Below are 248,679 nucleotides of genomic sequence, written 5' to 3'. Positions count from 1 at the left end.
TCGGGGGAGCTCCCAGGGGCGCCAGTGCTGCTCCTCAGCCGCACCCCAGCACTGCCCAGGCCAGGGCCCGGGGTGGCTGCGGATGGGCTGCGCCAAGGAAACCGCAGCATCTCTCCCCACCTCCCGCCCCCTCATGGCCCCCTCTGTGATGTCACGGCTGACCTCACAGCATGCGCGCCCAGGCCTCTGTGAGGCCAGGGCCTTGCTCAGCCACAGGGCACTGCAGGCCACGACCGCCTGGCTGGAAGGAGGTCGTGCTGTCCTGGTGGCTGTGTGCCCGTGGCAGGGGCGCTTCTGCCAGGGATCGCTTTGGAGCTTTTGCCTGAGTGGCCGTGCCTTGGGCAGGCAAAAACGCCTGGGGCTGAAGGAGGGGCTGTAAGATTGCTGTAGAGCTTGCTTTCTCCCCAACATGAGGCAGAGAAAGGCTCCCCCAAAGTCACAAGGGGCACGGAAAGCCCCGTCAGGGAGGAGAGCGGCCAGCAATACGGAGAACGGGTGTGTACATGCGGGGTTTCTTCCTCCTGGGGAACGCAGGCAGAGCCTAATGCGGGGCTGGCGGGGGACATGGCGGGGGAGCTGACAAGGGCTATATGCAGAGCAGCAGCTGTGGGGCTTGGGAAACTCACTGAAAGCCCCTCGGAGTCCCCTGGGCCAACCCCTGCAGTGCTGCTGCTGGCGCCGGCTCGGGGTCCTGGCCAGGGAACACGGGATATCCCTGCTGCTCTCCTGCAGACGCCGTCTCCGCGTACCTGCCGCAGACACGGTGCGGGTGTGTCTGGGCAGCTGCTGGCACAGGCATGGGACATGGGAGAGCTCAGCCCTCTCCTCGCCAGGCCTCTGCTGAGGAGAACAGCCCCGGGTGAGATTTGGGGAGGGCTCTGGCCCTCGTACTGCAGGGGCCTCAGGAAGAGGCGGGGGGCTTTGGAGGAGGGCAGCCTGTGCCCTCTCCCCGAACAACACAGGGCCGCTGGGATGCCCGCCCAAGGGCTGGCTGGTGCAGCAGTGCCTGGTGGGCAGGGGAGGACAGGGTGGGAGTGGCTGTGCCACCCTGCTGCTGCTTCTCTTGCCCGCCACAGCAGGGCCGACTCCTGGGAGCCTTCCCAAGGCCTGTCTTCTGGCCAGGGCCTCTGCACTCGCAACTCCTGCCTGCCTTGCATCGCATGGCATGGAGACAGCGCGCAACAGGACTCTTGTCTTTTTCCTCCCCCAGGTTCACTCATTCTCAGACGGCCCAGGGCACAACCCAGCAAGGGCCTGGGTGCTGCAGGGACAGCTCTCCAGAAAATGAGAGTAAGTTCAAAGCTGCTTTGCTCTGCAAAGTCCTCTGGGATGCACGCACAGAGCTCCTCTGCACCAGAGCTGGAGGAGATGATGCTGGCACGACTGCACCGGGGAGGAGGCTGCAGGCTGCCCTGCTCTGGGCGTGGCTCTGCGCAACAAGGTTTTGCCAGCAGCTTGAATCATAAGGGGAGGGTGAGCGCTCACAGGCTGCTAGCACCTGAGCTTTCTCAGGAAACATGCCTGAGATCCTCCCGTGTCTCCTCCTGCCTGCTCCGGGTACGCTGGGGTCTGGCGTTAAATGAGCCAGCGAGGGGTGAGGAGAAGAGGCTGCCTGTCACGCCATGTCCGGGGCCAGGCCTGACAGCCTTGCAGAGCCAGCATCATCCTGCTCTGAGGAAGGCCCGGGGCCATCTCAGCTACGCGACTGCAACAGAGCTGGCCACCAGTTCCACGTCCTTGTGGGATCCTCCAGCAACTGTGGGGTACACCCGTATGGTGGGAGCCCAGAGACCAAAGCCTCATGCTGCCCTCCCTCCCTGGACGAGCCGTCAGTGCCGTGCCTGCGAGGGGATCCTGCCCGGCCCTCACGCCTTTGCTGCCAGGGTGCACCCAGCTGCCCCCTCCACAGGGCAAAACCCTGGCCCTGCCCTTGCCACAGCCCTGGGGAGGGACTTTGTGGGACCAGTGCCCACCTCCCCGCAGGGTCTGACATGGGTCCCAACGGGTGTCCTCAGGAAGGGTCCTCAGGCTTTTCTCTGGTTTCTTTGGCAGGCTTGGTCTTGATCGTTTCGGCGGTCTGGCGCTGGCCCTGGTGTCCCTTCAGGGATACCTCAGCACCTTCATCTCCACCGTGTGAGTACAGCACGTGTTTGGTATGGACACAGAGGAAGGTGCCGGTGGGTCAGTGTGAGGCTGGTGGTGCTCCAGACCAGGAGAGCGTGGCTCTGGCTGGCAGGAGGTCAGGTGCTGCCGGGGCTGGGGCAGCTGCTCAGAAAGCAACGAGAGCAAAATCCCTCCGCAGCCCAACCCGGCCCGCATGTCAGTGGCCAAAACCTCGTCCGCCAGGGCGGTATCTGGGGCACAGTGGAGTGCTCAGGGTCAGGGCCGAGCCTCTGCAGGTGGTGGCTTTGCCGTGGCCTTGACCAGCCTCTGGCTGGGAGGGGAGGGTGCGCATCTGTGGGGGTGGCAGGAGAGGAGCAGTAAATGCCTGCTGCTGCCCCCAGCGCTGTGGCAACACCCCACAACAAGAGGTGTTCCATCTCAAGTGCAACCAGATCTGCTGCCTTAGGGAAAGGGAAGGCAAGCACACAGCAGAGACTGCCAAAGAGCAGCTTTCCCTTCCTAGGCCTGCTTACTTCCCCGCATCATTTTCACTCGGTGACTGAAGGTGATCTTGGAGCACTTTTTTGGGCAAGTTCTGCCTGCAGTGTTGAAGGGTGCAGACAGAAACCGTCCTCCTTTTGAAAGGGGCAGCTCTGTCAGCTTCCTGTCAGCAGCTGACCTCCAGAATGGGTGCTTCTCAGCTTGCAAGTGAAAATGCCCCCTGTACAGGGGTCTGCCGCAGACCCTGAGCACTGGTAACGCCAGGACTCCCACTTTTTCAGGAAGGAGATCACCGGGAAGAGGAGCGGGCTCTTTATGATCCTGTGCCTCATCTTCATAGCCGCTATTGGTGAGTATTGACCCACCGCTCGCGGTAGCACGGACATGCGGGGTGCAAGCTTCAGCAGGAGGGAGAGGCGCTGGAATGCCCAGTGGGGACCTTCCAACCTCCTGCTTCTGCAGCTCAGGGAGCTCCCTAGACACAGATCCCAGCCGGCCCAAGGGCCGCTGCAGACGCACACAGCATTAGGAAGCGCAGCCAGTAGGACCCTTTTGGACAGAGGTCCCTCCTCTTGTGCAACTTTCCTTTGTGGACAGGCTGCGCAGAAGCTGCCCCGGCCCAAGGGAATCACTTGCTTAGCCTGCAAGCCTGTGACGGGAGGCTTTATGTACTTCCAGCCTGGCTGGCATGATCAGGGAGTGTGTGTGAGAGAGGCAGACGGGCAGGGGCAGTGGGAGAGAGGAAGCCTGTGCAGCTGTGAAGCGGGGGTTGGAGGAGGTCTTTCTCTCTCACGGAAACGCGTGCCAGGTTGCGAGCCCATTCTGGGGCCAGGCCCAGCTCCTGTGCTGCTGTGCTGTGGCTGCTCCGGTAGGTGTGGTGGGCTGGAGGAAGCGGAGACGGTGACAGCCAGGACCAGAGCTGGGCATCGCTTGGGAAGCAGAGCCCAGCTGAAGTGGGGCTCCTCGGCAGCGCCGTGCAGGGGGAGGGACAGAGAGGTGGCTCTCTCGCAGCCCGTGGAGCCAGGTGTTGGTGCTCACTGCAGCCGGGAGCGAACCTCTCAGTGAGCCTCTTGCCACCCTGGCGTGGGAGGAGCCAGCGTGACTATGGGGAACATTAGAAACACTGGTAAAATAACTCTCTCCCGGTGACGTGAATTACAGCTGGTGCCTATTGCGGAACCTTGCTGCCCGTGTGGATGCTGTGGGCAAAGGAGGTGCCACAGGTCAGTGACTGTTGTTGTGGGACAGGAAAGTCCCGCAGAGAAGCACTGCTGACGGGGGCTGGCTAAATCGCCAAATCCTCCGTCTCAGGCCGTGACCCAAAGAAGCAGCAGAAGCTTCTGCTGTGCCTTCCTAGAGCTGCCGTCTCTGGAAAGCCCTGGCAGCTCTGGGACTCAAGCAGAGAGCCTTTCCCTTTCAGGTGCTGCTGGAGCAGCCTGTGGGCGAGCTGAAGTGAGTGCGGCAAGAACCATCTCCTGGCCCATAGCTCATCTGGTGGGGTAGCGGGAGCTGGCCTCCTGCTGTTTGCACTCCCATGCATAGCACCCAGGGCTTGTACCTTTCCCTCTCTCTTCGCCTTTTGCTAAAGCTGGAGGTGAAGGGAAGCCCTCGCAAAGCAGGGAAAGAAAAGGGGGCAGAACCTCCTGTGTCTCTGCTCGTCTCTGAGCTTGGAGGCTCTGGGAGGGGCTGAGCAGCTCCCTGACAAGATCTGCTTTCCTGGCACCTGCAGGAACTCGCTCAGTCTGCTACAGGAACAAGCCCAGGAGGTGCAACAGCTGAGGAAGGAGGTGGTGCATCTGGCTGCAGAGATGAGACGTGTGAAGGAGGTGATCTTGCGCTTTGGGAAAGCGGGCTGGGATAAGCAGGGCCCTGCACAGGGTGCTTTCCTGGGGCTGCTGGTGGGGTTTTCCTGCTCACTCCACCCACCCGTCCCTTACCAGGGGTTGCTGGTTGAGCTTCTCTGCTACAAAGCCCCTTCCTCTGGACAAGTTTAAGTGGGCCACGTCTGGCAGTGGAGGACTGCCGAAATCCTTCTGCCGGTGCGCTGGGGCCTCTGGTAGTTCTGGCCTGGCCCCAGAGAGCAGGGAGCCGCATGTGCCCTCCCAGGAGCATCTGGCCCTGGCAGGGCTGAGCCTGTCTCCAGGCTGAGCTGGACAGCGTGGAGGTGGAGATGAGGCTGTGGCGCCCAGACCCACGCCCACACTCTTGCTGCGGACACGAATGCTCTTGCCGAGCCCGAGCCCTTCTCATCAGAAGGCTTTGAGCCTGGCGGCTGCTTGGACAAGGCTTGTCTTGTGCTTTCTGACATGGGCTCCTTCCTTTGCTCTGTGCCAGGACTCCGTGGTCACACTGAACGGCCTGCTGACGTGGTCGTCTGCCATCTTCGTTTCTGTCTTTCCCAGGAACTTCAGGACATGAGAATGGCAATAGCTGCGATACCGTTGGAAGAGAACGTCCAGATGTCTGCCTGGGCTCTGAAAAGCACAGGTACGGATGCGGGCAGGCAGGTCTCGTTGCACTGGGCTCCTGCTTAGCACTCCCAAAAGGAGGCCGCACTGCAGACTCTGCTCCCCGAGGCAGGGGGAGATGAGACAAAATCACAGGGCCCATCAGTGTGCCTGTGGCAGAGCGGCTCCCTTGGGCTCACGCCAGTCCTGCCCTCGGGCCCCTCACAGGTGCCCCTGGCATGCCCTTGCCAGCCTGCTCTCCCTCTCCGCTGAGCTTTTCCGGGGACTGAAAGCGAGTGGTCGGGTCGTCCTTTGCTCTCCAATGCAGCGGGGCCTCAGCTTGGGCCCCCTGCCCTTCCCACGGGGGCTTGCAGTCTCCCAGTGCCTGCAGACCTTCTCTTTGTGCGGCTGTGAGAGAGACGCTGTCACTGGGCACGGGGATGCCCTCATTTGCCTGTGTCACCTCCGAGGGCATGGGGCTGGGCGCGGGACTGGCAGGCAGCCTCAGAAATACACTACAGCTGCCGGGCCCTCTGAGCCTGGGGCCTCTGACAGTCGGCTGTTCCCTTCTCCTTTCAGGGGCCACCATCGACCTGCAGATACTACCCGGGAGCTATGTGTGGCCCTGCAACATGTTCTGGTTCCTCTGTGACCTGAACCGTCTGGATACTTTTGTGCAGGTATGGTAGCAGAAATCGTCAGTGCTGGTTTTGTTCCCCCTGGCAAGGTTGAAGGCAATCCCCGGGGCGTCTCCCCTCAAGCTAGTGGTATTGCTGAAGCCCACGGCACGGGTCAGGTGCCAGACACCTGAGGTCTCACACAAGGCTTGGCGCGCTAGAAACCAGCAGCTTCCCCCAGGAGCTGAGCTGTGCTGCTGCATCCTGCCCACCATCCCTGGTCACCGCTGGGTGAAGGAGCTTCTCTGCTCTGAGTGATCTGAATGAGGGGACTGATTGCACCCTCAGTAAGTTTGCAGATGACACCAAGCTGGGCGGGATTGTTGACCTGCTTGAGGGTACAAAGGCTCTGCAAGGGATCTGGACAGGCTGGATCGATGGGCCAAGGCCAATTGTACGAGATTCACCAAGGCTAAGCGCCGCGTCCTGGACCCCATGCAATGCTGCAGGCTTGGGGAAGAGTGGCTGGAAAGCGGCCCGGCAGCAAAGGACCTGGGGGTGCCGGTCAACAGCATGCCGGTCGAATATGAGCTGGCAGCATGCCCAGGTGGCCAAGAAGGCCAGCAGCATCCTGGCCTTTATCAGAAATAACATGGCCAGCAGGACTAGGGAAGTGATTGTCCCGTTGTACCCAGCACCGGTGAGGCTGCACCTTGAATACTGTGTTCAGTTTTGGGCACCTCACTACAAGAAACACATTGAGGTGCTGGAGCGCGTCCAAGGAAGAGCAACAAAGTTGGTGAAGGGTCTAGAGGACAAGTCCTATGAGGAGCAGCTGAGGGAACCGGGGTTCTTTAATCTGGAGAAGAGGAGGCTGAGGGGAGACCTTCCTGCTCTGTACAACTGCCTGAAAGGAGGTTGTAACGAGGTGGCTGTTAGTCTCTTCTCGCAAGTAACAAGTGATAGGGTGAGAGGAAACGGCTTCAAGTTGCGCCAGGGGAGGTTTAGATTGGATATTAGGAAAAATTTCTTCACCGAAAGGGTTGTCGAGCATTGGAACAGGCTGCCCAGGGAAGTGGTTGAGTCACCATCCCTGGAGGTATTTAAAAGGCGTGTAGATGTGGCCCGTAGGGACATGGTTTAGTGGTGGACTTGGCAGTGTTAGGTTTACTGTTGGACTTGATGATCTTAAGGGTCTTTTCCAACCTAAACCATTCTGTGATTCTATCATTCTCCTTAGCGACCCCAGTTGCCTCCCCCAGCTCTGAGCGTCCCTTTTTAGATGGGGCAAGGCAGGGATAGGGGAAGATGCAGGGCTGCTGGGCAAAGAGAGAGCTTTCTTCAAAGGCCTGACTCAGGTGCGGGCTATCGGATGTTTCACGACGGATATTTTCCTCTCCTGGAGAATTCAGCGAGTCCTCTTTCCCCGGCCAAGGAAGACATCCGGGCACGTCTGTGCATTTCCCAACAAGCCACTCATTTTGCACACAAATACAGCCCGGAGGCCCTATGTCGCCACTGCTTCTGGCTGCACTGGTAGCAGCACGGGCCCTGTCGCAACCCCACCAACCATTGCCGTTGCCCTTTGCTTTCAGCTGGACATTTCCCCGGGATACTGCTGGCTTTTCCAAGCGTCTCGGAGCCAGGTGGTCATTAGGTTGCCCACACAAGTCCGACCAATCGCAATCACTCTGCAGCACCCCTTGAAGAAGTCCTCTGCGCTCGGGGACATCAGCAGCGCTCCCCGAGATTTCACCGTCTCCGTAAGTCTCTGCCAGGCACTTGGCACCGGGACCTGGTGCTGGGGAAAAGCTGTAAGGGGGACTTGCTAGTTTCCGCGCATCTGCCGAGACTCATGTGCAGGTCTCTCCCAAGCACTGCTGTGCCCTAAGGGGACGTTTCAGGGGAGGTGCAGGGTGGTGTCATCCCGTCTTAAGACTTGCTGAGTGCGTTTTGGCCCAACAGCTCAGCTCCACTGCATCCTGCGCCAGACTGCGCTGGAGAGGGGGTGGGTCAGGGGCCTGGGTCCGGCACGTGTGTTTTCTCATGGCTGAGTTGAGCCTGACCTGCTCCCCTGTGCTTCATCTCCAAGGGAGTGGATGAGGAAGGAGAAGAGGAAACTCTGCTTGGGACGTTCAGCTACGACATAGAGAAAGAGCGGAGCCAGACCTTCCCTCTGCAGGTATGGGAGGTGTATGTGGGCAAGAGGACAGGGCAGAAATGCAGGTTTGCCAGCAAGTCAGTGGCAGAAGGAGTGTGGACGGTCCCTCCCCAGGCAGGGGCCCAACCCCGGCTGAGAGAGACATGGCAGGGTTTGGAGGGCTGAGCAGCACCCAGCAAGGGCAGCAAAAGTCGAGCGAGAGCCAGGTCGGCCCCGCGGCCGTGCGAGTCCCCAGAGCTCCCCGCCTATGCCTGCTGCTTCTGGCAGAGCCAGCCACGGCCTTGCCACCCCACGCGTGCTGCGCACCGCCCTGAAACGCAAGTGTCGGGTGGCGACAGCCAACAGGCAGCACCGTGGGGATACCCCACACCCAGTTGCAGGGTGGTCGGCACCCCCGGGCCTGGGCTCTGCTGGGGAGGCAGGTGGAGGAGCGGCTGGGTGCTGCCACGCCCCACGCGCAGGAGCGCTCCCCGGCCACTCTGCCAGCAGAGAGGCCGCAGCAAAGGGAAGGGGTGGCGGGACAGGGACAGGGAGGACACCCAGCACCTTGTCCCAGCAGCAGGAGTTCTCCCCAGGCTCCATTTCCCCCCAGACCCAGCAAGCCTCAGGTTTCCCCAGCGGCCTGGCCCGCTCTCTGAGGCGGGGCATTTGCTCTGCAGAGGCACAGGGGTCCTGGGTGGGAGAAGGGAAGGAGAGAGAAGCTGTCCCTTCAGCCAGGGCAGAAGTTGTGCCTCGCAGAGCAAGGGCCAGGCTGACAGAGGAGGCTGTGTGGGGCCTCCTGTGCTCCTTACGCTCCAGGAGTGACGTGTCTTTTTGCCATGTTTTCTTTGCAGAATGAGCTTCCCAAAGCCTTTCAATTTATCAGACTCGTCATACAGAGCAACTGGGGAAAGTCCGGCTACACCTGCATTTATCGAGTGCAGGTTCATGGGAAGATAACGGGAATGAATGCCATTGGCCAGGCACAAGGAGACCTTCTACCATAAAAATAAAAAAAAAAAGAAAACGAAAAAAGCCCTGAGCAGAGGAATGTGGCTGTTAGTCTGGAGCAGAGCGATGTCGTTTCACAGGCCCTCTCAAAGGCCACGTGGGGTCTAGGCATAGCGGGGAACCTGGGCAGGCCTGAGAAGTGTGTGGAGACCTGGGCGGGGGGGAGGAGGTGTCCAACATATGGCCCACGAGGAACTCCTTGCACCACCTGGAAGAAACTCCTCCGACTGGTTCAGAGGCGCAACAAACTGCTCGAATATTGTTTGTGTCTGGCGTGGTGGGCCAGTTTTGTCCGTGCCCGCGGCAGCTGGATCTGGCTGTGACCGGCTCAGGGCAGCATCCGCCAGGCGTGTGGTCCATGTCCACTGGTGTGGCAGCCCCACGTAGGACCCTCCCACGAGGAGCAGCCAGAGCCCTGGGGAGGATCCTGGCTGAGCTCTCTCCCCACCCCCAACGGCCATGGTGCCTTCCCCGGCACAGCCCGCTGGCCTGCCAGGGACATGGCACCCCTGAGGCTCCGGCCCAGCCGTGGGGGCCTTGTGGAGGGGTCCAGGCATGTGAAGGCCTGTGCCATGTGCAGTGGGCTGGGAGCAGCCATCAGGGCAGTGCAAGCGCCTGGGAACGGGGCACCGGTGTCTCATGGCAGCTGGAAACCAGGACAGGAGGGCTCCGGAGGTCCCCAGGGGCAGGGGAGTCTGGGTCGGTGTATAGGAGAGCTGGGCAACCTCTGGGAGCCTCTGGGAACCTGTGGGATCGTGAGAGGGAAGTAGGGGCCAGGACAGCCGTGGAGGGCTGGTGGCAACACGAGGGCACCTGGCAGGCACCAGGGATATTGTTTGGTGCTGGTGGAATCACCCAAGAGCTGAAGTGCCTTGGCACAGGTGGCACAGCCACCCCAGATGGCCTGTGGACCCAGGTATGTAGGCATGGGGGGCAGCCAGCGCCAGCCCTGTCCACCACTTGGGAAGTTGAGCCCAGCTGAAGTGGGGCTTCTCAGGGGCACCGTGCAGGGGGGCGGGTGGAGGGGTCTTCCCCCAGCCTGTGGGGCCTGGTGTTGGTGCTCACCACAGCAGGGAGGGGAAATGGGGAGTAGCTGTGGGGCCCTGAGTACTACCGCAGGATCTCTTGGTGATGTGAGTTACAGCTGGTGCCTACCAGCTGACTACTCAGACTTCTCCTGCCTGGGCAGTACTGCCAGCAGCTCTCTATGGGGCCGCTTCAGCGCTACCAGCTGCTCGTCTCTAGCGAGGGGCCTCCCTTTTGCGCTGAGCACTGGCTAATGTCCCTCTTGGCAGGCCACGGCTCCACCAAAGAATGTCACTTGGACATCCCAGGCCGTCCTGGTCTCCAGGGGCTCTGCTCGGAGCCCATGGCAAGAAGATAAGAGGAGAAAACACGTGCGTCAGGCAGGATATAAACACTTTAATAAGTGAAGGCAAGAGGGAGAAAAACCAAGGCATGCAACAGCACTCGCTCACCACCTTCCGCAGGCAGGCCGATGCCCAGCCAGACTCAGGCAACGGCTACTTTGCGAAGACCAGAGCCCCAGTCTTCATCGCTGAGCATGACGTTACACGGAATGCAATAGCCCTTTGCTCAGTTTGGGTCAGCTATCCTGGCCCCATCCCCTCCCAAGCTCTTGCCCACCCCCAGCCTCTTCGCTCGAGGGGCCAGAGTGAGAAACAGAGACAGCTTGATGCTCTGAGATCACTGTTCAGCAGTAGCTGAAACAACGGTGTGTCATCAACGCTCTTGTAGCCACAGATGCAAAACACGGCAAGGTACGGGCTGCTAGGAGGAAGGTCAACTCCATCGCAGCCAGACCCAGTACAGGGGGATGGACGTTAAGGCAGGGTCAGCATGGCTGGCAAAAAACGCTCTGCCTTACACAGAGGCACCACTCCATCTCGGACAGCACAAGGGAATGCTTAGTTTCCCTTCTTCTCTGCAGAGGAGAAGATTCAAAGAGCAGAAACACGGCCTGAAGCAGCTGTTGGATCAGGCGAGAAGCCAAGACCTCCATCCACCCTCCATTCCCGTTTCCTGGGGGCTCTGTAGGCGTGCTGAGCCCTGCCCAGGGGACACAACGTGTGGCACCCAGCCCAGGGCCCAACAAGGCTCGGGGGCTCAGAGGCCCTGGCTCCCGGGGGAGCTCCCAGGGGCGCCAGTGCTGCTCCTCAGCCGCACCCCAGCACTGCCCAGGCCAGGGCCCGGGGTGGCTGCGGATGGGCTGCGCCAAGGAAACCGCAGCATCTCTCCCCACCTCCCGCCCCCTCATGGCCCCCTCTGTGATGTCACGGCTGACCTCACAGCATGCGCGCCCAGGCCTCTGTGAGGCCAGGGCCTTGCTCAGCCACAGGGCACTGCAGGCCACGACCGCCTGGCTGGAAGGAGGTCGTGCTGTCCTGGTGGCTGTGTGCCCGTGGCAGGGGCGCTTCTGCCAGGGATCGCTTTGGAGCTTTTGCCTGAGTGGCCGTGCCTTGGGCAGGCAAAACGCCTGGGGCTGAAGGAGGGGCTGTAAGATTGCTGTAGAGCTTGCTTTCTCCCCAACATGAGGCAGAGAAAGGCTCCCCCAAAGTCACAAGGGGCACGGAAAGCCCCGTCAGGGAGGAGAGCGGCCCGCAATACGGAGAACGGGTGTGTACATGCGGGGTTTCTTCCTCCTGGGGAACGCAGGCAGAGCCTAATGCGGGGCTGGCGGGGGACATGGCGGGGGAGCTGACAAGGGCTATATGCAGAGCAGCAGCTGTGGGGCTTGGGAAACTCACTGAAAGCCCCTCGGAGTCCCCTGGGCCAACCCCTGCAGTGCTGCTGCTGGCGCCGGCTCGGGGTCCTGGCCAGGGAACACGGGATATCCCTGCTGCTCTCCTGCAGACGCCGTCTCCGCGTACCTGCCGCAGACACGGTGCGGGTGTGTCTGGGCAGCTGCTGGCACAGGCATGGGACATGGGAGAGCTCAGCCCTCTCCTCGCCAGGCCTCTGCTGAGGAGAACAGCCCCGGGTGAGATTTGGGGAGGGCTCTGGCCCTCGTACTGCAGGGGCCTCAGGAAGAGGCGGGGGGCTTTGGAGGAGGGCAGCCTGTGCCCTCTCCCCGAACAACACAGGGCCGCTGGGATGCCCGCCCAAGGGCTGGCTGGTGCAGCAGTGCCTGGTGGGCAGGGGAGGACAGGGTGGGAGTGGCTGTGCCACCCTGCTGCTGCTTCTCTTGCCCGCCACAGCAGGGCCGACTCCTGGGAGCCTTCCCAAGGCCTGTCTTCTGGCCAGGGCCTCTGCACTCGCAACTCCTGCCTGCCTTGCATCGCATGGCATGGAGACAGCGCGCAACAGGACTCTTGTCTTTTTCCTCCCCCAGGTTCACTCATTCTCAGACGGCCCAGGGCACAACCCAGCAAGGGCCTGGGTGCTGCAGGGACAGCTCTCCAGAAAATGAGAGTAAGTTCAAAGCTGCTTTGCTCTGCAAAGTCCTCTGGGATGCACGCACAGAGCTCCTCTGCACCAGAGCTGGAGGAGATGATGCTGGCACGACTGCACCGGGGAGGAGGCTGCAGGCTGCCCTGCTCTGGGCGTGGCTCTGCGCAACAAGGTTTTGCCAGCAGCTTGAATCATAAGGGGAGGGTGAGCGCTCACAGGCTGCTAGCACCTGAGCTTTCTCAGGAAACATGCCTGAGATCCTCCCGTGTCCTCCTGCCTGCTCCGGGTACGCTGGGGTCTGGCGTTAAATGAGCCAGCGAGGGGTGAGGAGAAGAGGCTGCCTGTCACGCCATGTCCGGGGCCAGGCCTGACAGCCTTGCAGAGCCAGCATCATCCTGCTCTGAGGAAGGCCCGGGGCCATCTCAGCTACGCGACTGCAACAGAGCTGGCCACCAGTTCCACGTCCTTGTGGGATCCTCCAGCAACTGTGGGGTACACCCGTATGGTGGGAGCCCAGAGACCAAAGCCTCATGCTGCCCTCCCTCCCTGGACGAGCCGTCAGTGCCGTGCCTGCGAGGGGATCCTGCCCGGCCCTCACGCCTTTGCTGCCAGGGTGCACCCAGCTGCCCCTCCACAGGGCAAAACCCTGGCCCTGCCCTTGCCACAGCCCTGGGGAGGGACTTTGTGGGACCAGTGCCCACCTCCCCGCAGGGTCTGACATGGGTCCCAACGGGTGTCCTCAGGAAGGGTCCTCAGGCTTTTCTCTGGTTTCTTTGGCAGGCTTGGTCTTGATCGTTTCCGGCGGTCTGGCGCTGGCCCTGGTGTCCCTTCAGGGATACCTCAGCACCTTCATCTCCACCGTGTGAGTACAGCACGTGTTTGGTATGGACACAGAGGAAGGTGCCGGTGGGTCAGTGTGAGGCTGGTGGTGCTCCAGACCAGGAGAGCGTGGCTCTGGCTGGCAGGAGGTCAGGTGCTGCCGGGGCTGGGGCAGCTGCTCAGAAAGCAACGAGAGCAAAATCCCTCCGCAGCCCAACCCGGCCCGCATGTCAGTGGCCAAAACCTCGTCCGCCAGGGCGGTATCTGGGGCACAGTGGAGTGCTCAGGGTCAGGGCCGAGCCTCTGCAGGTGGTGGCTTTGCCGTGGCCTTGACCAGCCTCTGGCTGGGAGGGGAGGGTGCGCATCTGTGGGGGTGGCAGGAGAGGAGCAGTAAATGCCTGCTGCTGCCCCCAGCGCTGTGGCAACACCCCACAACAAGAGGTGTTCCATCTCAAGTGCAACCAGATCTGCTGCCTTAGGGAAAGGGAAGGCAAGCACACAGCAGAGACTGCCAAAGAGCAGCTTTCCCTTCCTAGGCCTGCTTACTTCCCCGCATCATTTTCACTCGGTGACTGAAGGTGATCTTGGAGCACTTTTTTGGGCAAGTTCTGCCTGCAGTGTTGAAGGGTGCAGACAGAAACCGTCCTCCTTTTGAAAGGGGCAGCTCTGTCAGCTTCCTGTCAGCAGCTGACCTCCAGAATGGGTGCTTCTCAGCTTGCAAGTGAAAATGCCCCCTGTACAGGGGTCTGCCGCAGACCCTGAGCACTGGTAACGCCAGGACTCCCACTTTTTCAGGAAGGAGATCACCGGGAAGAGGAGCGGGCTCTTTATGATCCTGTGCCTCATCTTCATAGCCGCTATTGGTGAGTATTGACCCACCGCTCGCGGTAGCACGGACATGCGGGGTGCAAGCTTCAGCAGGAGGGAGAGGCGCTGGAATGCCCAGTGGGGACCTTCCAACCTCCTGCTTCTGCAGCTCAGGGAGCTCCCTAGACACAGATCCCAGCCGGCCCAAGGGCCGCTGCAGACGCACACAGCATTAGGAAGCGCAGCCAGTAGGACCCTTTTGGACAGAGGTCCCTCCTCTTGTGCAACTTTCCTTTGTGGACAGGCTGCGCAGAAGCTGCCCCGGCCCAAGGGAATCACTTGCTTAGCCTGCAAGCCTGTGACGGGAGGCTTTATGTACTTCCAGCCTGGCTGGCATGATCAGGGAGTGTGTGTGAGAGAGGCAGACGGGCAGGGGCAGTGGGAGAGAGGAAGCCTGTGCAGCTGTGAAGCGGGGGTTGGAGGAGGTCTTTCTCTCTCACGGAAACGCGTGCCAGGTTGCGAGCCCATTCTGGGGCCAGGCCCAGCTCCTGTGCTGCTGTGCTGTGGCTGCTCCGGTAGGTGTGGTGGGCTGGAGGAAGCGGAGACGGTGACAGCCAGGACCAGAGCTGGGCATCGCTTGGGAAGCAGAGCCCAGCTGAAGTGGGGCTCCTCGGCAGCGCCGTGCAGGGGGAGGGACAGAGAGGTGGCTCTCTCGCAGCCCGTGGAGCCAGGTGTTGGTGCTCACTGCAGCCGGGAGCGAACCTCTCAGTGAGCCTCTTGCCACCCTGGCGTGGGAGGAGCCAGCGTGACTATGGGGAACATTAGAAACACTGGTAAAATAACTCTCTCCCGGTGACGTGAATTACAGCTGGTGCCTATTGCGGAACCTTGCTGCCCGTGTGGATGCTGTGGGCAAAGGAGGTGCCACAGGTCAGTGACTGTTGTTGTGGGACAGGAAAGTCCCGCAGAGAAGCACTGCTGACGGGGGCTGGCTAAATCGCCAAATCCTCCGTCTCAGGCCGTGACCCAAAGAAGCAGCAGAAGCTTCTGCTGTGCCTTCCTAGAGCTGCCGTCTCTGGAAAGCCCTGGCAGCTCTGGGACTCAAGCAGAGAGCCTTTCCCTTTCAGGTGCTGCTGGAGCAGCCTGTGGGCGAGCTGAAGTGAGTGCGGCAAGAACCATCTCCTGGCCCATAGCTCATCTGGTGGGGTAGCGGGAGCTGGCCTCCTGCTGTTTGCACTCCCATGCATAGCACCCAGGGCTTGTACCTTTCCCTCTCTCTTCGCCTTTTGCTAAAGCTGGAGGTGAAGGGAAGCCCTCGCAAAGCAGGGAAAGAAAAGGGGGCAGAACCTCCTGTGTCTCTGCTCGTCTCTGAGCTTGGAGGCTCTGGGAGGGGCTGAGCAGCTCCCTGACAAGATCTGCTTTCCTGGCACCTGCAGGAACTCGCTCAGTCTGCTACAGGAACAAGCCCAGGAGGTGCAACAGCTGAGGAAGGAGGTGGTGCATCTGGCTGCAGAGATGAGACGTGTGAAGGAGGTGATCTTGCGCTTTGGGAAAGCGGGCTGGGATAAGCAGGGCCCTGCACAGGGTGCTTTCCTGGGGCTGCTGGTGGGGTTTTCCTGCTCACTCCACCCACCCGTCCCTTACCAGGGGTTGCTGGTTGAGCTTCTCTGCTACAAAGCCCCTTCCTCTGGACAAGTTTAAGTGGGCCACGTCTGGCAGTGGAGGACTGCCGAAATCCTTCTGCCGGTGCGCTGGGGCCTCTGGTAGTTCTGGCCTGGCCCCAGAGAGCAGGGAGCCGCATGTGCCCTCCCAGGAGCATCTGGCCCTGGCAGGGCTGAGCCTGTCTCCAGGCTGAGCTGGACAGCGTGGAGGTGGAGATGAGGCTGTGGCGCCCAGACCCACGCCCACACTCTTGCTGCGGACACGAATGCTCTTGCCGAGCCCGAGCCCTTCTCATCAGAAGGCTTTGAGCCTGGCGGCTGCTTGGACAAGGCTTGTCTTGTGCTTTCTGACATGGGCTCCTTCCTTTGCTCTGTGCCAGGACTCCGTGGTCACACTGAACGGCCTGCTGACGTGGTCGTCTGCCATCTTCGTTTCTGTCTTTCCCAGGAACTTCAGGACATGAGAATGGCAATAGCTGCGATACCGTTGGAAGAGAACGTCCAGATGTCTGCCTGGGCTCTGAAAAGCACAGGTACGGATGCGGGCAGGCAGGTCTCGTTGCACTGGGCTCCTGCTTAGCACTCCCAAAAGGAGGCCGCACTGCAGACTCTGCTCCCCGAGGCAGGGGGAGATGAGACAAAATCACAGGGCCCATCAGTGTGCCTGTGGCAGAGCGGCTCCCTTGGGCTCACGCCAGTCCTGCCCTCGGGCCCCTCACAGGTGCCCCTGGCATGCCCTTGCCAGCCTGCTCTCCCTCTCCGCTGAGCTTTTCCGGGGACTGAAAGCGAGTGGTCGGGTCGTCCTTTGCTCTCCAATGCAGCGGGGCCTCAGCTTGGGCCCCCTGCCCTTCCCACGGGGGCTTGCAGTCTCCCAGTGCCTGCAGACCTTCTCTTTGTGCGGCTGTGAGAGAGACGCTGTCACTGGGCACGGGGATGCCCTCATTTGCCTGTGTCACCTCCGAGGGCATGGGGCTGGGCGCGGGACTGGCAGGCAGCCTCAGAAATACACTACAGCTGCCGGGCCCTCTGAGCCTGGGGCCTCTGACAGTCGGCTGTTCCCTTCTCCTTTCAGGGGCCACCATCGACCTGCAGATACTACCCGGGAGCTATGTGTGGCCCTGCAACATGTTCTGGTTCCTCTGTGACCTGAACCGTCTGGATACTTTTGTGCAGGTATGGTAGCAGAAATCGTCAGTGCTGGTTTTGTTCCCCCTGGCAAGGTTGAAGGCAATCCCCGGGGCGTCTCCCCTCAAGCTAGTGGTATTGCTGAAGCCCACGGCACGGGTCAGGTGCCAGACACCTGAGGTCTCACACAAGGCTTGGCGCGCTAGAAACCAGCAGCTTCCCCCAGGAGCTGAGCTGTGCTGCTGCATCCTGCCCACCATCCCTGGTCACCGCTGGGTGAAGGAGCTTCTCTGCTCTGAGTGATCTGAATGAGGGGACTGATTGCACCCTCAGTAAGTTTGCAGATGACACCAAGCTGGGCGGGATTGTTGACCTGCTTGAGGGTACAAAGGCTCTGCAAGGGATCTGGACAGGCTGGATCGATGGGCCAAGGCCAATTGTACGAGATTCACCAAGGCTAAGCGCCGCGTCCTGGACCCCATGCAATGCTGCAGGCTTGGGGAAGAGTGGCTGGAAAGCGGCCCGGCAGCAAAGGACCTGGGGGTGCCGGTCAACAGCATGCCGGTCGAATATGAGCTGGCAGCATGCCCAGGTGGCCAAGAAGGCCAGCAGCATCCTGGCCTTTATCAGAAATAACATGGCCAGCAGGACTAGGGAAGTGATTGTCCCGTTGTACCCAGCACCGGTGAGGCTGCACCTTGAATACTGTGTTCAGTTTTGGGCACCTCACTACAAGAAACACATTGAGGTGCTGGAGCGCGTCCAAGGAAGAGCAACAAAGTTGGTGAAGGGTCTAGAGGACAAGTCCTATGAGGAGCAGCTGAGGGAACCGGGGTTCTTTAATCTGGAGAAGAGGAGGCTGAGGGGAGACCTTCCTGCTCTGTACAACTGCCTGAAAGGAGGTTGTAACGAGGTGGCTGTTAGTCTCTTCTCGCAAGTAACAAGTGATAGGGTGAGAGGAAACGGCTTCAAGTTGCGCCAGGGGAGGTTTAGATTGGATATTAGGAAAAATTTCTTCACCGAAAGGGTTGTCGAGCATTGGAACAGGCTGCCCAGGGAAGTGGTTGAGTCACCATCCCTGGAGGTATTTAAAAGGCGTGTAGATGTGGCCCGTAGGGACATGGTTTAGTGGTGGACTTGGCAGTGTTAGGTTTACTGTTGGACTTGATGATCTTAAGGGTCTTTTCCAACCTAAACCATTCTGTGATTCTATCATTCTCCTTAGCGACCCCAGTTGCCTCCCCCAGCTCTGAGCGTCCCTTTTTAGATGGGGCAAGGCAGGGGTAGGGGAAGATGCAGGGCTGCTGGGCAAAGAGAGAGCTTTCTTCAAAGGCCTGACTCAGGTGCGGGCTATCGGATGTTTCACGACGGATATTTTCCTCTCCTGGAGAATTCAGCGAGTCCTCTTTCCCCGGCCAAGGAAGACATCCGGGCACGTCTGTGCATTTCCCAACAAGCCACTCATTTTGCACACAAATACAGCCCGGAGGCCCTATGTCGCCACTGCTTCTGGCTGCACTGGTAGCAGCACGGGCCCTGTCGCAACCCCACCAACCATTGCCGTTGCCCTTTGCTTTCAGCTGGACATTTCCCCGGGATACTGCTGGCTTTTCCAAGCGTCTCGGAGCCAGGTGGTCATTAGGTTGCCCACACAAGTCCGACCAATCGCAATCACTCTGCAGCACCCCTTGAAGAAGTCCTCTGCGCTCGGGGACATCAGCAGCGCTCCCCGAGATTTCACCGTCTCCGTAAGTCTCTGCCAGGCACTTGGCACCGGGACCTGGTGCTGGGGAAAAGCTGTAAGGGGGACTTGCTAGTTTCCGCGCATCTGCCGAGACTCATGTGCAGGTCTCTCCCAAGCACTGCTGTGCCCTAAGGGGACGTTTCAGGGGAGGTGCAGGGTGGTGTCATCCCGTCTTAAGACTTGCTGAGTGCGTTTTGGCCCAACAGCTCAGCTCCACTGCATCCTGCGCCAGACTGCGCTGGAGAGGGGGTGGGTCAGGGGCCTGGGTCCGGCACGTGTGTTTTCTCATGGCTGAGTTGAGCCTGACCTGCTCCCCTGTGCTTCATCTCCAAGGGAGTGGATGAGGAAGGAGAAGAGGAAACTCTGCTTGGGACGTTCAGCTACGACATAGAGAAAGAGCGGAGCCAGACCTTCCCTCTGCAGGTATGGGAGGTGTATGTGGGCAAGAGGACAGGGCAGAAATGCAGGTTTGCCAGCAAGTCAGTGGCAGAAGGAGTGTGGACGGTCCCTCCCCAGGCAGGGGCCCAACCCCGGCTGAGAGAGACATGGCAGGGTTTGGAGGGCTGAGCAGCACCCAGCAAGGGCAGCAAAAGTCGAGCGAGAGCCAGGTCGGCCCCGCGGCCGTGCGAGTCCCCAGAGCTCCCCGCCTATGCCTGCTGCTTCTGGCAGAGCCAGCCACGGCCTTGCCACCCCACGCGTGCTGCGCACCGCCCTGAAACGCAAGTGTCGGGTGGCGACAGCCAACAGGCAGCACCGTGGGGATACCCCACACCCAGTTGCAGGGTGGTCGGCACCCCCGGGCCTGGGCTCTGCTGGGGAGGCAGGTGGAGGAGCGGCTGGGTGCTGCCACGCCCCACGCGCAGGAGCGCTCCCCGGCCACTCTGCCAGCAGAGAGGCCGCAGCAAAGGGAAGGGGTGGCGGGACAGGGACAGGGAGGACACCCAGCACCTTGTCCCAGCAGCAGGAGTTCTCCCCAGGCTCCATTTCCCCCCAGACCCAGCAAGCCTCAGGTTTCCCCAGCGGCCTGGCCCGCTCTCTGAGGCGGGGCATTTGCTCTGCAGAGGCACAGGGGTCCTGGGTGGGAGAAGGGAAGGAGAGAGAAGCTGTCCCTTCAGCCAGGGCAGAAGTTGTGCCTCGCAGAGCAAGGGCCAGGCTGACAGAGGAGGCTGTGTGGGGCCTCCTGTGCTCCTTACGCTCCAGGAGTGACGTGTCTTTTTGCCATGTTTTCTTTGCAGAATGAGCTTCCCAAAGCCTTTCAATTTATCAGACTCGTCATACAGAGCAACTGGGGAAAGTCCGGCTACACCTGCATTTATCGAGTGCAGGTTCATGGGAAGATAACGGGAATGAATGCCATTGGCCAGGCACAAGGAGACCTTCTACCATAAAAATAAAAAAAAAAAGAAAACGAAAAAAGCCCTGAGCAGAGGAATGTGGCTGTTAGTCTGGAGCAGAGCGATGTCGTTTCACAGGCCCTCTCAAAGGCCACGTGGGGTCTAGGCATAGCGGGGAACCTGGGCAGGCCTGAGAAGTGTGTGGAGACCTGGGCGGGGGGGAGGAGGTGTCCAACATATGGCCCACGAGGAACTCCTTGCACCACCTGGAAGAAACTCCTCCGACTGGTTCAGAGGCGCAACAAACTGCTCGAATATTGTTTGTGTCTGGCGTGGTGGGCCAGTTTTGTCCGTGCCCGCGGCAGCTGGATCTGGCTGTGACCGGCTCAGGGCAGCATCCGCCAGGCGTGTGGTCCATGTCCACTGGTGTGGCAGCCCCACGTAGGACCCTCCCACGAGGAGCAGCCAGAGCCCTGGGGAGGATCCTGGCTGAGCTCTCTCCCCACCCCCAACGGCCATGGTGCCTTCCCCGGCACAGCCCGCTGGCCTGCCAGGGACATGGCACCCCTGAGGCTCCGGCCCAGCCGTGGGGGCCTTGTGGAGGGGTCCAGGCATGTGAAGGCCTGTGCCATGTGCAGTGGGCTGGGAGCAGCCATCAGGGCAGTGCAAGCGCCTGGGAACGGGGCACCGGTGTCTCATGGCAGCTGGAAACCAGGACAGGAGGGCTCCGGAGGTCCCCAGGGGCAGGGGAGTCTGGGTCGGTGTATAGGAGAGCTGGGCAACCTCTGGGAGCCTCTGGGAACCTGTGGGATCGTGAGAGGGAAGTAGGGGCCAGGACAGCCGTGGAGGGCTGGTGGCAACACGAGGGCACCTGGCAGGCACCAGGGATATTGTTTGGTGCTGGTGGAATCACCCAAGAGCTGAAGTGCCTTGGCACAGGTGGCACAGCCACCCCAGATGGCCTGTGGACCCAGGTATGTAGGCATGGGGGGCAGCCAGCGCCAGCCCTGTCCACCACTTGGGAAGTTGAGCCCAGCTGAAGTGGGGCTTCTCAGGGGCACCGTGCAGGGGGGCGGGTGGAGGGGTCTTCCCCCAGCCTGTGGGGCCTGGTGTTGGTGCTCACCACAGCAGGGAGGGGAAATGGGGAGTAGCTGTGGGGCCCTGAGTACTACCGCAGGATCTCTTGGTGATGTGAGTTACAGCTGGTGCCTACCAGCTGACTACTCAGACTTCTCCTGCCTGGGCAGTACTGCCAGCAGCTCTCTATGGGGCCGCTTCAGCGCTACCAGCTGCTCGTCTCTAGCGAGGGGCCTCCCTTTTGCGCTGAGCACTGGCTAATGTCCCTCTTGGCAGGCCACGGCTCCACCAAAGAATGTCACTTGGACATCCCAGGCCGTCCTGGTCTCCAGGGGCTCTGCTCGGAGCCCATGGCAAGAAGATAAGAGGAGAAAACACGTGCGTCAGGCAGGATATAAACACTTTAATAAGTGAAGGCAAGAGGGAGAAAAACCAAGGCATGCAACAGCACTCGCTCACCACCTTCCGCAGGCAGGCCGATGCCCAGCCAGACTCAGGCAACGGCTACTTTGCGAAGACCAGAGCCCCAGTCTTCATCGCTGAGCATGACGTTACACGGAATGCAATAGCCCTTTGCTCAGTTTGGGTCAGCTATCCTGGCCCCATCCCCTCCCAAGCTCTTGCCCACCCCCAGCCTCTTCGCTCGAGGGGCCAGAGTGAGAAACAGAGACAGCTTGATGCTCTGAGATCACTGTTCAGCAGTAGCTGAAACAACGGTGTGTCATCAACGCTCTTGTAGCCACAGATGCAAAACACGGCAAGGTACGGGCTGCTAGGAGGAAGGTCAACTCCATCGCAGCCAGACCCAGTACAGGGGGACGGACGTTAAGGCAGGGTCAGCATGGCTGGCAAAAAACGCTCTGCCTTACACAGAGGCACCACTCCATCTCGGACAGCACAAGGGAATGCTTAGTTTCCCTTCTTCTCTGCAGAGGAGAAGATTCAAAGAGCAGAAACACGGCCTGAAGCAGCTGTTGGATCAGGCGAGAAGCCAAGACCTCCATCCACCCTCCATTCCCGTTTCCTGGGGGCTCTGTAGGCGTGCTGAGCCCTGCCCAGGGGACACAACGTGTGGCACCCAGCCCAGGGCCCAACAAGGCTCGGGGGCTCAGAGGCCCTGGCTCCCGGGGGAGCTCCCAGGGGCGCCAGTGCTGCTCCTCAGCCGCACCCCAGCACTGCCCAGGCCAGGGCCCGGGGTGGCTGCGGATGGGCTGCGCCAAGGAAACCGCAGCATCTCTCCCCACCTCCCGCCCCCTCATGGCCCCCTCTGTGATGTCACGGCTGACCTCACAGCATGCGCGCCCAGGCCTCTGTGAGGCCAGGGCCTTGCTCAGCCACAGGGCACTGCAGGCCACGACCGCCTGGCTGGAAGGAGGTCGTGCTGTCCTGGTGGCTGTGTGCCCGTGGCAGGGGCGCTTCTGCCAGGGATCGCTTTGGAGCTTTTGCCTGAGTGGCCGTGCCTTGGGCAGGCAAAACGCCTGGGGCTGAAGGAGGGGCTGTAAGATTGCTGTAGAGCTTGCTTTCTCCCCAACATGAGGCAGAGAAAGGCTCCCCCAAAGTCACAAGGGGCACGGAAAGCCCCGTCAGGGAGGAGAGCGGCCAGCAATACGGAGAACGGGTGTGTACATGCGGGGTTTCTTCCTCCTGGGGAACGCAGGCAGAGCCTAATGCGGGGCTGGCGGGGGACATGGCGGGGGAGCTGACAAGGGCTATATGCAGAGCAGCAGCTGTGGGGCTTGGGAAACTCACTGAAAGCCCCTCGGAGTCCCCTGGGCCAACCCCTGCAGTGCTGCTGCTGGCGCCGGCTCGGGGTCCTGGCCAGGGAACACGGGATATCCCTGCTGCTCTCCTGCAGACGCCGTCTCCGCGTACCTGCCGCAGACACGGTGCGGGTGTGTCTGGGCAGCTGCTGGCACAGGCATGGGACATGGGAGAGCTCAGCCCTCTCCTCGCCAGGCCTCTGCTGAGGAGAACAGCCCCGGGTGAGATTTGGGGAGGGCTCTGGCCCTCGTACTGCAGGGGCCTCAGGAAGAGGCGGGGGGCTTTGGAGGAGGGCAGCCTGTGCCCTCTCCCCGAACAACACAGGGCCGCTGGGATGCCCGCCCAAGGGCTGGCTGGTGCAGCAGTGCCTGGTGGGCAGGGGAGGACAGGGTGGGAGTGGCTGTGCCACCCTGCTGCTGCTTCTCTTGCCCGCCACAGCAGGGCCGACTCCTGGGAGCCTTCCCAAGGCCTGTCTTCTGGCCAGGGCCTCTGCACTCGCAACTCCTGCCTGCCTTGCATCGCATGGCATGGAGACAGCGCGCAACAGGACTCTTGTCTTTTTCCTCCCCCAGGTTCACTCATTCTCAGACGGCCCAGGGCACAACCCAGCAAGGGCCTGGGTGCTGCAGGGACAGCTCTCCAGAAAATGAGAGTAAGTTCAAAGCTGCTTTGCTCTGCAAAGTCCTCTGGGATGCACGCACAGAGCTCCTCTGCACCAGAGCTGGAGGAGATGATGCTGGCACGACTGCACCGGGGAGGAGGCTGCAGGCTGCCCTGCTCTGGGCATGGCTCTGCGCAACAAGGTTTTGCCAGCAGCTTGAATCATAAGGGGAGGGTGAGCGCTCACAGGCTGCTAGCACCTGAGCTTTCTCAGGAAACATGCCTGAGATCCTCCCGTGTCCTCCTGCCTGCTCCGGGTACGCTGGGGTCTGGCGTTAAATGAGCCAGCGAGGGGTGAGGAGAAGAGGCTGCCTGTCACGCCATGTCCGGGGCCAGGCCTGACAGCCTTGCAGAGCCAGCATCATCCTGCTCTGAGGAAGGCCCGGGGCCATCTCAGCTACGCGACTGCAACAGAGCTGGCCACCAGTTCCACGTCCTTGTGGGATCCTCCAGCAACTGTGGGGTACACCCGTATGGTGGGAGCCCAGAGACCAAAGCCTCATGCTGCCCTCCCTCCCTGGACGAGCCGTCAGTGCCGTGCCTGCGAGGGGATCCTGCCCGGCCCTCACGCCTTTGCTGCCAGGGTGCACCCAGCTGCCCCTCCACAGGGCAAAACCCTGGCCCTGCCCTTGCCACAGCCCTGGGGAGGGACTTTGTGGGACCAGTGCCCACCTCCCCGCAGGGTCTGACATGGGTCCCAACGGGTGTCCTCAGGAAGGGTCCTCAGGCTTTTCTCTGGTTTCTTTGGCAGGCTTGGTCTTGATCGTTTCCGGCGGTCTGGCGCTGGCCCTGGTGTCCCTTCAGGGATACCTCAGCACCTTCATCTCCACCGTGTGAGTACAGCACGTGTTTGGTATGGACACAGAGGAAGGTGCCGGTGGGTCAGTGTGAGGCTGGTGGTGCTCCAGACCAGGAGAGCGTGGCTCTGGCTGGCAGGAGGTCAGGTGCTGCCGGGGCTGGGGCAGCTGCTCAGAAAGCAACGAGAGCAAAATCCCTCCGCAGCCCAACCCGGCCCGCATGTCAGTGGCCAAAACCTCGTCCGCCAGGGCGGTATCTGGGGCACAGTGGAGTGCTCAGGGTCAGGGCCGAGCCTCTGCAGGTGGTGGCTTTGCCGTGGCCTTGACCAGCCTCTGGCTGGGAGGGGAGGGTGCGCATCTGTGGGGGTGGCAGGAGAGGAGCAGTAAATGCCTGCTGCTGCCCCCAGCGCTGTGGCAACACCCCACAACAAGAGGTGTTCCATCTCAAGTGCAACCAGATCTGCTGCCTTAGGGAAAGGGAAGGCAAGCACACAGCAGAGACTGCCAAAGAGCAGCTTTCCCTTCCTAGGCCTGCTTACTTCCCCGCATCATTTTCACTCGGTGACTGAAGGTGATCTTGGAGCACTTTTTTGGGCAAGTTCTGCCTGCAGTGTTGAAGGGTGCAGACAGAAACCGTCCTCCTTTTGAAAGGGGCAGCTCTGTCAGCTTCCTGTCAGCAGCTGACCTCCAGAATGGGTGCTTCTCAGCTTGCAAGTGAAAATGCCCCCTGTACAGGGGTCTGCCGCAGACCCTGAGCACTGGTAACGCCAGGACTCCCACTTTTTCAGGAAGGAGATCACCGGGAAGAGGAGCGGGCTCTTTATGATCCTGTGCCTCATCTTCATAGCCGCTATTGGTGAGTATTGACCCACCGCTCGCGGTAGCACGGACATGCGGGGTGCAAGCTTCAGCAGGAGGGAGAGGCGCTGGAATGCCCAGTGGGGACCTTCCAACCTCCTGCTTCTGCAGCTCAGGGAGCTCCCTAGACACAGATCCCAGCCGGCCCAAGGGCCGCTGCAGACGCACACAGCATTAGGAAGCGCAGCCAGTAGGACCCTTTTGGACAGAGGTCCCTCCTCTTGTGCAACTTTCCTTTGTGGACAGGCTGCGCAGAAGCTGCCCCGGCCCAAGGGAATCACTTGCTTAGCCTGCAAGCCTGTGACGGGAGGCTTTATGTACTTCCAGCCTGGCTGGCATGATCAGGGAGTGTGTGTGAGAGAGGCAGACGGGCAGGGGCAGTGGGAGAGAGGAAGCCTGTGCAGCTGTGAAGCGGGGGTTGGAGGAGGTCTTTCTCTCTCACGGAAACGCGTGCCAGGTTGCGAGCCCATTCTGGGGCCAGGCCCAGCTCCTGTGCTGCTGTGCTGTGGCTGCTCCGGTAGGTGTGGTGGGCTGGAGGAAGCGGAGACGGTGACAGCCAGGACCAGAGCTGGGCATCGCTTGGGAAGCAGAGCCCAGCTGAAGTGGGGCTCCTCGGCAGCGCCGTGCAGGGGGAGGGACAGAGAGGTGGCTCTCTCGCAGCCCGTGGAGCCAGGTGTTGGTGCTCACTGCAGCCGGGAGCGAACCTCTCAGTGAGCCTCTTGCCACCCTGGCGTGGGAGGAGCCAGCGTGACTATGGGGAGCATTAGAAACACTGGTAAAATAACTCTCTCCCGGTGACGTGAATTACAGCTGGTGCCTATTGCGGAACCTTGCTGCCCGTGTGGATGCTGTGGGCAAAGGAGGTGCCACAGGTCAGTGACTGTTGTTGTGGGACAGGAAAGTCCCGCAGAGAAGCACTGCTGACGGGGGCTGGCTAAATCGCCAAATCCTCCGTCTCAGGCCGTGACCCAAAGAAGCAGCAGAAGCTTCTGCTGTGCCTTCCTAGAGCTGCCGTCTCTGGAAAGCCCTGGCAGCTCTGGGACTCAAGCAGAGAGCCTTTCCCTTTCAGGTGCTGCTGGAGCAGCCTGTGGGCGAGCTGAAGTGAGTGCGGCAAGAACCATCTCCTGGCCCATAGCTCATCTGGTGGGGTAGCGGGAGCTGGCCTCCTGCTGTTTGCACTCCCATGCATAGCACCCAGGGCTTGTACCTTTCCCTCTCTCTTCGCCTTTTGCTAAAGCTGGAGGTGAAGGGAAGCCCTCGCAAAGCAGGGAAAGAAAAGGGGGCAGAACCTCCTGTGTCTCTGCTCGTCTCTGAGCTTGGAGGCTCTGGGAGGGGCTGAGCAGCTCCCTGACAAGATCTGCTTTCCTGGCACCTGCAGGAACTCGCTCAGTCTGCTACAGGAACAAGCCCAGGAGGTGCAACAGCTGAGGAAGGAGGTGGTGCATCTGGCTGCAGAGATGAGACGTGTGAAGGAGGTGATCTTGCGCTTTGGGAAAGCGGGCTGGGATAAGCAGGGCCCTGCACAGGGTGCTTTCCTGGGGCTGCTGGTGGGGTTTTCCTGCTCACTCCACCCACCCGTCCCTTACCAGGGGTTGCTGGTTGAGCTTCTCTGCTACAAAGCCCCTTCCTCTGGACAAGTTTAAGTGGGCCACGTCTGGCAGTGGAGGACTGCCGAAATCCTTCTGCCGGTGCGCTGGGGCCTCTGGTAGTTCTGGCCTGGCCCCAGAGAGCAGGGAGCCGCATGTGCCCTCCCAGGAGCATCTGGCCCTGGCAGGGCTGAGCCTGTCTCCAGGCTGAGCTGGACAGCGTGGAGGTGGAGATGAGGCTGTGGCGCCCAGACCCACGCCCACACTCTTGCTGCGGACACGAATGCTCTTGCCGAGCCCGAGCCCTTCTCATCAGAAGGCTTTGAGCCTGGCGGCTGCTTGGACAAGGCTTGTCTTGTGCTTTCTGACATGGGCTCCTTCCTTTGCTCTGTGCCAGGACTCCGTGGTCACACTGAACGGCCTGCTGACGTGGTCGTCTGCCATCTTCGTTTCTGTCTTTCCCAGGAACTTCAGGACATGAGAATGGCAATAGCTGCGATACCGTTGGAAGAGAACGTCCAGATGTCTGCCTGGGCTCTGAAAAGCACAGGTACGGATGCGGGCAGGCAGGTCTCGTTGCACTGGGCTCCTGCTTAGCACTCCCAAAAGGAGGCCGCACTGCAGACTCTGCTCCCCGAGGCAGGGGGAGATGAGACAAAATCACAGGGCCCATCAGTGTGCCTGTGGCAGAGCGGCTCCCTTGGGCTCACGCCAGTCCTGCCCTCGGGCCCCTCACAGGTGCCCCTGGCATGCCCTTGCCAGCCTGCTCTCCCTCTCCGCTGAGCTTTTCCGGGGACTGAAAGCGAGTGGTCGGGTCGTCCTTTGCTCTCCAATGCAGCGGGGCCTCAGCTTGGGCCCCCTGCCCTTCCCACGGGGGCTTGCAGTCTCCCAGTGCCTGCAGACCTTCTCTTTGTGCGGCTGTGAGAGAGACGCTGTCACTGGGCACGGGGATTCCCTCATTTGCCTGTGTCACCTCCGAGGGCATGGGGCTGGGCGCGGGACTGGCAGGCAGCCTCAGAAATACACTACAGCTGCCGGGCCCTCTGAGCCTGGGGCCTCTGACAGTCGGCTGTTCCCTTCTCCTTTCAGGGGCCACCATCGACCTGCAGATACTACCCGGGAGCTATGTGTGGCCCTGCAACATGTTCTGGTTCCTCTGTGACCTGAACCGTCTGGATACTTTTGTGCAGGTATGGTAGCAGAAATCGTCAGTGCTGGTTTTGTTCCCCCTGGCAAGGTTGAAGGCAATCCCCGGGGCGTCTCCCCTCAAGCTAGTGGTATTGCTGAAGCCCACGGCACGGGTCAGGTGCCAGACACCTGAGGTCTCACACAAGGCTTGGCGCGCTAGAAACCAGCAGCTTCCCCCAGGAGCTGAGCTGTGCTGCTGCATCCTGCCCACCATCCCTGGTCACCGCTGGGTGAAGGAGCTTCTCTGCTCTGAGTGATCTGAATGAGGGGACTGATTGCACCCTCAGTAAGTTTGCAGATGACACCAAGCTGGGCGGGATTGTTGACCTGCTTGAGGGTACAAAGGCTCTGCAAGGGATCTGGACAGGCTGGATCGATGGGCCAAGGCCAATTGTACGAGATTCACCAAGGCTAAGCGCCGCGTCCTGGACCCCATGCAATGCTGCAGGCTTGGGGAAGAGTGGCTGGAAAGCGGCCCGGCAGCAAAGGACCTGGGGGTGCCGGTCAACAGCATGCCGGTCGAATATGAGCTGGCAGCATGCCCAGGTGGCCAAGAAGGCCAGCAGCATCCTGGCCTTTATCAGAAATAACATGGCCAGCAGGACTAGGGAAGTGATTGTCCCGTTGTACCCAGCACCGGTGAGGCTGCACCTTGAATACTGTGTTCAGTTTTGGGCACCTCACTACAAGAAACACATTGAGGTGCTGGAGCGCGTCCAAGGAAGAGCAACAAAGTTGGTGAAGGGTCTAGAGGACAAGTCCTATGAGGAGCAGCTGAGGGAACCGGGGTTCTTTAATCTGGAGAAGAGGAGGCTGAGGGGAGACCTTCCTGCTCTGTACAACTGCCTGAAAGGAGGTTGTAACGAGGTGGCTGTTAGTCTCTTCTCGCAAGTAACAAGTGATAGGGTGAGAGGAAACGGCTTCAAGTTGCGCCAGGGGAGGTTTAGATTGGATATTAGGAAAAATTTCTTCACCGAAAGGGTTGTCGAGCATTGGAACAGGCTGCCCAGGGAAGTGGTTGAGTCACCATCCCTGGAGGTATTTAAAAGGCGTGTAGATGTGGCCCGTAGGGACATGGTTTAGTGGTGGACTTGGCAGTGTTAGGTTTACTGTTGGACTTGATGATCTTAAGGGTCTTTTCCAACCTAAACCATTCTGTGATTCTATCATTCTCCTTAGCGACCCCAGTTGCCTCCCCCAGCTCTGAGCGTCCCTTTTTAGATGGGGCAAGGCAGGGGTAGGGGAAGATGCAGGGCTGCTGGGCAAAGAGAGAGCTTTCTTCAAAGGCCTGACTCAGGTGCGGGCTATCGGATGTTTCACGACGGATATTTTCCTCTCCTGGAGAATTCAGCGAGTCCTCTTTCCCCGGCCAAGGAAGACATCCGGGCACGTCTGTGCATTTCCCAACAAGCCACTCATTTTGCACACAAATACAGCCCGGAGGCCCTATGTCGCCACTGCTTCTGGCTGCACTGGTAGCAGCACGGGCCCTGTCGCAACCCCACCAACCATTGCCGTTGCCCTTTGCTTTCAGCTGGACATTTCCCCAGGATACTGCTGGCTTTTCCAAGCGTCTCGGAGCCAGGTGGTCATTAGGTTGCCCACACAAGTCCGACCAATCGCAATCACTCTGCAGCACCCCTTGAAGAAGTCCTCTGCGCTCGGGGACATCAGCAGCGCTCCCCGAGATTTCACCGTCTCCGTAAGTCTCTGCCAGGCACTTGGCACCGGGACCTGGTGCTGGGGAAAAGCTGTAAGGGGGACTTGCTAGTTTCCGCGCATCTGCCGAGACTCATGTGCAGGTCTCTCCCAAGCACTGCTGTGCCCTAAGGGGACGTTTCAGGGGAGGTGCAGGGTGGTGTCATCCCGTCTTAAGACTTGCTGAGTGCGTTTTGGCCCAACAGCTCAGCTCCACTGCATCCTGCGCCAGACTGCGCTGGAGAGGGGGTGGGTCAGGGGCCTGGGTCCGGCACGTGTGTTTTCTCATGGCTGAGTTGAGCCTGACCTGCTCCCCTGTGCTTCATCTCCAAGGGAGTGGATGAGGAAGGAGAAGAGGAAACTCTGCTTGGGACGTTCAGCTACGACATAGAGAAAGAGCGGAGCCAGACCTTCCCTCTGCAGGTATGGGAGGTGTATGTGGGCAAGAGGACAGGGCAGAAATGCAGGTTTGCCAGCAAGTCAGTGGCAGAAGGAGTGTGGACGGTCCCTCCCCAGGCAGGGGCCCAACCCCGGCTGAGAGAGACATGGCAGGGTTTGGAGGGCTGAGCAGCACCCAGCAAGGGCAGCAAAAGTCGAGCGAGAGCCAGGTCGGCCCCGCGGCCGTGCGAGTCCCCAGAGCTCCCCGCCTATGCCTGCTGCTTCTGGCAGAGCCAGCCACGGCCTTGCCACCCCACGCGTGCTGCGCACCGCCCTGAAACGCAAGTGTCGGGTGGCGACAGCCAACAGGCAGCACCGTGGGGATACCCCACACCCAGTTGCAGGGTGGTCGGCACCCCCGGGCCTGGGCTCTGCTGGGGAGGCAGGTGGAGGAGCGGCTGGGTGCTGCCACGCCCCACGCGCAGGAGCGCTCCCCGGCCACTCTGCCAGCAGAGAGGCCGCAGCAAAGGGAAGGGGTGGCGGGACAGGGACAGGGAGGACACCCAGCACCTTGTCCCAGCAGCAGGAGTTCTCCCCAGGCTCCATTTCCCCCCAGACCCAGCAAGCCTCAGGTTTCCCCAGCGGCCTGGCCCGCTCTCTGAGGCGGGGCATTTGCTCTGCAGAGGCACAGGGGTCCTGGGTGGGAGAAGGGAAGGAGAGAGAAGCTGTCCCTTCAGCCAGGGCAGAAGTTGTGCCTCGCAGAGCAAGGGCCAGGCTGACAGAGGAGGCTGTGTGGGGCCTCCTGTGCTCCTTACGCTCCAGGAGTGACGTGTCTTTTTGCCATGTTTTCTTTGCAGAATGAGCTTCCCAAAGCCTTTCAATTTATCAGACTCGTCATACAGAGCAACTGGGGAAAGTCCGGCTACACCTGCATTTATCGAGTGCAGGTTCATGGGAAGATAACGGGAATGAATGCCATTGGCCAGGCACAAGGAGACCTTCTACCATAAAAATAAAAAAAAAAAGAAAACGAAAAAAGCCCTGAGCAGAGGAATGTGGCTGTTAGTCTGGAGCAGAGCGATGTCGTTTCACAGGCCCTCTCAAAGGCCACGTGGGGTCTAGGCATAGCGGGGAACCTGGGCAGGCCTGAGAAGTGTGTGGAGACCTGGGCGGGGGGGAGGAGGTGTCCAACATATGGCCCACGAGGAACTCCTTGCACCACCTGGAAGAAACTCCTCCGACTGGTTCAGAGGCGCAACAAACTGCTCGAATATTGTTTGTGTCTGGCGTGGTGGGCCAGTTTTGTCCGTGCCCGCGGCAGCTGGATCTGGCTGTGACCGGCTCAGGGCAGCATCCGCCAGGCGTGTGGTCCATGTCCACTGGTGTGGCAGCCCCACGTAGGACCCTCCCACGAGGAGCAGCCAGAGCCCTGGGGAGGATCCTGGCTGAGCTCTCTCCCCACCCCCAACGGCCATGGTGCCTTCCCCGGCACAGCCCGCTGGCCTGCCAGGGACATGGCACCCCTGAGGCTCCGGCCCAGCCGTGGGGGCCTTGTGGAGGGGTCCAGGCATGTGAAGGCCTGTGCCATGTGCAGTGGGCTGGGAGCAGCCATCAGGGCAGTGCAAGCGCCTGGGAACGGGGCACCGGTGTCTCATGGCAGCTGGAAACCAGGACAGGAGGGCTCCGGAGGTCCCCAGGGGCAGGGGAGTCTGGGTCGGTGTATAGGAGAGCTGGGCAACCTCTGGGAGCCTCTGGGAACCTGTGGGATCGTGAGAGGGAAGTAGGGGCCAGGACAGCCGTGGAGGGCTGGTGGCAACACGAGGGCACCTGGCAGGCACCAGGGATATTGTTTGGTGCTGGTGGAATCACCCAAGAGCTGAAGTGCCTTGGCACAGGTGGCACAGCCACCCCAGATGGCCTGTGGACCCAGGTATGTAGGCATGGGGGGCAGCCAGCGCCAGCCCTGTCCACCACTTGGGAAGTTGAGCCCAGCTGAAGTGGGGCTTCTCAGGGGCACCGTGCAGGGGGGCGGGTGGAGGGGTCTTCCCCCAGCCTGTGGGGCCTGGTGTTGGTGCTCACCACAGCAGGGAGGGGAAATGGGGAGTAGCTGTGGGGCCCTGAGTACTACCGCAGGATCTCTTGGTGATGTGAGTTACAGCTGGTGCCTACCAGCTGACTACTCAGACTTCTCCTGCCTGGGCAGTACTGCCAGCAGCTCTCTATGGGGCCGCTTCAGCGCTACCAGCTGCTCGTCTCTAGCGAGGGGCCTCCCTTTTGCGCTGAGCACTGGCTAATGTCCCTCTTGGCAGGCCACGGCTCCACCAAAGAATGTCACTTGGACATCCCAGGCCGTCCTGGTCTCCAGGGGCTCTGCTCGGAGCCCATGGCAAGAAGATAAGAGGAGAAAACACGTGCGTCAGGCAGGATATAAACACTTTAATAAGTGAAGGCAAGAGGGAGAAAAACCAAGGCATGCAACAGCACTCGCTCACCACCTTCCGCAGGCAGGCCGATGCCCAGCCAGACTCAGGCAACGGCTACTTTGCGAAGACCAGAGCCCCAGTCTTCATCGCTGAGCATGACGTTACACGGAATGCAATAGCCCTTTGCTCAGTTTGGGTCAGCTATCCTGGCCCCATCCCCTCCCAAGCTCTTGCCCACCCCCAGCCTCTTCGCTCGAGGGGCCAGAGTGAGAAACAGAGACAGCTTGATGCTCTGAGATCACTGTTCAGCAGTAGCTGAAACAACGGTGTGTCATCAACGCTCTTGTAGCCACAGATGCAAAACACGGCAAGGTACGGGCTGCTAGGAGGAAGGTCAACTCCATCGCAGCCAGACCCAGTACAGGGGGACGGACGTTAAGGCAGGGTCAGCATGGCTGGCAAAAAACGCTCTGCCTTACACAGAGGCACCACTCCATCTCGGACAGCACAAGGGAATGCTTAGTTTCCCTTCTTCTCTGCAGAGGAGAAGATTCAAAGAGCAGAAACACGGCCTGAAGCAGCTGTTGGATCAGGCGAGAAGCCAAGACCTCCATCCACCCTCCATTCCCGTTTCCTGGGGGCTCTGTAGGCGTGCTGAGCCCTGCCCAGGGGACACAACGTGTGGCACCCAGCCCAGGGCCCAACAAGGCTCGGGGGCTCAGAGGCCCTGGCTCCCGGGGGAGCTCCCAGGGGCGCCAGTGCTGCTCCTCAGCCGCACCCCAGCACTGCCCAGGCCAGGGCCCGGGGTGGCTGCGGATGGGCTGCGCCAAGGAAACCGCAGCATCTCTCCCCACCTCCCGCCCCCTCATGGCCCCCTCTGTGATGTCACGGCTGACCTCACAGCATGCGCGCCCAGGCCTCTGTGAGGCCAGGGCCTTGCTCAGCCACAGGGCACTGCAGGCCACGACCGCCTGGCTGGAAGGAGGTCGTGCTGTCCTGGTGGCTGTGTGCCCGTGGCAGGGGCGCTTCTGCCAGGGATCGCTTTGGAGCTTTTGCCTGAGTGGCCGTGCCTTGGGCAGGCAAAACGCCTGGGGCTGAAGGAGGGGCTGTAAGATTGCTGTAGAGCTTGCTTTCTCCCCAACATGAGGCAGAGAAAGGCTCCCCCAAAGTCACAAGGGGCACGGAAAGCCCCGTCAGGGAGGAGAGCGGCCAGCAATACGGAGAACGGGTGTGTACATGCGGGGTTTCTTCCTCCTGGGGAACGCAGGCAGAGCCTAATGCGGGGCTGGCGGGGGACATGGCGGGGGAGCTGACAAGGGCTATATGCAGAGCAGCAGCTGTGGGGCTTGGGAAACTCACTGAAAGCCCCTCGGAGTCCCCTGGGCCAACCCCTGCAGTGCTGCTGCTGGCGCCGGCTCGGGGTCCTGGCCAGGGAACACGGGATATCCCTGCTGCTCTCCTGCAGACGCCGTCTCCGCGTACCTGCCGCAGACACGGTGCGGGTGTGTCTGGGCAGCTGCTGGCACAGGCATGGGACATGGGAGAGCTCAGCCCTCTCCTCGCCAGGCCTCTGCTGAGGAGAACAGCCCCGGGTGAGATTTGGGGAGGGCTCTGGCCCTCGTACTGCAGGGGCCTCAGGAAGAGGCGGGGGGCTTTGGAGGAGGGCAGCCTGTGCCCTCTCCCCGAACAACACAGGGCCGCTGGGATGCCCGCCCAAGGGCTGGCTGGTGCAGCAGTGCCTGGTGGGCAGGGGAGGACAGGGTGGGAGTGGCTGTGCCACCCTGCTGCTGCTTCTCTTGCCCGCCACAGCAGGGCCGACTCCTGGGAGCCTTCCCAAGGCCTGTCTTCTGGCCAGGGCCTCTGCACTCGCAACTCCTGCCTGCCTTGCATCGCATGGCATGGAGACAGCGCGCAACAGGACTCTTGTCTTTTTCCTCCCCCAGGTTCACTCATTCTCAGACGGCCCAGGGCACAACCCAGCAAGGGCCTGGGTGCTGCAGGGACAGCTCTCCAGAAAATGAGAGTAAGTTCAAAGCTGCTTTGCTCTGCAAAGTCCTCTGGGATGCACGCACAGAGCTCCTCTGCACCAGAGCTGGAGGAGATGATGCTGGCACGACTGCACCGGGGAGGAGGCTGCAGGCTGCCCTGCTCTGGGCGTGGCTCTGCGCAACAAGGTTTTGCCAGCAGCTTGAATCATAAGGGGAGGGTGAGCGCTCACAGGCTGCTAGCACCTGAGCTTTCTCAGGAAACATGCCTGAGATCCTCCCGTGTCCTCCTGCCTGCTCCGGGTACGCTGGGGTCTGGCGTTAAATGAGCCAGCGAGGGGTGAGGAGAAGAGGCTGCCTGTCACGCCATGTCCGGGGCCAGGCCTGACAGCCTTGCAGAGCCAGCATCATCCTGCTCTGAGGAAGGCCCGGGGCCATCTCAGCTACGCGACTGCAACAGAGCTGGCCACCAGTTCCACGTCCTTGTGGGATCCTCCAGCAACTGTGGGGTACACCCGTATGGTGGGAGCCCAGAGACCAAAGCCTCATGCTGCCCTCCCTCCCTGGACGAGCCGTCAGTGCCGTGCCTGCGAGGGGATCCTGCCCGGCCCTCACGCCTTTGCTGCCAGGGTGCACCCAGCTGCCCCTCCACAGGGCAAAACCCTGGCCCTGCCCTTGCCACAGCCCTGGGGAGGGACTTTGTGGGACCAGTGCCCACCTCCCCGCAGGGTCTGACATGGGTCCCAACGGGTGTCCTCAGGAAGGGTCCTCAGGCTTTTCTCTGGTTTCTTTGGCAGGCTTGGTCTTGATCGTTTCCGGCGGTCTGGCGCTGGCCCTGGTGTCCCTTCAGGGATACCTCAGCACCTTCATCTCCACCGTGTGAGTACAGCACGTGTTTGGTATGGACACAGAGGAAGGTGCCGGTGGGTCAGTGTGAGGCTGGTGGTGCTCCAGACCAGGAGAGCGTGGCTCTGGCTGGCAGGAGGTCAGGTGCTGCCGGGGCTGGGGCAGCTGCTCAGAAAGCAACGAGAGCAAAATCCCTCCGCAGCCCAACCCGGCCCGCATGTCAGTGGCCAAAACCTCGTCCGCCAGGGCGGTATCTGGGGCACAGTGGAGTGCTCAGGGTCAGGGCCGAGCCTCTGCAGGTGGTGGCTTTGCCGTGGCCTTGACCAGCCTCTGGCTGGGAGGGGAGGGTGCGCATCTGTGGGGGTGGCAGGAGAGGAGCAGTAAATGCCTGCTGCTGCCCCCAGCGCTGTGGCAACACCCCACAACAAGAGGTGTTCCATCTCAAGTGCAACCAGATCTGCTGCCTTAGGGAAAGGGAAGGCAAGCACACAGCAGAGACTGCCAAAGAGCAGCTTTCCCTTCCTAGGCCTGCTTACTTCCCCGCATCATTTTCACTCGGTGACTGAAGGTGATCTTGGAGCACTTTTTTGGGCAAGTTCTGCCTGCAGTGTTGAAGGGTGCAGACAGAAACCGTCCTCCTTTTGAAAGGGGCAGCTCTGTCAGCTTCCTGTCAGCAGCTGACCTCCAGAATGGGTGCTTCTCAGCTTGCAAGTGAAAATGCCCCCTGTACAGGGGTCTGCCGCAGACCCTGAGCACTGGTAACGCCAGGACTCCCACTTTTTCAGGAAAGAGATCACCGGGAAGAGGAGCGGGCTCTTTATGATCCTGTGCCTCATCTTCATAGCCGCTATTGGTGAGTATTGACCCACCGCTCGCGGTAGCACGGACATGCGGGGTGCAAGCTTCAGCAGGAGGGAGAGGCGCTGGAATGCCCAGTGGGGACCTTCCAACCTCCTGCTTCTGCAGCTCAGGGAGCTCCCTAGACACAGATCCCAGCCGGCCCAAGGGCCGCTGCAGACGCACACAGCATTAGGAAGCGCAGCCAGTAGGACCCTTTTGGACAGAGGTCCCTCCTCTTGTGCAACTTTCCTTTGTGGACAGGCTGCGCAGAAGCTGCCCCGGCCCAAGGGAATCACTTGCTTAGCCTGCAAGCCTGTGACGGGAGGCTTTATGTACTTCCAGCCTGGCTGGCATGATCAGGGAGTGTGTGTGAGAGAGGCAGACGGGCAGGGGCAGTGGGAGAGAGGAAGCCTGTGCAGCTGTGAAGCGGGGGTTGGAGGAGGTCTTTCTCTCTCACGGAAACGCGTGCCAGGTTGCGAGCCCATTCTGGGGCCAGGCCCAGCTCCTGTGCTGCTGTGCTGTGGCTGCTCCGGTAGGTGTGGTGGGCTGGAGGAAGCGGAGACGGTGACAGCCAGGACCAGAGCTGGGCATCGCTTGGGAAGCAGAGCCCAGCTGAAGTGGGGCTCCTCGGCAGTGCCGTGCAGGGGGAGGGACAGAGAGGTGGCTCTCTCGCAGCCCGTGGAGCCAGGTGTTGGTGCTCACTGCAGCCGGGAGCGAACCTCTCAGTGAGCCTCTTGCCACCCTGGCGTGGGAGGAGCCAGCGTGACTATGGGGAACATTAGAAACTCTGGTAAAATAACTCTCTCCCGGTGACGTGAATTACAGCTGGTGCCTATTGCGGAACCTTGCTGCCCGTGTGGATGCTGTGGGCAAAGGAGGTGCCACAGGTCAGTGACTGTTGTTGTGGGACAGGAAAGTCCCGCAGAGAAGCACTGCTGACGGGGGCTGGCTAAATCGCCAAATCCTCCGTCTCAGGCCGTGACCCAAAGAAGCAGCAGAAGCTTCTGCTGTGCCTTCCTAGAGCTGCCGTCTCTGGAAAGCCCTGGCAGCTCTGGGACTCAAGCAGAGAGCCTTTCCCTTTCAGGTGCTGCTGGAGCAGCCTGTGGGTGAGCTGAAGTGAGTGCGGCAAGAACCATCTCCTGGCCCATAGCTCATCTGGTGGGGTAGCGGGAGCTGGCCTCCTGCTGTTTGCACTCCCATGCATAGCACCCAGGGCTTGTACCTTTCCCTCTCTCTTCGCCTTTTGCTAAAGCTGGAGGTGAAGGGAAGCCCTCGCAAAGCAGGGAAAGAAAAGGGGGCAGAACCTCCTGTGTCTCTGCTCGTCTCTGAGCTTGGAGGCTCTGGGAGGGGCTGAGCAGCTCCCTGACAAGATCTGCTTTCCTGGCACCTGCAGGAACTCGCTCAGTCTGCTACAGGAACAAGCCCAGGAGGTGCAACAGCTGAGGAAGGAGGTGGTGCATCTGGCTGCAGAGATGAGACGTGTGAAGGAGGTGATCTTGCGCTTTGGGAAAGCGGGCTGGGATAAGCAGGGCCCTGCACAGGGTGCTTTCCTGGGGCTGCTGGTGGGGTTTTCCTGCTCACTCCACCCACCCGTCCCTTACCAGGGGTTGCTGGTTGAGCTTCTCTGCTACAAAGCCCCTTCCTCTGGACAAGTTTAAGTGGGCCACGTCTGGCAGTGGAGGACTGCCGAAATCCTTCTGCCGGTGCGCTGGGGCCTCTGGTAGTTCTGGCCTGGCCCCAGAGAGCAGGGAGCCGCATGTGCCCTCCCAGGAGCATCTGGCCCTGGCAGGGCTGAGCCTGTCTCCAGGCTGAGCTGGACAGCGTGGAGGTGGAGATGAGGCTGTGGCGCCCAGACCCACGCCCACACTCTTGCTGCGGACACGAATGCTCTTGCCGAGCCCGAGCCCTTCTCATCAGAAGGCGTTGAGCCTGGCGGCTGCTTGGACAAGGCTTGTCTTGTGCTTTCTGACATGGGCTCCTTCCTTTGCTCTGTGCCAGGACTCCGTGGTCACACTGAACGGCCTGCTGACGTGGTCGTCTGCCATCTTCGTTTCTGTCTTTCCCAGGAACTTCAGGACATGAGAATGGCAATAGCTGCGATACCGTTGGAAGAGAACGTCCAGATGTCTGCCTGGGCTCTGAAAAGCACAGGTACGGATGCGGGCAGGCAGGTCTCGTTGCACTGGGCTCCTGCTTAGCACTCCCAAAAGGAGGCCGCACTGCAGACTCTGCTCCCCGAGGCAGGGGGAGATGAGACAAAATCACAGGGCCCATCAGTGTGCCTGTGGCAGAGCGGCTCCCTTGGGCTCACGCCAGTCCTGCCCTCGGGCCCCTCACAGGTGCCCCTGGCATGCCCTTGCCAGCCTGCTCTCCCTCTCCGCTGAGCTTTTCCGGGGACTGAAAGCGAGTGGTCGGGTCGTCCTTTGCTCTCCAATGCAGCGGGGCCTCAGCTTGGGCCCCCTGCCCTTCCCACGGGGGCTTGCAGTCTCCCAGTGCCTGCAGACCTTCTCTTTGTGCGGCTGTGAGAGAGACGCTGTCACTGGGCACGGGGATGCCCTCATTTGCCTGTGTCACCTCCGAGGGCATGGGGCTGGGCGCGGGACTGGCAGGCAGCCTCAGAAATACACTACAGCTGCCGGGCCCTCTGAGCCTGGGGCCTCTGACAGTCGGCTGTTCCCTTCTCCTTTCAGGGGCCACCATCGACCTGCAGATACTACCCGGGAGCTATGTGTGGCCCTGCAACATGTTCTGGTTCCTCTGTGACCTGAACCGTCTGGATACTTTTGTGCAGGTATGGTAGCAGAAATCGTCAGTGCTGGTTTTGTTCCCCCTGGCAAGGTTGAAGGCAATCCCCGGGGCGTCTCCCCTCAAGCTAGTGGTATTGCTGAAGCCCACGGCACGGGTCAGGTGCCAGACACCTGAGGTCTCACACAAGGCTTGGCGCGCTAGAAACCAGCAGCTTCCCCCAGGAGCTGAGCTGCGCTGCTGCATCCTGCCCACCATCCCTGGTCACCGCTGGGTGAAGGAGCTTCTCTGCTCTGAGTGATCTGAATGAGGGGACTGATTGCACCCTCAGTAAGTTTGCAGATGACACCAAGCTGGGCGGGATTGTTGACCTGCTTGAGGGTACAAAGGCTCTGCAAGGGATCTGGACAGGCTGGATCGATGGGCCAAGGCCAATTGTACGAGATTCACCAAGGCTAAGCGCCGCGTCCTGGACCCCATGCAATGCTGCAGGCTTGGGGAAGAGTGGCTGGAAAGCGGCCCGGCAGCAAAGGACCTGGGGGTGCCGGTCAACAGCATGCCGGTCGAATATGAGCTGGCAGCATGCCCAGGTGGCCAAGAAGGCCAGCAGCATCCTGGCCTTTATCAGAAATAACATGGCCAGCAGGACTAGGGAAGTGATTGTCCCGTTGTACCCAGCACCGGTGAGGCTGCACCTTGAATACTGTGTTCAGTTTTGGGCACCTCACTACAAGAAACACATTGAGGTGCTGGAGCGCGTCCAAGGAAGAGCAACAAAGTTGGTGAAGGGTCTAGAGGACAAGTCCTACGAGGAGCAGCTGAGGGAACCGGGGTTCTTTAATCTGGAGAAGAGGAGGCTGAGGGGAGACCTTCCTGCTCTGTACAACTGCCTGAAAGGAGGTTGTAACGAGGTGGCTGTTAGTCTCTTCTCGCAAGTAACAAGTGATAGGGTGAGAGGAAACGGCTTCAAGTTGCGCCAGGGGAGGTTTAGATTGGATATTAGGAAAAATTTCTTCACCGAAAGGGTTGTCGAGCATTGGAACAGGCTGCCCAGGGAAGTGGTTGAGTCACCATCCCTGGAGGTATTTAAAAGGCGTGTAGATGTGGCCCGTAGGGACATGGTTTAGTGGTGGACTTGGCAGTGTTAGGTTTACTGTTGGACTTGATGATCTTAAGGGTCTTTTCCAACCTAAACCATTCTGTGATTCTATCATTCTCCTTAGCGACCCCAGTTGCCTCCCCCAGCTCTGAGCGTCCCTTTTTAGATGGGGCAAGGCAGGGGTAGGGGAAGATGCAGGGCTGCTGGGCAAAGAGAGAGCTTTCTTCAAAGGCCTGACTCAGGTGCGGCCTATCGGATGTTTCACGACGGATATTTTCCTCTCCTGGAGAATTCAGCGAGTCCTCTTTCCCCGGCCAAGGAAGACATCCGGGCACGTCTGTGCATTTCCCAACAAGCCACTCATTTTGCACACAAATACAGCCCGGAGGCCCTATGTCGCCACTGCTTCTGGCTGCACTGGTAGCAGCACGGGCCCTGTCGCAACCCCACCAACCATTGCCGTTGCCCTTTGCTTTCAGCTGGACATTTCCCCGGGATACTGCTGGCTTTTCCAAGCGTCTCGGAGCCAGGTGGTCATTAGGTTGCCCACACAAGTCCGACCAATCGCAATCACTCTGCAGCACCCCTTGAAGAAGTCCTCTGCGCTCGGGGACATCAGCAGCGCTCCCCGAGATTTCACCGTCTCCGTAAGTCTCTGCCAGGCACTTGGCACCGGGACCTGGTGCTGGGGAAAAGCTGTAAGGGGGACTTGCTAGTTTCCGCGCATCTGCCGAGACTCATGTGCAGGTCTCTCCCAAGCACTGCTGTGCCCTAAGGGGACGTTTCAGGGGAGGTGCAGGGTGGTGTCATCCCGTCTTAAGACTTGCTGAGTGCGTTTTGGCCCAACAGCTCAGCTCCACTGCATCCTGCGCCAGACTGCGCTGGAGAGGGGGTGGGTCAGGGGCCTGGGTCCGGCACGTGTGTTTTCTCATGGCTGAGTTGAGCCTGACCTGCTCCCCTGTGCTTCATCTCCAAGGGAGTGGATGAGGAGGGAGAAGAGGAAACTCTGCTTGGGACGTTCAGCTACGACATAGAGAAAGAGCGGAGCCAGACCTTCCCTCTGCAGGTATGGGAGGTGTATGTGGGCAAGAGGACAGGGCAGAAATGCAGGTTTGCCAGCAAGTCAGTGGCAGAAGGAGTGTGGACGGTCCCTCCCCAGGCAGGGGCCCAACCCCGGCTGAGAGAGACATGGCAGGGTTTGGAGGGCTGAGCAGCACCCAGCAAGGGCAGCAAAAGTCGAGCGAGAGCCAGGTCGGCCCCGCGGCCGTGCGAGTCCCCAGAGCTCCCCGCCTATGCCTGCTGCTTCTGGCAGAGCCAGCCACGGCCTTGCCACCCCACGCGTGCTGCGCACCGCCCTGAAACGCAAGTGTCGGGTGGCGACAGCCAACAGGCAGCACCGTGGGGATACCCCACACCCAGTTGCAGGGTGGTCGGCACCCCCGGGCCTGGGCTCTGCTGGGGAGGCAGGTGGAGGAGCGGCTGGGTGCTGCCACACCCCACGCGCAGGAGCGCTCCCCGGCCACTCTGCCAGCAGAGAGGCCGCAGCAAAGGGAATGGGTGGCGGGACAGGGACAGGGAGGACACCCAGCACCTTGTCCCAGCAGCAGGAGTTCTCCCCAGGCTCCATTTCCCCCCAGACCCAGCAAGCCTCAGGTTTCCCCAGCGGCCTGGCCCGCTCTCTGAGGCGGGGCATTTGCTCTGCAGAGGCACAGGGGTCCTGGGTGGGAGAAGGGAAGGAGAGAGAAGCTGTCCCTTCAGCCAGGGCAGAAGTTGTGCCTCGCAGAGCAAGGGCCAGGCTGACAGAGGAGGCTGTGTGGGGCCTCCTGTGCTCCTTACGCTCCAGGAGTGACGTGTCTTTTTGCCATGTTTTCTTTGCAGAATGAGCTTCCCAAAGCCTTTCAATTTATCAGACTCGTCATACAGAGCAACTGGGGAAAGTCCGGCTACACCTGCATTTATCGAGTGCAGGTTCATGGGAAGATAACGGGAATGAATGCCATTGGCCAGGCACAAGGAGACCTTCTACCATAAAAATAAAAAAAAAAGGAAAACGAAAAAAGCCCTGAGCAGAGGAATGTGGCTGTTAGTCTGGAGCAGAGCGATGTCGTTTCACAGGCCCTCTCAAAGGCCACGTGGGGTCTAGGCATAGCGGGGAACCTGGGCAGGCCTGAGAAGTGTGTGGAGACCTGGGCGGGGGGGAGGAGGTGTCCAACATATGGCCCACGAGGAACTCCTTGCACCACCTGGAAGAAACTCCTCCGACTGGTTCAGAGGCGCAACAAACTGCTCGAATATTGTTTGTGTCTGGCGTGGTGGGCCAGTTTTGTCCGTGCCCACGGCAGCTGGATCTGGCTGTGACCGGCTCAGGGCAGCATCCGCCAGGCGTGTGGTCCATGTCCGCTGGTGTGGCAGCCCCACGTAGGACCCTCCCACGAGGAGCAGCCAGAGCCCTGGGGAGGATCCTGGCTGAGCTCTCTCCCCACCCCCAACGGCCATGGTGCCTTCCCCGGCACAGCCCGCTGGCCTGCCAGGGACATGGCACCCCTGAGGCTCCTGGTGCTGGGGAAAAGCTGTAAGGGGGACTTGCTAGTTTCCGCGCATCTGCCGAGACTCATGTGCAGGTCTCTCCCAAGCACTGCTGTGCCCTAAGGGGACGTTTCAGGGGAGGTGCAGGGTGGTGTCATCCCGTCTTAAGACTTGCTGAGTGCGTTTTGGCCCAACAGCTCAGCTCCACTGCATCCTGCGCCAGACTGCGCTGGAGAGGGGGTGGGTCAGGGGCCTGGGTCCGGCACGTGTGTTTTCTCATGGCTGAGTTGAGCCTGACCTGCTCCCCTGTGCTTCATCTCCAAGGGAGTGGATGAGGAAGGAGAAGAGGAAACTCTGCTTGGGACGTTCAGCTACGACATAGAGAAAGAGCGGAGCCAGACCTTCCCTCTGCAGGTATGGGAGGTGTATGTGGGCAAGAGGCCAGGGCAGAAATGCAGGTTTGCCAGCAAGTCAGTGGCAGAAGGAGTGTGGACGGTCCCTCCCCAGGCAGGGGCCCAACCCCGGCTGAGAGAGACATGGCAGGGTTTGGAGGGCTGAGCAGCACCCAGCAAGGGCAGCAAAAGTCGAGCGAGAGCCAGGTCGGCCCCGCGGCCGTGTGAGTCCCCAGAGCTCCCCGCACGGGGGTCCCCTCCTTGCCTGCATCACTTCTGAGGGTACTGGGCTGGTCATGGGACTGGCAGGCAGCCTTAGGCACCCCGTATTAAGGCAGGATCAACATGACCTGAAAAAATCTCTATGCATTACACATAGACACCATTCTTCCTCTGACAGCACAAAGGATTGCTTAGTTTCCATTGAGCTCATTTACAAAGATGTTGAACAATATTGGTCTCAGTATTAAGCCTTGGCATAAACCATCATTGACTGGCCTCCAGCTGGAATTTACTTCATTGGTCACAAGTTTCTGGGCCTTGTTGTTCAGCCATTTTTCAATAAACTTTTCTACACACTTATTTAACTGATAGTTTTACATTTTTTATATGATGTTATGGGAGACAGTGTCAAAGCCTTACTAAAGTTGAGATTAAAAATATCCACTCTTGGATCTACTCTCCCCTCATGCACCAAGCAAGTCACCTCATTGTGGAAGGCTATCACATTGGTTAAGCATTATTATCCCCTTCATAAATAGAGCGGCTACTCGTGATCACCTTCTTGTCCTTCATGTTTTTAGAAATAGTTTCCGGGGTTAGTTACTCCATCACCTTCCCAGGGACTGAAGTGAGGCTGAGCAGCCTGTGGTTCCTCAGATCTTTCTTCTTGCTTTCTTGATGATAGGAGTGACATCTGCTTTATTTCAGTCTTCAGGAACCTATCCCAGTCACCATGACTACTCAAAGATAATTGAGAGTAGTCTTGCAATGAGATCACCCCGTTCCCTCAGCACTTGTCGCCATGGACTTAATGTATGCCCAGTTTGTTTAAGTGCTCCCTAAGCTTGGTCCTTATCCACTGAGGGTAAGCCTTTCTTGCTCCAAACTTTCTCTAGGGTCTCAGGGAGCTGGGATTCCTGAAAGCTCATCTTACCAGTAAACACTGAGGAGGGAAGACACCGAGTACCCTGGCCTTTTCCATGTCATTTGTCACCATGTGCCATGCACCATTCAGCAGCAGGCTCATGTTTTCCCTAGTCTTTCTTTTGCTGTTTGCTGTTCTTCTAGAAACCTTGCTGCTCTTCACATTTCTTGCCAGATTGAATTGAAGGTGTAGTCTTGACCTGTAACTTTTGCTTGTAGGGAAGCAGGACTGACTCAGGGAAACAAGTGGGGTTCACCCGTCCAACTCAAGTGTGGTTTGGGCAAAATCTGGCTCCTCCCAATGGAACCTTCTTGGAGCAGCAACTGGATCCCACCCAATGAAAGCAGAGTGTCTCACCATCCAAACCTACTTCAGTCTCTGAGGCAAAGTCCACCTGCCAGAGAGTCTATCTATCTCCACCGAAGCCTCTCATTTCTGCCCGTTTCCTGCAGAATATCCTTATGATATAGTACATGAAAAGACCACCAACAAAGGGGATGTTCAGACTAGCTGCCAGCAAGGGGACATGCAGGCAGCTGAAGGAAGCCCTATACAAAGGAGGTGATGTTGTCCTGAAAGGCCAGTCTGTGTACCTGCTGGCAGTGATCTTGAAGGCGAATTCTGACTTTGAGCAGTGAGAGCTTGTTGTGAACATGCAGAAGCCTGCTTCAGTGACTGGTTTTGAGCTGGCTGGGACTCCTGGCTAAATCCACAGTGAAGTGAAATGCCATGATTCAGGCTTAGAAAAATTTGGCATTCTTCTCTTGTGCTCTGTTCTGTCCCTCTTCTTCTGCCCCTGATTTCTGTCAAACCCATAGGAAACTCAGTTCATGCTCTTCCCCAGCAGTCTCCTTAGGGAGGCACGATGAGATTCAGGGGTGAAGAGAAGGCAGAGAACAGCTGCATTCTGTTAACAGACTAATGCAAGTTTGCGTGGCATGTAGCCTGGAAGCTGCCTGCTCTGGCAGGGTCGATGGAACCTGGATTGCTACAGCTATTGTGAGGCCCAGTCACAGATAAGCACTGCTGGAAACAGAATCACAGAAGCACAGAATCCCTAAGGTTGGAAAAGACCTGTAAGATCATCGAGTCCAACCATCAACCAACACCACCATGCCCATTAAACCATGTCCCACAATGCCACGTCCACACGTTCCTTGAACACCTCCAGTGATGGTGACTCCACCACTTCTCGGGGCAGCTTATTCCAGTGTCTCACCACTCTCTCAGTAAAGAAATTTTTCCTGATACCCAGCCTGAACCTCCCCTGGCGCAACTTGAGGCCATTTCCTCTTGTCCTGTCACTCATCACTTGGGAGAAGAGACCAACACTCACCTCTCTGCAACCTCCTTTCAGGTAATTGTAAAGACTGATGAGGTCTCCCCTCAGCCTCCTCTTCTCCAGACTGAACAACCCCAGTTCCCTCAGCCGCTCCTCATAAGACTTGTGCTCCAGACCCCTCACCAGCTTCGTCGCCCTTCTCTGGACACGGTCCAGCACCTCAATGTCCTTCTTGTAGTGAGGGGCCCAAAACTGAACACAGTATTTGAGGTGCGGCCTCACTAGCGCCGAGTAGCGCACGCCATTTCGGCGAAGCCACCGAGGCGAAGGGCTCCAGAGCAGAGGATCGCGACGGGGGACCCTTCCTAGGGCAGCTAACGGCGAAGGCGAAAGCTCAGGGAGAGAGAGGGTGCCCCAGCCCGCTCCCCATACTGCCCCCCCGAGCCGGCAGCGCGAGCTCCTGACAGCTGGCCACACTGTTTCTGATACAGACCAGGATGCTGTTGGCCGCCTTGGCCACCTGGGCACACTGCTGGCTCATCTTCAGCCGGCTGTCAACCAGCACCCCCAGGTCCTTTTCTGCGGGGCAGCTTTCCAGCCACTCATCCCCAAGCCTGTAGCGTTGCATGGGTTTGTTGTGACCAAAGTGCAGGACCCGGCACTTGGCCTTGTTGAACTTCATACAATTGGCCTCGGCCCATCGATCCAGCGTGTCCAGATCCCTCTGCAGAGCCTTCCGACCCTCCAGCAGATCAACACTCCCACCCAACTTGGTGTCATCTGCAAACTTGCCGAGGAAGCACTCAATCCCCTCATCCAGATCATCAATAAATACATTAAACAAGACCGGTCCAAAAACTGAGTCCTGGGAGACTCCGCTTGTGACCGTCCGCCAACTGGATTTCGCTCCATTCACCACGACTCTCTGGGCTCGGCCATCCAGCCAGTTTTTTACCCAGCAAAGAGTGCACCTGTCTAAGCCACGAGTCGCCAGCTTCTCCAGAACGCTGTGGGAAACAGTGTTGAAGGCTTTACTAAAGTCCAGGTAGACAACATCGACAGCCTTCCCCTCACCCAGTAGGTGGGTCCCCTGGTCATAGAAGGAGATCAGGTTGGTCAAGCAGGACCTGCCTTTCATGAACCCGTGCTGGCTGGGCCTGATCCCTTGGTTGTCCTGCACGTGCCCTGTGAGCGCCCTCAAGATGAACCTCTCCATAATCTTCCCCGGCACCGAGGTCAGGCTGACAGGCCTGTAGTTCCCCAGATCCTCCTTCCGGCCCTTCTTGTAGATGGGCGTCACGTTGGCAAGCCTCCAGTCATCCGGGACCTCCCCTGTTAACCAGGACTGTTGATAAATGATGGAGAGCGGCTTGGCAAGCTCCTCCGCCAGCTCCCTCAGCACCCTTGGGTGGATGCCATCAGGCCCCATAGACTTGTGGGTGTCCAGGTGGCATAGGAGTTCGTTAACTGCTTCCTCCTGGATCATGGGGAGTTTATTTTGCTCTCCATCCTTGTCTTCCAGCTCAGGGAGCGGAATACCCTGAGAATACCTGGTGTGGCTATTAATGACTGAGACAAAGAAGGCAGTAAGTACCTCAGCATTTTCCTCATCCTTCGTGACAATGTTCCCCCCCCACATCCAGTAAAGGATGGAGATCCTCCTTGGCTCTCTTTTTGTTGTTAATGTATTTATAGAAGCGTTTTTTGTTATCCCTTATGACCATGGCCAGACTGAGCTCTAGGTGGGCTTTTGCCTTCCTAATTCCCTCTCTGCATGACCTAACGAGGTCCTTGTACTCTTCTTCAGTTGCCTGCCCCTTCTTCCAAAGGTGATAAACTCTCCTTTTTTTCCCTGAGTCCCAGCAAAAGCTCCTTGTTCAGCCAGGCCAGTTGTCTTCCCCGCCGGCTCTTCTTATGGCACATGGGCACTGCCTGCTCCTGCGCCTTCAAGATTTCCTTCCTGAAGAAGGTCCAGCCTTCCTGGGCCCCTTTGCCCTTCAGGACCATCTCCCAAGGGACCCTCTCAACCAGCGTCCTGAACAGGACAAAGTCTGCCCTTCAGAAGTCCATTGTAGTGGTTTTGCTGACTACCCTCCTAACTTGGCCAAGAATTGAGAATTCAATCATTTCATGGTCACTAAGCCCAAGACGGCCTCCAACCTTCACTTCTCCCACCAGTCCCTCTCTGTTTGTAAACAGCAGGTCAAGCAGGGCACCTCCCTGGTGGGCTCCCTTACCAGCTGCATCACGAAGTTATCTTCCACACACTCCAGGAACCTCCAGGACTGTTTCCTCTCTGCTGTGTTATATTTCCAGCAGACATCTGGTAAGTTAAAGTCTCCCACGAGAACAAGGGCTTGCGACTATGAGACTTCTGCCAGTTTTTTGTAGAATGCTTCATGGGCTTCTTCGTCCTGGTTAGGTGGTCTATAACAGACCCCCAGCAGGATATCTGCCTTGGTAACCTTCCCCCTCATCCTTACCCATAAGCTCTCAAACTTGTGATCACAATCATCGAGCTCTATACAATCAAAACACTCCTTGATGTACAAAGCCACCCCACCGCCTCTCCTTCCTTGCCTATCCCTCCTGAAGAGTTTATAGCCCTCCATCGCAGCACTCCAGTCATGCGAGTTGTCCCACCATGTTTCTGTGATGGCGACTACATCATAGCTGTCCTGCTGCACAATGGCTTCCAGCTCCTCCTGTTTGCTGCCCATGCTGCGTGCACTGGAGTAGACGCACCTGAGCTGGGCTATCGATTTCGCCCCCAACATAGGCACGACACCCCTCGGCTTATCTCTAGGCAGTCTGGCTTCATCCCCTTCCCCCTTCAAATCTAGTTTAAAGCCCTCTCGATGACGCTCGCCAACTCATGAGCGAGGATCCTTTTCCCCCTCGACAATAGTTGAACACTGTCTGCAGCCAGCAGGCCCGGTGCTGTGTAGACCGCTCCATGGTCAAAAAAACCAAAATTCCTCTGACAGCACCATCCTCTGAGCCACACGTTGACGAGGTTTGCTTTCCTGTTCCTTTCAGCGTTCCTCCCCACCACTGAGGAAAACACCACCTGAGCTCCCGATCCCTCAACCAGTCTCCCCAGTGCTCTGAAGTCCCTCTTGATCCCTTTTAGGCTTCTTTGCTCAACCTCGTTGCTGCCAACCTGCAAAACCAACAGCAGACAGTAATCAGTGGGCCGTACCAGACTGGGGAGTTTCCTCGTGACCTCTCTCACCCGGGCCCCAGGGAGGCAGCAGACTTCCCTGTGGGTTGGGTCTGGTCGGCATATTGGGCCCTCTGTTCCCCTCAGGAGAGAATCGCCTACAATTACCGTCCTTTTTGTCTTTGTAGAGGTGGTTGTGATGCGTGGGGCAGACTGTCTTGCCCTAGGCAACCCCCTGGATGGACTTTCATCCATATCCTCATTAGCCTGGCCCTCAAGTTCTAGAGCCCCATATCTATTGTGTAGGGGCAGCTGGGAAGGCGAGGGAGGCCGGGAGGGGCCTGCTGCCTGGAGCAGGGACCTTTTTCCATTCCCCTTCGCCTCCTAGGCCCCCTCCTTCTGCCTGGCTGCAAGAGGGTAAGGGATCCTCTGCTTCTCGTGGAGCCTCCATCCTCTGCCTTTGCCTCAGGGACGGTAGGGCGTGGCTCCACCAGTCTATCTCCCTCTCGCACTCCCTGATACTCCTCAGACTCTCCACTTCCTCCTTCAGCTCTGCCACCAGGCTGAGCAGATCGTTCACCTGGTCCCACCGCACACAGGTGTTGTCTCTCCCAGCCTCCGGCACCAGCAACAGACTCAGGCACTCCTGGCAGCCAGAGGCCTGGACAGCCACACGCCTGGGCGGGAGCTCCATCTGGCTCGCCACGTTCCTTCTGGCGATGGCTTTTGGCCGAGTGGAGACCATGGCTGGGCCTCTTCTGGGAGGACTCGTCAAGAGAGCCTCTAGAGCCAGGTGGGGAGGACTGTGCCCTGCCCGCAGGCCTTCCCTGCACGAACTGACGTGCAAACTGACGCGCCACGCCCTTCTGACGCGCCGCGCTCCGTGTCGCTCGCGCTCCCTGGGGGCTGCTCTTGTACGTGAGGGGCTCAGGCCGCCGCCGCCGCTCTAGTCCCCGCCCACGGTGAGTCAGAGCTGCCGCTCGTCAGGAGCTCTCTCTGCCGCCTCGTGGGGCGGGCAGGCTGGGGCGCCCTCTCTCTCCCTGTGCTTTTGCCTTTGCGGTTTGCCGCCCTAGGAAGGGTCCCCCATCGCGATCCTCCGCTCCTGAGCCCTTCGCCTCGGTGGCTTCGCCGAAACACCACAGGTCTCTGGATTTTGTGGACAACCCAGCTATTCCAGACCTGTCCTTGCCCGCTATTCAGGAGGACTGACGTGCTAACAGGGAGGGGGTGACAGATGTTTAACTGGCTGTAAAGTTTGCCAAGTGAAAGAAGTCACATAGTTTTTGGTGACCAAAAGGCATCACTTTGTCAAGCGGATGGAGGACACAGAAACATTCCTCTGTGCACCCAGTCCCTGTTGTTCCAGCTGTCATAGGATGTACAATGGGCATGTTCAGAAACCTTTCATGTCCCACTCCCTGACCTGAGCCTGCCAGAACTCAGAGAGGACAGGGATTGAACACCCTACTATACCACTCAACTCTGCTGTAGTATGTGGCACCAAGATTCACCTGAAAGTGGCAACACAGAAGCTGGTGGGCTAGGTGAGGATGAGGGAAGTCAGGCACTCTGTGCTCAGTTCCTTCTCCTCCTCTTCACCCCTAGCCACCTACTTTCCATGGCTCACCACCTGCAGCTTGCCCAAACCCAGCCATTGCTTGAGGGTGCAAGGTTGCGTCATGTCTGCAGAGAGGAACGACCAAAGCTGACTTTAAGGTTGACTCCTCAGAGGCTTCCCAGCAAATCCTGCCTAGCAGAGCCATTTCACTGGGGCAGAGACTGAGGAATGAGGGCCTAGAGTTTCCAGTGGCAAAAACCAGCCCCAAGCACTACCTTGGGCACATGCTGACTGGTACTATCCTGGTTGGTGACCATTAACATACCATTTTCATGAGCATTGGTCTATCCAGCATCTGTATCACAGATACCTCAAACAGATACTAGGGTATCACTTCCCCAGGTCTCAGGGCCAGTGGTCAGGAGGAAAGGCAGCTGTGGTTTTATACACTTAACTTGGCAATGACGAGGGAATCCCTGAAGAGGAAAGTGACCTCTCCTTACTCTTCAGAGTGTGGATGACCTGGTTACATTCACTCAGGACCAGCTCTGACTTGCTGCTGGTTAAATGCTGACCTGGTGCACCATGACCTGGTGCTGCTCGATGGGACCAGAGGCCTCTCTGCAAAGCAGAGAGAAACACTGTTGCTGTCCTGGAACCTGCGCTGGTTTTCTGCATGTCCCTCAGCCAGAGAGGGAGCACACCTGGAGCAGCAGCAGCAGTTCAACTGGCCCATCTCACCAAGGCCAAGAGGTCTATCGCGGTGTGTAGCGCCCGCTGACACCAAGGACAAAGCTCAGCGGGCCTGAGCAAGGCTGAGAAGTGAGGTCATGGTGCAGGGCAGTGCTTGTCAGGCACACCATGCCTCTCCGCAGCACCTCACTGTGCCAGCACAGTTGCACCCTTGGGGACACTGGGTCCATGGCTAGGGACAGTGCTGGGTCTCACGGTGGCACATTGTGGCATGCAGGCTGGAGCACTGAGGGAGAGAGCAGACACTGGGGAGCTGTGGGGGAAAATGGGCGGTCTCCCTGGCACCCAACTTTCCCCAGCGCTGCCAGAAGTCTGTTTCTGCTCTCTGTGGGGAGCAGGGGGTGCCAAGTGGACTGCCTGTCACTAAAATGCTCCCTCTGCACTGCTGGTCTTTGCCCTGTATGCCCAGCACCCTTTTCTGCAATCTACATGTTTGAAGAAGCTAATTAGAGCTGAGGAGTCTGCCATTTAATTTCTGGCCAGTGGCTAATTTTATTTGAATGTTGTCTGAGAAAAGAGGGGAAAAGCAATCAGTGAGGGAGGATGTAATGCATTTAGTTGTTGGGGTCAGTTTCAATACCCACTGCTAGCTTTGCCAAAGACCCACATTATCTCAGCATCCTCTGTTCACTAAGTTGTAATGTAATCACTGGCTGTGGAGCATGAAAACAAAGGTATCTTACAGATCAGGGAGAACACCTTGAGACTGTGGTGAATGGTGTGGATGTCCATGATTGCAGCTGTACTGTAGCGTGCTGTGGGCACACTTCGGCCTCTTCGGTGCTCATGGGGATTTAGGCCAGGCAGAAATGGTGACTGTCCTGGGCTGTTGCTGAGATCCCAAGCCACTGGGCTGTGGGCACCTGAGACAGTCACACCAGGGGAAGTGAGGGGCCATGGTTTTTTGTTGACTCTGCATCAGGGCCTGGACTCTGCTGTTGCCTCTTCAAGGTCAGGAAGGTTCTTGGGATTATTGAGGCCCTTTTTGAGCTCCAGATGGGAGGATGTGTGTGAATGCTGGGAAATGCCTTCTGGTCTCTGACAGGCTGAGTGGTAATGACCCCAAATAGCAGAGGCAATGTGTTTTCTTTTGGTCTGAGCTTGGTGGATCTCCTCTGCTCCCAAAGACCTCTGTCCTGAGCTTGCAGAAAGACAAAACTGCTGCTGGTCCCCTACTGAGAAACAGGGATCTCCAGAGTGGGATGATCTCATACTAGCACAAGCTGTCCTGCCCTGAGCTCACAGGGAGATGTGGAATCTGCTGGACCTGCCTGGGGTCAGTGTGTCTTGTCCTGGGCTTGCAGAAGGATGTAAGGAAAAATGTGGGACACACCCTCCTGTGTCAGAGTGTCATGTCCTGAGCCTGCAGGGAGATGGTGACCCCGGGGCATCACCTTGTCCTGGAGCAACCTGCCCCTTGCACACAGAAGGCTGTTGTGGCCCCAGATGCTGACTACCCATATTACCTTCATAGGCAGAGAAGACTTAGAGGGGTTTGGATAGTTAAGGGAGGAATGTGTGGGATTTGTGGGGAAACACCCATAGCCATCCACACTCACTCCCATAAGTAGCCCTGGATGCCTGGCTGCAGGCTACAAGGCCACAAGCGGCCAGGGAAGGTGGACTGGTGGGGAAGAAGTCCCAAGGGCCCAACAGTTCTCTGGGCAGCCTCAATGGCTCCACAAGCCTGTTCTCAGCTCATGGGAATACTTTCCACATGACTTTCCCCAGGTTAGCTGCAAGGAAAATGACAAGAAATGCTACGAAGAGGAAAGAGATGACCCACACCAGAATGGCATGAAGACTTTAACAAGGCCCTTTGTTCCCTGCACCTCTTGTATTCATTGCATCTCAAGGTGAGATTTCACTAAGAAAGGAATTATTACACTCCCCTTTCATCTTTCCTCACCCCCATTTGTACCCATTGCTACTAGCAGGCAATCTCCTGCTACTTTCTGGTAGAAATAAAACTCTCCTTCTCCTCCTTCTCCCTCACCACCTTTCCCATGATGATTGTGCCAAAGGAAGGAGGACACTGGAAAAAGCCAGGGCCAGTTTGCAAAACTGCATCCCTTCTACTCACAGCTGACAGATCTGCGCGCATCCTGCAAGGCATCAGACATGAAGGCACAGAAATCAGAAAAGGAAGATGCCCCCATACCAAACTGCTGGAGCAGGCAGGAGGAGCACCCTCAGTGCCATAGGTCCCCCCTGGTGCTCTGACCCTCCCTGCTCAACCCTGCAACTGCTGGAGGCAGCAGCATGATCCCTTGCTCCAGCCCTGCCCTTCTCCACCACAGCTGCCTTTGCTTCCAGGAGACCAAAGTCAACAAAGACAGACTGAAGCTTCTCGCCCACCTGGGCAAGACCTCCCTGGCCATGTCAGGTTCTGAAGGCCAGCTAGAGAAGGGTTTGGAGCAGTGAGGCAGCTGGGGAAGAGTGGGACATGAGTCCCCGAAAAGGAGCTCACCTCCCGTCTCCTGAATATGGCCCCTCTAAAATCCCTGTGAGGCTGCAGCTTGTTCCTTTTCCTCTCCCAGCTGTTTCTGCTCAGCAGCATGTCTCTGCATTGGCCTCTTCTTACTCCTCCAACCCAGGCCTCCACCTCCAGGAGCAGACTACCCTGCTCGGCTGCCTTGGACCTTTTTCCTCAGGGGACACTGTCCTGTGTTGGTCACCCTTGTGATGCCAGAGAAGGGAGAAATCCAACCCTTGCCTTTGAATGCATGCGAGCAACGCCTGCCTCTCCTGACCTGCCAAAATGGTCTGAGCCTGGCTCCTGCTGCTTGTTTCTGTAATTGTAAAACTACAAATGCCTCAGATATTTGCCCATTTCCTTATGTATTTGCTTCATATTTTATGTTCATTTTCAGTGTTATATGCATTTATTTTTTCCCATTTTTATTTTATATGCTCAAGTATGTTTTATGACCTTTGTCATGGTATTGTCCAAGGCTGCCTTTATACTATTTAGGTTTCATAAAAATCACTATTCCCATGCAAACCTATCTTTGAAAATGTCTGGCTTTTTGAGATAAACAGAAGGGTTTGAAAAGCATTTTTAGCTTGCACACCTGTGGTTTTTCTCATTATGAAATGAACGTGAGAGATCCTTCATTTCAAAGAAGCCAGCTGCCACTCAGAATACTCTGATAATTCTTTAGGAATTCACTTAGTAAAGAATGAATGTCACATGTATTCAAGAATTTAAAGTCTGAGCACTCTTTCAGAGTAAATACCCATTCAATGTGATAAATCATGTGCTATTTCCAGCAAAGCATCCAAAGAAGCTGCTATGCTCACTGATTTTGACAGTTCACATTACCATGTAATGTAATGAGATGTACTTGAGTTGTAAGAGCCTTGGTGAGAGCCAAGACAGCCCCAGTGTGTGCTGATCTCCACGTTGTCAATACAAGAAAGTAAATATACTCCTAGATAATTTAGTTACCTACAAAAAGGACTGCAGGTCCTGCTCCTTTTTAAGCAGAAAAAAAGGTCCTGACAATGTTTTTATATGTTTTTATAATTATAAAACTCTAGTGACATAAATGGAAATAGTAATTTTTTTTGCTTCCATGCTTCTAAAAAGTACCATTATGATAATACCCCTTTGCTGCTACTTCATTGAGGACTGCTCTGTTAAATTTCTTTTCTGGTAAACTGAATTTGTAGTACTTAGGGATTTTTTAATTATTAGTTAATACCCTTATTTGTAAAATTGTACTTCTTGAAACAGTACTTTGAAAAAGCAAGCATGTACTGCAGAAATGGTTTCAGTGAATTACTCAGCATAAGATAAAATAGTTACTTGGACTGACACTGGTCAACAGAACACCAAGAAATAGTCTGCTGAGACGGGAAGGTCAAATGGCTAAGGTAGATCTTAACATCTCAATGCAGACTGTAATAGTGATTGTGAATGAAATTGTACCATATGAGCTAAATTAACTGTGCTTTAATCATTTAAAACTGAATAAGGTATTTGTCTTCATGGCAGATTTTGCAGTCGAAAAACGACATAAATTTCTTAGCTTTATCCATCCATGTGGAGTGATTCCCGCTATAGTATTAAACATGTACTAACCCATTTCTGACCAGTGCATGGGCATTTTTGGCTGCTCCTGCCTTTGTCCATCATAGCATGAGGCTTGCACCTCGCCAGCCACATGGTCTTAGGATAAGAGCAAAAATCCAATCATCTTGCTTGTATTTGAAGCTTTTGCTTAAAAGAAAGAATTTAGATGTATGAGGGAGAGGACTGGCAAGTTATAGCTGTGATGGAAAGCATAATGGAGAAAAACTATTTTCTTTTAACATGGGCAGTGTCAAGCTAGCTGGGGAGGAAGCTATCTTGTGCAGTGACAAGTTGAACCTATTTGGACTCCTTTGTGGCATATTGACTTGTTAAAATCAGTGTGTTTCGAATGAATTAAAGGAAAAAAGAAACTGGTATCTAGAGTAGATTAAATGTTGAGAGGAACTCGTTATTTTGATTTGAGAAAGCTGGTATAAGGTTATATGAAGTGATTTAACATGGGGTAGTTATCATAAGCCACAAGCACACTATTTCGCAGGAATGTTCCCTTGCACTGCTCCATTTGCCAGCATATATGTATAAATAAAAACTTCCATTAGGCAAGAAATCTGTGGCATTTTAAAGGTGTTAGAAAAACATAAAATTGTGCATATTAATTTAGCACATAATTAGCATAATTGTTTAGCTTTAGTCTTACACTCCTGTAATGAATACATATATAGCTAGATGACCTTCTAAGGGCAGATCTTTCTTGCATGGAATTGAAGGTCAGATAATTTTTCTAGATCTGTTAGGTCTACTTGGAAATAGAGCTGTGCTTTGTAAACTTATTTCCTCTTTTCATTTTAGGTTAGAGCGGTCTGTGCTTCAACCACCGGCACAGAAATAAACAGCAATCTGTGCTGCAGCTTTATATCACTTAGTTACCTCTTCCAGTCATTACTTTTAATGAACTGTTTGTTTCTGAATTAAGCAATAAAGATAGATGATTAGGGAAGACTCTGTCCTGAATCATGCAATGTTACTACTATGCTTTGCTCAGTGCAATAATCAAGAAGCTGTCTGAGTGGGGAAGAACAATTTGTTGTTATAAAAAAAAACCCCAACCAAACAAAAAAACCCCCAAAACGTGATGGACTAAGTCAACTACAACTGTTCTGTGAGGAAGAGTGGACAGCTGATCTGTTAACACAGACAAGAGGATAAAACACCTAGACCAGCTCTATCTTTGTAAGAAATCTGGAAGAGACCATCTTCTATTTTTCCTCTCTGTAATGTTTGTGACACTCAGGATGGCATCTCCATCCCTTCATTGAGAGGGAAACATGTAAAAAACTGTTTTGTGAGAGGAAAGAACGAACTTGTGTGTCTGGGAGATACAATGAATGTGAAGAAGTTTACCTGCTTAAATCAGTAGAAGGATTAAGCTCATATAATGATTACAGTTTGGAAAAAAATACTTGTGTATAATTTTTGGAAATAGCTGTGGCAGAATTTAATATTTTTCTTGAACTAAATAAATACATTTTTAATTTATTTGTATCTAACACAATAATGCACTTCAGACCAGTTTTTCCAAAGTAATAAACATTCCCACTGAGTGAACGGATTTGGCCCCATGTTACGCATTTTATATGCCACTCTGATTGTTCTTACTCTTTTTATTTAATACTGTCATAGGTGATAGGGGATTCATTTTTTCCTCACACTGGTAGTACATCCAATCCAAGGTCGCTTAAGTAACATCAGGGCATCCAACGAGTTTGCTCATGTGACTAATTATACTCAGCTTCATTTATGACTTTTTAAAGCCTCCCAAATACGTATGATGTGCTGAACACAAAGGAAGCCCTAAAGTAGTGTCATAAATCTGCTCAGAGTGACTCCCAGACTGGGAATTAAGCCAACCACATAGCAATGGGTGCAACAACAGAACAAAAATATAGAGCCAGGTCTCAGACTAAAAAACCAGTTTATCATCTGACCTCTTCATCAAGACATAATGCAATGACATATGTTTGCGCAGGAGGCTGGGGAGACAGCAAAACGATAGTTTAAGACTAGCTTTCATCAAAATAAAATCAAAGACAGGAGCCAAACTTCCCAATGTAGTGTGATAGTCCTATCCACCTCTGTTATATAGCTAGGGAAAGAAAATGGATGAATTTTAGAGTACTTTTTGTCTTCTCTATTAATTCTTTTCCCGTTTAACATCGGAATTCAGACCTGTGCTCTACTGGCGTTGAGATTAATTATTGCTCAGTTACTCATATGGGGGAAAAAAAGAGTATTTCATCTAACCTGTTCCCATGTGAGTATCTGTATTCACATGGCACTTACAGTCTCTAAGTGACATCAAGGCCTCATTTAATTAGCAGTGTGTATGCATTAAAATACACATAGGTTTACTAATGCATATACATATTTTTTAATATATATACACACACATATTCTAATGATATGACGTCTGTCCTTTGAGTCTAAATGGTCATGAGAAATAAAGGTGAGGAGAAAGAAAATATTTTCCCTCAATGAAAATAGGTAGAGAAAGCTTAACTGAATTTTTGAAGTATAAATCATGCTGAGGAGACAGGATGGCGATAGTATTCAGCAGGTCCCTGATCCATCACTGAGAGTGTTGTTTCAACATATTCTTCCACTGCTAAAATATTAAGAAACTAAAGATATTTCTGTAACTTTTTCTTTTAAATTCTCATTATAATTCCTGTAGAATTTTTGAGGGAGAGGGAATAGATAATCTAAGATATATATAATATTCTAATATCCAGCTGAAATAAAAAGAAAGTCACAAAAAAAAAAAAAAAAGACAATGAAGTCATAAAGCAGAAAATGAAAGTGGTAAGTGTCAAAAGCATACACTAGGGGGAAAACCTTAAAAACCAAAAAATGATGAAAGAAAACTTCTCCTACAGAATAGTTAAATTTCAAGATTTTGAAGAAACAGGAGCCTATGAATGACCTTCAAAGCATCCCAGACTGTCTTTCAGAATTTATACACAGGAAAGGAGGAACGTAAGAGCTTATCTTTATCATCATGAATGCTTTTGGCTTGATACAAATTGGCCTCATACTGTTGTGCACCACCACCATCTCCAGTCTTCAGTGTAATCACCTTCCTTTACAGCAAAGAAAAGTGATCGAGAACAGTCTGCAACTTTTGGACAAAATGGGCAAAAAGTTTCCTCAACAATGTCTAAGAGAGAAAATGTCCTTCAGATTTCCTGAGCAGGTTCTAAAGCCCAGACAGAAAGAGACTGTCAAAGTGGCCATTGAAGAGATCTTCCAACACATCTTCTATATCTTTAGCAAAAATCTGACTCTAGCTGCTTGGGATGGGACAGCTTTAGAACAATTCCAAAATGGACTTTATCAGCAAATTGAGCAATTGGAGGCATGCGTAATCAAGAAGCAGACCCACTACTTTTGGAGTAAAGAAGTCAACAGGCTGAAACTGAACAAGTACTTCAAAAAAATAGACTGTTTTCTTAAAGACAAACAACACAACCTGTGCTCCTGGGAGATCAGCCGTGCAGAAATGAGGAGATGTCTTCAATTGATTGATAAAGTCATAAGGAAGCTAAACAACTAAGGTACAAAGATTTTGACCTGACATAACTTAGCCTTGATAATATTTATATTTATTATTTGTGCTATGATCTATCTTGTGGCAGCGCTTCTAGTTAATTTTCATTGTATTTAAATAACTATGTTGCCAAAATTTATTTTCGCAAACGTAATGCATTATTCAATGTAAGTAAATTTTTTCCTTGGTAAGCAAGGTGTCTACACTAGCTATAAATTAATCTAGATGACTTTTCAGTGAGGGTTACTTATAGGAAGGGACTGCAATCTTATGACAAATAGCATCATCCTATGGCATTTTCTGCTGAGAAAATGTGCTGCTACTTTCCATCTCCATTTCACCTACATATGGAGAATCATGTATTTCTGAATGGACTACACATCCCTCACCTTACAGGAATTGATAGATTTGTACTGATTGAGACCATCAAAAATAAAGTAGTATATTGTTTATTTAAGTGGTCCTGGCTTAGGTTGAGACCATTCATTATTCTTTCCAACTCTGTATGCTCTTTTCCAATAATGTGTTTGTTTTTTTTTTTTTTTTCATTTGAGTCATTTTAACATTTGCTTTGTTTGAAGCGGTACAGTAATTCTAGAAGGATTTGTATACATAGGATATTGTTTGCAGTAGCTATGGCTTCTGTAATAACTTCTCAGTTGGACATTGTTACTTTTAATTGAAGTATCTTTGCCTCCTCTGACTATCTGGGGGAAAGGCTTTTTTTCCTTCCTGCTGTGTTTCCAATTCACTTTAACTTCTTTCACAAGCTTATTTGAAATAACTTCTCTACATAAAAGTACCCTAAGGCCAGATCTGCCTATGGCACATCCTACTTGCTCGTGGACGTATTCATCCTGGCTACTGCAATCTCAAAGATCACCATTCAGTGCTGTTTTATTGCTGCATGAAATTTTCTACCTCTTTCCCTTTGCTCACACATTGACCCACAGAAACATAGAGCCCTTGGTATTCCAATTAATTTCCCCTCCAAACCACATAGCCTTGAACAATAATTGCAATATAATCAAATTCTTTAAAACAACTTGCAACAAACTGGGCAAAAATCCACTAATTTCTGTGAAGTCAAGCCTGGATTTTACCCTTGGGAAATTGTCCCTGGGTAACTATATTTCAAATGGCTGTGTTTTCCTTAGTCATTTGCTGCATATTAGTAAGGGGGAAAACAGAGTTATATCCAGGCTCCATTACCTAATGAGTATCGGTAAAAATTTAGTAAAAACCCCAACATTTTAAGAAAAAAAGCTATTTCCTGTGGCCAAGGCTGATGTACATTCAGCACAGGCTTCTTTCTAGGTCTAGCATAAAGAAGCAAAGGAGAGAGACCATGGTTGTGCCTCCCAAGAGAGGGTGATGTTAGTCCCAGAGGGCTGAAATTCCTAGAGGTTGGTTTAAGCATCAAGTGAGGAACCACTTTAAAGCTTGCCCTTATCTCCAGCCATTTAGAAGAGTATCATTCAAAGGGGTGGTAATAAAAAGGTACATCTACACAAAAAATTGACTGGTAAGAACAATAGCAATGGTACACCAGATTTCAGGTACCATATCTATGACACAGGTCTCTTTTGCAGGGTGCACATACTCTTTACTACTCACGGATGCAAGCTAAAGAAGTGACAAGACACATGGTTATTGGGTTTGAAGCTGAAATACCAGAAATAAAACCAGCTAACAACTTCACCCTGATCCATAACAACAGAAAGGACCACAGAAACAGAGCAAAGTATGGGAGCCATTTTTCTACCTGGTAACACCCTGCCACGAATGTTACAGCCAAATGTGTATTTCTTGGGCTTTGCAACTAACAGCACTTGAAATGGCCCCACTGCAAGACTGTTTCAAATCTTATTTCTGCTGCTTGTTTGCTTTTTGCATGTCTTCAAGCCTGTACAATAAAAGGACATTCAGCCTACTTAACCTTTCTGGTTCTGATATCCTACATGGCTTCTGCAATGCAGTAAACTGTTACTGAAATGGCCTCATTTTTACTGAAACTTGGAAATAGCATGAAATATTTTCAGCTGCTCTCTCATGAAGGATCCCAGTTTTTATTGCCTCACTTGCCAGCAGTGGGAATATGTTAATTCATGGCCCACTAATTGTCCAGAAACTCTCAAACCATTAAGCTTTCTTTTTAATTATCCTTTAAAATCTCATCATCAAATAAAAATATGTTTTGACATATTTCAGTCAACAGGGTACTTTACAGTGCAGGAAAAAAAAACAGAATGGGCACTAGAGGGCAAAGTGAGATTATAGACAAGTGTGAAAATTGTAGGTGAATGTACATGTATTTTGGCATGACAGTGTTTCAGCTCTTTATGAGCATGCTGCTTATCAATAAACTGCTACTGGATTCACAGAAGGGAATTGAAAGAAAAAAATATTATTGAAAGAAAGAAGAAGTTCTCAGAAATTATGGACAGGAGCTCATAAACCAGTGTTTGATTTCAATTACTTTTTGGCCAACTGTGAGGTAATAGAAATTACTTGTACTGAGAAAATGTCTAGAAGACCCATTTAAAGATGGGGACCCTGAAACAGACATAGTTGCTGAACAAATAAAAAGGAAAAAGAAAATAGCAAATCAATATATCTTTGGTTTATTCTTACTTTTTAAAGAAAGGTAAAGAGTCTTTAAGGTAAAGGAAGAAAGCTGAAGAGTCAGACAATCCTCTCTCTTCTCCTTACCATTGTAAAATTTTGGAGTATTTCATCATCCTTGTGTTACCACGTCAGCTGTATATTATGCCCCTCACTAACTGAAACCCTCTGGTATTTCTTCCAGTTAGTATTTTTCTAGAAGTTAAACAAATGTAGCAAAATATAGTTTTTAATATACATTATTTTCAAATGGAAATGAATAAAATAGTGAATGTGGTATCTCAAATCCCAGTTGAAAATTTAACATAAATGAAACAAAATCCTTCCAAGATGGGACTGTTTGTAGGGCAAAAAGTTTCATAAATTTTCTCATAATACTCATGCACCAGTGCTGCGCAGCACAGGTCCCAGTCACAGTTGTGGCTGTTCTCATGGCTAGGCTCACAGCACCTTGTTCACATGTCCTGTGCTGCATTTTTTGGGAAACTGCACTAAAAATGCTAGGGTCTCATCTATGCCGAATCTGTTTTCTGGACTGTATTTATGGGATTGGGGTCAAACAACTTGTATTCCACATGAAACTTCAGAATAGCTACAGCAGAACTGAAGAATGCTTATTCCAGACTGGATTGAGGGGTGTGGGTTGGAGTGGGGATCAGGAACTGTTCATGGGGAGACAGTGCCCATGGACTGCTGCATCCTTCCAGTCCTCACCCCTTCCAACCCAGACTGCCCCTTGTCAGATGTAGCAATAAACTGTTTTCCCCCTCCCAGTTGTGGAGAAATGCTGGGTTCTTCCAGGGAGCGACCAGAGGGGAGACCAAGAAATAAGGGTGACAAAGGTACAGGATAAATCTTAAAAGAAAGTGTCAGTCCTCAGTTTTGACTGGCAGAATGCATTTACCCTGCTTTAGAAATTTAATACAAAGCAAAAAAAGGTGAACAAGACAAGTAAGATTGCATTTGCTACTTTCCAATAAGATGTCTGTGCTTTTTAATATCCAAAAAACTTCCTACTAATCCTCACATAGGCAAGGATGAGTCACTTATATCAGTGTTTCCCACACTTACTGACATCAGGAAATCCTGGTATGGTGCAAGGGCTTTTTCAGTGCTGAGGGTTCCTAGAGGAGAAAACTCAACAGGAGAAGCAAGGACAATCCTTCTTCTCAGCCTGCAGACACGCCAGTGCCACAGCCCATGCTGCAAACTGGACGGCAGCTGCAGTGCTGCCGTGGGGCTTCCCCACTGCAGCAACGCACCGCGAAGCCCACCTTGCTTCCAAACGCAATTTAGGTTCTTCATTGGTTGTGTCCTGGATGAATTCCTTTTCTCTCTGTACAACATTAAAATTTAAAACTCCAGCTCACATGAAATGGCAACCCTCTGTTTTTAATATCAGGGGGGCTGAGGATGAAGCAATGATAAGTGATGAGTAGATGAGCACAGAGAAATTCATGTCCTGCCTCAGTTCTCTCCACAAGAGGCTGCAAATTTGATTCATTTTCTAAGACCAACCTTCTTGAGCCCAAATGCTTGTAATTAGGATCCTAAAACCATGTTACTGTCAGCAATGAAGAATTCAATCTTCTAAGCAAATAATATAATCTGGTTTTGAAAGTGTGGAAGTAAACACAATTAACACTCCCCTCTACAAAGTAACAGTTAAAACACGGTAATGCATTTGCAAAGTCAAAATCCACATTAAGGAGATTAAATACTGAGATTTCAAACAGCGTATCTGCTCCCTGCACACCAGTTACCACCGTGTCCACCCACTGTTAACTCTTACTGTCGGCTGTATTCTCAAGTTTCTTATCTTGGTAGGCCAGAACCTACACAACTTCCTCTGGACTTAGCTGGAATACTGTTGTTACAGTTCATTTTCCCAGAAAGGAAATATCTTGACATATTTATATAAAACAGGAAGCTTTTCTTCTACAACAACAACAAAAAAAGCCTGTTTGACTTCAAATATGTTTAAAAACAAATATGTTGCTCTCTCTTTAAGCAATTAATATACTTTCTCTCTAAGTCTTTTTGGTTTCGAAGTGGACTCAGTTCTGGTCTCCACTTTTTGGGAAAAGCTCACATTGGCTGTAACAGATCTTTTCTTGTGATTATAATTTTTTAATAGTTAAAAATAAGCTCCTGCTGCTTGTAGTAGAACTCACACTGTTGTCCTTGGGACAAGCGTTAAATCCTGTCACAGCTGCTCACATGTATATAAAAAGGATTTGTGCTGAATGTGATTACTGGTCACTAGAAGTATTTCAAGATACTAAACCCTTCATTTTCTCTCTTTCTTCTTTTTTTCTTTTTCTTTTTAAAGAAAAATAGGGCCCATCTCCCTTTCCTTCCCAGTTCCCCATAGCAGGGTAACAGTCACTATTTGTGCAAACCATTAAACTCGTAGAAAATGTCAGAAGCTATTGTCACAACTTCCGTTATGAGTGACTTGGTAATGTCTAACATTTAAAAAAAGGGAAATCTCAGGGCCCATCAAGGAGTAATTCCTCCTTATTATTGTAGTGGCATATTTGATGGGCCCGTGGGTCTCATTCATCAATAAAACTGAGTGCAGTGAACTGGGAGGGACAGAGACTGTAGAAGCATGACTGTGCTGGGTATGTCTTTGATATTTAGTTAACCCTTTCACTGCCTCCTTAGCAAACCCAGTAAAATTCCCACTTTGCTGAAAAGAGGCTGGTTGAGAATGAGAAGGAAGGCCCTCTATTAAAGGAAATGTTTTAAAAAATGTTAAATTAGTAATGCTATTTACAACACTCCCTGTAAGAAAATTAAATTGTGAAAAATTGTTACCCTAAAAAAATAGATTATATTGTCCCTGAATATGCAGATTCCGATTCTTTAAGAACAGTAGAATGAGGTTATAATAATCAGGCTAAAAAGAATTTATCCTTTGCATCATAAAAATAAGTTGCTTCCATGTGGAAATAGTTTTGTGAAAATCAGGATTAAGGTGTATTACAGAAGCACAATGGTTTGCATTTTTATCCTACGCTGAGACTGTAGTCAGTAGTTTTCTGTTGGTTACCTCTGCCTGGGGATTGGGGTAATATCTTGTAGTCTGGGAGATCAATGCTTGAAAATAATGAATCCCAAAAATCAACATATTCCTACAGAGTTGTAGGGCTGGTTGCAAGTACAAAGGTCAGTCTAGAGGCCAGGTGACCTGCTCCCTCAAAGACCCCCAGAAAGTGACAAGTAAGGAGGGTAAGGCTGTCACATCTCCTCCAATTGACATTTTGGGAGGTCTGGACAGGAGCTGCCAGGAGGGTTTTGTCTGGCTTCCCTCATCCTTCTTCTTGTTCTGCTCCAGCTGCAGGGCAGTGGCAAGGAAATGCCACCAGTCTGCTTTTTCTGAAATAGCCCTGCCTGCGTTGGAGCTGAACTGTCCTGAAAGATGGTAAATGTAAAAGATCACTCATAGGTGGCCAAAGCCAAACAGACTGGCTGGGATTTTCTTTTTCCTCCAAAAGCATTTCCAAACTTAATCCATTTTTCACGTGATTAAATTGTAAAGCTAAAAATCCTGCCAGCTCTGCATTGGTTTCATGGACACTTGTGGCGCAATGCTTGCTCACCTGGTAGACCTTTCCTCATCCTAAAGCAGCCAGGAACTGTTCGGTGTGACTTATTCTGTTAGATGACGCCAGCAAGTCAGCTCCGGTGAGGCAGGACCTGTTTGCAAGCCAGGGTCTCTGCTGAATTTACAAAGTCTCCAGGGGGTAAGAGGCATAAAGCTAGCACAGCTGCTGCTTCCTCTTTTGTCCAGTTTGAGAGTATAGACAAAAACACTGACACACCTTCCCATTACTTGCTGGCAGTGCTGATTTTGCCTCCTCTGCTGCCCCCGCACAGCCTTCCTTTTCTCACTGGCAGTCTTGGTCACACAACATAAATACCAACCAGCACTGTGCAAATACTCTGCCTGCTAGTGAGAAATAAGAGTGTCCAGTACTGCACCACATCAGCCCCATGGCCCCCAGACAGCCCAGGATCTACTCTTACTTCAACTGAGATCAATAGTACTGGAGTGTGTGCTTCCAATTAAGCACATGTTTAAGAGCTGTGATTTGCCAGTGCTTAAAGTAGTGTAATCCACTGGGCAAAACATAGGCTTGAATTCAAGTAGCCAAAATATCTAATCATGGAGAAAAGGAGACATAAAGTTAACAGTTAGGAACACTGAAAATTAATTTTAAGACACATGGTTTCTTTTCTTAAAACACATCTGCATATTGCTTTTATAGCAAGGATTTGGAAACAAAAGCTATGCATAAAGGGAGCAGTTGTTTTATCCCAGTGATGTTTCCTATTTGAAGAGAGTAAGATTCTTTCCATATCGCATGAAACATTTCAAGGCTGCTGTTAACTTTACACATAAAGCTCCCCCTTGCAATGGTTCCTGACACAAGCACCGTGCCCAGATAGGACATGTTTTTTCCATCCCATGATGGAAGGAAACCAAACGCAGTTACTATCTGTTTAGATTTTGAGAAATCCAGGAGACTGAGGCTTAACATGTGCTGAACAGTCATGAAGCTTGTTTTCAGAGATGCCAGCAGTTATATACCAGCAATTTTTTGATGCTTGTTAAGTACTTTCTAGACAGAAGTTTGTCTGCAAGAGAAGTACCTGGAGTGGAGAAGAAAATTTATTTAAAAAAAAAAAAAAGCTAGATTTTTTCCAGGACTTATTCTAGTCTTCCCATTTCTAGCTAATGTGTTCCAATAATGTCATTTAATATTTGCTTTCATCTGAATGTCTTTGCAGCTTACAAAATTGTTAAAAGTTTTAAGTATAAAAGCCTTTCTCCAAACCTTGTGTGCCTAGAAGCATTCCCACTTCTGTCTAGTCTAATAAAAGCTGTTATCTCGTTACTGATCTTTCTTTCTCATACCCTTAGGCCATCACACTACAAAAACACCACTGCAAATCGCACAGCTAAAGAGACCTTACATGCATTTTCAACTGCAAGTTGTACACTGAAAAAAACTTGTATTTCAGAGAAGGATTTTTCTTGTGAAAAGCAGATCCTGAGGGCAACCGTCAGGTCTGATTGGCCAGATCTACTAAAACCCACTGGCTGAATTGTATTCTACATCTTCAAAAGAAGAATTTGAATATCCATGTAATAGTGGATTTATGAGCCCTGTACCATGGCTCCACTGCTGCAATGCATTGCCACTCAAATGGGTGTATTTATAATAGCATTATAGTTCAGGTCAAAAGTACACCTTTGAAGCAAATTTTCTAGTCATTGACCCTTGCTATGCCTTGTTGCTCATCACAGGGCAGGCTTGGAGTGCACCAACATCATTTCTTTCAGGGGACAACATCACTCCTTTCACAGGCCATCACACCACGAGATTTTTTTCCAGCAAGCAATCAGCATCCAGTTCAAAGGGCCAAGCTGCTGTCAAAGCGAAAGGGTTGTCAGGCATTGGAACGGGCTGCCCAGGAAGGTGGTTGAACCACCATCCCTGGAGGTTTTTAACAGACGTGTAGATGAGGGGCTTAGGGACATGGTTTACTGGTGGACTTGGCAGTCTTAGGTTAATGGTTGGACTTTATGATCTTAAAGGACTTCTCCAACCTTAATGATTCTATGATTCTATGAAAGGAAAGCCCTCAAAATGCTCCAGTGGTGGCCACCACCACCTCAGCGCCAGTTGTTTTGCTCTAAAGCCCTGCCTGGGGCAGGGTAGCACTGGCTGGTTGCAGGACCCCCAGCATGGGGCAGAGCCCCACTGCGTAGGGGGCTGCAGGCTGCCTAGACCACCCCAGCTGCTCACCTGCCTCCTGCCAGGCTGTGCCATGGGGGTGGCCAGCACTGCAGAAGGGAACTGGTATCCAGCTCGCAAACTCTTGCACGTGCCCTTGTCATCTGTGGGAGCTTTAACTTGGCAGCTGCCCACAAGAGGGATTTTGCACATCACAAAGCTAGGTGAGCTTTTGTTGCTTTTACGTATTTGCTTGATGTTTGAAGAGAGTTGTTCTTCCTGCTGCTGGATCTTGTTACAGTTGTGAGCTCAACTCCTGGCGGTATTAGTCACACCAGTTGTCCTCCCAGAGGCACACGGTGTGGGGGCTGAGCCTTTCATTAGCTGTTTACTTAATTGTTTAACGCTGATCTATTATTTCCTCCTGAGAAAGAAATACATTCTTTAGCCTAGAAAAAGATGATGATTCTTCAGCAATAAAAGTGAGCTGCCACACCAGCAGGAAAGGCAGACGTTAACTGCATGACCCTTCTGCTAAGGCCACAGATGGGGTACGTGACCAGGAAAAACATGGTGTCCCACTGTGTTTCCCACGAAATCACCCACTTGCCAGGGAGGCATTTTTAACCTCTCCAGGACACCACAGGGAGTGGAGACAGTCTTGCCAGGAGCTCAACACCAATCTCAGTAGGGACGAGACCCAGTAAGGCACTTTTTATTCCCCTGACTTTTTGTACTTATATATAACATCCTATGCTCATTATGTCCTTGGTGACTTCTTCAGTCAAATTTAAAATCTCACTATAGGATGGCATGTGCTTTCAACATGAGTGCCAGTGGAAAATCTTACATTATTGGCAGAAGGGAGTTTATAAACATGTTATGACATTTCTTCTGGTTTATGCTGAGATATCCCAGACACTTAAGGGCAGAAGTAAACTAGGTTGCACACATGCGTTTCCTCTGCCAGTAGCGCCCATATTTCACAGGGGCATGAATAAATAGACATTCCTAGGTAAGAAGTGGAAAATTCTTTCCTCTATCTGAAGTAATTTAAAGTGCTGCTTTTATGCTATGCTCTCAACCTTCCTTATAATTTGATAGTGTTGTTTGCATTGTTGTTGTGCTGATGATTTAAACAGAAGAGAAAAACAAATTTTTAATTTTTTGTTTCTTCTCTCCAGTAATCCTTCAAAATACTGCTCTGGGTTAAAAGACAAAGTTAGTGGGATTTACAGACTAGCTTACTGGTACAACAGCAAGAAACCAATTCAGGTTAGGTTAGGCTAGGTTAGGTTACATTAGGTTAGGTTAGGTTAGGCTAAGCTAGGCTGGGTAAGGAACAGGGCAAATGGAGTAGAAATGTTTGGGGTTAGAAACTCCTTTCTCGGGAAGTGCAGCGTTGTTCCTGCTTAGTGCTACATACAGTGACGTCGTGGGGTGGGGGAAGAGGAAAGAGGAGGGGTGATCTCCTAACAAACAGCTGTTGCAGCTGTAGAGAGAAAAAAGGAGAAAGCAGGAGCAGCAGCCGCAATCCGACCTCTGCAACAGGTAATAACTCTTGAGCGCAGGTGACTTAGACTGCTCAAATGCGAAGAAGAAGGGGAAAAAAAAGTGGGGCGGGATGTGTCTGTGAGAGAAAAGTACATCTTTCGTACTGGTTCTCAGCAGCTTTCTTCTTCCTGAGCTATAGCGCTTGCAGCTTGTCACAGCGGTGGGAGGGGGAAAGGGTAGAAGTTCAGACCAATATGACTTAAAAGGAAACCGTGTCAGCGGAGGGGCTTTTCTAGCAGACCTTTCCTGAAAAAAAAAAAAAAAGAAAAGGAACATCCCTCTCTGGTTTCAGCACGAGGGTTGCTTCCTCCTGTGCGGCCAGCCAGTATGGTGCACAGGAAGGCAGAAGAGTGCAATAGCTCTGAAGGCAAGGAAGTGCTCAGTTCATGCAGGCGTGGGTGGGACCCCGCCGGGAGGGACCTGTGCGTGGCCTTTATCCTGGCAGCTTGCAAAGGACACCCAGTCGGGCCAAGGGCTGCGCCGAGCTGGGTGCCACTGCTGTGCTGTCACCTTAGCTCAAGGGCGACATGGTCCTGACCACCCTTCAGACACTGAGGGCACCTACCTCCATACTTACCTCAGAGGGCAGCTACCACAGGGACACACTGCAGACCTTCATGCTAAAAACAATAAAATGCAACAATTATACTTCCGTGATTTTTCCACCTGTGGAAATACGTCAGGCTTTGCAAGCTAAAACTGTATCACTGGTCAAATCTCTGCTGGTGAATAAAAGGGAAAAGAGGATGTTTGGTACCATGCTGCTGTGTGTGCTAGTTCTGAGTGGTCTTATGTTTCATCTAGTTTCCTAGGTTTTGAGCCTCGAGAGAAAGCAGATAAAGTTTTCCACTAAGCAAGGTTGATCCTAAATACGATAAATGCATCCCTAGCATTTCAATGTATTTGGTATAAAATCAGCCACAGTAAGTAACATGGAACTGACAACTAAAACAACAGATAGCAAGTCCAGCCTTCTGGGTTTCTCTACTGCAAGGCCCATGCCAGTTTCTTTCTCCCATCATCAATGCAGGCAGACTACTGAAATGTGCAGTGCTCCCCCAATGCCTTCAAATTAAAGCAACTTGAAAGTGTTAAATCACATCACAGTACAAGGAATAAATACAGCAGCAAGTCCATTTTACAAATCAGGCACCAGCGAGGCTAAGTGAGGTTTGTAAGATCAGCCAACAAGTCTGGGACAGGGTCAGGAACTGCACAGCTACCTAGTGGATTGCTAGTCAGTGTTTTGTCTGCAAGGGTGCTGCAGAAGCAGGCTCTGTGAGGTAAACGTGGAATGATGCCTGCTGTGAACCGAGGGGAGCAGGAAATCTAATTAAAGCCCACCTCTTCAAACAGAAGCAGATGGCTGAATTTTGTGTTGTGACACAAAACTGTTAGGACAGTGAAATAGGTTCTCCTCACTCTGCTTCTGGTTCTCTAGGTAAAGAGATCAGCCTTTGGATGAGAAAGATCTTAAGAGAACAGTTACATTTCAGGTTCCTTTGATTACACTGGAATCACCCTTTATTCTCTGCAGATTTCTTCACTTCAGTCAAAGGCTTCTGTTAGGTACCTTTTGTGCAGGGATTAACACAGCAGGATGAAACCTCATTTTGAGATCAGGGCTGTTCCTTCACACAGCGGAGAGCATCACAAAGTGAGGGAGCTGCGCTGCTTGCAGCTCTGGGGCTGGGATTGGTCCTCCAGGTAACACCGGCATGCTGACCGCCAGCACATCTCAACACTTTATTGGAAATATGGGGCCTTCCATAAATGCCAACAGTGTGTATGCATTTTAGTAGTCACCAGTACATTTTAAAGATGGTGAGTTCTAACATGCAACAGCTGCCATATTGCCAAAACGCTAGTACTAAAATTCACAAGAAGAGAAAAACTGTATGTTCAGCTTGCATCCCGTGCAAAGCCCACATGGCAATACCAGACCAAAGAGACTGGAGGTGCTGACTGGAAAACCTCAAGATTTTTATAACTGTTCCTGTAACTTTCATACCATTACAGTAATTCCTACCTATCCAGTAATAAGGGTGTTTCTTAAATCAAAACAATGTTCTTAATTTTTTGCATTTTTGTAATGTACAGTGTCCCATCTTTTTTTTTTACTACAAGAGAGAACAAAGTGTCATTCAGCAATAAAGCAGATGGGATTTTGGGTCAATATTTATAGAGCTCACAGGACTTTAGTCCAATTCAGTTGTGTCATACTTTTCCCAAAACGAGTGTTTATGGAATACATTCCTTTGTCTGGGTCCTCATATGTCTTATTTTCATAGTATCAAAGGGCACCGATGTCTCCTAGGAGGTAAATTATGCCAGCAAATCTTTCTGTGCTTATAAAAGTTACAATATGAATAGCAGCCATCCTGCATAACAGGAAGAGAAGAAGAAAGGCATTTTCTATGACCTCCCTAAGATATAATTAGTTTAAAAATTTAGAAGATCGGTTTATCTAGATCAATTTACAGAAATGTGTATTGTTACTTATGGTCTTGGTCCAATGCTGGGAATGAAGGATATGCATTTATCATATTTAGATATTTCTAAACACAGAAATTCACTGTGTTTGTTAACGTACAGCTACAAACGAAATAAAGTTTGATGGCAGAGACATACCACATGAATATACTGGATCAAGGGGCAACTTAAAGAGATCTTACTACTTATTGGGGCAGGAAATTAATTGGTCAAACACAGGAGATGAATTCTAGTACAAAATTGATTTCCCAAAAAGGTAGACAGTCCTTTTCCTCCTCCTTAGCTGGAGGACACGCAAGCCTCTCTCTCCAGATTAAGTCAGAAGAAAATACATTTATGTGAAAGGGAAATTAAGTATCTTCAGAGATACATGCTAGAGGCATGTCTTCTGGGAAGAACAGGATAAACCTCACCCAGCTGCAGAAATCCCGAGGCTGGTGTCTGCAGGAGTCCAAGGCCCATAGTAGGGCTTCAGTGGGTGCACCCTCAGCAGTGCCTCGAGTCTGGTCAGACTGTCAAGGCAGAGACAAGCCAAGGGGCTCAGGCTTGAACCAGCACTCAGTGGAGTGCCTTTGTTTAGTCACTTTTTCCTCTGGAGGCACAAATTTCACTGCATGGCCACAGAGCACACTAATCACTGGTGGAAACTCAGGATACTTTTCTGGGCATATCCTAAGTATAAAAACAAAGGGAGCCTTTGATCCATAGGGAAAATACTGTTCTGTCACTGCTGACAGCCAGTTAGTTTTCATTGGTCCGTTTACATTTCAGCTGTCTTTGATTTCCTAACATGTCCAAAGAGGGTGCAATTTCTACAGGTCAAAAAGCTTGAATGTTGTAGTAAGTCATACAGTTTGCTTTATAATTTTCACCTCCACAGCTTTACCATGAACACCTACCTCTTTATGTATGACTTAATGCAATTCTGTGGACATTCCTGGATATTTACAAATATGATCATCAGGTTCATGTCATTTGGAAAAGGTAGGATTCCTTTCATATTTTCCTTAAACGTTGTAAGAGGCAGTGACATACAGAAACATCAAATAAGAGATAAAGTTAGGATTCTGAATGGGTGTACGTCCAATACCAGGGGCTGTAATTTCAATTAGAAAAATATTGTTTCTTCCATTAAGGATGAACAAATTACTGGTACCTATGTTCTGCCTGTATCACATCAGGAATGAAGCTCTTTTTTGCTAATGAGCTTTAATATTCAGTAGCATGCTAGTAACATTTGACTTAGACATAGACCTAAATGTGGCTAGGTCCAGTCATTATAGTGAATATTAATCTTATTGAAGCCACTAGGAGGGGATATCTTTGTGGTTATTGCACATGACTCTCTATCTCCAAGAACACTACAACATATTTCTCTTTCCGTTGCCTGGGATTAAGGCACAAAACCAGAAAACTAGTGACTGGAAATTTAGAATTATTTATAATGGTGGACAGTCGTAGGCACATAAAATACCTGCTTCGTGGTCTTCTTGTTTTAGGATGTGCCAAGTGTACAGATACAGGCAGGAACTCAACACCTTCTCATGTTTAGATATTCCTCATACATTTCCTCACCATTTTCTCATATTTAGAAATATCCTAAAGCAATATCTCTTAAATCAACACATCCTGCACAGTGTTTGCCAGTGCATCAAGTATAAGGGATCCCATTCTTTTCTCAGCCTCCTGCCTCTGCGTCAGAGCCACACACACAGAGTGGACTGCCTCCTCCCCTCCCCAAAGCTTTTCTTCTGCCACCCAAAAGTTTGGTACTGGGTGGACTTTATTTCTTGTCATCTCCAGTAGTGATAGGGCAAGAGCAAATCCCATAGCTGGTCCAGACTTTTACTATATAACCACCCTCTAATTTTCCTCTTCACTTTGTAGATTCGTTGGCTGACACATTTTACTCCATAGGACTTGTAATGCGCCTTTGCCAGTTGTTATCTATACTGGAGATCCTACACATCCTCATTGGCATTGATAAAAGCTGTTTCTTCCCCAGGTTTTTGCAGGTAAGTATTTCTCAAGACCCTCCTTCCAACGACATACACACTTCAGCCATGGCTGCCCCTGGGGACAAGCCCAGGCTGAACTACCCTGAATGGTCCACCTGCATCCTCCCTCAGGGAGCTTGGTCTGCTAATGGTTTGCTAACTGTAGGAATTGAGCCCTCAGAACTGGGTTGGGAAAGAGCTGCTCTCTCAGCTTTTTTGAGTGAAACTGAATAGCGAGTGCCTCATGCCCTGCCCACAACAGCAGGGACCTGGAAGATGTCTAGAGGAATGACCACCTACAGAAATGGGGCAGGCCCCACTTCTAGGGCACCATAGGTGGCTGAGGCTACTACCTCCCCAGCCAACTTGTTTACAGCCAGAAGACAACATTTCAGAGCCTAAGTTACAGTAGCTAATTCTTTTCCATGCCATTTCCTCACTGACAAGTGCATATTTATTTTGTAGACAAGCACAAGACAAGATTTTGTGGGGTAGCAAAGGGATGGCAGTGAGAAAACCATCAGCACATCAAGCCTCCTTAAATAGGGTTTGCTGGTGGCCACAGAGGGTGGGAGGAAAAGAATTGATTAAGAAAGAGAAATTAAGGGACTGAAGAAGAATTCATTCTGGGAGGGGAAAGAAAGGACAATTGTCACATTCTTGCTGTAAGGGCCTCTGCCCTCTCAAACTGAGAGATGGGCAAATTGTGGCAACATCCAGAGGTTCTGATGCTGTTAAAGGGTTTACAGGGCATGTGTTCAGCTGTAGGCAGAAAACCAGCCCAAAGTTCACATGCTGTAGCAAAAAAGAAGATGATTCTCTGACATTTTCTTCACCACATTCTTGTTTTCTGTTGGGAGTTAATCTCAGGTTTTGGTATTTTTCTTAATGCATTGGAAAAAGTACAAATGTTGACTTGAGTTTACGTTCAAACCTTTCCAATCCTTAGTATTTGAATAATGGTGAAACTAGTATTGCTTTCAGCAGTCAGAAGGCAGAAGACTAAGAGTAGTTAGTTATGTTTTTAGCTTTCTGGATAGCCCATTTTTGTCAAATGACATATTGAACGGGTGAAGATGTTCCTCTTTTTAAATCTCCGTTAGAAACTGATTGACTAATACAGATCTCTGTTCTTCATGCTGCTCACTAAGTATGGTAGCAAATTCATCAAAATGCAATTAACTGTTTTTCCCTGCCTAAATCTACATGCTTTTACACTAACCTCGGAAAAAAAAAGTATCCTATCTAATGTGTCCTTTAACAAATCTCACGTCATCTCTTGGAGAGATGCTAATAGTCATTAAGGCAAGGCTTGTCCTGGCAGAGTTTACACATTCCCCAGGCCTGACATAGTCTGTTCCTTTCCTACCCAGCCCTACAGAAGCAGAGATCAGGGAAGCCTGCACAAATGCTGCTTGCTCTGTGTAGCCACAAAAGACAGCAGATATGAAAGGGATATTTTGAGCAAGAAAATGGTGACCTTTTTTGGGCAGTGCAATTACTGCAGTGCTCTCCAGGGCAGCATGGAGAAGGTGGGTCAGGAAACGATACAGCACTGTGACTCCAAACATTTGCCTCACAACAAAGATAGCTTGGCTCCTTACTTGGTTCTTTCCTAAGTGTTCTCTCACCACAAACACAACTCTTTTGCCTAGATGTTACCAGTAGTCTCATGGTGTCCAAGCAAGGTGTACAAGCTCTTTGGTGTAAACTCTGCTTTCACTTGGGTTGCCCTGCTTTTGCTGAGAGAGTGCAGGTTAAACTGTGTGCCAACAGCACTCTCATGTGCCTCACCACATTTCCTCCCTGCCTCTTAGAAAAAAAAACCCAAAACCTATTTTCCACAATGAACTGGGGAAGGACAATTAGAGGTGCTTACCTTACTGTAGCCTACTGGACTACTGCGCATCGTCAGGGCACTGGTAAAGCTGCAAGAATTTGATAGCGGCTGCCATGTTGTGCATTCCCAGCACCTGTTCTGACTCTAAGCTTAAAATATATCCCCAGATGCATCCCTCAGGCCATGCACACCCATACATATCCACAGTGAAGTTCATCTCAGGAGGTCTCTAGGATGAGCGAACAGGTGGCTATGGCAATGGGAAGCACATGCGTGGAGGTAATGCCACCTTGAATAAAACAAACTGTGAAAGCACAGCTGTGGTGGTTAGTTGTTTTGTAGGCATTATAGCAGAGACAAGATTTAAGCAGAGTTTGAATAAAGGATTTCTGCCTAATATCCCATTTATTGTGGTTTAGTAGCATTTACAAGGAACACTTTGAGATACACATTACAGACAGTGGAAAAGCAGACTCAGAGGTGGTTTCTGGGAAAAACCCATTCAGGTTGGCCTCATTAAGGGACAAAGTCTCAGGCCACCAGGCACCTGAGAAGTGTTAGGTAGGCCAAGGCCTAGTCACAGCATGGAAGAAAGATGAGTCCTGTGTGATGGGTGCTCTGGAGGAAGGGAAGACAAAGGAGGGTCACAAAGTTCATGCAAAGGGATGTCTCTCAGGGCATTTGCAGCTTGAATGATTGAGAGGAGGACAAGAGAATGCGTCACATGTCGTTGCAGTTGCCAAAACAGAGGATAATGAAATTTTGTAGTATGGCCAGGGAGCAGAGGCTGATGGGAGAGAGTAGGAAAAATCTAAGAAAAGACTTTTTGTGCACAAAAGAGCAGTTCTTCATTTTGTGCAAACAGGACCAAAAGCAATGCACAATGGCTTTGTGATAAAAACATTGATTAGCTTATTCTAAATATTTAGTAGCACTTTTCTTACTTTTTTTTTTTAAAAACATGCATTAAGTTGAAGACCCATGTAAGGGTTTCAGGTACCAAGTATGATACCGCACAGTCACAGTTATTAAATGGAAGGGAATGTGCTGCCTACTCCTGCCCTAACTTCAGCTAGTCTAATTTGCTCTGTTTCACTTACTTGCTTCAAATGTCCAGGCTGCCTTACGGAAATTTTTGCCATTCTACAGAACTTGTATCCTGTGAAAGACCAGTGCTGGGAGAGGAAGGAAATTCCAGTTTGATTTTAACACAAAGAACAAGAAGGAATGAAAAATGAAACGATTGCATTTATGCTTTCTGAGGTGTCAGCACATACTTCCTTTTTATGAATATGAAAACACAGGACTTCTAGTTTTGCCTGTTTGGGTTTTTTTTAAGCAGGAAAGTCACAATGGTGAATACCGTATTTTCACTCATGCAAGGACAGATGATCCATAAAAGAAATGAGCTTTGGCTGAGCAGGAGCACATGTTTTTTTTATATATGTGTATATATGTATGTGTGTATACATGTACATGTATGTATACATGTTTGTGTCTATATTTATACATGTACATGACTCCATGTATATATGTATACAGATGTGTGTATAGGGGCACAATATCTACAGACATTTACTGGAATCTCCTCTTCAAGTAGCACCCTGCGTTGTCACTTGCTGAAAAGGTCCCCAGCCTCTGACTAACCCCTGCATCTATCTTCTATTTGTGTGGGTTACCTAAAGGTATGAGTGCTATGAAAGAAAAGAGCAGTGTCTTGAAAGGGCATAAAGGCAAGCAGGCAGGCAACGTCCTGATTTACACAGAGAAGAGGTAGGATGCCACTGTCTATCCTGATGAGGACATCACAATTGCCCTGAGCAGCCAGGCCCATGTCCTGCACAGCAGATATGCTCCAGAGCACGGCCAGAGGTGGTTTTCAGTTTCAGCCTCTGATGGCTGCATCCCATTGTTTGCTGACTGAGTCTGCAGTCTAGCAGGAACAAAAGACCTACAGGGGACCTGCTTTGTGTCAGGTCCAGTTCCCTGCTCTTGCAGGTGCTTAACCTACTTCACACGGTCTGATTGCTGACTTCCATCATCTGCAACCAGTGAGACTGAGTGCCTCCACTGCTCCCCTTCCCAAACAGGAATCCTCTGACAGAGGAAGTTGGCTGAGCCCCAGCTAGGTGATACTGCCTCTTGTGCATCTGCTTCTGCCCTGGGGAGAAAAGGAAATCCATTGCCTTTTCCACTCCAAGACTATGAGGTTGAATTGTGGGTCTCTATAGTCACTTTGACTCATTGGCCAGTGCTCATCTTTTTGAAATTGGGGTGGGTAGCTACCTGTCTACTGCTTATCCTTTTATCTCACTGAAATGGAATCAGCTCTTGATTACTTGACCCAATGCTGTTTTCTAACACTCTTCCACCCAGCCACCTCTTGAAGACCAAGTGACCATTTGGAAAATCTGCCAGCTCTCACATCTAAAGCCCTGTCCACGTTTTCATTATCATGATAAAGCTTTGAACTCTAGGTCAGACAATTCCCTGAAATATCTCTAGTATCAACAATATTGCAGAACTCTCTCTCCACATGTCCGTCCGATTTTAGGACCAGTAACAAAATGCACACATCACCAATGCTGCACTCCTTTACCACCCTTCAGGAAAATTATTTTAACTCAGGTTCTATTTTATTTATTCTCTCCAGCACACAACCCCATTCAGTGCTCACATTGCTTTTACCTTTGTTTTGATTTCCCTCTTGTGATGGTTGTCCCACCATGCTTCTCCTATCTTTGTTGGATCTGGTTTCAGATCCTGCACCAATACTTCCAGTTCCCTTGTTTTCTTGCCAGGTTCCTCAGCATCAGCGTACAAACACAGGACTTATTACCTCTCACTCTCTGTTTCCTGGCCCATCTACACAGACGTTTATCAGCATCTGACCTTCTTATAAATGAATTCCTCAGTTCGGGACCAATAGGATCAGCAGCACAAGATGACAGGGCGAAGTGAGAGGCAGCAAAACCATTTTTATCTGTTGCAGCCCCTCAGTGTTTTTCAAGATGAGGAACCAGATCCCTAGGGGATGGACATGCTCTCTTTCTGTATGAAAAATTGCTCTCACGTAATTTTGCTGAATAGTGAAGTGATGGCTGCTTTCTCTGACAGACGTGGTTTGCAAAAAAATCTGTAGCCAAAATGTTCCACGCAGGAACCAGTAAACATTAGGTAGCAAACTACTGCACAAACTTACTGAGAGGCCAATTTCTTACTTCATTTAAGGTAGGAGTAAGGGGAAGGAGGAAACCAGTGAAGAAGAATGACTACACTTATAAAACCCACCTTGTTAATCCATTTTTGTTTCATGACTCTTCACTCACTTGACATCTTAACCCATAAAATCATTAAACCTAAGGTATCTTATGGAAGAAAGGGCAGTGGGTATAAAAAACCCCAGAGAAGCTAAACTGATTCATACCAATCGAATAGATGCATGTTTTCTCCTTTTACTCTCTATTTGAAAGTGTTGATCAGAGTGAACCGGTACCGTTTTGGGAGAGTTTCACAAGCAACTGTTGGCAGTACTAAATACTACAGATATATTTATTTCATAGGGCCAGGCATGGATACTGATAGGAAACTTGTTCAAAAAAGCTGCAGAAAGACACACCTCGGTTTTAATTTCTTGAACTTTAATATTGCCAAAGTTTTTTTTAAGCTGGAGACACTGCCTGTTTAATCCACTTTCATCTCTTTTTATTTGTAAAGGCATACCTTGTGGGTCAGATAAGGTTCAACCACTAGAAAAATGTTATGACAAATACTATGGCAATAATTCACATTAATGACAAGCTTAAACCCACTTCTCCCAGCCAGGAATAAGAAGGAAAGAAAAATAAGGAATTCTACTTTTCCTCCTCCTTTCTGCAAATCTTACATGAGACAGGTCCCTTGGGACAGAGATCTCCAAGCTATGGAAAGCAGAGCTGGGACTGTGAGGTTAGCAGTGTTTGGCATACTACCCACCCAAGGGCCCTCTGTATCCCACGGCCTCCCATGTAGCCTACAAGCAAGGAAGCTTACCCTCACCGCCACTCCAGGCATCAGGGCGCAGTGGGAGAAGTCCTTGCTGCCACAACCTCAGCCGGCTCATCCACAGGTTTCCTGGGCTACAAACTCAAGTCATGCCTGTCGGCAAGCAAACCTCCACCCTTACCATAGCAGATCTATGATGCTGCAAGCCAACAGTATCCAGTTCCCCGAGCTGGAGGCCAATGGGGCCTTGAACAAAAGCAGGCCAAGAAGCAAAACGTTCACTGGAGCGTTCGTGTAATGCAAACTGGATTCACTTGCAGCCTCCTGTTTCGCCTAAATGGCACAGAAATGAGAGCTATAGAAAGTGCTACCTGAATTCACAATTCCTTTTTCTTTTCAGATCACTGAGAGAATAATTGTTTTATTTGTCGTGATCAACAGTCAGGAAGAAGTTCAAGGAAAATACATCGTGTGTGTTTTATTTTTCCTTTGGAATTTATTAGATGTGGTCAGGTAAGGAGTGAACAGTGAAACCACGAGGGAAAATGGGTCATTCTTGCAAGCAGAAACCTACTCCCACTGTGCTGCAGGCTCATTTACTTATTTTGGAATTGGTAGAAAAGCATATTATCCATTTTAAATAAAAGCTCGGACCTTATAAGCTACTTACTGATTTTTACAAAAATCCACACAGTTGAGAGGCAGAGTGACTTACAGAAGTACATCACTACATTAATGTAAGTAGTTCAAAGGATTCGACCTTTTAAAATAAAATCTAGAAGGAAAGCACAACTACCCCCTGGGGAACAGCAATTTCTGAAACTGATTTACAATCCTATTGCTTTATATTTCTTTTTAATATCTCACTTGGATCCAAGATTGACAGCACAGTAACGCAGCACCAGCAGAACTTCTTACTAAGATGGAAAGCCAAGGGCTCCTGCTGCAGAGACTGAGAATTTGGGTATAGTAGGGCATATTTCACACCACAGGGACAATGCGCATGAGGCAAATGGACAGGAATACAATTCAGGATTTTTATCTCAAAAATTTTGTATGGTGGATGGTTACCAGTACCTCCCTGTAGTAAAAGTATAATGGTGAAAATTCCACATTACTGACTTTTGCATCAATATCTGAAGTCAGTAACATTTTTCAAATGTACCTTAAGCCTCTATGGACCTCAGTTTATAGACTTAAATCAGGGAAGACATATGGACTTAAGAAGCATTTTAATAAGACGCAGCCCTCATGGCAACCTCTGTATGGGAGCAAAATTTTTTTTCTTTATCTTTTTTCTTTCTGCTAAAATAGCTTTCTTCTATTTTAAATGCATTGCTTTGTGGACTGACCGGGGAATATAGATATAGTCAGCAAAGGAAATGTATGTTATAGAAGAGATCTGAAAAAGGAAAGTGTCAGGTAGGATTGGTAAGAAAGATTTTAAGTCAGCTTCAGAGTATTTGAATAAACTACTACTTGTAAAAATTTTGATTATTGCTCTATCCCATTTCTTTTTGAAGTTTTTAAAGCTAAAATAGTAGAACCTAATCTCAAATGAAAGGGTTCTGTGCAGCTGGAGAGAGGCCAAAAGTGTAAACAGTATTAGCTGTAAAGTCCTGTCAGTGCATAATAGTCCTATCATTGCATCATTATTTTATATCATTGCTAAAAACCACAGTCCAGCATCAAAGCAATAACAGTGGCCATTTAATAGGCAAGATGCTGTGGTCTACAGCAGCAAATGACCAATTCAAATAATAACACATAATACAACTCATACAGATACAGATTTAGAATTCTTAACTGATTTATTTTACAGCATCTGTGCCATGTCCTAGCATCTCAAAGAAGTGGTCATGTCTGAAAGTGTACAGGTGTCTATCCCATCCCTTAGCCAACTAGTCTTGAAGTATTGCTAGTTCTTCCACATAGTTCTTCAGGTACATAAATATCCTGTGCATTATGGCTAATGATATACTGAGAGCAAATTCTGCAAGATTTTCTGCATCTGATCTTTCCTGCTTATACCATAAACAGCCCAAGAAGGTGTACAGAGAGTGAGTAGTTGTTTCCTTTTTGTATTGGGTTGAGGTTATGCCTTAAAAGCAATAATAAAAAACTGAGACAATCCTGAGGTTGCAGAGGGCAAACTTGACAGAAGATGGTATACTTATAGACTATACTTACAGCCTATCAAACTTTTCCACAGTCCAGGAATGATGCAAAATTAGTCAAATGAATTAATGAGAAGGGAATACAGAAAGTTTGTTTAATGCTGGTTCCACCTGTCAGAAACAGTCCTGGCTAACAGTGGCTTAAAAATCCTTATCTTCATATCTCTGGAAAGACCACAGGGCAAAAAGCCTTTCAGCCGACCAAAAATGTGATCAGACCTGTTTCCCCAGTGTTTGGAAAGCTCATGTACCACATGTAAATCAAACTAGCTAGGATTAGTTCACCTTTGGAGACTGAAGTCCTAGGCATTCTGATCTCCCAGTGAGCAACAGTAACAGCCACAGTAAGAACAGAACGCTGCAATACATTGGAGCGCAACTGCTTTTTTTGCACCTACTACTCCTTCTGAGGTCCAGAGGAGGAGCAACCAGACTGAAAAAGATCAAGTACCTGCAACTACCTTGCTGTTTAGCCTCCTCCAGGAGCAGTTTAGCTAGTTCAGCAGTCATAAATCAGCATTTTCTCAGCCCAAAGTAACAGTCATATTTTGCCTGCCCCTCTCAGTTATAACATCCCTATCTGAAATCTATTTTCTGATGGACCAATATGAAATCATGTTGGTTTCTGATAAAGCCTTCGGGCTGGAGGGCTGTATTGCTGTCTGCCTGCTCTAGGGTAGCACCACAGACAACCCTTCTAAAACAATGAACTACCCACTTTCAGACATCAGTTAGAGCCTGAACAAAACTTGTTGTAGTATTGCTTTGAAGTTTTCTCAGATAGGCAGCTCCAAGCTTTTCTGCAAATCCCTTGGATTTTCCAATAATGTATCTTTAAAATAAAGACATGATCATTCCCTCTGAGCTCATCTGCTCTTCCTCTTGCTGCAGGTACACTTACAACATGTTAGCAAGGACGGGAATATACTACCTACCACTAACGTGGCTCAACTTCTCACTGTGCATCCCACTCTATCCCCTTTCAGTTCTGGCTAAAGGTAAGCAGATGGTAAAGGTACCAATGACCTGCTTCCTTAATCATCTTCAATAAAATTTGACCAGTTCAATTGTCATTTTTGTTTAAGGTATTTCTTTTTGTGTTGCCAAAGTAGTCACAAATGTTTATGTACTCTCCTATTAACCTGTATGTCACCTATCTTTCTCTTTTCTGTACTTCTTTCCTTAACAGGGGTCCTCTGGAGTTTGTGTGTCTGGGGTTTTTTTTGGTTTTGCTTTGCTTTTTAACAGTATGGGAAAATGACTGACCACATTAGACAGCAAGTGCCAAAGCTGCCTTTTCCCCAACTGAGGCTGACCTTACTGGCTCAGGGCATACTTAGTAGCTTATCATACTTCCACCAGGAAATGTGCCCACTAAGATCATATTGAAAGCAGTGCAACTACAGGAGTGACAGAACTTGTTACTGAATAGGAAATACTTGCTAATTCTAGTATTAAGAGCAATTAGCACCTCAGACTTACAAAACTGAACTCAAGGAAAAAACAACATGGGCATATGCATATGAACAATACGGTAAATTTAGCATATAATATAGTTATCTGTGCCTTAAAGGTAACTGACTTTTACATGAAGCTTTTTGATGATCTTCAATCTCCTTTTGACTAAAGATTTACCATGTTATTTTACAGCATTTACAATTTGTGTATCACTGCCTTATTTTGAATCCTTTGGCACATACTCCATCAAGCTACCATTTCCATTCGCCTTCTCAATCTACTTCCCCTATGTTCTGAAAATGTACCTGCTAGTGCTGTTTATAGGTAAGTACCTCATCTTCCAGAAAGCTGGGTCTCAACACAACTGGGATGATTATGGCAACAAAACCCCATCAAATCAGTATAGGTCCTTTCACAAACTCTAACTCTCTCTGCCACATCTCCTGCAGACCACTGCAGGGAAGTTCATCACCAGCTGTTTTGATTTCCGATGTCTTTCAAATACAAATAATTGAATTTGGAAGGGACACTGTGAGTGTGAAGCATAAAAATACAAAACAAAAATATAAAAATTGCTCCAATGATCCTGGCCTTACAGCTACTTACCGAAGTTTGCCTCTTTTTTTCTTTTAAATCAACTCCCATTTGATCATACTCATTCTGTGCAACCCCTCCTCACTCACTCCTCCTAGCTGGTATGAGAAGTTATATGTAAATGCAGACTTTTACAGCTTGATTATCCAAAGGGATAAAAAAAAAACCCACTGCAAAACCTGCATGTAAATAGACCCCTTCTCCTCAACAAAATGCTTTTGAAATTTGAACTGAATTTGGCTCCATTACAGCCAACTCTTTGTTCCCTCATTGGCTTCAACACAAATTTGAAGGATCTCAGATTTGTGATGCAGTTTTCTGTTCTTCAGTTCATGGAAGGAACTGTGCAAGGTTGCCAGATGAAGGCTCATACTGTTTCCTCTAAATGAACTGAAGACACTTTGGACTCTACTCCCTTATTCTTACACCATTTTGTGTTTTGATTCAGGTATGTGCTTTATCATCCAGAACCTTTTCTTCGAAAGGAAGGCACACCTAGGGACAGGCAACATCAAAAAGAAGCAAAGCTAAGTTGATACTTTGTTTGGAAATAAGAAATATAATCCCAGTGGTCTGCTGCATACCATAGGTGAAAAAGAAATTAGACAAAGATTTTGAATGCAAAACTCCTGTTTGCATATACATTATCTGGCTGTGTAGGATTTTCAGAAAAGATAGATCTCTTCAATGCACCTCAAAAATGGAGCAGCTCAAAAGAACTAGTTACTTTTCAAAGCTTTGACTGCAAAGGAGTTTTAAAAATGAATGTATTTTTTCTAACATATATTAGAGAACTCTGGAAAAAAACTGAAGAGTGCCTCCACTCACAATCACACTAACAGCCCTTATTTTGGTGTTAATTGTTGCCTCATTAGCAACAGTTATTCTGTAATGACAATACCTTTTAATCTATAAAATTATTTTATACTAGGCCAACATGCATGTGCCTCATATATATAAATGCTAAATTGGCTAGAACTGGAATCTCTCAAGGAGCAGAAGCTGGAAACTTTGCAACCTATGAGATTCGTATGCTGATTAGCCCCAGACATTCACAAAGGATCCCTCACATTCTGGCCCAACCCTCACTTTTCCAAACAAGATTCCAGAAAATGCAGCTAAACCACAAAGGCAAGTGATCAGGTACTCATCTACTATATATTCAAGGGGATATTTAAGGGTCAGAAGTAAAAACTTAAAATCATGTGTCTGACTGACATTAAGAAGCTCTTTCCCCATAGTGATTTTCTTCCATGCTGAACAGCAGAAAGATATGCAAAAGAAGTGTGATGTAGTCATGCCAAATATATGTTGTTCTTTAACTGGAAGTGAACGACTATCAAAAGCCATGTGCAAAATTCTAGCCATTTTACTCAAGTGTGTTGCTCCCCACACTTCTGTAGGACTATCTGTGAGAATGCAACTAGAACTAGTCTCTTCAGAGGTTAGGAATGAAGAACATGGACAGCAACCCAGTGGACTGCAGAGGCAAACATGAATAAATACTGCCTGGAGGCTCGCAAGGGCTCTTCTCATGTTTCATCCACATTGATTATCACCTACATTTGAATTCAAGCAGGTTGGGGAGAAAAGTGAGGCTATTTTTTTTGACCTTGACTGAAAACTGGGGCAAGGGAGGAAAGATAATAGTTGGAGGGAAGATAATATTTCAAGGAAAAATGAACACTATCACAATATGAAGAGGCTTTTGCCTGTATGACTTTCTAAACCATGCAGCCTGAGAGAGTATACAAGGAAAGAGTGAAGCTGGTCTTGAAGAACTCAGTTGTTACAAAAAGTCACCTACTATCATTTTTATTTATTTAATGTATGTGGCAGACAATGCCTGCAGACTATTGTGACCACTGGAGTATTTGCAAACCATAGGCAGCAAGGTCATGCATGCAATAGTATAGGGTCAACCCTGGATTTTATTTTTTTTTTTAAACCACCGAAAACAGAGGTAGGAACCTGGAACTTACAGAAACAGAAGTACTTCCACTTTGGACTTCTGGCTGACCCAAACTAATTCAAGGGTGGATAATGTGAGGAAACATATAGATCAGTTGAAGAGGATGACAGCTTTGAAGAAGAGAGCCAGAATAAGAACACTTCACATCAAACCGCTATATAACACACTAAAGGTGAAACATGGACATTTTTCCCCTTGGAAATTCAATCCAATGTGTTTATCATCAAACTGCCTGGAGTTAAGACACCCTGTAGGAGGAAACGTGGCATATGATACTGCATTGGGTCTACATGGCAAGGCTTTGGCAGTAGGAAAGCTGCAGGGATGGCCTCTATGAGAAGCCGCCAGGGGCTTCCCCCATGCCAGACACAGCTGGTTCCAGCCAGCTCTGAAACAGAGCCACCATGGGATACTGCTAAGCCAAATAGCAAAGTTGATGGCACCTCTGTGAAAACATATTTAAGAAAAAGTAAAAAACGCTATGCAGCAGCTGTGAAAGAGAAGAATAAGAAAAATGTGAGAGGAACAGCTCTGCAGACACCAAGGTATGTTGGGAAGGAGAGGAGGAGGTGCTCCATGCACTGTAGCAGATTCTCCTCCGGCCCACGTAGAAGACCCTGGTGGAACAGGTTGTCCCTCTGCAGCCCATGGAGGACCATGCTAGACAAGGTAACTACACTGCAGTCTGTGGAGGACCCCACACTGCAGCAGGTGGATGTGCCCTGAAGGAAGCTGCAGCCCACAAAAGAACCCATGCAGGAGCAAGTTCCTGGCAGCAACTGTGGCCCGTGAGGGACCCACACTCGAGCAGCCTTTTCCAGATGGACTGTACCCCATGGCACGGGCCCATGCTAGAGCAGTTCTTGAAGAGCTGCAGCCTGTGAGAAGAAACCATGTTGGAGCAGTTCACAGAGGACTGTATCCCATGGGAGGGACCCTAAGCTGGAGCAGGGGAACAGGGTGAATCACAGAATCCTTAAGGCTGGAAAAATCCTATAAGATCATCAAGGCCAACCATCAACCCAACACCACCATGCCCATGAAACCATGTCCCGAAGTGCCATGTCCACATGTTCCTTGAACACCTCCAGGGATGGTGACTCCACCACTTCCTTGGGCAGCCTGTTCCAATGCTTCACCACTCTCTCAGTAAAGAAATTTTTCCGGATATCCAGCCTGAACCTCCCGTGGCACAATTGAAGCCATTTCCTCTTGTCCTATCACTTGTGACTTGAGAGAAGAGACCAACATCCACCTCAACACAACCTCCTTTCAGGTAATTGTAGAGAGCCATAAGGTCTCCCTTCAGCCTCCTCTTCTCCAGACTGAACAACCCCAGTTCTCTCAGCCGCTCCTCATAAGAAGAGGAACAAGCAGCAGAGATGAAGGTTTATGAACTGACTGATACACCCATTCCCTACCCACCTTGTACCACCTGGGGAGGGAAGAGGAATGAAAGAGTGAAGTTGAGCCTAGGAAGAAGGGAGGGGTGGGGGGAAGGTGTTTTTAGTTTTGTCTTTGTTTCTTACCATCCTACTCTACTTTTAATTAGCAATAAATTACTCTTCCCCAAGTTGAATCTGGTTTTGCGACAGTAAATGGTAAATGATCTCCCTGTCTTGATGTTGACCCCCCTCATCCTATTTTCTCCCTGTCCTCTTGAGGAGGCGAGTGAGAGGAGCGGCTGAATGGGCATGTGGCAGCCAGCCAAGGTCAAACCTACCACAGATATTCATATTAAGCCATGTTTAATGTTTTATGTTTAAAAAACAAAATCAGGATGTGATGCTCTCCCTTTGCATTGATTCTTACAGCTGGCTAAACTGCTGGAATAGGGGAAGAATTTTTTAATATTCATCCAAACTTAAACTGCAGGAAAAAGGCATGAAGTTCATGACAGAAGACCTCCTCATCTCTTTCTGGTGCAGAGGTAACTTGGAGCAGGCAATTGGCAGATACAGGGAATCTGTCTTCCATGTGTGACCACAGCAGGCCACTGCAACTTCAGCTCCAACGCCTTACCTTAGTTTCTGGAAAAGCTCAGGATTGGGCAGGCAAAAAGGCGCTTAAAAAGTTGCCTAAGTCTTTCTACCCCTGGGAACTTCAATCTTTGTTCAAAACTTGCTTCAGTCTTGAGATCCCAGCTCATCTGTATCTCCATTTAGATCATCTGACATTGGAATCAAAATAAGCGTTGTTCTTAAATATCCACATAAACACAGGCAAAAATATGTACTGTAGAGACAAGGGTGAAGAAATATCACTATGGAAGCGATATATAATTGAAAGTGGTTAAACAATCGCTTTAGGAACAGAAGGATATCTGACTACTACACTTGTCTGACATTAAAAAACCCACTAATTTTAGTGCCGCTTATGTACTGTGACATTGAATTCATAAATAAGCATATGAAACACATACGGTGTGGAAAATAAATTATACCTAAGTGCTAAAGATCGAAAAAAAATTACCCCCCCGTTCACCCACAGAACAGCTATGCTGAAGTCACAAGAACTTGTCCTACCAATATCTTCACCACCAGCTTCCTTTGCTGCTTTCCCACAAATCTAAAATGCAGTAGCAACTAACTTGCCCACCTCAGTCCTTGAAAGTCATTGTCTCCAGAACAACATACTATTTTGAAAGAGATGACCTAGAAATAAAAATCATATTCATTTCATCCAGGGTAGCAACTCTGCTGACCTTTTTTGCTCATTACACTAAAAAATTTAAAAACTTAACCATTTCATGATCACTGTGGCCAAGACAGCCACCTACCATCACATCTCCCATGAGTCCTTCTCTATTCACAAACAAGAAGTATAGGAGGGCATCTTTCCTAGTTGGCTCACTGAGTGCTTATGACAAGAAATTATCTTCAAGATACTTCTGGAATTTCCCAGACCTGCTTGTCACAGCGGTCTGCTATACCCAGTTGACATCTGGGAAGTTGAAATCTCCCATAAAGATAAGGGCTACCAATCCAGAGATTTCTCCTAATTGCCTATAGAATAAATCATCAGTGCCATCATCCTGGCTGAGTGAACGATAGTAGACACCCATAACAACATCTGCTTTGTTCTTCATCCCCCTAATCCTCACCCAGAGGCTCTCAAGCACATCATCCCTAACTGTAAGGGCTGTACAGTCAAACCTCTCCCTTACATACAGTGTAACTCCGCCACCTTGCCTGCCCTGCTTATCCCTCCCGAACAGCCTATAGCCCTGCATCCCAGCACTCCAGTCGTGGGACTCATTCCACCAAGTCTTACAAATACCAATAACATAGCTCTGAAAACTGACCAACGCTTCCAGTTCATACTGTTTGTTTCTCATACTGTGTGCGTTGGTGTACAAGCATTTCAGATATGCTCCTAAACCCTCAGTGCTCCCTGGAGCTGCGTTAGCATTGCCAGCCTCAGGCAGTGCTATGCCATCCCCTGGCTTACCTCTTCTGCTGTACATCAGTATAATTTAATTCAGATGTTTATATAGTGCGCCACTATGCAAACTAAAACACAGCATGTAGGCATTATCCAGAGTTTCCCTTTAGAAAAAGGCAAACTTTTCACCTTAATTAAAACGCTAATACACATGCAAACTCAGATACAAAAAGGTGTAAGTTAGTTTGAAACAGTACAGTAGAGATGGCACCTTTAAAACATGTGACATATTTGGCTTTGTTAGAGGTTACTCTGAAGTGCACACAAATGGAAATGTCATGCCCTGAGATACTGACTGGATGACAACTGCTTTCAGCAAGTCATTCTGTAAATTCACCTTTAGATTGTCTTCTCAGTATACAGCTGCATACAGGGCAGGAAATTACCATTATTATACGCTATTTCGGAAACACAAATGAGTGCTGAGTTAATCCTTCACATACCTAATAGCTGAAGAAATGTCTAATTGCTGTGGGAAACTCACTGTCATCCCACAGTAACCTGGTTAGTTGAGAAAAGCCCATAAAGAAGTCAGAGGAGAATTTCTTCCACAGAGGAAATGTTATCAGTCCTGAAATTAAGACAATTCCTGCAATGGGGTGTAGCTTCTAGATGTAGGGCAATAACATTTCATGCAAGCTGGTCAAAATCAACAATGCTCTCACTAGTACTGCTTTGGAAGACATTAGGGACCAGTGCCCAAGAAATTATATTCAGTTAATTTTTGTCTACTCTAGTGAGGAGGATTACTAAACAAAAACCCGTTTTAAGGTCTGTCTTAGCAAGACTGCAAAGTGGAAAAGTTCTCTATTCCCTCAGAAAGAGAAAAATATTATATAAGGAAAATGGCACGGGCTAATCTATTTAAGACGGCAAAGGTGGAAAAGAGTTGCTGTATTGTCCCTTTTGCCTAGAGGCAGAGAAAAACTGTCCTTATGTGCAAAGGAGGGTAAAGGAGACAAGAACAGTTATAAGTGGAAAGAAAACTGCAACCATCCTGGAGCTGGGGACATAGCAGCCATTGGGATCGTTGACTTATTTCAATGATCTTGATAAAGCCGCTGCAAAATTCACAAGCATACCACCCTTTTTAGAAACCCTGCTCACATTATATACCTTCATGTGTTGTCACTACTGCGCAAAAGCATCGTGTTACTACTAAAAAAGGCTTATCAGTTAAAAAATAATGCTAATTCAGAAGTCTGTTACACTAAAACATACTTTAGTAAATAGGCTGCATCCAAACAAATTTTACAAGTTGTTGTGTTTTTTTTTTCTCCACTCATTCCTACAAAGCTTCCACGAGTTAAAGCAATATTCCACTCCAGCTTTCAAGGCTCCCAGGTGTCACTGAAACAACTCAACTGAAACAACTGAATGTGTATTTCTCATTTAGATTCAGCACAGCTCAAACCAGGCTAGGTGATTTGTAAAACACCACCACCCCATCAGTGAAAAATAAAACACTGGTTTTCATCTTATGAGTCTTTGGGAAGAGGTAAAAAGATGACAAAAAAATCCAAAACAACCTGATAGGAAACCTCTTTGAAATTGGTCTTCTTGATGCCTGAATTGTAATATGCTTTCAAATATGAAGTCTTCTTCACTGGGTAAGATAAAGGCATGCAGCTACCACCCATAAGCTTTAGTCCACACTGCTTTCTTCTTGAACTCTGCAAGAGATCTCAAGGCCAGAAGTGTAACTGTGAAGACAAGGATAACTGACATTAATTTGTGCAGTCCAGACTGGAAAGGATGTCATTTTACTAACACAGGTATAGATTCAGTTCTCCTTTTACTGACTCTTTTCATGACGTTTTCACTTCCTAGCCTGACAGTTTCTGATGCTACTTCCGCTGTTCACAAGATACACTAGTCTCTACACCCCTCTGAAATGTGATGCTGTACTAGGCCTTTCATCTGCTTTATGGCATGTCTCCTACTGGAATTCTATCACATCATCTGCTAATTAGACCATCACTTCGAAGCAGCACATAGATCAACCAACACTGCAGAACGTTTGAGTTCAATGAGCAGTGATGCAAGAGGGGGAGATAGGAGGCACTGGGAAGGACAGAAGCACAAACTACCAGGTCTTAGGTCCTTTGTACAATTCACTGATTGGAAATTCACTGATTCCTCAATTCAATTTCAAAGGATCATGTGTTTAGGCAAAATCCAGTAACCAAACCAGTCCCATTTGAATCATCCAGAAGGGAGTTTCATGTTCTAGTACTTAAAGGCAAAAAACAATGGAAAGCTCAAAGGAGACAAATACTCATCTCAATCAGGGCATACTGAGAATATACAGTGTATATCAGAATCCTGTGATATACAGAGAAGATTCTCCAACAATCCTTAGCATTGTTTCTGGTGGAGATTAGCAGACACAACAGGGGAATTTTGAAGTTTATCAGAGAGTGACTAAAGATTGCAGACCCTTAAAACAAAGCTAATTATCCTAGTAACACAAAACTTGTAACTAGATTTCAAGAAGCCATGTTTAGATCCAACAAATCAGGTGATTCAAAGGACATGCCTTGTGTTAATGGAAAGAAGCACCAGCATACTCACTTAACCCGAAAGAATTTGTGGTGTCCTCTTAAACTGACTTGCACAGATTGTATTCATAATCCGACATGTCTAGGTGAGCAATGGGATGCATGCTAGCGCCACAGGCCATTACTATAATATCATGTATTTCCCATCTTTCTTTCATACATCTTTTCAGCAACCCTCATTCCTCTATCCTTTCTTGTCAGACCAACCTACCAGGCTGCCATTGCCTGTCTCCTATCCCTTGCCTGCAGTTCAGTCTTCAGTTGCACCTGAATAAATTGTTATGTGATTTCTATTCTAGTACTGGAGAGATTCCAAATAGTACCTTGCATTTTATTTTTAAGGGTAACGTCACAGAATATTCACAGAATATTCAAACGTCAAAAACAATCAACAGATCTATCACTGGAATACACTTCTAGGACCAGATGTACCTTTAGGTCCTTTGGGTCTTCAGTGGTACATTGTAAGCGTCGGCAGCTGAGACAGCAAATATGTGAAGGTGTTACAGACAGGAATGTTAACTTACCTGTGAAGGTTTCCTTAAAGACAAAATATAGCTCTCCTACATGTGCTAATAGCATAGATTCATCTCACCCCTTTTAGCAACTGGATTTTCATCAGTACTGATAGTTATGGAAGAATAAGGACCCAATATCCTTATAAAAATATCCTACCTTTCAGGAGGTCCATGGAAGATTCTGATAATGCTTCCTTAGGACTTTCCATCATATTGATCAGCCAGTCAATAAACTAAAGATTGAAATATAAAGGAAAACCTGAATTAAAAGAGCCTCTGTATCAGAGCACCACAAATTCCTTTCAGTTTGACAGGCAACATCTGCTTGCTGCTAAACTCATAGTTACCTAATCAGAGGCAGTGGCCAACCAAGCTTGTGCCCAAACTATCCAAACACCCTAGTGTACATCTCACTATCAGTGCAATTTCTCCCACAGCTGAATCCGAAACTCCCTTTGTTCCTCCTCATTACCTCAGCAGTAATTCTTTCTAATGAAGAAGGCACAGTAAATACATTTCCCTTCATCTTGCCTGTTCATGCCTTTTGCTTATTAACATGGTCCTTTCTTATCGGTCTCTTGTCCAAACATTTTACTGGACATCCTTCAGAATTCTTACTGTTTCTCCCTCTTTTGACCTCTCTCATTTTGCATTGTTTTTCTGGCAGCACAGGGTGCCTGGAGGACAATGTGATATTTCAAACTTATCAGGATGATTTTCACGGCATAGTCTCAAATTCTTCTCTAGAGCCTTATCAGGTACTTACATATTAACAGCCCACTCTTGCATTCCTCCCACATTCTGAATTCTGACTTCAGCGGTAACTCTGAACACAGGAGTGTACAGAGGCCAGTCCTTAACGGATTTTGGTTCGCACAAAACTAGTTAACTATTACTCTACAGGTTTATAACAGTATTTCCACATATCTTAACCACAAGCAATCTACAGTAGGCTTGCCAAATTCGGCACAATTTCCCACACTTATTTTCAACTTATACTTGAAAATAAATGACACACACACACTACAAACTGCAGAAAAGATCTTTGATTGCCCTAAATTGCCACTGTGGCGATGTCCAACTTCAGAGGATCTGTCTTTCAGGGTTTAAAAGACTGATTTGCTACCAGCAGCTGCCAACTTCCCTCTCCCAGCTGTACCCTCTTAAGAGTTTGACTCCCAGCATGGGAATGTCTTTTGTTCTTTGCAACTCTCACATTTTAATTGAGAAACTACATTCAGTGGCTTGAGACAAGTCATAGCTGATTGCAAATAAAGAAAAACAAGATCACAAATCAGATGCAATAGACATAGAGGAAATAACTGCTCCACCTAAGACTTCAGCTGACTACTAAAAATGGGGTGCTTTCTGACTCTTGGAAAATGCTTACCACTACATGCAATTTTACCTTCTGTGTTTGTTCTTTCCAGGGATCTTTAGCCAGCAAAAGGGAAATGCTGCTTGGAAGAAGAGTGAGAGTCTCTTGCACAGCAAGCTTGTCAGTGGGGTGCTTGCCAATGCAATCCTCAGATAATTCCGATAGTATCGTTTGGTGCTTCCACAGTGACCAGTCAGCACTGAGGCCAAGCAGTAATGGTGCACCATGGTCAGCCCAGGCCACCACAGAAGCCGCAAACAGCCACAGGAGGAAATCTATGCACTAAACAGGAAAAAGACAAAAATGTGCTTTATTAAATGAATAATACAAAAGGGAGGAAAAAGAAAAAATTAAAAAAAAAAAAATCCAGATGGTGGCTTGCTCTTCAAAACAATCATATGAAAATTCAACTAACATTTAAAATGCAAGAACTAAAAAGTTCTTAATATTCTCTTATGCTTTGAAGCAGCATAACCCTTTTTCTAAACTCCAAATCAAACTAAAATGTTTACAGAAAGAAAAGCAAAAGGACACTCTTCTAAAACGATCCTTTATGTTAAGGCTGATCCACATTTCATTTAAAATGGGAAATAACTTCTTTACAGCAAGCTGACTATTGAGAGAAATTAGAGATAGTCACCTTTGTGGTGCTACAAATGGTTGGGAAATATTGCAGCAATGTAACAAAGCCTTTCTGATCTAAGCAGCAGCTTATTTTATGTCCTCAATCAGAAGACTTAAACAGCTCAACAGATGTAACAATGAACAGTATTAGTTCACTAAAACTGTCCAAGCCTTCTTAGAAACAGCAGCTGCACAGTTTTGACCTGCTTAGACAGTTCTACTGGTGAATTCGAATTTTTCCTTTGTTCTAAATACAGTAAATTTGAAGCAATGATTTCCTTTAGTTGCCTTTAGCTTCTATCATTATTTAAATGTCAAGTTTATTTTAAAGTAAGAGTTTTAAATACATATATATTCACAAAAAATTATTAGAATTTTTCTATGGAGGTAAAATGACAATCTTCTAAAATACAAAAGTATTGGGAGTAATACTTATTGCTGAGGAAGAATGTAAAATACATCAAAACCTCCTTTTTTCCCCGAAAGCTGCAAATTATTTTCACAGCACAATACCTCTTTAAGATCAACATTTGGTAAGGATGTTGACATGTATGCTAAATTTCTGATGTAGCCCATCAGGTCTAGGAGCCAGTCCATTCTTTTCAGCACTCCTAGAAGAACAAGAACACTGACTCATATAAAACACTAGAAAGCACAATTTTTCATTAAAAAGCAAGCATAGGGAATCACTATAGCAACAAAGCACTGACTGTGGAAGAACAACAATCACCAATACCACCATCATAGTTTATTCATGTTTCCCACTGACAGAAGGCATATGGGCACTTAAACAGTACAAAAACTTTGCTTATAATGCAGGCAACACACTGAACACACAGGAAAATGAATGCTGAGTAAGAATTATTTCACATAATGGCAGCCTGCAGATCCCAGTGCTACAGAATCCTAAAGCCTCCCTGAAGTTTTTGCCCCAGTACTTCATATAAGTCTAGCACTCATATCACTGTACATTGGGCAAGAAAGCAGGGAGTGCTGCAAAAATCCTCCTACAGTGCAGACGATCAGTAAATTCTTACATAAAGAATTGGAGAAAAACATAAAAGCAATGTTTGAAACAAGTATTTGAAGAGCAGAAAAATTCTGAAGATTGAGTAGTTTCTAATATGGAGAAGTTTGGAAGCACTTGGGTTAAACCATCTTAAATATATTTTAAAGAATCAGTGCAGATCCATCGCTATCTGTTGATTTTGTTGTTGACTCTTCTTTAAGCCTGACCTTACCTGTGTTTTCATGGCTGACAATACGAGCATGATAGAAACTATGCAAGAGCATCCATAAAATATTTTGTTTCTGGTGATATCCTGCCACGGTATCAATCACGGCACTCAAGTTCATCAAAGGCAGTCTGCCTTGAGAAATTAAATACACTTGCGTGAATGTGGCCTTCTCTATATTGTTCTGCAAATGCAATTAAAAAACATGTTAAATTAAAACATAGCTTTCTTGTGGGAACAGTACATGCTGTGTTCCTCTTTATAAAAAAAGGGGGTAAATTCTTTGATTATGTAGCAGGCTTGTTTTTCTTCAAGACAAATTATGAAAGAGAAGACTGTACATATTACTTAAATTATATAAGCGATATAATTCAGCAAACTGCAAATCAGTACAGCTTGACTGTTTTCATATTGCTTTAAATTTACATTCTCCTTTAAATTGAAATGAAGCCAGCTGGACAGTTCTGGAGACTCAAGTCTTCTTGCAAGACAGATTCACTGCAGTGACAGAAAAAGGTTTTCTTAAATGGTGTTTTCCAGTGTGGGAATAAGAACTCATAGATATAAGAAAATGACAGTTGAGCTTCCTGAACTTATTTAAATGCTTGATTCTGTAGTGAATCTGCCAGTAAAAAGAACAACACAGGTTTATGTCATGGATGTTTGTTTATAACAATCTGATGTGAAACCATCAAGCCCTTCCACACAGGTCATTTCCTTATCATTTCAGCTGCTAAGGATTCCACTGCTAATTGATTTCACTGGTGAACTAGAAGCCAAAAGCTTCTTTGTTCCACTGGCATCTTTAGCCATCTTGCCCACCAGGAAACATTCTGAGTGTGAATGCAAATACAGCACGTTAAGTCAAGAATGAAAGGTTGTTCAGTCAAAGTACTTCACATTTTTAACAGAAGTAAGGAGCCACCAGTTCAAGCACAGCTTATTAGCAGGATGCATTTACAGTCCATTTCAAGTAGGTAGTTATGTTAACCAAAGAGGACTATGGTCTGCTGTTTGCATCACTGGTCTGGGATTCAGAAGATCTAACACCCTTCCTGTTCTGTTAACTGAGCCCTGTCTGAACTTGACCAAGTTAAACTCTCCAGTTCAAAGCTCCCAGGTGAAATCAGTAGTATTTCAGTCACCTTGGGAAAGTTCCAAATATGGGCTCTTACCCCTTTTACTTCTCTCTGCTGCCTGCAAATTAGAGCTAGAGCACTCTTAATTGCATGGCAGATAAAACAATCAATGCTCCCAACGAACTAAAACACTCTTGTGACAAGAAAAACGGTAAGGCATGCTTGTTGCACATGAAAAAAGACTAGGAGTAAAACATCATTACCTTAGACATCTGGACAATGCGATCAATCTCTGAATCAGCCATTTCTGAGATACATTTTGCTACATCAATATACATCTCCAGTTTGCCTCTCTGGAAACAGAAATGTAAATGCATGTTTAGATGTATACTTCCAGGTTTCTTCATTATTAAAATTTGTAAGTCCAGGAACTTTGCTAATGATCATGATGAATATTTAATCTAGTCTCTAACCTCGTTTTATTTATTCTATTTTAGAAATTCTGTAGCTGCTAGGGACATCAATGTGCTTAATTAAGGACTAATGGTATCCGAAAACTTTCAAGAGTTGGGTTTTTTTTAATAGAAAAATGCTGTTCTTTGGAGTTATTTGCTGCAGCTAGATAGTTTCTTGAAATTGATGTGAGAAGCTGAATCCTCTGTGGAGAAAAAAAACCCTTCTGATTGTTCTCCGCTTCTGTTTCAGTAACATTTATTTCAGTACTAATACTGTATTTCTCCATTACCAAATCACTTATGAGGGAAAAGTATACATTAAATGGTTTCACAACACAGTCATATTCTAAAGAATATCCGAAAGTAACTTAGATGGAAATTACGTAGGCATCTTAACTACTGCCCCTAAAAATTTTACATCTACTTTATGTTTCAAATCTGATGGGTCAGTGCAAAAATATGGGACTTACATCAGTAAAAAGATCCAGTTACAATGTTCATACACCTCATACTTATTCCTTACCTGAACCTCATTTGGTAAAAGCTCAAATATTTTCTCCACAGCCTGGCACAGAAAGCTCCAGCAGTACTGGGCAGGGTTTGGAAGTTTCATTGCCTGCATGAGCCCCTGTAAAACACACTGGCAGATTTCTGGGTTTTTTGTACAGTTCTTCACTTCAAATTGTTGTATCAGAAACACTTCTGTAAAAGACTGTAGTTTGTCTTCTGCAACATGTTTCATCCACAGGGACAGGGATGTGAAAAGGTATTTCTGGGTTTTCATCTGAAAAGCAAAAATTTTTGATAGTTTCAGATTCTAGCTCTTCACTGACCTTCATACTGTTATAAAGGATGAAATTATAAAAAAGTGGCTCAAACACCACTTTATAAAGCCCTCAGTCATAAATACATCTCAATTCTTCTTCCCCCTTTTGATGAATTGCTTGAATTAAGAGTTCAAAAATGTCAGTATTCTATTTTCCTTAAAAATTGAGGAACTTCCTTTCAATGAATGCTAGATATCATGTCTCCGTACTGGCAGGACAGTTGTGCCCACTGCATTCCCACATAAAGCAAACAGACTGACTAGACAGCCAAGGACAGAAATATGGTACCCCTAGCACCATTAATATTGCTATCTAGTGAGGAAGAATGAATAATTACCTTGAAGGAATCCAAAGCTTACACACTCTGTGGCTGAGCTCATTTTGTGACCTCAAATCCCCACTGCAGTAAGAAACTGCTCAGAAGAAAATCTTTCTTTTTTTGGTACCTTACCAATTATGTATCTTAAAACTGCCAAGTGTTTATATATCAGTGAAGACAAATGAATAAAAAATTACAAAACAAAAACACCCCTTGACGAACTGGAAAAGATCACAGAAATCCACAATGGATTTTCTGAGAGTTGTCATAAGCCTGCTCCTCAGCTTGTATAAACTGACAGAACTGCACAGTCAAGTGCATTGTGGGATTCAGGACGTTTTACATACTGTATCATGGTGTCCACGTTGTACCTCTCTAAGAACTGCACTGTAATGGAGAATAAGCCCAAATTTGACTATACTATAGGTTAGTCTGTGGACTATCCAAAGAATTAAGGCAAGGTTTTCAAGAAGTAACATGTTTTACTAGATCAAGAGACATTGCTGGAAGAAGCAAGCAAGCTTTTGGACAGATAGGTGGGATCTTCTTCTAAGACTATCAGCTGGTACAATAAAAGATACTTTTTCTCCCTACATGCCTTCTAACATCTCTAGGTTATCAGAGATATAGAACGAAATGAGAGAGAGGAAAAACGTCTTTAGCAATTTAAGTAAAATCAGTGTAGCAGATCTTAAGCCTGCCTTGAGTTTCAAGGCCCCAGAATAGCCATTCTCTCAATATAAATATTTGCTAAACAATATTTCTGCAGAATTCTGAACCCAGTAATCCTTTTCTGGTGAGACATCCTAAACATCATCACTGAGGAATGTTATAGGAAAATCTTATATGTGCGGAGCTCCCACAAATTTTCTGACATACATACACGGAGACTGTAGACAAGGGGAGGTGCCACCCACATCCCCAAAAGCATTGCTGCATTTTGAGATGACTGGGCCTGTGTCACAGCCAGTTGAAGACAGAGATGTTTTACCTCATCACCTAAAGCAGAAGAAAACAAACACAAGTTATGAAGAAATTATTTTCACTTGAAATTTGTTCTGAACTCATAAAATAAAGGAGCGTTATTGTTCTACTAGAGCACTACATTAAAATTTGCTTTTCTAGAGATGCTGCTTAAAACTTTTCACACACATGTTAGAAGTCTCCTCTTCCCATTCATGCACTTTCAGCAGGAAATCTCAGGATTTGTCCAAGTTCATTTCAATTCACTCAAGAATAAAAAATGTGTGAATAGTAAGAAAAGAAAGAATTAAAAAACCTCCTTCACAAATAAAGAGAAGATTTAATCTACAGAAGGAGGAATGAGTCAACCTTCCTTTCTGCTAAATGTAGCAGTAATTAGCATTTGTTCACGTTTCTGCTCTTCCATGTAGCTGTGTTCATATAATATGTCACAGAACAGAGGTTAGTCACTGTTACTGCTGTAGGTGCTTGGTTGCAGCATTCTCCAGGTTAACACGTGGGAAGAGGCACAGAGGTTATGATGGTTATGGAATCCTTATTGGTTTCTCTTTAAAGTCCCCTTAATGACTGGTACAGCCTGTTTCTTAATAGCATAACTAGTCACAAATATGTTGAGGAGGTACTTTGAGCAATGGCATGGCTTCCATATAGTTCATTATTGCTACAGCAACATAAGGACAAAACAATTTAAGTATAATACTAGCATTTAACCCATTAGACAGAAGATACATTACTGTTAAATGTCAGCATAAAACTTAAATATGTGCTTTGCAAGTTAAAACGTTCTTTAGTAATGAAAGTGGCAACCTATATAACATGACTTTTATAGAGTTCACTAACATTACTGCATGAACAATGCAAAGATTTAAGAGACTACTATCAGGCTCTTCGAAATAAAATATCTTATACAAGAAGTTAAGTCATTTGCAGAACTTAGAAAGGGTGAAATTGTAACAAGATACTTGGGAAACCAGTTCAAAAATTCTCTCTCACTAGCTTGGACTGCTGAGACACAGATTATGATTTGCCTATGACTGTTCACTTCAGAGCACTACTGAATAACAAACAGGTACTACTTCAATCACATTATATGGTTTCTGTTCAGCAACAACTGCAATAAACTTTGTAAGATGGGAAAGCAATGTGTTGTCTTCAGTATGTTTACAGATGAAGAAATCTTCACAGTAGAATCTGTGAAAGAATTAAGGTTCATAACAAGTCATAAGTTCTCAGTCATGAATAACAGTGACCTAGAGAATCTGAGAGAATTGAGCATATAGTCTAATTTTCATAAAAATATTAACCATAAAGCTGTTGTTAGACTGCCACATTTCTAGGTGGACTGTTAGGTCATAATACAACTGCTCTGCATTATACTTCCTAGCACAACATGAATATTGGTCATTAGCACACAGCAAGACTATTTCTGCATGTATATATAATCTACAGAAGCGTGTGCAACTTCCACAACACTACAGAAGGACAGTCAAGAAAAGTTTTGTATAAAAATGTAGACTATGATTCTGTCTGAAGTCAATAAAAACATAGCCACAAAATTGATGTACTGTTTCCTCTGGAATTCCCCTGATTTACAAAAGTAAGACTCCTAAGTGAAAAACAGGAATAAAAAAATCCCCCATACATTTAACAAGTTTCAGCTATTCATAAGGCTGCACACAAATTTGCATCAGCATGGACTGCAGAATCATAGAATCATTAAGGTTGGAAAAGACCTTTAAGATCATCAAGTCCAACCATTAACCTAAGACTGCCAAATCCACCAGTAAACCATGTCCCTAAGCACCTCATCTACACATCTTTTAAATACCTCCATCGATGGTCAGTCAACCACCTCCCTGGGCAGCCTGTTCCAATGTCTGACAAACCTTGCAGCAAATAACTTTTTCCTAACATCCAGTCTAAACCTCCCCTGGCACAACTTGAGGCCATTTCCTCTTGTCCTATCACTTGTCACTTGGGAGAAGAGACCAACACCCACCTCTCTGCCACCCCATTTCAGGTAATTGTAGAGAGCGATGAGGTCTCCCCTCAGCCTCCTCTTCTCCAGACTGAACAACCCCAGCTCTCTCAACCGCTCCTCATAAGGCCAGTGCTCCAGACCTCTCACCGGCTTTGTTACCCTTCTCTGGACACACTCCAGCACCTCCATATCCTTCTTGTAGTGAGGGGCCCAAAACTGAACACAGTATTTGAGGTGCGGCTTCACCAGCGCCGAGTACAGGGGCATGATCACCTCCCTGCTCCTGCTGGCCACACCATTTCTGATACAGGCCAGGATGCTGTTGGCCTTCTTGGCCACCTGGGCACACTGCTGGCTCATCTTCAGCTGGCTGTCACCCAGCACCCCCAGGTCCTTTTCTGCAGGGCAACTTTCCAGCCATTCATCCCCAAGCATGTAAAGTTGCGTGGGGTTATTGTGACCCAAGTGTAGGACCCGGCACTTGGCCTTGTTGAACCTCACCCAATTGGCCTGGGCCCATCGATCCAGCCTGTCCAGATCCCTCTGCAGAGCCTTCCTACCCTCAAGCAGATCAAGACTCTTGCCCAACTTGGTGTCATCTGCAAACTTACTGAGGGTGCACTTGATCCCCTCATCCAGATCACTGATAAAGATATTAAACAAAACTGGCCCCAATACTAAGCCCTGGGGAACACCACTTGTGACCGGCCGCTGACTGGATTTAATTCCATTCACCACAACCCTTTGGGCCCAGCCATCCAGCCAGTTTTTTACCCAGCAAAGAGTGCACCTATCCAAGCAGAGCTTAGTATAGGAAATTCTTTCACTTATTCTTACAAAGGACTTGACAATCAATTGCCAGAATACCAAGGAAAACAGAAGTTGCAGCTCAAGTATAAGCAAAAATGTTTAACATGTAGCCTAATCTTTCTGTATCTACCAAGTAGTTATTCCTCATAGGACAGTTCAATGATTTATAGTGCTTATATAAGCACTCTGTGTAAGTAAAATTAACACCAGGAAGAAGTAAGAACAACCTTCCATATTCTGGGCTCTACAGCACATTAAATTTAAACACAAGAGCACTTGTCCAATGCAGTTGTAAAAATCTGTAAAGCCAGTAATAACAGTTACATAAATCAGGAGAAACAAAACTCAGTGGAATCAAACAAGGGAATACGGAACTTGGCATAGTAGTTTGTTGGGTTTTTTTTAAGGAAATGAGTTTGAAACTCAGACACTTACATCAACCAAAACAGGCACTGACAAATACCCTGAGCAGAAAATTATTATACAAGCTGTCCAACACAATACTTCAGGATCAAGGCTACGCTCCAGCATCAAGAAAAAATGCTCTTAAAAGCACTGACAAAAATCAGGATCATGATGGAAAAAGGGATGTGCTTTCCTCTGCACCCAGTGTAGTTTAGTAGAAAGTGTATTGCAGACTAGGGATAGCTGGATGAAGTACAGAGCAGTTCAAACTTCTGATAAAGCTGCCTGCAGACTCTGACACAGGCACTGGACCAGCATTTAGTGGGTACTGAAAATAAGATACAATTAGCTGAGTTTCATGATGGGCTCTTCTTATTGTAAGTAGTTCAAATGAAAAATTCAGTCCAGTTTCACCAGTGTTTCAGGGAACTTCCAACACTGCTCAAAACTTGTCAGCTCTGATTTTCTCTAGTCTTTTCTTGAGTTAAAAGAAACTGTATCCACATGGTGATCACAAATATATGCTTGCAAACATTCGAAAATTGGTCTTGAAGGCACAGTAAAGACTTCAATCCCTACAGTAGCTTCAAGCCCTGAAGTGGGCTCTAGAGTTTGTGAAAGCTGTGTTAGTAAAGAAGTCTTGCGGAAAGTACAAAAGGCTCAACAGAAAACTATTAAACTTACCAAAGTTTAACCTCATCAAAGGAGAAAGAATGGATGCCCAGTTTACAGGTGGATACTGATGGCTTTCTCCAACTAATGCAATGGGTGCCAGCGCTACCTTCAACAGCTCAGCTGGGACAGATTCAGGGCCTACAACAGAAGATTCAATCACAGTCTGAATTTTATACACACACATTTGGCTAAACAGCTCAGGAAAAAAATGCGAACAGTGCACTGAAGACCAAACCGTAGTGAGGAACTGAAAAGCATTATAAAGTAACTGTTACTTCTTTTTGTATCTCAGAATTAGCTATCTCTTGTTTGTAATCAACAGTTGTATTTTTAACGTTAAGGTCCTAGCAAAAAAGGCTTTTTGTTACTGGTAAATAGAAACTTACTGGTTCCTTCCCCTTGAACCAATTTATGAGTTAATTAGAGAAATTCCTCATCTAGAAGGGTGGTATTTTTGCATTTGTTAGGAGAACAGCAAAGTTTCCTGACACAGCTCTCCTTCCCCATCCTGCCGATGCAGGCCACAAGAACTGTCGAACAGGTGCTAACCTTTGCTACATACTGTGTTACTTAAACACAGGGAGTTAACTTAGTGAAAGTCCTTCTGGAGGCAAGGCATGGGCAATTTTTACCTCCATTGAAAGCAAAGCCTGCTTCATAGGACAGCAGTGAGCTCATTTAGCTCCACACAGGAATAATCTCCTCTGCTTTATCTCCTTTAAGACAACTCCAAGACATCTCTCTTTTACTAGCACTCCCCATGTAAAAGCATACTTTCTTCATTGTCCTTTGCATTTATCACCCATTTGAATACCACTCTGTTACAGAGAATGTTAACCTAGGATCACTGAAAGAAGGGGCAGCATAAAGTTTGCCTGATGGAGTATTTCTGAGGATACATGCTAACACTTAAAGTGATTTGACCTTCATTCCCACAGGGAAGATACATCATCTGACAGACACAGAGGGAAGCGGAAAGGGTTTAAGAAGTCAAAAATTCAGTGGAGAAAACTAAAGCCCTAACTATACAATTCTACTTTATCTTTGAGTGTTATTCAATTTTTCGTTTAAAGATTAAATATCTTCTAGTATTTAGTTACATTAGTGAAGTTCAAATTAGTTTTTAGAAAAGTTCTCTTAGCAAATAAAAGCATGTTATTAGGGTCACTTTTTATAGTCCTAACAAACTTCTGAGAGGGATACTGTAGTTTGATCCCTTCTTACCTTTCTTTCCACTTTCAATGGCAAAGTCAATGGCTGCCCTGATGAAGCTGTTTTCAGGCAGGTAACTAAAATCTGGAGGAACTGTAAAGACAAAAAAGAGTGTTTATATACTAAAACATATTAGCAGAAATTCTAACTTCCAGCTCCCGTGTAAATTCAAAGGCCAAACTCAGCTATGTTTGAGCTAACTAATTCTGTAGGTGACTCAAATCATTTAGACCACAAGATTATTGATAGATGTGTTGGCCTTTCCACTTTTAAGGCAAGGTAAACATTTGTAGTGGTGAGAGGTGCCAGGTCTGAAAAAACAAATTCATTGACCAACTGAACTTCCTTAAAAATGGATCAGCCACTGCGAGTCAGGCTTTAAAAGGGAGAGCTTCAAAAGCTTAGTAAGTTTAATACAACAGAGACATTCCATATCTATCTAACCTCAGGCATGTGTGCCAAGTTTATACAAAATTAGAAACTCCAAGAATTTTTTTCCTGTTATGAGGAAGTTTAGCTACACTTCATATTATTGATTCCCAACTTGGTTCACACCAAACTGAAAAGCTTCCACTTCATCAGCTCCCTCCTATTACTGGTATTTCATCAATGGTGTAATCCTGCCTGTATTTTACCAATGGATATTGAAACACCACCAGAAAGTAATGATGTATCGACAGAATATTAATTTCTGTGTTAACTGCTACACTGAAAAGGCACAGAACACTAGTTTCTTTTCAAACCTTACTTTGATACTGCAAGTGAAAGCAGATGGGGGCATCCTATTCAGCACATGGATTTCCACTGCATGTTCCAGCCTTTAGGTCTGGCACACAGGACCGTGATGAGGTCTCCAATTCAAAGGCTGTCATGTCATTTAACAGGGCTGCAATGTCTAACCTGTGTTGTCTAATGTGTCCCTTCATGCCTTTTCAGCTAGGTGCTACTTCTATGTCTTCTTAAAGCAGCAACAATAAAGCATCTTACCGGATGTCCTGTTCTGGGTAGAAGACAAACAGGACATGTAAAGGCGTCCCAAAAGTCCTGCTGCATTTGTCTGAAGGCCAATCTGCCCTGAAAAACTGATTATCTGTTGAGGCAATAAATCACCAGTTAGACTAATCTCCCTATGTTGCCTCATTCAAGCTGGACACAGACATAAAGCAGTTTCTTTTAACAGATTTGTCCCGTTTGTGCAAGGTGTCACAGTACCCTAGCGCATTATCCAAAGCAGGAAACAGAGGCTACCTTCTTACCTGCGTAAGGGTTCTGATGACTTCATTCAGCTTACTTTGAAACTGGGAGGACTGAATGCTCTCAGATTTCAGCTGCCAAAGAAAAAAAATGATGTGAAATTTTATAAGGAAAAAAAAAGAAGTAACAAAACAGGGAACAGGTGCTGAAAAGACATTACATTTGCACACATGCCTTTTTGTGGGGGAGTGGAGGAGAAAAGAAGAAAGCCTACATGGCTGTAAACTTTTCCCCAATAGCACCACACATGAGCCATATGATGGGAAAATGGCACAGACCTCATTTTACACACTGTCATTCTGTCCCACTTGGTTCATACACAACATAACTCACTACTGCATAAATGGGATGCCCTGGTACATAACCACTGCTCTAAGGATGCAGAGCATGTCATTCCATCTTGCCTTCTAGCCAAATTTCTAGAAGAGGTAAAGGTACCATTTGCTTGCATGTTCTCACCTGTATCATGCCTCCTTCAGAGCCCACCAGTGCAACCAGCCCATTGACAGCAGCCAGACGCTGCATTGTTGGAGAACCCTGGAAGCATTATTCGGGATCAGTGAGTCAATGTGGTCACACAACACTACTGTAGGACAACACACTTGTTTCTTCCAACTTAAAAACCACGACTGCTATCACTTGTATACTTCTCATCGCAACAACCTTTTCAGGTCAGACTCTAGCATGCTGGATAATTATTCATTCCTCTCCAGGTGATCATCATGCATTTCTGCCTGACAAATCACTTTCTCCTAGCACAGTCTGTATTCCACAAAATACGCCATTGCAATTCAACTCTGAAACACTGTTTCTTTATTGATACTTACCTTCAGCTGCAATCTTATTGTTTAAGTTTAGAGTTTGATTGCAAACACGCAATTTTTGTTACAATGAGATAAATTAAAATCATTATAACAAATGAGGCACTATTATCACCATTCTGTTGGTCTAATTTTGATAAGTAGCACCTAATTTCACAAGGCATCTTCACTTAATAACCTAGATTTTTATCCTTGGATACTGTTCCAAATTACTAAAGATGTCCAAATTAAAATCTCATTGAGATAAGCATTTCCCATAAATCATCCAAGCAGAACAGAAACAGTATTTTTCCTTTAGCAAACAGCCCAAAGATATATTTTTGCTTCCATATATCAATAAAACAGCAAGTTCAGATAGTCCTAACTTTTCCTAGCATCACTCCTGCCGAAGCAAGGAAAAAAATGTCCCTACTGTTAATTTAAAATCATCTCCCCCACCCCCACATAAAACACAATATGAATTCAAACTCCTTTACCTCTGCAAGCACAATTTTTATCCAGGCTGGCATTAGTCTGTTACTCAGGTCTTCGGCCTTCCCATGACCACAAGCTGACAAGCCATGTACTATTGCACCTAAAGCTAAAGCAAAACCATGGCTCTGTAAGGTGAAAAAGACACATTAAAAACAGATCTTCAAAGGATTCTGTATTCTTTTTAATATTTATTATTGAAATGTTACTTAATTATTTATTGTTTCCCAATAATTAGAAGTAATGTCTTTCTCTAAAATACTGGATGCCTTCTTATTTCAAGAATTTTCTCATGTCAAGTGACCCAGAATTTTCTAAGATTAAATACTGGTTTTTGGCACATGGATCGCTCTGGAGCCTTTATTTTAGAGCAGGCTTTCTGATAGGAAGATAAAAAGTAGAAGCAAAGGTAGTTTGTTTGGACTACCCATTTTCCAGATAAACACCCTAAACAGTTGATCAGTATTATAGCAGGCTTTGATTCAAAATGGTTGCCTTTTTTTCTGGCAAGCATTTAAGAAAAAAGAACACACACTGAAATATGGAGATTATTTTTGGCATTTTTAGAGTGTAACCCTAGGACACTAGGGATGAAACAGACAGACACCTGGAGGAACCTGTGGGTGTGGTTATGATGCACTGTCTGGAGGCTAAGGGAAAGCAGTAATTCAGAAGAGCACAGATGTATTTTCCTACCAAGAAAGAGAATCTAAAGAAACACATTATAAAAGAGACAAAAATTGGCAGGACGCAGGGACTGAAGACATGACAAACTCAAAAGTACCAACTTCCCTTCTAAATGCAATCAAACATATAAAATGTGGTTTTATTTCACTGTATGGTAATTGCTATACACCAGTAGACAACGCATCAATGGATCAAGTGGTAGTCTTGGTAATTGCACACTATGCACAACACACTCCATGTTAGTTAATGCTGAAAGTACCTCAAAACAATTTTCTTGAAGTTACAGTCTGGGTAAAACAGTATCCAATATTAAACAGATACGAGAAAAACAGAACTGAAGCAAAGCCCAAAAACTGAATTATGACCTGCTGATTATTGTCCACTAAGGTCCGTAGCTTGTTCATGGCCTCCTCAGCCTCAGCTGCTTCTATGATTCCAACACTGAAAGCAGAGACACAGGAACAGGCCACAGAATAGGCAAGTACCTGAAAAAAAATTATTTAATTCTGTTAACCAGTGTGTGATCAAATTCACTGTAGCAATGCGCGCATGGAGCAACGTGCCAGCATGATAAAAAAAGACACGATATTTTCCATTTATACGTTCAGATGTTTATTCCCTCTCTGAAAGATTCTTCTTTGATGCTAACATTAAGTAAATACAACTAAGGCTTGGAAGTACTTCTGGTTTTATGTAAGTCAAACTCCTGATCTTCCACACAAATGTAGTTACTCTGCTTAACACAAGTTATCTAAACATTATTTATGTGAGCATACACAGAATGCTGCAATCCCATCAGGGCTATAGGCAGGTCCACCAGGCCAGAAGAGGAACATGTAGTAGAACTATCTCCTACACAGTGCATGACACTAGCCTTATGTCCTTGCAGAAGGATTCACGAGCAACACTGCTTTTCTGTTCTTCAGCCTTAGATGTAGAGAATAAGAAAATGAAGTCTGAACTTTCAACGAGACAAGTGTGCCAACTGTTTAACCTCCTTTATACCGAAGCTAACGAACAGAACAACACATGACTATAAGGGAAGTAGAGAGCACCTACCTACTGTGCAGGACTGGCAGCAATTTGGCTTGGAGCAAGTAATACTTGCAAGTAATTGTACCTTTTGCTGCAGCAGGCCAAAGTTACCTCTCAAGTACAGGATTATATCCCAGCCATTTATAGCTCTGAAAGAGCCTCTCGTGCATCTCAAATTTAGCAGTATTCATACTAGGGTGTTGGCCAAATTTTACTCATGTAATTATCTGTAGAATTCCTTATAGAGATTTTAATTGAAAAGGGTAGGCTTTGCTTCTCATCCCAAACTATCCCACGATGTTAAACAGCTGCTGCCGTTCATCTCAGAAGTTGCTGTACTGAACCCAGTTTAAGTTCCATAAAGCACTTTGATGGGGAGAGAGAAATGATTTAGTAGTTTTAGGTCATTTTAATGCATGAACTATAAACTGCAAAAGGCTAATGCCCAACACATATGCACTGCCAAAAAAATTAAACTCCATAAAAAACCTTCAATAAAGAGCTTTCAGAGCAGTACCAAGAGGGGAAAAGAATAATACTACCAATCTCTGCTAATTCCCGTAGAAAAAACAGAGGATTATACAACTCAGCTATTCAGCTGCTGCAGGCTTACATACATCAACTGCAGGGTTGCTCTTTTTGTGCAAAACACCTGCTTATCCTGATTCTTGCCTTCTGTTGTAAAGTCCTCCAATTTCATCAGTCTTCCTTCTCAGGTTTTACCTCAACAAGGTTATAGACTTAGTGCATAGACCGTGTCAAAACTTATAGGACATATCTTGGCAAAATAAATTGAAACACATGCTCAAATCTAGCAGAGCTCAGTTTAAGTCTTCAGAACATAGTTATAAAGAGAACAACAAATGGGGCCATAGCAGCATTCACAGGAAGACTGACATTAGCTAGTGACAGCAGCTTTCAAAGAAGGAAACGGAAGGCATATTGAAGGAGGAAGTATAAGCATTAAGGTTCTCTCTAGATAGTAACTTGCTGTCTGCTTTCTAGTAGATCAGATGAGCAGTAAACAACTGTATACAAGAGAGACCCATATCCACAGTTACTCAGGACCCAACTTTCAACAATTTAATCTGACATTAAGAAATTAAAGAAGCACCTTGAAGAATAATATCTGTCATCTTTTCAGGCAGTTTCTTAATGTTTGTGCAGCATTACACTGTTGTTTTCTTCAGCAAATATAAAACCATATATTGTGAAAGAAATAACAGAAACCAAGCATTACAAGTAGTACAGATGCAAAGCTCCAGTGAAAGTCTCTAGTTATTAAAGGGACACAACGAAGTAAAACAAAGATTTAAAATTAGCAATAAAAGAGGTCATACCTCCTGGACCCATCTGCTTTGCTCCTCACTGCTGTCCAGGTATTTGCAGAGCTTTCGCAATGAAGTGGAAACATGCACTTGTGATTCTGTTTGGCTACTGTGACTCATAAGTGAAAGAACAAGTCCTACTCCCAAAATACATCCAGTGCTTAAAGAGAAGACAAAAGAAAGAGCATTAAGCATGCTTTAGCTGCTCTCTTTTCACCCCAAAATGGGTTGTGGAGCAAAAAGACCTCTTGGCCTTGCCTGATAACTAGCCCTGCGGATAGTAACTTACCACAGTCAATTTCACAAATGGTTTTTATTTCACACATAGGTGAATGCTTTTTGGGAGACACAGGATAAAAGAAGAGTGTAAGAAGAAAATGTGCATTTAAAATAATAAATCCTACATATAGATCCTCATTGTTCCTTCTACCCCTGAAGAACCAATAGTTGATGTGCTGGTTGATGGGGCTAAGTTTCTATATCTGATTTATACTGATATCCCAAACTCTGATATCCCAGTTAAACATACTAATTGCAGGTCCGCTGGCTGTACTAGGTAGGGTCTGTTGCTCTCAGACTCCTGCAAGAGGTGTTCCAGGTCGTAAAACTAATGAAATTAGTGATTGAGCCAGAGAGCAGCTACGATGGCTGTACAGATTAAGGTATTCACCTGCATTTCAAAACATGAGTGTCAGGTATACGTTCTAAATAATATATACTAAAATACGCATACGCAACAGTGGACCAGCTTCAACAGGGCAGACATATCCAGCATAACTAACAGTTTGATGCCAAGGATACTTAAAATTGCAACAAGAACATAGCTTCAAAGTACATAATATAATAGGGCAGCTGGCATGAACAGCTTCACAGGCTCTGCCTCTTTTTCAGATTTGACCAAAAAATCCATTCTGGACCACAGAACTCTTACTAAATGCAGCACCTGTGCTCCCACAACAGATTTCAGTTTCCACTCATCAGTCATAATACTGAAGAGTTCTGTCAGAAAATTCCCAAACAGTTCTGGCTGCCATCATGAGATACTAAAGCATCACAGATACTCGCTCCTTTGAAGGTGATCTCTCACTGGTACACATACACAATTGCTTAAAGCACCAGCTCTTATCTGAAGATGATGATTTTTTTCCCCTCGCACATACCACTCAGCATGTCAATGACAAACACTGCACGTAGCAAGTAAGCAAATGAACATCGCTAGGATCTTAGGCATTCTTCTAAGCTTCTGTTACCCAACTTAAAAATGGGGGAAGTTACTGCTTTTACTTAGTGAAGTAAAAAAGAAACTTCTGTGAATAACTTCAGTCAGATTTATAAGCTAATATTTTTCAGTAACTGGGGATGAGGATGATGGGCATGGCTAAAAGACTTGACTGACGTCTTGCCAGTATTCTGTCCTTTTTCCAGCGAAGAAGATGAAACAACCCTTTGGAATCAATATTTTTAAGTAACTGGCATATCTGAATTCATGAACAGCCAACAAAAAAAAGTGACCCGCTCAGTGGATGAGGGAAAGGCTGTGGATATATTCTACCTGGGCTTCAGTAAAGCCTTTGACAGCATTTCCCACAGCATTCTCCTGGAGTAACTGACCGCTTAGGGCTTGGACAGGTGCACTCCTTGCTGGGTAAAAAACTGGCTGGATGGCTGAGCCCAAAGGGTTGTGGTGAGTGGAGTTAAATCCAGTCAGCAGCCGGTCACAAACGGAGTCCCCCAGGGCTTAGTATTGGGGCCAGTTTTGTCTAATATCTTTATCAGTGATCTGGATGAGGGGATCAAGTGCACCCTCAGTAAGTTTGCAGATGACACCAAGTTGGGCAAGAGTCTTGATCTGCTTGAGGGTCGGAAGGCTCTTCAGAGCGATCTGGACAGGCTGGATCGATGGGCCCAGGCCAGTTGGGTGAGGTTCAACAAGGCCAAGTGCCGGGTCCTGCACTTTGGCCACAACAACCCCATGCAATGCTACAGGCTTGGGGACGAGTGGCTGGAAAGCTGCCTGGCAAAAAAGGACCTGGGGGTGCTGGTTGACAGCCAGCTGAATATGAGCCAGCAGTGTGCCCAGGTGGCCAAGAAGGCCAACAGCATCCTGGCTTGTATCAGAAATGGTGTGGCCAGCAGGAGCAGGGAGGTGATCATGCCTCTGTACTCGGCTCTGGTGAGGCCGCACCTCGAATCCTGTGTTCAGTTTTGGGCCCCTCCCTACAAGAAGGACATTGAGGTGCTGGAGCGTGTCCAGAGAAGGGCGACGAAGCTGGTGAGGGGTCTGGAACACAAGTCTTATGAGGAGCGGCTGAGGGAGCTGGGGTTGTTTAGCCTGGAGAAGAGGAGGCTGAGGGGAGACCTTATCGCTCTCTACAATTACCTGAAAGGGGGTTGCAGAGAGGTGGGTGTTGGTCTCTTCTCCCAAGTGACTAGCGACGGGACAAGAGGAAACGGCCTCAAGTTGTGCCAGGGGAGGTTTAGACTGGATGTTAGGAAAAAGTTATTTGCTGCAAGGTTTGTCAGACATTGGAACAGGCTGCCCAGGGAGGTGGTTGACTGACCATCGATGGAAGTATTTAAAAGATGTGTAGATGAGGTGCTTAGGGACATGGTTTACTGGTGGACTTGGTAGTGTTAAGTTAACAGTTGATGATCTTAAAGGTCTTCTCCAACTTAAACAATTCTATGATTCTATGAAAATAAGAACATGGCTTATACGCAAGAGTTCTATACATAATTTTACACTATTACTCACTGACAAAAATACACAGAGAAAACAAAGTTCCTAATTAGAGCTACAATTTTTTTTGTTGCTGGCTCTTTGCAAAGACCCAAAACAGAAGGGGGGACTGAAGGGTAAAATCTCACCCCCTCTGCCCCCCTTTTTGTAACTAGCAATTGCTTTCCCTTGAGCACCTTGTTTGTGATCTACATAAAATTAATATTGAAGTGCACTTCATCCACTTGATATCTCAGATTACCCACCATGTTTTAAGTGCTTTGCTACCACTGCATTAGACATACTGCACAACTGTCATGAACTGTCTTTGAATCTACTGTCATTTACCTCAATAATGTAACTTGGCAGTGTACAGGGCAGTACAGTCCAGCACATCACTGAATGAAGGACTTCATGAACAATCATGAAACAAAGTAAAAGGTTTGTACTTTAAGATGAAGGAAAACCGATACTTTGAGGGCCAAATCCTGATAATACTGAGGTCAGTGGAGTTTGACAATATAAAACTTTGATGACAGTTTTGATTGAAAACTCCTTTGAGTCAAATCAAACAGCTACTGACCTTGGAAAAAACTCCATAAAAAGCAAGTCAGTTGTGTTCCACACAGCAATTTAAAGGAAGGCTACTGTGTATTTCAAGTTTCATAACCTGCTCTTCACCACATCTTTACTCAACGTGTATCAGCATTTCTCATTTGCCCAATATTTATTCTTGCAGACAGAAGCTAGTTCTGCCATGCAACAACTTTATACAAAAAGCCACATTTGCAAGGGTCTTGTAGAATTCATCCTCAGTATGGGAAACGCAACAATGTAAGCCAGAGAAGTCTACTGCCCCTTGGTATTCTTGAAAACATTTTACATGCAAACCTTTCAAAAGGTCAGAGTTAACCCAATCTTCAACACACATTTTGGCCTGCAGGAAGGGCAGAGGGACGGGGACGGGGATTGGGGGGGCGGGGGGGGGGGGGGGGGGGCGCGCAGTGGGGAGGGGAGCGCAAGGGAGCAAAACCTTCCAATACAGGGACCATATGTACTGCTATGTTTGTTACCCATATGCTGTACCATAAGAAATGAAATCCTGCCTTTTTTTCAACTATTATTTATTATTTTTTCTCAGTACACTGAGATTAATCTGACAAAAATCTGTGGAATATAATCTACATAAATAACTGGGAAAGTTAACAGCCAAGAATGTACATGCTTGCTGAACCTATGCTCTATGCAATTTAGGTTTGGGAGAAAAAAATTAGCTGTTATATCGCTTCTGTAATCAGTAAGTCTGACAAAATCTAGTAGCATAAAGAACTGTCTAAATCACCTGTCATGCACATTTTCCATACATGTGTATACTGAAAAGTGGTGTATCAGTATATTTTAAAAACATATCAGTTTCTGTCTAACATAAGGGCAGATTTAAGGTCCACTCACAGATCTCTTAATAACGTCTGAGTGCATTCCATTTAAAATCAGGAGTAACTGCAAAGTTCCTAATGCTCTGCAATCTATGAAACCGTTTCAGTTAAAAACTGAAGAAGCATCATATTAACATGCTTAACTATCTGAAATGTTTTTCCTCCTCTAAAGGATTATGAGTTTCACTTTTGTTTTACGTCCTGTGTGGTTACAGCAGATAAAAAAGTACTGATTTATGAGCATTATTCTCAGAGTGACCTTTTCTCAGAGGAAACTTTTAAGTTTAGAGTATTTTATGCAACTTACACAGATGCAGAGATTCTTATGGAACATTAAGTGGACTGTCCCCAAGCTAAAGCACTGTCTCAGGGAAAGATTCCTACTGCTATTGAAATCAACTCTGTTTTTTTCATTTGTTTTACCTCTTCCCCCTGCCCCCCCCAAAAAAAATTTAAAAAGCAAATTCTCCTAATTAATTGGAAAAAAAAAAAAAACCATAAACCCAACATTCCTGCCAAGGCTGAGATGATCAGTGAAGCGTGGTTGTTTGAGCTCCAGTTTGCACAGCACATGCATTGATAAACCACTTTCTTATCCAGCCACTCAAGGCAGGAAAACAAAACAAAAATTCAGCAAAAACCTCCCTTTCTGGATAACGTCCTTCAGCCTGTGAGACGTCTCACTTAACACCCTAGGGAGGCGTCTCACTGAGCAGAGGCACGTTCTCCGACACAGGGGGGCGGCACGCCGCGCCGCGCCGCGCCGCGCCGCACCAGTTTACAGACGGGCCGCAGGGTGCGGCGGGCAGAGGGGCGCCTGCGCTCCGCTAGGGGCCGGCATAAGCCCTGCGAGCGCCGGCGGCCCGCAGAGCTCCCCCGGGCTGTTGCCGTGCGCCCTGCCGGCCATTCCCAACTTCAGAGCCGCCGCAGGAGAGGACATGATTACCGCTGGCATTCAGAAAAAAGGGAACTCCGTCCTCCCACATCTGTACCGCATAATATACCCACTCTCAAAAAACTTGCAACCTATTTCAACAGGAAAAGAGAATCGTCAGTTTAGCACAGATGAAACAGGGATGAACAGGTCAGCGTAACGCTTACAGTTGGCCGTGCCTCTCATACTGGATGAAAAGACTGGACAGCCCTTGCTTTGGAATAGCAGTTTAGAAGTGGACAAATGCCAAACTGGGACAAGTCTGCAACACTCACAGCTTTACATGACTTCTTTGCTCACAAAGAACGCTCACACTAGACACCAAATTATCATTAACCTTTACAAAATGTAGCCATTATGCCCAGCATAAAAAAAACTACACACCCTTCAATCTTCCCCCTCCTGCTTGCTGTTTTTTCACATTCTTCTGGAAACCTCTCTCTGCCAGAGAAGTCTAGTTTGGCTTTTCTGTGAGGCATTTATCTCCAGCTGATAGGTTGAACAAACCAGCAGCAACAGGTGTAACAAAGTGATGCAGCTGCTACAGCCCCCTGTGCACCATGGGTCTCACCCTGTGCCACTAAAGATGCAACCCAAATCCTGACTAAGCTATACAAGTTGACAGCCCAATGGTGTGCACTGTGACCCCTCACAGCTTTTCAGGAGGTCCACTGGAGAAGGGGAAGGCAAACAGGAATTACTGCTCTGTTTCCTTTGAACGGGGAAGAGCTGGGCAGAATAATGTTCAAAATCAAATAAAACCCTATGTACCCACACTGAGGCACTCAAGATACTGCAGGTCCTTCCCCAATTTAAAAGGGAAATTACTACTGTGGAAGACACATACTACTATGTTATATTAGTTGTTTAATGGCCGTTGACATGCATTTTATTGATCAATTTTCCCAGATTTGCAAATGCTAGTAATTGTGCAATACCTTTCTATAATTTCTCACCCTGCTGGTGGGCTGCTCCTCTCTTTGGGACACCTGAGGCATAACCTCAGTTGGTTAAATGAAATATATTTACTTTACTCAGTATTGAACATGCCATCCACATCTGTTAAATAAACTGTCTGGCTCTCTGAGATAAATAAGCCATGTGAGGCATTTGCTCCCAGAGATCACACTGTACTGTACACACATGCACATTCCGGTAACAGGCTCCAATGCAGAAGCAGCTAGACTTGATTAAACACCTTGGCAACCACCCAGGAGCACCAAGGAAGGACTTTCAAAACCATCTTTCATTAATGAACATCTGCAGGTAAGAGGAGCAACCCTGCTCCTAGAATTGCTGGTATCCTCCCACTGCCTGTGAGCAAGACTGTGTGGGCCTCTACATGTGCCCAAGATTTTTACTTGCTGGTTGGCAGGGATTAGGAGTGGTGGCCATTACTTCTTTTCACCTCGCACCAGGGACTGCATGGAAAAAACCTGTGTGTGTCAGATATATGCACATATGCATACACTTATACATGTTCAATATATTAAGTATTTCATATATTTATGGACACACTCACTTAGAAGAGATGGTACACAGAGGAATAAACCAGCAGGTACATCTGAAATTCAACAAGCAACTTACAGTCCTGCACCTAGCAACAGACAGGCTGGGACCAGAGGGGCTGGGCATCAGCTCTTGGAGACAGCCTTGGGCACTGGTGGGCAGCAAGCTGAGCTGGGGCCAGATATGCACCCAGACAGCAATGAGGGCCAGCAGTGAGCAGGACACTGCCATGAGAGCCAGGGGAAGGATCACCCCTCTGCTCTGTGCTCACCAACACACCTGGAATACTGCTCTGAATGCAGGAAACACACGAACAAAACTGGAACAAGTTCTTGGGAGGCTATTAAGGCAGCAAGGCTGGAGCCCCTACCCTGAAAGCAGAGGCTGTGGGACCACAGCTGTTTCATCTGTGAGAAGGGATGGCTTTGGGGGCACCTAACAGCATCTCAAGCACTGACAGAAAAGGATTGAGGAGATGTAGCTGGGCTCTTGCATGGTGGGAGGCCAAGAGACAGCAGGCATAAGCTGAACCATCAGATGTTCCCATGGAGATATGAACAAAAAAGCCCAAAAGTGGAGCCAGGGCCCAGAGACATTGTGCTGGCTCCAGTCTTGCATGTTTCAAACCTTGACTGTAAAGCCTTGGGCAATGTAGTCCAAGGCTCTGGCTGAGTCTGTTCTGGGGAGGGATGTGGACCTCCAAAGGTCCTTGCCAGCGTGCACAAGTTGGTGATTCTATGGAAGTACTTAGAACAGGCTGTCTCCTTATCCTATCCTTATACACTTCTGTGTAGAATTAAGGAATAAAAGCATGAATTAAAAAGGTAGAGCTGAAAATAAAATATCATCAGTAATGAAGAAAACTCACTTGTACTCCAGACTGATATCAAAGCAGCAGTCTTCCAGCGCATCCAGGGACTTCATTAGAACTAAGTTCATCTGTTGACCGGGTACATCACTACAAAACCAAACCAAAACAAAAACCAAAAAAATCCAAGCCAGCTCTGCTTTTAAAATCATATAGGACATTAAACCTCCTGCTAAGACTGAATGTGCCAGTAAATAGACTTCTTTTCTTGCTGTAACAGGTTCTCATACTCGTCTGTAAGCAATAACTATATGACAGGTCATTTGTGTCACGTTCATATAAACGTACCCATATACAAATAATAAAAACATATGCAGACCTTAACTGGCAACCATTATTGCTACAACACCCAGAAAGAAACCCAGCACCCAGGATTTGTAAAACACGCCTGACAATAGGAAGAGGATACTGATAGAATATGATCTTAGGTAGACCTGTAACTATTTATAAGCTGAAAATTCATGACATTTTAAGATATCAGCTCCGTAACTCTCTCTCTCCATCTCTTTACCTTACTTACTGAGAAAAAAGGAAGCATTTACATCTCACTCCAGAGATATCATAGGGACTCCCCTCTTACAAAACATGTACACAGTTTTCTTAATGAAGACGACATCCTTAATGCAAACTAACTCTATGATGTGATATTAACTATAGCTACATCCCTACAAGTTTTGCTGTTGTTGCAAGTCAATGCTTGGAAGAATGTGTGAGATTAAGCTTTGAAACTATGCAGGGCAGTAGAAGAGTTAAAACTGATACAGGCCTTAAGAAATTTTTAGACAAATTTAGTAATTTTAATGCCCCTCACCAAAAAACCAAACAAAACCCAAAAACCCAAAATGAAGATTGACATACTCCAAAATACCAAGCTGACCTAACGTCATTCTCTTTAAGAGACTTTTAATGCTTTTGTGTAGCTCAGTTGTCCCCACTGACTAATCAGAGACAGTCTATCCCCAAATGATGTGGCTGAATTAGAGGCAGGAAGGCATCAAGACACCAAAGCACAAAGATTAGAACAGAGCAATGCTGCACAGTGTTTTAACAAAGGCAGGTGCGTCAAAAAGATTAGCTTCACTGAGTGAATTAACAACTGACAGCCAAATCTGTTTGATACCTGTGCTTGTGCAGCAATTAATCTATTATGGGTATATATAGGCAGACAGGATCCCTAGTAGTCCAGAAGCTGGAGGAGTATAAAGCCAAACCTACTTCTTAATTTCTTTGGAATCACTGGAAATTTGCAACTGTGGCCAACCCTTCTATAAAGCAGGCATTTTCTACCAACTTCAGAACATCTCTTGGCTGCCAACATAGCTGTAACAGCACACCTTAAAGACTAATTACACTATTTCTGTTGTAGTTCCATCCCCATATGTGTAACTCACATGATGTAAGTGGACACTATCCAGTGTCCAGAGCACCACTTAAGAAAGGAACTGATGAAAACTGTGAATTATTTTACAATTAAGGCTCCTAGGGCAGCTAGTCCCCTTTAAAAGCCTATGTGTGGCTCTTCTAGCTAACTGCTTTGCACATATGCCTTAGGATATTATCAAAATTAATCATTCATCCTGAAAAAATGGCAAAATATCCAGGATAGCACTGGGAGGGTGGGTGGTGAAGAGTGACAATAAAAGACACCTTTTAAGAAACACTGCAAAGCCCCTCAAGAATCACTTGCGTATGACTTGTAAATACTTTAATTCATCAGAACTTAAGGCCACACGCAGGAAAAAGAAGGACATTATTTGCACACCTACATTACATACGGAAATCCTTACCTGACTTTTTCTTCATACAAACGCGAGATAAACATCCCCAAACCAAGGCCCATGTGGATTTGAACAGCTTGAGACTCATCAGCATTTGGTTTCCCAGGTAACCTGGCAGTCAGCATATTCAGGACCTCCTCAACCTTCTCCTTCCATGACACAATAAAAACTGGCACCAGGAGAGACAAAGCAGTGGCCGCACAGGAACGAGCTATAATACTAGCAGTATTTTCACCTGAGTAGGATTTCTAGAAAAACATAAAAAAACGTTTTCTTTTCCTCTGGGGCGGAGAAAAATAAAATTCCTCTCCAGGTAGTAACACTCAGTGCTTTAGGAATTTAAAATACATACGTGTACAGAAACAGCAGCACAGATGTATTGCAACCTGGCAATAAACAGTATTTTATGGAATTGCCTATGGTAACTTCTCCATTCGCCTTACCTTTTAAGCAGCTTAAAACTAGGGTAATTCAGAATATCATTTCTAAGTGTAAATAAGATTGTTAAGTATGAAACTGTAAACAAAGGATAAGACAGGATGCAACTAGAATTTAACAGCTAGTCTACACATAAAAACATAGGTTTATTTTAGTTTTCACTTTGTTAAAATATCCAGCAGCATGATCAGAAGGGCAAACAGAAACCAGCCATGATGTTAATGTACTTCCATAATTATAACACACCAAGAACTTAGTGAGTTGGAAAAAGCACTATCTTAAAAGCATCACACCTAGGATGACAAAAGATCATGAGATCTTGCAAGATGACCAGAGGAGATGCTTTCTAGAAGAAAGACCCCTTACAAAGGTTTTTAATTCCTTTCCATTTTGAAAGGTAAAATCCATACAGCTACCTCAACTTATGAAGCAATGAACCGATTTAAGTAATAGCCTAATGTATATTTATCAACCTCCACGTGCAACTCTGAAAAGAAAAAAAAGTCCCATCAGGAGGCAAGGCACTCTGCAAGACAGATTTCTATTGTGTGCCTTGGAATTTTACAAGCATAAGATTTTTTTTTTTTTTAAACATAGTGGATTTTAGAAATGAAACATTGTCACATTGTTCCATTTCAAAAACGTGTTTTTTTAAACAGCATTATTTTCAAAGGCAGGAGTCACAGAACAATTCAGCAAGAACTGCTAGTGCCAACCCAGTAGTTGAATCTCCTTACGTCCAACCAGTCTAGCATTTATTTAACACTACCTTTGATTTGGTGATTTATGTCCCCTATCAGTGATGACAGGGGTCACATGCCAGAGCTGACTCAGGTCCATCAGTCATTTTCAGCTTTTTGATGCTAACATCTCACTACTAGACTAAACACAGTTAATGAAGTTCCAGTTAGAAAACATGATTATACATTAGCAGGCTGGTATTTGGCCTTGTAGTAACAGAGTTCCCTTCTGCATCCATGACAGAAATAATCTCCAACCTGGTTGTTTTGACCACAGATAGTCAAGAGTTAGCAATACCTATTCCTTAAGGTCTATAGTGAGCTTTCAGTCCATCTCCAGGTCCTACTTAAGAACTGCCTGATACCTATATGGCTTGAGAATTTCAGGCTGGTTATCACACGGCAAGCACATATGATACAACTTCTACTGGCCCTCAGGTGTTCAAGAGGTACTGTAAAATAAAATTCACTGGCTTCATAACTATTAGATTTTGTGAAAGTATGCATTTCAGAGCCCTAAGGAATGGTGTCAAAATTGCTCAAGAGTTTGATAGTGTGGTCTGAAGAGAGTCTGTTCATGTTAGAAGGTTTTGGTTTGCACATGGATGATGAATATTCTAGGTTTTGAAGGGTTTTTTTTGTTTTTAAAGTTTCCTTCATTCATGTATCCTCACGGGTGTTTTTTACTATTTTGTTAACAAAGCTGAAAACTCAAGGCAAACCCAAATATAAGCAGAAAACACAATGAAAGGAAAAGAACAAAAGCAAGAAAAGTTTTGATTCTCCTGTATTACACCTACTACAGGGCAAACAGAACCAGAGAACTCCACACTAAGAACTCCAGGTATGAAATACAGATATATTCTCTTGCCTTAAACAGCACAACACGTACCTGGTAGAACCATGGGAAGACTTGACCTTTAGGGTGATAGCGGCTATTCACAATACTAAAGAGGGTCTCTGTAACCATAGAAATCCAGTGTTTTGTGGGAAGAAAATCAGGTTCAGTCTGCAAAAAAAAAATCAAACCCAAATATTCATTGGTTTTTTTTCTTAAATCAGGTCCTACCTCAACAGAAGCTCAGCAACTTATGTTCCAGCTATGATCAGTCAGGAATGAGATTATTTTGTCATTCATATGTACAGTCAGTGGCATGATTTACTTGCCAATGCTGACCCTCCAGACACTACTTTTGATCAAGTACTATTCAGTGAAAACAAAAATGATGAGAAAAGAGGCTGGCTGGGTTTCAGTGTCCACTAGACCTCTCTCTCACCTGTCAAAACCAACAAATAAATGTCTTACTCATTATGTTTCCTGTGAGAAGGTGTCTACACACTCTGATTGCGTTGGTATAGATCACACAGCAGCTACCAGATGGCATTCACAGAGCAGGGTGAAATTTGAACTTGAATATGGGAAGTACTTCACATCCACTTACCAGACCCCCAAACACCTTGTCATATTGCTTCATCATATTTCACTAAGAGTAGAGAATCTCTTTTACAGATTGACTCACCTCAGGCATCCCTTCAGTGTCTGAGGAAAGGCTGCTTTCATATTTGGCTACAGCAACTGCAAGACCAGTTAAGGCTAAAATAGAGTTTCCTTTCACCACTGGGCTGTCTCTGGACAGAAAATGGCAAACAGCTAAGAAATATAATAAACAGAGATGCAGGCAACAAAACAGGTATCTCAATTCAGGTACGTTATGCTACAGGTGATCCAGGAGGGAAGTCCTTTGCACCTAGCAACTTCACTAGGCTGTCTTTTAGCTTAGAAAAAGTCTATCACATTTCATCTTCAGGAATTAGAGAAAGAATGGAGAACAGAAGCATTTCAGTCTTTCTTCTTGTTTGTCTTTTATATAAAGCCTAGCACACACAGAGTTGTGTAAAAACAGAAGCTTGCTTCCACTATAATGAGGACTGCCACCCTGCAGAGCAAGTAATGCTCACAGAAATGCACCAGTTGGTCTTAGCTAATACCGTCTCTACACAGGACAACACAAAAAGTTCTTCGAACAGAGAATGCCAGACAGGCAGGTGCCACTTCACCGCAACAGCATCTGTTCAGGAGATTTAGCAGAGCAGCCATCACTGGAATCTCAGTTTAAAAAAAAGTTCTGAATTACTCCCCTATGCTATGAAAACATTAACATAATGGGAAATTACAGGTTTCAAAGAGTACTACCTTCTACCACAGTTCAAACCTTTACTTTTACAGAACTCAAGAAAAACATCTGCCACCTATAAATGAGAGGATATAACTGCGTTCAGTTTCATGAAAAGATAGACGTCGATATCACAGTCATTCCCAGAAAATCATATCACAGTATAATCCTGCTGGAACTCTTAGTTGTTTTACAATAGCAACTGAATAATACAACTGTACTAGACCACTCACAGTCTTACACTAGACCAATACACGGTCTACTACACTTTCTGCATCAGTTATCCATTACCAAAAACCTACTCAACTGTTGCTGTAAAAATACACCTACTACACTGCAAATTTAGGCATTTGTTCCAGATCCAAAGATCTCATTTTCACAATAAAAATACTTTCTGGATTTCTGGTTCGTTTTTTAAAGTAAGACACACAGGTCTTAGTGGAATGTCATTGACCTCTCCTGTTTGGAACTGAAACTATTTCTTTTCAGACAGGAGATACCCACAAATAATTACAACTAGGTGCTTAGTTAAGTTCTTGGAAATCTCCCCCATATCTCTTGCCTTAAATACTTTCCTAATTTATGCGTAGAACCTTTATCATCAACTTCTAAAAGGTTACATTTCATGATGCACCTCAAACAGAGAAAAACTTCTAAATCTACACACTCATGAAAGCTGGATACTTTGAAATTAATGAAGGCAAAAATCATCATCCTAACAAGCACCAGGAGAAAAAAAGACCAGTGTCTTAATCTTTATTGAACATATGGGGAAAAACTCCAGTATTTTCTTAAGAAAGTCAGTAAACACAAGACGTTCTACAGATGTGATCTACGCACAGGAAATCCTTCTGCTGTTACCTAAAGAAAAAATCACCACCCCCTCCCAAATTTGGCAATGCTTCTACCTCAACTAGTTTTGCTAATGAACTTCTGTAACTAAAATCGTAACTTCATTTCTGAGACACAGACTATGATATATTTAAAGTTGATTATTTTATTCCTCCTTTATTTATCTCTTTCTACTACCCTACCTTAACACAGGTATTTAGAGCGGCTAAAATATCAAACAGATCTTCCAATTTCATCCCTCTTCAACTGACTCCAAGATGGACCAACATGGAAGGAAATGGAACAGCTGGGAATATTTTAAATATCTGAACAATGATAAGTTAAAAAAGGAGAAAGTCCAAATCTTTATGCAAAGTCTTAACTAAAATCTCCGAAACTCTGAACTCACAAAAGTATTTCGATCTAGTCTTTTAAACATTTACTAGAATACCAATGTTGAAACGGTCTGTGAGGTTTCATTGTAATTCTTTCACTGATGACATGTTTGTTCTTATGAAGATTCGCTATTTCTGACACTTTTGCTTAACCTGGTGCAAATGGCCAATTTCAGGTTAACCAAGGGCAAAGCATAATAGGAAGCTAGCTGCCAGTGGAGTGTGAAAGGAAGAAGTCAAACCACTTCAGCAGCCTGTGAAGGAAGGTTAAGAGACTTACTGCTGCCTGAAAGCCCTGTGCTAATTTTAGTAGCAAATGAACAAGCCTGTCACTATCTAAAACCACGTAATTTCCTGTCCTGGGGCACCTGGGCACAAGAAACACACCTTAACAGGAAGTGGGACAGTTTTGAAGAGCCCATACTCCACTAAAGACCATCCAACTTCTGCATAAATGAAGCTACTTGAGGCAAACAGTCTGCTATTTAAAAAAAGAACAGACTAATACTGCATATAGCACTACCCAGTCTTTACTCAAAACATTAGCTATCAGTCTTTCCAACACAGTCAGTAGTAAAAATCCCAAAGCACAAGGTGGGGAAGAGTTCCTTTCTTGAAGAGCAGTCATGTGAAATCATGAAACTGGCAGATAACCAACTGTGGAAAATACTACCTTACATTTCTGCCACAAAAGAGAGCTCATTCTCATCTGTAATAAATTAGCAGTTCTTACTTGGAAGCACCTTTGATGACATCAGTCAACATATCTCTGACCCTGCAACAGAAAACAGAAAGAATTTGCACCACACTCATTATACCATAGCATGAACTCAGCTGATATCCCCTTAACGACCTACCTGTGTCCATTCTAGGCTAACAATTACCTCATCCAGCTACCAGAAGACTTAGCCCAAATTAATCACCAGCATTAAAACTGTAAAAGTGCTTACATACCACACACCATTTCTTCACACTCATGTGCACTACCAATGTTTTGTAAAGGGCTCTTATTCGACTTCATACCACTTTTTGTAAAATGCAGGTTCATGCAATAGCCATAAATCTGTTCTTTGAGCTGTTACACGTAAGTTTCCAGATCACTGTGCTATGTCTTAGCATAATAAAATGAGAATGTTTTAAAATGGACAACTGTAACAATTTATCCAACACTTACTAACTCCTGGAAACCACTATGGGCAGTTATGCTATTAGGCAGTAGAGTAACCTAAATCCATTTAAATGAAAGTTACAGGAGTACTTACAATTTCTTACACATTACTGTAGTTGATTAATAATAGGGTACTTGTCTGCATTTGTTTAGTTTTGCATTCATATCAGGACAGAAGCAGACATGCAGGGAATCTTCTATATTGCCAGGTTTGGGTGGGGAAAAAGATCCTCTATACCACAACATACAATACCATCTTGGCCATGACTCATCCTACAGAAAAAGGTAGGCTCCAATCACAGTTCCACAACATGTAATTAGAAAATTAAAAATGCATGCCTCATAAAATAGAGCCATACATTATAAGCCTGAGTTATACTCAGGCTTTAAAAGAAACCTAACCAGGCTTTCCTTCATAACCACACTGTTTTTGCACACAGTTTCAAACCCATGTACACTAGAAACACTTACGATGGCTTGGCAAATATCAATGCAAAATTGCACATACTTATACAATAAAGCATTAACACTGAAGTTTATATCAAGCTGCCCACAATCAGGTTAAACCCAGTGGGCAACACAAATGCTTAATGGGTTAGAGCCCTGAAGCACCAAGCAATTAAGGGGGAACAGGGAAAGACATTAAAGCTAATACCAGGCTCCCAGTTCACTTACTGCTTTGATTTCTCCACTGTTAAAGGGAACTCTGTTCATTTTTGACATAGCTTACATTAACATTATTTAGGAAACACAGAGCAGAAATCAGTTGAGGAGAAATCTACAAAAGCAGCATTGCTATAGACATTCTTGTCACCTGGAAAACATTTCTTCTTTATACCCTACCAACAAAGGGATTGGGCAGAATAACAACAGAAAATTGTGCTACTAGTACATAAAGAATCTCTTCTGCAATACAATACCATTCTGGATCTTACTATGAAACCCTCTAATCTAGACTTCGCCGGAATAAAACAAAAGACAGATTTTGTATTCCTGTTGGGTGGGACTCACTAATACCTTTCTGACTGAAACAGGAAAAGGGCATTTTGGTTTTGTTTGTACATACTTTGTTCCCAATGCACTTATGAACAAGCACCAAAACAGATATTTATACTGTCCATGGATACATAGTTCTTTCTCCCCATGAAGCCTCCCACTTTACACCTTGTACCCCTAGCCATGCACATACGCAGCTAAAACCTGACAGACTGAGACACTCCTCGGCTGACTGAAACTGAAGTTGTTGACTATACAGATCAGGGTGTGCATCATGTGCTTGGTTTTAAACAATGTCCTCAGGCTCAATATTGCCAACGTAATGAACTGAGGTGTGTCTCAGTTCATTATGACATACATCATACCGTGGCTCACATTTCCTTTATCAAGCCATTTTCAGTGCAACAGCTCACTTATTCTCTACAAGTAAGTTTTGCTCTTTGCATAATCCTTCTGCTTTAACATGACACAAAACAAATACGGTTTTCTATTCCTTGCAGTTGCTCACCCTACAAAGTTTCAGACACTGTAGAGGGGAAGGTACCTGCGAACGCATGCATATGGGAATTCTTACAGTTACCCAGTAGTCTCTCTATTCCCACTCCCCCCTGCCAGCCTTGGTCATTGTATCTGGTGTTTTGGGTTTGGTTTTTTTTTTTCCATTAGGGCTCATACGGTCTTTTAAACTTACAAAATTAAAGGCTTTGAAGTCTTGCCCTCCTCTGTCCCCCACTTGCCACTACAAGTGATCAGCAGCAGACAGGCACTTCCTTACCAGAGCCAGGCTGTAAATTGTTTGTACTGCACCTCTTCAGGATCCTCTTTTCCATGTTTTAACTGCAACTCCAGCTCTGCCTGTCTCCCCTGCAGAATTACAGAGTAAGTTAGAAGTGGATCTTACATGGCCAATCATCGTTTCTTCACAGAACACTTGGGTAATGGATGTAGACTTTCACTTGAAGGCTACTTCTTTAAGTGAACTTGACTGCTTTCCGTATGGGATCCCACTGTAATACACAATACATTAAGTAAAGGAATTCATAATTTTTTATTCTGAGTGATAAAAACAAGCTGCAGATGGCACAAATGGCCACAGATACTGAGACATCTCTCCTAGTCCATACAAAGAGACAAGGTCCCTTGGGAAGTGGTACAAGCAGGGAATGAGATTTAGAAGCCTGCTAGCTAAAATGGATTCTAACAGCAAAACATCACTTTCTTGATTCACTGCTTAAAGCAGAATTGCTCATCCTTTTTCTTTCTATGACCCCAACCTCCCTGTGAACTCCTACAACAGTTCCTTCTGTACCTTAAAGGAGATGATATGGATTCTGGCCTCTAACAATTGTTATCTAAACGTATTAAGCAGCTTTGCTCTAATGTCCAGTCTCCAACCATAAGACAACTACATCTCGACTTGTTTAGGTTGTCAGTTACAGCTCCTTAGTAGGTTATTAAGCCTCAAGTGTAAAATACAGGCGCATAAGCTGTGTTTCTCAGGTATTGAAAGCTTGAAGTTTGGGTGTGCATAAAAACTTGAGAATACAAGAGAGTAAATCCTGTAAATCCAGATGTCACTCAAAAGGTGACTCTCCACAGAGATTAAAGGAGCATATACAGACACGCTGACTAAAGAGAAGGCTGCATAAAAACTATGTGAAAACCTATTGCAATTTCCTCAAACACATAAACATTGGCTTAAGTTCTGTACTAAATCAAGACCTGTGGGATCAGCATAATGAGGTTGATTTCAGTCTCAAAAACATGCTGAATGCACAAATAATAAAAGACAAGAGGACTTTCAGGTGTCCAAAGGGAAAAAAGTCCTCACACAAGTATTTCAGTGAACTGGACTCTATGAACATCTGCCCCCAAACTGTAGAAATTATTAAACTACTAGCTGTTCAGAAATACTGAATTATGTACTATCCAGACTACTCATCTTATACTGTAGTCTCTTTTGGCCATCTCAGATGAAATGCACTATAGAGGCATAAGAAGTTAAGATATTAGGTCTCCAGTGAGGGACTTCAGAAGCAACAAAAATAGGCTCTATTGCCCTGTAAAATGGCATGAAATCCTAGAGAGGCTTTCAGAAAAAAGTCCGGTAAACGCTAAGTTTTTGTGAAATCTTGCCTCAAAGGGAAAGCAAAAAAGGAAAGTAATTAAATGGAAGCAACAACGGCCCCCTCTGTAGTTACAACCTAAAATTACAATTTGAATAGCTGCCGCCTGCTTTGTAATGCAGCTGGCTTGGCTTAGAAACTGATATTTTGCTGATGGCCAAGATAAAATTTGGTTTGAAAATGTTAGAGAAACTTATGTTTTGCTGCACAGAAAAACCAAGGGACAGTCAAAGCTTCTAGAATTCACTCAGAAACCTGAGCTGCTCACACTGAAAACAGCTGATTTGGCTGAGAAATACAAACAAATAAGCCCTTCTAGTAGCACAAAGAGAGCCTTCTAGAAGGCAGCTATTTTTTTTAAAAGCTTTTTAGATCATTTTCCTGTTGAAAAACCAAATGACGTGATATTGCTGTAGATATCAGGTCAGCTAACCTAATGAAAGAGAGATTTTAAGACATCTCCTAATCATTAGATAGGGTGGAAAAACCAAAAGACAAGTCCCTCACAGTGTGACAGCATTACATGCTGATTAAGAGAAGTTCTATTTAATGACTCATTCCTCGATAGCTTATGTCTCCTTTGTGATAATATTATTACAAAAATCCTACCCGAAATAATAAGTCAGAGCTCTAGCTAAAATGTCACATGCTAAAAATTCTAAGAATTGCCAAGTTCTGCAGCTTGACACAGGAACAAGACTACAAGAACCTGACCTGTAAGCAGAAGTTATACTTCTACAAAGTATCCCAGATTGTGCTGCCATTAACTGAGGACTCATTTTTATTTTCTTTTGCTAAGTTTTACTATTAAACACCTCAAGCTTTATTTTTAAATTATTGTAACTTGCTGGTAAAAATAACAACTCATACCACTTGAATGAGCATTAATGTGCACAATATTATGTACCTCAAAATTACCTGCAGGACTGCATTGTAGGCTCGACTCATAAATCCTAACCAGGACTGTGGCAGCAGTATGGAGCGGTGCCATTCAGAAGGCTGAATGTTAACCTGTGCAACACACCAGAAAGGGTAGAATTGGTTACACTAAGTCTAACATATGCAGAATATATGCTCTCCAATCTGTGACTTGCAGGCAATCATTTGCTCATGCCCATAGGACATTACACATGGTTGTAAGAAACTAAAATGATAATGTACTTGGTTCTCCTCTGTGGTTTTACCCACATCAAGTTACTTTCAACTTCCGTTACCAGACCAGACCAAATTGGTTGCTTCAGGTAGTTGAATAGATAACTGATCCAAGAGGGAGCAGTGGAATTATATGTGGCAATAAGCAAAACGCTTAGTAAACAAAACCATGTACATAACAAAGATGTTAGTGCAGTTTATGTTTGTCATAGTTTTTGTAAATCTTAGGTGCTTCTAAAAGCTTTCAACAGACAGTTAAAATAAATACAAGTGGATGACTATCTAAATACAGGAGAGGTTATTCAAAGAAGTTAGTATCCATGACTGGGGTATACATAACTATGTTCAAGTACACAGTTCAAACTTTCTTGCAAGAAAGGAATTGTTAAAATAAGAAAGGAATCACAAAGTTTCTTTCTAGGAAGCACCAGTATAGAACTAACAGGAGGAAAACGCCACTGCCTCAAAGATAGTTTAAAGAAATATGCAACAAGTCTTCCTGCCTGCCTCCAAATCTCACACAGGTATGACAGCCTCAACCTCACAACAACAGAATAACTCAAACAGTCAACTAACACAATCTGATGTATGTACATAGACTTTCCTCAGGAGCCCAAGGTTGTTCTCTTCAGTAAGCACCATAGCAAACTGACTCAAAGAGTTTTTCAGAGCGTGTTGAAAAACAAAAATGAAGTCAGGTGACCTCAGTAACAAGCCATTTTCTAGCCCTTGGTAGCTTAATGAAGTAATTACAGGGGTAAGTTAAACAGAATGGGTCACAAATTCAAGGCCACTGCAAAAGTTTTTCTGAACACCAGAGTCCTGCCTAATATATGTACCTCTCGCCCTGCAGGCTGCATGTTATGCAATTTATACATCAAAATACATAAATTCACAAAAATGTGTATGACAACTAGTTAGAAGAGTCTCTATTTCCCTCTCTCCATGACTGTATTAATTGCAGCAACATTTTATTAAAGACAGAAGTTCAGGTGTCCTCTCCTTTTAAAATGCTGTGTTTTCGGACCCACAAAAAACATAAGCTCGGTAATTAAAATGATGGCATGGGCATACAGAATTGATTTTTCTTGCTACCATCCAATTATTTCTGCTGTCTGCCTCTACCAAACAGATGAAAAAAATGTCATCACAGCCTTTTCGACTCCGTTGGAAAGAAGTTGTTTAATCTCAGCAGTTTCCAGGGTAATCAGTTTTTACTAAAGGAAAGGGAAACATGTCAAGTGGAGGTGACATGGGATATATCCCCATATCTGCTGTTTAAGGCCTACATTTTCTACTTTTAAATTAAAAGAACGTGCCAGACTCCCTGAGTTATGGAAGAACCCTGTGAGCTGTGATCAAAAATTGTGCAAAGCCCACCTAGAGTAATTAATCTTGCCAGCCTTAATCCTAGAGCGTTATTATTCTTCCTTTTTATTCCTCCTATTTTATTTTATTATGGACATTAGTCACTGTTAACATGTAAAACACTCCATGCCTCAAGGTATGCAAAGCCCTCCTTTCTCCAGCATGTGCTCCACTGGCCTCCTCCGTACAGAATGCTTAACCAAGATAAACAACTGAACTCCCCTTGTCTGTTAATTATCTTCTTAAGTCTTCCTGCTTCATCCCCTCTGTTTTATGCCCCTCATGATCTTCATAAAGCAGTCAATATTCTTTCTTTACATGGGTTTTATAACAAAAAACAAAGGACCATGCTAAAGCTTCATGCTCACTGTCAGTGGGAAACTTAAAACAGTTTTGAGTAAGTACTAATACATCTATAGAAATAAATACAATCTAATAGTCAATCAATCAAAAGATGACCTACTCCACCCCACAGCCAATACTGATACGCCCTGCAGAAAAAAAAGCAATCTCATCTTCAAATGGCTCAACAACACTAGTCCTTCCTTTCTAGCTAAAAATCTTATTCACACCCCCCTCTCATCTCTGCTCATCAATTCCTCCAACAAGTTGATGAGCAGTCAAGGCTCCAGTCAGAATTAGGTTCCTGAGGCATCTGCAGCAACTCCAGTCCTCCCCCTTGCCTCTACTCTGAAACTATTTTAGACTTCTGCGTTTAGATTTGCCTGGTCTCATGGTGATCTATGAAGTTCACCATGTAATCCACACTTGTGCACCAGAGCAAAAGCAGACCTTCAAAACACTTCAGGTGTTCATGATAGAAATATAAAGCTTTGGGTGTATTGTTGCATTTAAAGCAACTAGACAACATGGTCTAATCAAGAACATATTGTTAGCACCTTGCACATCTCATCTAAAATTTGCAGATGTGCTTGATGATCAGCAGAACTGCTGAGTAGCTTTTGATTAATTAACTTTCTTCATGGCAGTAAACATTTTGCAGATATGTAGAATGAGAGGAAGACAAGAGGGAATAGGACATCTTCACATAACAAAGAACACTCAAGTAATACTCATCTACAACTGAAAATGATCGGATATACTGCTGAAGATTATCAAATAAGCACTGCTGATACCCACTATTTCAGCAGAGGAAACCAGCAGTCTCTACTTCTCCTCTATCACTGGATACACAATGATAACAACAACTACATTAAGCATTGGTTAACTAATACTAGCAAGCATAGACAAAGCAGACAATAAGTGATGTTCAGATTCTTTTGAGTGTGCAATTTATTTATAAGTAAATATTGGGAGGGTGGGAGGCACAGGGAAGGAGGCTCAAGGGACTTCTGAACCAATGACGAGTGGTTGTGAAACATTGCCACACTGGTCCTGGGATGTTCTTAGGAGGCAGCATAGCCAGACCAGGCTACCAAGTAGTTTTCGAGGAAGAGATGCAGGCTGACATTCGAGGCAGTAAGAAACAGCATGAGCTAAGAGCTAGTAATCTGAGTCTGTTGATCAATGCTTAAGAAGGATATGTCTCCCTGAAAAGACACACAAGCATAGACTGTGTTGGCCTAGACCCAAGACAGGGAATGCTGGCAAACAACAGGAGATACTACTCCCATACTTCATCGCTTATGAATACAGATGGCACAAGTTTTGCATGCTTCTGCAAGACTGAAAAGTAATTTCAAATGAAATCAGAAGCTCATTTCCCCTGTGCACTCCCAATAAAAATCAAACACCATGGCAGGATCTGGATGAGCTTTCTTTCAGCACTGGTGCCTTTGTACTGCCACAGATTTTTGTGTATCGCTCACTTGTTTTGCACTGATACATAGCCAGCAGAGGGCATGCAAAACTAATTTAGGGAACAGTGAAACTAAGCATGTTTCTGTCAGTTCCCTGGGTATCTAATTGAGATAATAGTGTTTAAAGAACCTAGAAACTATGATATCATTCATATTTATGGCCCATCTTAAAATTTGCTGTAGAGCAGAGAGACTGGGAATCCCAGTAAGTTCTTTTCCTAATTACAACAGGTTTCTACCTCAATAGCCCTGCCAACTCACATGGTCCCTAAATTCAGCTCATGTCTAATAGATGTGTGGCTGTGAAAATGTGTTTTAGACAATACCTATATGTCAGTGAAAAGCTTAGGGATGTATTTAAATGCCCTTCTCACGTATGGGACATATAAACTGCAGCCTCAGTGATTTCATAAATAAGGCTAGCATTACATATCTAGATCAGTGAAGGAATGAAGTAGCATCTCTTTTCATCTCAAATTTTGCTTAAAGGCTCTTTTTAACATACTTGCATGCATACCCTTCCAAATCCTCCCCCCGACATTCCTTCGTGAGAAAAAAATCATCTCTTTCTCCAAGGCATTAGACTAGGGAGGAAAAAAGCCAAAAATCTGCAAAAAAACTTTCTTCCTGAATACTGTTTCATCACCTGATGAGATACATTCAGTAAATTCAGTAACAGAAACCAGTGCAAAGTAGTTCATAATCTGAACTACATCCATTGAAATACTTAGGCACAGAAGATTACACTACAGTGAATTCTGGTCCAGAAAATCCAATTATCATCTTAAGGTACTTCACTTACAAGGTTTGAATAAGCCCTTGAATCTTTTGATTACATCAAGATCAAAGCAGGAAAAAAATGTACAGAAGGAGCTTTCCACTTTAGTGCTCAAAGATGCATGTCAACACAGTACATCTAAAGAATACACTTAAAAGAGAAGCAGGGAATGCTTCTTCCATGAGTATACAGAGTGTCTAACATGGTTATTATTTGTAGAGCAGTATTTAATACTGTACAACTCACCACTGGCACCCAACTTTCCAACTGTGCTTAAATATTACTAATCATTAGGGTAAAATACTGTGCTATGTCCAACATAAAGAAAGCACATGAATATTGGGAAATATGCAAAGGCAAGACCATCCTCCTTTATTTTAAAAACACTGCACCGCTTCAGACTGTCAAAGCCACCTTTTACCACGTGCATGTACCAAAAGCAGGCTGCCTCTGTGCTTTTTTTATGTGGCATGAACTGTCCCCTTTCACCTCCACTGAAGTAAGAAAAGATGGGTAGCTAGCTGAAAGCCTAATAACTTCAATCCAAAACCCACATTTACAAAACCATGAAAACATATAGTACATGATGTGAACATACGTGACTATTCATCCCCATTCATTTTCACAACAGAGGTAAGTGAAGCTGGTAAGATTATTCCTAGAAATTCCTAGGAAGAATCACTCCAGAAACTGAGACTATCACAGGTAATTATTAGCTAACCTAGTCCAAGTGACTGTGATAAACCTCCGGGACTTCTTGTACAGTATGATCCAAGCAGCCTTAGAGAAAAACAAAGAAAACCCATGGTCTATGTGACTTATGACCACTATGACTACAGTAACTTAGTCCCCTCAGAGATATTAACAAGCTCTGTTTAATAATGAATCAAAGAGGTCATGTTTCCCCCAGAAATGGTGATGTGCTTTCTATTTCAAGTCACCTGTGACCAGTAAAAAGCAATACAGCATTTCAAAAGCACCACTGTTTATTGAATGTATGTTCTGCCTCCCATGAGATACCACTTCAAACAACATCAAAAAACCCCTCTGCATCTTAATCTGATACTGCTGACAGGTATTACAGCGGCATCCAATCCCTCAGCTAGAATAGTACCTAGGAGATAGAATAAGTCTGGCCTATTGAGGTTTAACAGTAAATTACCTTTTATTGTTGTTGTTACTGTTAGTTTTGAATGGCAGCTAAACCCAGGTATTGGTTATTTGTATGCTTCATAGACTTCTAAACATATAAGAAGAAATTCTTTCCTCTCCATACAAACCTCAAGTAACTCATTTTTTTTGGTAGCAGAATCTTGGCATCACACTTTCACACAAAGAATTTCACAAAAATGAAACTGGTTGCCTCAAGACCCTCCCCACGCCCCAGTTTTCAAAAAACTACGTGTAATAATGGCAACTAAGCATACGCAGATAGACAGATATGCAACCTGTAGGTTCACATTCTACAGATATGAGCACAGATCAAATCACTGAAGAGATAAAAATGTTATTATCCCAATATGGCAATTATATTGATGACTGCTAACCCCTAAGTAAATGCCAGCTGCCAGGGATTTTTTGAGATAAAATAAATGGATGCTTGCTATCTCCCAATTAATTGTAATTTCTTTGTGTTTACATCCACCTCGCAGTCTTGTCAGAGATTTATGCTGACTGCAATGCTTCAAAGGCAACTTTAAGTCTTCCTTTTAACGGAACGCTTCTTCCTTTACTTAAAAAGCCACTGTAAGAGGTAAAAAAAACCTCCAAAATAAAAAGGAGTCAAAGCAGTAGCGAAGAAGTGTCATTCTGTAATTTAAAAGCCCTAAAAAAACCTGCTTAATGTGCTATGTTGAGCTCTAAAGCAATGACTTTGCAAAAACATGTTAATTCCTATACCCGCTGCAGGGAAAAGATGAGCCTAGGTCCTACTAACTAAATTTTCTTAGACCGATACTGCTATTTGATAGCTTTATAGCTTAAGCTCCCTGTTTTTACTGTTAAACTCTGCTCCTCAGAAGAACACTGAGGACTAAACAAACACTAAGGCATGAAATTCAGTTGGATGAGCCCACGGACTCGCTTCTCTTCTAGCTAAAGGCCCAAATACCTTTTTCCTGATAACTCTAACTCCAACTGTCTCTACGTACAAGGGAAAAAAAGGCAAGAAAAAACTTCTTTGTCTTTTAAAGCAATGTGAGCTGAGAACAGAAATACTGATACCTTTTCATCAAATTTTTATAGTTGTTGTGAATTTTCACTAAAAGGGTGCAGTTAGCATTGTCTGAAAATGTTTTTTGTTTAGGTTTATATTTTAAACATACTTGGATTTCTTTTTAGTTTTACTACACCTTGAATCAATTGACTTTGTAAAATACAGAGATACTTAATAAAATATTTCTGCCTCCAGTCATTGGTACGTATTCACTAACTCCATCCACTTCTCCACATCCAATAAAAACCCACACTTGGTCAAGCAAACCATTTTAAGGTTGTGTTTCTATGAAGGTAGCTTGTTAGCACAAGAAAAGTCAATTTTTGATGTACTGCTCCATGCTGTAATCACTGCTAGTACACAGAAATAAGTAATTTATTTTTTTTTACCAGAGCCTGTATTTGGTGCTTTAGTAGGGCAACAAGCAAGTGTTTACAACATAGTAGTTTAGAACTTATTTTCATTCCACTGTAATTCAGCTTATATAACACTTTAATACATGCCTTTTATTACAATATAATTAAATATGTTTTTCTCCAGAACCTCTGGCACTGAACCCAGGACACACTGAATGAATCAACTACATAGAAGGCAGAGCTTTTCTTTCTGGATGCTATGCAAGCCCTCACTTCATTCATAACTCGTTACTCTACGTCTGCTGCTCTGACATGTTTTGCAATATCCTTGTGGACTTTTGCTGGCACCTTCCACTGGAGCATCCAAGTTGTTAGAAAAAAAAATCATTCATTTACTTGCACACCCCTGTGATGATGAGGAGTATTACCTCCAGTTTCAGCTTTCATTCTTTAGCAGTAGAGATGTCAAGATGGAAAACACCTATTAAATTTGCATACATGATTAAATAGCTTGAGATCTGTGTTTAAGGGTGGTTTTTGTTCTTTATTTTTATTAGTTTCAGGGAAGAACTTGACATGTGAAGTACTTCATAACCCTGTTGACACTGCCTTCATAACACAGCACCAGTGAGAGTTTCTATACCTCAGTCCAACTGGTGCAGCCTGGCTTTCATCCTTGTACCACTTGGCCTAACTTCTACTGGGACACATGTGTCTCTGTGGCCACAAAACATAATTACTTTTTGTGGCTTTCCAGTTCAGAAGGACCAAAATGATAAGATGTTGTATGATAGGCAAAAATTTTATGTGTATGCTAGCACGTGGAACCGTTTGAGAGATCGTACAGAGATGGAAGACTGCACTAGGTAGAAGCAGCCATTTTCAGCACGGTACACATTCACATTGCTGACTGGAAACTTCAGGCAAGTTATGCTGCAGCAGTTTTGTTGCAGAGTGAAGTAGTTGATTTGCTCCCGTGAGACCGAGGAAGTGAACCAGTACAAATGCAGTGTGAACAAGCAGGGAGCAGGACCTGAGAGCAAAGCCAGGAGGGAACCATACGGGTGCATCACAGGATCTGAACATAGCCCCCATGCGTTTTCCACTGCAGCCACCCATGTTCTGTGCCAGGCTTTCGGTTTGTAAACAGAAAACTCTCCAAACCCTGTGCACACAACCTTCCGACCCAAACCCTGTGCTATACGTATTTTATAACAGAAAGTGTTCAGCGTCACTGATTTTATTAGCTTCATAAAGGAATTTTGCAGCTGGTAGGCTCCAGGTCTGTTGGGTCAGTCACAAACCAAAATCAGGACCCAGACATGCTCCCACCTGCAACCCATATCGCATTCCTTCTACCTCTTCCAACTTCTTCAACAAGTACAGTATGCATGTTAGATAAAACACTTCCTTTCATTACACAGTCCTGGTTCACTGTCAACGCAGGATGCATCCTCTATGGTGAAGAAAAGGCTTTTCTGTACAAAACAGCATACAATTAAATTATCTTTAATAGCACCAAACTGCCTGTACATGGGACAGAGAAAGGAGGAGTAATGGGACCATTTAAGCTTTTCTATCCCTGACAAATAGAACAGGAATTGGTATTGCTGTGGGGTGGAGAAAAATTACATCTTTAAGATGTCCAGATATTCATACATTGTTTTCATTTCTGGACATACTGCCTAAGACTCAATTTAAATTTTATTGAAGACTTTTTATCATCATCTATGCTCTCTTGCGCATATCTCACTAATATAATTCATACATTCTTATTTATGTCCTGTGAGCAGAAACTTCACCCTCAGATGCATGTAATTAACCTCTGCAGCAATATGAAATAATCATATTAACAGAATTGTTTTATGAACTTAAAAGAGATTAATACACTTCCACCTGTGTTAGTAACTGCTTTCATTGGCATAAAACTGGGAAAGGAACACTTATTTCCCTAGATCCTGTTTAACTACTTGTTTTGTTTTACTGCTTTCCAAAATTTTCAGATTACCTTTCATATCAACCATAAAAGTACCCTAATTCTAAACTCGCTGAAAGATTTTCTTACAAACACTTTCTTTTCTATAATGATTAAGCAGGGGCTTATTTCATGCCCTTTTTCCGAAACCAAACCAAAGGTAACTGCACGGTTTCAGTGGCATACACCTAATAGGTCAGGGACTTGAAACATCTAAGAGACAGAATAAACCAGCAAGTCTTAGCAAGGTGTAGATGTCATTTCCCCACACAGTCCTGTCATTGTTCAGACCTGCTATTCACCTACAACTAGTTACACAAGACAGGTATAAGGCAGGTATAGTAGTCTACAAGGCAGATAAAGGCAAAGGTCAGCTTCTGTTTGTTCTACTGATTTTCAGAAGACATACTTCAGCAGTGAGCACTTAAAAGAAGTATTTACATGTTCAATTCAAGTTAGTAGTCCCTCACAGCAACTTTAGTTAACTATGATACATTCATACATGCCATTGCTAGCTAATACTAATTCCTAATTAACAAGCAAATGAGTTAGTAAGGCAGGGAAGGAAGCACAATACTCCTGAAAAGGGAAGAAAATCCAGCAACTTACCTCATGAATGAGGGCTACCAACATTTGCTGGAAATTGCGTCCCCTGCTAGCCAGAAATCTATTAATAGGCTTGCCATCTTTGCCCATATGGACTGGAAGGTCATAACACAACAACATGCCAGCTTAAAGAAGGAGGGAAGGGGAAAAGAAAGGTCAATACCAATACCCATGCTAGTTTAGAAGTCTTGCATCAGTCAGTGGAGAACCTAAAGCAAAGCAAAGTTAACTTAATAAAGCTAACAATTTAAATGCATATGTAAGCATATGCAAGTGGCCTAAGACGACATTTTTTCTTAAACTGATTCACTCTCAGATTCATAGAAATCTTTGGGTCAAAGCATGTATACTTGTCTAACTTCGAGAAAGTGAGAGCTTACCTGCAAGGCCTGGCGTCACACCTGGTTGTTTGTTCCTCTCGTACATTTTCAGCAAGAAGTTTGGAACACCTGCCACGGTTTTCCCCTGGTCTGAGCGTGTGATCCCTTCTCTCAAGGCAGAATGGTACACACCACGAGGCATGTTGGTCATCTCCTGTTTCACAAGTGATGCTGCAAACTCTTCAAATGCTGGGTGAAGTGCAAGAACATGAGCAGAGGAAAGGGAATGTCAGAGCCTGATGACTGAGAGACCAAACAAACCCTGGAAAACTCAAAATGACACCTGTGCTTCAGAGGAGATATGCTTAGATAAACTAGTAATGACACATTCAGATGAACGCTTAAGGTCAAAGAATTGAGAATTCTTAGCAAGTCTCCCTGACACCATACTTGCTGCCACTGCAACTTTAAGAGGCTCTGAGTAAGTCATGTCAGATACTAAGGCTGGGAAGAAAAATAGCCTTAACTATGCCATGAGCTGTTGACTGCATTCTTTTGACTGCTACACCAATAACACTGGCACATGCTGACAGAAGGACAATGAGAAATAAAACTGATGTTTACCAACATAGTGAAAATATTGTCTCTAAAAACAGGTTGTTCTTAAAAAGATCTAGAAGAAGCACAATACAAAGAGGGTAGATGGAGACAGAGTGTGTATATGCAAACAGAGGATGCAGAGAGAAAGAAGCATTACCTTGATTTCTGTTACCATAGCAGTACAAATTGTTTATTAAGTTCTGTGCTATCAAGCTATTCATTTTATAGTCTAACCAGGTTTAAAATTATACAGAATTAACAAAGTTATTGTTCATTTGTGAAGTGAATCTGAAGCAGTCTTTACAGGCACATGTTAGAGAAAAGGTTCATGCTTCCGAATGTACCATGTATGTACATATATATGACTGCATGGTGTTTGTCACCACATCACAACTGACAGCCAACATCATACCAGCACCTTGCAAACCTGCTATGTTTAAAAGTCTGTTCGCACTTTCGTTATACAACTGAGTTTTAAGGGGATTTATAACAACTGTTTCACACTAGGCTTGAAAATTTGGTATACAAGTTCCCAAATTACATGCAGTCCTGCTTTAACTAGCAACTAGAAGACAAAGGAGACAAAATGGCACTCACTCATCCTTTCTGGGTCCAAGAAATACCTATGGCAGCTTGGAATAAAAAATAGTTTTATACTGGAACTTCCTCACATTTCCTATTTTTAGCAAGTTCTTGTGATTTTCAGCAATGCTCTTTCCCTACTCAAATTCATAGCAGAGTAGCAGTCTAAATCTGATAGGTTTTGTAGCGTGTCAGGTAGGGCATCTACTTCAGGGGATTTCTTTTTTTCTCCACCTGTAACACCAATATTCTTCAAACAAAAAACTCAGAATGCAGTTAGCAATTTTCAGTACAGTGATTCAGACAGAAACTATAAATCTTTGTCCCCAATCCTCAACACTATATACTCTTCCAACAAAACTAAATTTTATTGACATGAATACAGTATTTAGCTACCTGCTCTAGACTTTTATAAGAGCTTTTTTGTTTAGGGTGGTTACAGCCGAAGAGAAAAAATTCTCTGAAGGAGGACAGCTCTTTCTCTGCTGGTAACCATCCACAACCATTGACAGAGACACCCTAGCAATAGGGTGTCATATTACTGCACTTACTAGTTATGCCAAAGCCATTATAAACCATTCAAAACCAATTCTTCAGGCAAGAGATACAAACCAAGAATCCAGGCTGCCAGATACAATGCAAACTAGAGAATCTGGATAAATTTAGTGAAACACCTTGTGCTGCTTTTGGCTGGGGTAGAGTTAATTTTTTTCATAGTAGTTAGTATGGGGCCATGTTTTCGATTTGTGCTGGAAACAGTGTTGATAAAGAAGGGATGTTTTAGTTACTGCTGAGCAGTGCTTACACAGAGTCAAGGCCTTTTCTGCTTCTCACACCACCCCACCAGCGAGTGGGCTGGGGGTGCACGGGAAGTTGGGAGGGGACTCAGCTGGAACAGCTGACCCCAACTGACCAAAGGGATATTCCATACCATATGATGTCATGCTCAGCATATAAAGCTGGGGGAAGAAGGAAGGCGGGGGGACATTCGGAGTGATAGCATTTGTCTTCCCAAGTAACCGTTACGCATGATGGAGCCCTGCTTTCCTGGAGACGGCTGAACACCTGCCTGCCGATGGGAAGTAGTGAATGAATTCCTTGTTTTGCTTTGCTTGCCTGCACGGCTTTTGCTTCACCTATTAAACTGTCTTTATCTCAACCCACGAGTTTTCTCACTTTTACCCGTCCGATTCTCTCCCCCATCCCACCTGGGGGGAGTGAGCAAGCAGCTGTGTGGTGCTTAGTTGCCAGCTGGGGTTAAACTACGACATACCTAGATGTGCAGCAAAAGCTGGAATATCATCTTTTAATGCTTGGAATCAGTCTGAAGGAAAAAAAGAGATAACTAACATCACAGGAACAAAATTCTTAGCATACTTCCTGCAGAGATACACCTCTCAATAACAATAATAAAAAATAAAAAGCTGTTGTCTAAAGTTTACAGTTTGTCAGATGGGATTTTTTTTAATTCTCTGACTACCAGGTTTCAGACAGGTCTCCAACATCCAGAATGAAAAACTATTAAAATAAAAAATAAAGGTGGCTGTCATACCACTTCTGATACCCTGTGGACTCTAATGCTTTGACACAATATGGAAACTGAAATGACAAATCAGTTTTAAAGGAGTTTGCAAGATAACGTTACTTAAAACTTCACTTTCCAATGCTTCACATAAGCAGACAGCTATGGTAAATTGAAATTGCAGTGTGTTCCAACCAACAGCCATAGAAAGTCTACTTTTATTTTGTTTCCTGATTTTTCCTCAGCTCTTTTGCAGAAATAGGCCCTATAGATTTGTTTGCAAGCTTAGACATTTTCGTCCCACAGAGCTAGAGAAGGTACTTGGAAAAAACCCATAATTCAATAGTAATGCCAGCACCAAGCCTACCTTCTGGTTGGAACCTTTTAACTGCAACTGCCATAGCATTAAGCATTCAACTGTTCAGGAAGAAGCATGTGGAGGCTGAAAAAACCTACAGATTTTCCTCCTCCTGCAAGGATTGAGAAAGAGGCAGGGAAGAAAAAGAAGCAGCAATTCAGAGTTGAAGGAAAAGCAAAAAGGAGTGAGATCTCACAAGCAGCAAGCTAAACTTCCTTTAGAAGTCTCAGTTGATTTGGTATGCACCACAAGGATTTCAGGGGAAACTTTAAGAAGCAGACAGTATCTTCTTTAAAAGCATCTTGGTCCTTCTCCTCTTAAGCAGTAAGGAAGTAGTCAATTAATCTCAATAACATGTAACATCAGGATTCCAGCAGACAGGAAGGCACAGATTCAGCTTCAATAGAACAGAGACTTCATGGCTCTTGGCCTATCTTGGACATTGTCTCATGAATCCAGTTTCATACCCTTTCAGTGCAACAAATAACTCACGACAACTACCCCTGCTGGTCACTAAAGCTTTTGCTCAACTGTTCTATATTCTGTGTTAACTAACAGTGTTAGAAGATGACGACTCCCTGAGGGAGAATCTCTGCAGTGAATGTTTGGGTTGGAAAAGCTATTTGCATATATGTTGTTATACCAGTCTGTGGTAGCTGCATCTTTTTATTCAGTCTGTTCTCTCTAATGTCCATTTTGGTCTCCCATCTTCCTGGTAAGTTGCCTATTTCAGCATCTGTTACACAGCTTGAGTTTTCTGCCCAGATACATCACTCTCTTTCATTGAAGTAGGTTATGTCAGTCTTCCCCACAAAGCCTCCAGAACTTACTAGTTAGCGCATATAGACTTTTTAGATGAGGCTGCACATACTCCAGACTCTACTGCATGGAGTATTTAATGAATGGATCTTTCTAGGAGCCCCCACTGGGGGAAAATACTACAAAATATTACTCATGGCAATGTTTACAGGTTGCAATCACTCATCAAGATCCCAGGCAGTCTACAAACAGTGAAATAACAATGCCTGTGTCCAGGCACTAACATCACAATCTTGTAAACTGGAAGTGAAAGATAGCATTAATGAAAGTAATCAAGTGAACATTAAAAAACCCAAATACAAAAGGTGATTCAACTGCATAGTTGTCAAAAAAGTGCATCAACCAGAGACCATCTGTTGAAGCATACTTCTGTATCAATGTGCATCACTAAAATTAGGCATTAACCATAGCACTAATATCTTAATTAAGTAGATTTTGTATACAGCATTGCTTTAATACTATTAATACTCTGTTTATAAAACACTATAGTTTTGGGTGTGGGTTTTTCTTCTGCAGTCCATGCTGGGCTAAAATAAAGAGCTGCCTTTAAAAATGTGTGCTCAGTCCTGCTTATTGAAGTTGCATTGTAACGAAACAATGGGCACTTGAAGTAAATAATAAGCTACTGGCTTTTCCTATAGGACAGATAAGGATTTTTAAGTTATGCTATAAGCATTTCTTCCACCATCAAGACCTAAGACCTGCTGTCTCCCTAAAAATGGGTAGGGGGTTTTGTTTTCCTCTGAACTTTTACATTTTTTCCCTGTAATTTGGTAAAAAATTTTCCCAGGGAAAAAAGAAAAAAAAGCGGGGGCTACACTTTAACATGACACTCCATTTTAAGAAAGACACATGTCTGCACAGTCACTGTGATTATAAATCTGCAAAGTAACCTCAAATACTGAATATATTGTACCTCCTAAAACAGGAGGTGGAGTTAGAGACAACAGCTTGATATATGAAGAACCCGGAACGAAAAGATCCGCCTCCTTCTCCTCTTCATCTTCATTCATGTCTGCCTCCTCCAGTGAGTCAACTTCTGGTCGTGCCTGAAAGATTAAAAAAAGGAAATGTCAGCACAAAACTTCCGAATCATCATTACCTTTCATGATTCCAAGTGTCAATCAAGTGTCAAAAATACTAACTAAATATGAGAAGTTGCCCATTTCATTAATTTCACTACATTTCATTAATTTGAAGCTGAAAGAATAAAAGCTTTTCTTCTACCTGAATGAAAGGCAAAACTGTTTAATAAAAATCACATGGGTATGTAAATCCGTATCTGTAACAGTAGAATTAATCTCGACATTTCTAGACTGAACTAATATTACCAAAACTTAATTTTCACTCTGATGCTTCTTCAATTAGAGTAAAACAATGTTTTATATTGGCACTTTAATATACACAGAGCATTTCTGCTAGACGTTATTTTTCCATATTAGTTTTCAGAATTTGAAAGACTGCAGCATATTTACAGTGCTTTCAATGAAAACATATTTATTCGTTTTCTAATGAGTGTGAAGTAACAGCACCAATAATACAGAGCTATGTACTATCGTGGAAGATTTAGCATTGAAGCAGTGTTTAGAGATTCCCCTCATTCTATATTGTTCTCTTCTATGCAAAACACATTTTTCATTTGTAAGTTTTATGCTGAACTCTAGTCATCGATTTATATAAAGCAAGTATGTTTTTCAATGTTAAAGTTGCTTAATCAAACGTTTTCATTATAGCCAGTTAATACACGGAAATGGAGCCAATCCTGTATTAATGCAGTAAATAAAATCTTACACAAGTATTTACTATGCCATAAAGTACCAATGGACTACTGATTATTGCCTAGTCTCTCTTCCAAGTTTATTGTAAAAAAAACAGTCACATAGATGACCTTATATGTACATCTCCTTGCACTCTTTCATTTTGTAAGGTTATTGAGTCAACTGATCAGACAGCAGTTTCAGAGTTCAACAGCCCTCTACATACTTAAAAAGCTTTCCAATAAGTACCTCAATTCCTTTCTGGCTGCCTTCATCAACAAAAATCAAAACGTTAAGCTGTAGAAGTTCAGAGCAGAAACACAGGAAAAGTTTTTAGCATAGTTCCAAAAATAGCACCTACTTTTCAAACTGACTTGCCCATTTCAGGAACAGAAGCACTAAGCATAAGTGTGACTGCAATGCATGAAGCAGTAATTGTAAGAGCTGCTTAGTGTCAAGACTCAGCTGCAAGCACTAACAGAAGAGCATAAAATGCAAACCAGATGCCCAAAAAATAACCTGCTGATTCAACTAATGGAAGAAGAAAAACTACTTTCCAGCTGCTTAGACCTCAATCTCCATTTGTGCCTTTCCCCTCTCATAATTCCTAGTTATGCTAATCATACATAATATCATCCCATTTCACCAGCAGGAGCTCATATTCCTTCTATGACGCTCTGATGGTTGTCTGGTAGAGATGGCACAAGGCCTTGTTTCCCTTCCAAGAGGATACAACCCATGTCAGATGGAAGTGTCAGATGTCCTTATTATTAAACATCCAACATCGCTACCTGTTCAGGAAGATGAAGGATTGTGTGTTCTTCAGAGCCAAATGATGAGAGTGATTTATAGGCCGAAATGGCTACAACAGCATCCTAGAAAATTAACAGGAAGAAAATCACAAGCACAGCATATGATATTGCTACCTACTGGGAACTCCACATACAAAGAGCCTATCCACTAACTGCTGAATGCTGAAAAAGACTTAAAAATTATGTTTTCCTGAGGTGCACTCTCACTTGCTTGCTTTATATATACACAATGCAAACTAGCAAGACCAATTGTCTAGGCTTGATAGCAAATATTCTGATTGCTATACTCCATTAGTGCTGTGATAGTAGTTGATGTAGAAATATCCCAGCTATATTTAAACTAAAATACTTTGATTCTACCAGCCCCATGACAATAATGGTCCAACGTTCCCACTGCGTTACAATACCCCACCAAAGAACTGAGTTAGTTGTCACAGCTGCAGCTTGGCCAAGAATGCTTCACTATATCAAGGCTGAAGTCTACCAGAGGAATCAAACTAGTTTGTGTTACAGTTCTGCTTGGACGTGGCAGACGTTAAGATCACCAATTACTACATTTCATGTGCAATACGTTGCTTCAGAAACAGTGTTAAACGGTCAATGACAAGAAGAAAACCCTACTAGAAAACAAGATTGCTGACACTTATCACCTTGTCTTGACAGAAAGGTATGAATATCCAGTTGCTGACACCAGGAATTAACATATTCAGCTGTATCACCTACCTTATTTTGTGTGTTTTTCCAAAGGAAGCTGATAACTTGAGCTTTGAATTTCTATAGAAGCAAACAAAACAGGCATTCAGATTTTCTTTAACAAAGTAAGAGGTTGAATTAGAGACAGTTACCTGAAATAAACTGCTGCCACATCAACATGCACTGAGCTAGGGAAGTGGAAGGGGTGCGGGTTTGAACTGTAGATGCATTCATATGTCCTCACATTCTGGGAGAGGGAAACCTGTCATCAACCTTGCACTGGAATTTCTCACCTATTTTCAAGGATTCAGTAATGCAAGCTAAAATTGTGAATCTGTATGGAAATGTGCATTATGATTAACCTGAATTAGGCAGTGGGTGCAATTTAGAGATATTAAAAACAAGCAGGCACCTTTAAAACTCATATACAAAGATACACTAAAAGATAGACTCACCTTAGTTGGTGAGTACATACCTCATATTCGTTTGTATTCACTGTTAACGAGGGAACCAAGGCAAACAATTCATTCAGCGCTTTTAAAATGAGGGGTCTTGTATCACAACTCAGCTTTGGTGACAGAGCATTCCATGTAGAACGGATGCAAACAACCTGGAGGGAAAGTGGGAAGCACCGTTACTAACAGCAATCCTAACTTGATTTAAACAACATTTCTTAACAGCACTTGCCTTCTTTCTTCTTACTTGAGAACAGGAATTAATATAGGGTTCATAAAAAGATACAAAAAGCAAGCATGTTAAAAATTCACTTGTATTAACAGTCTCACAGTATATTAATAGACATCATGCAATAATACTGAACAACTCTTCACCAGATAAAGCAGCTACCAGTAGGAATAAATAGGACACTGTTAGCAATACACATAAAGCTGTAGATGTATCTTCATATAACACTACTGCTCTACTTCACTTGTTCAAATTAGCTTGAAAGCAATCTGTCTCTGGGACTTCAACAGGATGAAAGCAGAGGAAGCTACAGAGGAAGCTATGTTCCCCAGGAGCCCTACAAAACAAAATGACCTTAATCTTTAAACGCAACCAAATCCAACCAAATTTGCTGAAAGAAGAATATAAAACTGCAGGAATCCAGGAATTGTTGGGAATATGTCCAATTAAAATAAACACTAACACCACAGTTTCATTAGCCCTATACTAAGCATGTCAGTTCTTACAATTTACTATGAGAGAAATAACATCAACAAACTAGAAACATAAAAAAAAATAATTGCCAGGAAACCACAGATTATAGTAATATCATGCTTCCAATTGTTAACTTACAAAAACTGTGAAACTGGTTTGAAAATCATAGAATTTATTTTTATTCTGTTAATAATGGATTTGGAGTCTTGTCATTTGCTTTCCAAGTCCTCAGAACACAGTAACTTCACCCTCTTAAATCTGCCTTTGCAGTTATACTAGAAACCAGAAAGTTACTGTACATTAAATAGAAGCTGAAATCACTTTAGATACAATTCTGCAGTCTCAGCTATTAGGTCCTCAGAAAAGAAGAGGGGAAGCAACCACAACAAAATATTGGCAATAGCAAGTAAAAACAGGAGTATCTGCAGGCTTCCATGCTAGAAGGAATCCAGTATAAACTGGAAAAATCACACTTTTTCTGGTTTTTTGTTCCCCCCCCCCCCCCCCAACTCAGGAGGCCAATATTTGGTTACAGGACAAACATACCCTGAAAAGTAACTTGTCATTACAGATGATAAATTTAAACACTCAGAGCACCTTGCAAGGTATGGTTTTAAGGTTGGTGTTTTTTCACAGAGTAGAAATCACTGGGAAAAAACAACAACAAAAAATTGAAATGCTCCAACAAAAAGGTAACGCAGCATAGAAAGAAGTCTAACCTCCTCTTTAATACCTACAGAGGGTAGGAAAAGCTGAATAATTAAGTTTCAGAATGTAATAGTACTAGATGCATGTACCCTGGTGGTTAGGTGGCAGAAAGACTATCAAAAGAGAATTCTCACACAGATCCAACATATACTGGGAAGCATTACAGCATGGTAAAAAGCATTAGTTAGCCAGCTCAACACATCTGAAGAATTTTTTTAATTGTATAAACCAATAGCCAAAATCTGTATGAGATTTTACCAGCTGAACAGAAAAAAAAAAGGGGGGGGAGGAAGTTCTACAGCTTGTTTCTCACAATTGGATGGTTTCCTTAGCAGCAAACAAACCCTCCCCCTACTCACATTAGCATTTGGTAAACAACAGCAGATCTCTTGGGTTTTTTGCCCTAGCCTAGACTTCTGGGGCTCACAGACATTACACTGAATAAAAACAAGAACCAAGTGCATTATGAAACATATTCACAGCAACCTCTGTATTACAGTGTTGTTTCACAGAAAACATGAAAATATTGGCTCTATTTATCAAGTCAGTAGTTAGTTCACTCTCATTGCAAGCTGCCTGGAAGAATATTCTGGAGACACGCTTCACCTTCCAGACCTCAATTCAAAAAGGCACTCCACCTTTAGCCTAGCTTTAAATACATGGACAGTCCCACTGAATACAAGATCACTTTTTATGCCTAAGTTCATTATTATCCTTAAGCACTTTACCAAAGTATCCTTAATTCAAAGTCATGAGTCTCTGAAATTGTTAAGCAACTTGTCAGCAAGGCACTTGAGATATTGTGACTGGAAACTCAGTGCCACATAATTAGTACAAGATTTTACAGTATGGAGAGAAGAGAGTAATCTTTTGGGTCATATGAAAGGACAAGGAAGCAGACACTGGAGTTTTATTTTGTTGAAGCTTTGGAAGAAAGTGAAGGCTTTTATTTCTCCTAGCTGAAAAAAGGAATGCTCAAAAGAGAGTTGTACAGATTAATTGTTACAAAAGCATTTTGATTTCTTCAGACAGAAGGTCCTCCTGAAGTAAAGGGATTACTACTGTGCAGCAGTACCAGAGCTGAAACGCGAGCTTTTCTTATTCTCTTTTTCCTAGTGTTGCCAGTCAGCACAGCGCAGCATGAGTATGTTAAGTACAGAGGGCTTTTTTTGAAAGCTGCAAGCAATAACATCCAAATGAAAAAACTGGCACTGTTCCACTCAGCCCAGAAATTCCTGATGCTTAGCTTTATTTCCAAGAAAACATGATTCAAGCTTCAGATGAGAACAAAACCTGCTTTGTTCAGAGCACCCACACACACAAAGAAGTCTCCTCACAAATGTGAATACTTCTACTTAGGAATGCTAAAAAAAGTCCTCTCTGTCTTCTGCTTAGGTTCACTGCAGTATTTTATGAAGAATAACAGCAGCGTACAGGAATATTTCAAGCTGAGCTGTGGCCTACTCTACAGGTTCCTCTTCAAGTCTGAAAGTGATTTGAATAATTTTATGCACATTGGAAATTCTTCAGACTGTTCCTCAAACCAATCCAGAAGCTTTTAGAAATCTGTGATGACTCACACAGTCAAAGTAAATGGCCTTTCTCACCTTCCAACCTTATGAGAAGTGTTCAGGAAGTAAACATTACTCTGGTCCCTCTGGAAAGGGAAGGGAATACAATGAAACACTCATCTTGAAATCCATTCACGGCCAGTACCCCTATGCCCATTATCCTCACCTCGTTTCTCCTTCAGTAGGAAGGCAACAATTTACACTGCAAAATCAGCTCAAACCACCAGTTTAACTCATCTACCTGTTTCACAGTCAAATAAGCACCTTCACAGTCCTCCATGTACTCTTAGATGAGAGTTTGCCTTAAAAATTCAGTTATTTCACTATTTGTTTACTGATTCCTCTTTGCCATGAGACCTGAAGTAACAGGCAACTACTAAACTGATGATACACAAGATCTGTTCATCATTCAAGTCATCTTTTTGGTATGCTCATGTGTTTGTATTCAGCTTCTAGAGCTCAGAATGAGCTCTAAGATCTCTGCTGAAAAGATCAGCTTTTGTTCTGCAGGTAGGGCACAGTGATTTCAAAAGCTGATTTCACCAGCTGCTGCAGTGATTCTTTGCTGAGCAGAATAGGGATACTGCATGTGCCTGCTCATATATCCACTCATACTGGTGTAAGGCTTATCAATCTCTTTCTTTTTTTTTTAAACCATTCATCTATGCTCTTTATTAGGTATCTCAAAATGACGTCAACATTTACCTCTAGGACTAATGCTCATTTGAGATGAAAAAGGAGCCATCCATATATCAACAAGCCTGTCACAGAATCATAGAATCACTAAGTTTGGAAAAGACCTGTAAGATCATCAAGTCCAACCATCAACCAACACCACCATGCCCATTAAACCATGTCCCACAGTGCCTCGTCCACACGTTCCTTGAACACCTCCAGTCAGGGTGACTCCACCACTTCCCGGGGCAGCCTGTTCCAGTGTCTCACCACTCTCTCAGTAAAGAAATTTTTCCTAATATCCAGCCTGAACCTCCCCTGGTGCAACTGGAGGCCATTTCCTCTTGTCCTGTCGCTAGTCACTTGGGAGAAGAGACCAACACCCACCTCTCTGCAACCTCCTTTCAAGTAATTGTAGAGAGCGATGAGGTCTCCCCTCAGCCTCCTCTTCTCCACAGTGAACAACCCCAGTTCCCTCAGCCGCTCCTCATCAGACTTGTGCTCCAGACCCCTCACCAGCTTCGTCGCCCTTCTCTGGACACGCTCCAGCACCTCCATGTCCTTCGTGTAGTGAGGGGCCCAAAACTGAACACAGTATTCGAGGTGCGGCCTCACCAGTGCAGAGTCTGTGTTTCAGCCCGTCCACATGCTCAGGAAGACATCGCTGTTATCAGGTCACATTCAGCCCATTGAGGGTTAGGTGTTTAGAATGTTTCTAAGGGTTAGAAATGATGCTGCTGCCATCTTCTGTATTCATCCTACCTTCTATAAAGCTGAAAGACTACTAGGCCATAACTACTATCTAGCTATTGACCACAACTTAATCAACTTTGTATAGTGAAGAAAATAATGACCACACATTTACACAATTACTCTAACTACAGCACAGCAGTGAGACATAATTTGTCCTACTTAAACCTTCCTGCATAAAAATAAGCCTCACCTGGCTTATTTTCACCTTTGAAGTTCTGCATGACAGCTCAACAAGCAGTCAGTACAACATTTTTTATTTCTAGGCACTAAAAAATGTCTGTGAGATGCTCAGCCAGTGATACAGTTCTAGCTGAACAATTATACAAAACTCACAAAAAGAAGTAGTTGAGTTCCATAGGAAGCTTGACTAGACAGTATTATTCACACTAGAACTTTCATTTTTCCTTGTGAGATTCTTCCAGTTGCCCATGCTCTCTCTCTCTGTAAGGAGCCATGTATTCTAGTGAAAACTTAAGTAATTTCCTTGCAGCATTGGGTCAAATCTCACTTAGCTCCCTGTGGAGAATTTCACTTTTCAGATTTGGCACCATCCCTAAAATAACTCTGTCTGGAATTTATCTGTTGCTACCATTTGTCTTTCAGATTGCAGGCTCCACTGCAACAAAAACAGTGCAAAACAGGAAGAGCCACAAAGCCAAAAAAAAAACCCCCACAACCAACCATACAACCCAACAAACAACAACTCCCCCCACCTGAAACCACAACAACAAACCAAACAAAAATACCAAACCCATAACAATGCAGGCTTAGAAAGAAAGTCTAGACAAAAAAAGAAAAAATAGCTATGGCAGAGCAAGGTATGAGTATATATACTCAGCCTTTTAAAAGGGGAAACACAGCAGAATTGCAAATCAAAACTCTTCTTTAAACAATCTGAGCAAATGCCATGAAAATTTATTCCAGGTCTATGAAATTAAAGCAAAGCAACAGAAGACTCAGTCAAAGAGAAATATAAATCCGTCTATGTACTCAAGTCAAATGAAGGGATATTTACGAACATACTCTACAAAGGCTTTAAGACAGATAGTTCTGGTGTTAATCTGCACTGAAAAAAATCAGCATGGTTGGTATCACTGAATTTATGTCATTGCTGAATTAAGCAGTCACTTCAGTGAGTGGAAAGCACATTTTAGAGTGCAATTTAAAAAACTGAAGATGCCTTTTGAGTTCAATCCATTTCAAGAATAGCAAACCCATGAGTATGTTTCTATGGTAACTACCACTGATGGCTAGAAACACCTAATCTGGTGAAAATGATGCCTCTCTTTCCCATCTAGCAAAACACACCGTTTGTAAGAATAACAAAATATCTCTTTGACTATCCAGGAAAACACACATATCTATTAGCACTGTAAGTTCTTACTAAACTAGTCAAATTTTAACTTTGTAACGAGCCAGTTGTCTGGAAACAGAAAATAAACCTTGTATTAATATGCAGAGAAACAAAAGTTATGTATTCGTGGGGTCTCATTTGATATTGTCATTTATGAAGACTACAAAATGACTGGCTACCCAAGGACATTCAATTTCATTCTTTCCTACAGTATCACACACATTCTCCAATTTCAGCTAACAGATGAAAAATGGCCATAAAAAGAGGCAGCAATCTAACAGAAGTTTCAGATTTACCAGGTATCCATTCAATGCCTAAGCAATGGCAAATTGCACTCCGTAGTAATTGTTTGGAACAACTAGACATATTAGCATTTTCAGTGTCAAACCCCACAGCAGATGGAGCTAAGTGAAATCTGCAAGAACAACATATATCAAATGTCTTTTATCAGCTACATCAAAACAGCATATTGGTTTTGGACCAGGTATATTTGGTATGCCAAAAACACTGGCCCTCCATTAAGTCACACATAAACAACAATAGTATTACAATAATCATATGGTACCTTATACAGTATTCCACTGAGGATTGTTTTCCACACATATTCATGTACAGTCAGTACAGTATTACCACCATACAGGATCTAGTACTTAACACACTGTACTGAAAAATTGTATTTCAGTAGTTTTGTCAACACCAAAATACTTTCACTATAAAATAAAATTTTAACAATTTTTTCCTTTCACAAGCAGAAAGGATATTTTCCTTACTGTATGTATAAAACATTCATACTAATGGCAGAGATAATAGTAACATAATACTGATTTGAAATCTATTGATATATGTCTATCTTGAGAATTGGTAGTCCAGCAGAAATACTATTTTTCTACTCACTAAAAGAAACAGCCTGTGTCTCTGAATAAGTTTCCAAATGCTATACATTTTACTGAAGAGTATAGGCCTCATTTCCTTGCAGAAAGATGCATTCGTCAGTACAGCAATATACATATGCCAGTGCATGCAACTTTTGCCCATTCTGTTTTTGTAATCAATGACTTGCCAGCCTCTAGCATGCTCAACATGCACTGAAACATCTTAAACTGCAACTGCCAATGTACTGTCTCAGTCAGGATCACAGTATAACAAACATAACACACAGTCCCAAAACACACCAAGTCTAACAAATTGTATTACTTGAGAGATTAACCCCTTAGGAAAAAAAAACTGGACAATACTAAACAAAAAATGTTAAGATTACTTTCACACTTTTTTGTGGGTCTTTTCAGCCTTTCACAATCAAATACTTTTACTTCCCCACTCACCACTGCTCTTGTATTGTTCTGGAGGGCAAAAGGTAAACACCACCATTTTATTCACTTTCCTGGTATTTCACAGAATCACAGAATGATAGGGGTTGGAAGGGACCTCTGGAGATCATCTAGTCCAACCCCCCCACCAGAGCAGGTTCACCTAGAGCAGACTGCACAGGAATGCATGCAGGCAAGTTTTTAGTATCTCCAGAGAAGGAGACTCCACAACCTCTCTGGGCAGCCTGTTCCAATGGTCTACCACCCTCAAAGGAAGGAAGTTCCTCCTCATGTTTAGATGGAACTTCCTATGACCAAGTTTGTGCCTGTTACCTCTTGTCCTGTCACTGGGCACCACTGAAAAAAGACTGGCCCCATCCTCCTGGCACCCACCCCTTAAGTATTGAGAAGCATTAACAAGATCCCCCCTCAGTCTTCTCTCCTCCAGACTAAAAAGAATCAAGTCCCTCAGCCTTTCCTCATAAGAAAGATGTTCCAGTCCCCTAATCATCTTTGTAGCCCTTTGCTGTACCCTCTCCAGCAGTTCTGGGGAGCGCAGAACTGGACACTGCTCCAGATGTGGCCTCACCAGGGCAGAGTAGAGGGGGCGAATAACCTCCCTCGACCTGCTCGCCACACTCTTCTTGATGCACCCCAGGATGCCATTGGCCTTCTTGGCCACAAGGGCACATTGCTGGCTCATGGTCACCCTGTTGGCCACCAGGACTCCCAGGTCCCTTTCCACAGAGCTGCTCTCCAGCAGGTCAGCCCCTAACCTGTACTGATGCATGGGGTTATTCCGCCCCAGGTGCAGTACCCTACACTTGCCTTTGTGGAATTTCATAAGGTTCCTCCCTGCCCAACTCTCCAGCCTGTCTGGGACACGCTGAATGGCAGCGCAGCCTTCCGGTGTGTCCGCCACTCCTCCCAGTTTTGTGTCATCAGCAAACTTGCTGAAGACACACTCCATCCCTTCATCCAGGTCACTGATGAATCTATTCAACAGGGCTGGACCCAGTACTGACCCCTGGGGAACACCACTTGTTACAGACCTCCAACTAGACTCTGTGCCACTAATCACAACTCTCTGAGCCCTATCTATCAGCCAGTTTTCAATCCACCCCACTGTCCATTCATCTAACCCACATTTCCTAAGCTTGCCTATGAGGATGATATGGGAGACTGTGTTGAAAGCCTTGCTGAAATAAACGTAGACAACAACATGCACTACTCTCCCCTCATCTATCCATCCAGTCATGCCATCATAGAAGGCTATCAGATTGGTCAGACATGACTTCCCCTTGGTGAATCCATGTTGACTACTTCTGGTTTGTATTCAGGGGTTTTGTTTTTAAATAAAAGCAGATTCAAAGAAAAGGAAGTCCTTTAGCCATCAAAAAATTTTGCCAGCAAAGTTTCAGACTTAACCTTTCATCATAACACTGCCACTATCTGAAGCCCTGAAGTGGGGGGAAAAAAAATTTAATAGAATCTTCAAATTGGATGAGATCTTGAGGTACCGGCCAGTTGTCCAAAGTCTAAAGATGTGCAGCTCCAGTCTTGCATACATTGTAAGCTCAAAGAACTGACGGCTCAAGTCCTGCAGAACATTGAGATGCCAGCAGGACTGAGCAGCATGAAGGGTCTTAACTGTAAGACCGAACAAGGATGCTCTCATCTAAGGCATTCTCCTGTCTTGTCAGTATGTGGCACCCTGGACCTCTGCTGAACACAGGATCATCTTCACCACAGTCCTATTAAATAGCTATGCATGAAGCTGAACAACACAGTTAATTCTCCAAAGCCAGTGTTTTCTCAGATTAGAAAGGCACATACTATTCTGGCAGCTACTTAAAAAGCTCTGTATTGACAAACTGCTTACATTTCTAGGATCAATGACCACATTGGGAACACAGTGTTCTGAATTCAAACTCCACTTCACATTCTGTTCAACAGTGAAAAAAATAAGCATCAGCCTGTATCAACTCTTTATTCAATGAAACCACAAAACTGCAAAGACATTATCACCATTTAAGTAATAATATTTTCACTTCAGTGCTGTTCAATTAGATCATCAGAATTTAGAGCCACTGAGCAAGGTTCCTTTGGCATTTCTGACAAAATTAAAACTCTCCTACTGTATGATGGTTCTGATCTTTTAAGAGCACCTTCAATATGATGGAAACCCAGAAATTTATCAACAACACCCAGAATGTTTTTGCTTTTGCAAAGAACACTTGCAACAGAGTTCCCACTCTAAAGCAGATGGTCTTATAAGATGCCACTGTGATAGCTGCCAGCTCAAACATAAAAACTTAATTCAATAATCCAACATCCAAGCGTCAGATCTAAAAGAGGTCCCAACCAAATTCTGGTTCTTTGCAGTTAAGGTTACAATGTTCAAAAAATTGCATTGCTGCATCCAGAAATCATAAAATACTAGCATTGTGGAAACTGTAGCTCTTGTTTTCTAAATATAAAAAAACCACTTTAAAATAGTGCAGGTGTATGTTCATGTGTTTCATTTCTCATTGGATGCCTTTAAAACAAACACACATCCTTCAAATGATAACATTCTTTTCTGCCACAATGTAAGGCATGTTTCCTTTGCATGCTTCCCAACCAAAAATAACACCTTGCCCTTGCATACTCAGTTAATAGCATAGGAGCTTGCAGGAAATCACTTTTTTCTCATTTTAAACACTGCTGGTATTAAGAGAGGAAGAAAATATTTTTGGTGGTGGTAGTTGTTGTTACAAAAGGACAAGAAAACCAATATGAGTTCATTCGGGTTGTTAAGCTTTACTTCAATTTTAAATTTGGACAGAAAGAAATTCATTAAAAGCAGCCTAGGATAGGTTTGGAAGGACAGATTTGTGAAGAAGGGCATGTGTGTGTGTTTTTTGTCTTAGCTAAAGAAGTAGGGCAGCTTGGAATATACCACAACTTAAAAACTTTTGCTGCATTCTGAGAAAAAGGAGAATATACCGTATGTCTGACCTGTCCAAACACTGCTGACAACTAAATACTTGTTTTTGAAGTGGATCTCATATGACTTCAGATTGCATAATAACCCAAATAAACTTGGTGAATTGATCTAAAGAAGGAACATGATTTAACCTGGCTAAACATGAACTGGTACACAATAAATACAGAAGCTAGAGGATATTAAAACCATCACTCAGCATAACTGTGCATTCTGGCCTGTCATTAATGGACTTCATCCTCAGTTGCTGTAACACTAAATTTCATTAATTTTTTTTTTTAAACTCTTAAAAGATTTAGACTGTAGAATTCTTTCGGCTCCATTCAGAAGGAATTTTCTAGACTTACAACGTAACAGTAGTCCTACAGAAAACCTCCTACCAAATGAAGTACTGTGAACCAAGGGAGCAGGGGGATGGGAACAGCAGAGAAGATAGGACAGCAGTAATTTACACACACATTTTTAAATGTAAATAAACAAAAAGGTTATAAAAGCAGTAATAAACTTGACATGATGACCTTCTGGAGTAATAGGTGACTGTGATAAACATCTTGTGATGAACTTTCTCTGCTAGTCATGAATCCCCAAGGAAATGCCCTGTGATTGCAGAGTCACTGCTCAGCTAAACAAATCTGTCCTCTGAAAACTAAATACAGTCTAGGAAACTCAGCAAGATAAAAGAACTTTACTTATGACACTGATGCCAATTACTATCTGCAGAAAAAGAATCAGTGCTAATCATAAAATGTATATTCACAGATCTAGACACACCAGTGTCATACTTTGGAAAAAGTTCTTTTTAACTCTGTTTTCATCTTTATGTTGGTTTTTTGTGGGTTTTTTTTTTTCATTCTGCGTTTGTTCAAATCGACATATCATTGTTATCTTGAGACATTAACAATCATATAACTTACAAGCTCTCAGTGCTTCTGGTACAGTACACTTTGGTTTACATTTGTGTTCTCTTGTTATTTTTTAGATTTATTCTAAAATAGCAAGCTTACTGCTGAACAAAGCACTGACTACAAACATATTTGCTCAAGGGGAAAAACTAAAAGCTAGGTTTTACTGACGTCAAGGAGAGAAAAAGCACTCTTGCTTCAGGTGACCTACTTCCCCAAGAGGGTGGGAAATCATGGGAAAAAAAATAGGCAACAACAACATTGAAATCAAATTTCACTTCTGATCTGGAGGGGAGCAAGTCAGAGAAGCACATCATTTTACATAGTATTTCCTCTGAGACAAATACCCATTCATACCAAACCTCAGCAATGTTGGTACACCAAGTCTATCACAGAATCCTTGATTCAGAGAATAACTTAGGTTGGAAGGGACCTCTGGAAGTCACCCAGCCCAACCTACCCCACAAAGGAGGGCCAACTGGATTAGGCTACGCAGGGACTATTTCACTTGATTTGTGAGAAGAAATGGTGGCTTTACCAGCTGTAAAATAGGTGCAAAAATTGCTTTTAACATTTCTTAGCTCTTCATGATTGTTTGAGTTCACTCTTTCATATCTGCAGGTATCACAACCTCTTCCAATGAAAGCAAGTTACAAGATTCCTTTCCTTTGAGGTGGATCCTGGACCACAACACTTAATGAATTAACAGCAGCTCTTGAGCCTTTTGGTTGTGGTTGGCATAGCTGGTTCCCTGTGTTCACAGTGTTGCAACCATCGTCTTAGAGCCTATGTCGTTTCTATCCTAAAACAACACATCAAATGAGAAAAGGGGTTTTCTTTTTGACTTTTTTTTTAAGTCAAGACATATTTATACCGCTCAAAACTTCTGGCACTCTAAGAAAACGACTTTAGCAGAACTGGGGTCTTCAAATAACCTAGAAAACACAGCTGGGAATGTGTTTTCCATCACCTCTTAGCAACCTTAACATCTCTTCATAAAGTATGCACAACAGAAAAAAGGGTATCCCAGTACAATTGCAATTCTTACTAAAACAATGCAGCAGGTTCAGCAGAAATACAAAACAGATTCCTTAGTCTGTCATTGTCCCAAAAACGATCCTCAGGTAGCTACTCTTGAATTATCTGTCTTACTTTACAGATTCTTGGTAGTTTTGGTGAAACTGAATCAGTATACCCAGACAGTAAATATGTCAGCAACCAAGTCAACATATGACATTGATCATTTACTGAAGAGCAGCTCCACATCTTTCATGATGATTGCCTGAAATTCAGAGTCCCCTCTAAACTACAATGAGGATAAAACCCGTGACAATCTTTCAGAACAAGTAACTGCAGCAAAACCCACCAGGCACATCCTCTACTGCAAGATGTTACACTTAACAGCCAGCTACAGAAATACCTGCTACTTGCAAAAATTAAGGGGCATACCATTGCTTTGCTAAGTGCTGCACACTGTGACTGACCAATAAACCCCTACAATGGAAGAAGGCTCAGATGGGCAAAGGTGATGTGCCCACGAAGCTCAGAGAATAATGCAGGGTGGGACTGACCACAGTAGTTGCAAAGAGACTGACTCAACACAAAGAGAAGCTTGGTTTTGAACAGTTGAGTGCATCAACTGATGGTGTAAATGTTTCTCCCCAGTTCATTAAAAGAGTGTGAACATATCCCTGAGTCAGTCAGATGAGCAAATGGGGGACTGAATGCATGGCTTAGCCCAACATAAGAGTATAAAAACTAGACAGCCGACAAAAGGATTTCACAGAAAGCAACAGGCTTGAGCTGACTTCAACCCACATATTCCTTCCTGGCGACGCTCAGCATCGTGATGGTGAGCATACTATAGAGACTGGTAATGGGAATCACATTGGTATTGTGATTGAACTGTATATTGCAATTGCCATATTTTACTAAGTGTAACTTACATTTGTATTGTGATCTTGGTATATTTTCTATCACTCTGCTGAATCAGAAATCCTGTGTAACAACTGTCTTCAAATAAGTAAATCTGACATTACTCATTACATCCTCTACACACAGAATATCCAAAATAATCCGGTCAGAGAGTATTGGACTCTGACACACGCTTTAATAATGAAAAATGACCCTGGCTGCCCTGTGACACTTTTGGACAAATATAATCTAGGAATAGATTAGAGTAAATAAAATCATCTTTACAAAACACATTTTGCCCAATGCTCCAAAACCAGCTGACTCGACAACATGACAGTGCTGCAAAGGCAGAAGCACTACTATTAATCCTGAGGATTAACAGCCAAATCACTCCTCAACGCCATTTCCACAGTACAGAGTTTGGCCATAATTGTTCTGTCTACAGAGTATGTCCACATTCAGATGCAAAATGCTTACATTGAAATTTCAGCTACAAAAACGGAATTCTTTCTGTGGATTACACAAGTAGTATACCAGTTTCTGCTAACACTTTGTAAGTACTTGGAGCACAAGTTTCCTTAATTTATTTTGTGTCTGCAATGAATCCAACAATAAGTTGAAGAACAAATAGGAGAAATAACATGCAAGTTAAAAGCCACTGTTAGTATTTTAAATTACAAAGTTAAAGATAACATTTATTAAAATTGTAAGTCCTATAGTTCGCTCTGAAGAAAATAAAATTTCCTAAGCTTATAAAAAATAGTAACTTCTCCACCTAAAATACACTGATGAATTTAGTCCTTCTGAAGCTATTCAGCGTCCCTCAAGCTATTGCTATACACCATTTCTTACAAAAAGTGCAGGAGTACTAGCTATCTTATTAGCAAAACCAGAAGACAAGGTTAGAATTCTGTTCCAGCCTTGAGAAAAAAGCAAATGCAGTGTCAAAATACATAAAATGGCAAAGCTTGCGACAGCAAAAATAGGGAGAGAAAGAGAAGAAACCAACATGGTGAACACCAGCTAGACTACACGAGTATGCCATACATCCTAATCAAGTGACAGAAAATGAAGTTGCCACTGTAGTGAATGTTTCCAAGATGAAAAGAGGTTGGGTGCAGAAAGAGGAACTGTTTCTGACTAGGTGACCTTTAAGGGTCCCTTCCAACCCAAACTATTCTATGATTCTATGACATAACATAATGTATTCATAAGAGGAAAAATTAAGTTTACATTGCCACATTCCTTTGACATTTCCAGCTTTCAAAAACCAGAAATCACACCAGGGATGAACATGCACTGAAATGCATTTTGGTAGCAGACTTGAAAGTCAAGCTGGTAACATGATTTTAATTCAGTGAGGGCATAAATCACACAGTTCAGATAGAAAAAAAGAAGCAACAGCACTTTTAGGAGCAGTAGCAGGTAATAAGGAAATCAACTAAAATGGCAAATAGTCTGACAGTCGGTGTTCACCAGACCAGTCAGACTGAATGCAGGACAATCAGGTTCCTAGTCAACTTATTTTACTCACTCATTCAGTATGTGGAAGAACCCTTACCTATACAGAGTTCATCATGAGAGCCTGGCAGCTCCCTTCAACAGCAGATCTGCATAGGTAAGGAATTGCACCTAGACTACTGGCTAAAGAGTTCAAACAGAAGTTATGATGTTAACTAAGTACAAAGCCAAGGATATAAAGTAAGGCAAAAAGAGAATGAGGAGTAAATCAGACTTGAGAAAGCGAGACTGGCAGAAACTTGAACCCAAGAAGAAGGTAATGATCCTCTGATAACATCTCAACACAAACCCACCATTTTAAGAATACAGTTTTTAAGTGTACACTGTTAAACAATATCCAGCTTTGTAATTCCTACTAAATGTTATAAAGTCAGTCAACACAATTTGTTCTCACATAACTTTTCAGTTCATTATATTACTCTGCTATATTGGTTTCTTTCTGATCAATAAAACAAATAAATGTGGACTGAGGGAATGAACAGCAAGAAACCACTTCCACAAAAAGCTTGGAAAGGGGTTTTAAATACTATGATTAGCATTTTCATTCTCAAATGTTTCTTGGCTTGCATACAGTGCTTGATACATGAAATCAATTAGATGCTAGGATAGATAGCCTCACAAGTAGCACACTGGCTTCTGTTGAAATCCATGAAAAAAAAAAACCAAACCAAAGTATTTGCCCAGAAATAGGAAATGTAGCCTGGCAAGAACTGTGTGCATTTTACATTTTTGACATGCAAGTCACTGTGCACTATTCATTAAAGACCTTTTGTTATACCTACAAAAAAAAAAAGGTGGGGTGGGGCTAGCCCTTCTTGTAAGTCCCACAAAACTAAGCTAATACTCTTAATGCTATTCATGTAGTATGTACTTTGGGTAATGCCATTACATTTACACACAAAAATTACTGCAGTCAACAAAATGGAAAACTACTCTTCCACAACATTCAACAAAAAAAAAAATTAATGTTACAGCATGTTTTATTATAGCATTACTTTTACAAAGGACTTTGAGACTTTCAGATCTCAGCTTTGACAAAGCCACAGGGTGTATAGGGTTCCATCATCAACTATGTCAACACTGTACATATGAAAACATAATTCATTACACTGGTGCAGAAATTGACTGAAAATTAGGTGCTCACTAAAATCCTGCTGCTGCACATGGAAAAGCTCAAAGAGATTAAATCCCTTTCCCCTGGTTATCTATTGAGATAGCGGCAGAGAGAGAAAGCACTAAACCAAAACCCTCTGACCAAGCTCTATGATTGTGCCCTTTAAGGTTTCCATACTGTAAACTGGAGTCTAAATACTAAATAAGGAACAGACTGCGTAACTTAACCAAAATGGTTACCCAGTTTACCAAACCACAAGAGAATTCTTTATTAAAGTTTCAGTATACCTGGGTGGAAGATCTGGTCTCCCAGAACATTACACTGGCATGAAATTAGAGAGACAAAGCAAGCTGAGGAGGGCCTGTAAGAATTAGGTACCTGTCCACAAAGTGATTCTTTCCTTCCTGCCATCCTGAGTACCTGGAGTTGTCTCAGCCTTCCACTTCTCAACAGTGGTACAGTACATCTGTTCTCAAATAAGGTTTTTATACTAGGATGTGACATTTGTCATAGGCCTAGCTCCTGCTTCTTTGCAGAAAACAAATTCTAAGTATAAACCAGCCTGGGAAAACACCACTTAAATACTGAGGCCAGCATTCAAAGAATCTTTGTGACCTTAAGAAGAACCAAACCCCACACCAAAATGAAACACAGTAATTACCCTGAATAAGTCAGTTCTTAGTAGCCATTGTCTGAAGCATTTTAACTATATTGAACACTAATGTCTATGGACTGCTAACCATTTACTATGTCGAACTGCTGACATTATTTCAAGCGTATAATGTGGCAATGGTTGGATTTTATTGGATTGGCCTGTGAAAAAGTGAAGTGGATAAACTTAAAATTGCTGTTTGGCAGAGAATGAGTGTCCTGGTTTCAGCTGGGATGGAGTTAATTTTCTTCCTAGTAGCTGCTATAATACTGTGTTTTGGATTTAGGATGCGAACGATGTTGATAACACACTGATGGTTTAGTTGTTGCTGAGCAGTGCTTACACTAAGTCAAGGACTTTTCAGTTTCTCCCACTGCCCTGCCAGGTGTACAAGAAGCTGGGAGGGGACACAGCCAGGACAGCTGACCCAAACTGGCCAAAGGGATATTCCATACCATATAATGTCATGCTGAACAAAAAATAGTGGGGCACGGCTGCTGCTCCAAAACTGGCTGGGTATTGGTCAGCAGGTGGTGAGCAATTGCACTGTGCATCACTTGTGCTGTATATTCTTTTATCATTATTATTACTATTATTTTCTTTCTTTTCTGTCATATTGAACTGTGTTTATCTCAGCCCACGAGTTTGACCTTTTCTCTGATTGTCTGCCCTATCCCACTGGGGGAGAGAGTGAGAGAGCGGCTGTGTGGTGCTTAATTGCTGGCTGTGGTTAAACCACGACAATGGGTAATCAAATATTCCTGCAGGTTATCATTAGTCCCCTGACTCAGTTGGGCTGCACAATCCACCGTTTGTCTATAGTGTGAGTCACAGCATGTCTGTGCCTGCATCACCACATCTGGGATGTCACTGTGGAAACGAAGAGCTTTGGCTCCTAACCCAGGGATAACGTAGGATCAGAAGGCAATTTGGATTGGAAGGGTCGTCAGGATATTTCTAGTCCAATCTCCCACTCAAAGCAAGGTCCCTGTGAGATCAAACCCAGTTGCTCAAGGCAGTATCCAAAAGGAATGTGCAAACCTCCAAGGATGGAGACAGCACAACCTCTCTGTGCAGCATATTCCAATGCTTACTTGTCCTCTTCATCAGTAAGTAATGAATGCAGTAGAGTAAAACAGAAGCCTCCCCATTACAAGTGATTTCACTCCCTATCAAGTATAATACATGAATGAGACTGAGCAGGGCAAGCAGGTAAGAAGGTATCAAAAAAAGATATTATTTACATACTTTTCAGCCAACCAGAATTATGTGCCAAACAGCCATTCTTTTCAAATCTCAGGGAAAAAAGTGCATGAAAGGATGTCTTTGAAACAAACTGCAAAGCTGACCTAGAATTCCAACCCATGCACTGAAGGGCTGACCTGCTATAGTAGAAGTTCGCAGTACAATTTCCCAGGAACAATTAACTGACATTGGAAGAGAGGAATTCAGTTTGTCAGAAGAAAAAAAAAATTCTGCAATGATCAAATGTACTCTTGAAAAAAGCCAACTAGGAAGAAAGTCCATGATCCACAAGCACAACATGAAACACAGGGACATGCCAATTTAATCTTACCTCAGCCTCACAAAGTGCCTGAAGACCCTGTAACACTATGGCAGCAGGTGAAGCTTGATCAGGTTTTGTGCATTCATTTAATACCTGGGAAATCGCAGCCAACATGTCCGCTCCGTGCTGGTATGGCCTAAAGCAAAAACCAGAAAGATACAAAGCAATATTCATGCATACACACAAGTTCTATCCTACACACAAAAAAATCATTAAGTATTAGTTTTGTTTAAGTGACAACTAAAACTGGGAAAAAAAAAAGATACAAGGGATGATATGATGGAGAGCTGAGTGACATGGAGAATTAAATCAGTAAGCATCAAGTTCCAAATGAAAGATCATCACATGGTTAAGCTGTGGAAGTTTTTGTCCAAAGATGTTGTGTATGCTAAAAAATTACATCATTCAAGAAGTGGTTGAGAAGGAAAATCCACATATGCTATTAAAGACACCATTCTTTGCTTCTTTACTGCAGTCTTCTGTAACTGCTCACTACTATGTATTGGTGGAGATTCTGGCAGCAAAAGACTTCTGGCCCTCTTATATCAGGTAGGAACATTTTTCCAAATTTTTTCGCTGCTACAATGTCATTTGTCTCTCCTTCAGTGACTGCATGGGCTGCCTGATTGCTTTCCAGTCTTTTGGTATCCATTCAGTTTTATTGGGTGGTAGTAGGGGAGGGGCCAGCTGCGGATTCAGCAGTTTTTATACTGTTTCTGTAAGAACGTGGGGTAAATAGCACCTGGCTAGATGATTTATACGCATGGAACATTCAGGTTTCCTCTATTTGCCCTCGCTTTCTTCCAAATCATTTCTAATTGCACAAAAAGCATGCATATACCTGAACTCTAACTATACCACTTACCTGGCAAAAATAATATTACAGCTGCATTGAGATTTCTCTCTTACTGATCGCTTTTTTCTTTTTTTTCCTTAATTTCTCAAAAAATGCTCTTTGGCAAAATTAAAGAAGGTTGAAGAGAAAAAGGAAAGGGTATTTTCTTTAAGAATTTTTTTTTTAGTTGACAATTGAAAGATACATCAATCTTCCCAGCTGTTTGTAACTGACCTTCAAGAAAGAAAGTGCAAAGTGGAACCCAAAAGATAGGTGACAAAGAGAAAAGATGGTATTGTGCACATAAAACCAAGAAGTAATTGAAAATGTGTTTAAAAATAATCTTTACAGGAACTGTAAATTATTATCAAGTACTGATATTCATGGATTGTTAGAGCTGGAAAGGATCAACATATCATTCAGTTAGACTTGTACAACTGTCTTCTGTGGTCAGTATTATATCCGAATAAAGACCAGTAATTTGCATGTGACAAAATATACTTTTCAGAAAAGCACCCAATTTTCTTTGAATACATCAAAAGACAGACAGATCATTAATTGTTTCTTCTAATGTTTCATCACTCTCTTTTTATAATTTGGAAGTGGTATACTTTAAGTTTCTACCCTGGATCAGTATAGGACGAATGTTTTGTTTCAGGATCAAGACGTTTATTTTAGCATTATTCATATGTGCTTTCTATTAGTTATAACATGGAACCCAAAACTGATCTCAGCAGCTAGAAAGTTTACCTACAGAGTAGATAAAAATAATTATACAGCTTTTCTGAAGAAAAAATTTTTTTCCCTTACAAAGACGTAAGATGGATAACACTTGTGCTTACCTCTGCCTACAAATATCTCTTATACAAGCAGCTTTAGCAATCAGCTTTTCCCATTGTGCATCTTTGTCAACAGACAAAGAGGGCATATCAGACATGGCCAAGTACTTCTGCAATTCTGGGTAAACACGATCCTAGAAAAGTTTTAATGTAAAAATTATCATCACACCTTCAAAAGTTGGTGACAGGATTTTCAATTGCTAGCACTTTTACATGACTTCTAAATACCACTTCTATTGCCTACCGTACATCACTTTTCTTCATTATTGGAATCTAACGCTGCATTAAGATCTGACTGGCTTTTGCAGACCAAATCGATATTGCTACTTTATAAACAAAGAAGCAAATGACTGCCATGTAACTGAGTAACTAAGGTCTTGTTCTTACTGCACATTATGAAAAGCAGAAAGCTGTCCTTCAAACAATTCTTTTTCCTAACTCCAGTCTGAGACCTGATGAAATAAAAAGCCTGTTTCATGAAAGACATACTACTGAATTTTTTCACTAAAACAGCATCAATATAGGCACCACTTTCACAACTTATTTTATATTGCTGATAATGAGCTACTAGTATAAGGAATGTTCCAAAATCAATTGCCTTCCTTGGTTAGAGGTAATGAAGTTTTTCAACTACACTTATCTTAGTGACACTACAAGAATTTTCTAACCTGTCTTTCCCATAAGGATGTCATCAGCCGCAAAGTAATTGCTCTAAGCTTTGGTGTGCTCCCCAGCATGTGTATGGCACGTAGAATCTGAGCTACACAAACCTGAAAGAAGTGTTTTAACCAAATGTCACTTATTTTTTTATGTCCAAGAACAAAGACTAATCTACAAATCATTATTTTATAAGCAAGTACAACAAGGAGATAACTGTCCAGCTGCAATGTCAGAAAGAAACTGGAAGTAATTTTCTAAAAAACTTTAGTGCATAATGAGTCCAAGAGCATTTTCTTATGATATATCTATAAAATCATGATACAGCACAGACAATAAAGCATAATGTACATTTCACTCTTTAAAATGTAATATCCCATCCAAAATACTGTTATGCTGTAGCTTACAAATCAGTTATTTTAAGCTAGGCATTGCTCAGTCTAAATAATTTTTTATAAATACGTGACCTCTTTTTGACACAGTTTTCATTTTACTAACAATTTTTCATTCTTACCTTGTGTACACCCAGTGTAGGCAATGTATACAATATATCCCTGTAAAGTGCAGGCTCCAAAGGTCTTCCCAATTTAAATATCAGAACTGGGATCAGATTTGGGACCTAAAATAAAACAAAAGCATGAAATAAACTTGGAACTAGGTTGCCAACATGGTATATTACATAAGACAGTGAAGTTCTCAGAACATATTAGAAACTCCTACCCTTTTGCATTATATTTTCTGCTAATTAGAATAGAAAGGAAACTTATAAAGTCTGAAATTTCATAGGACTTACAACTTAATTCTTTTTAAGTTATCGTCTTAAAAGCACCTTGTTATGCATGTTCAGCTGTAACCACTGCGGTAATCTACTTTCCACAACAAATTCATTTCTACTTGAAATTCCATTACAGGGACACTGAAAGGAACATGTAACTGAAAACGGTACATTTAAATACACACCAAATCAATGAAGAAACAATTCCAATTCAGTTCTGTCTTAACAGAGGAATTCTGATGATGCTACTATCGTATCCCACAAACTTGTCATGTAATACAAGATAATTTACTGCATTTTTTAATATATGCTACAAAACTTCCAGAAAGCTGCCCCTGAAGTGACAATGAAGGAAAGGAGACCTATTTACCTCCATTCCCCTTTTATTTAGATCAGATTTTCAATATTTTCATACCTGCAGGTCCTTCAGTTTTTTCTTGTGCACATTCATATCATTATGTTGTGAAATTAAATCTAGTCATGATGGCCTTGCTTTTTTTCCCCTACTTGACTTTATGGGTACTTAAAAGTAATTACACAGCACTAGTTTACATTCTGCCTTTATACAGGAGTAATGATTTTCACTTAGCCACATGGGTTAGTCTTCTATAGACAAAGCTTGTGTTAATGTCATTCCTAAGACCACAAAAGCTAATTAGGAAATTTGGTATTTAGCAGTAGTAAGTGGACACAATTATTTTTGAGACTTCTGGCTTTCAGTAACAGCGTATATAGTTCTCCATTTCACTTTCAGTGTTTACCTCTGCAGTAAGTCACCCTTGGGAGAGTTTTTTTCCTCTTTAACCTCAAATTGCTGTTACATTATAAAACTCATTAAGCCCAAGATCAGAGGATTAAAGCAGGAGAACAAGTGTGTATCAAATCCCATACATACTGAGCTGAGTTAAAAGACTGAGCAGCTCTCAAACCCAACATTTACAACACTGGATCCAATCTTTAATCCAATCTATAATTCAACAGTCTTAACACCTCTGAAAATTTATGGTAGTAAAGCTCACCCTTAATATATATATGGGTGGTTTACACATACAGTGGTTCAAAAAACTACTAATGGGAATTTCTGCTACAATATTCTCTCTATACACATTTATATGAGCAGATGTCTTCAGATGATAAAATGATTCACTGTACAAAGGTCTGTCTCACTCTACAGAAACTATAGAGCAATAATAATAATAAAAATTCAAAAGCTCTGGGATTTTGCATACTTCCCTCTGTAATTACTGGTTCCAAATTACAAAAACATTAGTGTTTGTTCTACAAGACATCAGTATCTTTACAGTTCAACAATCCACACATGTGCTTCCACAAGCGTAAAAACTTTATTCTGGAATCTATCTTTAATACCTCAGGACTTAACCATGAAATATTATTTTTCCTGTTTTCCAAATACTACTTGACATTCTTAAATAGAATAAATCCCTTAATAAACCAAAATTTCCCCACATTTTTTACTAATTGACTAGTCTCCCTCCATCTTCCTATTTCCCATAGTTGTTGTCTACCATCTGTAGGGGTAGGCATCACTCCATCACCTGCCTAGAGAGAGGACTGTCCTTATTGTGAATCTTTCAAAGCATAATCAATAAATTTAAGGTAGTATTCATTTGAGCAGACTTTCACACCCAGGAGCATTTTCAACACAAGGTTAATAGTGCCTTGCTTTCCCACCTGTGTATTGCAAACTGAAAGAATCTCCTCAGCTAGCACCCTCCCTCCCCTTTCTTTCAGACCTTTGGATTGATGACAAGTCGGGAATTTTTCCAGCTTTTGTTGTGTACTGGTTTTGGCTGGGATACAGTTCAGTTTCTTCATAATAACTTGTATAGAGCTATGTTTTGGATTTATGACCAAAACAGCATTGATAACATAGGGACTTTTTAGCTACTGCTGAGCAGCATTCACACAGTGTTAAGGCCTTCTCTGTTTCTCACGCTGCCCCTGCTAGCAAGTAGACTGGGGGTGCACAAGAGGCTGGGAGGGGACGCAGCCAGGACAGCTGGCCCCAACTGACCAAAGGGATATCCCACATGATGTGATGTTGTGCTCAGCAATAAAACTGGGGGAAGAAGAGAGGACTTTGAGAGTTATGGCATCTGCCTTCTCAAGTAACCACTGCACATGATGCAACCCTGCTTTCCTGGAGATGGCTGAACACCTGCCTGACAATGGAAGTAGTGAATCCTTGTTTTGCTTTGCTTGTGTGCAAGGCTTTTGCTTTACCTGTTGAACCGCCTTTATCTCAACCCATGAGTTTCGCTCCCCCATCGCACCAGGGGCGAGTGAGCTAAGAGCTGCGTCGGGCTCAGCTGCCCAACGGAGTTAAACTACAAGATGTACAAATTAGAGTTTAAGTTATCTTTTATATCAAAACTGAATGGCAGATGAGCAAAATAGAAACAAGGTATCAGAGATACAGGTGAGGCAGGATCTGTCAAGCTAGAACTTCAAATGAAGCCCAAATATTTCAAAGAGAACATTCAATCCTCCAAATATACACATATAATGACTAGGTTTTTTAAATAAAAGCTGTAGGAGCAAAACTTCTTCCATTAGACGAATTAAAAAATTTTTATACACAGAAAATGTAAATTGCAAGTGGGTTAATTAAACATCTTGTCTTACACAATCACAAGACAGCTAGATTTATGCAAACAGAAGACTGGAAATCTGTATAGATGCTTTTATAGCAATCTAGGCTGCAACTGTAGGTTTCAAAAGCCAATGTGTAATAAAATATATCAATCAATTTTCAGGATTTCAGAGATAATTAACTGGATGTTATTTGTTTATCTAACTGTGCATTATCTTATATCATAGATCAGCATAGAAGGTGGCGGTAAGAATAGCTCATCTGAATATACAAAGCTCTAAGTGACAAATTTAGCTTTTCATATCAAGCATTCTTCTGACTTAGTTTTTTTAAAGGGTTTTTAGGTTTTGCTTCTTCACTCCCAAAAGCTGAATCTATATAATAAACACTACTGTTACCTTAAAGCTAAGGGTAAAACAGATGGACCACAAGAAAGAGTAACCCACCAACATTTGGTTTTATATCATATTCTCCAGTGCCTTGCCCCAGCGTGAACATTCCCAACCAGCATTCTTAACCAACACTCTCCGAGACCAACCTAACAACCTTGTCCCAGCAGACCAAAGCAGCCCAGACAGTTTTAGGTGGAGATAATTTTGACTTACCATTAACTGTATAAAGTCACACCAACTTTGCAACAATTCAAGGTAGGTTATGAGACGGATACCTAGGTATGAGGGGACGGATACCTAGGTATGAGGGGACGGATACCTAGGTATGAGGGGACGGATACCTAGGTATGAGGGGACGGATACCTAGGTATGAGGGGACGGATACCACTCCTCATGTTTAAGTAGCCATAAACCTGACTTTCAGCCGAACAGTGGTGGTTCTTTCCACATTGCTCTGAAATCATCAATCTGCTTTTCTCTCATCAAAAACTTAACTCATCCAGAATAAACAGTCCCACAGAAGAAAGACTAAAATATAATGAGAAGTAAGATACTTCTGAGAGTAACATACTCTCTGAAAAGCAACGTACCTCGCGGTTCTTACATTCTCTCACATCTTCTCTTGTGTGACAGCAAGTAAAAACCTTTTAAACCCCAAACTCCTTTCAGACCTATCACATGGGTCTACACCACAGAAGTCAAAGGATTGAGTCCACATACAGTCCACCTCACAGCATCACCTTGGAACAGGGCTTTAATGTAACTTGGGGAAGGCAGCTCCTCAGTAATTCTCTGCATTACTTGTTCTTCTCTGTTCAAAATAAGTCCTTCGGTTTTTTTCTCCTCCCCACCTGGCTTTATTCTCATCACAGCTCAACTGCTATTTCAGACACAGGTAGCAACTGGGATCTTTCTACCCCACCCCACTCTCTGGGGACTTCCCTGCATTTATCCCATCATGTGTCTTAATTAGCACATACCTCCTAGCTTAAATGTCTTTGAAATGCTTGGTCACACTTTGAAGACCATCATCACAACATTTTATAAATACTGCATCATAAGGAATATTTCTTGTTACCACGATATTCTTTAAAGTACAAAAGCAGCTGGGGGACGCAAGTCATTCCAAACTCACCAGCACATGGCAGAATTTGATTACCATCAATTCTGGTCCTAGGCAAAATTCAATAATAAGATGTCTGCATTAACATTGAAAAACAGAAAAATGAAACCTTCACTCAAAACATGAGATTTAATTTGCTGTCCTACCTTTCCTTCCCACTCCCCAACTGTAATGATTTGTTTAAACTAACCTATGCACAATGCAGTTGTATTACCCACTTTACCCATGCCAAAAGGACAACCGCACTGCCCAAGGGAAAATTCATTCACAGGAAGAAAAATAAAATTAACTTCCTGATTAGAACAAATAGAACCCAAAAGACTTCAGTACCAATGGCTCAACATCCTCAAAGCAAGAACCTGTTTTGGTTAAATCAAGCCTTAGGGAAAGGGAAGCTTGCACAGAAACCAAATACTACAGGAAAAAAAAAGTCCCCTTGAAGCTAGGAGACTTGATGGATGGAAGCAGTTTTATTTCTGGGCACCTGTTGTACCTTAAGTGTTAAGAAAAAATAAAACACCTGATTTACTGTTACCTAAATCTTTGAGTGATACAAGGTAAACTGCAGGGCAATAATGAAGCAATGGACATTCCATACCTCCGGTGTAGGGAGGCAATCATTAATACTAACACAGCAACCTACATCACCATTTTAAGTCCCAAAATTAACAGGGAGGTCACACGTGCCCCTCCACTGAGATACATAAGTTTTCCATACAACTGTTAACAGAATGTGTGAACTGGAAAGAAATGTCTTCTAATAATATTATCCAGGAAGTTTTGCATGCAGCAGCATGATTGGAAGACTCTAAACTCTGAGGATAAGAAGGTTTTGTTAATTCTTTAAACCATACCATCCCTGGTAAATGCTGTCACTGGTTTACCCTTTGCTGGACAAAAAGATTACCCAAAACACCAGTGGAGATGTCAGATATGTCACTATAATGATCAAACTCCTTACCTAAGTTCCTTCCTTCCAACCTCTCCCCATAGTGCGTCTTCCTTTTGCCAGAGGCAGGGTCTGATGCGACTCCATTTGCTCTTAAGCTATTTCTCTATTCAATAGGCTACTTCCTGCATTTTTCTCAGTTGTAGCTACATTGAACTAGGCATATGGCGATCAGACTGAATGACACAGAAAGTAGACTATAATCAAAATAAATTATATTCATAATCCTTAGTTATAAAAGCATTCAAACCCTTTAAAGTCAGTCTGCTCAGACCTAACCTTCATCAGCTGTGATGAGAAGTTCATTCCAAGTCCTGTCTCCACGTTAATTTTCTAGTTACGAAGTTCATTCCACACTAAAGAGGTACTAATGAAAGTTCTACAATTACTTTTACACTAACACCTAGTAAACAGATGCTAAGTTCTATTTACAACATTCTCAAGAAAAGACTAAGCATGTGCTACTATAAGGCCAGTTACATACCTCCTTAAAGGTATTGTCCTTTCAAGCATATTTGTTTTGAACTGTATATTCAAATTACAAGATTAGGGAAAAAAACCAAAATGTTCTAGTACAGGAAAGCTGCTCCGTTCTGTCTCCCTCACCTAATGGATAAACAATGCTGGGACTAATTTCATGCTAAATCTTCATTAAGGACTTAACAGCTCCAAAGAGCTGACAAAACGATTCATTAGCTCCCAGCAGGTAGGAAGCATCTCTGGAGAGGAAGAGGCATGCTGCCTGGCAACACTGCCTTCTGCATCCTCCACGGTCCTGGAGGATGAAGCAGTTAGGTCAAGTCTGTCATTAGCAACCTGAAGAAGGGTTTCAAGATTATGTTTTTTGTTTTTAAAATTAATTTGCATCTCAAAACTGATGCTGAGGTATATCAATAGCTCTCCTTTTTAAAGTAAGATTAAACATGGAAGACAACATGCTTTTACTTAATAAATAGGTCTGAGAAACATTCTTACTCTCTGCAATTTGGTGGTCTGCTTTCTTTTTTTGTAAGCTACAGGACAGTTTTTCTTCTTCAAAAGGACAAGCTAAGGAAGGCTAGCAGGGGATTAAGATAATCCTCCTCTTCTGTTCCTTCATATTTCCTTACATTTTACTGAAGAAAATTGTCCTCACGCAGCCCTTGTGTCAGAATAAAGAATAAGAGACAGCCAGAAAACAGTAAGTCAACTCATGTTCAAAAGGAAAAACCCATTTCAAAAAAGAAAAATCCATATACATATTAACATATGCTATCTCCATTTTAATTTTATTCCCACCACACTTTCTTTGCTTGCATGCCTATCCTGGAGGGTTCTTTTGGGTCAATTATAACACTAAGAGATCATTCTAGGCCCCCCACAAAAAGCCATCCAAAAGGCAGGAAATAGATGTCACTGCAAATTTCCAGGTTTTATTTCTGGGTAAAGTTAGGCTCAATTTTGGAAGAGAGGTAGCATTAATCTAGTTCTCCAGTAGGCAAGGCAGTGAAATGAGCAGGTTTCCGAAAGCATTCAGTACTCTGGCATTTCTTGCTCCAGTGAGTAACACAGAAGTACTGAACAATTAACACAAATGAAGGAACCAGTTTTTCAGATAACTGCACAAATAAAGATAAATTTATGTTTATAAAAGCTATAAAATAAACTGGTCTCAAAAACCAGAAGCACTTTTTAGAGAACATAAGCTAGGTTTTCAGAAGTTTGGCGTACTCCAGCAGGATCCTAAAAAATAAGCTTCAACCATGAAGAATCTGTCCACAAGATCTGACTATAATATGATTGTTTCCCTACAGTTACTCTCCTAAGTTCACATAATCAGACATAGAACAATACCATCAGGCACCACCTGAGGAAGCCACATCCAGTTCAGCATTTCCTTAAAGATGTTTTCTACCAGAATATAAATGTATTTTACCTTTTTTTTTTTTAAATGCACTACTAGCCTACAAAGAACACAAAATCATGCATCTTCAGATGGACTTCCCAGAGGGTGTAATTTACCACTGAAATATTTCATTCCAGCAGTTGGAAGACCATAAAAGAACGCATGTCCTCTAGAGCCTCATAATCCTCTAATAATGGTAATAGATCTTGTGCTACTATTCACCAGTGACCTCTCAGTCAAACAATTTAATTTCTTCCCGTTGCAGCACAGCTGGTTTCACAGAGTGTAATAACAGTTTTTGCACAACAAGAAAACTCACCCCATTAGAAGGACTGTATTAAGTCTTTCATGAACAGCATGTGTCAGTGGAGCCTCTGCAGTGATTTGATTTAAGACAGCCTAAAAGCCGAGGTACTACTCTTCATTTGTCAGCCTTTTAAAAATATTTCTGGATTTTCTTCCACAGTGTTTCAGACCATTACTCCAAAATGCCTCAGCTAAAAACACGTCTAATATAATCACTAATCTTGCACCATAATAAGTCTTTTACTCAGTGGGGAAGGAGAAGGTACATACACATAAGTCCTCTGTAGGCTCTCTTAATGGCAAGGATAACAAAAATAAAGCATAGCCAGAACAATGGCTGCAAAATCAATTACGATAATTATTTTTAAACCTAGCAAGGTTTTTTAAATGCTCCATTAATTTACTGCAGAGACAATAGACTCCTTATAAAAACAGCATTCAGTGTGGAAATGGGAGATCCTGTTTGTGAATCCCCCTTGTGGAGCTGTAATAAACATGAAAGCAATGAGGATAGCATTCTCAATGCACATTCTCTCTTTCTGATCCTGTTTTGTTTTGAAACACAATTCTTCAACTCAGATTTTGCATGGCCATCACCCACAGCTTTTCAATTCAATATCCACAGCTACAACCACTAATCATCTGAACCAGAAAGTAACAGAATTTCACTAGCAGCACAATTACTGACTATCTTGATCCCTTAAAAAAAAAGAAAAAAGCACCACACAATTCTTTTTATGCTATGACCCTCACCATGACTTATCAGCACTTCCACATAATTCTGCTGTAGTACAGGTAGTCCAAAGTTTGGCTGCGAAGTTGATGCTTTTTCATTTTGCTCTGTGGATACTTTATTTACCTTTTGCAAGGCTAAGCTCTGAGGTCTGCTAGGCCAAGTCTACTGTCATTTGAACATGAATCAAAGACATGGAATTTGGAATGCACCTGTATTTACTTGGTTAGACCTTCTTTTCATTACAAACACCTGGGTTTAAACTGAGTGTTCAAGTGCTGCTAACACCAAAGGAACAGATTCAAGTTAATACAGATAACTGTTTAAAAATAAGCTTGGGATTAACAGCCATTTTTTTGTTCTCTTCTTTCCACCCCCAACCTCTGACCTTCTTCTCTTCTTCAGAACAACCTTCTAATTGCTATGCTGCACATGACCTTCCACTGCATCCTTCAGAAAGTGCCCTGTGGGACTGAAGATTCAAAATGTTTAACAAGTTTGTTGTGATGAGCTTTCCACTTTCTTAACTTAAAGGACACTCCAATCACTGCTTTACCACTTACTTTTGCTACCTTTTACAAAGCACCATTTATTTAAGTGGAACTAAATAAAACAAATAACAAAATAAAGCAATTCCCAAAGTATAACTTTGCCATCAATACGTTAGTAGTTGTTGCCATCACACTGCCCACTGAGTTTGTTAATCAGTTATTTCCCTCATCCATGAGCTTCAATGCTGTACTAATTACTTTAACTGCAAGAGAAAGACCAGACAACTTGTAGGTAATTCTTCCTGCCTTAGAGAAAACACTGCACCTACAAGAAACTATGTGATAATCTTTCAGTGGAGTGCCACACTGCAATAATCTCTGTGGGCCCATTAAGCAGGTTCAGAACTAAAATAACTTGTCAGAGTCAAGACAGATGCCAACTGATCACAAGTCCAACTGAGCCAGATAGTAAGTCCCCGTTTTAAAGTATTAGAGATCTTTTGGAATAAAAAACTTAATTTAAAAGACAGCAACACATTAGATATCACTAAATGGAGAATATTCAGGCATCCTTTGTTGCACTTAACTAAGGACTGAGAAGGGAAATATCACCCCAACTAAGCACAGTATTCTTCTCACCAAATTTCCAAATATTACTCAGCAGAATGCCTGCTGTATTACTAACTATACTGATTGCTTTACATGATACTACTGAAAAGACACCAGAATACTTTACATATTTTGCAGAAAAGTATTTTAAAGCCCACAGTAATTTAAAAGACTAGAAGCTCACGCTTTGCAGTCCCTGTTAGCAAATAAAATGTGGGCCAGTTACACAGTATCAACAAATTATGGTTTGATTTCTACATTTTAAACAACAGTTTCTAATTCACATGGACTTCTGCTGGTCATTAGGGAAACAGAAAATATGATGCAGTTTGAACTTCACCTTCTCATTGCATTTGGGCAGGAGCCATTTTTTTCCCCATGCCAGGAAAGACACTTTCACCAGCCTGAAGGGCTTGTTAATTCTGAAACAGTCAGACCACCACAGTTAGCTCAAGAGGCTGTGTCCATTAATCTTATATACTGTATTGGTGAACAAAAGCTTTGGCTTAAAATAAGCAGAACAAAGTAGGTAAACCCACTCACGTCATGCTACACATCAACAACTTCGGGTTAAATTCCTCCCCCTGTATCTGTCTAAAGCTTCTGTAACTCCGCTGACCTGCATTTAAACTTGTCTCCAAAACTGTTAATTTAAAGACTGTGGAGCTATTCCAGATTACTCCAATGAAATGCAGAAGAGAATCATTCCCTACAGTCAGAGTTCAGGCTATTCTGCTCAGGTGCCATATAATTCAGTAGTATTTTTTTCAGCAAGTTATTGCTTTTTTGAATTACTATCAAATTTCATTTTGAACAACTATATCAAATAGTTAATAAACAAAGCATTATGCCCTTCCTCTTTCTGTAATATGCCACTGATTCATCATACAACTCAAAAACCTACTGCGTCAAACCAAGTTAGAGACGGTCTAGAGACAAAAACCTTGGGGGTTTTTTTGTTGGTTTTTTTGTGGGTTTTTTTTTAAACACAGTTTTCTTCTGACGAGGTAGCCATCTTACTTGCAGCAGTTGGGATCAGAACTGCAAAAAATTTTCTCATGATAGGGCAGATGTTGCGACACCTGCAATAGACATACATGTAGCCATAACTTATCTACCCCTTTTCCTAGTAGATAATTCATTTACAAAGCCTGGGGCCTGTATCCCTGGTTACAGACTATTTAGTGGACCTGTCAAACTACTCACAGTTGGGTGTACTACTTACACTAGTTTTGAATGCTGACTTACAGAAAGAGATTTTCAAGATGACACTAACTTAAATAAGACATGCACAGGTGGTTCTACATCAGCTCAGCTTTGCTTTTACACACAAGTGCAATTCATTTTGCTTACTCCTATGCTTTGAAAACAATTAGGTGCTTCCCACTTAGAGAAAAGGAAGTTTTAATAACTACATTGCCAAAAAAATCTGGGTCAACAAAGCATCTATAAGCTACCTTAAGCTTTGTGACTTCCCTCAAAAACCTGTCTCTTGCAGTTACAAGAGAAAAATACATCTGGAAGACTAATTTCTGTCTGCTGGCTTAGGATCACATTGTCATGGTTGGATCACAATTTTCACTACCTGTAAGTTGTACATTCTTCCCCTTCTCATTGATCAGCTCCACACCCTTCCTCTCAACCAGAGCTCTAAATGGCATGTAACAAATTAAGAGTGTTGTTTTCCAGCAATACCATCCTATTCCTAGCATCCCTGCTTATTAAAGGATTTCCTTTTAAGACACTGAGATTGCTTACTTTTATGCTACCAACTTTCCAACTTATGCTTACATAATACGGTCAATATTTCATGCGCCTAAAGCTTTATGTCCTCAGTAAGTAAAACCTTTTAGCATGGGCTAAAATAGCATACGGTAAGACCAGCTCTAGTACAGAAGTGGCCAAAACCAGTCTTAACTGGCCATGTACTTCATACCATGCCTCCCAAATCCATTACAGTGTGTATAACTCAAAACCCTAGACCTCTGATGATGATAAACTCATGAATGAAACACTTGTTAAGAGACCTTAGCATTGTTAATAATGCCGAAAACCTTTTCTTAGCTGTGATTTGGATGACCAATGTAAATCTATATCCAGAGTTCAGAAGACTAAACTGCACTTTTAGAAACAATATTCAAATCTATGGTTTCCTTTACCTTTCAACAAAGGAAGTGTGGGGTGGTTTGTTATTTTTTTATTATTCTAACTTAAAAAGCATAAAGACACTTTTTAAGAAAGGCTTAAAAAATGCTCAAGGCTTCTACTTCTTTTAAAACAGTGAAGCAACAACTTACTGAATGAACTCTATACCATGCTCGTTCCAAAAATATTAGAGCATGCCATTGTAGCTGGTGATCAGCAGCTACACCACCACCATTTGGTAAATGGCTCTCCTAGCATAGACTGTTTGGAGTTTTATCGTGTCCTAGGAACTCTTAGGAGTATTTCTCCCTGCCACAGACCACCAGAGCCTTTGTGATGCAGTATTTTTCACTACAAAATTTAAAACACCACACAGCATTAGTATCTTAAGTTAAACCGAGTGGCAAGAAGCAGGTGACAAATTAAAAGGAAGTCAAACATTGCATGAAGCAGCAAAAGCAGTTTCAAGTGCCCTCTTGCCACAGCTGTCTCAGAAAGAATCTTTTGCTCTGAGTACTGTGAGGTTCTGACTTGCTTGCATGTTTGTTTTGCTTTTTTCGTGTTTTTTAATATTCCTCCATTTTGTGTTCTTTGACCATCCTCTAGAAGAGGTACAAGGCTATAACAGAATGGAAGAATTTTAAATCTGTAGTTTAAGAGAAAAAATTCATCCATCTGAAAGAAAATAACAGCCATTTTAAGAAAATAAGAAAGAACCATTAAGTGGACAAGGTAAGAATGAGAAAAAGATATCCTGAAGAGAACAAAAAGCACTTCATTTTGCACATTCCCAACAGATGCCTAACTTTGAGGAGTCAGTTCTAACTTCTAGCAACCCAGAATTTCCACCAATGTCAGACTCGTAACATAGCAAGGCAGCCGTTCTACACACAGTTCAACAAGGAGTATACCAAGTACACTGAATAAATACTTCAAAAAGAACTATCTAGGAAATAGATCCTGAAGTGTAAATAAGCTGGGTAGTCTTGCAGGTTGTTCTTAAAGTCAGTATCAATACTGCAGTTCAGGCTTTGTATAAACACTGTCATCTTGAATCTGCAACCACCTGTGTATTCACTAAAATTAACTACCATACTAACATTAGCATAATGATAACACCATGCACAGGACAAAACAGGAACTTCAAAATACAATAAAATGAGCAATGACACTTCCCTATTTAATTCACATACAGGCACAGATGTACTATAACAGCAAATTGCCCAGCAACTTTTTTCAATTCAACTGATGGCTACTTGTGGTTTGAAGTACGCTACAGATGTGCTGCACACAGCTCAAGTTGGCTGTACCCTTCAGTTTAGTTCGCAATTTTCTCTTCACCGCTATACATCTTCCCAATATACTGCATCCATATCTACTCTGCTCTGGTGAGAGTCATCCCTCTGATCACTTTTGTTGCCCTCCTCTGGACCCGCTCCAACAGCTCTGTGTCTTTCCTGTACTGCGGACTCCAGAGCTGGATGCAGTACTCCATGTGGAGGGGGATGGAGGGATGGAACACCTCTCCTGTGAGGAAAGGCTGAGAGACTTAGCGTTGTCAAGCCCAGAGAAGAGAGGGCTCCAGGGAGACCTCATTGCAGCATTTCAATACTTAAAGGGGGACTGTAAGAAAGATGGGGACAGACTTCTTAGTAGGGCTTGCTGTGACAGGACAAGGGGTAGTGGTTTTAAACTAAAAGAGGGTAGATTGAGACTAGATAGAAGGAAGACATTTTTTTATCATGAGGGTAGTGAAACACTGGAACAGGTTGCCCAGAGAGGTGGGAGATGCCCCATCCCTGGAAACATTCAAGGTCAGGTCAGAGGGGCTCTGAGCAATCTGATCTAGTGGAAGATGTCCCTGCTCATTGCAGGGGGGTTCGTCTAGATGACCTTTAAAGGTCCCTTCCAACCTGAACTATTCAATGATTTTTCCAGACCCAAAAACAAAAAAAAATTCAATCCTATGCTACAGGTGCTGCAATGAAAAAACCTTTTAAGACCAATGAAACACTCCCTTTTTTATTCCTCCCTCCAAAGTACTCTATTTCCTCCAGCTGTAGTGAGAAATGCAATGAGTTAAAAGTGTTTGGAGTTACTTACTTCCTGGAAACTGAGCTACAGTTGGATTGGCTGAGATGTAAATGATACATTTCACTCTCTTTCTCAGAGCACTGATCTTCCAGTTCATGTAAATTAACAGATTCTACATGTTCCATGCCCACATAACACGCACAGTCCTGATCAGGAATTCTACAGCAAAACCTTGCAATTTTCTCCGGACTGAAAACTGGACTTTTCAATCTGTTACTGTGTGTCTGAACAGGAGTCAGAAATACTTTTTCCACATACCATCCAAAAAACCAAACCCTTATGTTTAACGGAGCAGTTACAATTTCAAGTGTCTAAAGACAGAAAACAAAAAACCTGGAACTAGCATCACTGAGGCCTAGAAATACAAAATAACTAATCACCACAAAGCCTAATTACAATGCAAAAGTATGACTGAATACAATGCTAGAAAGACAATAAAGTTAAAATGCAAAAAAATCAGTCAAATCGAGAAAAAAAATTCAAGAAATCACATGCTCCCAAATCTGTATCAATACGAGTGCATTGTGAAACACACCCATACAAGAAAACAACAAAACAAAAGGCCAGCCTGAAAGAGATTTGAGAAAAGACATAAAAGGTTAACAGCAGGCAACCCACAACAGATGAAGCTGTCACCTGGTTTAAAAACATCTCCAGTGTAAGAAATACAGTTGTCTCCAAAAGCACTGTATAACGGGCCTGGTTTAACACAGCATTTAGTATGTGTTGAACAAGCAGCACCTCCTGGACTTCTTCCCTGGGTCAGAACTACTCAGCACTGTAAGTCATCAAGTGCATACCTGTCAGCTGTACCTTTTTCCAACTCTTATGCTGCAGAGTATGATAACTCTGAGACAGAAAGCAATTTAAAAAAAACTGAAGCAAATAAAGCTTGTCTTTATGGCACATCTGGAATTTGAAGCAACACTTCTCCGTTTCCTACATTTTTTTTATTTTACAGATAAGATATTGTTTCTGTATAACGCCTCCTGCATTACCTATTACTGTTTCTAGATATCCCTGTTTAGCTTTCCAGTTTACGTAGATAAGCATACTGCATAATTCTGGCTTGAATTCAGTACTGAAGTAGACAAAGACTACACATATATTTTTAAAAAGCAAGAATACAGATATTACAAGGGACTTGGCAGTCTTCCAGTAACCACAGAAGAACACAGAAAACAATTTATGAAGTCACCACAAGTCAGATATCATTTAGTAGCCTCTTTTCAACTTCCTCATGTTGTATTTTCATACTTACTAGATAACATCAACAAAAAGCCAGTCTTTCTTCCTAAGCCTAAACAACTAAAAAATACTCCAAAACAGAAACATAATACATATTTTGCTGGAAGTGACACACAAAAGGTGAGTTCCAGCCAGCTTGGGGTATATACATACATCTGTGTGTGTGTCTAAGGGCAAGACCACTGTGAGCTGCCTACTTGGAAGCCAGGGAGACCCAGACAACAGGGGGGTGGGTTGCATGTGTATCTGTGGTGGGTTGAGCCTGGCTAGATGCCAGGTGGCCACCAAAGCTGCTCTATCACTCCCATTCCTCAGCTGGACAGGGAAAAGAAAATAGAATGAAAACCTCATGGGTTGAGATAAGGACAAGGAGATCACTCACGATTACAGTCACAGGCAAAACAGACCCGACTTTGGGAAATTAGCTTAATTTATTACCAATCAAAATCAGAGTAGGATAATGAGAAATAAAACGAAATCTTAAAAACACCTTCCCCCCACCCCTCCCTTCTTCCCAGGCTCAACTTCACTCCCAATTTCCTCCACCTCCTCCCCCCGCGAGCGGCGCAGGGGGATGGGGAATGAGTGTTGCGGTCAGTTCATCGCACACTGTTTCTGCCGCTCCTTCTTCCTCACACTCTTCCCCTGCTCCAGCGTGGGGTCCCTCCCACAGGAGACAGTCCTCCACGAACTTCTCCAATGTGTGTCCTTCCCATGGGCTGCAGTTCTTCACAAACTGCTCCAGCATGGGTTCCTTCTATGGGGTGCAGTTCTTCAGGAACAGACTGCTCCAGTGTGGGTCCCCCATGGGGTCACATGTCCTGCCAGCAAACCTGTCCAGCTTGGACTCTTCTCTCCACAGGTTCACAGGTCCTGCCAGGAGCCTGCTCCAGTGCGGGCTTCCCATGGGGTCACAGCCTCCTTCAGGCATCCACCTGCTCCAACGTGGGGTCCTCCACGGGCTGCAGGTGGATATGTGCTCCACCATGGACCTCTACGGGCTGCAGGGACACAGCCTGCCTCACCATGGTCTTCACCACGGGCTGCAGGGGAATCTGCTCTGGCGCCTGGAGCACCTCCTCCCCCTCCTTCTTCACTGACGTTGGTGCCTGCAGAGTTGTTTCACATATTCTCACTCCTCTCTTCTCTGGCTGCCGTTGCGCAGTTCTTTTTCCCTTTTCTTAAACATTTTGTCCCAGAGACGCTACCACCATTGCTGATTGGCTCAGCCTTGGCCAGCAGCAGGCCCATCTTGGAGCCAGCTGGCATTGGCTCTACTGGACATAGGAGAAGCTTCCAGCAGCTTTTCAGAGAAGCCCCCCCACTACCAAAACCTTGCCATGCAAACCCAATACACTCTCTCTGCAGGATGGGGGACAGTCTGCACCAGCAACCGCAGCGGAGCTGCGGCCTCAGGGGCTCGCATGCTCAGATGCCAGCAACTGGTGAGACTGGGATCCAGTGTTACAGGGCATCTTGAAAAACAAGGGTTAAAAGTAAGAAAGAAGAATGTAAAGAAGATACTTTGTAACAACTGCACCTGGCACTTAGACACATTAGAGATAAAGACTGTCTCCACTGACTCTCTGCTAACTAGCAATAATGATTAGCACAAGGACGAATCGTAGAAAAATAGAATAGACTGCCAAAATAGTGCCCCAGAGTTAGCTTGTCTCATTATAATCTCATTTTAAAACTAAAAAACACACCTCCTAGCTAGAAAAGCCCCAACCCAATTAAGCCCCCTACTCTCTGAGCATGCATGGTGAATTAAAAGAGAACTGTAACTTTAAGATGAAGTAAGAAAAGTATTAACCAATAGTTAATTAAGGGGTAGCACCAGTAGGCGTAACTAACTTGGTTAACTGTTTTAAATACCTGTCATGATTTTAACCATGTGTACAAGCTTTGTGGAGAAATCCCCTTGCACCTGGCGCCACAATAAACACGCCTGCTTTATAACTCTTTGAGTTGTGAGGTTTGTTTCCACATGTCACCAGGGGCCACCTACTGTGCACACTGACCATCTATGCCCCCCTGCTAGAGGGATATATACTGTACATATCCATATATTGTACATACATTCCCACTAGCAGACCACCATCCTGCTCAGACAGAAAGCAGAGCAGGATGGGGCCTCTGGTGCTGTTCTGCATTCCTATGAGTGCTCTGTGTGTCTGCGTTATACACATAAGCACAAGTATGTGATGCACGTGTGTGCTGCATGTTCATGTACCTACTGGGAAAACAGGCACAGCCTTGCCACTTGTCAGGCCTGGGGTCACGAAGCTGTGGCAGCCTTGCCTCTCTCGGGCTGCAGAATCCAGGCCAATTTCTGTAACAAAATCCACTAACACTAAGTTTTTACCTGAGAACAATCAGTCTTGGCTACTTCCATAGTGGCCTGGAGTACATCACGAAGACTGTCTCCATTTTCTTGGATCAGTAGATAAGCCAGCAGAAGAAAAACATGGGCAGGGACTTGAGTTGTAACAGGTAGCAGTGATTTCACTGAAGACAACCAGTTAGTAACTGCAGACTTCTCTTTCATGAGCTCTATGATCTTCCAGGTTGTATACAATGAGTTGTAAGAGCTGGTTATGGGCAAAAGGAGTTTGAGGGACACCTGAGAACAAGTGAAACAAACAAAATTCTCAATTCAACAAATAAGGTACCATGAGAGAATAAAAAACTCCCATAACTAACACAGTTCCGTCATCCAAAACGAATTTTTTTGGGGGGTTCAAATGCAATAAATGTAAAGAATAAATTGCAATACACTTCTTTACAATCCTTTGTTCCTGCACTAAGGATGTTTGAATGGGTGGCTAATTCCATATTCAGGAGTTCCCCCTTTATTTAGCATCCATCATTCCTGTTCCTGCTGGTAACTGCAGTGCTACTTCCTCACTAAAATGGACACAATAAAACCGGAGTACATTAAAAGCTTCCGTTCCTGACAGTGACAGGTGCATCACAAAAATGTGATTATCATCTACATTACTTTAAAGAAATCCTCTTAACTTTTGATAGTAGTTAATAAAACACCACATTTGAGGTCAATCCAACTTCACAATTTTTAACCATTTCACTTCTCAGAACAAAATGTTCTATAGATGCAGTCATGGAAAAACACACTTAGAAGCAGGAAAGCAGTAAAATACAAATGACAAATCATCCTAACTCAGGTTTTTATACAAGTATATATTTTAAAGCTCCTGCAAATTAATGCAGAAGTTTGAAGTTCTTCATTAAAACAAAAAAGCTTAATCCAAGACAAACCGTCTCTTCCCTACTAATTCTTTGTTTCCTTAGAAAATGCAGTGTTTCCAGAAATGTCTTTCCATTGTCAAGACAGTAGTTGGCAGGCAGTAATTATATGAAGTACAATAAAGTATTTGAGAAGAGGTCTCCAAACAAACACTGGAAATGGAATTCAGACTGCAACAGGGCAGGGCCCACTCACCTTTAAACTACCAAGAAAAAAAGATTTTTGAGTGGCAAAAGCTGTTCTCAATAAAACTGCAGAATTCCATTTTAATCACACTGTTCAATGCAACGTAATTTTATTTTGGCTAATGGAGGGTAGAATGCCCATGTACTTTAGATGAACTTTTTAACATAACATTAAAATTAGCTTATTCCATTACTTATGCATTACAATTACTGTATGTGAAAAATTCTACAATCTATAATGCCATCTCCCTGGCTGGCAAGATCACTTGGAGACAACCATCTCTTCTGGATACAGTTGTGAAACTGCTATTTATTGATAAAGTTATTTAAACTTTATCCAAGGATAGTGGGCTCAGAAGAGCTTCAGCATCTGTCAGTTGAACTGTTTAGTTGCCTGTCCCTACAAGATCATAGGACTTTAAATCAAGATCAGACTATTACAGTATTTTTTTTTTTTTAAATGCCTGGAAAAAACTACTCAAATTGGTAGACCCTGAAATATTGTATTGATATTACCGTTCCACATTACTTTCCCAAAGATTTTGCTACACAACTGTACTCACTCCCTTCTCGCTTTATTTCAGCTGCATGAAAACAAGCTATCGCCATATTTTCACTTTATTGCTGCACCCCATTCATACAGGTTACGTAGAAAATTTTAGTCTACCAACACTGAAAGATATATATAAAATCCCTCCATGGCAAAGTAGAAATGCAGGTTAGCCATGTCCTAAAATTTTTCAGAAACTTGGGACTCCAAGTAGAACAATTTCCCATCACTATCACTGCCAAAAAAAGAGCCATTGAAGAAAATACAGCTTTTGGGTATACCAGCTATGGAAAGGCAGCCACATACCCACTGAGGACTACAAGAACCTTGCTAGGGCATGCAGACAGGAAGGTTAAGGCTCAGCTAGAACTGAAATTGGCCAGAGATGTCAAGAAGAAAGGGTTCTTCGGCTATGTGAGCAGTAAGCAGGAGCACAGGGAAGACACAGGCCCATTACTAAACAGAGCAGGGAAACTAATTACAAATAATGCCGACAAGACAGAGGTTCTCATTACCTCCTTTCCTTTATCTTTACCAGTGTAGCTGGACCCCAGCACACAGGATCAAGCAGCTACGACAATGCATGTGTCAACCCACCAGTAGTGGCCCTCTGCAAGGGCTCAACCCACATAAATCAATGGGCCCAGAGGGAATCCACCCCAGGGTGTTAAGACAAGTGGCTGACATTGTTGCAAGGCCACTGCCTATAATCTTTGAAAAGCCATGGAGATCAGGGAGCGTCCTTGATGACTGGAAGAGGGTAATGTCATACCGATCTACAAGAATGGCCCAAAAGAGGACCCAGGAAACTACAGGCCCATTAGCCTTACTTCAGTCCCTGGGAGAGTGGTGGAAGGAGTCCTCCAAGAAACTATTACAAACCAAATGAAGCAGGTGATTAGGAAAATCCAGCACAGGTTTACCAAAGGCAAATCACAGCAGGCTAACCTGATCATCATCTACAACAATGTATCTCCTGTCAACATGGAAAGAGCAGTGGATATTGTTTACCTGGACTTTAGCAGCAAAGTGTTCAACACTGTTTCCCACAGCCCTCTCCTGGACAAACTGTCAAGATACAGACTGGATAGGTGGTCTATGAAATGGATAGAAAATTGTCTCACAGGCTGCGCTCAGAAGGTAGTGATGAATGGTTTTTACTCAGGCTGGCAGCCTGTCACAGGTGGAGTCCCCCAAGGAGCAGTACTGTGCCCCACGCTGTTCAACATCTTCATAAATGATCTGGATGATGGGACTGAAAGCGCCCTCACCATGTTTGCTGACGACACAAAACTGGGTGATGAGGTGGACACATCAGAAGGGAGAGCCATCTTTCAGAGGGACCTGGACAGGCTGGAAGAACAGGCTAGCAAGAACTGCAGTTGTCTTTCCTGAAGTTCATACAAAGTCCTGCATCTGCGACAACATAACTGAAGAGCCCAGCAGAGACTATGATGTGGGTGGCTGGGGAGCAGCCTTGCTGAGAGGGACCTGGGGGTACCAGTGGACAACAAGCTGAACATGAGTTAGCAGCGCACCACTGCAGCAACCAAGGCAAGTTGGATCCAAAGCTGCATCTGCAGGCATGCCACTAGCAGAGACAGAGACATTATCATACCACTTTACTCAGCGCTTGTCAGGCTGCACCTGGACTTCTCGTCCTCACAATACAAAAAAAGATGCAGACAGACTGGAGAGTGTCCAAAGGAGGACCATGAAGATAATCAAAGGGCTGGACAACTTGCCCTTTAAGTTAGGTCTTTTTACCCTGAAGACGACAAGGCTCAAGGAGGATGTCACCCCAGTTTTCCAGTACTTGAAGGGCAGGTACCAACAGGACAGAAGCTCTCTCTTCACAAGGAGCCACATGGAGAAGACAAGGTGCAATAGGTATAAGCTGCACTGGGAGAGGTTTCGTCTTGATATAAGAAATAAATTTTTTCTAGTGAAAACGATAATTCACTGGAATGATCACATCACTACCCTCCCTACACCACATAACAGGGGTATAAAACAGAAAGGAAGCTTAGCTTCCACATTACTAAGCACATCTTGATCAAAGAAACTTGCTGTCACCTGTTCTCAGAACAGATGGGACAAATGGTTGGAGGGCAGCTAAGTGAGACATAAGTGAATAAATAAAAAAAACCCACACAAATAAAAAAACCCAGAATGATGAGCTGAAATTTGATAACTGACACACGTGCTCTGTAACTCTCTTCAGCCAAAGGAGAAAGAACAGCAGCTAACAGTCGCACACTATGGTAAGGAAAAGGATATAGCTGAGTAGAATAAGCAAGTCTAAAAAAGATGAAGTAAGTATACACAACCCTTTTTTCTGTAAGTCCTGTTACTTGATTAATAATGTAGCTGAATTCTTTAATCTCTACGGTCTCTAAAAGTAAAAAAAATCCCATCTCCTAAGTAAAACAGTATCTAGCATACAAACATACTTCCACTTTACCAGTAGTCTAGTTTTATGGACTATACATATTTTTAAGCGTTTCCATACGATGTATTACACAAAGATGTTCATCCATGTAGAGCCTTTCCCAAGCAGCTAGGCATAAAGCAGAGAAGTTGTTAAATGCATCCCCTACCTGCCCCAAAAGAAGGAAAAAAACTTAAAATTTTACCAATTCCTTTTTATCCTTCACACCTTTCTCCTGTAATATTCCCAAAAGATTTTCAGCCAGCTGTTGCCGGGTAGTTCCAGAATCATCCTCTAACAGGCAGTCCCCAACTGCTGTAGAAGATAAGATCTGTAGCACAGGCATCAGCAAAGTAAGGGCTGTGGTTGAGATGTTCTGGGTTTCTGAACAGGAAAGGATCTTGTAAGCTATTTAAGATAAGGGGGAGAAAAACAAAGTCGAAAGGTCAGCCAAACATTGCCATGACTGTCAGGCCTGCTCTCTTAAGACCTGTCAAAAGAAACCACTCAGGATACATGTATCTCAGCTGAGAAATCCTGCTGTTAACTCAAAAATGAAACAGACAGGCTCCAAGACAGCAGGGAGCTTAAAATACAGTAACATCCATGTTAACATCCAAGTCAATGTAGCAGGAGAATTTATCTTTATTGCCATTAGATCAAACGTTACTTTTTAAATTCAGGAAAAATCCTGCTTATAAAAAAAACATTTCACCACCCAATCCAACTTCAGGGTAATGCTGTGCTTGTTTTCATAAACATGAAGAAACAAAGACACAGTCTTAAGAGTGTGGATTCCTCTTTCATAGGAAGAGCTTTACCTAGACTCAAGAGAGACTTTTGCTGACTTTCTGGTGTTTGCAGCAGTAGAAGCGCTAGTCCAATTATACATTGTTGCACTGGAAATACCTACAAGGAAAAAAGAGAGGGGTTCAAGTTTTCTTTGGTTTTCAGTGGCATTAAACAGTACAAATGGGCAACAACCAAAACTCTGTAAGGATGTTCTCCATGAATCATAGGGAGCGCACGCGCAGCAACACAGCACATGCAATGAAGAATATGAATAGTGTAAAAATAGTATTTTAACTGAACAGCTACAACACTTTAATGTGTTTCTTGGTTCAAACCATTTTAGCTCAGTTTAAACCAACTCCCATACTCAAAGGTTAACTGATATATATATAGAACCAGCTAAGTTGTTGCCTTCTGAAGGTCTTCAACAAAAAAAAAAAGATGCTTTTGAAACAACACTGGTCAGTGCAGACAAATGCCATGTACCAATGTCTCTAAATACTGTCTTAAACAGGACATTCTTTAAAATTTAAATACAACTATTATTTTTTCCCCATAAACTCTTACCTCTTTTAAGACCTCAAAGTTGTCTTCTATTAAGGTGACCAAAGACGAGCATTCTCCAGTTACATTTAAACACACTTCACAGAAGCATAAAAGTTGCAGACAAAATTGGGATAACTGAACTTTCCAAAACACAGGATAGCGCAGTAGGCTGAGGAATAGCTCTTGCAGATAAAACAAGGCTTCTGTAACTTGCAGTAAGTCTTTAAGCTGTAGAGATGTAGTTAAAAAACAAAACAAAACCAAAACACATTCTGGTTTAGTTCCCCTTCCCTATCTACACAGAATTCCCCAAGTTTAGAATTAGTTCTATTAGCTCTGCAATGCTTCCATTGCAAATATTACTAAGACTTTGAAGAAACACATTTATAAACTAGATGCAGGAATCTCTTATCCAACTTCCCTGAAAAAACAATAGATGAACTGCTATTGAATGTTTTGAAGTAAAATTAGAAACATGTGAAAGAATAAAAGGATTTCTTCATAGCTGATGAGAAAAATCCCTTTTTCCTCAAAAGCAACAGCAAATTATTTCAGCTGTCGGGGTTGTCTCAATAGCATAAAACAAGTTGTGTGGGAATTTCATATAGAAGAATATTTACCTGCTAACAGAAACATCCTGCTCTGTAATATTTCCTCTATAATGTAACCAAGATTTTAACATATGTCTCAAAAGAGAAAGGCTGTGGTGTTATCTCCTTCTAGAGCACCATGTAATCTAACTACTACAAAAATGAAAAGCTGAAGTGTGATACCCAAAAGCAGTATCTCCATATTTGGAAGCAAAGTAAAGAGGTGTCAAGAAGCAGACTGCCTTAAAATCCTAATGTGTTAGATGCTCTTGAAAATTCTAGTTCCAGACAAACCCAGCTGTTCCAATCCAAACTCTTGAGATAGCATTAAGGATAACATCCCGATTTTTAGTCCGTTGGAATGAATTCTATGAATAACCTGCTCTAATCAGAAGCCTCATGTCCACTGAATTTTTCAGCAGAAAGTCTGCAGGTGACAAACTGTACTTTTGACAGCTTGGTTGATATTGTCTGACAAAATGACTAGGAAGCATTTCAGCACTTACACAATACAGAGGATTAAACAATGCTAAGCTTAAAGGAAGGATAAGAACTATCTGAGGTTCAGAGGAAGAAGAAGAAATGACTGGTTATTAAACAGTCCATGAAACAGGCTTCTTGAAGTATGTCCCTTTCCATTGTGAAAGTTTTATCTCAGGCAAGTCAAAAACATTCAAGTATTAATCTGAGTTTAAAAAAAATGCAACAGATTTCTAGTTTAAAAAAGTGCCAACAACCATAGAGGAAAGAAAGGTTGATAACTAATTTTAGAAAAGTCTTCTTCACTGCCATTTTTATGCCTAAATGTTACTAAGTCAGAAGTCTAGCCATACGTTCAGGACATGATGTCATACTGAAGTTGACGTAGAATTAAGACAAAAATGGAAATGTCCCCATGACTAGAAAAAGTCAGCATGTATCTGTCATAAAGAGTACAGCTGAACCAAGATAAATGTGCATAACACAAGTTATTATTCGTCCAAAAGACTGAAAAATAGCTACCAGTAGGAAGCAGACTTTACTGCAAAAGTCCTCAGGAGGAAGATGCTACCAAATAACCTCATTATCAAGCCTATTTAGTTTTATATTATTGATATTATCAAACCCTCTCTCTATGACAATAATACCATAGCACCTCATGTTTGACTGAATATATTTGAAACTGAAGGTATCACTCTAATATTTAAGAGTAAGGAAAAGGCACATGGGTACAAAAAAGCTTAACCAATGTCCTCGTAAAGCATGAGGCAAAGCAGAGCTATTAACCTTAACCAACACCTTAGACCCCTGAACTAAAAGGGACAAAGATTAAATCCCTAGCTCCTGGCAAGTACCACTGTGCAACTTCAAAATACATTCAAAACCTTCAGCATATTCCAGAGGGATTAAGTTTCGTCTTCAGACTCACTAATCCCTCTGTTACAAAGAGCGAGAAAGGAATATCCAAGAGTATTTAAATCATGCTTCTCATATAGTTTGTTTCCTCTTAAAATTATCCACGTTAAGTTAAAAATATGCATGTTTTTGACAAATATCTTAACCATTTAACAACATTCTCTCTCTCACGAGTATCTCTACAAGTTTACTGTAAGTTTCCTGAGGCAACTAGTGGCAAATAACTATGGTAGATGTGTTTCAATTTATACCTTACCAGGTGTACCAGATTTGAACAATTAACAAGTTTTACTTTCTAACAGAAACAGACAGTTTGTTAGATTTCTGTACTACCAACAAACCAGGTCTATAGGAGATGAAAGAGAATGCTGTATTTGCACACTTGAAAAGCAGTAATACTATCATTGCTTTGATAGTATTTATTTGTAAAAGGTGGGGTCAGGCAACAACCGTACCTGAAGGTGTGGAATCAAATCACACAGCAGTTGAAGAATTCTGCATTCCAGTATGGAGGGTGCTTCTTTGTGCCTTGGAGCATGAGGCTGAAGTAAGATCTTAAGTAAACCCATTCGCAGTTCAGCATATTCCCGTAACTGAGACGGCTCACAATACACGTATCTTAGAAACGGAGCCATTATGCCAACACACGAACTCTGTGCCCTGCAGTTCAAGAAATAAGCTTGCCAAGACTGGTTTATACTGAAAACTTAACAAACAACATGGAAAACCCAAGCAATGTGACATTCCCTGCAATAATTTACAGGATGCGATTAACTGAAAGGTGTTGTGAAAGGCATTACTGAATCTCACAAAAACCTTTTGACTTACTAGCACGAAGTACTGTCATTAGACCTTATATAGCAACCATAGAATGAAATGCAATTGTGAAAAGACTCAATATTTAGGCATGAATACTACTCAATAGGTACTTGCAGATTATGACACTCTTAATTTTATTGAATTGATGAGAAAAAAAACAATGAAGTGACTTTCCTTGCTGAATATCATGAGAGAACTAGTGTGCCATTCTGAATTAGCATTTGGACAAGGCTTTTCAGAAATATCTTTTTAAAACACATAAAACCTAATTTCAATTAAAAAGAGTCATCCATTCCTTGCCAGTTTTTGCCCAATGGTCTTAAACAAGTACATGAAACAGGAACTGCTTTAGCCAAAATGGCTACCCAGTAATAAATTTATCACAGAACAATTATATTGTCTTGACCCTGTTAGGAATACCAGCTGTTCTTGACATTATTAAAAAAATAAAATAAAGCTAATGATCAATATATTAACAGGGAATAATGAATAATAATAATAATAATATAATATACGAAATCACAATTAAAAGTCAGTTTTAAACAAGACTCAGCCCTGATGCAGAGCTTTACAAAGAACTTGGCAAAAGATCTACATCAACGTATGTGGCGCTTGTTGGTGTCGTGCTTAGGGACACGGTTTATTGGTGGACTTGGTAGTGTTAGGTTAATGGTTGGACTCGATGTTCTTAAGGGTCTTTTCCAACCTAAATGATTCTGTATTCTCAGTCTAGAACTTTATTCCACAGAAACCTCTGCACAACAAGCAGCAAAGGAAGTTTAAGATATTTTCCTTCTCAGCAAGAAAAAATCCAAAATTCAAAACAAGACACCAGCAAAAAATCCACAGTTCATTCCATCTTTCAGATATCTGACAGGACTCTTCACAAGTCCCAGATTTGGCAGCTGAGCCAAAGAACCAGTCTGCAAATAGTATTTTAGAAATACTCTGATCAATTCATTTGAACAAAACACATTTTTCCTTGAAAGTCTTACTGTTGATCATGTAGTCTAGGCCCACTATAAATTTAATATCTTAATAAACTTATGTTTGCTCAGAGCAACAGAATACACAAGTCAATTTCACTGTATTGTAACTCTGTTGTATTTGTATGCGTCTTCCAGAGAACAGGAGAGAAGAGATACTTTCTATCTTAAAAACATACATACAGGTGTAAAAATCACTGAAAACATTTGGCTTTAAGGCTCTTACAGCACTTGGTATCTTACACTGACACTTTATTGGACAAGCTTCTTGGAGGTAACCATGAAGAAATGTTGAAATTGTTGATAGCTTGGATAATTGTTCACTGTTAAAGATATTTTATAATAAGGCTGTGCCACTGATTATTTTTTTTTTTAAATCAAGAAGCGTACAACATTCTTAAAGACCTCATCCTTTATTGTGAGATATAAACATCTGTGCTCTCCCTTTGTCATCCCACCATTTTGTACAGATGAGTTATAACTGCATACTAGTCATCTTTTTTGACTAAGCAGCCAAAATATTGACAAAGCAAATACTCAAAAATGCTTTTTTTAAAAAAAAAAATTTCCAAAGGTGCTATCAATTTTGCACCAATTTTTCCACATCCATAAAAATTATATCAACATAAAAGAGTTAAGAAAAAAATATAAAAATCAGTTTTTGATGGATTATTCTAGTATTATATTAATAGTCTATTTTTAACCTTTCATAGAATCATTTAGGTTGGAAAAGACCTGTAAGATCACTTCCAACAGTAAACCTAACACTGCTAAGTCCACTACTAAACCATGTCCCTACGCGCCACATGCACACATCTTTTAAGTACCTCCAGGGATGGTCACTCAACCACCTTCCTGGGCAGTCTGTTCCAACGTCTGACAATCCCTTGCAGTGAAGAAGTTTTTCCTAATATCCAATCTAAACCTCCCCTGGCGCAACTTGAGGCCGCCTCCTCTTGTCCTATCACTTGTCACTTGGCAGAAGAGACCAACACCCACCTCTCTGCAACCCCCTTTCAGGTAATTGTAGAGAGCGATGAGGTCTCCCCTCAGCCTCCTCTTCTCCACACTGAACAACCCGTTTCCTCAGCCGCTCCTCATAAGACTTGTGCTCCAGACCCCTCACCAGCTTCGTCGCCCTTCTCTGGACACGCTCCAGCACCTCAATGTCCTTCTTGTAGTGAGGGGCCCAAAACTGAACACAGTATTCGAGGTGCGGCCTCACCAGCGCTGAGTACAGGGGCACGATCACCTCCCTACTCCTGCTGGCCACACTATTTCTGATACAGGCCAGGATGCCGTTGGCCTTCTTGGCCACCTGGGCACACTGCTGGCTCATCTTCAGCTGGCTGTTGACCAACACCCCCAGGTCCTTTTCTGCAGGGCAGCTTTCCAGCCACTTGCCCCCAAACCTGTACTGTTGTCTGGGGTTGTTGTGACCAAAGTGCAGGACCCGGCACTTGGCCTTGTTGAACCTCATACAATTGGCCTGGGCCCATCGATCCAGCCTGTCCAGATCCCTCTGCAGAGCCTTCCTACCCTTGAGCAGATCAACACTCCCGCCCAACTTGGTGTCGCCTGCAAACTTACTGAGGGAGCACTCGATCCTCTCATCCAGATCATTGACAAAGGTATTAAACAAAACTGGCCCCAACACTGAGCCCTGGGGAACACCACTTGTGACCAGCCACCATTCACCACAACTCTCTGAGCTCGGCCATCCTGCCAGTTTTCTTACCCAGCGAGGAGTGCACCTGTCCAAGCCATAAGCACTCAGCTTCTCCAGGAGAATGCTGGGGGAAACAGTGTCAAAGGCTCTACTAAAAAGTCTAGGTAGACTATATCCACAGCCTTTCCCTCGTCCACTTTGTCATAGAAGGAGATCAGCTTAGTCAGGTAGTACCTACCCATGCTGACTAAGCCTGATCACCTGGTCGTCCTGCACATGCTGCGTGATGGCACTCAAGATGATCTGCTCCATAACCTTCCCTAGCAACGAGGTCAGGCTGACAGGCCTGTAGTTCTCCAGATCCTCCTTCTGCCCTTCTTGTAGATGGGTGTCACATCTGCTGACCTCCAGTCCACTGGGACCTCCCCAGTTAGCCAGAACTGCTGGTAGATGACGGAAAGTGGCTTGGTGAGCACTTCTGCCAGCTCCCTCAGTACCCTTGGGTGGATTCCATCCAGTCCCATAGACTTCTGGATGTCTAAGTGATGTAGCAGGTCACTAACCATTTCCCCTTGGATTGCGGGGGCTTCCTTCTGCTACCTGTCTTCCAGCTCAGGGGGCTGGGTACCTGGGGAACAGCCGGTCTTACTATTAAAGACTGAGGCAAAGAAGGCATTAAGTACTTCAGCCTTTTCCTCATCCTTTGTCACTATGTTTTCCCCCATGTCCAGTAAAGGATGAAGATTCTCCTTAGGCTTCCTTTTGTTGCTAATGTATTTATAGAAACTTTTTTTGTTGTCTTCTACAGCAATTGCCAGGTTAAGTTCTAGTTGGGATTTAGCCTAATTTCCTCCCTGAAAAACCTCACAACATCCTTGCAGTCCTCCTGAGTTGCCTGCCCCTTCTTCCAAAGGTTATGAACTCTTTTTTTTTCCTCCTGAGTTCCATCCAAAACTCTGTTCAGCCAGGACAGTCTTCTCCCTGACAGCTTGTCTTCAGGCACATGGGGACGGCCTGCTTCTGCGCCTTTAAGATTTTGTTCTTGAAGAATGTCCAGACTTCCTGGACTCCTCTCCCCTTCAGGACTGCCTCCCAAGGGCCTCTGTCCACCAGGCTCCTAAACAGGCCCAAGTCAGCCCTCCAGAAGTCCAAGGCAGCAGTTCTCCTGACCCCACCTCCTTAATTCTCTGACAACCGAAAACTCTGTCATTTCATCACTGTGCCCAAGGCAGCCTCCCACCATTGCATTCCACACAAGGCCTTCTCTGTTCACAAACAGCAGGTCCAGCAGGGCACCTCCCCTGGTAGGCTCGCTTACCAGCTGTGTCAGGAAGTTATCTTCCACTTCCTAGGCTGTGTCCTCTCTGCCAGATTTGATTTCCGGCAGACATCTGGTAAGCTGAAGTCCCCCACGAGAACAAGGGCTAGTGATCATGAGACTTCTCCCAGCTGCTTACAGAATATTTCATCTGTCTCCTCATCCTGGTTGGGTGGTCTATAACTGACTCCCACCATGATATCTGCCTTGTTGGCCTTCCCCCTGATTCTTACCCACAGACACTCAACCCTATCATCACCATTGTTAACCTCTAAGACAGTCAAAACACTCCTTGACATACAGGACTACCCCACCGCCTCTCCTTCTTTGCCTGTCCCTTCTGAAGAATTTGTAGCCACCCAGTGCAGCACTCCAGTTCTGGTGGATACACCAGTCTCAGAGCCAGGTATTGATCATCTAGCTCTTCCTGTTTCTTCCCCCATCATTCCCTGCCAATGGAAGGATGGAGGAGAACACCACTTGTGCTCCCGATCCCCTGACCTGTTGTCCCAAGGCCCTGAAGTCTCTCTTGATCGCCCTCAAGCTTCTTGCCACAACTTCATTGCTGCCAACCTGAAGAATCAGTAATGGATAATAATCTGAGGGCTGTACCAGGGTAGGAATTTTTCTTGTCACATCTTTAACATGGGCCCCAGGGAGGCAGCAGACTTCCCTAAGAAGCGAGTCCATTTGGCTTATGGGGCCTTCTGTCCCCCTCAGGAGAGAGTCCCCTATGGCAATGACCCACCTTTTTTTCTTTATGGAAGCCACTTTTACACAGGGCATAGGCCAGCTTAACCTTGGTGACACCTCCAAGCTAGGTGAACCCTTCTCGTCATCACTGGTTCCACTTGCAGAGCCTTGTATCTATTATGCAAGAGGACCCCAGAAGGTGGGCTAGTAACAGAGGAGACTTGCCTGCTGCACCGGGCAGACACTTGTTGCCATTGCCCCCTAACCCTTAAGTCACCTCATTCTGCTGGGCAGAGAGAGGAAAGGGAGTCTTCCGTATCCCATGCCCTGTCTGCCTCTTGGGCCTGTCCCAGGGAAGGTAGGGTGCGATTCCAGTGGTCTATATCCCTCTCGCACTCCCTGATACTCCTCAACATACTCACCTCCTCCTGGAGCTCTGCCACTAAGTGGAGGAGCTCCTCTACCTGGGTGCACCTCCCACAGGTGTGCTCACTGCTGCCTTCCAGTACTGGCATCAGAGTAGGACACAACCTGCAGCCTGCCACCTGGGTGGCAGCATGTATCCATCAGCGCCCTGTCTGGGAGGCTGCATCAGTCATGGTGGGTGCAAAGCTTACAGATACCACGGCTTTCTACCACTTTAAATGGTGTCATTAAATTTTATAATCATCTTTTTCAAAAGACGGAACTCTTACTGCTCATTGCAGCTGCCTTCAAGAAAAAAGTGACAGCGATACAATTCAGTTATCTACATTTGCTGTTTTTTAATTATCCATTCATTTACCTCTCTGGACACTGACGGAAAAACACTGTTATCTGCTGCAGTAGAACTGGCCAGCAATCAGGTCTGTTTTCAAGGACACTGATTAATGGATGAGGAGTGTTCCTGAAACACAAAGAAATCACATTTGGATCTATAATGCTGAAAACGAGTGTGCAAAATAACTATCTTCAAAATAAAAGCAGCTGTAGAAATAGACAATTTAATCCCCCGGTATTAACAAATCCCTTTACCAGCTTTGCCAAATCTGCTACAACGTCAAAAGAGCACATTTTATAGGAACTTTAGGAAACAAGACTAAAACAAAATCTCTATTTGAAAAGTCGATCTGATTTTGTTTTTATTAAACAAATGTCTAAGGATCACTGTTCAAATGTGTGGCCTGATTTGAGTCATTGGTAGCAGCACTAGGGTCTAACAATGGGCTCCAAGTAATACCCACAGAAAAATATGAACCACATCACACTTCAATCCAGTCTTTCCATTGGCACAAATCTTCAGCAACTGAGACCAATCGTGGTGACCATCATCCCACTTACAACTTTAAATCTGCTCCCAACTTATTTATTTTTCCTTTTTCTTTTTAGGCAGTAAAGGAAGCAGGAGAGGAGGAAGGCTGACCATACCACCAGCCTAGAAATGTTCGCTTTACTGCCAACCCTCTGACAACAGTTGCATTTGAAAAGGTCACTGAGGCTTAGTAGCCACCCATTCTTCTCAATGTATTACCAACACCTTCCCCACCTCCAAAGTCAATGACTGAGGGCCATCTACACCACCTAGAAGTGCAATGCTCACATCAAACTCATTATCCTTGTGCAGGTGAAGGACAAGCTCGGCAGGAAGAGAGCCTGAAGTATACAATTTGTTCTGTCAGAAGCAAAACCAAAGTAATTTCAGTAGAGTAAGTTCGCATAAGAAAGGAAAACAGAATATGGGAGCCTGAACATTAAATTCCCTGGACAGGTGGGAAATCAGAAAGAACTGGTGATGTGAAGGCAGGTTCATCACTACCTCCATCACCTCCTTCTGGAGTTTACCCACTGTCCTTGCTGTGACTGGCCCCCTTATTCCCACCTGGCTACTAAGTGTCCTTATTTCCCCAAGCTTCCTTGCCTGCTTCAGCCAACTACAAGCAGAGTAGTGTAGATTCTTCCTGGGAACAGCTTAAGAGCAGACAAACAGATACTTCCCTGCTCTCGGAGCAGAAACAACTTTCCTAATAGCAAGAGAGAAAGTCAGACAAGAGTCATGCTGATTCCCACATATCTGCTAAACACATGTGAGAGAGCAGGGCTATACGAATAAATGGAAAGGCAACAAATGCACACTCACCACACAAGGCTGGCAGCCACAGAGAGGGCCAGCAGAAATCTAGGAACTGCAGATGCTGCAGACCACCACCTTCAGTTTGGTTAACTATCTTTCCTGTTCATATGTTCAACAAATCTGTGCTACACAGAGACTTTCACTCAGTTTTACCTATACAGGACTAGATGTTATGAGACCCACCAATTGAAGTGGTACATCTCAAGAGAGACTGCCTCAGTTTCAGACACTTACCATGGCTTTGAAATAAAACAGCAAGAAAGAATTAGACAGAGAAGACATGAAGACAACTGCACCTTTAAGAAAACAGCAGACATCCACAAGAATGCAATAAAGTCAGATAAAGAAAACTGTTGATAAGTCATCTTCATATACAGACACATTAGAGCCTGTACACTACCAAGACTCAGATGTATTACCACAAATCTATCTTCAAAATATATTTTCTATGAACATGACAAATAACACTAATTTATTGTCATAATACATAAATTTGAGGAAGTAAACATTCTTAATAAGGTGACCTAAATAGTGGAAATAATTACAAAATCAATAATAAGGCTGAAAAACCAAAAATACTGTCTGAACAATAAAATAAAGGAAAATCACCACCTATATGAGCTAATGGAAGTGAGAGCAATTACAAGGCTATTGTACCTAAAGACAGAAGGAAAATTAGCAATGGAACTTGACACTGTATGTCTGGCACCTCTTTAATGAAGCTTAAAAAAGACAAAATTTAACATATTGTATTTAAATCATTATAGAAAAATAATTAGTAGCTTCCAGCTTACTCTGTTATAAAAAAGCAAGTTAAATTTGGAGGTGATCTCATGCTAAGATAATAAGACCATATACACACCCAAGAAGAAGAATTAAAAATAAAGTAGCTGGATAAGCTCTTCAGGAACAGATATTTAACTTTCTGTGTGGATTAACTGTACAGCTTTTAAGCTAGTGCTGTCTAAGTATTTAGAAAAATCACATGAACAAAAAGGGAAGGGAAAAGCAGAAATACAACTAACTCTGCTTCCAAACCATTCAGCAGCATGAAAGCATATAGTTTGGCACACTTACTGATCCATGTTCTAGCAAACAGAAAATGAGATGAGATTCTATTTGAAATTGCCAAAAAACACTCTGGAAAACAGGGTAAGTACCATTACCTAACGGGTACGGGGAGAGGGGGAAGTCGGGGCAGGGGCACAGGTAACAGTAGATTTTAGTCTCAGCACTTGAAGCCTTTTGCAGCCTATAACTGGGATAATTCCAAGAGTTGTAGGTGCCGTCTTGCTTCAGTGTTGTATTCAGCATAGAGAAAATTTACCTCAGCTCTCTGCGCAACATGCTCCAGTGCTCATAGCGAAACATTTTTCCTTATATCCAGTCAGAACTCCTTGTTTTAAACTTATGCTCACTGCCTATTTTTCTTCCACCAAGAACCAGGCTCTGCGTTCTTGATAACCTTTCTTCTTCTTCATCTACCAGAGGTCTTGGGAGGTCCCTGCTGACTGGAAGCTAGCCAAAGTTATTCCAATCTACAAAAAGGGCATGAAGGAAGACCCAGGGGACTACAGACCTGTTAGTCTAACCTCAGTTCCTGGAAGAACTATGGAGAAGTTTATACTCGGTACTGTTGAAAGTCATTTAAAGAATTATGCAATCATCAGGCACAGTCAACACAGGTTGACAAAGGGAAAGCCCTGTTTAACTAATCTGACATCCTTCAATGATAAGGTCACCCACCTAGTGGATGAAGGTAAGGCAGTGGATACAGTTTCTCTGGATTTTACTAAGGCTTTTGATACTGTGGCCCACAGCATTCTTCTGGACAAGTTGTCCAGCTGTGGGATGAGCAGGTTCACAGTGCACTGGGTGAAGAACTGGCTGAGGGCAGAGCTCAAAAGGTTGTAGTGAATGGTGCTACATCTGGCTGACAATCGGTCACCTGCTGTGTTCCTCAGGGTTCAATTCTAGGGCCAGAATAGGGTTCAATATATTTATCAATGTTCTGGATGCAGGAGGTGAATGCACCATTAGCAAGACTGCTGATGATACCAAACTGGGAGATGCTGCTGACTTTCTTGAGGGACAAGAGGCCTTGCAGACGGATCTGGATAGATTGGAGCATTGGGCAATGATTCATGGGATGAAATGTAACAAGTTGAAATGCCAGATTCTGCATCTGCGACAGAGTAACTCCGGATGCAAGTATAAACTGGGAGAGTAGCCCCGCAGAAAAGCATCTGGGGGTGCTGGTTGACAGCAGGCTCAATATGAGTCAGCAGTGTGCCCTGGCAGCCAGGAGGGCAAACCGCATCCTGGGGTGCATCAAACACAGCATCACCAGCCGGTAAAAAGAGGTGATTACCCCACTGTATTCAGCATTGTGCAGCCTCACCTTAAGTACTGTGTGCAGTTCTGGGCCCCACAATTTAAGAAGGATGTTAAGGTCCTTGAATGTCTCCAGAGGAGGGCAACAAAGCTGGTGAAAGGGCTGGAAGGAATGTCCGATGAGGAACAGCTACAGACTCCGGGCTCGTCTAGTTTGGAGAAAAGGAGGCTGAGGGGCAACCTCATTGCTCTCTACAGCTTCCTGAGAAGGGGAAGTGGAGGGCAAGGTGCTGATCTCTTCTCCCAGGTATCCAGTGACAGGCCACGTGAGAATGGCTCAAAGCTGTGTCAGGTGAGATTCAGACTGGACATTAGGAAGCATTTCTTGATTAAGAGGGTGGTCAAACACTGGAACAGGCTTCCTAGAGAGGTGGTCCATGCCCCATGCCTGTCAGTGTTTAAGAGGCATTTGGACAATGCCCTTGATTACACGCTTTAACTTGTTCAGCCCTGGAGGGGGTCAGGCAGTTGGACTAGATGATCGTTGTAGGTCCCTTCCAACTGAAATAGTCTGTTCTATATATTCTTCAGTCCTTGGGAAGGCTGCTGTAGGTCCCGTCCAAGTGGTCTCTTCCCCAGCCTAAACATGCCTAATTCCCTCAGCGAACAGCATGTGCTCCAGCCCTGTGATGATCCTAGAGGCCCTCCACTAAAGTTGCTCCAGTTTACCTTCTTTCTTGTACTGGGAGCCCAAAACTGGACGCAGTACTCCAGATACTTTTCCCTCAATCTACAGGCTATGCTCCTGTTCCAGTGCCCATCCTTCAAGTCAGTTATTAAAAATCTGGAGAAGTTCAATTATTCTCATGGCTGTCTCACAAAGGCCTGGAAAAACACATCTCTCCATGTAACCACAAGCTAACAAGGATTAGATGAAGGGAAAGTGTCACTGCAACTTAAGTACCTTCACTGAGAACAGAAATTTCATACAGCAAGAAATGTCAAACTAGCATACAAGAATCAGAAGTTGTTAACCGAAACTGACAAATTCAGACTGAAAAAAAGAGAATGTATAGAATGTATTTTCACTGAGGAAGATTCAGTCACTGGAAATTAATCAAGCTCAGAAGATAGTGTTTTGGGTTTGGGGGTTTTTGGTGTTTTTTTTTTGTTTGTGGGGGGTTTTTTGTTGGTTTTTTTTTTTTTTTTTTTTTTTTTAACACTGGGTTCTCCCTCTGCTCCTCAAAAAAATTTTCTTCCCAAGAGTTGTGTTTCTGTTTAGGCAAATAAATAATTTCAAGACACAGAGACTTTCAGAAAGCTGGCTGATGTCATGGACTACTTGAAGCACGTTCAGAAAACAGATACTAAGATCACAAAGTATGCAGATACTACAGGTCTGGCCTTCATATTTGGGGCTAGAAGCCTGGCAATTCCCACATTCATTTCTCTAAAATTTGTTGACTTACATACATGGTCTTCATGACCACCCTCCTTGATTCTGTAAACATTTTACTGGAGTCTTTTACAATCTGTGTATGAAGACTAGAAAGGTTAAGGTTATTGCCTCACTGCAACTTCCCAAAATAACAGCATGCAAGAGGCAAAAACACTTGTTGCTTGTGTAGCACTTGAATCCAGCAAGATCATAGGATCATTTATCAGGCAGCAAGCTAGAAGTACTGTTTACATACCATGGGACCTTGAAAGTGCATAGCCCTTTAGAGACATACAGAGTTATAGCAGCTCCTTATTTCAATACCTTTGTCGTATTTTAAGAATTAATTACCTTTCCAAATAAGAAGGATATGTCTCCAGTCATTTAAGTGCTGCTATGACACCGAAGTCAGTAGAACCTTCATAAAGTCAGCACATGTGACACATCGAGTCTAAAATTAAAATGGCTTACTATCCAGAAAAAAAGAAAGCCTTTTATGACAAATTTAGTGTGTTCTGAAACTAAAATGACTGCACTGAACTGGATGATGAAAGACATCAGCTAAGCTCCATAGTGAACAGTGATTAATAATGAAACACTGAAATGTGCAGCCCGAAAAAGTTCTGTTTGATAATGCTATTAGCAGTAGGAAAAGTGAGGTATGTAGATGCAATTTGTTGTCAACACTAACTTACGAATTGCTAGCACAGCACTGTAAAACACACATCTTTAAATGACATTACAGTGCTACTACCCTAAATTATTGCCAGTTGGTTCAGGATAAAGCAAAATGCACAACCAGACACAGCAGCTCTCCACCTGTAAATACGTAAGTGTCTAGGGAAACAAAGATAAACCTTATGTGAGGGCAACAATAAGACAAAAATTATCTCTAACTTTCAGGTCATCTCAACCTTTTTGTTACATTTCTGGATACAAGAGAGCTCCAATCTGATTTAAAGCACAAATTCAGTGACAGATTGCTTTCTCTGTAAGAGAAAACAACATCCACAGTCAACATACTTTTCTGCATATGCAGCTGTGACCCTGGCCCTTTCAGAAAGACGGAATAGCACTTTATTCCATCAAATATGCATTTTAAAGCATTTTTCTACTTGCTCTGCATTTTGATTTCAGAAAGTTGGCAGCTCTCCAGGATTTTAAGACAATAAAAACCATGCATGCTGAACCATTAAAAATAATGTAAAATACTAGTTCACTAAAGAAGTTAAGAGCTTTCAGTAAAAAATTATAGCCAAAGTTCCATACGTGCATGTCATAACCCACCTGCACTGAGAATGCTGACAAGCGCTCCTCAGAAACCCCTCTTCCCTGCCTTCCCACTCAATTCAGCTTGAGCTTAGGTTACTGGACAGCTATATTAATATGCATAGGAAACAGACAACTTTATGCCAGACAAGAAATAAGAAATCCGCTGGGAATGCTCAGTTCTAGTCCAGTGAGACCAACTTGCAGACTACTTCTGTCTCTGCTACAGCTGGCCCTAACTTCATAACAAGAAATACAGATTATCCCATATATGAATTTAAGCACATAATTTTTTTCAGACATCCTTAAAAAAACCCGGCATATTTGGTTTGGTGTTTTTCCACCATTGGGATACTAGTTATTAAAAAAAAATAAACCAAAACCAGTGGTACTTACACAGCTTATCGAAACCATTAGGAAACCTGAAATTCAGTGCTATGTGAGGCAGTTTTCCACGAACTTACTGGGGTAAAAGGAACACTACTTTCTGTAGGAACAGAGGTAACCTTGGAAAACGGAGAACAGATTAATTTGCTTACAGAAAGTGGAGAATCCCAGCATTAAAACTACAGAGGCTTCCCCAGATGAAATCAGGAAACCGATGTGGTGGGTTGACTTTGCCTGGCCGCCAGGTGCCCACCAAGCTGTTCTCTCACTCCCCCTCCTCAGCTGGGCGGGGAGAAAGTGAGATAAAATCTTGTGCGTCAAGATAAAGGCAGTTTAATAAAGAAAAGCAAAGGCCGTACGTAAAAGCAAAGGAAAACAAAGATTTATTCTCTACTTCCCATCAGCAGGCAACATGCAGCCACTTCCTGGGAAGTAGGGTTTCAGTACATGTAGCAGTTGCTTAGGAAGACAAATGCCTTAATGACTGTCCCCTTTCTCTTAGCTTTTATTGCTGAGCACAATATCATATGGTATGAAATATCCCTTTGGACAGTTTGGGTCAGCTATCCTGGCTATGTCCCCTCCCAAAGTCTTGCCCACCCCCACCTTACTGGCCTTTGAAGGGGTGAGAGCAGGCTGGAGACAGCACTGCTCAGCAGTAGCCAAAACACTGGTGTGTCATCAACACTGTTACAGCTGCGAATACAAAGCACAGCACTATGATGGCTGCTATGGGGAAAGCTAACTCCATCCCAGAAAAACCCAATACAACATAACCAGACAAAACCCCCAAAACTGCAAGATATTATTTTCTTCCCTTTCTTTTCAGGACCTGTTCATGATACTACATCATCACAAAAAGCAGTATTATAAAGGTAATTCTATTGTCTAGAATTAACATTGGTCTAAACCAAGTTTATTTATTACCCTGTAATACTTGTTTTAAAACGTCCCGAAAGAGATGATAATAGCGAATTACTTGAGAACACACTGCTGCTTTTTGACTCTTCATTGATGATTTCTGTATGAAATACTTCTGCATAGTTGACAGCATAATATATGTACACTGTAATAGGAGGTTACTGTTGGTGAGTTATTATATACGTTCTCTTATTTCTTTCAGAAATCAAGTTTTACTGGCACTTGATAGAACACAACTACAAAGTGTGTAGTAACAAGTCACTGAATAATGTACAGAAAGGCCTGTCTTTACAAACCAAAAGTCAGATCTCAGAGTCACAGGGCCTTGACATACTAGACAGTCAAAATTAAGTCAAACACTCTGATATCTCTCATTCATTAAAGTTAACTGGAAGCAAAGGGAAAAACAAAAAATTAATTGGCTAAGTATAAGTCTGCTGCTTATTTTCAGTTCTCTATTACTTTCCTTTAAACCATTCTGAGTGATCTAATTTCACCTTCCTTGTATGTTACCAGCAATTTTGCTTTTGGCAGGTAGGGGGCAGGGCAGGTGGGGAAATAATAATCTTTCTTTGCCCTACTGGGGAGAGGCTATTTCTTTATTCCAGCCATATCCTCCTACCCTCTTTTTCGTATGCAACCTGGATTAAGTTACTTTAAACTTAGCCTCTTCCACCAAGAGACTTTAAACAAGTTTATGTACTACTAAAGAGAAAGTTTCCAAGAGAGGTCCATCTTACTGCCTTTCATTACCTACCTTTTCAATTAAAACTGTTCTATAAGAGTATGGACTTTGTAGAAAGAACTGATGTAGCTAGAAAAACAAAGGCACACGGGATTTCAGGAATGCAAGCACATCCAGCACTCCAAAGTCTGTTTCACTTTTCTTCACTATTTCATTTTGCGTAAGTGAAGACATGATTCCTGTCTTACAAACAGTGCCTTCTACACCCTTAAAGCATTATAGCTACAGCCTGTTACAATGATAACTCTTAACTGCATAAAAAGCAACTTGAAAAATGTTCATGACATCTACCAAGCTGCAACCTTCTCCAGAAAAGATACAAGAGCGGCTGTTCATGTTAGCAATGACTCATGGTTTCTGAAGAGCTGGATGTAGTCACTAAGATGTCCCCTTAGGAAGGTCGCTATTGCATGACAAAAGGCTTTATATGAGTAGCTCTGGATGCATCTTTGAATCATTTATTTTTAAATGGCAACCACTTCAACAGCAAGTGCATTCAGGAACCTTATTTTGGTAACAGGAATAAAGCAGAAAAAACAAGTCAAAGGGAAGTGGTCCACAGTCTTAAAATAAAAGACTTAAAAGGATTATTAGCAATCATCCAGCTACTGTATTTGAACAAGTCCCAGTACTTATTTGTTCTTTCTTGCACACAGCCTTCATGTTGCCACTGCCCCTTTTGAGCTTATGGTGGCAATCTAATCCCTGTACTATAAAACTCCTTAGATCTTTCAACCAAAACAGAAATAATCACAGAATCAGAGAGTCATTTAGGTTGGAAGGCACCTCCTCAGATCAACTATTCCAACCCATGTGCTCAAGCACAGTCAGCTAGTGAAGGCTGCCCAGGTTCACAGGCAGTCAGGTTTTTCATCTCCAAGGATGGAGATTCCACAATCTCTGTGGGCAACCTGTGCCAGTGCTTGATTACCTGCAAAGTGAAAAAAAAAGACAGACTGCAAGTATCAACATTTGATCTATTTTTTTTTTCTGGAAATCAGACAAAAAGTTATTATGGTATCTAAATAAAACTAACATGAAACTAACCTGATTCCATACAGATTCCGAACAGCCTCATCTCCATCTTTTCCCAGTTGAATAGCTTGAATTTGTAGTAATTTACACATAGTTTTTACTAAACCATGCACATTCCTGTTGACAGAAAGAAATACATTACTGTCACACATGTAGTTACATTAGTTGATTCTTCCATAAGAGGAGGAACCCAGGAACAAAATTGGCACTCAAGAAGCCTTGAGTTCTCCTTAAGGACCTCCATATCTGCCGACACAATTTTGGGCAAGTTGTGCATCTATGTGTCTTCCTTGGTTTTCCTTTTCACATAATGAGCAGAATAGCAGTCAGAATAATTAATGCATCAATTACAACTTTTGATGGCTTATTTCTACTATATCTTACATTTGCTGTCCCCAGCTTAACTGAAACTGGTGCTTTTAATATGTTAAAAATGGAAAATTAGCAGTCTCTCAACGCAAATATACAGGTAAACATCCAGCATGGTATAAAAATTTCAACCATGCCACTGTCTAGCAACAGAAAACACACTGTCAGAAAAGACACTTGAGACATCTAGTTTGTGCTGACTTTTGATCTTAGGAGACAAGGACTACATAAAATAGATACATATAGCTACTTTATCTCCCTCCTCCTATGCTGTTTAATTTACCGTTCAGGAAAATTCAAGAAACAGTATTTCTGGAATTTTGATAGGATTGCCCGTATTCTCCTGGAGAGACACTAATGAAATTAATGAAGTCCACCACAAGGGGGCAAAAAGCTTTGTGGCCATGCAATGAAGAGCTCAAATCCAGAGCTTATTACTGCATGGCTGAGCTTACAAGACCAACTTTCAAAATTTTGCTCTCCTCTTCATAATTAAGCACTTTACACACCTTTCCAACCTTTCCAACCAGACCATGCCAGATTCAACCCAAACCCTTCTCAAGAAAATAGCCTGGATTCTATAATGAAACTCTTACACAAGGTGAAAATGTAGAAACAGAGGGGAAAAAAGACATGGTTGATTCTTTGACTTTTCATCTAGAACATGCTATACAATTGCACCATCATCCCCTAAGAACCTATTAGATAGTTTACTACTCACGTCAATAAACCATGAGTTTACACCTCACTTTATTCATATAATGACTCTTAAGCTATACCAAAAAGTCTGAACAAAATTTAAGCAATTTCTGTCCAAGAACAGGAAGACTTCATGTGAACACTGTTAAAAAGACAGGAGTTCACACACACAGACTGGACCAACATCAGCACAACAGTGTGTTGTAACAACATGTAATCAAAGAAATATCATGACTTGATATTTACGAACACTTCACTGAAGTTTAAAAAATTGCAAAGGATTGTATGATTATAGAATCATAACCTAAAAAACCCTCACATCATTCATAGAAGAAAATGGGAACACATAGGCAAATACCACTTTTAAGTGCCAGACCTTTACTATACTACCTGCAGGCAGACTCTTTTCCATAAGCTGGCATGGCACACCAGGGAACATCTAGATATTCCCATAGTGGATCTCCCCACCAACAAATGCTTAGTTTCATATTCCAGACACAGGCAAAGTAGTATATTCGCTCTCCTGTGCCTTTCATACTTTTGCCAACAGTGCTGGAAAACACTGACTCAGACCAAAACTGACAGAATATGCTTCCGTTCCTTTTCTTTTTTCTAAAAATGGACCAGTTATAAGATGTGCCTGTAATCTTTAAAATGACTGGCTGTCGTGACACCTGGCTTTTGAAACATAAACATCTGACTGCATAAGACAACATGAAGTTAAACAGAACTGTGCTGCAAAGCAACCAACAGGAAAGCATGTAGCAGGCTTCCAAATCACAACACAGTCAATGTAACACACAGAGGAGGAAGGAGAGCCTTTTGCATGGGCATAGGGGAGAGTGAGAAAGAAAACGACGACATTTTAGATACTACATGGCTATAAAGAGTCAGTTAGATGGGAATTTGCTAGCATATTCCCCAGCTTCACTTGGGTATTGATGCAGTGACAGGAAAAACACACCATAAAATACTCAATAAGGAAACAGGCTTCCCTGTTCCAAAACATCTGTATTGCCGGCCCTAATTCCCAGGCAGGAGGTGGGGGGAGAATGGCTGCTTTAGGCTTTGCACTTAGCTCCTGAACACAAGCAGCACAATGGCACGACATATTGCAATGATTTCCCCACCTCCTAGAAGCATGGATGCTCCGGTGATAAAAACATTCTGAAAACATACATACACACAGAAATCCTTCTGACAATTTCTTGAAGATTACAATAATCCATTGTTTCACAGGTCGACTTGATTATTTATGCTCATTCATTATTGAATACAGACCACAGAGTTTTCCCATCATCTTCTACACAGAAAGCTGGAGACCAATGTTAAAAATTCGTAAAAATGTGCATGCACATTTTTACACATGTATACATATTTTGTGTATACGCATACACATACAAACACACACATAATTTTAATTCATGTTCCATGAATTTTAAACTCTTGGTGCATCAGGAGGAAACTGAACACTGGGTCTAAGACAGTTATGGCACATTGATGCACCAGAGAGGTAAGAATGGATTCGCATTTGTATAATAAGCAGGTAGTGTGAACCACATAACAAGTCAACTCAGGTAAGCACTGGATGTTCACCTCTGACAAAGCAAAATGTCTTTCCTAGCACACAGAATTAGACACACTTGACATAATAAAACACAACAGGTACACTAAGCTCCTGCTAAATTCATCGTAACAGAAGGAAGAGAAGCAAGAACACAACATGAGTAGTCTTTGCCAATAAAAGATTCACATAACTCCATTCAGCAGTGAAAGGTGCTCAGCAGTTTCAAGTGCCTTTCTGCTGGCTGCCACTGACTGCTAATTTCGTATTTACTTCATTTTAGAGACACTGTGCACACCGCGTTGCAAAGCCACAGAGCAAACCTGGATGAAAATCTGGCAGGGAACAGGATGAGGAACAGCAGGCTACAATTCTAGAAGAGTCAAGAAAAGTAACTATCAGCACTGAAATGAACCAATCTGAAATCATCAGTTTAATCAGCTCCTGAGGCTACAGACATTTTAAACCCACAGACTTCTATGGTTAGGCTATATAAACCCTGCTTTGCAATCCATAGTGCATGTAGTTTGGGGGAGAAGCAGCCAAAAATACATAAAAGGTTCCTGGGTAATTTCCCAGCACTTACTATAGCAACCAGTGGTGTGTTGGTTTCCCACATGGAAAAATCTAAGAATGGTGTAGAAATGGGGTACATCCAAGCACTATCAATACGTAACTTCGACTTTGTTTTTAAGGTTAACTCAATCCTGAATATCCCATTTTACACTTTTCATTTTCTGTATTAACATTTCATTTCCTTATAAACTGCTGATACTCTAACAAACCCTTAGGTGAACAGTAATTTCACACTACTTATTCTGCAAGCTACAGCTAATGAAACTCTGCTTCCACCTTACCCCATGGGACTCAGGTTCTCATCATCTAAGCACAGGTGCTTTAATTATTTGTTAACAATGCAGATTCTTCCCTTAAACCCAAACTGAACTAGTAAAATTTTGTCATTTGGAGGACAGCGGTTTGCTGAAATCATTCATATGACAAAAATATATTTACAAAACCTTTCCTTGGGATTCATAAACACCTACTGTAAACTCAGCATGGAATCAGCATCATCACAGCAAGATCCTAGCTGTAAACAAGCAAGTCACACGGACAAAAACAGTCTTTTTCAAAATACCTGATTTCTTAAGCATTTTACTAGTTCGCTCAAACCTAAACTCAACTTCGGCTCAGACTGACCATGAGAAACCTCAGCCTAAAACTGATTATGTGAAGGTTAGAAGGGGTGAAAAACATGTCTTGAATAGCACGGTTCTTGCAACCTCCATGCTGAGCCCACCAGCAGAACACATCACAGGTGTAGCACCAATTAGCTGGCTTGGCTAACAACAAATCTAGCATTCTCTAGGAAGAGAATGAGAAGGCTTAGTGCAGAAATCCAGTTAGCTGCCAAAAATCAGAAGAGAGAAAGATAACCCAAGGAACTTTATAAGGTTGGTAGATTTGAATGGAAACATCTTCCCAATCATCATTTGACTTCCCATTTATAAATTTTATGCAGTGTCTTTTTCCCCCACAACTGCATTCTCTCAGTATGTTGCACAGACAGTCTAGCTCAAAACACCATTGTGAGATGTAGGCATTGGTTCTGCAGAATTTTATAAGAGGAAGTAGCTGCAGAGTTAGGTAAAGTGATTTCTTCTTCAGCAGACAAGGAAACAAAAACCCAGCATTCCTAATCCCCACCCATCATCTTATGATGACTCTATTTGAGGAGCAAGCAGTTATTTGGACAGACTGATTAGGAAGTTTTTTCCCTCCTCCAGAATGGAAGTTGCTGCCATTTTCTTCCCCCTTCCCCACGACAGAGGCAACAAAGCTAGGCAGTGTATTGATTTCTGAGGTTCCACAGTTCAAAGTTCAGAGCATTAGTCTGAACTGCTAACAATTTCAGCTTACATGCATAGGATAATCTATGAATTCTCAAGTCAGACCCACACTGTCACACTGCCAAGATGAAAGCAACAGCCTTCAGCAGAGTGGCAGAGCAATGCCAGTCATTAATGCTGGCACGCGGAAACAAACTTCACAACTCACAAAGAGTTATAAAGCAGGCACGTTTATTGCGGCGCCGGGTGCAAGAGCATTTCTCCACAAACCTTGCACACAGGGTTAAAATCATGACAGGTATTTAAAACAGTTAACAAAGTTAGTTACGCCTACCAGTGCTACCCCTTAATGAACTATTGGTTAATACTTTTCTTACTTCATCTTAAAGTTACAGTTCTCTTAACTCACCACACATGCTCAGAGAGTAGGGGGCTTAATTGGGTTGGGGCTTTTCTAGCTAGGAGGTGTGTTTTTTAGTTTTAAAATGAGATTATAATGAGACAAGCTAACTCTGGGGCACTATTTTGGCAGTCTATTCTATTTTTCTACGATTCGTCCTTGTGCTAATCATTATTGCTAGTTAGCAGAGAGTCAGTGGAGACAGTCTTTATCTCTAATGTGTCTAAGTGCCAGGTGCAGTTGTTACAAAGTATCTTCTCTACATTCTTCTTTCTTACTTTTAACCCTTCTTTCTCAAGATGCCCTGTAACAATGCCACAGCTTATTTAAAGATACTGACATTTACAGAACCTCTCCTCTTCCCCTGTATTTACAAGGGAAAAGCAATAACTGACAACCAGCTGACAAAAGACAAATCAGGCAACCAAACACTACCTTGCCGAGGGAATTAGGTTGAGAGCTCCATGAAGAACATAGTCAAGCTCAGCATGTTTCTCCGCAACAAGTGCCACCAAGCCCTCAGAGCAGGCTGTTCGCAAGGCAACATTCTCACTGCAGCACTTCTCCCAAAGCAAGTTCAGAGCAGGAGTCTGCAGTCAAAAGCATGAGACAAGGAATGAGAATGTTGACATGGATGTCTCTTCATTCACCTCAAACACACTTTTAAATAAAAACCTGCTCAACAGCTTCTCCTGAAGTCTTAGAGAACCCAAGGGAAGAAGCTGGGGTACAGATTCTACACGTAAGAAAGGCCTTTCCCAGTACAGCTCCCACTTTCCTGCCCTCTACTGCGCCTTTGCCCTCAGTAGGGACAGGAGTCTCCGAGAAAAGGCTAAGGCAGACAAGTTTTTCTGCTGTGCTTGTGCAGGTAGGCTATCATCAATTTCACCTCCCTTAAAAAGATCAAGATGTAATTGGAGACAACTCAGGAACTGCTATGTCAAGCTATGTCTACAGCAGACAGCTAGAGGCAGGCATACAAAGGGCTATCCAGAGGTAAGTTGTCTTTACTTACCATATGAAGTCCTCAGTTCTCTCTGTTTGCTAGTAAGCACAAAGATTTGGCAGTATCCATCGAAACTGCTGCTTGTTTTCATGTTAATTTTGCATTCACAGGTTAGTTTCCTGACTTTGTAGCTTCCAAATGGAGAAACAAGGAATGCTTTTAAACAACTGAACACTGCAAGATGCTCTTGAGTAAGAAAGGACCCTGTAATGTCTAAGCAGCACAATCTTTTGCTTCTTAGCATTTTAGAAGGTGTTGCTGTATTGCAGTTTAATACCTTCATGGGGTGGCAAATGGGAAGAGTCAGCTTGTAGCTTAAAACAGAATGTTATTTGGGAACATGGTTATTATCAGGACTGTTGGAGGAGCTTCTGTTAGAGAAACTACACACCTCCAGCATTCCCTTACATCAAAACTCAGTACTTTTCAGGTTTGGGTTTGCTAGTTTGGTGGGGTTTTTTAAGACTTCAGACTGGGAGAAAAAATCCACAAATCATTTTCTGCTCACTTCTGTACAAGTCAGCTTTTGGGGAAGAAAGATTGAGGAACAAATCCTAACTATCACCTCTCCTACGTTGCTGTGACACTTGCAAATGCCAGCATTTCATATGCCTCTCAATGAACAAGACAGACCTGCACTTAAGTGAGCTTGACTCAACTAAAAGGCAAAGTATGCCTTTGCACCATGCTCTCTCAAAGGAATATAAGCTCGATTTAGCTAATGTGAAATATAACACCAATACAGGTATGTGAAATGCCATACTTTTTGAAATTTTTATAGTGATGTAAACGACTTTCTTACTCAAGTGACAATGTCTTACCATGTGGCACTTCACTTGCAGCAATGTAAATAAACTCAGATAAAACTCTTAAACTGAGCACAGCTAGATGTTAGCATTCTACAGAACTCAGGCTTCTGCCATTAAGACTTCTGATGGAAGTAGAACTGCTCTTCTGATTCCAGAGATTAACTATTTCTACCTGTACGCCCAGATACATATTGGTAACTACCTTACTTAACTTTTAGGATTTATTAAAATTACACAATGGGGAATGAGAAACCATAGAAAAAAAATAAGCACATATGGATGGGAGAGGAGACAGAAGTGAAAGAAAGCCACAGACCTGGTCAGTTGCCTGTCTGATCTTCTCTGAAGAAACATTTTCTTTCAGTACTGCAGCAATCAGATGACCCACTGCCTAAAAGAGAAAAAGAAATAAAAAACCACATGCAGATCAAGCGTTACTTTTCAATTCTCCATTAGGAAGAATTTACACTGCTGTTGCATTTTATAGTCATTTGAAATACCAAACTTACTAGTATGGAAGCTGAAATATGTTTTAGGGCCAAAAATCTCCATAATGCTGGCATACTACTTTTTACTGTTCTCCTGAGGCAGAAAAGAAACAAACTTCCATAGGGCTCTACATAGATCCAAGGGTCTCTTTGTACAAAACGTCTTGTAAGTTAAAAATCAGGTACATACTCAGGAATTGCAGATATTTTAATGCATCAACTGTAATACACATTTACAGCTCCACTGCTGTACAGATCTCATTGTACTTAATGTAACATCATTACATTAAATCCTTTACTATATAGGGCAGCAGAAGGAAGAGAGGAAGCAGAACACAGCAAATCTAAGCAACTTGCCCAAATTTTTGCATCATAATTTTTGCTAAACACTGATGACAAACATATTATCATACCTTAAGGACTTTACATATCCCCTAGCGTCTCTACTGCCAGAAATGTTTCATTAACTCCAAATGCCTTATTTAAAAGTAAACAGTATTCCTCATCAAGCTATTCTGTTGCAGAGATCATGAACAAGATTTAAATTTTCAAGGTCCTCCAAAAAAATGCTTCAGTTCTAAAGAACAGCATAAGCTTGTTCATTTGAGGTTTAAGATTAGGCACCTCATTCTATTTTAATAGAAGGAATGTCTGATTTCCTCAAACTGTCTTTAAAAAAATCTAGATGTGGACTGAAATATTTAAATACCCTCAAAGGCTTCAGGGTGTTTGAACCCAGGTTTTTGTTTTCCGTCTCATTCCTAATGCCTTACTCTGTCTTGTTTCATAATCATTGACACTGCTACACAGAAAGCCCTTGCTGCAAGAAAGAAATCTTCTCACAGTAAGAGCACAAAAATGTTTCAGATTATTAATGTACCCAGAATAGCAGCTGCATCTACTCTTCTATGGTAAGGATAGAACCCTACTTTCGGAAAAAGTAAACTAGGAAGCCAGCAAGAAAAAAATAATAGTAACATTTCTGTTTTGTTAGTGTATGAGAAAACAGGAACAGATTATTTTAAATGTTTTCAGGTTTCTTCTCCTTTCAGGATTTATTTACACTTCATTTAGATACTAGTTGCTAGCCTGACATGACAAACAGTAGCACTCTGAGGTAACAGTTCACATTTCCAGGAAAGATGACACTTAAAACCTTCCTAGACTACAAGGACTATCCCTTTCAAAGGTTTGGACATGTACTAACCCATCTGACTTAAAAAGACAGTTTATTATTTGGGAATTTAACTCTTGTGAAAACAGAATGAGAAAACGGGACAAACTCAGATATTTATCTCTGTTTCTCTGTAGCTATCCCACTGCAAGAGCAACAACATGCTCCCCAGGCATATCAGAGGTTTTTTTGGTGCACTCACTGTGCACTAAAGATTCACTATAAGTGAATCTCATATTATTTTTTTCTTTTTCCTGCTTATAAGGAACTTCAGAAATTAATTCACACCCACATCCTTAAAACACTTTCATTACACTGGAAAAGAGGCTTATCAATACAAAGTGGCTTTTGCAATGAGCTATACAGGAAAGAAAATGTAGATTAGCCCACTGCATTCCAAGAATTTGATTCACCAGTAAGCTTTCTGACCTACAAAACTATGCTCAAGTTCCTCACTTAGGTGATCGTTGTCCGTGTACGTTACATGATCTGCAGAGCAGATGTCTTGGTTGGTCCCAGAAAAAGACAACGTGTCACAAACTTGAATCCTGGCCTGATGATAGTTTGAAGATTACAGCATGCTTTTCAGGAGTCACAGAATACAAGTGGCAGCTAGCAAAACAACTAAAGCACAGCACAAAATCAACTGAAGCACACCAGTAGCCGTTAATGATGTGCAGCTGTAGTGATGAGCCAACACATTTGAGCAATACTTGTACCATGAGGACCATTTTCCTTCAGTGCAGAAGAAAAATGAACTGGTTCAAAGATGCCGAGTTCTACTCATCAAGGCTGGTAATGATGTGAACTCATCTGCAGTACAAGACAGTTTGCTAGACTCTAGCTTTCAGGGACATGACTTCCTCTCCTAAATGCCAAGTTGATTGCAAGGGGACTTCTGTGTCTCTCCTTCAAACTTAATTATTGTAAACCAATGTCGACTGAGCTGAACTGAAAAGGCAACAGAGACACACCAGGTTGCACAGACTGCATTCACATCAACTTATTCCATAAAAAAATGGCTACATATTTAATCCTGAATTCAAAACAGGAAGAAGAAAACAGGGATGTTAGCAATGATCTTAAAGCTGAAGATACACATTTTAATACTGAAATGAGATGGCCAAAGCAAGGAAGATGTATTTTTTAAACAAAGCCTATTACTTCTTTCATGTCCATTAAAAATACTACGATAAACACTTTATGCACATGAGAAAGTTTCAGGTGAACATGTTCAGGAACCAATGCACAGATCTGAAAATAAAGGGGTTTGGTCTGCTGATCACAGTGGAGCTGTATACAGTTATTCTTGAATGACAGACAAGACTGCAGTACTTAATCAGCTCTCATCACACAGGAAGAAAACAGATCAGTCCTAAAGACAGTTCTATAAAGTACTGTGAAGTATTTCGACCCCACACATGACATCTGGTAACTCCTGGTTTCTGTCAAGATCACATGGTCACTAAAAACTATTTGGCCCCACTTAAACCTTCCAGTCCTGGAAAGTTTCTGATTTTCCTGGAAAGACTTTACAGTGATGAGCAATTATGTTCCACGTTTGGATTACACAGAGAGGGCAATTAGCATTTGCTGGCAACTTAAGAAAACCCTACTTCTAAGGTTTTCTGCCTTTGGGGAAAAAAAAACCACCGAAAAAGTCTTCCTTACCACCTTTTACAGTCAGGCAGCAGGCCTTGGAACAAGGGTTGCCACAGAAAATTCAATTTGTTTAATGCTTTTAAAAAAATTACCTGTGACTGAATAACTGCATTAGGAAATTCAAACCGCTTCTTGATATCATCCAACATATTGGCTCTGTCATATGAGACTAACTCTCACTCTGCAAGAGACATTAAAAAAATACACTTATGACTAGGAAAGAAAGCATGCTATTTGCCAGAAAAAAATACACAAGATTTATGTTGTACTTACAGCAGATGTAAGCATTAAAGCATTTTCTTCCAATTCCTAAGTCTACCATATCACCTTGCTTTATGGGCTTAAATCCAAGAAATGCTGAATACTCATTGGTCTTGAACAAAGAATGGCTGGTCGACATTTCTTAACACTGGAGCAAACATACAGTTCCATATGGCACAGCATACATGTACTCTGAAAGCACCTATCCTTGAGAGCATGTTAAGTATATCTCATTGACTTGAAAATGGGACAGCTCAAGAAGAGTGTTCACAGTTTCTAAAACATTATTTAAAATGGAAAATTCTCCACAAATTTTTCCATTATTTCATGCGAAAACAGAGGCAAGACAAACAGAAGACCCACCTGTGAGACTGTAAATGCTAATTGTAGTTAGGGGCTGGAACACGTCACAGAAAAAATCTTCTCTATAAGTTGGAATATGCAGGTACCTACAAGCACACAAGAACCTAAAACAGAGAGAAATCAGAACTCAGCTTACCTTGCTGCATGCCAGTGAAACTGATGGCCAACAGCAAATATTAAAACACTTCCATTTACTATAAACACACCTCCAGTCACTTGGGATGGCTTCCTTTAAAAAATAAAAAAATCTAGCACTTGCTGAAAACCTGAAAGTAATCCTTTGCAATAACCACTGAGGAAACATATACATGCACAGTACTCCAATTTCAAAACATGCTATTCGTGTGATGCATTCAGAATCTTGCCACTTGCTTTCAAAAAGACGGAATTAAACCCTGGAAACATGCACATGAAGCATGTGCCACAACAAATACCATTCACAGCAGGAAAACCTCAAAATTAATAGTTATCACCTCAATGAATACAAATTCCTGGCAGTTAAACAGGAATATGTTCCCATATACTTGTAAATTACATTTCTGAAAGTTTAGGAGAAAGAAAAAACCTGTTAACTGTACTCAGAATGATGCCAATATGGGTTTGTATTGTTTTAGCATAGATTTAACTGCATTTTGAGACAATAGGTGTCCATATAATAAATTAACACCTGTTAACCTAGAGTTGCAACAATCTAGTTGCTTTTTTAAAAAGATATATGATCTCAATAGCAAACAATTGCAGACATACCTAGATCTGTTGAGCATGTCTAATAACTTCAGTGAACCTAGACGCATTCAACCTATTTGTATATACCAACTGAGTCACAAAAACCAAACCCCTCCAGTTCTACCTAACAAGCAGCAAAATGATGGAAGGTTCCTTCCTGGGTAGTTTTGACACAAACACACTGGAATTACATGCTATCTGAAACCAGGTAATTTTTGTCATTCATATTAAAAGAAGAAACTACAGCAGAGGATCATTAGAAACACAGTACATACTTTCAATGGAAGCACAAATGAATTATTCCAGGCAGACTAGAAGTCTATTACCCCCCCATCAGAAACAATTCCTCAATTTCAATCAAACTACACTAAACTTCTACAAGATATTTATAATGCAACAGCTGTATCAATGCAATTTAATGAATTTAAATATCATCTAAACAGTTCTTCAGTCTTCGGCATTCACCCTCAGCAAAGGCACTTGTGTGTGCATATGGAATACCTGGAAATTTTACCAGATCGCTAGGTAATTAAGGCTGACAGAGACCTCAGGACACCTCTAGTTCAACCTCCTGTTCAAAGAAGTTCAGACATGGCGTCAGACCAGGTTGCTCAGGGCTTTGTCCCATCAGGGCTTGAAAACCTCCAAGAACAGAGAAGGCACCACCTTACTGAGCTGTCCTGATTGATAAAAGCTCTCTCTTCATCTGTAGCCTGAGCTTTTTTGCCAAGGACTGCTGTGAAAAGCTTGGCTGTGTCTTCTTCATCAGTGCCATGGCTGCTTTTGTGTACCTCCGAAGCTGTCCCTCCTCCCAGCTGAACCAGTCCCACTCCCTCAGCCTCTCCTCACAGGGCAAGGGCTCCAGCGCCACTGTCTCAATGGTCTCGCTTGAATTCATTCCTGCTGGTCAGTGTCCCTCCAGTACTGGGGGATCCAAAACCGCACATGTTCATATGAAGTCTAACGAGTGCTAAGCAGTGGGGGATAAACCCCACCCTAAACTGGCTCCCCAGGCTGTGCCCTGCTCACACAGCTTGAGGCACTGCCCAAGGCACTGCCTGCCAGGGCCCATGGCCATCTATACAGAACTGCTCCCCAGCCAGCCCATCCCCAGCCTGTACTGTAAGGGCTGGGGCAAGACAGGGCATTTGTCATGGTTAAAATTCCCGATGTTCCCATCAGCCTGTTCCTCTAGTCTGTCCAGAGGGCAGCCCTGCCAATGGGCCAACATACTACCTTTGACACAAGAACCCTGTGGGCGACAGTGTTAAAAGTCTTGCGCAAGTTGAGGTAAATGACATCTACTGTGCTACCCGTATCTACAAATCCAGTTCTTTTATCCTTTAATAAAGGCAATCAGGTGAATCGGGCATAATTTTTCCTTGGGAATTCCATACTCATATTTACTTGTCCCAATAAGGGTCACTGCATCAGAGTTCAGGCTGGAACAAAGATCTCCAGAGGTCATCTACTCCAATCCCCTCGTCAAAACTGATCTGATTACATCAGCTGCTCTATGCCAAGTCCACTCAAGTCCTGAAAACCTCCAAGGATGGCATTTCCCTGGGCAAGTTGTTCCAATATTCAACAACTGTTACAGTAAAAAAACCTTTTTCTTAATACCCAACACGAATTTTCATTTCTATATAATACAATTTTTATTTGTATATAGCTAGCTTGTACCTGTTGCCTCTCATCCTATTGCTGTGCACCTCTGAGAACAGTCTTGTTTCATCTTTTCTGCATCCTCCCACAAGACAGTTGCAAACAGCAGTAATGTCTCTCTTTTGCCTTCCCCTCTCTAAGGTGAACAGGCACAGCTCTCTTACCCCTGTTTGTACATTTTGTGCTCCAGACCCCTGACCATCTTGGTGACCCCCACTGGACTTGCTCCAGTGTCCTTCCCGTATTGGGGAGCCCAAATTATGGGTGTAGCACTCCAGATGCTATCTCACAAGTGCCACACAGAGGGGAACCATCATGGTCACAGATATTACATTCTTACTAATATAGCTGAAAATGCAGCTGTCATTCCTTGCTGCCACACTGCAGTGCTGACTCATGTTCACCTTGGTGTCTGCCAGGACCCTCTGTCAGGGCCTTTGCTGTAGACCTGCTTCCTAGACAGTCAGCCACTGCCTGTATTGATGCATGGGATTATTTCATTCCAGATGCAAGACCCTGCATTGCTCCATGTTGAACTGCAAGAGATTCCCATCAGTCCACTTCTCCAGACTGTCCAGGTCCACCTGAACTGCATCCTACTTACCAGTGCTTTGAATGCTCTCTGCAATTTGGCATCGGCCACAAATTAGCTGAGTGCACTCCATCTCATCATCCAAGTCACTAACGAAGGTGAAATGCAGTGTTGGGTCCACTACTGATGCCTGTGGAACACCATTACTTGCCAGTGTGATAGACTTTGTACCACTGATCACCACCCCTTGAGCCAAAACATCCAGCTCGTTTTCCACTCACTATGCTGTCCACTTACCCAGACCATATTTGACCAATTTGGTGATAGGAAGACAATGGAAGACTTGTATCAAAGGTCTTCGTAAAGCGTACATATACTGCCTTCCTCTTGCTCAGAGCACAAGTAACCTCATTATAGAAAGCAATGAGGTTGGTCAGGCAGGCATCATTCGCCCTCAGTAAAACCACACTGACTGCTCTCAGGCACACCCCATTCTTCTTGTGTTCAAAAACGGCTTCTACAAGGGTATGTTCCCGTGTTCCCAGGGACTAAAGTGATACTAACTGGCTTTTAATCAACTGGATCCTCCTCCTCCTTCTCATGCCCAGAAATGTGCTCCAAGAGGATGCACTCCATGATCTTGCCACCGACTGAAGTGAGGTTGACATGCTTGTTGTACTCCACGCTGACCTTTTTGCCTTTTTCGAAAACAGGTCAACATTTGCCTTTCTACAGTCATTGAAGATCTCCGTGACCTTTTGAAGATCAACAGAGAGCAACCTCACAAAGGTATTGGCCATCTCTCTTAGCACCATGAAAATGTCCTACTTTTCTTTGTTAAACATTTTATTATTAATGTAACAATAGAAGTTCCTCTTGTTGCCATTGACATCCCTTGCAAGTTTCAATTCGCACTGAGCTTTGGCTTTTCTAACACCACCTCTGTATGCCCAAGCAATGTTTCTAAACTGCACCTCTGGAGCCTGCTCCTGCTTCTGCCTCCTGTACACTGCCAATTTTGCACTGGAGCACATTGTTTAGTCTCCCAATATATCTAATTGGTTTCCTGAGTATTGGGATGGTCTTTTCTGGCACCTTATGCTGTGCTGATAGCTCTGTCAGCTTTCCTGGCTCCTTCACCCCTCAAAGCTACCTCTCACAGGGTCCTACCAAAGTGTCCCCTGAATAAGCCAAAATCTGCTCTGAAGTTCAGGGTCTGTACTCTACTACTGGTGTTCCTCATCCCACTCGTTCTGGGCTCTAGGCAGTTACAACCAAAGATACCACAAGGAAATAAAATCTCACTGTAGAAAGAGGAAGAAAGCTGCATCCTCATCTGAACACATACTTAGATAGTTTCTAATCTGAACTTTAGAATTGGGAATCACATGAATCAAAAATAAAGATGCCACCCTGCACATTGCTGCAAAGCTTATACAGCAATGCAACTCCAAAACACAGCAGAAAAAAGCAGAAATCCACTGCATCCACCTTAACGGCATTTTTTGAAGAGCACATTAAAAATACACAGTATGGGAAACCTGACAAACTAGAAATCCAATGCTGTCACCCTTAACTACAAAGAGAACTTTGGACATCACAAAGACATCATCATTCAACAAAGCACTTCTGTCCATACCAAAGGAGTCTGCTGAGTGAGCATGGATTTGCCAGTATGCTTAATACTGAGCAAGAAGGGTTCTCTTTCTTTAGAAATTACATAAAATAATTACAAGCTATAAAATATAAGTAGGTTAAAACATTTAATGCTCAAGTATTGTGAAGAGAAAAAATAAAGCTTATTTTTAATACATTGTTTTATTATCTATTTCCCACGTGGACTTTGCACACATACAAAGAGCAGAAAGTTTTTTTATCTCAAATACATACTTAATAGAATATCTCTTTGTAACTAGCCTGTTGAATGCTGTTATTTCACACTAATAAAATACAAACATTAAATGCTATTTTACAGTTCTCCTAATCTATGCACACGATTTCATAGTTATTCAACTGTGCAAACGTAAGTCTTTCTTCTCACTATACATTATTTGGAACACTTACTTTCTCTCTGCTGACTTTGCACCCCCAAAGAAACAGACCACGGAAGACGATCACTGGCAGTGTTGTCAGAGTACCATTAACATTTCATCCTTCTGACATAAGGTAAAAAGTTCACAGACAACATTTAGCAAATTTAAAAATCACCAAAAGGAAAACTTTAAGGAAGTAGTACGCAGTCAAAGGGTAGTAGCTCTTGTTCTTTGAAAGCTTTGAAGGGATACACTTTCACTTAACATTCATGTTGGCATTTGGAGGTCAACCGAACTTACTGGTTCAAGACTTCAACCAGAAAATAGTTAGGAATTGCTAAATGCATTCTTGAGCTGGGCACACCTCCCCCTGATGCTATTTAGTCATCTATATCCTGCTTCTCAAAGTGTCATTTCCAGTCTTCCCAATAGCAAATATAACCTCTACAGAAACATCATACAATCGTTTGTGCACTCTGAGAGCAATGATACAATGAGACAAAGACAGTAAAATAACATGTTTAGGAGAAGCACAGCTGCTGTTGGTAGTACCTGCAGAGCCAAAAAATAGTCAAAATCATTGCAGAAAATTCCAAGTATGATTTATAAAATGGAACCTCTGAACTACCTAAACCTGGAGTTAGTGGGGAAAAAAAAAAACCAAACTCTTTTCTTAACCCAGTGCCTTGCTTTTTGGCACTGAAGACATGAAAGCTATCAAGATTAGGTCAAGACTTAGACACTGTGAAAAGAAAGAAATAAAACAAAAAGGTGAGGGGTTTTCCCCCTTCTCCAGTTTAGGTAGCTACTTTAATATGGAAACTACTTTTATTAATTTAAAAAAAAGTTCTGAGCAACTACTTTGTCACCTTTAGGAACCATGGTTACTGCCCACTCTCGTCAGTATGCCAAGCCCCTTCTATAAATAGGTATAAGCATCAGTATTTCATGCAGACCCTTTCTCTCCTTCCCAGGAATGGCACAACTTCCACTCAATAATCCCAAGAATTGGAAAAGCAACAGCAGAATAGTGTTTCCTATTTTTGACTGTTGTTTACTACAGAAACAAGGAGGGCCAAGCTTATGAGAGCTGGCGAGTATCTCTACAGCCTATCAACGGTCTTGAAAACTACTGACAAGCTTCACCCCAGCTTACAACATTTGGGGCAGCATTCTGTCTCAAAAAAACACTTAGCAGAATCTTTAACATTAGCAACTTAGAGCATTGTGTAATTTAGTTCCATGTTGCAGCTGACAGAAATATTAGTGTTATAGAAAACACAATCCTTGCAAAGGAAGCAGCATCACCCTGAAACAAATCCATCCATATCCAAAACAAGTTCCACGCGATCAGTTCTTTCTCATTTCCCTGCCTCCAGAAATAAAAAAAAAAAATACAGGAATACTACGGAAGTGAATAATTATCTTGAAGATTCTTACAGTAGTCCTCTCCTAACATACTGCAAAGGACCCTGCCAAAATAGCTGGTCTCAGCAGGCATACAGTGGCTACTAAATGTCCCAAAACTTACGCCATGTACATCAGTAGCCTACCTTGTTAAGCTGTAACTAATTACATCTCACTCTCCTGACATCTTTTTTTGTTTGTCCTAAGGTGAATCTTTCCTATTCTGATTGCTTAAGAGGCACTCCACACCATCAACCACACAGATAAAAAAACCACCCACCCCAAGCAAACCACATACACACAAAAGATGAAAAACAAGAAGATATGGGAAAGCAAGCAAGGGTCCCCTTCCTAACATAATCAATGTGAATGGTAAGCATCTGTGGTGGGTTGAGCTTGGCTGGCTGTCAGGTGCCTACCAAGCCACTCTATCACTCCCCCTCCTCAACTGGACAAGGGGAGAAAATATGATGAAAGGCTCGTCGGTCAGGATAAGGACAGGGAGAGATCACTCTCCAATTACCATCATGGGCAAAACAGACTTGACTCAGAGAAATTACTTTAATTTATTGCCAATCAAAATCAGAGTAGGATAATGAGAAATAAGAACAAATCTAGAAACACCTTCCCCTCTACCCCTCTCTTCCTCCTGGGGTCAACTCCACTCACTCCCAACTTCTCTACCTCTTCCCTCAAGTAGAGAAGAGGGACAGAGAATGAGGGCTGCAGTCACGCTCTTCCCCTGCTCCAGCATCGGGTCCCTCCCACAGGAGACAGTCCTCCACGAACTTCTCCAGTGTGGGTCCTTCCCACAGGCTACAGTTCTTCACTAACTGCTCCAACGTGGGTCCTGTCCACAGGGTGCAGTCCTTCAGGAACAGACTGCTCCAGTGCAGGTCCCCCATGGGGTCACAAGTCCTGCCAGAAAACCTGCTCCAGTGTAGGCTCCTCTCCACAGAGCCACAGGTACTGTCAGAAGCCTGCTCCAGTGTGGGCTCCTCTCCACCGTGTCACAGCCTCCTTCAGGCACATCCATCTGCTCCGGTGTGGAGTTCTCCACGGGCTGCAGGTGGATATCTGCTCCACCATGGACCTCTATGGGCTGAAGGGGGACAGCCTGCCTCACCATGGTCTCTACCACAGGCTACAGGGGAATGAACCTCTGCTCTGGCACCTGGAGCACCTCCTCGCCCCCATTCTCCACCGACCTTGGTGTCTGCATGGTTGTTTCTCTCCCATATTCTCACTCCTCTCTCCCAGCTGCTGTTGCGCAGTGGTTTTTACCCATTCTTAAATACATTATCACAGAGCTGCTACCACCGTCATTGACTGGCTCAGCCTTGGCCAGCATCCGGTCCATCTTGGCCCTGGCTCCATTTGACATGGGGGAAGCTTCCAGCATCTTCTCACAGAAGCCTTTCCTGTAGCCCCCACACTACCAAAACCTTGCCACATAAACTCAATACAGCATCCTAATGCTAAGAAGAACAAGCATTGCTGCTGCAACCGAACCAGAAAGGGGCTGTCACGGCATTACACCTTCAGAGCTGGTCCATACCGTTCACCAAAAGTAATTACATGGTAAGCTAAGCCAAATAACAGAAAACGATCGCTGGGAGAACTGAGACCACATTTTCTATATTTATTGCCTTTTGCTCATTGTTAAGGACTCTTGATTCAAGCCAGTGTTCCTACTAAACCAGCGGAGTGAGAATACCTGCAAACGCTCTCACCACTTGTATATCACATGTGTACTTCACCACTCCTCAAAATAACCAGGTTTAAATAAAAAAATAAAGAAAAAACCCCACAGCTGAGTAACGGCAGCAGTCGTCGTTATTTCGCTGCTGGCCTGACGCCGTGCCGGTGCGCCCGCCGCGTTGACATCCCCCGCAGGCCTCGCTGCGGGCCGCCCGCCATGCTGCGCGCACGGCGCGTCCGGCCCTGCACGGCCAGATCCAGGCAGGCCCCGAAGAGCGGCGCCGGGGGAGCGGCGGCTCCGCCACCGCCCCGCCGCGGCTCGGTGCCGGCGGAGGCGCAGCGGGAACACAGCGCCCGCCCCGCGGTCTTGCGCTCTCGCTGCCGCCAAACCCGCCCGCGGGGTCACCGGAGCCAGCTCCCGCCGCGCCGCGCCGCCCCGCACCCCTCACCTCACCTCGCCTCGCCACGCGACCCGTTCGGCTCCAGCGGCGGCTCCCACCGTCTCCGCCGCGGAACACTTGAGGCTTGGCCCCCCCAGCGGCGAAGGCGCCTGCGTGGCGGATGGCGCATGCGCACTGGCTGCCGGGCGGCTGTGGCGGGCCTGGGGACGGGCGGGCGCTGCGGTAGTGGGTGGGGGTGAGGGTGAGGGTGAGGGAGCCCCGGGTGATGGCTGCGTGGTCATGTCCCCGGTCAAGTAAATCCGGCATTTTTTTAAACGGTGCCATCAGAGCAAGACGGGTCTTGCTTCTCTGTGATGTGGCTGTGTGAGCGCACCGTGAGAGCGGCATGGCTCCCTGCTGCCCAGGCCCCGGTTTCATGTGCTTGTGTGCCCGGGCGCTTTGGGCCCAGGCTTTTGCCCAGGATGCGGGGCATGAATTAGTCTTCTAGTGCTGGGCCAGGTTCAGACTCTTCCTTACATTCAAACTGAAATGCAGACTTAAATCCAAAGACTTAAACAGAAGCCATGTAACTTGTGCTGAAAAGGATAAGGTAATTCATTACATACCCCCTAAATATGAAAAAAACCCCAAATCTTTATCAGCTTCAAGATTACTGCAGAGTGAATCTCTTCAATCTGCTGAATCTTTTGACAGACAGTGATCAGCAAGCTGCAGGGACATCAGGAAGACGCTGGACATGAAGAATAAATGATCCTCTCCTTGCTGCATGTTACGCAGCTTTCTCAAAGGCAGAAGAACAGTTAAGCTCAGCTCTGATTTATTTTGATGACCCCTGTGTTACCAACAGGTTGAAAGCTCCACACAGCAGGGACTAAAGAGCTTGTGTTCTCAGTGAAGGTTGTTATTTTAACCCAAAACAGATGTTTCATTCCTGAACATCAAAGCAACAGGCAACTTCTGCAAGACATGCATAACATCAGAATGGCTCTCACTAAAAATATGTTCAGAAAAAGTCACAAGTATTTTGACAGGAATTTGTTTGAAAAGGGCTAGATTATTCTCTAATGTAACTCAAGGGTGTGTACTCTGAGTTGGTTTCCGCTGAAAGTAGTGAAATGCTGACAGATGTGTAATAAAAGTAAATGTAGGCAAGTCAGTTTAATTTTTTTTTGAACAGTTTCTTAGTTTTAAAGGACTAGGGAATTGCTTGGTGTCTTAATGTATTGGTTCTAGATTCACCAACTAAAGCCATAGGCAGTTTATGGCGTCCAAAGGGTCCTACCCCGCTTCCGTTGAATTGGTGGGAAAGCACACACTGACACTTCAAGAACCAGAAAAAGCCCAAAAGTGACTCACAACAAAACTGTATTCTATTGAGCTGCCCACAATGTGTACATGCAAAGTGAAGATCAGTCACATCCCATAGATCGTGTAGACTGCTTGTTTTCTCCACATGACTTCTCCACAGTAACTTTTTGCAGATGGCATGTACAAGCATTTGTGATGTGACTTTCCGCTCAGTACACTGCGACAAAGATGGGCTCACAAGTCTGCTTGCTGCTGCAGCTGCAAGCTCCCAAGTGCAGCTAAAAGGACCTGGAGGAACTTTCACAGTGATTTATTTCAGTTTGTCTCTAGGTGACCATAGGCAATGGCATGAATCAAAAGGCAGTGTTCAGTCTCCTCTTTCCATTCCATCCTTTCTGCTTTGTCTAAGAGCATCTCGCTATTGACAGGTTGGTTTGTTATCGACACTGTGTGACACTTCAGGCTTCATAGACTCCATTTAGTTCTTGAGACATGGTAAAACATACAATGCTGTCTGAATTTGCGTGGGCCTGATTTATGCTGCTTCTTACCCTGTTCTGTCAGTAACCTAAGAGACAGCTAGACACAAAACCTGTTGAATTGGTCTGTGAAATCACTGAATCTTAAATACGTTTAAAATTCTTTGATGGTGTTTTAAAAATAAGCATAGATGGTGATGGCTGTATATTTGAATAGATAGGAATTCTTTATAATTTATTGTTGAGTCTGACTAGAGAAATAAAAGCTGAATGGAGAGGGGAGAGTCTTTGCAGTAAACCAGGTAATAATTCTGGCCATTGCTAGTTTTACCTGGAAACGGACAAAAAAAGACTTTTAGTGGACTTGACTGTCTTTAGGGTTTTGAGGTCTTCACATGCTGACCAGATTAAGGGAAGACAGGGCATTTGTTGTGGGAATTTTAGTGTGCGTCTCCCCCATCACAGTAAGTTTCACACAGTGGAAGAGTTGCACAGCTGAGCATTTTCCCGGTGGTGGAGGGTGAGTGGGGTGCCTGCCTTCTGTACCAGGGAGTGGGGGGCGAGGTGGCAGAGAGAGGCGGTGCAGAGCTCTTTCTGGATCTCAGTAAAAAATGCCTGGCAGCAAATGGCTTGATAAAATAGCTGATAGAACAGAAAGAGGAATGTAGATAGCAAATAAATCTTCTGTCCCTTCAGATTGTGGGAATGCTGTATTCATGAAGCATTGGACGGACCCCAGGTGGATTTTCCCATGGCACCCTGCACAGATCCCGTATGCGGAGAGAGGTTCCTCCTTTTTGGTTGTTCAAGCTGCTCTACAATTTTCTTATAAGAAAACTACTCTATTCATAAAGGATGTTTGCATGAGAACTTCATGCCCTTTAGGTAAGGGCAAGGCCACACAGGTAAAGTAATTGCCTGTAGTTAGTGGGAGTGGCCTGCAGGCTCCTCAGTTACCATGCACCGGCTGAGCTTGTCCTGTGCCAAGGGACCTGTGCAACTTAACACAGGTGTGAAGGCCACGCTGGACGTGCAGCGCAGTGCAGCACAGTCCTGCACCTGCTCAGGTCAACTGTGATGTGGGTCTCTGACTCCTCGATGTACAATGGTCTCCTGGTCAGGATCAATACACTCCACCCCTTGATCCACATACACATTACCTTTCCAGATTACATTAATAACATATGGGCTTCTCTGGCCCGAAGTGTGAGGCCCAGTGGAGCAGACATGGCCTGTTCAAGATCACTGACTCCTGGGATGCAATGTCTTCTGCAAGACTCCTAATATGGCTTGTCAGGTCCCTGCCTTGCATGCTGCTGGGGCAGAGAGTGTCAGTCCCAACTGCCACCACATCCACTCTTGCAGTAGGTGGACATGGGAAGTGTGGATGCATTTGGTATGCTTCTTTGTTGTTCTGTTTCCCTTTTTTCCTCCACCTTGATAAAGACTATTTTTATTTGTTGCCACATAGCCTTTTAGCCAACCAGCTTTTCTTTTTGAAGCTGCCATGTTACAGAGCTTGCCTGGAGAGGTAAAGTGTGTCTCAGTAGCACGCTAACCACGGAAACTTCTCTAGCCTTGTGTCAGCTCCATGTTACACCCAAAAGAGGAGACCCCTGGTCTCTGAGTACAGTGCTAAGTCTGCTATTGCCCAAATGAGCATTAGCCAAAACGGCTTTCAATTAGATGAAAATTGCAATGAGATCTGTCAAGAGGAAAGGAGCATATAGCCTTTTGAAATGTTTTGATGCTGACAGTTCTGATCCAGTTTATACTGTGGAGCACCTTAGTTTGAGAAGCACCTCACCAGGGTGGCTTCATGCTTGACATCAGGATATCAGGGATATCATATCTATTCTCTGGATTAATTGACTTTGGTGCCTAGTTCCCAGCACTGTTTCAAAACGCTGAGTTTCATACCCATACAGGTCATCTAAGGACATTGATGCATGAGGACATTGAGTGTACATAACCCAAACACTCCCACAAAGGGCTTTTGGTAGCTCCAGAGACTCAGTCCTGGCTGGAGACAAAAGGAATCCATCTCATCTGTATGAAACCATTTACTGTCCTATCGTCTTGGTCTGTTTTAACACTGTTTTTTCCTATGCCCAGATCTCAGAAGCAGGAAAAAAAAAGCAGAAGATATCTCTTAATGGACATGCTTAAATTCACAGATATTGGGTTTGATTGCCTTTCAGCTTGCAGGTCTTCTAAAGCCTGGCTGTGAAACTGAGATATACTTTCTATTCCCTGAAGTGGTGTCCCCAGCTTCCAAGGTCTTCCATTAAAATAAAAGAAATACTTTGGAGTTACAAAGTCAGCATCAGTGCCAAAGTTGTAATGGGGTTTGATTCAAAGCAGTTCATACCAGCTGCAGATTATGCTGCAAAATCTGCTTTCACTAGTCAAATTTGAAAGAAATTTGACAGCTCTGGGAGGTGTTTCCAACATCATTTCCTGATGGTCTTAATGTGGCCTATCTGTTACATGGAAAACAATAAAAGTAGAATTCAGTTAGCTTGGATTGGGCTGCCAAATAGGCTTACAACCCTCCAGTTTCTGTGACAAGAGTTTTTGCAAAGGTCAGTAAATCCATGAAAACTGCCCTGTACACTGACTGGCCTGTGTATTCTCTTCCAGGAGAGAAACTAGACAGGAATCCTTGGCTCCAGTTACACTTTTTCTAGGACATTTTGGGTTGTTTTATCAGGGGACAGTCATCCCGTGAGGGGTAATGCACTAGTAATGCTCTCCAAGGAATGCCAGAAGGTTCTCTTGGCAGCTTTTGTAATGTGATGTGAGGTTTCTCAGTGAAGGCTGTTATCCAAATGAAAATCATACAGTAACAGCACTGATAATGGTGTAATCTGCATATCTTGTTTCTTATATGGAGTTATATCCAAGCCAGAAAGCAATTCCAGTTTTAAAAATGAAGGAAAGAAATAAAGAAAGTCAGAGTTTAGAATATATTGCAGAAATCAATAGCAGCAAAGCCTGCCGCTATTAGAATTTATTTATTTTTAGTCTCTTAAGCCTGATAATAAAATATAGTTTTAGCAAATGGGCCTAGTCAGCTATGTCTTTAGCCCTTATTACTAAGATTAAGGCTTATTTAAAACACATTAAACTTTTAGATGCAGCTGCTTTTACTGCACACAGTAGTCAGCTATGAAGGTTCACTCCATACATACAGAGATTCCATGGACTTCAACAGAAGTTCAATGTGAGGATAGAATTGAGCAAAAAGTTCCTGATTTGTATCCTCAAAGCCTGTTGAGATTAATGGGAGTTGAAATTGCTTAACACTTGCCAGGGAGTGCTCTGCAACTCACAAAATTAGGCTTGAAATGCCTTACTGAACCTTATCCTGCGGCAGTTCATAGATAAAAACTCCCTTTGTAGTAGTACAAGCCAGGCCCACAGAATAGCTAGGCTGCCTGTAAGTGTACAGCACTTGCTCTGCTGAAGGGTAATGTAGAAAGTCTGAGGCATATCCCTGGCAAAGACTAACTGCTACCACTGTTGGAGCATTTCAGTTTCCCATTGATTGTAGTTAGTGGCAGAGAACACCAAGACACTGAGGTATTAAATCCTAAGTATGCCAAGTTTTTCTCTAAAAAAAGAAATAAACCCCAAATTGCCTTTTCATGTCTGTTATTTTACCTGATATAGCTCTCCTGGCTTAACCAATGTGAATTAAAATACACGCATTTATGATTTTTATTTTTAGTTTAGACATGCCTATAAAGTGGATGCCAAATGACATGATTTCATCCCTGCCTTTTGGTTAGTTGCTCCAACAAAATGTAATAAACCCTTAAGGTAGTTATCTGTAGGTGTGTATTTCATGGTCTTGTGGGCAAAGAAGTGGTATTCATTTCCAATTCCGCTTTCATGCTCACTAGGGTTTTTTCTTCATCCATCCAGTCATTATTTGATCTTACTTGGGAACTGACTGAAAATGGCCATCTACAACTGAACTACTAATACAGAGTTTTTCCGGAATTTACTATATTAAAGATTCATTTTTTTGTAACTGAAACGAAATAAATAGTTTTACTACAAGTAAAGGCTACTTAGGACCATTGGTACATTTCATGTTGAGCTTGCTACATTTCCAGACACATGATGTCTCTTACATTCCTGGATGAGGTACTGTTTTCCTTCTGGTTTTGTTAAGGGTGGCTGTAAGGTACTGCTGCATTGACGAAGGGCTTGACTGGTCAAGTAGAGCGAGAGCCAGTAGAGTACTTCTTCCTGGTGGACTTATCCGGGAAACTACAGGCTATCCGGGGAACTACAGGCCTGTCAGCCTGACCTCAGTGCCGGGGAAGATTATGGAGAGGTTCATCTTGAGGGCGCTCACAGGGCATGTGCAGGACAACCGAGGGATCAGGCCCAGCCAGCATGGGTTCATGAAAGGCAGGTCCTGCTTGACCAACCTGATCTCCTTCTATGACCAGGGGACCTGACTAGTGGATGAGGGGAAGGCTGTGGATGTTGTCTACCTGGACTTCAGTAAAGCCTTTGACACTGTCTCCCATAGTATTCCCCTGTAGAAGCTGGCAAATCGTGGCTTAGACAGGTGCACTCTTTGCTGGGTAAAAAACTGGCTGGATGGCCGAGCCCAGAGAGTCGTGGTGAATGGAGTCAAGTCCAGTTGGCGGCCAGTCACAAGCGGTGTCCCCCGGAGCTCAGTTTATCAATGATCTAGAAGAGAGGATTGAGTGCTCCCTCAGCAAGTTCGCAGGCAACACCAAGTTGGGCAGGAGTGTTGATCTGCTGGAGGGTAGGAAGGCTCTGCAGAGGGATCTGGACAGGCTGGATCAATGGGCCAAGGCCAATTGTATGAGGTTCAACAAGGCCAAGTGCTGGGTCCTACAATTGGGTCACAACAACCCCATGCAACGCTACAGGCTCGAGAAAGAGTGGCTGGAAAGCTGCCTGGCAGAAAAGGACCTGGGGATGTTGGTCGACAGCCGGCTGAATATGAGCCAGCAGTGTGCCCAGGTGGCCAAGAAGGCCAACGGCATCCTGGCCTGTATCAGAAATAGTGTGGCCAGCGGGAGTAGGGAGGTGATCGTGCCCCTGTACTCGGCGCTGGTGAGGCCACACCTCAAATCCTGTGTTCAGTTTTGGGCCCCTCTCTACAAGAAGGACATTGAGGTGCTGGAGCGTGTCCAGAGAAGGGCGACGAAGCTGGTGAGGGGTCTGGAGCACAAGTCTTATGAGGAGCAGCTGAGGGAACTGGGGTTGTTCAGTGTGGAGAAGAGGAGGCTGAGGGGAGACCTCATCGCTCTCTACAGTTACCTGAAAGGGGGTTGCAGAGAGGTGGGTGTTGGTCTCTTCTCCCAAGTGACTAGCGACAGGGCAAGAGCAAATGGCCTCCAGTTGTGCCAGGGGAGGTTCAAGCTGGATATTAGGGAAAATTTCTTTACTGAGAGAGTGGTGAAACACTGGAATAAGCTGCCCAAGGAGATGGTGGATTCACCGTCACTGGAGGTGTTCAAGGAATGTGTGGATGTGGCATTGTGGGACATGGTTTGATGGGCATGGTGGTGTTTGTTGGTTGATGGTTGGACTCGATGATCTTACAGGTCTTTTCCAACTTTAGTGATTTTGTGTTTCTGTGACTTCAGAACATTAATGAAGCAAATCTGGGGCAAAAATCAGACTGACTACATTTCTCTGTAGATTGCAGTAAACGTAATTAAGTAGCTGTGTCATATGTTAACATCATGATTATTTTACACTGAGGAAATAGTGCTAAATGTTTCTCTGAGGGTTCCTGCATTGTACATCCAAGTTGAATGGCAAGACAGGGAAACTGGCCTTCAAATGCAGACGCTTCACATGCGGGGTAAAATGGCCTTGCATTTCTAAGCATTGTTGTATTTGACACTTTGGCTCATGGACATAAGTGGCCACATGGGCAGTGGTGGGAGGCAGCAGCTTGTTTACCTTGAGTTGTCCAGCCCTCTCAAGTTGTAGAGTGTCTAGTGACTGGGTCATGCACTCACCCATCCTCTCCTGCCACAACATTCTATCTGCATTTACTAGATGCTGAGATGTTCTGTACAACACAGCTCTGCGTCACTTACTGCATGCAGACCCTCACCTTTCTTCTTGTGGTTAGGGTCTCGCACACCTGCAACTCCTTTAGTTAACAACAGGAGAAAGAAGTCTCTATTTTGCATAGACTGATTTAAATACAAAAAAAACAGATAAAGTCCAAACTCTTTTGGAATCCATATACATAAATTAAAAATAATATTCAGATATCCAGTGTTACATAGTTTCTGTTTGGTAGAAGACCAGCAGTGTATCTGTGACTAGGTTTACACTAAAAAAATTTAAAACGCCCTAGAATCTGACCCTGACATCCTGGACACTGTTACCTGGATGGAGCTAAGAGTATTTTGCAGTTCAGAGCGAACAGCTGAATCAATTGAAAGAAAGCTTTACATATGACCAGGGAGCAGCCAGAGCACAGTCCCACAGCACCTGGACAAGAAGGGCTGAAGAGGCTGATGAGGTGGCCAGGGTCAGCCACCACCCAGCAGTCCTGGGGCAGCAGTCCCTAGTGATGAGGAGTGTCTGGGACCCAGCCAGGAAGTCGAGCCTGTGGGTCAGGGTCTGGACCAGACATAGGCTTGGTTGCACGGTGCTTAAGTGCAGCTCCTGAGCAAAACGGTGAGGCCCCCACCAAGACCCTGTCTCACACAAGTTGTTCCCAGCAGCTGGACCCCTGTAGCGGTGCTTAAGCACAGACAGCCAAACCCCTAGGGAGAGGGAAGGACACAGCTCGTTCTACGTGCATGCCTCCTCCTTTATTCCTGTGATTTGCCCTTAGATTTGAATGTGCCTGGGCATTAAGTCATTTATCTGTCTCAGCAATCTCCTTGTGTTTATACATTTGCTGATTTGTTAATCTGATTTTGGTTTCAAGCACATAAAAGTGAAAATGGCAAGCAGATTTGGATTGTTGAGGCGTGACTGTGGTTAAAATAAGGGGATCCTAGGAAGCTTTTAATATAGTACAAGTTCACTGTAAATACTTCCTTTCTGCATTTTGAGGTCCATTATTCTTGAAAAACTCTCATTTGCTTCCAGCTTTCCTGTCTGTAAAGCTTTCATTGGCTTCAGAATCCCATGGTGGCATCTGTGGAGAGTTTGGTCCCAAAGCAATGCTCTTGTCATCTTGTAGGCCACATTTTAAATAACCTAATACTGAATTGCTTTTTGAACTGATCTTGCAGAGGTCATTCTGCTATTAATTTCAATACATGTCTTTAAGTAGTTGCTGAAACTTGCTGATTAATAAAGCTATCAAACCAATCTTCAGCTGCTGCAACTAAAGGTACTCCTGAAGTCTGTGGAAAATCTGTATCTTTCTCTGTAATCTTAGAAATGCATTTGTGTGTCGTATCATGAGAACTATTTTCTACGATCTGACAGAAAAGAGCTGGGACTATTCCCATGTATTATATTCTGTTTATATTGGATCTCTCCAATATGTGGGATCAAAAGCAGAGTTATGATTCATAACTAAGATGAGGAAGTAATATTCAATGCTAAATTTCAGAGCACTGTTCAGATACTAATTCCAATATTTTTACCCCATTTCACAGGTAAGAAACTCAAAGAAAGGAGAGAAAAAGATTTGCCCATAACTTCACAATGGAACTACAGCAAGATGAAGTGAAGGTCAGAGATTTGGGTTAGTTCCACATATATTTGATCCTGCCTGTGTGCAGAGGGTTATACTGGATGATCTCCTGAGGCTTTTTCTATCCCTTCATTTCTATGATTCTATGATAAGCAGCATTTTCCTTTTGAGATATTTGGGTGTGGGGAGGGTGCAAAAATGTGTTTATTTTTCACGAGGACATAATGTGTATACTCAACATAAATTTATCTGAAATTCACATTCAAACACAAAAAATTGGCTTTGCTCCAATGAGTAATTTTGCACTTACTGTGTGGCTAAGATGGAGTAGGCAGACTTGCACAATATACTAAGAGTTCCTGGTATGTTTTCAGAAAAGTAGAGCACAGACTGGGTGATTGCCACTGACAACAAGAATTTTAAGGTTTGAATGGATATTCTTCCATATTTTTCCAAAATACAAAAATAATTTCCAACTCTGCTTGCTATTATCTAGACTGTATTCCATTAGCATGATTTTAATTGATAGGTATCAACACCCTGTGCATATATTAATGTGTCAGAAACTGATACCCATTGCACTGCACTGCCAGGCTCAAAGGTTTGTGATCTGCAGCACGATGCCTAGTTGGAGACCAGTCACTAGTGGTGTACACCAGGGACTGACACTGAGGTCAGTACTGCCTAGGGTCTTCAAGAGTGATTCAGATAACCTCAGTTACAGTCTCAAAGAGGATTTCTTGGATCAGATTTTTAGAAACAACATTTAATATCTTTCTAGAAAGCAAGAATTCTACGTTGAAGTAAGAACAGATGTTTCATATGCATACTTACTCAAACATAAGGTTAGAATCTCACTGGTGTTTTCATAACATGAGATGATCAATGTAACAAGATAATGTGTCTTCCAGGTACTCATTTGTTCTCTGTGGCAATTTATAATTATGAAAAATCTTTATTTGAATGTCAGGATAGAAGTGGGAAATTCAAACTCGGTAAGTGACTTAGAAAAACATATTATGGCTTTAACTGTCAAGTGTTTTGAATAGATTTCTGCAAATCCTTGGGGCCACCTCACAGACATTTTTATGTGTCCATCAGTTTATGAAGTCCCCTAAAGCCATTATCTTGAAATTAATTTTCATATTATGGCAACACCTTAATCAGTAATGATCTTGTAGACTCTGCATTCAAGATAAAAGATTGCCAGCTGCAGCAACGCAAGCCATGAGACTGGGATACAAGTGACTTCAAAACAACAAACTGCATTCTGCTTTCACAATGCAGCACAGAAAAACCTGAGGAAGATTTAAGGAATGCAATTAAGGATGTGATTTAGATTGTTTTGTGCCTCAGCTCCACTTTCAAAACATAAAAGTGCCTATTTAAAAAAAATATTTTTCTACTTCAGTACATTTCAGGCTACATGAGATTAAAATTACTGTCTTCATGATCCATTTGCCTGATGGCTGGTAGTCACCTAGTAATCTTCAGTTGTTGGATAGCTCATCTCAGAGCCATATGCCTGTACAATTCTGCCAATTGCAACTGTACAGGTATGTCGGAGGATCCTGTTGTGTCTGCCAGCGTAGGCATTTCTGTTGTTAGAATCATGCTCTCTGATTCTTTTCCAAGAGCAGCAGTATCTAGTCAGTTTCTGTGGCCAAAGATGAAGTGGTATTTGAGTACTAGGGGAAAAAAGCTTATTTTACAAAATATGTAAAGAATGGCCTTTGTTCCTGTGTGCTTGAAAAGCTCTGTTAGCTGGATTTGTTTTATGGGTAGCTTCTAACTTGGGGTAAAGGACAATACTTGGAATTCCTGTGATGAGGACAAGCCCCTGGATCAGGTTTTATACCAAAGACAGAAAAGTGACATAGATCTTCAAATGCAGACTTCCTGGGTGCTGTGTCACCACTTTTCTTCTTCTGTGCAGTCAGAGTTAGGAAACCAGAGAGAAGACAAGAATGTGCATGATACTTGCGGAGCACAGGGAAGCATGGATCATTGGCAGGGATTAAGGTCTCCTTAGTCCTTCCAGTTAATTCATCCTTGCTGACAGACTAGCTTTCTATTTAGGACTTTTTTTTTTTTTTTTTTGGCACAAACACAAGCCTATTAGACTCTACATTTATTTAAATGGACATTGGTTAATGTCATAAACCAGCAAGAAGACTGCACTGGAGTAATTTAAAATAAATTAACATTCCAATCATTTCCATTGAGGTTAATGAGACTACTCATTTGTTTAGATTTACTCAGTGTGTGTTTGCAAGACAAGGCTTTAATTTTAATGTTCTAATTGAAAATTGAAGTCCATTGGATTTCTCCTGAAACATCAATGCAAAAATTAAAACTAAGAGCTGGTGTGAGCCTTTTTTAGCAAGTTGTGCAAGTACTTAGACTTCTCACATGGGCAATGCTAGTCATACGAAAGAGAGCAGCAGTATGAGGGAAGACTAATGACATGAGAGAACTCACTGTTTAAATTGCTGTAGATCAGGACACCATGCTTTTTGCATTTGTATCTTTTGGAGGGCTGGGAAGTGTTATATGAAATTGTAAATATATGGAAATGTATCTGGAATTAATGTCATATGGTGATGGAAAGTATTCTGATAGGAAATTCATTGTGCATTGAGGGGTGCCTACCACTAGGAGGAGCGTAAACGTAGTGCAGCTGCTCTACTACAAAAACCTGTTGAATTCAGTGGACCACACAGAGCTTACATGGAAGGGCTTCTGAGATCTGCATGGCAAGAATATACAGGCTGCAGCTCCACTGGTCCCCCTCTAGCAGCTGGCAAAGCACTTCCACCCATCTTAATACTGCTTTGCTCCCCTCTGTGCCTTCATAAAAATTACCTCCAGCTTCCTTGTAATGCTGTGATTGCTAGCCAAACGGCTCCCAAACTTCCATATGTTCAGCAGTCTTGTTTTACAGCTTTCTTATGTGTAAAAGTAGCTATTTCTCGTTCCTATGATTTCAGTTTAGATTTCTGAAATACGCCTATCTAGCCCCTAAGGCCAGACTTCTGAAAATAAGTATGTATTGTATTCCTCAAACTTTGCAACGTTCTCTGTTGTCAAAGCATTTCTTATTAATTGTTGAGCTAGCTGTGAATTTCAGTCCCTCTGCTCTCCCACACTACCTTTGTTTACACATTTTTTTTTTATTTCTTAATTTTTTCCATTTTTTTCAGGGCTAAGCTTTGTCCTCACTGGGTTTAACTGCTTGCCCCACTTCATGCCTTATTTTGTTTTCCTTGGTCAAGTCATTTAATCTCTTTTTGTTTCAATTCCCCATCCATAAAGTCAGGCTAAAACTACTTACTGAGTCACAGTGATGGTGTAATCATGAATTTGTTAAAGATGAGGACAACTAAGACCCTATGGTTATACGAGTTCTTGTCACTGTTAAAGAATTGTGCTTTTCCCCACGAGTTTCTGACCAAGGTACTGCTAAGCCATTCCAGCTTCTCACTCACTTTCTAGTGATACTGGGAATAAGGAAGGTTTGGCTGGTTCATAGTTCTCACATCAGAAAGTGCGAAGGTAGTGTACTCAGCCTCTCTGATACTGCTATAACCAAGCTATAGTGTAAGACAAGTAGTCTATGACCAAGATGCATCTTATGCATAAACTCCTGTCTTGGATAATGGTCAACTGTTGTGGTTTAAGCCCAGTTGGCAACTAAGCACCACACAGCCGCTCGCTCACTCCCCCCCCGCGCCAGTGGGATCGGAGAGAGAATAGGAAAAGTAAAAGCAAGAAAGCTCATGGGTTGAGATAAAAACAGTTTAATAAGTGAAATAAAATAATAATAATAATGATAATAAAAATTGTAATGAAAACAACAACAAACAAGAAAGGCAAGTGATGCAAATGAAAACAATTGCTCACCACCCTCCGACCAATGCCCAGCCCAAACAGTGGTTCCCCGGCCAGCTTTCCCCCTAGTTTATATACTGAGCATGACATCATATGGTATGGAATATCCCTTTGGTCAGTTGTGGTCAGCTGTCCCGGCTGCGTCCCCTCCCAACTTCTTGTGCACCCCCAGCCTACTCGCTGGCGGGGCGGTGTGAGAAGCAGAAAAGGCCTTGACTCTGTGTAAGCACTGCTCAGCAGTAACTAAAATATCCCTATGTATCAATACTGTTTTTAGTACAAATCCAAAACACAGCCCTATACCAGCTACTACGAAAAAAATTAACTCTATCCCAGCCAAAACCAGCACATCAACTTAAATAACTAATACACTGGCCAGCACAAGAACCTGATGCAAAGTGAGGACAATCATGTAATTCCTTTACAATCTTTGGTTGATTTCCAGCCATAAGATCTCCCATCAGGCCAAGAACTGAGAACACTGATTTCATTGAAGTTACTCCTTAATAGCTCCCTTGCACGTGTGATCAGACTCTGTCCTGGCTATGGTTGTGGAAATCCAGAACAGGTTCTCTGAACTTGGTCATTACACAGGCCTAAACTGAGTACAGAGTTTGACTGTGTTTCTTTGTCTGGCAGGAGTATTTCCTCTAGGGGCTACACCATTGTGAGGAAGTAAAAGCCTAAATACTTCCTTGTAGGTCTCTCAACAGGACTTTCCACTCTGAACAGATTTCCTTACGCATCCCTAGAGGTCTTTAAACAATTGCTTTTTTTTAACCTTCTATACTGTAATATTGTGCATAGCCAAGACTCCCTTTTTGCATTTATCTTTTGTCATTGCTACCTCCCTCTGAGGTGGCTGGTGGTGAGTTATAAACTATTTTATATTGTTTGCTAAAACATGCAGCCATTGCTCTTAAAGATCTTTTCCATTGACTAGGAGTTTAATATGTTGCCAGCTGAAGTGCTTATTTTCTATTTGATTTGTGATTAGAAATGGACAAGCCAATAAAACCTCAAAACGTGCATGCACTTGGCCCAGGCTGCTTGGCATTTGCTCAGCCTGTGTAGCTAACTTATAAAAAAGCCAATCCAGAGAGAGTATTTGGCCATTAGTTCCTGGCAGCCAGAATGCCGTTACAAAGCAGCTTATACATATTCCTTGTTGTATGTGTAAGATCATCTATAGGCTCATTTTAAGTTTTGGCTCTGGTTCACACCAGTATCTTAACATTGTAACTGAAGTATCTGGAACAGGAGTGGACTATGATTTTTTTATATTGTCTGCATAAGGAAATTAAAAGATCTCAAATACAGAGAAATTCAGACTGATGATATATTTAAAAGGCACTGTGGTTTCCTTTACAGCCAGTAATATTAGCTGTTTCAGCTAGTTGCTTTTTTGAAACATTTAAAAACAAGGCCCGTGTAAAAGTCAGTCGATGTATTTGAGTCACAAAATTTGAACTTCAAAAAGTAAACTTAAAACAGCTGTGTTTGAAACACCAAAGACAATTCAGTATGTCCAAATGACTTGGGGAGCAGTCTCCTGTTTTGTGACGTAAGACATATCTGCCTTGTGTAAGTTAGCCGTACATTGAGCAGAAATGTTGACTCATTTTCCATCTAAGTCAGGGATCTGGGATCTGTGCATCACACTTCACAGCATGATGTAGGTATGTCTGAAGGTGTCTGAACACAGGGACTGGTGCCTACTGGGAAGCCTACAGCTACATCAGTTATTTCAGCAGACATAAAATGTGCAAGCGTTTTTAGCACTGTAGTAGGTGATGATATGAACCTTTAGGTACTTAAATGCCTTTAAGAACATGACCCAAATGTCTCTCATTTTCCAGCAGCTGTAGAATTACTCTCTGGTAAACCCTATTTTAGCAGTACTGGATAGTACCACTAGAAAATTGCCTTCACCTTTTTAACTCTGTAGTTCTTTGAGACAGAGTCTTTGCACTTTCATATGCATGTAATTGCATCCATCTGCCGCTATGAGATCAAAGAATGTTTATTTTAACTGTTAATCTAAAATAAAGAAAATAGTTGCACCAGTTTGTCATTTAGCCAGTTCAAGATTGTTCTTGCAATCTGTTCTTGTCAGCCAAAGACTGTATTTGGAGTTTGTGAAATTGATAGATTTTTAAATGGTTGTAACTGCATCACAACCCCTTTAGCTTGAATACAAATGCTATTTTAAAATTTATTTTTGGTTTAAAAATCAACATTGCTTCACAACTGACGTATATTAAACAACTCCCTTTTCTTTTCCAAATTTGAGCATGAATCTGCAGATGTTTCTAAGTAATCATTACTCAACTGAGTAGTCTCAGTTAAGTAGTTAAAAAGACTATTAGAATGAATAAAGTTAGGTAATAGAACCATTTCCACCGTTACACTGATGTGTGATATAGGAAAATAGCTTGTATTATTCATCCCTATTCTAAGTCAAGAGGAAAATATTTTTGTCCAAATACATAAGAAGTAAAAATCAGCATAGAAGGAATCCACAGGATCATCCAGCTCCATTCTTTCCTGTAGAATCCCAAGTTAGGGAGATGAATATGGAGTGTGAGTCTGTGCCAGAAAATTCCCATTTAAGGGATTCTGGAAAACAGAATTGTCTCACTGGTATCTGTTAAGAATAAATGAATTTTCCGGTTACTGTCAACCTTATTTTGTCTTATTCTAAACCATGACACAAACTAGAACTATCGAAGAAAAAACATCTCCCTTTGGTGGAAGACTTTTTTTTTTTCTTCTTTCCTGTTTCTTCTATGGATGAAAACTAAAAGTCCAGCAACCCTAATCGTACAGTGTAACAGAGACTCTTTACTTCCTGAGTGCCGTCTTTCTTGCTAAACAGTTTAGTATATCACCAGCTGTATCACAGCTACTATAAAAAGCCTAATAGCTACTCTATTTGCCTGAGACTTTGATTTCTTGACTTCAGCATAAAAGCTAGCAGGAACACAGAAACACAGACTTTTACAGAATCAGAGAATCACTAAGGTTGGAAAAGACCTGTAAGATCATCAAGTCCAACCATCAACCCAACACCACCATGCTCACGAAACCATGTCCCACAATGCCTCATCCACACGTTCCTTGAACACCTCCAGGGAGGGTGACTCCACCACCTCTCTGGGCAGCTTATTCCAGTGTTTCACCACTCTCTCAGTAAAGAAATTTTTCCTAATATCCAGCCTGAACCTCCCCTGGCACAACTTGAGGCCATTTCCACTTGTCCTGTCGCTAGTCACTTGGGAGAAGAGACCAACACCCACCTCTCTGCAACCCCCTTTCAGGTAGTTGTAGAGAGTGATGAGGTCTCCCCTCAGCCTCCTCTTCTCCACACTGAACAACCCCAGTTCCCTCAGCCGCTCCTCGTAAGACTTGTGCTCCAGACCCCTCACCAGCTTCGTCGCCCTTCTCTGGATATGCTCCAGAACCTCAGTGTCCTTCTTGCAGTGAGGGGCCCAAAACTGAACACAATATTCGAGGTGTGGCCTCACCAGCACTGAGTACAGGGGCACGATCACCTCCCTACTCCCGCTGGCCACACTATTTCTGATACAGGCCAGGATGCCGTTGGCCTTCTTGGCCATCTGGGCACACTGCTGGCTCATATTCAGCCGGCTGTCAATCAACACCCCCAGGTCCTTTTCTGCAGGGCAGCTTTCCAGCCACTCTTCCCCCAGCCTGTAGCATTGCATGGGGTTGTTGTGACCAAAGTGCAGGACCCGGCACTTGGCCTTGTTGAACCTCATACAATTGGCCTTGGCCCATTGATCCAGCCTGTCCAGATCCCTCTGCAGAGCCTTCCGACCCTCCAGCAGATCAACACTCCTGCCCAACTTCGTGTCTTTTGCGAACTTACTGAGGGAGCACTCAATCCCCTCCTCTAGATCATCGATAAAGATACTAAACAAGACCGGCCCCAAAACTGAGCCCTGGGGGACACCACTTGTGACCGGCCGCCACCTGGATTTGACTCCATTCACTACAACTCTCTGGGCTCGGCCGTCCAGCCAGTTTTTTACCCAGCAAAGAGTGCACCTGTCTAAGCCACGATTTGCCAGCTTCTACAGGGGAATACTATGGGAGACAGTGTCAAAGGCTTTACTGAAGTCCAGGTAGACAACATCCACAGCCTTTCCCTCATCCACTAGGCGGGTCACCTGGTCATAGAAGGAGATCAGGTTGGTCAAGCAGGACCTGCCTTTCATGAACCCGTGCTGGCTGGGCCTGATCCCTCGGTTGTCCTGCACGTGCCCTGTGAGCACCCTCAAGATGAACCTCTCCATAATCTTCCCCGGCACCGAGGTCAGGCTGACAGGCCTTCCCCAGATCCTCCTTCCGGCCCTTCTTGTAGGTGGGCGACACACCGTCAAGCCTCCAGTCATCTGAGACCCCCCCTGTTAACCAGGGCTGTTGATAAATGATGGAGAGCGGCTTGGCAAGCTCCTCCGCCAGCTCCCTCAGCACCCTTGGGTGGATGCCATCAGGCCCCATAGACTTGTGAGTGTCCAGGTGGCATAGCAGGTTGTTAACTGCTTCCTCCTGGATCATGGGGAGTTTATTTTGCTCTCCATCCTTGTCTTCCAGCTCAGGGAGCTGGATTCCCCGAGGATACCTCGTGTGGCTATTAAAGACTGAGGCAAAGAAGGAAGTAAGTACTTTAGCCTTTTCCTCATCCTTGGTGTCGATATTCCCCCCTCCCCCGCATCCAGTAAAGGATGGAGATTCTCCTTGGCTCTTGTTTTGTTGTTAATGTATTTATAGAAGCGTTTTTTGTTATCCCTTACGACCGTGGCCAGATTGAGCTCTAGCTGGACTTTTGCCTTTCTAATTCCCTCTCTGCATGGCCTAACGAGGTCGTTGTACTCTTCTTCAGTTGCCTGCCCCTTCTTCCAAAGGTGATAAACTCTCCTTTTTTTCCTGACTCTCAGCAAAGGCTCCCCATTCAGCCAGGCCAGTCATCTTCCCCGCCGGCTCTTCTTATGGCACATGGGGACTGCCTGCTCCTGTGCCTTGAAGATTTCCTTCTTGAAGAATGTCCAGCCTTCCTGGACCCCTTTGCCCTTCAGGACCATCTCCCAAGGGACCCTCTCAACCAGTGTCCTGAACAGGGCGAAGTCTGCCCTCCGGACGTCCATTGTAGTGGTTTTGCTGACCCCCCTCCTTACTTTGCCAAGAATCGAGAACTCTATCATTTCATGGTTGCTAAGCCCAAGATGGCCTCCAACCTTCACTTCTCCCACCAGTCCCCCTCTGTTTGTAAACAGTAGGTCAAGCAGGGCACCTCCCCTGATGGGCTCCCTTACCAGCTGCGTCAGGAAGTTATGTTCCACCCACTCCAGGAACCTCCGGGACTGTTCCCTCTCTGCCCTGTTATGTTTCCAGCAGACGTCTGGTAAGTTGAAGTCCCCCACAAGAACAAGGGCTTGCGACTGTGAGACTTCTGCCAGTTGCTTGTAGAATGCTTCATCTGCTTCTCCATCCTCGTTGGGTGGTCTATAACAGACCCCCAGCAGGATATCCATCTTGTTGGCCTTCCCCCTCATCCTTACCCATAAGCACTCAACCTTGTTGTCACAATCATTGAGCTCTATACAATCAAAACACTCCCTAACATACGGAGCCACCCCACCACCTCTCCTTCCTTGCCTATCCCTCCTGAAGAGCTTATAGCCATCCATTGCCTCACTCCAGTCATGTGAGTCGTCTCACCATGTTTCTGTGATGGCGACTACGTCATAGCTGTCCCGCTGCACAATGGCTTCCAGCTCCTCCTGTTTGCTGCCCATGCTGCGTGCACTGGAGTAGACACACTTGAGCTGGGCTATCGATTTTGCCCCCAACGTCGGCACGCCACCCCTAGGCTCATCTCTAGGTCGCCTGGTTTCATCCCCTTCCCCCTTCAAATCTAGTTTAAAGCCCTCTCGATGAAGCTCGCCAGCTCAGTGAGAATCCTTTTCCCTCTTGAGGATAGTTAAATTCCATCTGCAGCCAGCAGGCCTGGTGCCGTGTAAACTGCCCCGTGGTCAAAAAAACCAAAATTCCTCCGACGGCACCATCCTCTGAGCCATGTGTTAACCAGGTTCGCTTTCCTGTTCCTTTCAGTGTTCCTCTCTGCCACTGAAGGGATTGAGGAAAACACTACTTGTGCTCCCAATCCCTCAACCAGTCTCCCCAGCCCTCTGACGTCCCTCTTGATTACTCTGAGGCTTCTTTGTGCAACCTCGTCGCTGACAACCTGCAAAACCAACAGTGGGTAGTAATCGGTGGGCTGTACCAGACCAGGGAGTTTCCTAGTGACCTCTCTCACCTGGGCCCCAGGGAGGCAGCAGACTTCCCTGTGGGTTGGGTCTGGTCGGCATATTGGGCCATTCTGTTCCCCTCAGGACGGATTCGCCTACGACAATTACCTTCCTTTTTATCTTAGTAGAGGTGGTTTTGATGCGTGGGGCAGACTGTCTTGCCCTAGGCAGCCCCCTGTCCCCCTCTGGGAAGACAAAGGACAGTTCTCTCGCTTGTGTGATTTGCTCTCTTTTGTAGTACGTACATTTGATGCTGCCAGACCTAAAAGGACGCTTCCTTTCTCAGAAATTAGTATATCAGGAGGAAAGAAAGAAATCAAATCCTATCTTTACAGCCTTCTGAGAAAAGCAGGGCAAATAAGTAAATCTATGCACAAGTATATCTTGTGTAAAAATGTCATCATGGCTCTTAACTTGCAAGATAGTAATCATCTTTGCAGATCTTTAAGATGGAAGCACATGCTTCCATCCCTCCCATGGATCCTGGCAAGTGAATGTACATTCAGGATCAGGCCCACTGTGACTTCTCTCTAGCTATAACTATGGATCATTTGTGTTCTTATACAAAGGGAGAAATAAATTTCAACAGGCAGAAAGGTTGTAATTATATTAAGTAATAATGATTTTCAGAACAAACTGGGGAAGACCAAATCTTTGCAGAAGAAGAAAAGCTGGAAGGAGGTGGACAAGAAGTAGAAATATTCCAACTTAGAGTGATGCCTTTATTTTTGCATTTGACTACTTTGATTGTCTGCCTTGTTCCTACTGAGCCAAACAAAACTATGAGGTAACTCATACATAGAAATTGTCCATACTATTTTTTTCCATTCAAATTCAGTTGAAAAATAGTGTTATATGCTTATATGGTACCCCCGCAACAGAACATAATTTATTACACAGAAAAATGATGTCCCTGACTTCTGCCACAGAATCAGAAGCAAATACATTCTTCATGATGTCAAACTATTATGGAAATAAGGAAGGAAAGCACAAACAGACAGTCAAGATCTTTGAAGAGTTTTCCAGAAATGTAGAGAGATACCATGAAAGGATTTACTGTCTAGTTAGGAAGATGTATGGAAGACAGGAGTTCCTATATAATAGCATTTCAAACCACAGTGATTCCCATATAGATTTCCTTAATAAAATAATACCTGTACCTGAATATTTCAGGGTAGCATTCTGTGGTCCTCAAGTCTTAAAGTTGTGGGTAGATAGCGTAGAAAAAAGTTTTAGGGCTAATGCTGCAGTCACTGAGTATGGAAATAATTCCATAGACCTGTTTCAGTAATGAATCCATATTACAGAGCATTGTTCTGCTTTCTGCATAATTGCTGTCAGTAAGATAGTATGTTCAATGCATTTGAAGTACCTATGAAACTATGTATGTACGAGCTCAAATACCCACTGAGATAGATAATTTTAGCTGCCTATGTTTACAAACCATATACTCTTTATGGACTAAATTAAGGTTTGCCTATTACTAATTTAAGGACATTTGTCTAATTTTTTAAAAGCAATAGTAAGAAAGCAGAAATGTGCATTGTAATTGTCATAAACCACACTGTATCTGCCATGCTAAGAATGGAGTGGTAGCACCATTTTGATAGCAGAGAAGCCCATCTTCCATTTCTTCACTGTGAATTTTATGCTTATATTGGCAGCGTAACATGAAGTTGGAACATGGGTGATGGGACGGAAGAAAAGAAAGAGGGGTGGTGTGATTTAAATAATCATGCCCAGTTACTACTGTAAAATCATCAGTACTTCAAATTTATTGTTGGAGTAAGAATCAAACAGTACTTCCAGGAGTTGCATTACTCAGTAATGAAAGGTCACATACGGTTTGAAATTAAATATGTGCCACTAATGAAAGGCAAAATATTTTTAGTGTATATTTTATTGTTATGATTGGAAATGTGTTACACGCTCAACTCTGCACTAACATGGAAGAGTATATTGCGATTAAGCACCAAAAAAACAGTATATTCTGAACAGTAAAAGCCGTCACTGACTCAAAAATGCTCAAGGGTCTGATTTCCAATGAAACCAAAGGGATCTAGACAGCTAAATGCTCTTGATCATCTGTTCTCAGTCCTTACAAGTTCCTTAAGTGACTGAACACTTGAGAAGAGCAGCTCAGCCACAGCAAAACTGGAACCTTTCTAGGAGAAATGCTGGGGATCCTCAGCCTGCAGATTGCTCTGGCCAGATGTCCCTGACACCTGGAAGCGCACTGCTTTAAGTGTGGTAGCGCTCCAACCTTGCCGTCCTTGCTCACATGCATAATCCTTACTCTAGTAAATAGTGTCAGTATCTCTTTTTATTTGTCTTGCATGTACGAAGTTTTAAAGTTACTGGAATTAGCTTTGATGTGTTTATGGACTCAGTGGGAGGTGTTATGCATGCTGGCTTGCTGGCTAGCCCAACACAAGATTAGTAGAAGATATGTGAACTACTAGATCTGCACATTGCAATTTTAAAACGTGGGTATTCATATACTTGAGCGGTTAATGTTAATAAATTTCAAGTCGCATTATAACTTGTGGAATTGTTACAAATTGTATTCATGCTTTCCAGTTGTTAGTACTGTTTTTATTAATTAAGGCTTACAATATCTGTAAGAAAAATCAGACACAGCTCAGTAGTTTTGAAGGAATTACTAAATTATGGTAGAATTTCGATAATGCGCGTTTCTCATTCTGAAGTGAAAAGAGGGAAGATACGAATCGTGGGTAGTTAGAGCCTTCTGGCGAGGTCAGATGAGGACATTACCGCAAGGACGCCGTGCGCCATCTCTTGGTGAGGTCTGCAACACCCGGGGAGCGTGTTTCGCGTGTGCATATGTACACTTCTCCTGGAAAGAATTGCTGTGTTGGCTGTCGAATCGTTGAGTTACAATTGTCATCAGAACAATTACCAAAAATATAATTATCGAACAGTCAAAAATAGTTTTCAGTGTGGCAGAATTTAGTATAGGCAATTTTGGACAGTTTTACGGCTGTCAGAAAATACTCATCCCACGAGCCCCAGTCCTGTGATTTGGATATTCGCGGTAAATCACTTCCAGCTCGTCACTGGCATATTCCTGTGGCATAAATCAGCATGTGATCTTGGATAGTACGGAAAGTATATGGAAATTTTGAGGTTGTAACTGTTGCTGTAAAAGAATGTCAGCCCGTTAATGGTAGAAATGACAGTTCGTGCTACAAATACGTGTTAAATAATGCCAAGTGTCATTTCCTGCCTGCTACCCATCATCACCTGTAATAGCTGTGCAATTAGGGCATTCCCTTCATGCCTTCCTCCCTTTGTTTTTGCAAGAGGATTTATTGGGGGCTTTTCAGAAACATGTGTTTGTGACAGTACACGAGACGGAGGCTGAGGTTTGGGGGGACAGGTCCTTCTTTAGTGTACCTTTGGCACAGGGAGTCCTTTTACTTAGTTTTGGCCGGAGATCTCTTGCTAGGCGCAGGCCGGCAGGTCCCAGCAGCGGAAGCCAACGGGCGGGCGGCCTCAGCGTGTTTCCATTTCCCAGCGGTGAGGAGTTACTCGCTGTCGGTCCAAACCACGGCGATCCACGCTGTCGCCGACAGCTGGGGATCCCGCCCGCCGGCTCGCCCGCGAGCGAGCGGCTTTGTGGGGGCAGCGGGGAACGGCGCCGCGGCCGTTGGCGTGAGGAGAGGGAGAGGGCGGCAGCCTCCTCCGCTCGGCGTCGGCTGAGGAGAAGACCGCTACGCCGTTTCTCTTTTGTTGGTAGCTCTTCCTGCTCGGTTTCCCTTCCCGCTTCGGTACAGCGCCGTCGACCCCCTCCCCCCTGCTTGGGGTGTAGCGCTGCCAGGGGCAGGGTCCCCGCTCGCCCGACCCGGGGCACGCACCCTCCCTCGTCCCGTTCCTTCCCGTCCTGTTCCTCCCCCAACCTGTTACTTTCAGGGTCGGCGGGACGGGGCGGGGCGGGGCGAGGCGGGGCGAGGCGGGGTCGGGCGGAGGGGCTCGCGGCCGCACC

General features: G+C 44.6%; 3 protein-coding genes across 4 annotated transcripts; 2 read left to right on the top strand and 1 right to left on the bottom strand.

The window, feature by feature from the left end:
- Nucleotides 1–57,496: 57,496 nt before the first annotated feature.
- Nucleotides 57,497–58,131, top strand: LOC104255408 (interferon alpha-2). Its single transcript, XM_009809469.2, is given in 2 exon segments — nucleotides 57,497–57,538; nucleotides 57,541–58,131. Coding segments are annotated over 2 exon segments (633 nt in total).
- Nucleotides 58,132–67,995: 9,864 nt separating this feature from the next.
- Nucleotides 67,996–86,195, top strand: HACD4 (3-hydroxyacyl-CoA dehydratase 4). Of its 2 annotated transcripts, XM_009809468.2 has the most exons (7): nucleotides 67,996–68,051; nucleotides 71,428–71,531; nucleotides 72,435–72,562; nucleotides 78,769–78,881; nucleotides 81,437–81,543; nucleotides 82,196–82,327; nucleotides 83,046–86,195. In XM_009809468.2, exons 2-7 carry the CDS (start codon nucleotides 71,435–71,437, stop codon nucleotides 83,126–83,128), a joined length of 660 nt encoding a protein of 219 aa, XP_009807770.1. In that variant the 5' UTR covers nucleotides 67,996–68,051; nucleotides 71,428–71,434; the 3' UTR covers nucleotides 83,129–86,195. The 2 variants fall into 2 exon arrangements, with proteins under 2 accessions (XP_009807770.1, XP_059689630.1); XM_059833647.1 differs by lacking the exon at nucleotides 83,046–86,195 and having other exon boundaries at nucleotides 82,196–82,774.
- Nucleotides 86,196–89,221: 3,026 nt separating this feature from the next.
- On the bottom strand, nucleotides 89,222–216,565 carry FOCAD (focadhesin). Its single transcript, XM_059833666.1, has 44 exons — nucleotides 216,524–216,565; nucleotides 215,992–216,080; nucleotides 212,892–212,966; nucleotides 211,196–211,350; nucleotides 205,891–205,995; nucleotides 196,424–196,525; nucleotides 190,610–190,814; nucleotides 188,191–188,397; nucleotides 187,653–187,740; nucleotides 187,037–187,239; nucleotides 182,763–183,020; nucleotides 165,545–165,649; nucleotides 165,042–165,143; nucleotides 164,377–164,507; nucleotides 162,709–162,835; nucleotides 144,993–145,127; nucleotides 144,548–144,598; nucleotides 143,804–143,887; nucleotides 142,172–142,304; nucleotides 137,435–137,623; nucleotides 137,058–137,179; nucleotides 127,703–127,795; nucleotides 125,434–125,522; nucleotides 123,228–123,269; nucleotides 120,615–120,723; nucleotides 119,987–120,103; nucleotides 117,926–118,164; nucleotides 116,139–116,228; nucleotides 108,685–108,832; nucleotides 106,675–106,794; nucleotides 105,628–105,750; nucleotides 104,790–104,867; nucleotides 104,333–104,404; nucleotides 104,064–104,166; nucleotides 103,089–103,169; nucleotides 101,874–102,002; nucleotides 97,893–98,008; nucleotides 96,387–96,647; nucleotides 95,672–95,761; nucleotides 94,336–94,513; nucleotides 93,608–93,705; nucleotides 92,501–92,752; nucleotides 91,250–91,325; nucleotides 89,222–89,716 (listed from the first exon to the last, which is right to left on the bottom strand). Exons 2-44 carry the CDS (start codon nucleotides 216,046–216,048, stop codon nucleotides 89,643–89,645), a joined length of 5,412 nt encoding a protein of 1,803 aa, XP_059689649.1. The 5' UTR covers nucleotides 216,049–216,080; nucleotides 216,524–216,565; the 3' UTR covers nucleotides 89,222–89,642.
- Nucleotides 216,566–248,679: the final 32,114 nt, after the last annotated feature.

This window comes from Gavia stellata, chromosome Z, assembly GCF_030936135.1.
Source record: "Gavia stellata isolate bGavSte3 chromosome Z, bGavSte3.hap2, whole genome shotgun sequence".
NCBI classification, from domain to species: Eukaryota; Metazoa; Chordata; class Aves; order Gaviiformes; family Gaviidae; genus Gavia; species Gavia stellata.
This window is presented reverse-complemented; position numbering and strand designations above follow the sequence as displayed.

Bases quoted from the DNA above. Each gene is read 5' to 3' on its own strand.
- FOCAD (XM_059833666.1), bottom strand. From the start codon at position 216,048: ATGTTGGATGATATCAAGAAGCGGTTTGAATTTCCTAATGCAGTTATT. The intron at 190,815-196,423 runs GTAAATGAATGG...CTTGAACTGCAG, and splicing joins TTCCGTCAGTGTCCAGAGAG to GGCACAGAGTTCGTGTGTTG. The intron at 103,170-104,063 runs GTAAGATGCTTT...TTGTCTTTACAG, and splicing joins TACCCAGAACAGGACATCCG to TTCCTCCAGATTTTAGTTAC.
- HACD4 (XM_059833647.1), top strand. From the start codon at position 71,435: ATGAACACCTACCTCTTTATGTATGACTTAATGCAATTCTGTGGACAT. The intron at 71,532-72,434 runs GTAGGATTCCTT...TTCACTTTGTAG, and splicing joins GTTCATGTCATTTGGAAAAG to ATTCGTTGGCTGACACATTT. The intron at 72,563-78,768 runs GTAAGTATTTCT...TTTTCTTTTCAG, and splicing joins TCTTCCCCAGGTTTTTGCAG to ATCACTGAGAGAATAATTGT.